At 42.9% G+C, this 274,472-nt stretch overlaps 6 protein-coding genes, 2 long non-coding RNA genes and 1 pseudogene across 16 annotated transcripts; 5 read left to right on the plus strand and 4 right to left on the minus strand.

Moving 5' to 3' along the window:
* Positions 1 to 4,236: 4,236 nt before the first annotated feature.
* Pla2g12a (phospholipase A2 group XIIA) lies at positions 4,237 to 15,089 on the minus strand. The gene is made up of 4 exons (XM_003468050.5): positions 14,776 to 15,089; positions 7,610 to 7,686; positions 6,380 to 6,545; positions 4,237 to 4,911 (listed from the first exon to the last, which is right to left on the minus strand). Exons 1-4 carry the CDS (start codon positions 14,999 to 15,001, stop codon positions 4,793 to 4,795), a joined length of 588 nt encoding a protein of 195 aa, XP_003468098.1. The 5' UTR covers positions 15,002 to 15,089; the 3' UTR covers positions 4,237 to 4,792.
* Positions 15,090 to 15,203: 114 nt separating this feature from the next.
* Positions 15,204 to 51,725, plus strand: LOC106027282 (uncharacterized). Of its 5 annotated transcripts, XR_010051417.1 has the most exons (7): positions 15,204 to 15,654; positions 16,354 to 16,985; positions 17,108 to 17,220; positions 17,588 to 17,745; positions 18,339 to 32,459; positions 49,957 to 50,056; positions 51,491 to 51,725. It is a non-coding gene; the product is annotated as an uncharacterized LOC106027282 (long non-coding RNA). The 5 variants fall into 5 exon arrangements; XR_010051415.1 differs by having other exon boundaries at positions 17,108 to 17,745; positions 18,339 to 18,376; XR_010051418.1 differs by having other exon boundaries at positions 16,354 to 16,428; positions 17,057 to 17,745.
* On the minus strand, positions 18,678 to 65,380 carry Cfi (complement factor I). 3 transcript variants are annotated; one of them, XM_005002900.4, is made up of 15 exons: positions 65,179 to 65,380; positions 50,054 to 50,101; positions 46,944 to 47,223; positions 45,428 to 45,581; positions 43,403 to 43,584; positions 42,314 to 42,424; positions 42,077 to 42,193; positions 34,864 to 34,932; positions 33,105 to 33,125; positions 30,538 to 30,573; positions 28,744 to 28,847; positions 28,488 to 28,591; positions 26,418 to 26,695; positions 20,166 to 20,270; positions 18,678 to 19,045 (listed from the first exon to the last, which is right to left on the minus strand). In XM_005002900.4, exons 1-15 carry the CDS (start codon positions 65,233 to 65,235, stop codon positions 18,828 to 18,830), a joined length of 1,884 nt encoding a protein of 627 aa, XP_005002957.1. In that variant the 5' UTR covers positions 65,236 to 65,380; the 3' UTR covers positions 18,678 to 18,827. The 3 variants fall into 3 exon arrangements, with proteins under 3 accessions (XP_005002957.1, XP_003468099.2, XP_063116694.1); XM_003468051.5 differs by having other exon boundaries at positions 33,105 to 33,128; XM_063260624.1 differs by lacking the exon at positions 33,105 to 33,125.
* An 11,117-nt stretch (positions 65,381 to 76,497) lies between these two features.
* On the plus strand, positions 76,498 to 82,438 carry Gar1 (GAR1 ribonucleoprotein). The gene is made up of 7 exons (XM_003468052.5): positions 76,498 to 76,723; positions 76,880 to 77,093; positions 78,100 to 78,254; positions 78,690 to 78,749; positions 80,225 to 80,378; positions 81,720 to 81,785; positions 82,154 to 82,438. The coding sequence occupies exons 2-7, from the start codon at positions 76,889 to 76,891 to the stop codon at positions 82,165 to 82,167; spliced, it is 654 nt and encodes a 217-aa protein (XP_003468100.2). The 5' UTR covers positions 76,498 to 76,723; positions 76,880 to 76,888; the 3' UTR covers positions 82,168 to 82,438.
* A 4,995-nt stretch (positions 82,439 to 87,433) lies between these two features.
* On the plus strand, positions 87,434 to 100,631 carry Rrh (retinal pigment epithelium-derived rhodopsin homolog). 2 transcript variants are annotated; one of them, XM_063260626.1, is made up of 7 exons: positions 87,434 to 87,640; positions 92,057 to 92,247; positions 93,878 to 93,977; positions 94,508 to 94,688; positions 95,371 to 95,539; positions 98,386 to 98,564; positions 99,726 to 100,631. In XM_063260626.1, the coding sequence occupies exons 1-7, from the start codon at positions 87,535 to 87,537 to the stop codon at positions 99,838 to 99,840; spliced, it is 1,041 nt and encodes a 346-aa protein (XP_063116696.1). In that variant the 5' UTR covers positions 87,434 to 87,534; the 3' UTR covers positions 99,841 to 100,631. The 2 variants fall into 2 exon arrangements, with proteins under 2 accessions (XP_063116696.1, XP_003468046.1); XM_003467998.4 differs by having other exon boundaries at positions 87,467 to 87,640; positions 94,508 to 94,661.
* A 2,643-nt stretch (positions 100,632 to 103,274) lies between these two features.
* Positions 103,275 to 139,511, plus strand: Lrit3 (leucine rich repeat, Ig-like and transmembrane domains 3). Its single transcript, XM_003467999.4, has 4 exons — positions 103,275 to 103,467; positions 106,401 to 106,873; positions 131,854 to 132,159; positions 134,049 to 139,511. The coding sequence occupies exons 1-4, from the start codon at positions 103,352 to 103,354 to the stop codon at positions 135,128 to 135,130; spliced, it is 1,977 nt and encodes a 658-aa protein (XP_003468047.2). The 5' UTR covers positions 103,275 to 103,351; the 3' UTR covers positions 135,131 to 139,511.
* On the minus strand, positions 113,798 to 119,232 carry LOC106027286 (centrosomal protein of 70 kDa-like; annotated as a pseudogene).
* A 12,229-nt stretch (positions 139,512 to 151,740) lies between the features above and the next one.
* Positions 151,741 to 156,496, minus strand: LOC134478666 (uncharacterized). Its single transcript, XR_010051420.1, has 3 exons — positions 156,376 to 156,496; positions 155,003 to 155,067; positions 151,741 to 153,040 (listed from the first exon to the last, which is right to left on the minus strand). It is a non-coding gene; the product is annotated as an uncharacterized LOC134478666 (long non-coding RNA).
* A 10,273-nt stretch (positions 156,497 to 166,769) lies between these two features.
* Egf (epidermal growth factor) lies at positions 166,770 to 243,223 on the plus strand. 2 transcript variants are annotated; one of them, XM_013150605.3, is made up of 23 exons: positions 166,770 to 167,228; positions 179,381 to 179,580; positions 181,371 to 181,552; positions 181,962 to 182,189; positions 182,921 to 183,123; positions 195,623 to 195,748; positions 197,282 to 197,404; positions 200,174 to 200,296; positions 201,208 to 201,333; positions 202,427 to 202,563; positions 205,403 to 205,551; positions 208,948 to 209,052; positions 209,791 to 210,014; positions 214,117 to 214,284; positions 214,946 to 215,095; positions 217,863 to 217,982; positions 221,219 to 221,335; positions 222,072 to 222,197; positions 226,996 to 227,140; positions 234,873 to 235,037; positions 236,617 to 236,734; positions 239,565 to 239,670; positions 242,064 to 243,223. In XM_013150605.3, the coding sequence occupies exons 1-23, from the start codon at positions 167,120 to 167,122 to the stop codon at positions 242,273 to 242,275; spliced, it is 3,462 nt and encodes a 1,153-aa protein (XP_013006059.1). In that variant the 5' UTR covers positions 166,770 to 167,119; the 3' UTR covers positions 242,276 to 243,223. The 2 variants fall into 2 exon arrangements, with proteins under 2 accessions (XP_013006059.1, XP_013006060.1); XM_013150606.3 differs by lacking the exon at positions 222,072 to 222,197.
* The last annotated feature ends 31,249 nt before the right edge of the window (positions 243,224 to 274,472 follow it).

Below are 274,472 nucleotides of genomic sequence, written 5' to 3' on the forward strand. Positions count from 1 at the left end.
TCACCCAGCAAATGCAGCGCACGCAGCTACTTCAGTGGCGCCCCGTGTGAAAGTCACTCGAGCGAACAGTTCCCCCAGATAAAACGTGGCTTCGATTAGTATACTTTACTGGACTTTGTCATGAACAAAGCAGCCAGCGCCCAATGGGGGCTGCGTGAAGGCATCGTGTCTGCAGGACACATACGGGTCCTGGGGTGAGGGATCCGGCGTAGGAATACTGTAGATTTTCGGAGTGAAAAAACGAAATCTAACTTGAAAACGTGTCTGTTCGTGCTCGTGTTTTAATAGTCTCAGAGCATGAACCCAAAGAAGAAGGGTTTTCATTCAGATCCTAGCACCTGGTTGAGAGGTAACCAAGCTGCACTGGTGGACCGTGGTGAGGGCAGTCTGCATGAACTCCCTGAGCTGGCAGGGCCAGGGCAATGGACCCAGCTTCCTGCACCTTTCAGACTGAGGCAAGTCCACCCCTGGTCCTGACAGTGAAAAGTGTGAAGCCTGTGTCCAGGGGGACTTCCAGGACACTGGGCCACCACCTCACTGCTCTCTAAGGCTTAATGAATGAATCTTTCCCCTTCCTTATCCTCTATTCATTGGGCCCTTTGCAAGTGGTAATATCACATGCGTTTGTCCTAATAACTTACTTTGTAATTAAGACACAATCCTTAGATCACAGCTGGCCAGCTGGAAAGTGCATGAATATTTTATTGCTAACGTCTTATTACACTCATGTAAAGCAAACAGGATTGGCTTTTTTTGTTTTGTTTTGTTTCCTCATTACCTAAGCCAATTGCAAAGCCTGCAGGAGGTGCTCAATAAATATTTAGCTACACAATGAGTTCCAGGTTTGTTTCCTGGAGCTTATATTATCTGCCTACCCGAAGTTCCTGTCCTTTGGCCCCATTTCCCTGGTTTCTGCTCCAGTCCTGAAAACTGCGAGAACAGAGCCCAGCCTGCTGAACTGCCTATCTCAGAGAAGCAGTTGTGAGAATCTGTCACTTTCTTCTCTCTAAATATCTTGTTTCAAAAATAATGTGCTACTTTTATGGTATATGTGGTTTTGTATTTTTTTCCTTGAAATATGTGGTTTTGTATTTGAAAAGTATTTGTTTTTTTTTTGTCTCAAGACCTAAATTTGTTGCGTACTTATGTTAGCTTTTCATTACTATAATACTGTGCTAAATCAACGTAAAAAAAAAAGGTTTGTTTTGGTACCTGGCCATGGACTGAAATCTTCAAAACCATGCACTAAGTCACTAAATTGCCCAGGCTGAGCTTGAACTTCGGTCCTCCTGCAGCAGCCTCCAGAGGGCTGAGAGGACAGGCTTGTACTACCACACCCAGCTGTTTTATTAATAGTTATCTCATGGACTACAGTGACACCTTGGTTGTCAAACAGCTCTAAACTCCAACTTCCCACTAGTTTTAAAAAAAAGCCCTGCTTGGTGTTCATAACTTTGGCTACTAGCTGAACCAGAATCCAACCTGAGAAATCTGTACAGGCCCAAAACCTAGTGGCTCATGCACTGGTCCCACAGCAGACACCAAGGCAACACCTCAGTCTAAGTGCAGCTCACACCCAGACAACACAGTGTTTGTGTTGGTGCTTTCCAAGAGTCACACTGTGCTTCTTTTTATACTTAATTTGCATAAAATATCGCAACCACGGTTCCAAAAACAGTGCTACCAGCAGTAAAGACAAGGGGAAAACTGCGAGAATTACAATAGTTAAATCACTGAGAAATTTGCTGAAGTCCTGGAGAAATGAATGTGTAAGTGAATATGCACACACATTTAGCTCACTATACTACGTGCATGTGCACGCATGCAGGGTGAATATGCACACACATTTAGTGCATGAGACATACAGATATGCACACACGCAGGGATAACCTGCATACACATCCCAGCTCTGTCCACGGAGGCCGAGAGCAGTGACGATGGCTCCCTGGCCACAATGGCACAAGAAGTGCTGGGAGCATCTTGTGGCACCAGAAGTGAGGGTGCTCAGTAGCCAAAAGTATGCCCAGGCGTGGCAGCACACACACTTGTGATCCCAGTCAAGTGGGAGGCTGAGGCAGAAGGATCACAAGTTCAAGCCCAGGCTGGCAAACTGAGCAACGCCCTGCCTCAAGAGAAAAATTTTTAAAAGGGCAGGAGATGTAGCTTGGTGAGAAGGCTCTGGGCTCAACTTCTAGCACCACCCATCTCACTCCAAAAAGTCAGAAGGTATGGACTGAGGGACTCAGTAGCCTGCCACCAGACCTCTGGAGCCAAGGGGAACAATTGGAGCAGCCAGCTTTAAGTGAAAGAAACATCCACAGTGACATCACCGGCCGAGGCAGGGGAGGAGAGCCTTTCTCCCAGAGCTCCGCGTATCACGTATCACGTATCATGACTAAGGTGCTTCTCTCTTCCCCAAGGCGGGGACAGGCTTGTCCCCACACCTCCCATCGTGGGGACAGGTGAGTCTCCCAGGAACAGAATCCTGGCCAGAGAGGAGACACTGACAATGGAGAAACCTGAACCCGCCAGGGAGTGCAGGGCCCCACTTCTAAACCTACAACCCCAGCCTGACCTCAGACCTGGGCAGGGGCACATTGTAGGACACCTGACACTGTCATGGGGGTGGGGACAAGGCGGGGCTGGGGAGCCAGGCTCGAGCACTGATGCCACGTGGTCTCTAGATTTTCTGGAAAAAAAAATGACAGGTATGGAAAACAGATTCGATGGCGGGATACAGTCACGTGCTGGGGCAGTAATCATTGACAGCTCTGTGAATGTCAGCAGGGAACAGGAAGAGGGGCTCCATCTTACCTGGGCAACCTAATGATCCCAGCGTTTTTAATTTGAACATATGGAAAGTGTGTATTATTTTTATTTATGACCATGAATTAAGTATTTTATGCATGTTTTTGGTTTGTCTTTTCTGAGACAAGGTGTATGTATTCTAGGGCTGGCCTGGGACTCTCCATGTGTCTCAGGCTGGCCTCAGACCTATGACCCTCCTGCCTCAGCCTCTTGAATGCGGAGATGACAGGCATATGCCCCTACATCTGCCACTGGTCCCCTTGAGAAAGCCACCTAGGAAAAACCACTAATTTATTATTGGTTTAAAGTTATCTACTCAAGTACTTCAAAATAAATATGCATAAAGATTCAAACATTGGTTAAAGGTTTACAAAACTGCATTCTCATAAAACACTGACATAAAGTATCCATCAAGGGCTCTACATTGGCCTGCTGGCCAAGGTCAGTAACACAACCATGGGACGCTGAGGCAGGAGGGTCACACTAGAGCCCAATTCAGGCAGTCCAGTGGCTCTGTAAGACCCTGTCTTGAAGAATAAAGTACGCGCTGAGGATGCAGCTTAATGCAAAGGCTCTGGGCTCAGCCCTGTCCAGTGCCAAGAAAAGAAAAAGGAGGGCGGAAGGGAAGGGGTTCATAACACTCCATCGGGGCCCAGGCTGCTCACTCAGGCACAAGAGGACCAGCAGAAGGCACGGCTCTCAGCACAGCGGCTGTGGCTGCCCAGGGTGGAGCTGCCGGGTTCCCAGGGGGACACGGACCTAGGGATGTGGCCCCTTTCTCCAGAACCGGAGCCAATTGGACTCGTGGAGCCTGGCTGCTGGTGCCATGACTGTGAGCTCGGCATAGCTGTGCATCAGAGGGGTGCAGGAAAAGCTCAGCGTCCATGGATTTTCGTCCATGGATTTTCAGAGGCAGCCGCGCTTTTTTGCAATTTGCTCTGTCAGTTACTAGTTTTCCATGTATTAAGAGAACCATAGAAGGCAGTTCTTTGCATTTCGTCTGTTCCATCCATTTCATCCCTACAAGGAAAAGCACAGGATAGTAGCAAGAGTAATTTCTATTCAGCTGCACCCAGTAAAACATTATAGTTTTAAGGACATTCTGAAACTCACGAAGAGGAGCCGTATGAGGGTGAACAGGCAGGCACAGCAGCTCCCAGCGCTCTGGTCCCCATCTCCCCAGCTCAGATGGGTTGCACCCCGGTGACACCTGCTCTGAGAATCCTGCCCATCCCCGCCCCACATGTCACAGGACACTCAGGCATCCTGGGTCTGCATCCTAAGCAATGCCACAGCTGAGTGCTAATGCCACAAGAAACAACACGGGCACAGTCCTTGTAACTAGCACGCCTTATTCATGTACTTCAGGGGCTGCAGAGAGGCAGTTTGCCATGTGTGATCAAAACACAGAAGAAACGACAACATCTGTTCCTTTCAGGCATAAATGTTTATTGCAAGTTTCATACTAAACAAATGGTACTTGTAAGTGAAGATTTTCCCATTTCCAAAGATAATGCTGAATAGACCCTATAGTGAATGAATATATTTGATCACATTTTAAAAAATATATACACTCTTCTGATAGTGTTATACACTCCTCTTTTCAAAATGTCTTTGCTAACATATCCTGTTTTGACACTGGTCAAGACAACTTGGCCACTGAGCAGCAACATCCAGAAAGATACCTGAAAAGGCAGACACACTCTCCTCCGCACCTCCCCAGCCTTTTTATTTTTTGGAGATAGGGTCTTGCTATGCCTCCCAGGCTGGTCTCGAACTCATGATCCTCGTGCCTCAGCCTCAGTGCTGGGATTACAGGTGTGTGCCACCACATCCAGCTGTTTTATGTGTTTTTATTATAGGTCTTAACGTCAAAATACTGTCCTTTCACCAAAACCCAGCTTTAAACTGTGAAAACACCAGTACTTTGGCAAAGGTTAAATTCTCCATCCTCGCCAGTCCCTGTCCCGTCCATCTGTCCTCCTTAGAGATCAGTCTTCTCCTCATAGGGACACCTACAGGCAGCTCGCTGGCTGTCCAGGTACGGCTTGCAGCCCAAATGGATGACACTGTCGAACAGGAGTTCCACCACCGTCTCGCAGGCTGCGGAGAGAAGGTGACAGCGGTGAGCAGCCCTGCTGCTCTGCCCAGTCCCCCCACCTCGGGGCAGCCCCACGACTCCCTGCAAGCACCAACCTCGGCTGCCCGCACCTGTGGACCTGGCTTTCATCTCCCCTCCATGTATCCTAAGCTTTGTACCAGTCAAGTGATGGTGTCTATCAAAGCACAATCAGTGTTAACTTTCCTGTTGGCTGGAGACTAAGACCACCAGCAGAGATGCCTGCTAACTTCTACACTTACTTATTTTGAAGCAAGTTTTGCTGCTGTTGCTGTTTGGTGCTATAAATCACACCTCAGGCTGTGCACAAACTATGTGATACAGAGCTACCAGTGAGCCAGCCCCCCAGTCCTGCAAAGAGGCTGGGGGGTGCAGATGAAAGAAGTTTAAACACAGAAACCTGCTGGCAGTGCCCACAGCCTCCAAGAGCTGATTGCAACCCTGCAGGACACCTAATACACACAGCCCAGTCTCTTCCTCCCACCAGCCTCCACCCTGGGCTCACAGGTCACAGAACTCAAAAGTAGCTTTTCCTTGGAAGGATTTTTTGATTTTTAAAAAAGCAATCAATAATAAAATCAATTTACTTTTCTTATTCTAAGCAACCTGAAACACCCCAACATGGTACATTTATAGAGATGCAGCACAAGGTGGCTTTCAGTTGATCAAATGCCTTTAGTTTCAAATATTCATGGTAAGGAAACAGCTTTTTATTATGAAATCTTAACATTTTCAAAGTTCTCCCAAAGCAATGCACTGGCCAGACTGTTACACAGGAAAAAGCAAGAAACCTGGTCACATTCAGCCACACTGTATCCCCCTTCCGGGGTCAGGGAGCAAGAAACACATTCCGGCGTGCTGCAGCGTGCAGCCAGGTGGCCTCAGCCTGAAGTGTGCAGAGGGTGGTGGCCTTGTGCTCTGCCGGGGCGGAGATTTCTCCCCTGACACGCACCATTAGGATTCAGAACCAGGTCTAAGGTAGGAGGCTGTCTGGAGAGATTTAAAACGCTGTGATCCTCTAAAATGGACAATGTCGACATCCTGGACTCTGGGATGAAGGAATTGGTGATGATAGGGGAGGGAAGTGCCCGGAGCCCCATCACCAAGGTCACAGGGAGCTGCCAGGCCTTGCTTTCCTGAGATGCGCGGTGGCAGGGCCCTGTCTGAGACGGGAAGCAGCCGTGAGGGACAGTGACTGCGTGGTGTCACTGACTCCATCTCCCCAGCACTGTGGCTGCGTCTTTAAGCCTCAGCTCACTGGGGATTTCACTCTTTAGGTTCTCAGTGATTAGAGACTTCCTCTCGGCTTTCCTAACACAGTCTGCTTCTGAGACTCTCATTCTGGATGACAGGGACAACCACTGGCTCCTTGGCTCAGGGCAGGAAAGCTCTGCCAGCTGCTGCAGCAGCGCCAGGGTCCAGCTGCCCCCCCCCCCCCCCCGCAGCGCTCACCCTGCACGTTCTGGGCCAGGCCCAGCGTCTTCCGCAAGCCCCGGCAGATCCTGGTGAGACACAAGTGGAACTCCTCGTCGCAGTCGTTCTTGTTCTCGCCGCAGGTCTCGTAGCACCGATCGTGCTGGTTGCAGCACTTGGTCAGGGACGGGATGCCAATGTTGAGCTGTGGGGCATTGGGGTGCACGGTGGTCAGGGGGATGGAAGCAACCAGCTGAGGCCCTGTGCACAGACAGCCTTGCCAGGGATGCCTGATGGTGCTGCCCAGGTAGCTCCCAAGGCCACTTTTGCCTATGGATGTCCCCATGTTACAGGTTTTCCCATCACTCTTATTACTGAGCCAGGGTCTTGCTATGTAGTTCAGGTTGTTCTAACTCGCTAGGTAGCCCAGACGGGCCTTGAACTCAAGTCAATCCTCCTGCCTCAGCCTCCCAAGTATTGGGATTACCAAACCTAGCTAAATCTCTCCAGCACTCTTTCCACGCCCACCTGGGACCGTGTCTCAGCCCTGCTCGCTCTTCCCTATTCTAGAGTGCTAGACACTCAGTTAACTGCTGGTAACGCTGTCCCAATTGCCCAAACAGAATACACCACAGCTTCAAAAACACGAGGTGAGGCTGAAGTCATCCAACGACTTCTCCAGGACCTAGGCAAGTATGATTATGGGATACTTCAAAATATTCTGTACCCTTCTCCAAATAAAATGTACTTTAAGTAAAACGTGATAGGAAAGTGTTAATTATCCACAACTCAAACTCCACTCTTTGTTTTTGGGCCTTAAGTACCATTATCTTGAACCTGTAACTTATCATTGCATCACGAAACCCGTGTGCATGAGTCACACTCACGTGCTCCTCACAATCACACTGGGGTCCAGCCTCCCGTCAACCACACCCTGCCACCCCACTTCGCCTCAATACAGAAAACACGCTTTATCTCTGCTCTCCTCCCTAGGCAGTATTATTCCTGTACATAAAACCTATACTGTGCTGTTGACATAATAAAATATAATTTAAGTGATATTAACAAGAACAGCATTCAAATATAAAACATTAATTTTATCCCATTTAGTTCTGCTGGGAGTCATCAAATGTTTACCAAAAAAGAAAGCAGCAAATCCAATCACTGTTACACCAGGCCCCACTGGAAGCTAGCCCACATTCAGTCCTGCATCACGGAAAGCACTGCAGTCCACCCACCAGAAAGGTGCAGCTACAGCCCGATACTCACGTGAACCCCGAACAGTGGAGAGCCGCACCCATTCGGCGGGGAGGGCTTATACCCAAAGCGCGGAAAAGGCTTTGACCCTATAGAAAGTAAACGGTGTCAAAATTAATTTTCAAATATGACAAATCAAATACTCAGATCTAAATATGTTACACTAGTCTTGGACAACTTAACATTTAGTTGAATGGTGACACAAACTGTGCTTTTCGTTTCATTTTTGCAGTTCCAGTGACTGAACGGGGGCTCCGTGCATGGTGAGGTAAAGCAGTGTACCATGGAGCCACACCCCCACCTGTACTGATTTCTCTAGTACAAATGTGTAGTATTAGTGACCGCGCTCTTTAGGCAGAGTCGGTACATGACATGCTGCATCCTGATTCTTGTTAGGTCTCCTTCCCCTCCCACCTCCATGTTTTGGTCCCCTTCCCATTTGCAAAGAATCCATCTACCTGGTTTTTTTTTAATTGATCTTTTATTTTGCTCTTTACTTTATTTAGACGCTGGGTTTCTCACACAGAGAAACCAGGCAATGTTTTACCTTGTGAGTCTGATTTATTTCACCTTACATTATGGTCTTCCATTTTCCTACAACTGACTCAGGTCTATGTTTCAGCAGAGTAGAGCTCCACTGTGCGTAAAGACCACAGTTTTTTTATCCATTCATCTGCTGATGGACACACAGGCCACTACCAAGATTCAGCTATTAAGCATGTGTCTCACTAAGTTGCCCTGGCCGTCATCAAATCTGCATTTCTCCTACCTCAACCTTCTAAGTAACCGCGATTAAGGGCAAGCACCACCATGTCTAACTTGCAATTGTCTTTATTTTGAGAGCGCTAGGAATCTAATTTATCTAATCACTGCCTGACTTGTCTGATTATTTCACCTGTGGTAAAGAATGTGCCACCTACACTAATGTGTGCATATATACAAACACAGCAGTTTATACAAAATGACATCATGCGTAATCCTATTCAGCCCAAAATGTACAGAATCTCATCCTGGACTGGCCACAATTCCAAAGCTATGCACCAGACACAGCTAACAAAGAAATTGGCGGCCACCTGAGGACGGTTACTGCATTACATGCTGCTCCGCACTGGCACCCATGGTTCAGTAACGAGCAGGAAACTGACGTCACTACCAAAATGGTCAATTCTAGAGGGAAATTCAAACACACCTCACCTGTGTCCTGCAGAATCACCTCAACACCCCAGTCACCTGCTGTCCCTCAGATGTGTCCCACAACCCCCTATATTGAGATAGCCTATATAATACAGCCTATTTGGAGGTAGGGACACCACAGACTGAAAAGATGTCCCCCCTTCTGCTTCCAAACATCACTCAGCTCTTAGGGCAACATGAAATAGGCCAGCTTTCTACTTTACCTGCTAATCCTTTAAACTACAGGGGTTACACCTATCTTTATTCTAAAATTGAAATGTTCCCCTTACTTTGGATATAACCATAGCAGTATCCAAATGATACTCCACTTGGACAGGAAAGAGAGACATAAAGTATTCCACCAACTTTCATCCAACTAATAGAACTATGAGACTGAAATAAAAATGGGTCAGCCTTCAAAAGTAAGTAAGAAAAAAGCAACTTGGAGGAATCAGCCATGCAAATGAGCAAGGAAGTCCAAGCAAGGCTGGAAATACGGGGAGTGGCTGAGTGACATACCCAGTCCCCTGACTACTGCGTCCCTAAGGAACAGTTCAGGGCTCAGCTTCCCACTTGCACGGCCTACGAAAGGGAATATGCCAAGCTCCTGGGGACCCCAGGTGAGGTCTCAAGCCTGGCCTCAGACCTGCTCTTCTCAGTTAATGGCAGGGCACCTCGGGCCTCCGCGCAGACTCCCCGACCCTCCAGTCCACACCTCCTCATTTGGCCCAACAGCACTTTCTGTTGGCTCTGCCCCTAGGATGCTCTGCACCACCTCGCTGCCACACTCATCTCCACCCACTGCACTCCCAGCCACGGGGCCACAACACTGCCCTGAATGTGTGCTGCAAATCATGCACGACAGCAAGGCTTTCTCCTACTGCGAATCCTGCAGCGAAAGCCAGAGTCTGCAGAGTCCTAAGACCCATGGACTCTGGCCTTCCTGCGCCTTCTCTGACCACTTCTCTTTGTCATGGCCTCTTCCATTCCACCACATCACCCTGCTTTGCTGGTTCTCAGATGCTTGGGTCTCCTCTTGCCTCCGACCAGCTGTCCCCACCTTTTTTCCCCCCGATGCTGGCGTCACTGCACCTCCACAGGACAGTCGGAAAGGCGGGGGTCTCTGGCAAGCCTACTGATGAGGCGAAACCTAATCACCAGTGCTACACTATCACCAGGTACAGCTGCCGAAGGGTGAGCTGGTCACCAGGGGGACCCTCGTGAAGGGAATGAGAGCCCTGAACCAGGACGCCAGAGAGCTGCCTGGCCCCTGCCACCACAAGGACACAGCGGATGACTCCATCGGGGAACCAGGACGTGGGCCCTCACTGGACACTGAACCGGCCAGCACCCGGGTCTGCACTTCTCAGGTCTGGAACCTTGAGGGAGAAGCTTTTCCTGCTCATAAGCCTCCTCTATGTGGTGTTTTGTTATTGCAGAGCAAATAGAGTGAGACATTTTTGTTTGTGGCAGGACCTTTCCTCACTGCACTAATTAACATGTATGACTTTTAACACATAGACAGACAGTCCCTCATTTCATCAACAAGTATCACTTCTGAATAGGAGAGCGGTCAGAGGCAAATGAAGCTAAGAAAAACAAGTGACAAATGTGCCTACTCCAGAAGGATGCAGAGAGAGGGCAGAGCCTACAGAGTGGAGAGGAGGCTGCCGCCATCCCAACCAGGACCGAGTGACAAAGCTCTAACCTTCCTGGATGTGACAGCTGGACAGCAACAGCACAGAGTAAGTGCTGCTGAAGCTGGCCCCTTAGCATGGCCGGGAAAGGGACACTTGAGTTTGGTTTTTTGGAAACAATCCGTTAATGTCACTGAGTCGGAAAACCTTCCTCGCTCACCCCATGGAAACAGGACACTTCCTTCCACATCTGCTACACGGCAGGGTTCTTCTGTTACTTTCCTAGCGTGGAAGTTTCTATGCAAACAGGACTGTGGTCTTGCTAACCTAGAATATGCCTGGCACGTACTGACCCAAGATTAATGGATTTAAAAAATGGGAGGCAGTCTGTGCTGAAATTACTCCTCATCCACAGCAAAACACAAAACTGGAAGTAAATATTTTCCTGAAACTTTTTTTTTCCAGTACTAGGGATTGAACCCATGCTTTTCCACTAAGCTACATCCCCAGGCTATATAAAGTTCATTTAAAAAAACAAACATACGCACTTCAGGAAAAGAAAAATAGTAGGATGTTTTTTCAACAGACAGCGTTATCTGCATATGGGAGACCCTAGAGGATGTCACATACTGCAGAAAACCTACTTCGCTTCCCGCCCTTAGAGAGGAAATGGGAAATGTATGTGCAGCAATCTCCATGACTAAGGTTCCCTAAGCAGCGGTTTGTTGTACTAATACATGTCTGGAAGCTGATGGCTCCACCTGAGCCTCTTGTGGAGGCCAAAGGTAACTTGTATTAATCTCGTGATGTCTCAATAAATTTAGCATTAAAGTATTTATATAACTTCTTCACCTGAAATATGTACATGCCTTTTTGACCCTCTCTCTCTATGTATCTATATTTATATCTATAGATATATAATTTTTACCCCTCCTTTTGAGATGGGTTTTGCTAAGCTACCCAGGCTGGGCTTGAACTTGCCTGCCTTGACCTCCTATGCTATGGGAATTATACTGCACCCCACTTCCTGAAACACTTTAAAGTGTCTTGAAGCTCTAAATTCACCTTTACAATGCAATAACTATTTCTGAATAAGTTATATCGAAACTTGCTTATTATGTTGGTTCATGTACCAAAATTATAAATATTAAACTGATGAACATCTAAAAATCCAACACGGGCTGGGGATACAGCTCAGCAGCACAGTGCCTACCTGGCAAGCACAAGGTTGTGAGTTTGATCCCCCATACCAAAAACAAACAAAAAACTAAAAATTTAAAACAATAAAATAAAAAGAGTCCAACATTTATGTGGGTGTCAGCTTCTTACAAAGCAAAACTCAATATGAAAGAAAAAATTAGTCAAATCAAAGCACTGTAATGCATTGAAGCTACTGTCCTTCAGGCCCTAAACACAGGTCTGGGTATATAAAGGATTTGGGGATTTGGGGCAGAATTCACAACAACCATAGCAAAGCCCCTGGTCCACCTGATGGAGTGAGTATTCACTATCTCACTCGATGAGTACACAGCACTTCCTTTGTGTTTGGTCATCTGCATGGACAGTGGAAATCTAACCATTTGCATAGGTGGAGACATCAATTCTTTTCTGTGTATTATTTTTTTACATTTGATGTAAATGCTCCCAAACAGACTGACTCTTTTCACCTGAAAGAATATGAAGCAGATGAGTCACCTAAGAGAAAGGCAGGCAGCCAGGCCATACAGAGCTCGGCTTGTGGGGAGCACAGCAGACGCTCCCCACCTGCACCCCAGACAAGGAGGCCCCGTCACTCACCTTCACGGTGCTCTACTGTCCTTGATTGCACCTCTGACCTTTGCAGTCCTGGCATCTCTTAGCTGAGGACACTGGCTCCTTCCTCACTGAGGACTGAGGCAGCCAGGAGACTGAGTTTCTCCCCAGCTGACCCTGTGCATGACTCCTTCCTGAGATCAGGGACATCCCAATGGCGCACTTGGCCAATCTCTGTATGGTACTCGTGCTTTGCACTTTCCAAAGATGTGACCAGCTCTGCAGCCCTCTCCTCCCTTCACAGTGATTCTCCAAAGAACACAAGTGCCCGACTTGCTTGCCTATTGTCCCCAACTGCCCTTTCCACTGCACTCCCCACTTTAGTTCGTGGCAACTCCATCCTTCATCAGATTAAGCCAAGAACTCTGCCATTGTCTTTTATTTGTAACCTTACTTCTGAGCCATCGGCAAATTATTTAGGGTCTTCCTTCAAAATACATCCCACATGGCTTCTGCTAGCAACTTGACAAAACCATCACCCAATCTCCACCCCGGCTTCCCCACCCCTTTGGCTCTTTTAATTCTCAGTACAATAGCTAGAGGGAACCTCTTAAAATATCCGTCACTGAAGTAATGATGACTTACTCATCATCTAAAAACATTTCACATTTTTCCAAAGGAAATTTCTTCAGATCTTCTCTGATGTCAGGGAGAAAAAAGTTAAGAAAATGGTAACCATCAAATTTGTTCCCTATATAACCTCCCTTCCTCTTAGTACAGCCCTCTGCTCACCACCACCACCAAAGGGCCAAGGCTCCGGGCACCACAATTCGGGCCAACTAGGGAGAACTGAACACCAGCCTGGCCTTTGAATCTCACCATCCTCTCCCTGCTATTTACTTTTTGCTTTTTTCATTAAGCTCCCTTGATCGCATTATTGCAAGGAATAAAAAATACCCCTTAATCACTGTGCTCCTCTAGCTTTGGGACCAATCTATTTCTGTGTGGTTCTGATCTGATGATCACTCAGATGCCAAAACATGAAAATGTTGAGTCACTGTTTCAGAGGACTTCTCGAGGAAAGAAATTAAAAGGATAATTTTCATCAAGCTGGCAATGATTACATGGTGAATCCAGATCACAGGGTCACTGAGAAGACAGTACCCCATTGCAATGCTCAAACTCACTGGTGTTTTTATGCTACAGACCTGGCTCCAACAGGCATATTTTGTGAGGCTCATGGAAGACAAAAAAACACATCAAATAGAAGATGAAAATAGCTTTTTAACAGGAACAGTATCCATTCAATTGAGTAAGTGTCTCATATGTAAATAAACTGTATGACCAAGGGCCACATAATTGTTTAACAAGGACTCCTTCCAAGTCTTCCCTTCCTCCATAAAATGGCATCTGCACCTCCGCCCACTCAGGCTGAGTCACTCCAGGGACTGGTCTCTGACTGGGGTCCTCTGTGTGGATGCTCTCTCTCCAGGTCACTGAAATGTCACTGTTACCACTTTCGAATTTCTGCTCAAATACTCTACCAGCCAGGTCACCCTCCAACCACTCCACACCACACTGCTGACTTCCTACTGTCCCAGCAGAGGCAATCACAGCCTGCAGGGTGAGGTCTGCCGCTTTACTGAGTGCACTGCTCATCTTTTCCCTCACAATGAGCTCCCTGCGCTGGAAATTTGTTTTGTTCACTGTTAAGCCTTCAATCAGAACAACCTGACATAGAGTCCAGATTCTAATATTCATGCATCTGCAAAGAAGGAGAGTGACTAAGTATTCCTCCCAACGAACGCTCCAAGGAAAACATCCTTTCCCATGTCCCGTAGCATCACTGTTCTACAGCACACAGGTTCCTTTTGAGCTCATCTATACGTACAATTCGGTTTTACCCTAAAGATCTGGAGTTTTCCACTTTATCCAGCTGCCAGCAGAGACTCGGCTAACCATACTGGAAACATGATTTCACAACTGCTATCTCAACAGTGAATTTCTAAACAGAAACCAAAGTACTTTCCCAAAGTATTAAAACCTTCAAACATTCAAAAAGGTGCTCTGAAAAGCACCAAGCCTCTGCCTGAAATATTACCCACACTGCCACAAATTCTCGGATTCAAATAGAATTTTAGTTTTAAAAAGCAGAAAAGGAGTAAGTGAAAAAAATGTATGTATAGTATTGGCCATCAAGCAGCAGGGCTCATGGCTATCCACGGAGAGACACTGTCCAGTCTTGGGCTGTTTCCCAGCGGTTACCCGCTGCCCCTCAACAACCGCGTACGAAGTCGGTCCAAAGTTCGCAATGCATTCGCTGCACCTCTGCTTAAGGAAAAACATCAATTCTGGAAAAGTGAACACGGCATGATATTTTACATTCTTGGTTGGCTCTGCACGCTCAGACGACTCATTTACCAGAGCAAAATTCTAGAGCTAAAATCAGTGTGCTTGACTTCATTCCCAGGATTCTGCTACAACCCCACGCGAGTCCACAAAAGACTTGGCAACTCCACCTCGACTCTGCATTTTCGTGAACAATAAATAAATAAATAAATAAATAAATAAATAAATAAATAAAGGCAGCGCGCCGCTCCCGCCCGGCAGGCTCACCGTCGCGGCACCGGTACTGGCACAGTCCGTCCTCGCCGCCCAGCAGGTCCAGCGCCGCGTTCAGGTACGTGTCGATCTTGTGCACGCCGTTGCGGATGGTCTTCAGCGTGGCCCTCCAGTCAGTGGTCGCGGCCGCCTCCTCGCACCCGACTGCGCCGGCCAGGAGGAGAAGGAGGAGCAGTAGCGGCGGCAGCGGCTGGAGAGCGGGCGAGGGAGGCCGGGCCATGCGCGCGCGCCCCGTCCGAGCCCCGGCGCCCCCGGCGGCCAGCTATGTCCCAGCCTTCGCCTCCGCCCGCCGCCCAGTGCGCCTGCGCAGCGGCATTGCGTCACCAGCGCGACGCGGAGGGCGGGGCCGCGGTTGGTCAGCCGGTTGCGCAGGCCCGAGTTCACCTGGCAGCTGCTGGGGCTGCGGCGGTGCCCCGCGCTCTGCTCGCGCGGGTCCCCTGTGCAGCGAGCACGTCGGCATCGGGGCTTTAAAAAAAGCCTTCCAGAGGGAGCGAGGTGTAAGGATGTTTTTAAGTGGCTAGTAAAAGACACGTCACCACGAACTCCCTTTCAGTCCTCCCCCTTGCCTAGAACTCATCCCAGTGACCTCGCTGCTCTCTGAGTCCTCTTCCCTGAGTGTCTTTGTGAGGTGTGATTAAAGAAAATACCCTAGATGTTGCTGCTGTTGCCACTCACCAGAAGGGCAGCTCCTGAAAACACGACGTTGAGTTCTCATCCGACTTGATCACCTGGTCTGGCGCCTCACGACTCCAGGACTTTCTCAGTCACAGTGGCCAGGAAAGGAGAACACTGAGCCAGTCCAGGACATCCAGGCAGCCAGGACAGCGCAGCTAAAGACACTCGAAAGGATTTGCTGAGCTGCTGCAGAAAGTGGTAAGAACCAAGGGAATAAGTGTGTTCAAAGCTAAGGGGAGGACTTTGATGGGGACTCATGGCAGTGTGTCTTACTGTGATTAATTTAAAAAATTTAAACATTCGCCGACGTTTTCCATCACCTCTCTCTCGGGTGCAGTGGAGACCGAGGCCTGGCTGACCCAGATCAGCTCTGTCTGGATAGATGAGCTCTGCTGGACGTGGAGACAGGGAGAGTGCAGATTGACCTTGGGGAGTGTTTGGCACCTCCTGTCCTTAGCGAGGCACTCATGGCTCGAGGTGGCCGCGGTTGGGGGACAGGGAAAATGGAAAATGACGTCAGCCAAGGCCATAGTGGTGCCCAAATATTATCAGAACGACCTAGACGCTGGTTTAGACCTTGAACAAGAAAAAAATGATGTTTCCTACTCTGGTAAGGAAGATTTAGGCTGTATTTGAATGTAGTAAATGAAACAAAACAAGAACTTGAGGAAATCACCAATTTCTTACACAAGGTTATTTTGTAACTTGATAGTTACAGTGACATCCCCGTATTTTTCCCAGGCACTCCGCGGGATCCCTAAATAATGACTCCACTCCTTTGGCCAGAGCTAAAAATACCTAGTTTTCTCATTATCCCAATTGTTTCTAAGAATTTTCTAACAGGATCCAGGTTGGTATACAAGTGTTGAGAAGCGTTTTGTTTCATTGCCATGGTAGGGATGGACAAAATGAAAAAAGAGGCCAGAAGGAAGAGTCTGGAAAGAAATCTGAGATCATCGGCCAGGGAGAGAGGTCAGTACTGGGGGCAGAAGCTAAGTGACTGTGCTTTTGAAGTCTGAGACAGTGCAGCAGACATCCCAGACTGGGGTTCACAACTCAAGGATGCCTTCCAGCTCCTGGAGACTCTCATTTCCCTGACAACCTAACATAAGGCCGTGCCCTCACTGTGTTCCTTAATGTCCTCACTTAAGCCAAAAAGCTACACTCCTGCCCCTGTAAGCCAGGAGCATGCACTATAGTTACAGTTAAGGGGAAGAAAGGGCAACTGCATGCCCATTACAACATCATTAGCGCTGTGGTTGGGCTTTGATTGCTGTGCTGTTTTCTTCTGAGCCTATAGAAAATCAGAAACTTCCCCTCCTTCTGGACATGAGGGAGAAGACTCAATTTCACCACCCTTAACCACTTCCCAAATTCTAGGAAAACAAAAGAAAAATCAACCACAGAACTCACTGGAGTTGCTGCCTTTGGTTCTGCCTGCCCTCTATTCCAGAGGGGGGACTTTCATTACTGACAGATGCCACCAGCTTGGAACTTGCAAGTGCACTTTAACTTCAAACCTAAAACAGGTTGGCCAGTGCTGTTAATGGGTTTTGTCATCAGCTCACTCCTGCTTCATGCTGTTCTTTTCTTTTACTAGATCTCTGCCTGTCTTACGATTTCTCTGTGTCCTGCTTCATTCTTTGTTCAGACTATGAAGAACGGAGCTGTCAAGTGAGAGGGAGACCTCTGTCCTTTCAGAAACGGTTTGACCTCCTGAGGCTCAGCCTAGTTGTGTTGTCTATGGAGAGGTTTAGAGAAAAGGTAAAAGAGAACCTGTGAAATGTGAGGGAGCAAAGACAGGGTTCTTTTTTTTTTTTTTTTTTTTTTTTTTTTTTTTTTTTTGAGAAATGTTAATTTTGAAAGCAGAAAAATGTGCCAAGAGCTGTGAGGTTGTGTTCCATGTAGTGATGGATGCCATCCCACTGCCCTGCTGAGAACGCAGCTTGCTGGGATCCTACCTGGCAACAGTAAAACTCAAAAAAGGCAACGTTTATATAATGAAAGGTGGTTTATTTGGGGAAAAGATGAAAAAGAGAGAGGACGGACAGCTTTTGTGAGGTGTTAGAGGGCTTTTGAGTCAAAAGCCCACAGGACCTTTCCCTGGCGTCTCCTGTCTCCCGTTCTCCAGGTGGGCGATTGTTGATATCTGATCTCTTCCCTGGGCTGTCCTTGACTCCAAGGCTGTCTGCAAACATCTCCTCTGACCATTTGGTTTCTTCCTGTCTCTTTGTAATGAATGAGTGAAGGGGGAGGGCCTATGAAGAAGGCGGCCCACTTAATGATCAGGTAAAGGGGATGTAGGTGCATGTGTGTATCTGGTTATATGCACTGATGTTACTATACTGATGCTAAATGAGAACATGTATATATGTGTATATGCATAGGTGTGTGTACACATGTGAGTGTGCCTTACATATTAAATAAGAGTCCTTAAGTGGCTCTTATTGTATATATGTGTATATGTGTATTGTATATGTGTGTATATATGTGTATATGCATAGGTGTATGTACTCAGTGGCTCTTATTGTATATATGTGTATTGTATATATGCGCAGGTGTGTGTACGCATGTGAGTGTGCCTTACATATTAAATAAGAGTCTTCAGGTGGCTCGTATCACTGTTGCATTTTGTCAGGTGGGTAAGAGGAGCTGGATTTCCTGGTCTTTCATTTCTGACTTCCTCTGTGTTAATTCTTCTTGATAAATTCTAACAGTAATTGTGTTACCTGGTAGCCCTCTCTGTCCAGTTTTTCTTTTCTTCGTCTCTCTAATTTCCCTAACTGCAGAGACTATCTGTGCCAATAGAAACTGCTTTTAATAATTTTTTTACTGATCATAATAAAGCTCAGTGAGACCTTTGCCTTATCTTTTCCCTGCAGTTATTCTCCTGTGACATGCGGGATGCTAAATGTTTTATGTAAGTACATATTATCATTTTTACACATTCCATGTTATAGATAGAAAATCAGTCGTAAAGAAGATAAACTGCCTAGGCTCAGCCTTGGTAGGTGCTGGGTTTGGGGTCTGAGCCCATGCTTCATATGATGCTGATGTCATTGAACTAGCTAAACCTTCAATATAGTCCATAAGTCATCATGAAGAGATAATGTAGTCAAGTTTTCTGATAAGTAAAACATGTAGGGACCAAGGGTGTAGCTTGGTGGTGTTGAATATGCACACTGCCTTGGGTTCAGTCCCCAAGTAAGAAGCAATCAAACTTGTATGCTTGACCAAAATATTTATTTGCAAATTACACAGAAAAATTCCAGTATAGCAAACACTTTGGTTTCATTTTTTGCTAACGAAAGCAGAGAATTTTAAAGTTTCATATCAATTAAAGTGAAACTTGTGGTAGAAAGATCACAGTTTCAGACATTGTGCTGGGATATGAGAGTCCTTCCCACATGATAGCTAATCCAGTCAAAATAATTGGCCACTTTGGTGTAAACTCCTGGGAATTCTGATTTTCCACAGTTTTCACCCCAACTCACAATGCCCCAGACATAAGTCACATTGTTCCTGCTCACACAGGTGAGGGGGCCCCCGGAGTCCCCTTGACAGGCATCAATGGAACCATCATCTGTGCCTGAGAAAGAGAAAGTGAGACATTTCCCTCTGTTTGTCAGACTGCCTTATCTTCCTGACTCCTCCCCCAATGGGTTTAATAAATTTGGCTTTCTTGTACTTTGCTGACAGTGTTTTAATCCTCACCACAATCCTATGAGATAAAGTATCATTATTTTGTCCATTTTACATATGAAACAAGGCACAAAATGATTGGCTAATGTGCCCAAGGGCGCAGAGCCTGACCTTGAACTTTCGGCAGACAAACCTCAGAGTTTATCTTATCTATGACCATGGTTTCTGGTAGATCTTCTGTTATGCAATCCATTTGCACACTACAGTCCCAAGCTCCATTTCAAGATGGGAGTGCACTTTCTTCTCTTCTAATGAAAGTTTTCAATCGCTGTTGGAATGGTCTGAGTTCTCCCCTGGGGTCCATGTGCTAGGGCCAGTGCCACACTGTGATCAGTTTAAGAGGTGACCCTAGTGGAAGGTCTTGGGCCAGCAGGATTAAATCAGAATTTTCACAAAAGGAAGAAGGCTGGCCCTTTCCCTTTGTTATGGTTTGTGTTCCGATGGTCCCCCCAACTCTCCTGCAGTCCATGGCTGAATCCAGCGTTTGTGATTGTTGCATTGTCTAGCACTGGGATTGGTGGTGTGAGTGCTACCCCTGCCTAGGGCAGAGCCAGCATACAGTGTAAGGATAGGAAGAGGGTGTGTCTTTTCTTTTTGTGTAGTTTGCTCTTGCTGTTTTGCAGTGGCTATGAACAGAGGCTCCACCATGCCACCCTGTCTTGGAGCCAGGGGAGTATGGAATTGAAACTTCCAAAATTGTAAGAAATAAACCTTCCCTTCCCTAATTTTGGGTGTCAGGTATTTTGTCTCAACATCAAGAAAAAACTAAGACACACTTCCTCTGGCTTCCTGTCCTTTTATGGACTACTCATTTCCTGGCATGCTCTCACATCTGTGGTGTGCCCCTGCCACGCAGCCCTCACTGGAAGTGGGCTGATGTCAATGCCATGAGCTTAAATCTCCACACGTGTGAGATAAACTTTTTTTTTTTTTTTTTTTCGGTAATAAGGGCCCAGCCTCAAGTATTTCATTAAAGTAACAACAACAAAAACCCATGTGGCACTTACCTGCACACAGCATTTCTTTCTCATAGTAGCGATTTGGGTAAAACTCAGAACAGTTGCTTATCAGGTTAACTTCACCCCACTGAAGCGAAAAGACTTTTTTGTGTTCTAAACAAAGGGAGAAAACATATTTAGAAGACACAAATGAGAAATCTAAACACTTTGGTAACTTAGTAACTATTAAGCATGTGTCATGGTTTATGTCAGTGGCCCCCAAGCCTAATGCAATTATGCGTTTGTGGTTGGTTCATTGTCTAGGGCTCAGATTAGGGGTGTGAGTGCTACACCTGCCTAGGGGTGGAGCCAGGATATGATGTAACGGTGGGAAGATCTCTCTCTCTCTCTCTCTCTCTCTCTCTCTCTCTCTCTCTCTCGCTGGTTCTCGCCTTGCTATTTGCAGCCACCATAAAGGGCTGCCCTGCCGTGCCATGCTGTCTTGGAACCCATTGAGTATGGACTGAAACCTCCAAGAACTGTAAGGAATAAGCCTTTCCTTCCCTAACTTTGGGCATCAGGTATTTTGTCTCAGCAACCAGTAAAAAGTAACTAAGATAGCATGTAAGGGAATATACATAATAAACTTTTTTTTTTTTTGGTACTGATGATTGAACTCATGACCTCGTGCTTGCCAGGAAGGTGTTTATGCCAGTGAGCTAAATCCCTGGCCCATAAATAAATTTTTGAGAACAATTCGGTAGTACATTTACTCATACTGTCCTCAGATCCCTAGTTTCTATAGTTATCTTTTTAAACTTGGGTGACTAGTCAGGGGGATTAGTGAACATATGGCCAGAAGTCATATTAATTTAGTAAAGAGCTGATACCTGGAGATAAATGGGATAAAATCCTACCAATAGCCAGTGTGATCCAGGACAAGAAGCAGACAACCCTCCCCCTGTGAGCCCTGTGGTCACCACTGGGGACCTGCTGTAGCCAGTGTAGGCCAGGAGAATCCAGCCAGTCACATCTCAGAGAATCCATGCATGTCTGGAGAAGCCTATCCCATGCCTATCCCAACCAGCCTCCTGGTTCTCCCTGGGAGAACCTAGGTTAGGAGAAACTCAGGTGTCTGGCCCACCCCCTACACTATGGATGCATAGCCAGTGTAGGAAGGACCTGGGGCCCCACAGCTGCCTTGTCCACAGAAAACCAGGAAAATGTCAAGTTGAAAGAGAAAAACACAATCTCTGTCTTCCATCCCACACAGAACAAGTCCAGGAAACATAGACATTGAATAAATTGGAAGTTGCACACCTGAAATTTCTGGCATAATGGAAAAATCTCTTAAAAATAACAAGAAAAAAATAGCAAAGAATCAGGAAACAATTCAATGGCTGTAAGATGACACAAAGAGAAACAATGTAAGAGCAATAGATGTCAGTGAAAAAGTAGGAATTGAAATTACCCTATGTACATTACCAGATCATAGTGCAATGAAATTGGAAACCAATGGCAAAAGAAACTACAACAGTTCCATTAGCATATGGAAATTAACACTGCCTTGAACAATGAATGGGTCACAGGTGAAATTAAACAGTATCTACAATTAATTGATAATACCTATACAACATACCAGAATTTTGTGACACAATGAAAGCAGTCCTATAGGGGAAACTTATAGTGATGAATTCTCATGTCAAGGAAACAGAATGAGCTCAAATTAATAACCTAATTTTGAGTGCAAGGTCATGAGTTAGATTCCTGGTACCAAAAAACAAACAAACATACAAACAAAAGAACCCCCTAAATTTGAACTTTAAACATCTAGTAAAAGAAGAACAAGTCAAGCCCAAAGCTCATACAAGGGAAGGAATTACGAAAATCAGAGCAGAAATTAATGCAATTGAGAATAAAAAACCAATACAAAAAAATCAATGAATCAAAGAGTTGGTTCTTTGAAAGATTAAGTAAAATTGATAAATCTTTAAGCTTATCAAAAAAGGAACAAAAAGACTCAAATTCATGTGAATAAAATTAAAAGGATGAAATTACAGTTGAGGTAAAGTGAAGGTTGGGTGGGTACGGGTATGATGGCACAGGCCTATAACCCCTGCACTCAGGAGGCTGAGGCAGGACTGTTACAAGTTTGAGACCAACCTGGGCTACAAAGTGAGCTAAAGGCCTGAAATGCATAGCAAGACATGTCTCAAAAGGACAAAAGAAAAAGAAAGAAAAAAGAAAAATCGACCCTGAAGAAATCCAGAACATCATCTATACTTACTTCAAGAATCTTTTCTCTAATAAGATGCAAAACACAGAAGAAATGGATAGATTCCTAGATACATATAAATTACCAAATTAGAATAAAGATATAAAAATCTTAAACCAGTATCAGCCAATGAAATTTAAGATGTGATTAAAAACCTACCAACAAGGAAAAGTCTAAGTCCTGGTGGATTCACAACTGAATTCTACAAGAAATTTAGAGACCTAATGCCACTACTCTTCAAACTCTAATGAAATTGAAAGTCAGCAACACTCCCAAAATCGTTCCTGAAAGTAAGCATTATCCTGATACCAAAGCCAGAGAAGCACTCAAACAAAAAAGAGAACTACAGGCCAATCTTCCTAATGAACGTAGATGCAAAAATTCTCAGTAAAATGCTAGCAAACAGAATACAGCCAATCATCAAGAAGATTATACAGCATGACCAAGTAGGATTCACCCCAGGGTTGCAGTGATGGGTCAACAGATGCAAATCAATAAATGTTATACACCATATTAATAGAGCCAAGGACAAAAATTGCATGATCATCTTAATAGACTCAGGAAAAACATTTGACAAAGTCCAACATCCATTCATAATAAAAACCCTACAGAAAATTGAAATAGATGGTCTTTATCTCAATATGATAAAAGCTATCTATGACCATAAACCAACATCATACTAAACAGTCAGAAACTGAAAGCCTTCACTTTACAATCAGGAACAAGACAAGGTTTTCCACGGTCACCACATTTCTTCAGTATAGCTCTAGAAACAGCCAGAGCAATTAGACAAGAAAAGAAAGAAAAGGAATAAAGCTAGGAAAAGAAGAAGTTAAATTATCATTGTTGTGGGTGGCATGGCACTCTACACAGAAGATCCCATTTTATCAGTAGTGTAGCTGGATACAAAGTCAACACTCAAAAATCAATAGCATTCCTGTACACAAATGTCAAACTCACAGACAAAAATTAGGGAAACAACACTTTTCACAATAGCATCCAAAAAAACTTAAAATACTTAATAAACAACATAAAAGTTCTCTACATTATAAACTATGTTACTCAAAAAAAGAAGATTAAAGAAGAGATCCCTTGTTGTTGGTAGGAAGAACCAACACTGTGAAAAGGGCCATACTCCCAAAATTGTTACACAGATTTAATGCAATCTCAATCAAAATACCATTAGCATACCTTACACAAATAGGTAAAACAATCCTAAAATTCATCTGGAGTCAGAAGAGATGTAGAATAATGAAAGCAATCCTGGAAATAAAGGCAAGTCAGGGGGCATCACAACCCCTGACTTGAAATTATACTACAAAGCTGCTGTGATAAAATCAGTACGGTATTGGGAAAAAACAGACTTCAGGCTCAGTGGAACAAATTAGAAGTGCAGAAACAACTCCTAACACACTGAGCCACCTAATCTTTGACAAAGGGGCCCAATATTTTCAGTGGAAGAAAGACAGCCTTTTTAATAAATGGGCTGGAAAAACAATTTCTGCATGCTGAAAACTAAAACTAGATCTTGTGTACTACATGCATTAAACTAAAATCAAAATGGACCAAGATCTAAATATTAAAACAGAAACACTAAATCTGCTGGAAGAGAAAATAGATAGAACTCTTAAAGACATAGAGATAGGCAAAGACTTCACGAACAAAACCCATTTACATGGGAAATACTATAAAGAATCAACAACTGCATCCTCACTTTATTGAAAAGCTTTTTGCACAGCTAAAGAAATCAACAGAGTAAAAAGACAATCCACATCATGGAAAAAAATCCTAGCCCATTGTTCCTCAGACAGAGGGCAAATATCTGGAACATACAAAGAATTGAAAAAAATCAGGCCCCCAAATTTATAGACCCAATGCAAAAATAGGCGTCTGAGTTTAATACATACTTCTCACATGAAGAAATAGAAATGCCAAATAAATATATGAAAAAATGTTCAACATCACTGGTGACGAGAGAGATGCAAATTAAAACAATGCTGAAATTTCAACTCAGAAAGAATGACTAGTTTCAAAAAATCAATCATTAAATGCTGGTGGTGCTGTGGGGAAAAAGGAACCCTTTTCCACCGTTGGTGTGAGTGTAGACTGGTGCAACCACTGTGGACATCAGTGTGGAGAGTCCTAAAACAACTAGCACTAGAGGTTCCCTTTGACCCAGTCATTCCCCTTCTTGGTACCTTCTCAAAAGAATTACAGGCATCACAGGAACATATGCACACCCATGTTTACAGTGCCACAGCTTGTAACAGCCAAATCTTGGAAGCAACCCAAATGCCTATCAACAGATGAGTGGATAAAAATGATGTGGGTTTTTTTCCTTATAAAATGGAGTGCAGCCTAGCCATAAAGAAAGATAAACTTAGGACATAGCTATATAGGTAGACCTTGAGATCATACTCTTAAGTGAAATATAACAGACATACGTGTGTACATATTACATTGTCTCTTTGGTGTGAGAAACAAAGTATAAATAAGAACCAAAATGTATAGTAAATATTGTAAAATAGGAAGAAATTGTTCAAAGGAAAGGGGAACTAAGGAAGAGGGGAAGGAAGGAAAGTAAAAGAAAAAATCAGAAAAGAAGGATAAAATGGAAACAAAGCTTTGTAAATAAGGAGCAGAGGAGGGATTGAAGGGAGAGGAAAGGAATGGGGAAAACAAAGAAATCAAGATAGATTATGTACAGATACAAATTCCCTGTGACAATGTGATCATTATGTATATCTAAACTGTACCAATAAAATTGAAACAAAAGAATGGCAGAATGTGGCCAGTGGTGCAAACTAGATCATAAATAAAGATTTATATTTTTATGTCTACATTTGTAGAAATAAAGTGCATTATTTAAAAAAAGAACAAATACAAGGACATAATATTTTCTGGATGAATGAATTCCTCCTAATTTAGTATTTTATGTATCGTGGGTATTCAAACTCACCACACATCCACAAATTAATACATATATACTACAATTATCAATGTGGTCATCAGAAGGAACGTGTGGGAAATTAAGTCTGCAAAATCAAAGCCATGAAGTTACTTAGGGTTTCTGCTAATAGAATTTAAGAGGTCAAACGAACTTAAATGTCAAAATGAAGGGAGAAGGTTTAACTAGTTTAATTCTAATGCAGCTCTAATTCTGCAGGTCTTTCTAACCATGTGTTTCTAGGATCTCCATCTCTTACAGAGAGCTCAGAGGGTGGCTTGCTGTGCTTCCCTTCTCACTGCAGTGTGGGGCAGGGGGCATGGGGAGGGGAAGGGATTGTAGGGATTTGGTGCATATCGACTTTACCCCTTAGCAAGTCGTGTCCCCTTTGTCTAGGGGCTAATTTCTTTATTGAAACAAAATGTTTATCTATCCTTAGGGATACATTCTATTTTTGACACATGTATGGATGTGCAATAATCAAATCAGTGTAATAAGCATGTCCACCTCTTCAAACATTAATCGTTTTATGTGTTGGGAATCTGGAGCTCTTCTAGAAATCTTGAAATACCTCATAGAGCAATCTGACCTGTCGTCACTCTGCTGCACTAACGGAGACGCAGGAGTAATGCCTCCACAGCTTCTTTCCATTCCCCCTTCCTTTCCCAGGCTCAGTGACCACTGTTCCATTCCAGCTTTCCTACGCTTTAATCTCCTATCCACATCCCACTGACAGACCCAAAACTGTCTTGTGTGTCTTCCCGTCTGTGTATTTTGTTCTTGGCAAGTGTTTACCCTTCAGTGCTAACTTCGGGATCACAGAGTACATGTGTCCTTTGAAAGTCTGGAGAAGGGCTGCATATGTAATTAGCTAGACCTGTGAGACATCAAAATGTAGGGGCTGGGACCTCTTCAGAAATGATTTAGAATTTCTGGATAGTAACAGCAAACACACTTGGGGCCCTTCTGTGCATGGAGTGCTGGGCAGGCACACAAGTGACACACAAATGCCTTGTCTCAGTACTAGCTAATAAGTTCCCATGCATTTCTGTTCCCATTCATTTCCAATCCCTGGATGCTAACAAACCATAAAACATACCTTTTTCTCGACCCCAGCCAGAAATGATGCAACGGTCCTTAGGTTGGAATAGATATGGAGACCAGGGGACACAGGCAGGGATGGAGCTAGAGAGCTTGCATTGTTTCTGGCTCAAATGTTTTTTCAATTCAATCAAAGCAATGTCATTTTGGTAGGTGGTTCCGTTGTATTTGTCATGGATGATAACTCTTTCCACCTGGTGAATGAGTGCTTCAGAGTTCAGTCTTATCCTGTCTATGAGTGATGACCATATTTGGTAACGGTGAGCTCTACTACTTCTGTAACAGAAAGGGAAAGAGTAATAGAGAGAAAGCATAAATATGAAATTCTGACTCTTTACATGTTCCCCTTTAAAAGATGTCTGTACATTCCCAGATTTGATTTTTTAGTCCTTGCTATCATGGAGCAGTGAGATTAAATTTACTATGGAAGAAATAAGTCAACGGTAAATGAAGACAAGAATAATCCTTCTAACTGCTCAATACCAGGAAGATAAGAATTCACTGACAACCAGAGATTCTCAGAGTGGCATGTCCTTGCTGCTACTGGAGTCAATGCCCTGTTGCTGTCTCTGTTCAAACGGCAGCCAGACAGCACCCTATCAAAGATGTGGTTGAGGAGCTGGAGAATTTCATGCCTCTACCGACTCCTGAGGTTCCCAAGGTGAGGGTATAACAGCAGTTTCCAGCCTGCCCCTTGAGACTGATAGCACCCCACAGGCCATTCCTTCTGCTAGACTGTGCTGCTGGAAATCAGGTTTGGGTCTGTTATGCTTTAGCTCTAAAACATCTCCCAAGTGACCCATGTTTGGAAGGTGATTGGATCATGAGGGTGCCATATTCACGGGATTCATCCATGGATGAGTTCATGGCTAACGGTGCTGCTAATTGGTGCACGCTGGGTAGAGGTGGAACCATCCAGGATGTGACCTGGAAAGTGCGTCCTTGGCTCCCCTCTTCTCTCCCTGCTTCCTGGCTGCCACATTGTGAACAACTGTCCTCTGCCAGGGCCTCCCACCATGCTTGATTGGCCTTGGAGCCAGTTGATCATGGACTGAACCTGCTGGAAACTGTGAGTCAAAGAAATCTTTCCTTTAAATTGTAGCTGTTGAGTATTTTGTACCAGCAACAGAATACTAACCCAGGTGTCACCAATCCACATAGTCCTGGTGCCTAGTACTGTGCCCAGGACACAGTAGATGTTTTCATATCCTGCTGAAGCAGTGAGGACATAATTGTTTTTCTCATGCCTCACTCCATTTTCATACCAATTTTTAAATCACAGGTTGAGCAAATTGGCTATCTACCATTATTTATTAAGGAACAGTAATACAGTGTCACTTTGACGAAGTACTGTGGCTTAGTTTTGTTTCCAGTTTGTTTTGTTTCATTGTGAAGGTGTTAAATAATGGGCTCACAGTCTAGTCATGCGATGCTGGTGAACCTTTCAGGGTTCTCTATGGTACAACAGCCTGCCGCACACCCGTGCCACAGGTTCGGCACCCCCAGTCCAGCGATTCCAAGTATTTTGTAAGATGGATTTTCCATAAGCAGCAAAACTTAACAATTTAATGCAACTCTTTTAAAAATGTGTTATCCATCTATCTCCTGCTTTCTCAAGCATCAGAAACTAAACAAGATAAACACTGATGTCCTCAGAGATACTGTAGTATTTGGATGCTTTTATTTACACTCAGTGTTCCAAGAATGCTGTATTCCATATTGACTTTAATTGAATTATATGACAGAGGTCTGAATATTGTTTAAAGGTTAATTCTGCTCATTCATCTAATGTACTCGAGAAGTCCTTGTGTGCACCACTATATAGTAGGCTGTGTGCTAAACACAGGGATACAGAAAAGAGCAAATTTAGAAACCATTCCTGCTTTCACGGAGCTCAGGAGGTTCTGGGGCTTGGATTCTGGGGTCCTGGCCAAAAATGCTAGAAGGTGTTTCCCATTTATTAGAGTGCAACTTAGCGTTTCTCAGCTGTGCCCCAGCTGACTGCCACATCTCTATTCCTCCTTCTCATTGTTTCAAGACATTTCGGATGTACCATAAACACTTTTACCTGACACAGTGTGCAGCTGTCAGCACCCAGCAGCCACCGATGTAAATTCCCCCGCAGCTGATTTTGCCCTCTTCTATGATTGCCACCTGCCACGGGAAGTCTCCCTGGGAAAAACATTCGTGCGGTCACTGCCAATCACAGAGGCATCCACTGTGGCCCTCGGAGAGTCCCACTCACATGGCCCCTCACCCCTGACGTTTTTCCAACTTGGACTTTCCCCTGGAAGAGAGCCTTGGGGCTCTGTACCCAAGCTTACCATGTGTGCGGGCTTCCCCCCCACAATCCGCTTCCTCCGAGAGTGCTCAGGTCTTCTGACGCCACAGAATAGTTTAGGTAATAATGACTTTATCCGTTTTCTTTCTTCAAGAAAAGAAGGGATTCTAACATTATCATCTGGAACTATCACCTTGGGGACAGACATATCTTAATTATCTTTGCCACACAAGCAGCAGAGTCATAGCTAATACCAAACAGCACAGGATCATTAGTAAATTTTTTTAGATCCTAAACTCTACTATTTACTTTGCTTAAAAATTCGGGCCTAATGTTAACACCGGCTTGATTCTCTGAAGTTCTTCCTAAGTGCGGACTTGGGGCAGACTTAAGTTGGCCGAGGGGTTGAGCATGGAGCCACCTTTTGGAAATGAGTGATGACAGTGTCACAGTCCAAGGACCTTTAAGGTGACAGCTCGGGCAGAGTCATATTATGAAGTCCTCAGAGTATGCTTCCTGATGAGAGGAAGGACAGCATCTTTCTCATGCTCGTAGGTTTTACTGTCTGGCAGTTTATGTGAAATGCTTTTCAGTGATGCCAATGTGAACACTAAGGTGTTGGTATTGAGTACTTCGTGTGTATCAGCTTCCATACCTACCTTCCATCCTCCCATCTCTGTTTATCTCACTTAATTATCATATTAAACCCAGGGTGATATTCTAGAAAACCCTGGGCAGTCAGGTCAGCAGGACACATCTGCTTTTCGGTAGCACCTGCCCCCTCCTGTCTGTGAGCATGGGGACCGAGGGCAGACCAAGAAGTCGGGGACAGCAAGGCTCGCGACAGGGACTTGCGTGAGAATTTGTGGCACAAGGAGAAAATAAGAGCACGAGATGCCCCTTTTATTCTGCTTCCAATGCTACAATCAGGTCTGTAAGCCTGTGGCTTAGTCCCAAGTCACAGGAAACCTTACTACTCTCAGTCATCTGGGGGAAAAACTGATGACGTCTTAAGTCTTTGCCTGGATCTTTGAAAGGAGGGAGGCCTCATCCGCTGAGGGCTTCCAGGCCAGGCTGCACAGTATCTAAAAATCAAAGTGGCATAAAAAATACAAGGCTTTTGTTGAAAATTCCTTTGGATTGATACCTACAGCTTTGAGAGCTAAATCTTGCACTCACTGTTTGATTAAAAAAATTGTTAATTAATTTTGGGGCCTGGCAATTACAAGGGATTCTTTCCTGAAATTCATTTGAAGTACTTCCTAAAATAGGGCTTTATTTTATTACTAATTACTAATTTATTTTATTACTAATTTTATTACTAATTGTATGAAGACAGCACAGTCTGTGTGGCCCAAACCCTCTGATAAATTACTGTCTTCCTACAAACTTAATACTTTATATTTTCTTATAGGGCACACCTGGCTAGGATACAGATCATCAAACAGGATGCCTGTTTGAATAAGTGAATTGCATTACTATCTATTGTATTTTTAATTTAGAAAGTCTGCCATAAGTCATTTTTGAAACCTGGTTGTTTATTGATAAACCTGACCTGATAAAGTTAATATTAAATAGAAAAACTTTATGTAGGACTAGAGATTTTTTTTTCACTTCAAAATTGGTCATATAAATTTAACTCAGTTTTAAAAGTAGTTCTCAAGAATCACTCATGCTTGTTTTTCTTAAAAGTGATAAGAAAAGCAGAACACTTACATTTCTCAATTTAAATTTACATCAAAATTATCCATTGTTTGAATAAATTAGATATATTTATATATGACACTAAAATGCCAACTTAATGAATCACCAGTAAAACTTTATAAGATAAACTTACCCGTATCCATATCTTCAGTCAAAATTTCTGTTTCTTCTGTGATAAAATAGAAAGTTCTGATATTTAAAGTTTTGTTTCTAAAGATAATTAAATCATTAAAAACAGATTGATAGTAATTTTATCTTCAAATTGTGTCCTTTCTTTTCTTTTGAAGTGCTTGGAATCGAACCCAAGGCGCTCACACTGTTATATCCTCACCATTTCTTATTTTTCACTTTAAACATGGTCTCCTTAAATTGCTAATTTGTCTAAGCTGGGTTGGAATGTGAGCGCTTCTGGCCTCAGCCTTCCAGAGTGCTGGGATTACAGGCATGCTCCAGGCACACCCAGGCTGTCCTTCCTTTTAAAAGGCCTGTAAAACTCTTGAAACACGTCATTGATTTCATTTCCATAACTGGGTAATTGGAAATGCTCAAGATAGGTGTATAGATGTTCTTGCTGATCCAAAGTGAGCGGCAAAATTGCGGTGCAGTGGACCAGGTGCTCAGAGCCATCTACACACGAGAGTCACAGGAGGGGAGCTTCTCTGTCAGCTGTGCTCCCCGGCTCCCTGACACTGACCCTGGCGCCTTGTACAGTGGGCGAGCTGCGGCCTCTCTGGGTCACATGCACCGTGTCTCGCTGGCTCTGATGTTAGGCATCTGGGATGAAGAAGCTGAGGCCAGAACAAAGTGTCCTTCCCTTCCTCGGAGCCCCTAAAACATCACCTAGACAGGGTCATGATTCCTCAGACCTGGGGACCGGAAGGCCCATTCCTGCCATTCGTGCTGCCCAGCTGTGCCCAAGGACCTGGCTGGGGACCGCAGAACCCAGAAGGCAACATCATGGTGCGGCAATCTCAGGTTGTGCTCCTGCATTTCTGAGTTCTCCCTGGGACACACAGGTGTGTCCTTTCGCTCCCTTTGGCTGCTCTCTGGACAGGGGGACAGGAGGAGCCACAAGGCACGGCAGCTCTGTCCTGAGTGAGGAACTGAAAGGGAGGCTGGGGAGCCTCGTGCCGCTGGGAGGCGCTGGGCTGGAGCACGCAGGGATTTTCAGGAGCACTGGCATGGGGAACATGGCTGCTGTCCTGAGTGTACAAAAATTGAGGAGCTCTGTGCCATCACGACCACCTCACTGCTGATAAACAGGCAGACGGGGACAAAATGAAAGGCAGTGCTTGGAATGTCTAGAACTGATCACACATTCATATCCGCAAGACAATAAGAAAGAAGCCTGCCCTGAAAGAAATCTGAAGTAAAGAACATGAACTGGTGGGAGAGATCTGAACTAGTGAGTGGACAGACAAAGAGGAGGAGACAAGAAAAGCTAATGAGGATATAAAGTCTGTAACTCAAATCATTGGTTATTACGAAAAGCAAGTTAGTGAGCGATAGCATGGCCTGGATGCTGGAGCTGAGCAAAATTAGGAAGCCGTGGGTTGCTAGGCGCTGCGAGGTTGGGAGACACCCAGGCATACTGGTGGGAAGGAAGCCTGGTACCTAACAGCACTGCCAAAGAACATCCGAGTGCTAGTAACCGATCAGGGGACAGACCCTGAAAGCTAGGTTGTCTGTTGCCCAGCCAGATGTGTCAAAGAGGTCGCCTCACACATCTGAGGGCGAGGGTATTCATCCCAGTGCCACGGTGGGCTGTGTTCATTGCTGAGAAAGCCAGGAGGATGAGTTATAAAAGACAGACATAGTGGAGTATTTTATACAGTGGTTAGGAGCCCCAGAGTGGGTGAACACACGACCACTTGGAAAGACATTTTTTTCTTTTCTTCTTCTTTTTGTTTTTATATCAGGAATTGAGCTCAATGCTATATGAATAAAAAAATGTGTGCTCACCCAATACCAGTACACCCTGGAGAAGGGGGCCTTTGGGTCATGCGAAGGAGCCTGTGTGGGAGGCAGGAGGAAGCTGATGGAGGAACAGGAGAGGTGAGCAAGGGATGGGTGGTGAAGGAACATGATCCAAGCAGTATCTGTGACTCATCCCTTCACTGCTGAGGTCAAACTGGAGGAAAGGAGGAAGGAGCAGGGGAGAGAAGGAAGGAAGGAGAAGAATAAATAGGGGTTAGAAGGGATGGTTGCTTCAGGCAGCAAAATGGAAAATGAGAGGAAATACAAGAAATGAATTGAGACTTGACATTTAGGGCAAGGTGTGGTCTCGAGCTACTTAGTTCTCCAGGAAGCCCAAGTTCTGACAAGGACCGTGAACTTTGAGCAGGGCATGGGCTGGGAACTTGACTTGCTTTTTATGAATAACTAACAAAGGGTGGCTGCAAACTGCTAGAGATTTGGGGACCTTGATGGTGCAAGTAAATAAGAAAACATAGTATTTCCACTGGTGGCAAATTCTCAGGAGCTGCTTTGGTTTTTATAAGAAATCAAAGAGGGAGGTATTTAGCTATGTGCAAGGAATTGTTCTCCTTGATTAAGGAAAATAAAACACTGCACCACATTGTTCTCCTTGATTAAGGAAAATAAAACACTGCACCACATTGCTGTGCATATGTCATAAAAACTGAAACACTTTGTTTTTCATATATAATATAAATTTTCTGTGATTAAAAACAAATTTACCTTGAACCTCAGGGTGTCCAGCTGCTAAAAAGAAAAGAAAAACTCAGAGCAAAGAAATCATTTTCACTTAAATAAAACATACGTAAATCACTATTTCAGAAACAGCGTGGTGACTTAAAATTTATAGTCAAAAAAAGATAGAAGAAAGCTATAACTTGTATGCTAACTTTGAATTTTGTTAGGGCATAAAACTTTTTCAACTTGCCTTTAAACACATCCTGGATTTACCACTGCAAGGGGATTATTGTAACTTAAATTCTAAAAAGAGATTATTAGTATTTTAGATATGTTTGAACATATATCAACAGCAAAATTACTACATACTTACATAAATTATATAACCACTCTTAATTTACATAGTAAAACAAGGGCTTATAAAAGATACATGTAATCAAGATATAATCCAAACATCCCTTGATTTAGTAATCCTGACCTGATCACTTAAAGTAGATGCCAATAAGCACATTAATTTTACATTTCTGTTCTCTGAATTAATCCTTCCTTGGAGGGGGAGAATTAGAACCATTACCGAAATTCAAAAGGAGAGCACAACCTGAGAAGTGTGCACTAACAGCAGTGACCACTGACTAAACATATTTCTACATGAAAATCAGCTTTTTATGTTGTAGTGCAGTTTTTGTTGTCCTTATAGACTAAGAAATTGTGTTCCTTAACCCCAAGCTTTAGAGTTTTAAGTGGACGGATAGAGAAGAGTTAGAAGAAAACATGTAAAGGAGCCCAAAATACGATTATATTGAAGAAGCCAGATGAAGCCATAGAAGTTTCGTGAACATCTTTTATTTCTTTCTCACTTTGCTAAGGATTGAACTTAATAAACATAGAGGCATTTTTCTCAACTTCTCATAGACTTTAAAATAAGTGATATGATCTGAAACCCATGAAAGTGTATTATTTGGCTTAAGAACTGGTATGAGTGGAAAGTTAAAGTTTCAGCAAGTCTAATGCTGAAAGTACCAAACGATGCCAAAACAGAATCGCATCGATTCACTACTCACTCACACTTGTTGTCTGTGTCCAGTTAGTGGGCGGCACTTGGCCCAGGACATTTGGGATATGGAAAGGATTAGATTCTAGTGTGAAGGCATTTGTAACCCCTACTATGTGATTTCTTTTCTCTGCCCTTTTCCTTTTGAAGCCCCCCAAGCCCCAGTCTTGAACACCTCACGTATTTTATGCCATATAGATTATAGTTTATACACCTAGTAGGCAGTTAGACCCCAAACAGTGAAGAACTTTGGCCCAGCCCCCAAAAGCCTCCTCTTCCCCCTAATTGGCCATAAAAACTACAGAAAGGGAAACAAATAGGTTTCTCTTAAGGGACCACACTGCCTAGTGTCCACATGCTGTGTGTCCATTAACCAGATGTTTAAGGTCTTGTACCATTTCAAAGCATTGATAGTGCTGCAAAAGGTGGTATTCATGGGAACCCCCTGACCTTGTGAACTCACACAAGGGTGCATAACGGAAGGCAACAGAAGAATTGCAGCCAGCCAGCTCCAGCCAGAAGTTTCAGTGGCAAACACTGACTGACCGCTGCAGTTTGAAATATACCTTACTTGTTTCTTTCTTCTTTCTTTTTTTTAACCTCATTTGTTTCTGAAAACTCAGTGTCCTGCAGGTAAATTTCTGGAGGAGACCATAATACTATCTTCAAATTTTTCACTGTTGAGAAGGAAAAGGTAAGATGGGCATCAGAACAACAGGAGTAGCTGAGCAGTGTGCAGGCACCACCACCTACCTGTTTCTAAGAGCCCATCGTGGGAGGCCCTGGACAAGACAGTGACAGGCCTAGATCCTTCCTGTGCCTCTGTGAGTGAGAAGAGCCAAGTTAGAAAGGAGACACTGCAAGGGGTGAGGGGAAAATGTGGTGAATGTGTATTTTAAAAATTTTTTGTTACAGTAAAAGACACATTGCCATGAATCCCCCTCCAAAAGCTCTCTGTCTGGAACACTTCTCCCATCACTCTTGGCATTTTCTGAAACAGCTCTGCAAGTTCTCTTCTGTGTGATTTTTAAAAATATGGTGAGAGGAGGAGGGTGCGTTGCAGCATCACAGGCGCACCGGACCTGCTGGGAGCATTGCCCGCTTCACCCTCACCTCTGAGTGGGGACCCGAGCCTGTAGCACCAGTGCTGAGTGGGTCCCCGTGGCTGGAGCACCCCTGAGGTCACCGGGTGGGCGAGTGTATCTTTGCCGCCACTAGGCCCACGTGGCCGGAGCCCCACAGAGCCGCTGCCATGAACAGAGCCCAGTAGAATCTGCTTCTGAAAACACCTCGTTAGACAATACTCAAAAATATAGAACCAGAACTTCCTGGTTTCCTGCCGTGCTCGACCAGCTTCGAGGAATTGAGCCTGCCTGCCTACGCCCTGAACTGTGGACTGGACAGCCTGGGGTGAGTGTCCCCGCACCATTCCGAGCCCCTGGGAGGGAGTTTAAGATACTTCAGATAACAGCAAATTGGGTAGGGCAGCAAAACCCCAGTCAGCACGCTTCAGAAAGACCCTAAGCAATATGGAGAGGGCCAGGGACCACCCCACCACCTACCTGTCTGAAAGAAACCAGAAACATGATGAGATAGAAAAAAAAAAAAAAAAAAAAAAAAAAGCTCCAGCCGCTAACCCTGGAAAAATAAGCCCAGGACAAGTAAATACAGAAGAGAACCAGTGCAGTAATCACACAATATTAGACACAGCATCAGCGGACATAGAAAAATACCTTTGTAACCTCAAAGATGAATTTAAAACTGTACTTCTGATCCAAGTGAGGCAAGACTTAAAAAGAGTAATTAAAAAAAATGATAAGCCCCTCCCAAGAGAATACAGAAGAACAGAGGAACTCAGAAAAGGAAGTGAAACCTTTTGTGAAGAATATAAACAAAATCTAAAATACATGAAACAGATCCAAAGAGATTACCAGGAAACTAAAAACTCCATTGAAAGCTGGCAAAATGCCTTGACAGAAACTAAAGTTAGACTTTTGAAACTTGAAGAGAGATTTATGGTGTGTGATCATGAAAGAAAAGATCTCTCAAAAATAACAAGAAGCCAGGAAGAAACAATTCAAAGACTAAAAGATGACAAGAGGATTTATAATTTAAAAATAAAAAACATGAGCGAAGAAGCAGAAGTAACCACAAATGAACTACAAAGACTATTCACAGATATAATTAAACTTCCCAAGCATAGGAAAAAGAAAAGATATCCAGATAAATGAAGCATACAGAACTCCAGCTACCTACAACCAAAACAGATCTACACCCAGACATATAATAATCAAGATTCCAGAAATCCACCACAAGAAAAGAATATTAAAAGCAGCCAGAGAAAAGAAGCAGATTACCTACAATGGAAAAATTATCAAAATAATGACAGACTTATCAACACAAACTCTCAAATCCAGCAGAGCCTGGGGGGAAATAGTCCACGCCCTGAAAGAAAATAACTTCCAACCAAGACTGATGTACCCGGAAAAATTCTCTCTCAAAATTAATGGAGAAACAAGATATTTCCAAGACAAGGAGGAACTGTGAGAGTTCATGGCCACCAACCCAACCTTACAAAAAATACTGAAGAGTATTCTAGAGAGAGAGAGAGGAACAAATACCAGGATTCCAGCAACAGTGATAGAGAGGCCTCAATGAATGGGGTAGACAGTGGAATGAAGGAGTAAATTGGTAAATAATAGCAGAAGAATAAAATAGCAGAAATGAGGCAGAGACGGTAAGCTATAATCTTTAATATAGATAGCCCTGATACAAACAAAAAAGAAACACAGGCAGAGTAGATTAGGAGGCAGGATCCATCGAGATGCTCTGAATAGTAAATAGACTCAATCTGAAAGAGAGTTAATAAACTGAGAGTTAAAGATGAGAAAACAACGCTATATGTGACAGGAAACCAGAGAGAAATAGGGACAACTCGTCCAGCAGCCACAGATAGATTGGAAAGCTATGACACTTTTGGGCAGAACTATACAGCTGGAAGGAAGGAAAACCTTGTGGCTTTAGTAAGTAAAGGAGTACAGCTCAAGAGCACGCTCAGGGGTAAAAAGGTTTAGCAACTCTCAGTAGATAACAGGTTGGCCCCCTAATTTAAAAACTAAAAGAGCTAGAGGGACCCAAAACATACAAAGCACCCTGATAAAGGGCAAAGGGAGGAACTGTCTAAAAAAGGAAGGCAGAGGACATTGTTAATAGTGTACAAGATTTAAAAGTCACAGTAGTCTTTCGCTCTGTTTAGTTTGATTATATTTTGTTCTGATCTGTCTACTCATATTAGATTTGAGGGCACAGACTGCTAACCCAAAAATAGCAGTTTATACCACAGTAACTATCTTTAATTTCCTATTAACTTACATTGAAACCCTGTATTACTTACATTGTCTTAATATGACTGATCTTATTTGAAGCTGGTTTGTTAGATCACAGTTTTGCCTTGGCTGATTTTATTTGAATTTGGTAAGCTTGATAGTATCAAGTCTAAGAGTAGAGGCAACTACTCTGAAGATGACAAGATGTAAAAGATATCCATTCCGGTTTTGATTATTGACTGCTTTCAAGTCCTACAATGTCTTCAAAGTTGTGTTTTTATTAAAATAGCTATGTAATGTTATGTTCAATTATATTATGCCTGATGATGTGGACAATTCTATTGAAAATAACAAGAGAAAAAATAGTAACTACAGTAGGTCATGTAATATTGTGGTCCTATATGTCTTTTTCATTTCATGTTTTTCTAGGAATTTTATTTTGTTGTCTTGTTTTGATCTGTTTTCCCTGTAATACAGAAAAGATAGATATACATGTAGAGATTCACACATGGGAAGAATTTCTAAACTATTTACGGAACAGATTATATAATACACAATGTAATGAACAGATACTCTGAAGAAGAAGAGACACTAAGAAACCCAATGCTAATTCTGTAACATTATGATATAAAATCTAGCAATACTATCATCTACTGTTCAGAGTGATATTAGTCTAGTTTCTTATGTTCAATTTCAGCATACATAAAGATAAAGACAGCTACTACGAAGAGACTGAGAAACATTGTAGTAGTCATTATTGAGTTCCCCAAAATCAGGTCTTGAAGACCTAAAAAGGCTTCATCATCCTGTAAGAATTTGATTAGTTCTATAATGTTCAGTATATATTCAATATGTGCGAAGATGGGGACAACTATTTGGAAGAAAACTAGAGAAAATAAGATAGACAGTGAAGATCTCCAGTGGACTTGCTTTGAAATCTGTGTTTCTTTAAATTGTTTCCTTATGAACTGTTTTGTTATATTTAATCTTACCCTCTTTAAGATAAAAAACAAGTGTGTAGGACTGATAACCATATTACTAAGTTCTTGCTGGATCGTTGAGCAGAACTGTTTGCAGTGTCATTATTTGAATATCACTTTGTATGCTTTAATTTTGTAAATCTAGCAACTATTTCTAAGATGACGGTATGTAACTTACTGACTGGTGATTTCTGACTGTTTATTTTTCTGAAATTCTGTATTGTTTCTACCCTTTTTTTTCCTGGGGTTTTCTTTTCTCTTTAAATACAAAATTTTTTAAAAAAATATGGTGAATGCTGCTGCCAGTGCCATCCAACAGCAAAGCAGCTTGTCCTCACCCATGTTGGTCACCAGATCTGGTAACCTGTGATTTGCAGCTCTGCCCCCAAGTCAAAATGACCATGGAAGGTCAATGCTTTGAATCAATTCAGGGCACGGAGGCAACTAGGACAGTGCAACTAAAGACACAGAAAGAGCACTCCAGAGCTGCTGCAAAAAGTGGCGAGAAGGACAGGAAGGTGTGTTAGAAGGGAGCATTGGCTGTGGTAGTGGTGATGGTGGTGGTTCACGACAGTACACCTCTTACTGTTGTAAGGGTCCAATTGTACAATAACAAACTTATTTTAAAGCTAAGTGAAAAATCAATCAGTGGCTTATGACTATGCTTCTGCTTCGTGTCATGCAGTTAGCGTACTAAACTCAGTCAGCCTTGATTGTCTGCATTCAGCTACTTCTTCTGATAATGCACTGGGCCAACCTGAGCACATCCAGCTTGTGTTTTTCCTTAGTTAGAAGAATATATACTGTTTCCAGCATGCCTCAAGGACTTCATGTTTGGGACAAACTGCCCAGTCAATGACACATTTAACTTTACTTGCTTTGCTCAAGCCCTCCCCTCATCCCCAGGATGTTCCTACATCATGGTAAACAATTCCTTTTAAGTAACTCTGTTAGAACTAGCTTGCCTGACAATATATGACTTAATTCATGTAACCTATCACGTAATAACCTGCCATCGGCCTTGTACTTCCTGCTTGCAAACTGTATTTAAGTTGTACTGTAAACTGACTCATGGCTGATGGTTTGAAACTGATTCTCATCAGATCAATAAACATTGCCGTCTAGATGCTTCGGTGCAAAGAGTCTTCCATTCAGTTTGATGTTGGTTTTTCTGCAACACCATCATAAGTTTTTTAAAAATTGAAACATTCACTATATTTTTGTATCATACCAATGTTTTCTGAAGAGGGGAAGAACTCTGGGAATCAAAAAAGAGTGACCGGAAACCTAAAAAGTGCAGAGAAACAGGCAATACAGCAAAAATCACAGATCAGCCCCCATGGCCAGCCCCAGCTGGGAGATGGACCATGCTTCACATGCACAGGGAAGCTGGGAGAGCCACTGGCCTGGTGACACCTGAGGGACAGCAGCCCCAACATGGGAGAAACCTGCAGATTAGCCCAGCAGCAACCTGGGGCAGGGACTGAGTCAGAATTGAGCCTTGCAGGGCAGATGGCCCTGGGAAAGAGTCCCGGAGAGGGGCTGGGTGTGGGGACCAGGCCAGTCAGACTAGAGGGCACAGCACAGCCACAGCTCAGGGATCTAGTGACTGGGTGGGCAGCAGCACAGAGACAGCATGGGAGGGTGCTTGTTGCAGACCTGAGATGGCTCAGCTACAGGGCTCAGGCATGGATGGCACTGTGGGCAGCAGCGCCTGCCTGGACAGTTTCAGAGGGGCTGAGGTGACAGCTGGACAGTGCCTGCTGACTCTGCCCCCTCAGGCATCCTGCTTGGAGCAGACACCTGTCACCACTGGAGACGGGATGTGCCTGGACCATGAGTGATGTAGCTGGGTGTGGGCCCAACCCTGAGGAACAGAGCAGGGAACTGCTGCCACCCAGGTCTGCTGGACACTCCCCCAGGAGTCCCCGGGGGCCCCTCCCTCCCTCTGCCTGGTGATTTCCAATATCACAGGTCCAGGAAAGAGAGAACCTTCACCAGTCCACACTTCTGGGTGTGCAGGAAATTGTGGACACACTTAATTTTTTCTTTATTCATTTCTTTTAAAGATTTTTTCTTTTGTTGATAGTTTTTTCTCTTTTATTAAATTTTATTCACTTTTAAGTACTCTAATAAATTTTTAAATGTCTTGCTTTTTTTTCTTATCATATTTTGATTCACTAAAAAAAAGGCCAGAAAGGCATGGAGTGCTCTATTTCAAGCCCTAAAATTAAAAAGCTGCCTCGCCAACATCATACTGAATGGAGAAAAACTGAACCTGTGCATTCAGGAGACTGAGGCAGGAGGATCGTTGCAAGTTCAAGACCAGCCTGTGATATAAGCTCAAGGCCAGCCTGAAGTGCACAGTGAGACCCTGTCCAAAAACAAAAACACTGAAACTGCTTCCGCTAAAATAAGGAATGAAACGAGAATGCCTACTCTCACCACTCCTATTCAATATAGAACATGAATTTTTAGCCACAGCATTTTGGCAAAAAAAAAAAAAAAAAAGGAATACAAATAGCAGAGGAAGAAACCAAAATATCCTTTGCAACTGATATGATCTTATACGTGTAAGACCTTAAAGTCTCCACCAAATGAATTTTAGAGCTGATGAACAAATTCAGGAAAGTAACTGGTTACAAAATCAAGTCTAAAATATTAATAGCTTTTCTATACATCAATAATGTACTACCTGAGAAAGCAAGCAAGAAAACAATTTAAAAGAGTATTTAAAAGAGTTTCAAATCTAAATAAATAGCTCCCTCTGAATCAACATAACAAAGGAAGTGGAAGACTTCTACAATGAAAATTATGAAACACTGAAGAAAGAAATGGAAGAAGATACGAGAAGACAGAAAAACCTCCGATATTCAAGAATTAACAGAATTAATGTTGTTAAAGTAACCACATTACCATAAGTGATCGATAGATTCAGTGCAGTCTCTATGAAAATACCAATAGTATTCTTTATAGAACTAAAAATAAAATCTAAAATTCATATGGAAGCACAAAAGACCTAGAAAAGCCAAGGCAATTCTGGACAAAAAAGTAATGCTAGAGGAATCACAATATCTTGATTTGAAATATATCACAAGCACGTAGTAACAAAAGCTCCATGGTACTGGCAAAATACTACACACATAGACCAACAATAGAATTGAGGGTATGGGAGCAAACCCATGCAAACACAACCTTCTGATTCTTAAGAAAGAGTCAAAAATATATATTGGGGGAAAAAACAGGCTCTTTAACAAATGGTGCTGTGGACAAAAAAAATAAAAAATAAAAAATAAAAAAATGGTGCTGTGAAAACTGGATATTCATCTGTATAAGATTAAAACAGTGAATTCAAAGTGGAGCAAAGACTGAGATAGAAGACTTGAAACTACTAGAAGAAAACAGGTGAAACATTTTACCATCATAGCACAAGCAGAGACTTCTTAAATAGTACTCTGAAAGCACAGGAAATCATAGCAAACTCAACAAATGAGTCTACAATAAGTAAAAAACTGCATAGAAAACAGCCAACAGAGTGAAAAGACAGCGACAGAATGGGAGAGAAAATTTGCCAGCCACTGCTCTGATGCGCTTGAACGTGCAGCCTCTGCCTCTGCCTGCCGCTGGAGGCCTGCGCCTGCGTGCCCAGCTAAGCCTTACCAGGACCTTTGCAGCCCACTTCGTCCTCTCCGGTGATGCAGTCCACCTCGCCGTTGCATTTGTGCTGATTTGGAATGCAAACACCCGACTTACAGTGGAAGCTCCCGTCTTGGCACCCTGGACAAACACAAGCAGAGAGGGTTCTTCTGATTCTTGAAGGCGGGAGGGGGAAGGAGGTGGATTGTCTTCAGTGTAGGCTAGACTGGTGCATTCCGGGATTTACGGTTCAGTGTCTACCTTTACAGCACAGCTCATCACTCTGATCCACACAGTCATTGACTCCGTCGCACGCTCTCTCTGCAGGAATGCGCTTCCCGTTCACACACTGAAAGGACTCTCTTGCCAGATCTGGAAAGCAGGAGTTATTTTTGTGCAGTTTAGCAACAGACTTGAGGGATGATTTCCTTATTGCACTTTTAAGGTAACAGGGATATTAAGATAAAGACAGAGCCTGACAGAGAGATACCAGATGTGCTGGTAACACCAGCAGAGTCCAGAGACTGACCCAGAACTGGAAAGCTGGCTAATGCAGAAGCCCTTTCGGCTGAGAGCCAGGCCAGTGGTGGACATCTGCAGGCGCTGGTGTGGGGTCCCAGAAGCACAATCGTTCTCTGCCAGGGGCTCACCCTGCCTCTCCCCTGTTCCCCTCAGGCCACTCCAGCAACCTCCCTCTCTCAGGAAGCCCAGGACATTTTTATGGTCCTTTTTTTTTCAAGCACAGAGAAGGGAGTCGTTGCTTTGGTTTTGACACCACACACATCACTGGAATAGTCCAATGGCAAGATGGAGCAGCAAAGTGACAGAAGACTGAAGGGAAACTGAGGCACCGGTCTGGCCACCGAAACATTGTAAAGAAATGTATGCAGGCTAGAACTGTGGGAGGAGACGCTGAGGTTTCCCCTGCTGTTTGATGGACAGATATTTGCTGTAGTAACATGAGTCCAGATGTTCAAGGAAGCAGGGGACTCAAGTAACCTTGCTTCTCTTATGGGAACCCGGATAGAAGTAATATTTGAATGTCCACGAGGAAGGGGAAGAGAAGCAGATGTAAAAAGAATTAAGATGTATCAGGTGCATGCATCCGCCCCCCATAATGGGCGGAATCATTATGGACTGCAAACATGGACTGAGTGAGAGGAAAAAAAGAAAGATGCCTAAGAAAGAACAACAAGGGAAAATCATCAATTTAGGCTCTTAAGGCCTCACACATGATGCAGTCCACGTCACTGCCTCTGTGGCTGACAGTTGAGTGCCAGTCATCGGTTTACCATCAGCATAGTGTGAAATAAATAGGAGGGGAGAACACTCGGCAGGGGCTCCACCAACCTGCATCTGGTGTGTAACACAGCACACGAGCTAGATCCTGGCTCCCCTGAACTCTTCTCTTGGAAAAAGCACACTCAGCCAAAGTGGTCTCAAATCCTCCACAGTGCACTTGCAAGCATTCTGTGGATTTTGTGTGGAGATCTTCAGAAAAATGAAATCTTTTCTGAGTATGAAGAGCTCCTCTGCAAACAGAATAATGAAATGTGATGCTAAAAATAACAGTACTTGCATTTGTAGTCATACTGTAGGTAAGGACCTGGCATAATTTCCTCTTATTTTCTATAATCTGTAATTTCTCTATAAGTCTGCATTACAGACTCTTTGCCTTAGTATTTTCAACTGTAAAAGGGGATACACCTCCTTCACTAGGTTTTATAAGATTTAAAATAATCACTTTAGAATGGCCTGGAGGAGGATGGGGAGGGGTGGAGATGCTCTATGTTATGATTTGTGTTCAGATGCTCCCCCCAGCACATACAGTCATGGATGTGGCTGAATCTAGCATTTGTGATTGGTTCATTGTCTAGTGCTTGGATTGGTGGTGTGAGTGGGAACTGACACACAATGTAAGGACAGGAAGGAGGTATGCTTTCCCTTTATGCTCTTGCTGCTTGCAGCCACCACGAATGGCTGCCCCTCGGACACACCACCCTGCCTTGGAGCCAGCTGAGTGTGGACTGAAACCTCCAAAAAACTAAGCTAAATAAACCTTTCCTTCCTTCATGTTGGGTGTCAGGTATTTTGTCTCAACGATGAGAGAAAAGTAACCAAAACACTTTATAAACTGATTACTCTAATGGAAATTAGAGGAGGAACAAAAGCACAGAATACGTAGGGTAAAGAATAAGCCCAAAATAAGATAAGGAAAATAAAGCCACCCATGAAAATAATCACAATAGGGTAAAATGGGCTAAGCTTTTCAGTTAATAACAATTGACATATTGGATTTTTTTTTACACATTAGATTTTTAGAAAAATATTCTATGTACAAAGAACACACTTAACAGGAAAATGCAAAAAGGTGAAAGAAATGGAAAAAGATTGTAAATGGAAGAGTTAACAACACAGCTTATTCTAATAGTTGCCATTACAGAACTATGCAGGTGATATATTTAAAAAGCACCAATACCTACATAGATTAAAAGTTGTCATACAGGGAAATTTTCTGACAGCAATGCAATGAAATAGGAAATCCATAACAAAAAGTTAATTAACAGCAAGCCAATGTGTTTACTTAAAACATACAAAAAAACCTTCTAGGGCTGGGGATTTAGCTCAGTGGCATAAGCACCTGCCTTGCAAGCACACGGTTGTGAGTTCAATCCCCAGTACCACTAAAAAAAAAAAAAAACCTTCTAAATTGTAAATGGATCAAAAATGAAATTGCATCGAGAATTAGAAGATATTTTGAATAGAATAATAAATAGAATATCACTTAGAGAGTTTATGGTGTGCAGATACAGCATTACCTACACAGAAATGGGTACCCTACATGTTTGTATTAAGAAAGTAAGAAAAATTGAAAAGGACTGAGTTAAGCACTCAACTTGAGGAACCAGAAAAAAATATGAGGGAAGAAAGGGGAGAGTTGAAGATAACAGCAATGATTAAAGAAGTAGAAAATAAAGAAACAAAAGACGATTTACAAATACAAAAATGAAAGACTAGTCAGGTAAGCAAACCTATGCAAAGTTGATCAAGGCCAAAGAGGAAAGGCCCTGTTAGATGTGGAAAAGTAGATGTAATCATAACTGGGTAGTGAGACACAGGAGCGAAGGTATTTGAGACTCTCAGGATCACCCAAGGATTCAGCTCAAATTCTCAAATAAACAGACACCCTGGGTTTGGCCAAGTTCTAAGCGCTAGGCAAACATGAACACATTTATCTCTAGAGTGCTATGAGTTTGGGAGTGGATGTTCTCAGGTCACATAGGAGGAAACCGAGGAATGGAACTGAGGTAACCAGAAGCCAGCAGCTGGAACCAGAAATGAAGCCCGGGAGAAAGCTCCGATCCCAGCACTTACTGTGGAAACCCGAGGTCGAAGCAGGCCACGTTAGCTTCCGCCATGCCCCAGCTGCTTCTACAAATGAACATTTCCTGCTCTTGACCCACAAGTTTTACTTTAACGATTCCCTCTGAATCTGTGATTCCATAATTTAAGGTAACATAGAATTTTCCTTAAAAAACCAAAAGAATGAGCAATATTTAGGCATTTGGTTTTTCCTGTTCAATTTAAGAGCCTTTAAAACAACAGAACAACTCATTTCAAAATAACTTTGGACACCATGAAGATTTAACAAACAAGGCCAGGCGTTTCTGTCATGAGGCCTCACGTGGCCAGGGCCCTGCTATCCATCCCAGAGAGGATCAGGGAGTCCTCTCACCCAGCTTGGGAGCAGGAAGCCTGTCTGTCTGCATGGTCACACGAGGAGCCTGAATCCCCATGTTGACTTACTGGCCCATGCGCTGACGCTGGGCATTGGAAGTTGCTCTGTTCTTCCTATTCCACCGTCCAGTCTGAGAAATAAGTCAGACAACTACCAGAGTCCCAGAGGGATTTGTGTGTTCTCACATAGTTAGAGCATTTAATGCCAGCCCTGGTGAAGCGACCGCGCTCTTGCTCCTCCCCATCCACAGGCTGGGCTCCTCTTTTTACCTTACCCCGCTAACTCCTACCACAGAACCCCTATGCTACTGAGAGCTGGCGTGCCAGGCACCTTTGAAAAGAGTGCTTTACACATTTGCTCATAAGTCCGGTTATGTCTGTGGTAACTTGGGAGCAGAAGACAGAGCCTGAGTTTTGCTGTTGTAGCTCAAATTTAACAAATACTCTCTGTGTCTGAAGCACTAGGCAAAGAACATTATATGCATCCTTTTACTTAATTTCCATGAGAATCTTATGACAGGAGCTTTCATTGTTCAAAGAACTGGGGCCCACAGAGATCACACAGCTGGTCAGTAACAGAGACGAGGCCCGGAGGAGATGGAAACGCAGAGATCCCTGACCTTAAACACAGGACCCCGAGTTCCGTGTCTTGGAGTCACAGCCTCCTCGTTTCACTGGGCGCCCAGGTAAGAGGAGGCAAGCGTGGCTGGTGGGCCAAGTTGCCCAGGAGCACATGTAGGCCAGAGCGACTCAGCCCCCCTGGGATACCCATCGGCAATGGGGACAGGGATGGGGCCAAGGGCTGGAGGCTACAAGAAACCACTGGGGTTGGAGATCCCAGGTCTGCACTCGACTCCTATCAAGGCTTTCTCTCTGGATTTTGAACCAGTTGGGTGACCCTGAGAATAATCCTTTTCACCAAGTAGAAGTGAGAGGGGGCACCATTCTAAAGGGCAGTAGTGGGACCTCAAAGCTGGGTGCTCTGGATTCAGGTGACCCTGATTTCTTTAGTTATCACTTTGATTACTATTCAGGTCTAAAGCATTGAGAGTTGTTATCTGAACATGTCATAGCAAAAGGGTTTCCTAATGGAAAGGCTGGTATATGTGGCCCTCATAGATCAAGAAGAACTGGATAAATAGGCTGTTCCTACCTTCATCTGTGCATGTTCCATTATGTAAAAACTTTGTCTGTGGATGAAGGCATTCAAAACTCTTCAGATGGCAGTAAGTCGGGTACCTTTTCTTATTGGTTGAACACACGGAGGTGCCATTCTTGGGGCACTGATAGGGGACTTTGCAGACACAGGTCCCATCCACGCACCTCTCCCAGGGCTGGCAGAAGACTTTGCTGCAGGAGCGACGTGTGTATTTGTTCAGTAAGCACTTTTTATCCACCTTCTCCTCCTGAATGATGGCTCGCACTGAAGACAGCTATAAAACACAAATAACCACGCGCTGAACAACAAACCAAAGGCTTCCTTTTCAAACATGGATGAGGGTGGTGTGGTCCGGTGGTTTTAGGAACCGGACACATTCAGCTTCTTCCCTCAAGTTGGGCCACTAGGGTCATACGGCTCTGGGAAAGTAACTCCCGTGAAACATGATTTCCTCATCTGCAGTTCCATGAGGTAATCATAAAGATTATACATCATGCATGTGTGATGGTCCGCAGGTGTTAGGCAGGCAATTAATGGGAGCCATTATTACGCTAAGGTCAACATGAAATCGTGCCTTCAAGGAAATCAGTGAATCTCAGCAATCACATCAAGGAGCCACACATCTGGTGCTGAATATGTCTTATGAAATGAATTTGAGTCATGCAGTTTATTAATTGTTAAATACAAACCATATTTTGAACTCCTACTAGATGTAAAGTCTTTCTAGGATGCCCATGAACTGATTTCCATTGTTCAAGGACTTTCTCCCTGGGCCATCAAGAACACACGTTCCCTAGGATACCTGGGGATGGTGATGAGTGACATAAATGTGGCACCAAAGCAGCACGTGAGTCTTGGAGAATCAGGCTGGGAGAGATGCCTGTTCCAGCCTCACAGAACCAGGACAGGCATGCGTAGCTGTCAGGGCGTTCACAGCAGGCAGGACAGGCTGGATGCAGAATGCATTTAGGGAGCAGGGGCTGCGGCCGGATCCAACAGTTTAATCCATGTGTGGGTTGAGGGGTGGTCCTAGGTTTTCTGCATTGGCTGAATGAGAGATGTTTCTCTCACCAACCGCCGGTATTAAACAACTCTCAGATCTGCTGCATAGAAAGCTTTTTCATCAAAGCATTGACAGTGAATAAAATAACCTGAGTGCATTTGCAAAAGGCTGACTAGCTGAGAACATTTACATTTAATGCCTGTCAGGGTCAGGGATTCTTATTAAATATGGGACATAATGTCTGCAGCGTCAGCCTGCAACTTCATTTTTTAAAAGGCTAAAGTTATTCCTATGGAATGTGGTTTTATATACTACACACCAATCTATATGTAACTTCTATAGTTAGGTACTTTATAAACTTTTTATGGAGCATATGCCTCACAAATATTGTTCATAGTGATAAGAATAAATTTATCTAGAGCAGAGCTTTAATGAATGTAAGTAGCACTAAACATTTTCTTTCTGCACCCTATACTTATGTATTCTTTCTGTAAACTAAATAAAAAATACCACGGTGGATTTTGGTGGTGATATTAAGGGTTTTGATTAGGTCAATAATTGCTTAAGCACTGTTTCATCCTTGTCAAAATATTTTTACTTAGTTCAAAGTCTCTTAAAATTAATTTAAATATTTTATGCTTGGTTTGGGAGTATTCCCAATACAGTTTTTGTATTTAACCTAGTTAATCTGAGCTGTCACAATAGTGGGTAGAATAATGGGGTCTCTGTTATCAATACAATGTAATTTCAAGAAATGTTAAATATTTATACACTGTGCTGACTAGCTCAAATGTAAATTCTGTTAGTGTTGGTCAAAGAAAAACCTAGTAGTTTCTTTTCAAAAAAGAATGTTTGAGATATAGTTTAACATTGTGCGGAACCACCTAGATGACTCTCCTTGAACTGAGAGCAGTTACCTCTTGCTCTTGATTAAACCTGGCCCTGTTTCCATGTACTGAGATGTACAGAGCTGGCTGGACCATCTCCTTCTCCCTTCAATTGGCTCTAAGCCATGCAGATAGGGCTGGCTGAAGTGCTGATGGGTAATCTTTAAAGTTAGGCCACAGTTACTATTTCCCTGCTCAGTGACTCCCTACACACGGTTGAGCTGGGCAGGATGAAGAGCCACCACTCCACACTGTCAAATGGGTTTGGACCTCAAGATAAGAGGCTATGACTTCCCAAGGCAGAAAAGTTTACACACAGAGCTAGGCCACCTCAGTTGTGTTATGCAGACTGCTCTTTCTGCATAGCCTTCTCTCTGCATGTTGCAGAGGTGCTCTAAGGCCTCCTACCCAGCCCAGCTCACGTACTCACATTATATGTCCCACCATTCTCACTGTCACTCACCCTCAGGCCATCCCTTCATGAATTAATAAAGTACAAGTTAGACCCTGGGTCGAGGCCTTTGCTCCAGTGAGCATTCATTATAGCCGAACTCGACCCCTTGGACCCCTGTAATTATAACTATGTCTTAATGTCTTTATTCTTACAGGGGTTACACTGCAAATGTTAGATTGGAATTAACTCGCTAAAATTCCAATAACTTTTCCACGGGATGACAAATATAAATGGAAAAGGGACCCCTATGTTACATCTAATGTCGTCAGTAGTGAGCCTCTCCCTATGTGTTTATTGTGGTTGTGGCTCTTTGTTAGATATCGTCTCCAGCTAATATGCCCTTAAAAATTAAGTGCAAATTCTGAGAAGTAATGAAGTATGGTTAATGACATTATCCCTTGAAAGATTCTGGTCAAATTATTAAAATATTTATGTGTTAAAATATTGATTTAAAAATGTAAATATGTATGTTTATACAGCCACCCTTCATTTGCACATGACTGTTGTTCACATGCTGGGAGGGATTGCTGTGAATGTTTTGCAATTATTACCATAGCCAATTTGTCTACAAAGCATGATCCCATCTCCTTTGGCTGCTGCTGCTTTGTGTAATTGGAGTTTTGATAGTTGAAATGATATAGCAATTACTTTTTCTTTTGGCAGGAATACAATGAAACCATTTTAGATAGTCCCTGGAAAAGGAAGAAATCAAACAATCTCCTATGCGTTATCCACCCTCCGTATGGATAAATCACTTTACCTGGTGTGTGTTTGTCACCTTGTTTTTCTGGTGTTTTCCATAGCTAGCCTGTGAAAGGGGAGGGGAGAGAAAAGATTACCAACTATGAGCAAAGCAAGAAAAGGCCCCCCACTTTCCCCTCTCCGTGGGCATTATTAGAGAGCTCCCCTTCTGTTATGAACTGACTGTGATCTTGACCTTTCTTTCTTTCTCTTTTCTCACCTGTTTATTTATTTTATTAATACACATCTGTAGTACCTAATGATTACATTCATAGTGGAGAGTTGTTCCTTGTACATTAATGCTTCTTAATTCTTGGTGAGCCTGTTTCTTGATTTGTAAAATGTGGAAAATAAAAACAAGGTCCTCACACAGTTACTCTGAGGATCAAGTGAAAAACACAGCAGCAAGCAAAGATACTTCAGATCTTATACTGGCTGGGGACAGAGTGTTTGTACTAGCATTCCAAAGGCCCTGGGTTCAATTCCTAGCATTACCAAAATCAACAAATTCTATTGAAGAGCGTATATAAACGTAACTGCGATACAAACACTAATATGGTGATGTTTGTGGGAGAGGGCATAAAGCCCCAAGTTTCCTGCCCTGCCCTCTCCATCTAGTCATGTGCTGTGCCTCTCCCTGGAGACAGAGTTATACCCTTCTCCCATGACCCTGGGCTTGGCCATGTGCCTTGCCTTAGACAGTAGGAAGTCATCAAATGTGACATGGAAGATGCTTGGAAAGCGCTTGTGCCACTGCTCTGTCGTCATATTTCTGTGCCACAGGAACATGGCCAGGCCCACAGAAAGCTGAAGGGAAGGGATATTGCTTCCCAGCTGACCCATCCTCCACCTGCTGTCCTGGCCACCCTGCAGATCTAAGCCAAATGCCACGGAGAGGTGGCAGGGGTTCTGTTATATGATGCTAACCTTCTGGGGCAGTGATGACCCCCAGAAGAGAATGAAAAAACTCAAGAAGATAAACAGTGCAAAACTGTCTTTCCAAAGGAAGTGAGCAGCTGAATCCCAAGAGTTAACCTTATGGGAAACATTTTTGGGGAAGATAAGGCCCAGATGGCCTGGCTCCCTCCCCATCGTGGTTTTTACTTAGTAATTGTGTCCCTGTCCCTTCCCTGCGACCAAACACCCGACAGCTTCTTACCCAGCAACTATTCTATTCAGAACAAGGTGAGCAATAAGAAACAGAGATCTTTTGCAAAAGGGAAGGGCACGTGAGGGAAGAGAAAGGAACAGAAGGGCATAGAAAGATGGAGGATGTGTTCTGTGCAGGTTGCGGTTCCCCACCGTGAAATCATCATGGACTGCAAATGTTTGCTCATAGAAATGAAAAACAATTTAAAAATAGGGAGCGAATACCTCTATTAATACCTAATAATGAGTCGTTCCAGTTCACACAAGAAATTTGATGAAGTTTTTATTTCTTTGTTTGTTTTTGAAGGAAGGATCTGTCCTTCCCGGGATGAGGACACGGAGGGGACCGTGAGGAGCGACCAACCGTGGGGCAGGCCGGGTGAGCGTCTGTGTGGGTCCCAAGACCGTGAAATACTAGAAATGCTGACTTGGGGTCAACTACCACTTTCTGGTTTTTTGTATTTTTTTATACTGAGGATCCAACTCACATTGTGCTTTTGACTATTATTTTTACCTTGGAGATTAAAAAAATCATTGGCCTAGTTTCTTGACCTTGTTTCTTTTCATAATGAATGTGTCTGAAATTTTATTTGCTTTACTTGTAATTGGCTTAAATGTAGGAAGCACCGAGGTGCAACAGGGTGACAGCAGTGCCTGGAGAAGCTCCATCTCCTTCCTTGCCCTGGCCTCTCGAGCCACCTAGGGCCTCTCCGAGCAACCGCTCACCAGTGCTGAGCCAGTTTTCAGAGATCAGCTTCATACAGGGGGAGCCCAGGTCTCTCCCTCTGCTCCCCAAAACAGTGTGATTTGCAGCTAAGGGCCCCATATTCAGCCTCCCCAGGGAAATTTGGATGTTTCCAATCTTTTACTATTGTAAATAATTCTGCAGTGAATTCTCCGTATAACACGTATCATTTCCCACACATGCTGTATTCCTTGGTACTAAGAATTGAATCCCAGGACTTCACACTGAATAGCATCCCCAGCCCTTTATTAAATTTTTTAACAATTTGAGACAGGGCCTCATTGAATCACAAACTTTCCCAATCTGGGTTTGAATTTGAGCCCCTCCTGCCTCAGTCTCCCAGAGTGCTGGGATTATAGGTGAACACCACCATATCTAGCTTTTATTTTTCTGTTTTATTGGAAGAAGATTTTACACAAATATATCAAGGAAGTCAACATATTTTTTGGAATATGAATTGTAAAAGTTGTTGGCAAATGCCAAACCTGCTCCTCAGAGCAGATACCTTTTAGGTGCTTCCCTCTGCAACAAGATTACTTTCAATAAAAATCTTGAAACAAAAAATAAGTAGCCGAAGGAAATGAAATAGTAAATATTTTTTATGGAAATCATATGTATAATCATGCTGTAAAAATGTTAAAAATAAAATACATATTACAGTACAAATAAGAATAAGATCACTATTTTAAATTACACTATATATTTGATGAAAAAGGGAAAAATCATACTTAACAATGATATTACAGTTTAACAACAATTTAAAACATTGATAGAAAAGAACAACCAAGTTTTACTTTAAAGATATTATTCCAGCTTGGTGACCTATTTTCCGTGTGAACTGTGTATAACTCAGCAAAAGTAAGTAACACACATCTCTGTCTGCAGTTTTACCATTTTTACGTTTTAAAAACAAGCTCCCAGTGGCCATCATGCCAGGCTTGAGTAACTCGACTTTTGTTTCTTCACCTTTATAACTGTTAGAACGATACTGTTAAACTCAGGAAAATGGAATAACACAGGCTTGAAGACGGAGCCTCACGGCTCCAGTTCATGTATCACGTCTGACTGGGGGCTTCCCACATCTGCTCCATCAATTTTAAAAAGTGCTCGCTTGCAAAACAACAAACAAACAAACCAAAAACAAAAGGGGCTGGGGATTTCACTCAGAGGCATAAGTGCCGGCCTGGCAAGCGCATGGGAGTGAGTTGATCCTTGGTGCCAAAAAAAAGGAAAAAGTGCTCTCTTAAAGTTTACATGCATGTTTTCTTTTCTTTATTTTATGGAAAAAAGTAAAACAAAATTTCATAACAAAATGATATTAGAATAGCATCTTAGAGTACAAGTCACAGGCATAAAAATTCTCCAAATATTTGCAGAAATATTTCTTTTCAATGAACTAAAAGTAACTAGTAGTGTAACTATCTTGGTTTTCTTTCCCTTTTCCCTTCCTTCCTTCCTTCTTTCCCCCATCCCCACCCTAGTTTTTTTTTTTCCTTTTGAAAAATTTCTTCCCATTTCACAAAATCTATTGTTCATTTTGGACCTTATTTATTCTTTCAGTTTCTCATACCTGGGAGACAATATGATCTTTACACATGTGAGTCTGATTTATTTCACTGATGAATATGGTCTCGAGTTGCATCTGTTTACCTATAAAAGCCTCAAGTTTATCCTTCTTTATAGTTGAGTAGTACTCCATTGTATAAAAATATCATAATTTTCTATCCATTCCTCAGTTGATGGGCATTTAGGCTGTTTCCAAGATTTAGCAGTCACAAATTGTGCTGCTATAAACTGAGGCACACATATACCACTGGGGTATGATGTTCTTAATTCTTCTGGGAAGATCAGTATCATTGGTCATTCAAGAAATGCAAATTAAAACAACAGTGAGATTCCATCTCATCCCAGGGAGAGTGTGTATCATTAGAAAATCGATAGCAAATGCTGGAGGGGCTATAGGGGGAAAGGAATCCTTTTCTACTGTTGCTATATTTGTTTTTTTCAAAACTCAACAGCAACTGCTGCAACTCTTAACTATCCTAACCCACTGCAACAGCTACTGAAATTAATTAAAATTAAATTAGAAAGAAATTATTTTTCCAAGCAAGACAGAGAAATAGAGACCAGCTTTGCCCTTCAACCTGAAATGATCAGCAAATAAAATATCAGAAACTTTGGTTTTCAGGACAGTGGACGTTGGGCAGTGGAGGGCAATAGTCACTCAGAGCTGGACACCCAGTGGCTGCGCTGGCAGGAGCTGCTCCCACAGCCTGAGCCTTTGCTGGCTGTGCCCAGGGATCAGGAGCTTGGGGCTGAGCCCGGAGACTCCCTGAGCCAGATTCTGGGCCAAGAGTCTGAGGGAGCAATGCAGCTGTAGTCTGGAGGACAAAGAACCACAAAGAGCAGCACCCCACAGAGAGAGAATGCCCAAGCTCTACAGCGGGCCCCCAGAGCCGGGTATGGGGTGCACACCTGCAATCCCAGCACTCTGGGAGGCCGAGGCAAGAGATCATAAATTCCAGTCCAAACTAGGCAACTTGGTGATTTAGTGAGACCTTGCCTCAAAATAAAAAAATAAAACGTGCCTGCAGACGTAGCTCAGTGTGAAGGCCCTGGATTCAATCTCCAGTACATGAGAGTATGGGGGAGCTCCTTAGAATACTGAGCTGAGTATTCATTAGCAGCCTTGGGGGCTGGGGGTGGGGAGCCCTGAGAGAATTCGCGGTAACACTGCGAGTCCTGAAACAGGGCTGAGAACTGTGCTTGTTCCCACCATTCAGTCTAGAGGACTTCAGACTCGTGGTTGAAAGAGGGGTGTGCAGAAGAATCGTGCTTCTGTAGTGCGGAATAACAAGTTCTGGGCCAAGCATTGTTCTCATTCTATCTGAGGCAGCCAGAGGCCAGATCGGGAAGGATCCCAGGAACTAACCTACACCCCAGAGCAAAGCTTCATGTATTTGTAGAAACATACAGTGAGAACATGTTGGAAGATTTATACGCTGGCCATGTGACAAAGACCCAAAATGAAAGTTGGGAGTGAAAATTATAGTATCTGAGGTTACAGTAACACACTGTACGCATCAAACAGCAGATTGGACATTGCAGAAGAAAAGACTGGCAGATTGATGAGTGACAGAAGCTACTCAGAATGCAATAGAAATTCTGTGGTTTTGGCAGTGATTTCTTAAGCATGACAAAATCATAGGCACAGAAGAGAAAGCAGACACGGGTCCACATCCAACTAATAATCTCTTTCATAGCCAGGAAAACAATCAACAAAATGGAAAGGAAACATAAGGTACAGGAGAAAATTTTGCAAACCACACCTTTGATAAGAAGTTATTATCCAAAATATATGGAGAATTTAAGCAATTCAACAGGAAAAATAAGTGATTCAAAATATGAGGGAAGGAGTTGTTGGACATTTCTCCAAAAGAGACATAAAAATGGCTAACAGATAGATTATATGAAAAGGTAATGAAGGTCAAAACCCCACTCCAGTTAGCACAGCTATTGTCAAAATAAAAAGCCATCACAAATGATGAGCTGTGCAGATGAGGACCCTCGTCCACTTGTGGAAAGGTCCATAATGAAACTACTGTGAGAAGCAGCATGGGGTTCTTTCAACATTGAAAATAGAACCACCAAATGATCCAGAGTCCACCTCTGGGTATATTTCCAAAGGAAATGAAACAATCTTGAAAATGTACTCCCATGTTGATTGCGATTTGATCCCCAGTAGCCAAGACATGAAAAAACTTAAATATGTAACCATAATAAATCGAGTGTAACATATTCATAAGGTAAAATATTATCTGGCCTTAAAAAAAGAAACAACATAGATGAGCCTAAAGGTCATTTATCTCAGTAAAGTAAACCAGACACAGAAAGACAAATTTTACATCATACTACTCATATTTGAAATCTAAAGTAGGCAAACTTCTAGAAGCAGAACTGTAGTTGCTGGGGAACAGGGGAAGAAACAGGAATCTATCTATTAGTCAAATGGTGTAATGTTTAAGTTATGTGGGATGAATAATTCTTAGAGACAGACTGTACAGCGTGGTGCCTTAATGATACTGTACTGTGAACTGAAAAATTTGCTGAAAGGGAGGTCTTCTGTTGTGTTCTTTTCACATACACATACACACAGGTATAATCAAAATGTGAGAGGAGGGGCTGGGGATTCAGCTCAGCGGCATAAGCGCCTGCCTTGCAAGCAGGCAGTCGTGAGTTCGATCCCTGGTACCGATAAAGGAAAAAGACCAAAAAAAAAAAAAAAAAAAAGAAAGGTAACAAAATGTGAGAGGTAACTATTTGAGATGGTGGATTTATTGATGTCATAGATTATTGCAGGATTTTCACAGATGTAAAATTTGTGTTACAATGTCAAAATTCACTGTTATATATATTAAACATGTACAATGTATTGTATGTCAATTATAACTCAATAATGTTTTTAAAAAAATAAAAACATAATTGATTTAGAGACTTGCTTAGTAAGTTCTCAGTGATTCCTCAGAGACAGCATCTGTTAGTTTCTTCTAACAAAGTTTTCTCATACCTCTGCATGTATCACAATTTTTGGATGAAAACGAATACTTTCAGTCTTATCAAGGAGTAAATCTTGAGGTCTTCCTCTCTGCTCAGGGTTCAACTTCGTTGCTTGCTTTGGTCTGTAGCTGTTCAATGACTTTTCTGAACTACATATTTTTGAGAAGTCTATTCTTTAGTATATGTGTTCTCTGAAGTACAGTTCCTATGTCCAGCTAGTGTTTAAAAGAAGATGAATCCAAGCAAGACAGAGAGAGAGAGAGAGAGAGAGAGAGAGAGAGAGAGAGAGAGAGACAGAGACAGAGACACAGAGAGACAGAGAGAGGGAGAGAGAAGGGAAGAAGAAAGAAAAACAATAAAAACCAATTTTCTAACACCTCTCTTGTCTTTGGAAACTGGTTCTGATTTGGACGCTGGCTTGACACTTTCCAGGCTTTGCATTTCCACCTTAGCCTTACCTTCATGCTCACCCTGGGCACGGAGATCAGCCACCAATACAAGGTCAGGGACTTCTCAGCATGAGACCGAGCAGCCAGATGTCCCGGGGACTGTCCCAGGACTTTCCCTGGCTGGGGACTGCCAACTTTCAGCGCACAATTTCGCAATAATGAGGTGTTCTCTCAGTGTGGCAGGAGCCTTGCTCCTAGAATAACTTTGGTACATGTTGCCACAGTCCTATTTCGCCCTCCTTGTGATTTGGCTTTCATTGCAAAGGTCCAGGCTTGGGGGACAGATGATACTGATTTGACTTCCAAAACGAAGCTCTGCATTTGTCTTCATTGTGAGGGTCCCATTTTGTTTGGTTACTGAGATCCAGTTTTAGTTGCAGCATAAATAATACAAGGATATACTTCTGACTGGCTGTGTCCAAATCTTGAAGCAACAAAAATTGTTACCTTTTTTCCTTTCCACGAATTTGTAGGTGAAAGTATGCTAGCATTAATAAATGCAGCCTCAGTGAGCTGCATATGGGGGCCAAGTTAATTTTTTTTTGTTGCAATAGTGTGTGGCCACAAAATTCTTTAGACTCAGGAGGAAAAATGGCCTACAAATGAATCTTTAAGTTAGTAGAAGAAATTAGAGTGAAATCTCTTACATTCTATCTTTCAAGTTGCCATATCAGAATAAAACTATGCAGATAAAACATAAGATCATGATCCAACAGGAAGGAAAGACAAACAACCTGTCTTGCCTAATTCAAATGAAAAGAAAAACAACTCGGTGCTAAGTCAGGCAAGTATTGCAATTGCTCCTTCTCTGCCTCCATGTGGGGTCTTCGCCACTGCTTCCCTGTCCCCACCTGAGCACCCCTCATTCCTGGGGGTCGAGAAGTAGGGATAGCCTCCCCCTCTACTACCTACCCTGGTAGGGAGACCGCGGCCAGACCTGGCAGGGCAACATGAGCTAAGTCCCCGTCAGAGGTGTGGATGCTGACACAAGATGGAAAATGGACAGATTCAGGCCACCTCTCCCTCTTCAAATTCGGATTTGCTTAATTGGAAGAATAAGATGATCACATAGAAAGATGACAAGCAGAATGGAAAGTGTTGGTTAAATTTTCCTACCCATAGCTCCACATGGGCAGATGTTCAAAACCTGCTGTACCTATTGTACACCCTTCTTACTTCTGAGGAACAGGAAAGAGAGCGCTGGGGAAGAAACACACTGGCCACATGCAAAAACCCCAACGCATCTCTGCGGGCTGCTGGGTTGAGCTGGTGCCAACAACTGATCCCAACTGGAATATGAAAGCAGACGATGGAGCCAGACTCAAGCATTATTTAGACCATGTTTCAGCAGGGTTCTGAAAAGGCACCCTGTCTTAGTTTTCTCTCATTGCTGAGACAAAATATTTGATGCCCAAAGTAAAGGAAGGAAAGATTTATTTAGCTCACAGTTTGTGGAGCTTTCAGTCCATATTCAGCTGTTTCCAACAGCCTGGCAGAAGGGTAACAGCTAATGGTTGTGGGAGATAAAAAGCAACAGGAGCCAAAAAGCGGGGAAGAGCAAGCCTCTTTCCTTCCTTATATTTTTGGAGGCTCCTTGCCCTACGGCAGGTGTAGCATTCGCACCACCAATCTCAGCACTAGACAATGAACCAATCACAAACTCTAGATTCAACCCCCTCTGAAAAGCCCCCCGCCATGACTGCATGAGGCTTCATGTGAACATCTGACACAAACCATAGCAGCCGCCAAGGAAAAGGAGCTTAAATAAAGTACAGGAAGTGAAACAAATACTTAGCAAAGGACCTTTCAGAATTTCTAGAATTTTAGATTGATGTGTAGATCTCCAGGTAGAGAGCCAGAGGTGGTTGAATGTTTGAAAATAAGAAAGATTCCCTTCATTGGACATGGTGCCCCAGGTATACAAAAGACATTGCAAAAGATGGAAGGAACCCTGGGGATGTCAGTGTCGCCAGTAGTTGAAACTGGCTTTCAAGTTTTCAATAGCAGAGACTGGGCTCAAGAAAGAGAGGGAGAGTGAAAGAAAAAACCAGAAGCCACCTTGCTGGTGGCTGCACTGACTCCAGGACCACCCATCACCTTGCTAATGAGGAAGAACTGGACTTCCTAGATCCCAAATCCCACATTCTACTGGGGAACCTCTACAACACACCTACTGCAAGCAGGAGGGCCCTGGAGAAGAGGGTGCGCCAGCCTAAATCAGATTCCTGAAGAGCACGGAGCTCAGGCAGTGAGCAACCTGATGCCCAATATCACTCAGAGTGACCTGGAATGCTGACACCCAGAGGCGCCCTCCGACTTCACTCTTCCTGTCAAAATCTCCCACGTGAAGACTCTGGAGGCTGTGATGGAAGCAGACTTTGGACTTTCCAGTTAATGACACTGGAATGAGTTACTGACCAAATTTAAATGCCAGATTTATCTTGGTACCTGGATAAATGGGCCTCACAGCACCATCAGCACAGGCTTGAGTCCTCTAAGCAAGGCTACTGAAAGAAACTAAGCAACCTCCCACAGAGGTTCTGACAGAGGTCTTAGAAAGTAAGACTGCAGCCCTGGGTAGATGAAAAGCCAGGAAAAGGACAACACTGCCTACACATTAGAATTTGTCCCAAGTTCAAAATCTCAGATGTGAAAACAGTACTCACTCAGGGAACAAGCTGGATTGTCTGTTAGTCATATTTCTTGTTTTTGACCTTGAAGATCCTTGCTGATTTCCATATAACGTGCTAATTTTATAAGTGCCAAAGTCAAGTGCAAGGGCATGTCATTTTGTGCAAGAATTAAGGGCAATTAACCAGGTAGTGGAAGACATCCATCCAGTGGTACCCAGATTTTTTACCTTACTTGTCTCCTTGTTTGGAGGGTTCTGTTGATTCATTGTTCTGGGTCTCAAATACACATTTTCTTTTATGTACAATCCTAATATTACTCTGAAAGCAGTCTCATCCTTCAATCCAGCCACTCTGCTTCCCACTGATACTAAAGAACTTGTAGGTCATATCTTGGTAACTGAGTACATTTATTCCAGCCAATCTGATCTAATAGGATCAGGAGTATTCAAATCTTGCTATTGGAGAATGCAGATCTTGAGATGTTCACAAACAGGAGTGATTTTTATGGACCAAGGCAATGTAAAGGTGGGTATGGAGTAGAAGCCCACAAAGAGATACTGGAATCAGAAGCCTTTCCACCAGGACTTCAGCCCAGAAGGCAGCTCTTATAGCTCTGACAAGTGTCCTCATCTAGGTAAGAACTAAAGAATAGCAAGCACATGTTTCCCATGGTCTGTACCCATGCAATCCTTTTTGTCACTGGTGGTGGTTCTGGGAGATGCATCCAGGGTCTCATGCAATCTGTGAATGTGATTTATCACTGAGCTATGCGCCTGACCTCGTGGAGCCATTTAGAGAGAGGACTGCTAGCCACATATGAAAAGAAACTGAGCATGCTAACAAGGTCCTAGATGTGTTAGAAGTTATCCTGGAGCCCAAATACCTGTCTGCTGTCCATTATTCAGGACACGAGGATCAGACTTGTGTTAGACATCACAAGGAAATAATGGAGCAGATCAGGCTATGAAGTTAGCGGCCAGGCCTACCCAGGCTAAGTCCTGAATAATGTTCCTGACTCTTGATATGGATTTGACAAAATATTGCCTGTGGTCCCCTGAGGACTTGGAAAGGGCTGAGGAATGGGGATTTGAGTAGCATCCTAACTGCTCTCAGGATGCTTACTACAGACACATGAAAGAAGGGTGGATTTGTAATAACAAGGTAAAGTCCTTGTCTCTGTGCATCTTATGGAAGATGTGACAAGACATATATTGGAGAGATGCCACTCTTCATGGAGTACAGATTTTTCAAAAGGTGAGTCAGAGGCACATGGCATATGCCAAAAATAACCCCCAGACAGGGCCACCACCCATAATAAAGGGGTACAGTTCAGAGGTGTTAGAGCTGGAGAAGACTGGGAAATTTACTTCCCTATGATGGCAAGTGCCACTAGGATTTCCAGGTACCCACTAGTATCTGTGGAGGTTCTTACTGGTTCAGTAGCGCTTCTCTTCGTTGGTCTGCAAAGGTTTATGAAGACATTAAAACTTTACTGAAAGAAGGAATGCCCAGGCTCATATCTGTTCTCACTGAGCATGATGGGCCTTTATGGAAAAAGTAAGGGTCTGATGCCTGAGATGTTTGTTGAAAATACACTTCTTGGAAACCTCAATTGACCAGCAAAGCAGGAAAAAATAAATCGTATTCTTGACTACTTCAAATGTCTCCCAACATGTGTTAAAAGTTTCCTTCCCAGCTCCTGATTTTAAGTGGGAAATGGTGGAACCATTAGGAGCTGGAGCCTGGTGGAAGGAAGTTAGGTCACTGGGACCTGACCTTGGGGGACATGGAGACCCTGGCCCCTTCTGCGTCTCCTTTCCCTTACTGATGGTGGTGAGGTGAGTGAGCCCATCAGCCATGTGCTCCCACCACAGTGTACTCAGTGCCACAGGCCCAAGGTGGGACTCAGGGACAACAAACCAAACCTCTGAAAGTGTGAGGCAAAATAAACCCTTCCTCCTTAGAAGATCGTGATCTCATGTATTTTGTAGCAGTGACAGAAAACTACCACACTCTTAAAAAGACAAGCTAAAATTCGTCAGGAAACCAGTTTAACTGGGGTAAGGCATGACCAGCTGCTTTGCTTTAGACCAGGTGGCCCCGTGAAGTAAACTGTAATTGAACCCTATGAAATGTTACGCACTCACAGGGAGCTAGTCTAACTGCTGGGTGCACAATTTGTTTCAGCAGGTTGATGCTTCCTGCAGATGACTGTAAAATTAGGAGCAAGACAAGGATGTCCACTTCACCACACTTATTCAAATAGTTCTGGAAACATTAGCTGGAGCAATTTTTTATCTAATAGATAAGAAAAAATAAAAGGAATAAGGAGACGAAAAGAAGAAGTTAAAGTATCATTATTTGTGGATGACATGATACTTTACATAGAAGACCCTCGAAACTCCACCAAAATACTTGTAGATTTAATGGCCAAATTCAGCATAGTGTAACTAACTCAAAGTCAAAACACAAAAATCAATAGCCTTCTGCACACAAAGTACAAATTCACTGAGTAAAAATTCAGGGAAACCACATCTTTCACAATAGCACTCAAAATAATGAAATACCTAGGGATAAATCTAACACAGGAAGTAAAAGACCTCTACATTGAAAGCCACAGTACTCTGAATAAGGAGATTGAAGAGGATATCAGAAAACAGAGATGTATCCCTTGCTCTTGGGTAGGAAAAGCCAATATTGTGAAAACGGCCATACTTCCAAAATTGTTACACAGATTTAATGCAATCTCAATCAATATTCCAACAGCATACCTCACAGAATTAGAGAAAATATTCCTAAAATTCAGTTGGAGCCAGAAGAGACCTAAATAGTAAAAACAATTCTGGGCGTCAAAGGCAAGGCAGAAGGCGTCATAATCCCTGATGTGAAATTATACTACAACATGGTACAGGCACAAACACAGACCTAGAGATCAATGGAACAGATTAGAAGATGCAGAAAGAACTCCAAAGAAATTCAACCATCTTATCTTTGACAAAGAAGCCAAACACCTTCACTGGAAGAAAGATAACCTCTTTAACAAATAGTGCTGGAAAAATAGACTTTCCAGATGCTGAAGGTTACAACAAGACCCATCTCTTTCATCATGCACTAAACTAAAATCAAAATGGGTTAAATATTAAAACAGAAACATTAAATTTGCTGGAAGATAGAATAGGGGGAACTCTTGAAGACATTGTTGTAGGCAATGACTTTATAAATAAAATCCAGTTGCATAGGAAATATCACCGAGAATCAATATCTGGGATCTCATCTTATTTAGAAGGCTTTTACATAGCAAAAGAAATCAACAGAGTGAAAGGACAACCCACAGTGGGGGAAAAATGTTTGCCAGCTGTTCCACAGACAAAGGATTCCTATTGAGAACATATAAAGAACTAAAAAATATCAGATACCTCAAATTTAAAAACCAAATCCAAAAATGGGTATCTGAGATGAATACAGACTTCTCAGATAAAGAAATAAAAGAGCAAATAAATATATGCAAAAATATTGAACATCACTGGGCATTCAAGAAACACAAATGAAAACAATACTGAGATTCCATCTCACCCCAGAAAAAATGGTTATTATCAAGAAACCATTCCATCACAAATTCTGGCTGGGGTGTGGGGGAGAAAGGAACTCTTCTCCACTGTTGGTGAGAGTGTAGGCTGGTACAGCCATTGTGGAAATCAGTTTGGAGATTACTCAAAAAACTAGCATTAGAAGTTCCATTCGACCCAGCTGTTCCCTTTCTTGGTATCTTCCCAAAAGCATTAAAAGCCTCATTCCACAGCAATATATGCACACTCATGTTTACAGCGGCACAGTTTATCATAGCCAAATCTTGGAAACAACCCAAATGCCCATCAACTGATGGATGAAGATTTTTAAAAACATAATGGAATACTATTCTGCCATAAGCAAGGGTAAACTGGAGATATTTCTAGGTCAGTGGATGCACCTCGAAACCATAAGCTGAAATAAATTGGACACACATGTTTAAGTCTTGCATGATTTCTTTGGTGTTAGAAACTGAAAGTGTAAATAAAAACCAAAATGTATACTAGATATTGGGAAATAGGAATAAAATGTTCAAATGTGAAGGGCAACAAGGGACGTGGGGAGGAAGGAAGGGAAAAGAAAAAATGGAAGGAATAATTGGAAGCAAAGTTTTTGTAAATAAGGAGGGGCTGAAGGGCAGGGAGGGGCATGGGAAGAAAGAAACAGTGAGACTATGATGTTCAGGAACAAACTCCTTCGTTATGTGTATCTAATGATGTACCAATAAAACCAAATTTTAAAAAAGAAATGTAAAATATGTAATTCTGACTCCTTTAAGTAGTTCTCTTTAAATAGCTGCTTGTGTGAGCTAGCATTAGGGCAGAAGCTTTCTGGCATGTCATCTCAAGTCACATGTGTACCAAAGCTCACATCCTCATCCGCTACTACAGTGGCCTCAACACTTTCGACCTGGATGATGACCTGCAGCCTCGGTTCCTGGGGCTCCTCAGGTTTAGCTTTCTCTGTGGTCGATGCAGCCTGCACTGTGGCTGCGGGGGATGGAGAGGTGGTTACTGATTGGGGGAGCCCAGTCTGTTTGTCTATGTCTGAGCTTGGTGCTTTCCCTGGCTGGAAGGCTGGGGAGGCATTCCTCCTTCTCACCAAAGATCAACTCTAATCTAGAATTATAGGTTCAGTGCAAACCCCACTTAATCCATAATCTCTTCCTGACCTCTCAGCATTAGGTGATTTGTTCGCTCATTACAGTCCTTTACTTGTACCATTTTTGGCAACCAAATGTATACAGAAGGCTCAGTGCTTGAGTTTGGGGCTTTATGAGGGGTGAAAGCCATTCACCACCAGATACTTTGCATCAGGTCATCCTTTGGGCTGGTGATGTGTGTCAGAAGGCTCACAAAGCAGGGCATCGGCGGGGAGCCGAGCTCCTAACTTGACCGCAGACTGCGAGGATAAACAGCTCTGCAAGCCATACAGTGTCACTGCCAGCATGGTTGGATACTGTGTTTTGTATGGTCCTTGAAATGCTTGTCTCTTTCAGCAGTGTTCAGTAAACTGCACAAAGCACTCACACTGCTGCAGGCTGGACATTCAGTTGTTTTGATTTCTGATCTCTTCAATCTATGAAGGGTTTATCAGAAAAGACTCCTCCCTGAGTCAGGAGCGTCTGCACGGTTTCTAATATTCCCTCCCTTGATCATGACTCCCCCAGTGACATACAGCTATCACCTTCTTACAGGTTTAGCAAATGCCTGCCAGAGGCTGCGGTCTTACTGTTTTCTCAGCACTCAGAAGGAACTTGGTAAATGTTTACAGACTTAATGTGACAGTGAATTACAACCTCACATAGTAAAATTCTTGTTCCAGTCAATGTCTGTGCACACACACAAGCATATAAAAACAACTTCTTTCTTAAAACATTTAAATCAGAATACTTACATACGATACATATTGTGATCTACTATATTCTTGATCACTGAACTATGTAATAGTAAATATAAATCATATCTATTAAGGTCTTATCCATTTTAAAATAGTCTTTAAGATATCTACTTAGTGTAGTTTGCATGAAGATCGCATTACTTACCTCGCAGGAACTGAAGCAGAAACATAGAAATAACAGAACAACATGAGTGCACTTCATGCTGGAAGTGATCAGGTCTGCGTCCCTGCAAGAGACCGTCCACCCCAGGAAGTCTTGTGAAATTTGATTTTTAACCTCTGAAAAAATATTTAAAAAGAGCAAACTTCCTACACAGCTTTGTACTTTTGAACTCTTAAAGAATATGGCTAAGATCCAGAGTTTTACGTAATTTAAACAAATCTGACCTTCCCAGAAAGTAGCTGAGAGAGGCAACCAATGAGAAGGGTTTCCTCTAGAAAAGGCTGAGTGATCCATTGTGTTGATGGAACAGTGCCTCAATTCTGTGTTCCCAGGCAGACACAGAGCATGCTTGAAGCAAATGTCTTGGTTTTTGGTAAAATAAAACTATATTTTGCTCCTTAACTTTGAGGACTAGCAGATGGTAAAAATCAAAGTATGTCATATTGAAAATGCTACACATCTATGGAAAATTGATTATGTAGTGATTGAATTATATTCTCTGAGCGTAGTGATGGGGGACTACTGCAATGTGTGTTGTTTTTTTTGTACCAGGGATTGAACTCCAGACTGCATTTGCCAAGCAGGCACTTACGCCACTGAGCTAAACCCCTGGCCCAGCAATACATTTTTTACTGTAATAATTTTTTTTTGTTTATTTATTTTGGTAATGGCAATCAAACTCACAACCATGTGTTTGCCAGGCAGGCACTTAGGCTTCTGAGCTAAATCCTTGGCCCAAAGAATGGTAAGACTGATAATCAGCTATGTTTGTTTGTTTTTGTCTTTTTGAGACAGAGTCTCACTATACAGTTTAGGTTGACCTCGAGCTCACTTTGTAGCCAGTTTTGAACTTGCAAGGACCCTTCTGTCTCAGCCTCCCAAGTGCTGGGATTACAGACATGTGCCACAACACCCTAAAAGTTTAATTCACCATTTTTTTTTATAACACTGTGGAGTACTCAGTAGTTTTTTTTGCTGAAAATATCCTACTTGTTGACAACTAATACTTACATACATGCTGTTGCAGATAATAATATTACTAACTTTAAATCTGAAATATTGTAATTAATCACATATTTTTTCCTAAAAGTATGTACCTTCAGCTTTGTCCACTGATGGGGTCTGGAAGTCGTAAGAATCCGGGGGAATTTGTCTTTTCTACATAACATTTTCAAAAATGAAACAGTACCTTGGAGAAAGGGCTGATCTCAGGGCCAGGGTAAGAAGTGTACCTGGCAAAGCACGGGACTGAGACAGAGACATTCATGTCACAAGCAAGGAAGCCATTAGAGACCAGTCAGTGATACTAACATAGGACCCGGTTTGAACTGTTGTAGCTTGGCATAACCGATGCCATCTTGAGCCCTGCATTTAGTTAGTGCCCTGTATTCAGGAAAATGGAATATTACTCCGGGTATACATCCCATGAGAAAAGCAGAACGAGCTGTACCTACAAGAGAAAAATTAACCTGCTCAACAAAAGAAGCAGGATACAGGTGTCAACTGAAAATTAATGAAAGATTTGAGCTAAACTGCTTCCAACAGGATGTCTTTTGTGATTCTCTCTTTTAAAAACTCTGTAACTTTCCAGTTTGGGGCCACTTGCTTGGACTCTGAAACGGGGTTGGGGGTGGTCTGTATACAAGTGGTCCCGAGCTCAGCTAATTAAATTCCAAATTTGTCAGTTTGGCTGCTTGGATTCCTATATTGTTGTTCATGAACTCACCTCAGAACAGGACCCCATGAGTCAAAGGTAAAGAATTGTATGCATTGAAATAAAAATACTTTCTAAAGTGAAGGACTTTTCAGTTGGTGGTTACAGAAGCATACTGGCTGCACCAAATGGGCTCACAGGTCTACGTGGCAACCATGAACCATTAGCTGCTAAAACCACTCAGTGAGAAGCTGGCAGGGAGCTTCCTAACAGGGAGGTCAGGCCTCTCAATCAAAGGAAAGACAGAGATGTCTTTCCTCAGGGTCGTCTAATGCGTTATTCTTTATGGAAAAGATTTAAGAAGGCTTTAGGAGGAATTGGGGGGGGGATGTGAATCTGCTTGTGATCAGGTCTTCAGATCTTACGGCCAGCTTACAGGGAATCCAGAGAGTGAGAGAACATGATTTATGCCACCATGGGGCTACAGTCAGGGAGAAAATGGGAAGCAACAGAAAAGTCAGTTTCCTCCAGAAACATGTCATAAAAAATAGGGAGAGAAAGACTGACGATGTGGTCTAATGGTAGAGTGCTTGCTTAGTGTGAGAAGCTGTGCAAAATCATGGGTTCTTCAGCACCACATACACACACAGAGAGACACACACACACACACACACACACACACACAATGAGAAAGAAAAATTGATATAAAGGAGATGAGAGGCATATAATACAATGTATGTATGAACACAGACCTTGTTTTGATCTTCTTTTGGTTGACTGACCCTTAAAATTTTTTGAAAAAAAAATTTGAAATAGCTTGTGGATAATCTACATTGACTGGATATTATCTGAGGCTAAACATTATTACTTTCATTAGGTAATGGTATTATGTTTACATTTTAAACTATCTTGTTAGGGATTTATGGATAAAATGCTATCTCTGTGCTTATTATAAAATACCATAAATAAAGAAATAACAAAGATGAGATAGAGAAAGTAAGGTTGGTTGACTCTGGATGACGCACAGAGGCAGGTGCACTGACTTATTTTCTAAACTTTTGTTAATATTTGAAATTTTCATATAAAAAGCTGGAAACAAAATCGTGTTCACATTGCTTCCAGTTTACCACTCTGTTTTTTACTGGCACATGCTTGCAGGACGCACTGACTGCACTCATTGTGGGGAGCCGGTCCAGCTCCATGACACATCTTAACTCCCTCCATACCCCTCCTCCCACCCCAAGCTCGATGTTTTCAGTTTAATGGCATCTTGCTGAAGTCCTAAAGTTTTGTTCTGATATAAAAATTTCCAGTATATTTCCTACCAGTCTCTACATCATTCACAATATCATCTTTCAGTTTGTCAGATTTTCTAAGTTTTCAGTAACATAATTGAATGCATGTGTTCTCAGAAGCTGGATCTCACAATTAGCCTGCAATTTTGTGGTGTGATCAAAAAAATACAGTGAATGCTGCTGCCGAGCGCCAGCCAGTGGAAAGGCAGGGATCTTCACGAGGAGGAGCTGCGTGCTGAACTTCAGTTAACAGTGATAAGCTGGCAGGTTGTGAGCTTTGGTTGAAGGCATGTTTTGAATCATGAATTGTGAAGAATGCATTAACATAACACTTTGTCAGTTTCATTAGAATTGCCCCATTGTGCTGTTTCAAATTCCAGATTTTTAAGAGACATCATCACAGGATAGGAAAGAGTTCTCAGTGGTAAGCATCCAGTTCTGAGAAGTACATCAGTCAGTGTCTGGCATCAAGGTGATGTTGGCTTTGCGTTGCTGTTTCTTTTCTTATCTGTTCTTTTCTTTTCTCTTATTTAGCTTTGGTAGAATTGTGCTAGTTGAGTTTGTACCAAGGAATCCTATGGTGAATTCTGAAGACTATCAGAGCATTAAAGAAATGAAGTGCACAGAAAATGGCCTGTAAAATGGGCAAACTTGTTCCATCTTCCATCATGTCAACACTGTGTCACTCGGTGTGTACTTCTGGTATGGCAAATTCTGTCAAAGAAAAACATTTTGGTGTATCCTCATCTGCCTTATTCACTGGATCCGACACCACGTGACTTCTGACTCTTCTCTCTAAGCAAAATGACCAGGCAAGGTCAAACTTTTGAATCAATTTAGGACACCAAGGCAGCCTTGAAGTGCAACTCAGACCTTCAGAAAGTGGCAGAAACAGTGAGATAGACTGTTTGAAGTGCTTAGGGGTAGTCTGAAGAAGATTAATGACAATGTGTTTTCAAAAAATAACATTCACTGCATTTTTATTACACCAGGTGCATTTTCTTTTTTTTCCATCTCTTTTAAAATCTCTTTGACCATTAGTCATTTGTTAACAAGTAGGATCTCAGGGGATGGGCAGAAATTCAAAGAACAGAGACAAGTTCAGTTCAACAAATACTTACTGGGCATTGTTTAATGTCAGGCGCAGTGTAGAGGCTTCGGACACCAAACGAATCAGACAGAGCTCCTGCCCGTCAGGAGCTTGGAGTCTAGTGTGGGTTTCTGTAGCTACCATTGGGGCAGCTACGAGGGGTCACTGGGACTTTCAGAAAATATTTTTCTTTTACATTTTTGAACTTCCTTCTTCATAAAATGGCAGTACTTGCAGAGATAAACTGTAACCATGAAGCTCTGTTAGTGATTTTGCTAGAGGCTCTTCCCCTATATGACAAAGCTCTGAGAAACTGTGTTCACTGGTCACCCGTACTGGTGGGGATGGCAAAGGCTGTAGACAGTTGGTGAGTGCCGACTGCAGTGGGAGGGATGACAGGAGGTGATAGCAGTGTCTTCCTCTTGAACTGCATGTCCTAGTCTCCCCTGGCTCCTCCGACCCCCGGCAACTGAGTGTACCCGAGCTCTCTTCATGCAGCAGCAGATCAAGGGCCTATTTTAATGCTAGGGAAGCATTTTATGTGCTGTGACTCACAAGCCTCCTTGTTACTTTGATAATGTAAACATTGCACAACCTGGAGTTTGTGGGTTAAAAATGAATTGCAGTTTGAACATTTCAGTTTTGAGATTGCCATTCAGTTTGCCTTTTTATTATTCTGAGAAAGGACTTAAAATGTCACATTGATAACTGAAATGAGTTTACAAAGTTATTTAGCCCAGGCCTGAGACGCAGGCAGTCACTTAGGTGACTCTGACCTAATGCAGACTTCTTATTACCATAATTGTAACAAAGCACCTCAGTAAAAGCCTGTTTGTTCTCAGCCCACTTCTTACCTGGAATGCATAAATGAGCAAGCAACAATCAACAGTGGCCTGTGCTGTTCTCTTCCCCGTGCAATGGTAACAAGCACTGTCCCAGAAGCCCCTTCTTTTCTTTACTGTTAGAGCACAGGCCCTCAGACACTCTTGGGAAGCACTGATTCTAGGGGTTAGGATTCGTTGCTGTTGTTGATCATCCTTACGCCTGCTGGGATAAAGCTTGTTCATGGATATTTGGTGTGTTTCAACTTGCTTTTTAGATCAGCCATACTCATTATCACCTGTGTGTTATGATCATGACCAACAGTCCAGTGTGGCGAATTTTGTAGATGAAGTAGGAGACAGAAGAGAATGCTAAGACTCAGTAATTGCTATAAACAATGAGCAGTGAGGAAGAATTCCAAACTACAAATGCAGGCAGGGCTCCAGAGAAAGTGAAACAGGACTTAAGTACAAATTACAGTGAAGGAAGCGATGCTTTCTGATGGCCTTTCAGAACCCGGAATCAATTATTTCTTAAGTCACCTTCAAGAGAAATGTCCAGAGAGCAAGTTAATTAGTAGCAGAATTTTTTGACCACAAAAAGGAAAAAGGCCCACAGTTATTAGAAACTTTATAATTTTAGCATGCAGGATTATGAAGAGCGAAATGCCAGAATATGACATAATAGGAAAAAACAGAAGGGCTTCACTTTTGGAGTGAGATGAATTGGTGTGACCAATGCTATCACTAGAACACTGAATAACATCAAATCCCCCAACAACTTCTTACCCAGGTTAAAACATCATCAGACTTGAACAGTGTCAGCATTTGTAAGATTTATAAACTATGATGAAATTCAAAAAACCTTTCTGCAATAAAATCTTGCCCCAAACAAGCAAAGGTAAAGATATATTTAATGCTGTCTCCATATGAGAGTAAAAGGTATAATGGATTAACAGGGAAGGTATTGATCTGTGCCAGTAATGGCCCATCAATTCTTCCTGATCGGTTTCATCCCTTGTGAAAAAGAATTCTCATGTGTTTACAACACATTGCTCAGTAGGGCATGGTGGCACATGGCTGTAATCTCAGCCCTTGGGAGGCTGAGGCAGGATTACCATGAGTTCAAGGCCAGCCTGGACTACATAATGAAACCCTGCCTCTAATAAAATAAAGTAAAATAAAATAAAACATTGCTTTCTTCCCAGAGAAGTTCTGGTGTCAGATGCTTTATGAGCTGAAATAAAAAGTTCTGGATTATATTATAGATTATATTATATAAATTGCTCACCTTGTCAAACACAGGCACGTTCACTCAAGAATCTTTTTTAATAAACTGTGTGACCATCTCCCACCACATACATAAATCTTATGGCTTAGTAGAGCATTTATTCCGGGAAGAAGCCAGCTGCCAGTCATATACACATTCAGGTGCCCCATAAAGAGGCCTGCAGAGCAAGGAATCGAGGCCTCGCACCTGAAGGTCTCCAGGGGTCTCAGCGAGCGCGGGCAGTAAAGAATGCAGGAGTCTTGGCCAAGATTTCAGATGGCTACACTCCTGCTTGACATCTTTTTTTTCAGAAATTGACCCAACACCTCCAAGAGCTCACTCCTCCTTTAAACTTAGATATAGGTGTTGGAGACCACTACAAAGCGGCTCTGAGCAGGATTTAAATTTTACTAATTGGCTTTCTATGTTTATCTGTGAGTCTGTCCTAGGCCTCGGCCCCTTGCCTGGCGATGGGAGCTGATTCATGTAAGTGAACCTCTATGAATCACTGTTCCTGGTTGAGTCCTGTAGTGGCCTGTGAGGCCAGAGATAGCTCAAAGGGCAAGATAAGGCCACAGCTGTGGACACTCGGGCTCCAACCACAATTAACTAAGTAGAGACTGCAGCTGCAAAGATTACTCCTACAGTCTCACTTCCACCATGTCTTCATGATAAGACAGTGCTACTAACTGACTTGATTCATGACCTGGAGACCTCTTTGAAGTGACTCCCAAGGTCCTGCTCATTGCCTGCACTTTCCTCAGTTTCTCCGCTCTTTGTCCTTGGTCCTAATATAAGTGGACTGATCCAAAGAATCCTTTGTCTTTAGCCTTTAGTCTCGAGCTTAATTAAAGGGTTTTGACCCTCCTGGAGCCCTAAAAATCATACAATTTGTCTGTTTTTATTTAACCTCTGCTGTACACTCCTTTGGGAGATCGGGGATCTAAGTCAGGACCCAATACACAGGGTCTTGCTAAGTCACTAAATTGCGCAGACTGAGTTGAACTTGCAGTCCTCCTATCTCAGCCTCCCAGTGTGCTGGGACTGACATGTGACTGCAACTCCTTGAGAGAGCCAGCCAGAACTGTCCAGCTAAACATTCATGAATTTCTGAACTGCAGAAATTATGCCATTTCTGGCATATTACTGCACAGGAAAAGATGTAACTCAGATTTCAGTTCTTTTTTTTTGTCTCTTTTCCTTTATATCGTTACCAGGGATCAAACTCACGACTGCCTGCTTGCAAGGCAGGCGCTTATGCCGCTGCGCTAAATCCCCAGCCCCCAGATTTCAGTTCTTAACAGGACACTTGGGCAGAAAAATGAATTGTACAAGTGTTTTTCAAAAAATAGATTTTTCCCAATCCTTTGCAAATGGAGATTGGCTGGAGAAGTCAGCCTACTTATGAACATTTTTCATCAGAGGAGAGTGGTAAGATTCTCACGTTTAAACAGAAATTGAGCCTTTGGAAAAATCACATGGCAAAAAGAAATCTTATGGCATTTCTACTGCTGACCACACTTGCGAAGAAGTCTCAAAATCTTACTGAAAACCACATGGGAGAATGGCACATTTATGGGGCTGGGTGAGTATCGGGTCCTGACCTAGATCCCCAGTCTCCCAAATGAGTGTACACCCAACGCTTAAATAAATGAGACAAGTGGTATGATTTTAGGGCTCCAGGAGGGTCAAAACGCTTTAGCTGAGCTCGAGACTCTGAGGGCTAAGACAAGGACTTCCCTGTACTACCCACTTTATTAGGTCCAACAATCAAGGGGCGGGGAAACTGAGGAAAGTGCAGGCAATGAGCAGGACCTTGGGAGTCACTTCAAGGACATCTCAAGTAATGAATCAAGTAAATTCAGTAAAACTGTCTTATCATGAAGACATGGTAGAAGTGAGATTGTAGGAGTAATTTCTGCAGCTGCAGTCTCTGTCTACTTAATTGATGTTTGAGCCAAGTGTCCGCAGCTGTGTCCTTGTCTTGCCCTTTGAGGTGTCTCTGGCCTCACAGGCCACTACCGGCCTCAGCCAGGACCAGTGATTCATAGAGGTTCACTTACTGTGAATCAGCTCCCATCGCCAGGCAAGGGGCCGAGGCCTAGGACACTCTCACAGATAACATAAAAAGCCAATTAGTTAATTTTAAATCCTGCTCAGAGCCGCTTTATACTGGTCTCCAGCAGGTGAGGGCCCTTTCCTGGATCTCCTCAGCCCGAGGGCCTCCCTATGAGAGGAGGAACTCTGTGAGTTTATGACTATGAACATCTGATAAAATGCACTCACTGGCCTTCTTGTAAAGTCTGGATTTCTGCAAAAGGGAAATAGTCTGCCACTAATCCGAAAACGGTAAGCATTTTGCCCTACTTTTCAACTTCTTCCAGCATTAACATCAAAAGCAGAAACCACAGCAATTTAGTTGAAAATGAAGTATGTGTGCTGATTTCAAGCTTAACTCAGAATTGAGAGAATATACACAAAAGTTAATTACACAAACTACTCCACAATAAATAGGTAACTGACTTTTTGTATATCTAGGCCCATAAAAGGAAACCAGTGTTCACTGAAATCAAACAGCAACATTTACTAAATGCAAAGTGGAAGCCCCCATTTGTGGTGGAGTTGACATTTTTTGTGAGTTAGTATTACACAAAGAAGGCAAATAAATTGAATCAAAAAATAAAGAATAAAACAAGACCTGGGCATGATGGTATACACCTGTAGACTCAGCTACTTGGAAGGCTGAGTTAGGATTACAAAGTTTGAGGTCAACCTGGGCAATTTGGCAAGACCTTTTCTGAAAACAAAATTTTAAGAAAGAGTTGGGAATATACATGGCATGTGGGAAGCCCTGGGTTCAATCCCCACAACTCCTTCCCCCATACATCCAAATCCAGATTCACATAGAAAAACATTATTTTCTATTCAAAAGTAGCACAACAATGCACATGTACTTAATATCCTGACCTATACCTTTAACAATAATGAAGATGGTTGATGGGAATTTTGCCATAGTTAAATGAAGAGCATTGAGATGGGTTTAATAGTGCCTGCCTGCAAGACGGAGGTGGGATGATCACTTGAGCTCACAAGTTCAAGACCTGCTTGGGCAACATATTGAGATCCTATGTACAATACTGACAATATTATTAGATCATTGTATTTAAAACTTGCTCACCACACTCGTGTGTGTGTGTGTGTGTGTGAGAGAGAGAGAGAGAGAGAGAGACAGATTTTTATGCAGAGGCTCTAGTGACTGGACAATTATTTCAAGAATTCCTCCTGGGTAAAAGATCTAAAAGGTTTGGATTAGTGCCTGGAGCTTCTCCAAGCAGAAGGAAGTGTTTAACAACAGAGGGAAAGAGAAGCAAGGCAATGATGCTGGACTGATGGGGTAGAGGGACGGTGTACAGCACTCGAGGGAAATAAAATTAAGAGAGGCTTAACAGAGCTGTGACTTCAGACAGGACACAGAGGGAAAGAAGGCGCTGTCTAGGTCCCAAGGATGGGGGCAGTAGAAAACTACTTCAGTAAGTTCAGGGCATCATCAAATGCAGTACAGAGTGGGAAAAGAAGTCAGGTCTGTAGTAACAAAGATGCTCAGAGTAAAATTTTGAGTTCACCATTATTTCTGGACAGTTGAATTCTTGTAGGTTATACTATGTGATTTAGCTTCCGAACAAGACCAAGAAGTGTGGCAGGGACAAGAGGTCTGTAATTGGTGAAGGTACAAAGTTACTTGAGAAATAGAAATTGCTAACTTGGAATAAAAGAGATTGCACTCAAGGCAAGGATAGGAAAAGAGTGCTCAAAAGTCTGAGTTCAAAGATTAGAAATTAAAGCAAGATACTACCAAGAATACAAATGGCGAGTTGGAAAGATGAACAATTTGAAAGGAGGAAAGTTCGAAGAGAGAAGGGCAAAACGGACTGAGGATTGTGACAATCCAAAGTTTGAGTTTGCCTTTGTAACCAGCTGGGGAAGCAACTTCCCTTTTCTAAATGTTGGTTCTTATAAAGTGGCAACATAACAGGTGATCTTTTTAAAATTTGCCATTCACAAGGATCACACTCATCGTAGGGAATTTGTACCTGTACATAATATCTTGGAATTCTTTTTTTCCCATCTTTCTCCTCTTCCTCACCCTTTCTTCCTCTTGAAGATCTCGTATACAAGTTCAGTGGTTTTAACAGACTGAGCTGGAGGCACCAAGTGACGACTGAAACAGTGAACTTAGTATTACCATAAATGACCATACAAAATAGAGGAGCAATTATGAAAAATTCTATTTCTGTACAATGTACAGAATTTAAGGTAGATTTAGTTAAGTTTGAACTAAGATGTATTTTCAAATTCCTTGTATATATTGCTATTAGGGGCTCCTTCCTTCAGGAGCGTTACACTTTAGTGTAGAAGACATATTGGAATTCCTAGTTTCCTGGTAAAGTTTACAGAAGTCTTTTTAAACCTCACTTACAATGGCCTTCTGAAATAAGGTATCATTATCCATCTTCTATCAGAGGCAGTGACTGGTCATATTTCAAGGCTGGGTCTCAGACATTCGGGTATGAAAGAGGTCAGTGAAAATAAATGATGGTCACCACCATTATTAGAAGTTTTGCTGGTAGTGGGACAAATCAGACATCCAAGGCGTTAACAGGGGGCGCAGTGTCCACTGATGCGCTGGTGGAACGTACTTGAAAGAATAAACTGGCACGAAAGACTGAGATGTTGTTTGGCTTTTTATCAGATAACATCACTTCTTTAAACACACACAGGACAAACAGGTACAATTTATACCACCAGAACGCGTTGTTCAAATGATCGGCTAAAAAAACTGTAAAGCGCACAAACACACCCTGCGGGCTGCGAGAACCCTGCCGGCAGCGCGGCTGGGAGGCCTCACAGGTAGGGCCACAGTCCGTGCTGGCGACGAACTCATGAGCGAGGCTGGGGACCGTCTCGCAGGCTGAGAAGCCAGAAGGCCCAGTCGCTTGACACCAGGTACACGAGTTGCTTCGGGCCTACTAACATCATGCGGCGTTTCTGGAAGAGGAGCCCGCTTCCGGACGCCCGCCGTCTCCAGGGGCAACACTTCCGTGAACGTCATGTGTAAGGGACGGGTTACGTCACTTCCTGTGCTCCTTGGCTACGTCGCTCTCACTGTCGTAAACTAGTGAAGTGAGTATTGCTTCTTTTCCGGTGCTGAAGGCTCTTTAGGAAGGCGTCCCTGTCGCTGCATCCGCCAGTGACTGGTTCTTCTGGCAAACCAGTTATTGGAGTTTTTGGTCTGTTTAAAAAGCCCGTGTCCCCGGACCGAGGCCGACGAGGTCGGTGCGGCGGAAGTGCCCGCGAGAGGGCGGGAGCGCCAGCCCAGCCGAGGTGCACGTGGCACGGGTAAGTGGTCGCGGAAGCGGGAGGCTGTGAGGCTGCGGGGCGCGGGTCTTCGGGAGGGCCGAGAGTGGGGATGCCCGCCGAGGCCGGGCTGTGCAACGGGGCGGCGAGGCGCCGGTGGCGCCGTTTTCACTGCTCCCTTTCGCGGTTGCCGAGCAGAGCCCCGAGATGTCGTTTCGAGGCGGAGGTCGCGGGGGCTTTAACCGGGGCGGCGGCTTCAGCCGTGGCGGCGGCGGCGGCGGCGGCAGCAACCACTTCCGCGGCGGCGGCGGCGGCAGTTTCCGAGGCGGTGGCAGAGGCGGGTTTGGACGAGGCGGCGGCCGCGGGGGCTTCAACAAGGGCCAGGACCAAGGACCCCCGGAGCAAGTGGTCTGTAAGTGGGAGGGCGCGGGCTGCCTGCCCCGTGGGGCCCTGGGGAGATCGAGAAAGCCGGAGGGGCCTGAGTGCACGGTGGAGGTGGAATTAGAGGTTTAGCAGAAAGGGGAGGAGGTTGGTTAGGCAACTTCGGGCGCTTGCTCCCATTATAACGGGTGAGAAAACTGAGATGCAGAGTGAAGGCTTTTTGTTAGGCTCCTACATGAAGACTGCTGGAGGCCGAAGGGGTGGGAGCTCAACTCAAAGGCCCCAGCCCGCTAGCGATGATCCAGCAGTTTACACCTGACAGGGTGAGAGCCTGACTTAGGGTGGGGCGGTAAGAAGTGGAAGTTTAGATAGGAGAGAAATTTAAGAGGAAACAATAGTATTGGGAATAAACAGTTTTAGGTTTTGAACTTGAACGAAAGAGATGGAGAGTCAGTTTTGCAGGCATACAGTATTTTAGTTTGGGGTTCTAGAAGTAAAAGTTATTTTGGGATTCTGGACTTCCCTGAGAGCCATTAAGGGATCGTTTGTAAAGAGACCATCATAAGGATGGGTTCTAAGGAAGGAAGAGGAAAAGGTAAATACAGAGGATGGTTCACATTAGTAGTTGAAGTAAAGGAAAGAAAGGGAGTAGAGTGAAATGTGTATAACGAAATCATAATTGTTATAACAAGATAACTGTCACAGGGTGTATGCCCTTAGCCTAGCACCTGTTACTCACTTAATCATGTGTTGGGTAGGTGCTACTTAGACGTTCTCATGTCATCAGTGTAGATGCTGCTCGTATATTATTAAGGACACTAGAGCAGAGAGAGGCAGAGTTCCTTCCTGTAGGTTGTTGCATAGCTGTTCTGATAGCTCAGGAACCCCACACTGCTGGTATCTAAATAGTTTTCTACTGCAGAGAACAGATACAGTGAAACTCAAGGTAGCTAAAAAAAAAGCTTCTAGAGAGATCAGTTAATAGCATTGGAAGGAGTTGCGTGTTTTAATATTAATATTTTTGTGTCCTGTTTCAGTATTGGGAGAGTTCCTGCATCCTTGTGAAGATGACATTGTTTGTAAATGTACCACAGATGAAAATAAGGTGCCTTATTTCAATGCTCCCGTTTACTTAGAAAATAAAGAACAAATAGGAAAAGTGGATGAAATATTTGGGCAACTTAGAGATTTTGTATCCTTTGTAATTGTTTTTCTTTCCTGTGATGGTGAAGTATAAATTGAACCAATTTTGCCTCATTAATTAAAAGTGCCACTAGAGATTGAATCATAAGGAGAATGAAGAGGGGAGAATGTATTCATCCAGATTACTGAAATGATGAACTCTAGAAAGATGCCTTTCTTTTGGGAAAGATCTAGAAGTCATGACCATTTACATTAGTGCCACAAGATTGAGTCGGTTGCTTTGGATACGATGGGACCCCTGGAGTAGTGTGGAAGAATTGGAAGAGTTGTTTTTTGAAGAAAACGTTTCTTCCTGGAAGTTCGTGTGTTATCTTTCCTGTATATGCCTGTACATATTAACCTTGTTTCAAAAGTTACATATGAATTCAGGAGATTTAAGTTCTTTTATCTTAACTTTGTATTTGTTCCTTAACAGAATCGATAGTATTTTTCAGTTAAATTGTCAGAAAACATGAAGGCATCTTCCTTCAAAAAACTACAGAAGGTGAGTCAAGCTTGCCATACTTAGGGTCTTGGGTGTTACAAGGGAGTGGCATGCGTTAGGGCAGTTCTGTTTGGGGTAATTGAGCCCTGATCCTGCATTAATGAATCCTCCCTGTTATCTAGTATTGGGGTAACCCCAGTGTCTTCACATTGAGCTACATCTCTGGCCCCGCCTTTTTTTTTTTTTTTTTGAGACACAGGGTCCTGCTGTGTTGTCCAGGCTGGCCTCAAACTTGTGATCTTCCCACATAGCCAAATTTGCAGTTATGCACCCGTGCCTGGTACTAGTGAAGTTCTTAAATTGAGACTTGTATATTGTAAACATCAAGCTTATTTAAAACTCTCACTGAAAAACTTGCATTAGCAAATGCTCTAAAATATTACGTTCTAAAACATTCTTTGAGAGAAGAGAGATCCTAAAGGATTTCACAGATATTTCAGCAACGTGATGCATGCCGTGAAGGGAAAGCACAGGGTACTGTGAGAACGTGGGTAGCCGGCCCAGGTCACCGGTAGCCTTCCCCGAGGAAGTGTTCTTAGAGCGGAGACCCGAGAGGTGACCAGGAACGATTCTGGTAGGAAGTTACAAGATGACTTTTTAGGTCCCACTCCTTGAGTTTGACCCTGTTCTTAAGCAGGGTCCAAGATTCAGTTTTTAAAAGGAAAAGCTTTTTTAATAATTTCGAAGCCCTTGGGAAGAGAGGGGCTGGTGAGAGAGAGGAGGAGGAGCCTGTGCAGCGTGTGTGAGAGGGCGAGCACCTGGGGACCAAGGGAGGCCGCACTGGCCCTGTGGAATTAAGACCTGGCAGGCAGGAAGGGGCTGGATTACTCAGTGCTTTTGGGTGTGAGAAAGGGCTTGAGCTTTAATTTTGAGTTTGTTTTTAAATAATAGGTAATGCAGTTAAGCCTGTGCTTTAACTGGGCCCTGTGGGAGGAGAAAAGTGTATTGGGAAGGGGGCAGTGCAGGGTGCAGTACCAGGAGCACAGTAGCATTTGGGGATAGGCTGGAGACCATGGAAATGAAGTGTGAATGGACTTAGGAACCATGTAGGAGGGAGAACCAGTGGGACTTGGTGAAGAACTGAGAAGCAGTGTATTCCGTTGCCTACCACTGGACTCTTTAGCCCTCAGTGTAAGGGAGGTTTAGTCTCTCTCATCTGTTACCTAATATGTTCAGGAAATTAATTGAGCCTTTATTACAATCTTGAAATATCTGCTGTGCCATTATTTTCTTTTGAATTTTACTGCCAGTTTTTGGTAGTTATATTTTTCTCATGGCTGTTGAGTGAAAATGTAGCATTTTAGGGAGTCACCTGTTTGTAAAGAAAGTGGATACTTTATATTTACATTTTTAAAGATAAGAAAAAAATGCCCAAGGTCTAAAACAGGAAGTCTGCTCAGAGGCCGGCGGGGTAAGTGGTGGTTGTGGGGTGGGAACTCCTGGCAGTGACAGTGATTGCTTCTCTTGGACTCCAGTTTTACATAGACCCTTATAAGCTGCTGCCGCTGCAGAGGTTTTTACCTCGGCCACCTGGTGAGAAAGGACCTCCCAGAGGTGGCGCCAGGGGAGGCCGAGGTGGAGGCCGTGGCGGGGGCCGAGGTGGAGGCGGCCGAGGTGGCGGAAGAGGAGGTGAGTTACCAGGGACCTGGGACTGCAGAGCCCAGAGGACTGGGACTCGTGAACTACATACAGTTCACTTTTGTGAATAGGAAACTTCCTCTCTTCTCTCTCTCTGTCTCTCTCTGTCTCTGTGTGTATATATACACACACACATACATATATAGTAAAGCTGCTTTCAATATTGGTGTGTTGCCCATAGTAATCGTGCATTATGCCTGATGTAGGTCTTTCTGAGCTACGTCTTAAGATTATCCTAGGGTGTGCTCCCCCAAAGTAGAAAGTACACTGAAAACAGTAAGAGTAAGTACAGAGACCAGTCCCTAGTTGGTTCTAGCCATTATCGGGCCCCATGTGCTCTGCAGAGCTGCGTTTTCCACTTCTGTACAGCTGCTCTGCATCAGTGTGTTTACCCTAGTGTTGGTGCAGACCTGGGAAGGCCGCGTGCTCTCCGGTGTTACCCGGAGGAAGGAGATTCTGGCTCCGTTAGTTTTGGGAGGTCACCGTTTTATACAGGGTCTTGTATGACTGAAACGTGCATTGCATGACTGGCTTAAGATTATTGTAACTGAATTTTAGTTTCTTAGCTAACTGTTATTGAGCGTGGATTATATTCTGAGCTGGCCTTGTATTCTCTTAATACCTTTTTTTTAATACCTTCCAAATTTTGAAGGGAGGTGGATCCTTATCTTAGGTGTGAGGAGTTATGGTCTCATAGAAGTTAATTTGCAATAATCCAGCCATTCTGGGTGGGCCCCGAATGAAGACCCCTGTATTCCTCTGTGCCAGGAATTCTTACCAGTCTGGGTGTTCCTCGCCTTAGGGTGGGCCCACATCCCAGTGATCCCAGCTTAGACTGATGACAGTGTAAGCCAGAAGCCGCTCCATTACCCTGAGCCGCACAGCCTGCCAGCTTAGCTCGGGACGCTGCAGAGGGTCTGTTAAGGGGCCAGGCCGTGAGCGTCAGCTGCCATTCATAGGTAGCTCGGGAAGGTGAGCCATGAAAGCCATTCACCTTTGCCACCCTCTGTTCTTGGAGTAAACAGCCTCAGTCCAATCAAAGCCGCCCTTATTAAAAAGTGTTTATGTTGAGCAAAGCCAACGTAAGGAGACATTTGTGAATAGGGCTGAATCACCCTTGCAAGTAACAAGCTTTTCCCACTTCTCAAGGGGGCTTAGCTTTTTAAAGATGCCTTCCCAGGGTTTCACCTTACTCCACCCAGTTGGAAGCCTACAGTTTTTCCATTTTTGTCTTTCAAAATCTGTCAGGTGGTGCAGGTGAATCTGTGTTTTTTATAGGAGTGGTAGTTTCCAGGTAGGCGTAGCAGGGTGTAATAAATCCTTCTCTTGTAGGTGGATTCAGAGGTGGAAGAGGAGGCGGAGGCTTCAGAGGAGCAAGAGGCAGTGGTGGGTTCCGAGGTAGGAGAAAAAGGCCTTCAAGTGCCTAACGGTTCAGAGCTGGGTGGGCTGCTGGCTTCTCTTTGTGTTTACATTCATCTCTCCCTGCCAGCAAGTATGTGGAACGCTGCTCTTTGCTTTAGCCTAATTTAGACCCTTAATTTATGTGACTTTATTTTTCCTTTTCTTATTTTTCACCTTCTTTTAACTTTGTTTGCTGTATTATTAACTTGAAAATAACAGCATTGGCTGTGAGTAGCGGTTACATTTGGCAAGGTAAATTTACTAGGCCCTGTGGGAACTAACGCCACTCCGCACTGACCTCTGGTGACGTACCTGTGCAGAGCCCTTCTCGGCTCTCTTTAACCCTTTAATTTTCTCTTGAACAGGAAGAGGACATTAGATGCTTCCGACTTCTCCAGGGACTTCTGCTTTAACCTGTGCGTCTGCGTCCACGGTGTCTCCAGGGCGTGGCTGCCTGGCCGCGTTGGGGCTGAAGTCAGTGTCCCGTGAGCACGGTGGGGCAGGAGAGGGAGTCACTTTTGCTCTGAGAGCATGAGCACGGGTGCTACTTTGTACAGTGCCCGGCACTCTGTGGGTGCTTCATACATGGACAGGAGCTGTCACTGGAATCGTGTTTCGGCTTTTAAAATAAAATGTTTTATTTCTTTAAATTATTTAGAGTGTATTTATTGAACAAAGCCTATTTTTGAACTTGGGAGAAGCACCTCACTTAAATCCAGTGAGTTACAGACAGAAAAAGAAAAGTTGTTTCCATGTATTACTGGTATGTTACAAAAACAGCTGTGGGAGAGAGAAAATTATTTATAAATCAACATCCCTTTTAGAAGGTTGACCTGTTGTGAGATCATTAATGTCCTTTTGTGTTCAGTACATAGAGTAACACAGTTTCTGTAATTAGAATTGATATAAAATTATTACTAATCAATTACAATTTAGTATCTACTCATGAGAGAACTATATATAGTTAAGAAGTTTCCAAAGAAGGGTTAGGGTTAGGCCCATTCACCTTGAGTGGGCCATCGAAAGTTTAACTGAATTGCATTTTTTAAATAAAGACAAATATTGTTCATACTAAACAAATACTGGTGGCCTGGTCTACGTGCAGATTCCTAGGTAGGAACATCCCAAATGAAACTGAGTTTGGTCACCATTACTATTGCAGTGTCAAGAAATAACCATGATACAAGAATACTGTGATCTGGGACCATTTGCCAACTGTCAGTGATTTTTCTCTCTCTCTTTTGTTGTTGCTCAGAATTTATTGTTAAGTTTCTTGAGTGATTACCTTCAGTGCGCATTTGGGTAGCATATAATCTTGCTTACAGCACTGTTTGGAATTTCCTTAGCCTTTTTGATTAGTGGAATTGCAATAGTAACAACTTTATAAGTCCTAGGTGTATATCACAGGAAGAGGTGGGTGTGTTTTATAATTTTAAAAAGATACCTTCTTGGTTTAGAGTCCTTTGGGTGACTGTTGAATATCAGGGCCAAGGTTTTTACTCCTGTTTGTAAATGTATGGCGCTTAGTGGAGCATGACCTTGTCCACGGCGCTAATAACAGGGCAGTTTTTCGTAGCGTCAGAAACATAAAACCTGAGCAGACCATTTGGAGAATTTACCTTTACCCTTAGTGAAGGCCATTGGCCACTTTCAACTGTTTATAATTCCAAGTGTTTTTCCCTTTCTGTCCTTACTGGACAGTTGTAGGTTTGGGCATTTCGTTTTGAATCAAGTTCACATATTTATGAACTTAACACAGTAGTGTCGTAATGATCATTGAGTTTCGTTGTAAGAGTTTGATCACATTTTACACTTTCTGAGTTTAATAACTTTCTGGCCACATTCATGGTGTCTTGGTTACTTTTCTCTCATTGCTGAGATAATACCTGACACCCAAAATCCGGGAAGGGAAGGTTTATTTAGCTCACAGTTTTTGAAGGTTTCAGTCCATGCTCAGCTGGCTCCAAGGCAGGGTGGCATGGCTGAAGTGGCACCTGTTCATGGTGGCCCAAAGTCACAAGAGTAAGGGTAAAAAGAGAAAAGCCCTTACATTATGCTGGCTCCCTGTCCCTATGTGGTGCAACACTCACTGTCAGTCCCAGTAGTAGGAAACAAACCAATCACAAACACTAGATTCAGCGTCTCCATGACTGCATGAGGCTTTGGGTTGGACATTTAAACAAACCACAACATTCCACCTCTGGTCTCTGGCCCAAAGACTCATGCACATCCTTTATGTATGTAAAAGACATTTTGTCCATCTCCAAGTGTTGCTAAAGTGCTAAGGGTTTTAGGCATTGCTAAAAAGTTGCAAGTCCCAAGTCTCCTTGAGATCTAAGGCAAACTTAGCTGTAACCTCCTATACAAACGAAAACAAACACTGCCAGCATTCAATGGCACAAGACAAACATTACCATTGCATAGGGGAGTAGAAACGGGAATATGAAGGAATGAGACCAAGGAAGTCTAAAATCCAGCAGGGCAAACGAAGTAAGCGCTGGAGTTGCATGTCCAGCGTCTGCAGCAAACTGCGTATGAGCTCCAGAGGGCTTGAGTGACTCCACCCCCACATCACTTCCAGGGTGTTCGGCTCCCACAGCTTCTCTCTTAGCCTACTCTGCTCAGTCCTTGCAGCTTTCCTGGGGTGATGCACACTCCTCGCCTTTCCGAACTGCTGGGTTCTCTATTGCACCTTTGGCTTCTCGCTCACGGCTTCACACACTGCACTCTTAGCAACACACTGCCTGGCCTCCCAGGCCCTCTGAAATTGGAGTGGAAGCCTTCTAAACCTCAGAGCTCATGCATTCTGCGTGCTCTTAAAACCACCTGAATGCTACCAAGGTCTGCTGCCAACCACAGGAATGCGACCAAGTGGCCAGGATTTCCCCTCTCTTGGCGTAGGGGTCAAGTGCCTGGATCACTGGGCGCTCTGATCTTGATTGTGAGGAACAGATTCTCTTTACCACTGCCATTCTGGAACCTGGTGTGGCCTCTGCCACCATTTGGGAACATGCTCTGCAGCTTTCTCCTCCAAGCAGTCTTTCAGTTTTGCAGTTTTAAGGCTGCAAAATGCTGCTGCTTCCCACGATGCCTACAGGCCATCTTTTTTTTTTTTTTCTCCTGTTCCTTCTCAGCAGTTGAGATCTCAACTCTGTCTTTACAGTTTATAGCTTTACTGGAGCTTCCTTTCTGGCATATTAAATCAAACAGCGTATTAAATCATCCTGCTGGGCTCTTCGCTTTTGATTCACAACATAAGTCTGGCTAAAAGCCCCAACCATAGCCATGCCACTGCCTTAAAATTTCTTTTGCTAGATTAGTTAATCCACTACCCACACTACTTTCCATCTCAGGTAAAGTCTCTGGACATGAGCAAAATGCAGACAAACTTTCTGCCAAGCCATAGCACACATCGTGTGAAATCCAACAACCAATGCAGTCCTTCTTCCCAGCAGAATCCTCGTGAGCCTGGTCTTTATCAGCAGGCTTTCTGTCAGCCTTCTGTTCTCCTGAGCTTTGACCAGAATCTCCTACACAGAAGAACAGCCTAAGCTGTTCCAGGAATACTCTTTCAGGTGACATCTCTGAACCTTTCCAAACTCTTTCCACAAACCATTTCCAAAGGCTCCTGAACACGTGTCAGATACAGTCAGAGCAACAATCCCACTTGTGGTACCAATTTCTGTCTTGGTTACTTTTCTCTCGTTGCTGAGACAAAATACCTAATGCCCAAAATTAGGAAAGAAAAGGTTTATTTAAATTTACTGTCTGTAGAGGTTTCAGTCCGTACTCAGCTGGCTCCAAGGCAGGATGGTGTGGCTGAAGGGCAACTGTCCATGGTGGCCCAAAGCAACAAGAGCGAACAGGGTAAAAAAGCAAGAAGGGGAAAGGCGTTCCTCCTTCCCTTCATTATATTGCATGCCAACTCCCCACCTCTGGGTGAGTGCAACACTGCCGGCCAATCCCAGCACTAGACGACAAACCAATCACAAATGCTAGATTCAGCCACCTCCATGACTACAAAGGCTTTGGGGGGACATTTAAACAGAACACGACACTTTGTTAAAATATACTTGATGCTATGATAAGGAACTAGTTCAATGAAATACAAACATTTATATTTCCTATTTTTCCTAAAATTTTAGGAAGAATTGTAAGAGAAAGATTGATATGGGAATGATTTAGAAAGGATATGAAATTTTAAGAATTGTGAGAAATCTAGACCTGTTTCTTAGGATGTGTAAACCTCTCATCCCAATAGTTTTTCTGTGTCATAATGAAAAAGTGTTCTGACGTACCACATGTGTGTCTCTAATCCTCATCTTTTGGAATTCTTTTTATTTTTTCAATTCTTGTAGAAATAATTCTGGAAAGCTGAGAATGGTTGCTATAAGTATGTATAATATAGAAAAGGGAACATTAACCAAAGTAAATTTAAAAATTTTAGATTTTATGTTTTGCATATTAAATAAGAAAAATAAAAAAATGTAAAGCCCAACAGTCAGTAGGCTTTTAAAAGAGAGTTCCTGCATTCATTGCTTTTGAGTTACTGAGAATATTTTGTGTGGTGGGATACTGATGAGATTCACTTCCCTAGAACAGGGACTCTCCAGTTTTCCTTTTCGGAAATTTGAGTCCTGAAAAAAAACAAAACATAGGAGTCTTGCAGCTCTAGAATTTGGGAGCAGATCAGTCAGTGTGTCATCTGGGGTTCATAATGAGTTGAGGACAAAAAGTTATCTGGGGCTCCTCGTACACCATTTCGTTATAAAATCAACCTCAGTAAGTGGACAAATACAGCCCTCCGGTGGTTGTTAGGTGCTTACACTACTTGGTGTGTCTAAGCTTTTCTGTGAAGTTTTACAGGTTTTAAGATGCTTGAGAAGAATCACATTTTAATGATGTCAAATAGCATTAAAAAATGGAAAAAGGGTAGTGAGGATACATTCTAACAAAGGGGGCGCATATTAGTTGTAACCCACTATTCAGGTAAGCACATGGTAATCTAGAACGTTAGAATGCTGCGTACTTACGGGGTGATTGGCTGACTGTGGGCCCTGGGCTGATGTGTACTATCATCAGGTAAATTAATTGCTCACGTGCCTATAAGGTGTAGGTAAATAAAACGAGGCAGGCGGAGGTGTAGATCACGGCATATCCGTGCTATACTGTGAAATACACAGACGTTAGTAAAAACCTCAACCTCTTGCATGAATGTTTGTGTTAATACACATCTATGTAAGCAATGAAAAGCATAAGCAAGTGAGATGCGAAAGTATGGGGAGATACTACTCTGCCGGCATTTAAATTGTTAAGAAAAAGATTAAGGAACCTGCAATGGAAAAGCTCATAGGATCAGCATAAAACAGGGCCCTTAATCTAAGTAGTTAGAGAGACTTAATTAAGTCTGGTTCTTAACTTCAGGCAGAAATCAGTTGGGTCAGCGCCTGCACCAGTTTGGGGGCTTTGTTTAGCATTGAAACAGGGTGTGCGCTTGATAATCTGTGTACACGACTGAGGCCCAAACTGGGGGAACTGTGGTGCTCAGTGTTCCTTTGTTTTGCTAATAAGCTTTCCCTGGTTCTGGGAATTAACATCTTTCCCCGGGAGGGCCCCCGTTAAATCTAAGGAAGGGCCTCAGTGAAAAGGCCCTTCTTTGAGGTCTCTGAGTGGAAATGATTGGTCCTCAAAACGGGTCCTAATTAAGGAAGGCTTATGAAGGCCGCCTCAATGCTTCCCCCTCAAAATGCTAAGGCACAGTTTAGGTAACAGTTCAGACTCTAAAAATGAAGATGGCTCGGTCTTTTCGCAGACGGAACACAACATTGTTGCGGCTTACCTGATTCTGGCAGGTACGACTGTCACCCTAGCACCAGTCAGGGAAGCTGGGGTTTTTCAGCAGGAGGCTGAAAAAAATCACATTCTAATGATGTTACATACATAGCATAAAAAGAGTCACTTCTTTCAGGGGATAGATCAGGAGGATTAGCCTCTGTCTCTGCACTCCAGAGCAAAGGCGAGTGTGAGAGAATTAACGAGCCTGGCTAATGGTAGGTACTGTTCCGGAGATTGCAGTGAATAAGCTGAGTGCACTCAAGTGGGGCTGTGAAACTTTTTTATAAAATAATTAAAAAAAAAAAAGCCAACCATAACTTTGGTTATTGATTGTCAGATTAAGTCTTTTGGGCGAAAAAGCCTACCATGGCAAAAGTATTTTCTATCAGTTTGCTTTTCTCATACATAACTTTCAGTTTTTCTTTTGGATGGTGGAATTTAGCTGAAAACTGAAACGTTCTGGAAAGAAAGTTGAAGTTCCCAAAGGAGCAGAGCGTTTCAGATCCTTCCAGAAAGTGTTGAGCTTTGGATTTTGCCTTTTAGCATCTTTGAAATTGCAAGCCAGTTCCTTTGCCTTTTGTTCTTTAGAATAAGCTACTTAGGACTGTCGTGAAAGTGACTCAACCACACGTTAATGAAGCAGCACGAGTTGGACTGTATTTCTGATAAAGTCTTTGTGGACAAAAAGGGTTAGAAGAGGTGACAGTAGAAATTCTTGTCTTTGTCAACATATTAGCAGTTGTGGTATAACATACTAGGCAGTTATGTTTATTTCCAACTTTATAGTTAGTAACAAATTTTAGAAATAACTCATTTGGTTCATTATTTTTATGTAAGTTTTATGAAAAATTTCAAACGTTCAAAAGTGGAGTGAAAAGTATAGCAAATCTTTTTTTCCTTATAATCATGCTTTTTCCTTGTAGTTCACAGAGTTACTACTTTTGCTAGAGATTGTGAATTTCATTAGCTAATTTTAATAATATGTTAATGATTTAATTTGAATACTTTTGTATGATAATTACAGGACATGTTCTTTCTTTTTCCTTGTTTTGTTGTTAGAAAAAATGACAGTCTCCTCAGACTTATGTGGAAATGCTTTGTGTATAATATTTTGGGTTTAGCTAATTTTTTATAGATAACCTAGGAAAGCTATCCAAAATTGGTTGGATTTACAAAAGTAGCATGAAAAGGAAATTTCCCAAGAAAATGTTCCATCTGGTTCTCATCCCTATAATGGACATAGTCATAATAGTCTTGTGCCACTACTAAACTTATGTGAATTCCTGTTGTATACCAAGCATTGCTCCAAATCCTTACACAATAACTCATCCCTCCACTAATTCAGTGAGTTACTTTTTAATTCTATTTCTGTTAACCGTGCCCAACACACACGTCTACTAAGTGGCTGCTCCTGGATTTGAACTGAGGCATTTCGATTCTCAGTTCTGTTCTTCAGATCCCCTGATTTTTCTAGTTTAACAAAATCCAAGTCAAAACTTTGAGAAGCAGGCAGTGAAAACATTTATTTCACTTGTTACATGTACCAGGGGCCTGATCAGGTCAACTGTTGACCGATTTTATTCGGTTATTAGTACGTCTTAGTGACGCAGAACTCGAGTTTCCTTGCGACAGCTCCATAAATGCAGGGCAGCGCCTTGATGGTGTCCTCCGCCTTCCCTCCACTCCTGACCCCTCTCCCTTTTCTGGCACAATCTTCCTCTGCTTTGCTCTTTAATCTTTCAGCTAGGACCCAGAAGTAAAAGGTTATGGTAAATCGGAAGAAAGAATCTATTATGGATGAATTGCACAGTGAAATGAGAGGGGGAGACAGACGGGCAGCGCATGGTAGAGGCCGCCTTGATGCCCAGGAGGGAGGAGAGGAGGCCTCGGACTGAAGGCCGCAGGTCCATTAAAGAGCTGGGAGGAGCAGCCCATGCTCAGATGCAAGGAGGCCCCAAGAGGGAGCTAGAGCACTTAAGGGGCTGCAGCTGGTGGGACCGTTCCCCTAGCTGGGACCTCTCCAGGCCCTGCGAGACAGGCTGGGGGCCGGGGGAGAGGCCCCATCAGAATCTGGACTTGAGCTCTTGAGCTTTATGACATCCATCTCGGATATAGAGAAATCATGCAGAAAACGTACTTATTGAGAAAAGACAGGATCTAGGGCCTGAAGTTGGACAGTTCACATATTTAATAAGACAGAGTTAAAGAAAAACAGTTCCATAACATTAAGGAGACGCTGGCACTGAGCGAAGCCACAGGGCTGCCGGCCGAGGGAAATGTTTCAGGCAGAGGAGTGCGTCAGTGAGAGCCGCCTGGAGTCAGACAGACAGCCTGAGAACAGGCGCAGCTCAGGCCTCACTGTTGTGACATGTCTCCTGACAGAAGACGCCCACATCTAGGAACACAGAACATGTAAGAGAGCTGCACAGAGAATAAAGGGCTGAAGTTGTGCTACATCCCTGTGATATGCAATATCCTCCTCGCCACCCCCCTCACCAACTTTTATCTTCTGTTGCTCTTCAGGTTGTGTACTTGGTAGGCGACAGTTTACTACTCTATGTTCTTTGACTTTTAAACTCATCAGACTTGTTGCTAGCCTGAAAAAAAATTTTTCATTTTTATCAATATTTCTTGTACGCGGGCTACAATATTAGAGCCTAAAATAAGACCAAAGAGCATCAAATCTGCTATCATTGTGTGTTAACTGTGTCTGAAGAATAATAGCAATTAAGCTTAATTCAGAGTTCTATGGATGGTCCATTTATTAAGTAAATTATATATGTGTTGCTCAAAGGATACTGAATTAATCAAAAACTTAAAACCCACATGAGAAGGTGAGGAATGTGTAATAATTCAGTAACACAGCATCCCATAAGATCCACTGTCTTTTACCTAAGTACTGGGTGTGCAGGGAAGAGAGCACCCAGTACTTTGGGGCTGAATTGGGCTTGAACTTTGGCAGAGAGCTGGGTTTTGGACATTTTCAGGAAAGGAGTAGAGAATTTCAAGTGGGAAAAACATGAGTCAAGATGCCCAGTGCGCTCGATGAATAACTAGAATGCAGGGCTTGTTTGGCAAGCGTGGAGCCTCAAGCAGAGACAGCAGATGGGGACAAGCAGCCCCCCCGGGGGGCACACTGGGCTTTTGTCCCACAGCAGTGGGGAGAGCAGACGTTTCAAGACAATCTGTGGTTAATTCTGTGTTGCACTGAGCTCATTCTGCCAGCGGTACGAGGAGGAGAATGGAGATCAGGAAGATGAATGCCGTAGGATGCTGGGCGGAGGCTTTGACCACAGTGCCAAGATGCAGTAGAAGATTTTAGTCAGCTGATGCGTTTGTGTGTTGGGGTGTGAAAACCTCCCCTCCCTCTGCACTTCTCTTCCTGGGAAGCCTAACTTCGTTCCTGCTCAGTGCACATCCTTTCTTTAGTCGCTAAGAGTACGATAAGGTTTCCAATCTCTCTGCTGAAATCTACTCCTGTCCCACCCTGACCATTAGGACCTAGGATGGCTCACATCTGGCTTGTGGAAAACTTCTGCATCCTTTGCAGCACATAGGGGATGCTGACCTGATTACCATGCACATTGGTCCACTAGATGGTATTTCTCATCATAAATGAGACAGACTAACATTCTGGTTAATAAGTTTAGACATCAGTCTCCTTGAGATTAGAGCAAAACCAAGCTCTAAACTGCAAGGCTGAGACAGATCCCCGTGTGGAAACCTGGGTAGGGTGATACCTATCACCCAGTGGACCAGAAGGCTGGCTGGACTTTCTGCCTGGACCGTCAAATCATAAAGTGAGAAGTCTTATCTAAGGGTATGTGTTAGATGAAGAACTCAGATTTAGACAGGTTGACCATGGACATGGTATAATACTGGGACAGGCACATGATCTTACACATGGCAGGTGCTTACTAAATGTGTATGGCAGTGAGTTGAATGAAGATAAATTGTGAAACTGAGGCATATGTCAGGGCTAAAAAGAGCAACAAAAAGGCTGTTAAGACAGAGTGAGAAGTGAAGCTTGAGAAAGGAAACTGTAGGAGAAACAAAAGCTGCAGGCTTCAGCAAAGGAGGGGAAGAGATTAAGCTATCCAAAGTGAGGGCGTGGTCGGTCATGTCTGCATCCTGGAAATCAGTGGGGATGACGTGATTGCCGGGGACAGAGGGGTCAATAGTGACACCATGCAGACCAGCCTCCAGTGTTGGCTTATGCAACCAGCAGGTTCTTTGTGTTTGAATTTTCTTGTTTCTGTCTCACACAAAAGCTTTAAAGATGTTACAAACAGGTTTAAGAGAAGCAGGAACTCTTCAAGCAAGTGAACTAAAATGGATTTGCTATGTCCATGAAGGAGCTTAAATATTTCATTGTGAGTCCACTTTCAAGCATTCAATTAAATGAAGTGCATGATATTTTTGTCTGTTCTCAGGTCTGATAAGTATTCTCAGCAACATAATTGTTCTGGGCATCTTCATTAAGTACAAGGAACTTCGAACCCCCACGAACGCAATTATCATGAACCTGGCTCTGACAGACATAGGGGTCAGTAGCATCGGCTACCCCATGTCCGCTGCTTCGGATCTGCATGGAAGCTGGAAATTTGGATATGCAGGTTGTCAGGTATTGGAGAGCTTTGGAATCAAAAAGCACAATAAAGTAGATCAAGGAGATGTAAATTTAAGTGTCTTTTAAAATCCCAAGAATTCACATCAAGTAAGATATCATAGAATGATAGAGTACTTCACGAGTGACTGAGGATGCATTCTTTAAGAAGAGAAATAAGATCACCAGTCATCATTAGGTTTTCAAAATTTCCCCAGCTCAAAGGAACATGCAAGCAACCAGCATTCAACTAACAAAGAAGTGTGGTGTTCTGCATTTTCCAATAAAATTTAGGTAATGTAAAAATTTTAAAAACACCCTCCTTTCATTTCAAACAATGTCATACCTGAGGAATACAGTTAGGACATCATACTTTTGATTTTTTCTTAGACATTATACATTGTACATTATAATTGTTAGTAAATATAGTTACTCTTAGTTTAGTAATATTAGTTTTAGTAATGAAGAAATGAATTCATATTAATTTATGTGAGGCAAGTAGAAAAACATGACAGTCTATTTTTTATAGACCATAAAATTATAAGAAATAAACTCAGAGTAACAAAAAATACTCAATGCCTGTCTACGTACCAACCAGGTTTGTCAAACTTGAGGTTTTCAATCTGTGCTTCAGGTTGTTTTTCTTTTAAAACATAGAAAATGTCATGGCCAATCACATTCCCTTTCTTCCTGTGAACACTTTTCTTAGCACATATTTTATATGCAGAAGCCAGATATCATCTGAATGTTGAAAACTGTGTACAAGTGGATCACTGCTGGCATTTCAGTGTCCTGTCACTGTTAATCTATTTTTGAGATTTATCTATGGGATGGGTGTGTCTTTAAGTCAATTATTTTGATATCATATTTCATTGTCTGAATAAAGTCCCATATTCTTTTTCATTTTCCTGTTATGGAGCACTTGTTCTGAGACTTTTCTCTTTCACGGATGAGGCTTCAGTAAATATTCTCAGCATGGAGAGCCTCACAATGTGAGGATTTCTCTGGAGGTGTTGCCTGGGGGTGGGGTGAACAGCAGGGAACATTCGTCTTCCATATAGTTAGCTCTGCCAGGGTGTTCTCCAAAGTGGTTATTCCAAGTACGAGAACTTCTGCCTCCCCACATTTTCCCTAGCACTTGGTATGGTCAGACTTTTAAATTTTCATCATTTTTATAAGTGTGGAATGATACAGTTTTTATCTCTTTGAATATTTACTATGGTTGTGTATCTTACATCATCAACATTCAAATGGGCTATGTGAATAGCCCACTTAGCACTTGTCTGTTTTTCTATTAAGTTTAACTTTTACTCTCGTTGAACTATCTCTTTTGAGTAATAAGCTTTTTTGGTTATATGCATTTTAGGCATGTAATTTATGGCTCATTTTGTATTTTATTTGTAGGATATGTTGGTATCCAAATTTTGCCTTAAGTCTTAAAATTTTTTAAATTTAATTAATAAAATCTGAAAACTTTCCATACATGTTTTTATTAAACCAGTTACAAATTTGACAACGGAAGATGTATTTTTAAATAGTAACGTAAAAACTTGAATATGTTTGAAGTATATTCTAACAACGAGACAACAGTTTAAATGTTTTGGAGAGGGCCTTTGGAACTGCAGGTTCTTCTCACTTTGACTTTCAGGTTTATGCCGGGTTGAACATCTTCTTTGGGATGGCGAGCATTGGGCTGCTCACGGTGGTGGCCGTGGATCGCTATCTGACCATCTGCCGTCCTGACATAGGTACGGCTCTTCTCTCGATTCTCTCAGTGAAGCTATTTATTGCCTAACGGCACTCCACAGACATTTGCTTCAAAATACAAACATACGGTTTGTGATCAGGGTCAGTCTTATTTTTTTGGCAATGCTTATTCACAAGTTTCGTTGGGTTCCTGTCATACTTTAAATAAAATCGAATTGTACATGACAGCCCACAAGGCCCTACGTGATCTGGCCCCAGCTACCTGTCCAGCTTTGACTAGGACCACTCTCTCTCTGGCCACACCCTTTTCCTCTCCGAAGCCATTGCAAATGCTGTTTTCTGTGGCCTGGAAAACTACTCTCCTGGCTTATCCTCTGGCCGGTCCTGTTTATCGTTCACATTTCAGCTCAAATATCATTTATGTTTCCAGAAAATAAATTCATGTACATAAGTTCTGAAGGAACTAAAGTATTCTGTAAAGAATGTACTTGGTAACAGCTTTGAATCATCAACGAAAACAGAGAGTGCCTCCCTTTCTCATCATGCTAATATTCCATATTCTTGTTCACAGGAAGAAGAATGACCTCCCACAGTTATGTCGGCATGATTCTGGGGGCCTGGATCAATGGCCTGTTTTGGGCTTTGATGCCCATCATAGGATGGGCTAGTTATGCCCCGGATCCTACAGGGGCTACCTGTACCATAAATTGGCGGAAAAACGATGTGTATGGTGCATGTTCACACTTTATACTGTACGCTTTTCCCCAGCTCCACATTTAAGCTCAGATTCTGTGTCTCATAGAATTTGGCAAAGTGCTTCCCTGGTCCTAATGTGACCCAAGCAAGTACAAAGTAGAAATCATGCTTGTTTGCAAGGCAGTGTCACCCAGCTCCCTCTGCCCCTCTTACTCTGCCCTGCCTGCCTTGTCTGTCCTCTCCAAGGCAGCAATGGGGATGTCAATCACCCCTCTAAAACCTGCGCTTCTCAGAGTCAGGGTCATAAATAGGAAAAGGTTAGTAGAGAGCAGGCAGCTCAGTGAAGGCCTGGGCCACTCTGATGGCCATACAGCAAAAAAGCAGTCACTGCAAAAAGCCACCTACAAGACAGTGATCTGTATTTTCCAGGAAAGTGAGGACAATTTAGTTCATGAAGGGGAATGAGAATTCCAGCTCTGCCATCTCACTGTGGAAGCGGCCCAGACAGCGTGCAAACGAGTGTGCATGGCTGTGTTTGACAGTGAGACAGCTGGCAGGTTGGAGCAGGTCCACTGGCCATGGTTAACCCACTCTTGATCTAAATGAGCTAAAAGCCAAATAGAATTTCTAACATATAAATAAAAATTATCAGTGTTATTTGTAATAACCATCTCTCCTTTTTCCTCCCCCCACTTAGGACGTTGAATGAGTAGTCATGTTTGCCTATCCTTATTTCAGAGCTTTTGTGTCTTATACGATGACGGTTATCGCAATAAATTTCATCGTGCCCTTGGCAGTGATGTTTTACTGCTATCTGCACATCACTCGGGCCATCAGACGCCACGTGGCTGGTGACCGCCCCCCTAATCTCAGCGGAGACTGGTCAGACCAGGTGGATGTCACAAAGGTGGGAGCCCAGATCTTTGAAAGGTTTTGCATAATTAAGTTTTCAGATCAGTGCCTAGCTGAGAGTCCCGCGGCTTTGCCCCAGCCTCCTGTTGTCCACCCCCGTGTTCACTCACAAGCCCTTTGCCCTGGCATTTGCCTCCATATTTCCAATTATGGTACATGTTTATCTACTGCTTGGGTAGTTCTGGGTTTTAGCATTGCTGGACTTTCTGCTATGAACAATGAAGATTCAGCTCTTTCACGCTACCAAGCTGCCTTACACTTTCTCTCCATCCTGACAGTAAGCAGGTTAACAGCATTTGACTAGATAAGAGGCCTTCTCCCTTTCTCCCGATGCTCAGCGGGTCAGAGATGAGACGCCTTGTCCTCCTGGAGCGTCCTTCCCAGCTGCCCCGGAGTGGCTGCGGCCTTCCCTGCCACTCCCTTCAGCACAGTTGTGAATCCCTGTGCTCCTTTGCAGAGTCACGTTGCCTCTGTCTGCTTGCTTATCTTCCTTGTTTTAGTTTATTTCCTCTGATTTGGTGGAATATATTCTCCACCAGGTTCCGGATGTTCCAAAGGGTAGAAAATTTTTAAAGCTTTGCGTAACTGAAAATGTCTGAATTCTGCTATTGTGTTTGGCCGATTGTCTGTCTGGTCTAGAATTCCAGTGAACAGAAGAGCATTTGAAGGCATTTTTGAAGGAATTGCTGTCTCTTACTTCCAAGGTCTTAGCGTCTGGTGACTGATACTTTGTAGTGATCCGGGAGTTCTTTCTGGAAGCTTCAGTGATCTTCTGCAGGCTTGTCTGCTAACTTTCATGCCCACGTGCCGTGGTGGAGTCTTCAGCACGTGGTGGTGGGTGCGCTCTTCACAGGGTCACTGTGGAGACTCAGGTCCTCCTCCTGTGGGAGGTGTTGTTTCTCTGGTGATTCCTACCTGTGTCCTCTCCATTCTCTCTACCTGGAAATCCTTTTACTGGGATATTTAATTTTTTTGGCTTTCCCTCTGTTTTTCTCTCCTATACTGTCTCTCTTTGTTCATCCTTGTATTTGTTTCTTTTTGGTTTTGTTTTCTGGAGGATTTCTGTAACCATATCCAGTGCTCTGTGGAGGGTGAAGACCACAAGGGCTACACTAAATACAAATTTAAGTGAGCACCAAAACGTTCAGTAATAGAAACTAGTTTAAAACAGTAATTTGAGGAGTTAAAATTTGTGTAAAACTCATGGTGAACAAAATATAAAATTTTGGTGGAAGATAAGATCTGATCCTGCACTTACAGAACTCCTCGTCCTGACCCTGTCCCTCAGCCTGATGATATCAGGCAGCCTTTATATTACATCTCCAACATTTTCCTCTTAGGCTAAAACCACCTTTAGAGATGAAAAGTTTATATACTTATTAATGGCTTCCTCTTGTCCCATGGACACATATCTTTCCTTCTGTAATATTATGTGTATGTTTATAGTTTTGCCCCGTTCTCTGCTTGTTCTGGGGATGCACTAAGTTCCTGCACGGTTTCTCCTCTCCTGTCAGTGTCTCCTCAGGGTCTGATGGAAACAACTGTCCCCACACATTGAGGAGGGGTGCTCTAAAAAGCCGGTTGACAGCCCAAAGGTGTTCATTATGTGGTTGTTTCCTCTGGAGGGTTTCTCACTGTATCCGAGGTGTTTTATCCTGGGCCGAGCAGTCCCCTAGGAGGCCCGTCTTGCCTGTCCCTGTAAGTGCAGGCAGGGGCAGCAGAAGACACCCCACTTTTCAGGACAAGCAGTGACTGAGCTCAGCTTCTGCCTTCCGAGTGTCTGTTCCTGCGTTAGTCTTGAGGCTGAGCCTCTGGGGTTCTGACTCTTCCGGGAGAGGGAGGGGCAGTCTCTGAGTGGAGCAGGGACTTGCAGAAGGGGCCTGGGGTCTATGTGCCTCTTTTTGCAGATTTTAACCAGTTGTCCCTCTGCAAGTTCCACATGCAACCCCATCCTGTCCCTGTCCAGAGCTATCTGGTACCTTCAGTTCTTAGGCTTCTGTGGTTCTGAGTTCTCTTGCTGCTGGCTATTTTCAACATTTTCTTTTGTATTTTTGAATCCTTCTCATGTCTAGTATACTTTGCCATTTGTCTAGCCACTATTATTTCCATTAAGAAACAAGTTATTTCCTATCTATGATTCTCTATGAGTTTATGTTTTTTTTAAAAAAATATTATTCTTAAGTTTTTTTTGTCTTTTTCTTTTTTTTTATCAGTACTGGGGATCAAACTCACAACTACCTGCTTGCAAGGCAGGCGCTTATGCCACTGAGCTAAATCCTCAGCCCCCCAAAAATATTTCTTTTCTATCATTGTAGTGGAGTGTCAGAAAGGAGGCATGTAAAAAATCATTATGTCTCCATTTGAACGTCATGCAAAGGGGCTGTTTTACAAAATTATCTGCATTGTATGTAAAATATATTCAGTTCAAATTGCCTGTGGTAGACTTTACTGGGCTCAAGATAGGACTCTCCTTCTAGATTGAATTTAGAAAGTGTTTTTAAGAGTATCACCTATGGGGAGGGAGGGGAGAGATGGAGAGTGAGAGAGGAAGAGAGAGAGAGAGAGAGAGAGAGAGAGAGAGAGAGAGAGAGAGAGAGAAAGAGAGAGAGAGACTTTCCTACATATGTGTAACATTTTTAAAAGCATGTATTGATTGCCATACCCATCTGGCAGGCTCTTGGGAGCCTAGATGACTTCAGGCACCTAAACAAAGTGTAGTGATGTCATAAACAATACGCACTTCCTCAGACTCCAATCTGGATAATTTTGTGCTATCTGAGGTATATTCAGTACTTAAATGTTTTTGGTGCTGCACACGGCAAATGTCTGTCTCTTTTCCAGATGTCTGTGGTGATGATTCTGATGTTTCTGGTGGCATGGTCCCCTTACTCCATCGTGTGCTTATGGGCTTCTTTTGGTGACCCAAGGAGGATTTCCCCCTCGATGGCCATCATAGCCCCACTCTTTGCAAAGTCTTCCACTTTCTACAATCCCTGTATTTATGTTATTGCTAATAAAAAGTAAGTAATATCTAAAATGCTTTTTAAAAGAAATAACACGAGAATACTCTTAAGAACATGATGCTCTAAGATTTTAAAGCGGCAAGTGACAGAAATTCATTCCAACCTGGTGTCAGGTTCTTTGGCTCAGCCAACCATAGCAGTATCCAGGATATTAAATGCCCAGAGCTCCAGTTTTGTGCAAACTCTTCCCACACGGTGGCAGAGATGAGCTTGGGTAACCCAAGAACCTAGTTCTACCAGCAAACACCCAGGCAGTTCTCTGGCAGAAAAGTCCCTGCTGACCAGTTTGGTTCAAATGGTTACCCCACTCCAAGTCCATGGAATAGTGTTTTCCAAACAAATAAGTGATTCAGAGGGTGGACATGGTGACACTGAGATGTCTTAGTAGGTGGCACAGTTGTACATTTACCAAACAGAAGACCTTTAAATGCAAGAGAATAATCCAGTGCCAACATAAGATGGTCAGGAGTGGGCATCATTCAAATCATACAGAAGCCCTTGTCACCTTGTGTAGGACTCTCAGCAAAGTGCCTTTCCCAACTCTTCAGTGACATTTAGATGACTTCATCTCTTGTCACTGCCGGAAAATGGACCAATGTACTGTAGGTCCTTGACCACGAAGACTCAGCAGAGGTCAAGAATTTGATCCTGGAATGCCAGTACTGTTTGTGTTAAATGTGTATTTATGTACATGCGTGGGATGTGTTAGATGCAGGTATGTGAATGAACGTAACAATTCTAAGGCCAAACAGATCCCAGAAGGAGAATAAAGAACACATTTGAAATCCAGAGTCTGCTGGAAGTCCCTTTGGGAAGGTCAGGCATTTTCAAGCCCTCAGAGCCAATCAATGGATGTTGGCTCAGGTCGGGAGGATGCTACCCGCATCTTTAGTTCAGATAAAGAGCTCATTGCACTTGACATTTGGGGTGCCATTCTAACCTACATCTTATTGATTCTATTAAATGTCTCAAGAACTGACAATCGTTGGTGCAAAATTGGTCTTCAATGAATATGCATTCATAGTTGTTCTTAGAAACATGTTAAAAGTGGAGGCAAAATTTATTTGGAAGTGTCAGTTGACAGGTTGTTACATTTGTAAAGGCTTTCATGGTTCTGTGCCATTATAGGATAATATTAGACTTTTTACTTTGTTGTAGGTTTCGGAGAGCAATGTTTGCCATGTTCCAATGTCAGACCCACCAAGCAGTGCCTGTGGCGAGCATTCTACCAATGGATGCATCTCAAAGCCCCTTGGCGTCTGGGAGAATCTGAAATCAGAGCAAAGCACACACCATCAAAACGTTGTATTTGTGCAGTGTTAATTCCAGTACCTCAACCTTATTTTAAATATGGGCCTATTTAGGTTGAGTGTAGAGGTAGATTACTGTCCTATTAAACTGTGAGTGCATCTGTGCCATTCATAGGTCTTGTGTCGGTGTTCTGGCTGTCTGTCCTGCTCGTTGTCTCCTTATATGTAAATTTATCGCTCAGTGCCTTTGGTGAATCTGGGCACGTGACTAAGGTCCCTCTTCTTGTTTTTAATATGGCACACATTGCACTGTGTTGATGATCTGTAACTTTTCTGAGGTCTCCGTTAATCTAGAAACAGCCCCTGTTTTAATCTTAGAATGAATTCATAATAATCTCCCATAAATTTGTCAGATGTTCTCAGCTAGAATAAAAAATATTTTTAGCATTTCAAAAATTTAAAATTTAGACTTAATTATTAACTAATGTTTACCAAAAATCAAATGAACATTAAACATTATTGTTTTTAAATCATGTCAATGCACATATCTATTTTATATAAATATATGATCTCTTTGAGCTTCATTATGTATTCTCTAATTTAACTCCATTTTTCTGTATGTGTATTTCCATATATTTAACACTAAAATTAAGTTTAATCAGAGCAGGAGTTTTTGTATATTTGTCTTCTCATGTAACCTTAGCACATGGTCAATATATCACATAGTTAATACTTCTAAGTAGCATCTTCTGTCTGGCATATAGTAAGCATTCAATAAATACTTGCTGAATGTCAAATAAATTTATAGAGTCATCATATGTGTAAATTTCTATGACTGTTAGATATAGCACAGTATACGATTGTTTAAATTGTATAGCTGATGTTTTAAGCTGCTTCCATGGAGATGAATGGGGAGAATTTTAGTTTAGCTACCTTTTCCTTTGGGAAACTCCAGACTAAAGTTATTGGATACAAACATGAGAACTTCCTTGCTCCATCTCACACAGCTGCCAAACCTGTTACCTGACAAGATGACCTGATGTGCTGACTAGACCCCTGGGCTGAAACATTATTGCTTCTGTTGCCTAATGGGTTGAGTCTTTTTTGTTTTTTTCATCGCTGGGGCATAATATCTGATACCTATGACTCAAAAGAAGAGAGTCACCAGGCAGGGTGGACTGGCTTATAGTTGGTAGAGTTTTCAGTCCATCGTTGGCTGGCTCGGAGGCAGGATGGCTCACATCTAGAAGTCCCCACAGAGCCTCACATACTCATAGACAAGGCCTTGGGAGTAACTAGATCGTGGAGGTGTGAACTGCATCATAGGTATGTGACACTAGATTAGTCCACTTAGTGACTTAGCATAGTTCTGTCTGGGGGCAATGGAATCACTGAAGAGGGAAGACCCATGCTGGGTGGGAAGTGACACCAGCCAATCGGCTTGCAGCCTGGACGGAATACAAAGGGAAAGGAAGGAAGTCTCTCTGCCTCCCGCCTGCCAGGCCCCTTCGCCATGTCGCCCTGCCTTGGAGCCAGCCAACTACGGACTGAAACCTCTGTAGCTGTGGACCCAAATAAACCTCTTCTCCTTAACTTGGGGGTTTTTGTACCAGCAATGAAAAAGTAACTAAGACATAGACCCTTCCAGGCCGCATCTACAGTGACACCTCCTCTGACCAGGCATCAGCTCCTCACATCACATTCAGCTCCAAATGCATCAGTGAATGAATCCAGTCGTGAGCATCAGCCTCTGTGACCTGGCCATTCCTGCAGCCACACTGTGAGCGTGGGAGGATTCGGGGGACAACTGCATACACACCATGACAGCTCAGGACTGTAACCTCAATCCCCTTGTCCTCACCACTCCAGCATTATACCAACCCCCCTTAAACTTTCTGCTTCAGAATCTTAGGCCAGGTTTGCAGGAAGTATGGTGCTTTGGGAAGAACGTTCTGTTTCTCGCTTGCCTCCCTTTATTCATGCTCTGTCCTTAATACCGTAAGTAACTAATGTGCATCCTACAACAGGCAGCTACTGGAGCGCACCCTGCAGGCAGCCTTCCCTGATGCCCACAGGCTGGGGTGATGCACCCTTGCGCCCCTTTCTCTTCCACCTTTCTCCTCCCCAATCCTTGCTCTCTCCCCTACCTTCCTGCCTGCCACCTCTCTCTCTCTCCTACAGTACTGTGGACTTTCCACTACAACCACAGCCCATTTTTTATTTTGGTCCATCTTGCAAAATTCTTTGACTTTCCTTGTCTGCATTTAAACTTGCAATCCTGCCCCAGCCTCAGGAGTGAGAGGTATGAGCTACCATACCCAGTTTACGCTGTGCGTCTTTGTATTGTGCGGTCATTATGTGTAGTGACCCCGTCTCACTCATCTTTGCTCCCCTTTATTTAGAGTCTTAGCATGGTGTAAGTATTCAGTAAATGTCTGCTGAACAAATGAATTGTCTAGAATCTGAAAAGCTGGAGTTCTTTATTTTAATTGGATGTTTTTCAGATTCTTTAGTTTGTATATGAATTGTTAGTTTACAGTAGCATTTCTCATAATATTGTTTATTTTTGTAAAACTGATTTTTTTCTCAATGTTTTTTGTTTAAAGATGATGCGTAGAAGTGTGTAATAAGAAGATTAAGACCTTACTTGTCCCTGAGGTTCTTTGACTTATGTGTGTGGAGGTTACTTTATAATAATTAAATTTTTATTTCCCATTAGAACCTAATATTTAAAAAATAAAAAATAAAAAAAGAACCTAATATTTCTGGGCCTTCAGATATGGTGCCTCAAACTTGGGAAACTAGTGTGGAGTAAAAATACATTCTCGAGCAGAGGCAATTGCTTACATTAACAACACACGTGCTAGATGAGCTCAGACACAGGACAGGTGGCCCTGGAAGACTTTCCCACTGGAGCTGCTGTCCTAGCATGGAAGGAAGGCTTTGTCTTCTTCCTAAAAAAACCCCCCGTAACCTGGACTTGATTCAGCTTACTTTTGGAGATGGCTAGTGTAGGGCAACACTGATAAGTCTACTGTAGTTCAATTTAGTGTCACGTGTTTCTATCTTTAAAACTAAATCTTTTAAAACTGAATGACACAACACATGTTGATAAAAGCAAATGCAATAAAAGCATTAATGCAATGTAAATAAACTACCAAATTCCCTAGCTCCCACCTAAGACCCTGAACTCTTTTCCACATTAAATGTATTTTTAAAGTGTGGTGACAGATGCATCCACAGAAAAGTGCCTTAGTAGGTATCTCTTTGCAAATCTAGATATGGACAGCTATTGAAGTTGCCCTGATGAGTCTGATTTTTCACTTCCTGAGAACGTGTTTCTTGCCAAACCATTCTCAGAGGCTGGGTCGATTGATCCCCGGAACAGACACTTGAAGGTTAAGTACCTGTGGCTCCCAGCTAATCCCGGGTAATCTGCTGTCCCTCGAGGACTGCCTGTGTTCCTGGCGCACTGTTTTCTGAATGCTTAGGAGTTGGCTTTTACCATTCGTGCAGTAACCTCTGGAAGGAGCCATGTGCTTCCTTGCATGCCTGTACATTGCGCTTGGCTTTTTGCAGGGAGTGAGTTCTTCGTGTCCTTCTCAGTGTACCTGTGATTATCATGGCAGGGACGACGGCTCAGGATCAAGGTACGGCCTTCTCTTGCTACTAAAGTGCCCACTTGAGTCAGTCTGATTTTAAAAGCAAGCTGCTTGACTATCAGAGTCCAGAGGTTGCATTTACATACACTTAGTTTAATTGTGTTAATAGTGGTTGGCCATAAATGTCCATTTATCATTTTCATTCTGAGCAATTTACCTCTCAAAAGACTTGCGAATTATTTGAAATTCCCAAACACTCTGTGTTACAAAAGTATTCCTCACGCTGACACAGATGTCCCTGTTGGGAGGCCTGGCCACTCTACCGTGTGGCCAGCATGGAAGTGGATTTTGGAAAGCACAGCTGAAGGTGTCCACATTGTTTACTGCCGGGGATTCCGTCTCCTTGGAGAATCACCGCTGACCACCATAGGACAGGAGGGAGGAAGATTACAAGAGAGAAGGGAGAGAGATCCTCATGCAGAATTTTTCATTTTAAGTAGTGGAATCCACAAAGCAAAGATGTGTGATACACACAGCTGGCTGACGACATTGCAGGGATTTATAGTGTTTTTTATCAGAGGGTTGCTTTGGCATCTACCTGTTCACTGTTTTAATGTGTTTCTCCCTTTAGGTATAATTTGAATGCAAAGCAGAACTCTTATTAACTAAACATGTAGACCTTTATTTGTTTTCTAGAGTACTTTTTAGCAAGAAAATCAGATTATTTGTGACTCAAGTAAAAGCAAACAATAATAATCAGGGCAGGGGAGTACGCAGCGGGACTGCACCTGCCTGGCCGTTGTGACGCTCTGGGTCTGAGCCCCAGCTCTGCCAGTGGTAATGATAACAATCATAATCGTAATCAGCCACAAAATGAGTCTTTTGTTTGGCTGTTTATAAGCTTTGCTCAACCATTTTTGGAATCTTTTTGAGGTATTCACCTGGGTGGATAATGATAGTAAAAGAAACGAACAAGATAAAGCCCTTTTTGCCCAGAAATCTGCCGCGGTGAAGGACCAGGCAAGGTTACTGTTGCGAGAGATGTCAGAAAGCCTTCCTTCGCCACGGTGGCTCCTTCCTGGCTGCTTCTACAAACATCAGACTATCGCACCTGCCAGGAGTGCTAGAAATGCTCTAGTCTACCCCTTCCCTTTCACAGAGGAAGAGAGAAGACTGCACAGAGAGGAAGTGATTTGTCAGTGGCCACAGAGGTGCACTGCTGTGGTGACCGAGTGGACAATCCATCCTCCAACAGATGAACGGACACACAAAATGTGGTGTTCACATGGCAGAGGGCCCCTGGAGAGCACGACATCCCAGCTCCAAGCCCACAAGCTGAAATGTCACAAGGTTTCTCTTCTGTGAGAAACCAAAAGATCCATCAAGGACAAACAGGAAGCAGGGAGACAGAGCCTTCTCACTAGGACAGGGACCAAGAGATGGAGGGAGAGGAAAGACGCGGGGAGAGGAGAAGAACAAAGGAGCTAAGATGAGCTCCGTACATCTACAACTCTACACGAGGAGCATAAACATTATGCACTGCAAAGGTGGACTAATTGTAATAAAGAGGCCGTCTTTTAGCTTCTCATGCTGGCCTCTTCTACTGTAGCACACTGAGATGCCTACTTATGAGTGAAGCTGCTGTTGTCCTGATGTAAAGTAGCACTGACATTTGCAATATAAAACAGCGATGAAGACTGAAAGGGATCTTCAGAGCATTTCTGCACTGTTTTCTTATAACGTCAGAGGAAGGTGATGCTAGTGAGGGCATGTGCTGCTTACCCCTGGCTTTAGAAACAGCATGATTTAATGTGATGCATTTTCACTGAAGGACTGTTTTATTGTTTAATTGTTATTATTTGCTAAATGCGTAGGGTGTTGTGACGCTGGTGCATTTTGCAAAACTTTTTTTTTGATCATTTTTAGGAACATAGATGAGTATATTATGGAAAATAAATAGGACTTTTTTTCCAGGCTAAAATGAATGTAAATTCTCAGATTCTTTACACTATAAACCCACATGGGGGACAGGCTTGTTTTTCTGCACGTGTTTCACTGTGCCAACAAACAAGGTCACACTAGGTCATTTAAGTTAGCGAGTGGTAGAAGGAATTCAATTTCTGGCTAATTTCTTAGGTGGAAAACAATGCACAGCTCATGCTGTAAAGCAGAGCTAGACTTTAAACATTTAGTATGAATGATTGCTTTTTTCCCAATATAGTGATTTTCTTAAAAAGGATCCCTTTCTGATTCTAACACATGATTCTTGCTGGGCCATTTCCAGATAGCTGCCCTTCAGAGCTGGGTAACATTGGGGCTGAAAGGGAGCTCTGTCCTCATTAGCAGGGAGACCTATGTGGTAATGGGTAATGCGTTCATTTAGATGCAAAATAAGATTGTTGAGAGTAGCAGCAAACACCTACAGGCTGCTCACGGTGTGCTAGGTAGGTACATTTTACACCAACCATCTTAATTAATAGAGTGCCACATGGGGAATGTGGCTGTGGTCTGGTAAAGTGGCTTTCCCTTGGCAGAGGAGGTGGCAAAGCTCAGATCTGAATCAGGATTAGCCTGAGTGTAGAGCTGTGCCTTTACCTATTCCCCAGTGTCTGCCGCCTGGGCGGGTGTGGTGATTAAACAGGGATGGACATGACCTGTACTGCCCAGGACTGACCTGGAAAGAGCTCCCGATGTGCCAGGTTGAACCCCATGAAGCCGCAGGTGTTTGTACTTTTTTTGTTGTATAACAATTATGGCCATTTCACGTGGCTCAACATACTGCTTGCTGCTGTCAGGATAATGAAGACGATGGTGACGATGACGATGACGATGGTGAGGCTTTATTAATGGCCAAGTCAGCCAAGTCACAAATATTTTGTGACAAGGAGGGAATGAAAAGTGGCTACATGTTTCCATTGAGGATTATTTTTTCCAGATGGGTCCTGAAAGTGCGTCTCTTTGTGTTGTTTTTGTGACGCTAGGTCCGTGCTGTGTAATGATCTGGACATGAACGAAGTCCCCGCCAACATCCCCGTGGACACCGCAAAGCTCCGCATCGAGAAGACCGTCATCCACAGCGTCCCCGCCGAGGCCTTCTACTACCTGGTGGAGCTCCGCTACCTCTGGCTCCCGTACAACTCGGTGGCCAGTGTGGAGCCCAGCAGCTTCTACAACCTGAAGGAGCTGCACGAGTTGCGCTTGGATGGGAACTCTCTGGCCACCTTCCCTTGGGCCTCTCTGTCGGACATGCCCCGTCTGAAGACCCTGGACTTGCACAATAACAGGATAACCAGTGTGCCAAATGAGGCAGGCCGGTATCTGAAGAACCTCGCCTACTTGGATTTATCAAGCAACAGACTAACCACGCTACCTCCAGATTTCATAGAGAGCTGGTCACATTTAGCTCGGACTCCTCCCAGAAGCCCAGACCTTTCGCCAAGGAGAATTATTCTTGGTAAGCTCACATGCCTCTGAGCTTTGCATGGGTACACACGCCTCTAGTTGCCCAGTCTTTTAAAAGCTAATGTTTGGTTTCTAACTCTACTTGTGTTCAGAAACATCTTTTGTGGCACTGAGGATGGAACCTAGGGCCTCATGCATGCCTGGCAAATGCTTCAGTGCTGAGCTACATCCCTGGCCCTTTTTTATTTTATTTTGAGTCTTCTAAATTGCCCAAAGTGGGCTTTCACTTGTAATCCTCTGCTCAGTCTCCCGAGTAGCTATTTTTGTGTTTTTCATAGAATAGTATCTTATCAGTTAACCTAGATCTAGTCACCAGTTTCCCTGGTGTAAGGTGAAATGGGTGTTTGTGCATGTGTATGTGTACATGTGTGCATGTATGAACATGTGCATATGTGAATGTGTGCGCAAGTGAGCACATGTGTGTGCATGTGTATGTGCATGTTGCATGTGTGTTCATGGGTATACACTTGCTTATGTGTATATGTGCACCTGTGCATGTGTGCGTGTGTGGGAGAGAAGCAGCCTCATAAGCCAGAGAGTGGACATTGCTTTCCAGGGCCGTTGGTTGGTCTAGGGGGTGGACTCCACTGACCGGGCCTGAAGGGCGCACGCTTGCACATTGGCTTCTGTCCTCTCTCCACTCATCCCTCTACTGTGCTCCTGCCACCCTGCACCAGGTAAAGGTGACGGAGGCATTGGGATCTTTATGGGGTGGCGATGCTCTCACTAGTTAGATCAGCTGCCAAAATTTCTTAATCCAGGAAGAGATGGCGGAGACACCAAGGTCTTCTTGAGTGGTGGCTGCCTGCTCACGGCAGTCGCCTGGCTGACAGCAGCTGAGCCCTGCCCAACTCAGATCTCTGTGGGCAGAGACAGCTTTCATAGTTCATGGGAGACACAGGCCGGAAGGTGTCCATCAATTCGAGTTGCTGAAATTTTGCCATTGAGTTTATCCATAAAGTCCGCATTGACAATTCCCAACATAGGTCTTTGCTTTTCTCAGGAGGATGAAAGAATTTCTGATGTTTGACCAACAAAAGAATTTATCAGCCAACTGGGCAAGAGGGAGCACAGATGCCCAATTCCTTTCATGCACACCCTTGCTGACTGGTACCACACGCCCCAGTATTTGCTGGAGTCAAATATAAGTTAAAGTTAGAGTTGAGATTTTTTTGATAAAAAAGAAAGTGATATAATGCCCATGCTCTGAACATTGATGTTGTTAAGCATAAATGTTGGTACTTATGAGACTAAACTATGGGTAATAAGAATCAGATGGAAAGAGGAAAACTCATCTAAGTTTTTCTTTCTTTAAGTAGCGATTTCATGTATTTTTCACAGCTTATGCAGTCCTCCAAATATGTTTGATTAGTATTATAGGATGGATTTAAGGGGAAAATACCTTAGTTTATCAGATATTAGCAGTATCGCTAGTATGTATGCACATACATACCATGTAAACCTACCCTGTGATATGTACTATTTTAGCCAATATGATTCTCATGAGTGAGGTTGTTAGTGTTTAAACACCTGTATTCTATTTCCCTACATATTTTTCTTTTGCCTACATATTTTAAGTTTCTTCAAAAAAAATTCTTGATTCTAATAGGATTATCCAGTAGACCTATATAGTGGAACATAAAGTTCAATTACTAAATTGCTATTGATAGCTCTTTAATAATTAGTCACTTAATATTGCTATTAAGAAGCAATTTACAAAACATTGAACTTGTGAACTCAATCTGAATAAGATCTCATGGATCAGACACAAAGCATTTTGAAGTTTCAGTGTTCACAGAGTCACTCAAGTGGCTTTATCTGTGCTTTTGTGTCCAGGTTCTTTAAAAACAGTAATGTGGAAATACTTTTAGTGTAACATTAAATCTAAAGTGCAGGATATAATGTTTACAAAGCATGATTTTAACAACTGAAAAGCATGCAGATAAGCAGAGTAAGAAATATACTTGCTGCTTCATGGTCCTTTATGATTGCAGGACATCTTATCATTTTTCTTGTTTTTGAAGTGTTCTGCAATAATCATACATTTTGATAGCTTGAAATGTATTGAGTTACATTTGCTGTGTTATAAAGGAAAACAAAGAAGATTTTGTTGAGAGAAGCCTGAGTGATGTGTATGAATTTCAATTTTCATATCTGAAAAATAGGCTCTGAAAATTGCCACCAGTGAGCACATGAGGCTTTGGGGGGACATCTGGGCACAAGCCATAACAGCCCATCTGGGTCTGGAGCCTACTTTCTCTGATTCTTCATAATACAAGGTGTGGAATAATATGAGCTATTTCCTTACATAGGAATTGCTTGACTGGCATCTTTAAATCATGATTTTATTTAACTAAAAAAAAATACATAGGGACAGTTTCTTCAGTTCTTAACCCATGAATAAAAATATCAATATAGCAAAATCGTCCTTTACTGGATTCACAAAGCCATAAACCAGTGCTCTGGGACTAAATATTTAAAGTAACTATGAGGTTGACTTTTCATCTCTAGCACAGGTAAAGAAATTTCCATGGTCTTTTTCTCCAGGTGAAGGAAATACTTGTGCAAGCATATTCTATAAAGTGCACTACTATCTACCTTGGGGGAAAACACTGCCGTAGAAGAGGGCATAACATGCTTTATTGTACCTAAATTTTCTCAGCTGTAATCATGAGCCCCTGGATCCATCACAGAATTTGCCAGAAGAAAAGCAGCAGCCTGAGTATCCCCATAGAGTTTCGAAGGTGGTATTTATTTATTAATTTATTCTGTCCTTGAGAGGACTGTGGAACACAAATCCCCATGGTTAGTGCTTCCTTCTCCCAGGTCCCCTCCCGAGGACCTCACGCACTTGTCCTCAGTCCCCATAGCTCCCCCAGAAGTAGGCTGGGTCATCACTGTCCTCTTTCTACAGCTGGTAGAGACAGGCTTCAAATTCACAGTCCAGCTCCAGACACATCTCTCTCAATTTTTAAACATTTTACTAACTGCAAGTTTGCAATGTAATCTGCATGCAGTGCAGTCAAGACCTGAGTGTACAATTTGAAATATTCTGATAACTGTCTGCCCACCTGGAACTCACGCCTTCCTCCTGATTCATAATACTTCTGTCATCCCGCAAAGTCCCAGCTCCCTTCCCCAGGAAATCTCCGTGGTCTCCACAGAATGTTTTGATTTTTCAGCCTGGGTTAATTCACGTGCTCACCAATGCCTGGTCAACGAGTCACACGCTAGGCTTCTCTTAACATTGTTTTACACATTTTTTGTGTCATACATTTCTATTTCTCTTGGATCAATTCCCAGGCCTGGAGTTGCTGCTTGTCAGATGGCTGGGTATATGGCTTGTTAGGAAACCTCCGACTTCTGAAGGGATTGCTGACATACATTCCCACCAGCCCTGCACAAGCCGGGCCGACCCACATTCACCCAACATTTCAGGTTGTCTGTTTCACTGTGGTTATTCTGTGGAGTGGGCTGGTCAACCTGATGCAATATCACATTGTGACTTTGATATGTATCTTCCCGATGACCAATCAGGTGTCCATTTGTTTACCAGCCCTTTGCATATGCTCCTTTATGAAGCAACCCTTCACATCTTTTGTCTAAGCTTTCTGAGTTTTTTAAACTATTGAATACAAATCATTTGTCAATTATAGGTAAATTTTTCCCCAAGCTTGCTTATTTATTCATTTTTTAATGGAGTATTTATTTGGCAAGCAAGTTTTAAAAATTTGATATTATCTGCTTTATTAGTTTTTTTCTTTAACAAGTGGTACTCTCTGTATACCTTCTGAGAAACATTGCCTGCTTCAGGGTCTCTGAGATATCCTACTTTGTTTGCAGTTCTAGTTTTTACATTCAGTTTTTAGCTTGTCTTAGCCTTTGTGTCATGGCTGTGATCCATCTCGAAATATTTTTTAGAGCTTGAGATTTATCTTTTTTCCAAACAGGTGTTCAGTTGCTCTGGTACCATTTTTTAAAAAATGTTTTTTCTTTCCTCCTTGGTTTATAAACACTCCCATCCCCATGAGGCTGAGGAACACGCTGTCTTTGCCTTGAAGGGCTTATCATTTAGAGTATAAGTTTTATACAATGATTGGTTGCCAACTTTTCACATACATTTACACACACAGACGTATAGCACATTTAATCCATTTGAGTTTTTAAAAATTTATTTTAAAAAGAAAAACCCAGAAAAATCAAGAAGCAAAACAAAAAAAACAACATAAAAAGAACAGCAACAACAAAGAACAATAGCAATATAGGATTTCAAAACAAAATGATAGGAATTTAACAATGGTTGTAATGTTGCATATTGTTATCTTCAAAGTAGTTTCTCAGTCCTTTGAGTTTTTGAAGCATGAAAAAATTCTATATTACTGTTCTACAAAGGATTAAAGCAAAACTGATTTGCCCCATCTAAGAATAGTTATATAAAATTTTTAATTAATGCAAATTATTGTTATTGTGGCCGGTGTGTTGCCTTAAAGGAATGCAGTGCAAGTGACACTTTAACTTTAGAGAACTTTTTATTTTTTTGTCCCTAGGAGAAAAATACTTGTTGAATGTGTTTGGTTCTTGAATAGCTTCAGGTTTTAAAAATTGTACCTTTGTCTTTAGGTGTTTCAAAACAGACATAAATGTGCATGATATTTATGAGGGATTTAAAAGGATTTAATCCTAGTTTCTAGAACTTTTAGATGTAACCAGTTGGTTTCATTTTTTAAAAAAGTTTTGTTTTACCATGCACACATTTTTATAATCATTTTAAGGTGTAAATAAAGGGACTGATTTTCTAGCTCTTGAATCTTTCCCTATATAGACATTAGACTGCAGAAGTTGCCGTGTTGACTTTTTTTATTTGTCAGTAACACAGCTCTACCTGTGGCTCTACCCATGGCTCTAATGGATGTTAGGAGACAAAGAGACAAGCTGCGGTACAGAGACTATTAGAGGTAGCTAGAGGTTAAAAACCAAAAATATAACCAGACAACCAAACTGCCCCCCCAAAACAACTCTGGGAATCAGGACTGTAAGCCACTCATAGAGTCAAAGCAGTACGCTCTGTGTTCTTTAGTTTTGTCTGTCCTGCAGTTGAAACATTACTGTTGGCTTCCCAGATGTATGACACTGCATGGCAAAGACACATCAAGGCACTGGGGTGAGTGCTTTATAAAGTCAAGATGCTTACATTCAAATCCTGGCTGTCAACAGTGTGATCCCTGGAAGATTCTTTAACCTTCTCGAAACTTGGTTCCCTCATCTTTACAATGAGGACGACATACTATTTCCTAGTGATACTGTGATGATTGGGTGAGAGCATCCTTTAGGTCAGTGGCGAACCTGTGTCACGTGTGCTGCGGTGGGCACACAGAGCTCTCTCTGTTGGTGTGTGAGCTGAGCTGCCCCACGCACTGGGTTTGATAAATTATCAGCAGGCACACAACAGCAAAGATCCCACTCATTACACAAAAGCAAGTCACACACAAACTTAACTTCTAGTACAAGGCTGTTGGTACCATTGAAAGCTGTTACTGTTTTTCTTTTAAGACAAGGAATGTTAAACGATGAGGCTTTTTTTTGTTGTTGTTGTAAAACTAAAATCTCTTATTTCAGGTGTAAACTTCAGGTTGGCACTTTGCAATACATGAGTGGGTTCTGGGTTGTAGTTTGGGCACCTGGTCTCTAGAAGATTCGCCGTCACTGCTTTAAATTAGCTGTTTGGAGACAATTTCTCATAGTGTCTCTAATCTCTGCATATCTGTGGGCAGAATAGGTGTTGTTGCTGCCAAAAGACTTTTGTTAGAGAAGTTTCAGGTTAAGGTAGAGATAAAATTCTTACTGCACGGCAAACTACAGGCATGCTTACTCCCCAGTCTATAAAGACTGTCTCTTTCCAGCGCTGAATTTATCTGTCCTTCGACTCTGCCCCAGTCTGCTGTCTCCTGTTCACATCCGTGAAACTGCGGCAGGCTGGTTTGCCAGGGTTGGGAGTTTCCCAAAATGTGTTTGTTTCTCAGCACTAAAATCAAGAAAGTCTTAGGCAAACTGGGATGGGCTGGTTGCAATAAAGTACAACAAAATCTCAGCACCTTTGTAGTTCTTGAAGTTCTGTAGCATTTGCTATGAGAGAAACAGTAACTTTTAATTTTAACATTTGTTACAAGACTTTTATTTGAGATCACATCCCTTGAAAAAGCACTTATATAGATTGCAAAAAAGACATTAACAAAAGAGGAATTTCTAACTACTTATCTATTTTATCCCATGACTCATTTCCTACCCCAACACAAAGAAACTTTTTCTTTTTTGACTTTCTTCTTCTTGCTCTGAAAAGACAGTTGCCATGAGGCATATCTTATAGCATACCCATCAGTCCTTGCCAAGAAGGCAGTAGCTTACTACAGACTAGACTTGGCATTCCTTTTGTCCTGAAAGTGAGTAAATCTTGAACTTAAATACAACTTTTCTATTATTTATACTCTCTGTCTCTCTCTCTGGGTCTTTTACTCACAAACTCTACCCTAAATTTTAAGCACTCAAGAATTGCTTAAAATATGATTAAACAATATAGAGCTAATTTACTATTTTGATAACCTAGCAGCTGTTTTTGTAAAAAAAATCTCAAAGTTGGGCCTGGGGATTTAGCTCAGCGGCATAAGCGCCTGCCTTGTAAGTGTGTGGTTGTGAGTTCGATCCCCAGTACCGATAAAGAAGAAAAAGACAAAAAAAAAAAAAAAAAAAAATCTCGAAGTTAATTTAAAAAAAAAAGCTATAGGGAAAATCACCAAATACTAAGAGGATAAATTCTGAAAGCAAATATATTTTAAACCCTTCGGCTCAAAATAAGATCAATTCTACAGAATACTTAGAATGGCAATAATACAATTTATACACTAAAATGATTCAATTTGTTTCAGTATGAAAGTACTTTTAATTTCTTTACTGCAGATACAACAGCATCCAAGTCATCAGTTTCTAAGATTCCAAGCTGGTCATTAGTTAATGCCTGAATTGCTGGGAAGAACTCCTCGTGTTCTTCTGATCTGTTGAGAGTGCTTCGGAGGTCTTCAGGGCCTAATACCTGTGTACCCTGCTCACTCACATCCTCATCAGTCAGCCCACACACCTGTCCAGCTGTGCTCGCTGGCACACACGCTGAGGATGGGCTGTCTGATCCTAAGGGTTCATGGAGATTCCTCACGGCATTGTTTCTCCAAGTCTGGAATAAATTTCATTCACTCGGGGATGGACTTCATTTAGAGAAGGCACAGCAAAGAACGTTTGGAAGTGACGAATGACTTGCAAAGTTTGAAAGTTTGGCAGGTTGCTGTGCTTTCCCTTATTTTCAACTTCTTCCAACATCGCATCAGATTTTCAACTTTAACATCTTTATTTTCATCCTGGTTCTTAAAATTAAGCCAAGGCTGGCCGGGGAGTTAGCTCAGTGGCACAGGCGCTTGCCAGGCAGGTGCAAGGTCATGAGTTTGATCCCCAGCAACAACAACAACAGCAAAAAAGCTAAGCCAAGGCGCCAGTGCTGTAGACAGTGTTTTTAAGGGCTCAGCCTTCAGGGCTGTCAGTTCATCTGCCCACATTTCTATTACAGGAACGAGATGTTCAAATCCATGATCTATTTTTTAAAATTTAACGAGAAAAAAACACAAAAAAGAAAAACATACAGCAACTATTACAACAAAAAAAAAAAACCAAAACAATAACAACATAAGGCTTTCAAAACAAGATGACAGGAATTTAACAATGGTTGTTTTATTGCATATCGTTATCTTCAAAAGAGTTGCTTAGATTACCAGATACAGACATGCAAAATTGATCAAGGCATGACTATTAACTGTTCTTTTCCATGAACTAATAGAATTAGTAGTATAATAATCTTGACTGTCATATATATACACACACATCTATATACAAATTTATATCTTTTTCCTTCCCCTTCCTTCTTTTCCCTTTTCCCAGTTATTTTTTTCCCTTTTGAGCAGTTTCTTATCCTTTCACAATATCTATTGTGAATTTTGGGTCTTATGTACTTTCATAGTTTCTTATACTGGGGAGACAATAGGATATAAACACATATATGGGTCTGATTTATTTCACTTATGAGTATGGTCTCAAGTCACATCCACTTAATATAAAAGCCTCAAGTTGATCCTCCTTTATAGCTGAGTAGTGCTCCACTGTATAAAAATACCACATCTTTTTTTATCCATTCCTCAGTTGATGGGCATTTGGGTTGTTTCCAAGATCTGGCTATTACAAATTGTGCTGCTATAAACATGGGTGCACATACATCACTGTGATATCATCTTTTGAAATCTCCTGGGAATATGCCCAGAAGTGGAATAGCTGGGTCAAATGGAACTTTCAATCCCAAGCTTTTTGAGGAATCTCCAGACTGACCTCTACAGTAGTTGTCTACACTCCCACAAATAGTGCCAGAGAGTTCCTTTTTCCCCACAGCCTCTCCAGCATTTGTTGTTGGTAGTTTTCTTCATCCTGGCCATTCTTTCTGAGATGAAATATCGTATGGTTTTAATTTGCATTTCTCTAATGTCCAATGATGCTGAACATTTTTTCATGTATTTATTTCATGTATTTATTTGCCATTTGTATTTCTTCATTTGAGAATTGTGTGTTCTTCTCAGATGCCTATTTTATATTGAATCTTTGAATTGGGGGGGGACTGATTTTTTTTATTCTTTATATATTCTAGACAGAAGTTCTTTGTCTGAAGGATTGTTGGTAAATTTTTTTTTCCAGGGATTGAACTCATGACTTTGTGCTTGCTAGGCAGGAGCTTACACCGCTGAGTTAAACTGGCAAAATTTTTTCCCAATCCGTGGGATATTTTCCACTCTGTTGGTGATTTCTTTTTGGTCTTTTTTGTTTTTATTGGTACCAGGGATCGAACTCACGACTGCCTGCTTGCAAGGCAGGCACTTATGCTGCTGAGCTAAATCCCCAGCCCCTGTTGGTGATTTCTTCTGATGAGCAAAAGCTTTTTAATAAGATGGGATCCAAGTTGTGATTCTCCAAAGTACTTCCTGTGTGGTTTGCTTTTTGTTTATGAACTCTTCCCCTACCCCTATGTCTCTGAGATTTCTACCTTCTTTGTCTTCCAGCAGATTTAGTGTTTCTGTTTTAATGTTTAGATCCTTCATCCATTTTCACTTTAGTTTAATATGGGGTGATAGACATGGGTGTCGTTTAAATCTTCATCATATGGAGAGCCAGTTTTTCCAGCACCATTTATTAAAGAGTCTCTCTTTCTTCCAGTGAATGTGTTTGGCCCCTTTGTCAAAGATAAGATGGCTGGGTGTGTTTGTAGTTGTGTCTGCATCTTTCATTCTGTTCCATTGACCCTCAGGTCTGGTTTTTTTTTTTCTCCCAGTAACAAGCTGATTTTATTACAGTAGATTTGTAGTATAAATTTAAGTCAGGGATTGTGATGCCTCTTGCCTTGCCTTTGATTCCTAGGATTGCCTTTGCTATTCTAGGTCTCTTCTGGTTCCAGATGAATTTTAGGAGTGATTTCTCTAGATCTGTGAGGTATGCTAATGGTATTTTGATTGAGATTGCATTAAATCTGTATAGCAGTTTTGGGTGTATGGCCATTTTCACTGTGTTGGTTCTTCCTTTCCATCAGCAAGGAATATCTTTCCATTTTCTGAGATCCTCTTCGATCTCCTTTTTCAGGAAACTGTAATTTTCAGTATATAGATCTTTTACATCCTTTGTCAGATTGATTCCTAAGTATTTTATTTTTGGGGCTGCTATTGCAAAAGGTATTGTTACTCTAATTTCACTCTCAGTGACTTTATTGTTTGTGTACAGGAATGCTATTGAGTTTTGAATGCTGACTTTGTATCCAGCTGCACTGCTGAATTTGCTTATTAAATCTAGTAGACTTTTGGTGGAGTTTTTGGGGTCTTCTATGTAGCACATCATGTCATCTGAAAATAATGATAATTTAACTACTTCTTTTCCTATCTTCATTTCTTTTATTTGCCTGTCTTGTCTAATTGTTCTGGCTAATGTTTCCAGAACTATATTGAATAAGAGTGGTGATCGTGGACATCCTTATCTTGTTCCTGATTTCAGAGTGAAAGTTTTCAGTTTTTGTCCATTTAGTATGATATTGGCTGTTGGTTTGTCATAGATGGTTTTATCAGATTGAGGTAGATACCATCTTTTACGATTTTTGTAGGTATTTTTTTTCTTAAATCATGACTGAGTGTTGGACTTTATCAAAGGCCTTTTCTGCATCTATTGAGATGATCATGCGATTTTTGTCTTTGGCTCTGTTAAGAAGGTGTAATACTTTCATTGTTTTGCATATGTTGGACCATCCCTGCATTCCTAGGATGAATCCCACTCGGTCATGGTGTATAATCTTCTTGATGATTTATGGCATTCTGTTTGCTAGTATTTTGTTGAGGATTTTTGCATCTTCGTTCATTAGAGAGATTAGCTTGTAGCTTCTTTTTTGGTTGGGTCTTTTTCTGATTTTGGTATCAAGGTAATTCTTGCCTCTAGGAATGAGTCAGGGAGAATTGATTACTTTTCAATTTCATTAAAGAGTTTGAATTATATTGGTGTTAATTGAATCCATCAGGACTTGCGCTCTTCTTTGTTAGTAAATTTTTAATTACATTCTCAATTTCTTTAAGTGATGTTGGATTATTCAGAAGTTTTATATCTTCTTGATTCAGCTTTGGTAGTTCACATATTTCTAGGCATGTGTCTATTTCTTCTGCATTTTCCATCCTATGCAAGTATAGATCTTTTCTACAAATAGTTTTTAATGTTATTTGTGTAGATGCCTTCTTCTTCATTGGCACCCATAAATCTTATATTATTTTTTTTGCACCATCTTGGAGTTGTTGAATTGTTATTTTATGACCCCTTGATATTTTTAAGCAATCTTTTCTTTCATGGACACTAGCCTTGACCCTGTCTTCAAGGTATGAAAGTCTATCTTCAGCTTTGTTCAAGTGGGTTTTATTCCACCTTTCAGTGGAATCTTTAATTTCCTGGATAACTATTTGAATCTGTTTCATGCATTCTAATCCTTTCCTATATTGTTTATTTTAGGTTTCCATCATATTCCTGTGCTCCTCTTTTTTTGTTGTTGTTTTTTGTCTGTCTCCTCTAACTCTGTGGAGCAATTCTTTTTTACAGATGCCATTTCTTTCTTTACTTGAGAGAGTATTTCTGATCTGATTTCCTCTATAGCTTCATGGATTTGTTTCTTTACTTGCTCTCTTTTCAGAGATTGCAGGTGTGTGTCTTCCAATTTCTTCTATTTCTGTGTCTCCTGCACTTGTTCTGGGAAGGCTGGAAATCTGAGTTTTCATTTTGCTTTTTTGTTTTGTCATTTTCTCCTTTTGGTTTGAATTTTGATCTTTTCAATCTTGCTAATTTTGCCTATGCCTTGTGTGCACGATTGTTAAGGTCCTACTGTGTGGTTAGCTTTCTCTCAGTTTCCAGTCCTGGGTAGACAGTGGCATCACTGGCACAGTCACAGGCCTGCCACAGTCACCTGGTTGGAGGGCAGGATCAGTGGCATAGTCACAGGGCCCACTGCAGGCACCTGGGCCCAAATCCACAGTCTTGGACAAAGTCTCTGTTAAAGTGCTGGGGTCCTTCTTTGCTCTCTTGATAAATTATTACTGGAGCTTTTGGGGTGTGAATAATTGAATTGATCATACATAGCAACTGAAACTACCTCTGATCAACTGGAGCCTGTTGATGGTTTTCTTTGCTGAGTTCATCTTTTTTCTCTGTGTCCTCAGTTTTTGTATGACTGGTAAGCTCCTGTAATTTTATGTTTTTCTTGAGGTCTTTTTCCAGTTTCTTCACTTGTTTCTAAGTCTTAATTCATGTTGTGTGGGCCTGCTTTTTAAATCTTTTTGCAAGTTTAGTTTTTCACTTAAAAGTACATTAATCTTGGAGTTTGGTTCCTTGACTTGATTCTGCAGTGACCTTAGAAAGCCTTTGTAAGGTGTAAAGCCTTCAGATTTCTATTATCTTTTTCTTCTTCAGATTGACTTCATCTTTTTTATACTGCTTCAGAGTATGGATTTTTCTAATTTTAGATTCATAGTCAATCAAGCAAAGTAACTGCCAATACAAGACTATGAGTAACTCTTTTCATAGATAGGCAAACACTCTGTTTTGAGTGATAACTTGTTCTTCCCTTTTTGTGAATCAACAGACATCCTTTTGCAAAGAAGCAATAGTCTGTTGCTGGCCCATTTGTTTTTCCTCTCAATGTTGGCATTTTGACTACGAAGTTTTATGCTCCTTTTGAAGATCTTTCCTTTTATTCATTACTCCTGGTATGGTGCTTGGATTTTTTTCTAGCTGAAGCTCATTTTTAAGATGCTGATTAGTTTCTTACGAGCTCTTGCATTATGTTCTGTGATAGGATTCCAAATGATAGGATTATTTCCAAAAGATGTAAAGTATAAAACAAAAGATGCCTTTATTCTGAGAACATGAAGAGAGATAACCAACACCCCCCAGCCACTGGAGTCCAGTGATCTCTCCAGCAGGCACATGGCGTTGGGGGTATATAAGTAGCCTAAGTTTAGGGTAGTGTCCTAGGGCCATTAGAGATGCACAGGTATTTCATTGGCACATGTTTGGCACCAGGGGCAGATTCCTAAGGGTGGGGAGAGATAGAGTTACAGGTAAATCTCTAGGGGTGAGGGAGATAGGAACTCCCTGGTTCTGGCTGAGGCTTTTTCAGTTACAGTGTCTGGTCTGGGCCCAAATCCTTTCATATCCTGTCTTATGATTATTATGAAAAGAGACAAAGATTTCTCTCTTTAACTACTTACTGCTGGCAGGGGGCGCTGTACTGGAGTCTAGGGAAGTCGATGGTATGACGATGGGATGACAGGATGACGGTTGATGCCCAGGTAGATGCTGGTGCCAGGTGTTTTAGCCAGGACAACTTCACTGGTGAATGCATGTATGTTAGACTGGAAAAACAAAGAGACATAATGTTATGAGGGGACATGGCACTGTCATATTTAAGGACCCAGGTGAGGTAAAGGGAAAGATGACTTTGATTTAGACATGTCATTCTATCAGGATGATGTTGAGGTAGGATCATTGTCACGGTGAGGTAAAATTCTGAAAATTAAATGTGAGGTTAGAAGGAGTGAAGTTATGAGAGGTGATTACTCTCCCATCTGAAAGCATAAAAGTTCAGAGGGTAGGTGTGTAAAACTTGTCTCCAGTCCAGGATTTGAACTGGAAAAAATAGGGGGAGCAGGGAAGGTGGTGGCTGTACCAGTATAGGGAACGTAAGGGCTTAGGCTTTCAGGGATGTCGTGTTTAACCAGACAGCTGAGGGTAGAAAGAACTATGACAGTTATCACATAGAACATTATGAAGATGATCTTACGCATGTTGTGGGAGTCTCTAGGAAAGACTGTCAAGAGTCCTGCTGTAAAAATGATCATTAATAGAACGTAAGAAATTAGGAACCAAAGTGGATAACAAAACATGACTTAGCCTGTTAACTGTGGCTGTGAGGCCTTCGTGAAACGGAGATGGGTGAGTGACAGAAAATGAGATGACCACTCAGAATGATCAGATTTAGGGCTGGGAGGGCACCTCTTAGCCTGAGTGATGTGAAACTAGGATGGGAGTCCAGCAACTTTGACTGCTGTAGGGCTAGCCAAGTAGACCAGATAGGGGCCACTCCACCTTGGTTGTAGTGCTGTGGATTTAGTACATTTGAGATAAATTAGATCTCCTGGGGATATAGGAGGATCTGGTTTGGCCTCTCCAGAGGGTTGTGGAAGGCAGAGATCAGCATATTGTCACAACAGGTGTTGGAGGAAGGAGAGGACTGGGACATAGTCAGCAAGGGGAGGGAGATTTTGGGGAGTAGGAAGATTGTGGAGTAAGAATGGCCTGCTGTACATAAATTCAAAAGGACTTAAGAAAGTAGGGGCCCAGGGAAGTGCCATGAGCTTGGCTAAGGCTAAGGGCAAAAGTTGAGGCCAAGGTTGGTGTAGTTCTAAAGTGAGTTTTGTAAGGTGTGTCTTTATGAGGCCATTTGCCCTTTCTACTTTTCCTGAGGATTGCGGATGGTATGGGATGTGTAGGTGCTAGGTGATGTGTAAGCTTGAGGATACCTGTTGAGTGATCTGAGAAATAAAGGTGGGACCATTATCTGACTGAATACTCTGAGGTAGACCAAACCTTGGAATGATTTCTTGTAATATGACTTTGGTAACTACATCAGCAGTTTCCCTGGTTGTGGGAAAGGCTTCTATCCATCTTGAAAAGGTACAAACAAAGGTGAGAAGATATTTGAGAGTTTTGTGGTGGGGCATGTGTGTAAAATCTATCTGCCACTCCTGACCAGGAGTGTGTCCTCAAAACTGATGGGTAGGAAAGGAAGGGGGTGCCATATGTCCCTGAGGAGAGGTCCTGGCACAGAGATCACAGGTGTGAGTAATCTTAAGAATGATAGCTTTTAGAGAAGGGTATGCAACTATTGGGGCTAAGAGTTTGTATAGGGCCTGTGATCCTATATGAAAACAGTTGTGTAAGTCAGTGATGATGTCTAAGGCCTGTTGATGTGGGAGAACAAATTTAGATCCCTGAAAAATCCGTCCCTGAGTGTTTTGTGTGTAACCTGGTTTATGAAGTAGCTGTAATGGCTCTGGTGAATAATTAGGCTGAGGTAGACTGTTTGGGACTAACGGGAGAAGATGAGAAGGGCAAGTTAACTTGTGTAGTTAACTTGGCTTGTGAATCTGCAAAGGCATTGCCTTGAGCAATAGGATCTGTAGGCATGTATGGGCCTCTACAATGAATAACTGCTGCCTGCTTTGAAAGTTGGGCTGCCTCTAGAAGTTTAAGGATAAGGGGAGCATTAATGATGGGGGTTCTCTGAGTGGTAATAAAACCCCTTTCTTGCCAGATAGAGGCATGAGAGTGTAAAATACTAAATGTATACTTTGAGTCAGTGTATATGTTTATAATCTTGACTTGTGCTAGTGTAAGAGCCCTTGAAGGGCAATAAGTTCTGCCCTTTGTGACGAGGTGCCAGGTGGCAGTGGATTTGCCTCTATAACTTTTGACTGGTTAACTATTGTGTATCCTGCCTTCTTTCAGTTGTCTGTGTTTGTTGAACTGCCATCTATGAACCACGTGTCAAAGGCCAAAGAGAGAGGTGTGCTACTGATGTGAGGGAAAGGGGTGGGAGTCATCTGTAAAAACTCAATACAGTCATGGTGAGGATGGCCCTCTGAGGTGGGAAGTAAGGTGGCTATATTAAGAGGACCACTAGTTGCAATAGAGATGCAAGGGTCTTGAGAGAGAGCTAAGTGTACCTGTTGAAGGTGAGAAGGGGTCATTAGGGCAGGGAGCACCTTATGTGAGATAAGCTCATGTAGGTGATGAGGTGAGTGTACTGTAATAGATTGCCCTAATGTAAATTTTTTAGCTTCCTGTGTCAGGAGGGCTACAGCTGCAAGAGCTCAGAGACAAGGAGCCCATCCTTTTACTGTGTGATCTAACTGTTTTGACAAGTAAGCTACTGCTTGAAAAGAAGGTCCCTTTTTGTGTCCTAGTACACCTATAGCATTGTGGCCCTGACAAGTAGTGTATAGGATGAAAGGTTGGGTGGGATCAGGAAGAGAAAGAGCTGGAGCTTTTAGGAGAGTCTCTTTCAATTTTAGAAAAGAGGCATGTATGGGCCTAGTAGGGTCCAGGGGTTCTGATAAGGGACCCTTAGCAGCCTTGTAGAGGGGTTGAGCTAGGGCTGCAAAGTTAGGAATCCAGAGATGAAAGAAATTAGCTAAATCTAGGAAAGATGTAACCTGCTGTTTAGTTGTGGGCACCTGGAGATCACGAAGAATTGCCTTACGATCTGATGTGATGGAGTGAGTGGTGGGGGTGAGAGCAAGACCTAGGTATTTGACTTTTGGGGAGGCTATCTGGGCTTTAGCAGGAGAGACCCTGTATCCACGACTAGCAAGGAAATTAAGAAAACTAGCCGAGTGGTGCATGGCTAACACATGGGATGGAGAACATAATAGAAGGTCATCTATGTATTGAAGAAGAACACTAGGTTTGAGATCAAGTTCTGTGAGGTCAGTAGTGACAGCTTGACTAAAGAAGTGGGGACTATCTCTGAACCCTTGGGGGAGTACTGTCCAAGTAAATTGTTGAGACCTGAGATTGTCTGGGTCAGTCCATGTAAACGCAAAGAGGTTTTGGCAATCAGGGTGTAGGGGGATAGTGAAGAAGGCATCTTTAAGATCTATAACTGTAAAGTGAGTGGTGGAGGGAGGGATATGAGAGAGCATGGTATAAGGATTTGGCACCACTGGGTGAGTCGGGGTAACAGCACTGTTAATTACCTTAAGGTCCTGTACCAGGTGATAGGACCCATCAGGCTTGAGTACCAGGAGAATGGGAGTATTGTGGGGTGAATGGGTAGGTTTAAGAAAACCATTGTCTAAAAGCCGCTTAATTATGGGTTTAAGTCCCCTTAAATGTTGGGGAGCTATGGGGCATTGGGGAACGCAGGGAAAAATTGAGGGATCCCTGAGACAGATTAAAACAGGTGTGGCATGTGTAGTCAGAGTGGGATTGGATGTGTCCCAAACCATGGGGTCAACCAGAGAAGGAGGAAGAGGGGGGAATGGCTTTGCAATGCATTGTGAGGCTGTTTGGAGGATTAGGGCTGTGGGGAGAGAGAAAGTGAAGGAAAAATTAAGCTTTTGAAGAAGGTCTCTACCTAAAAGTGGTGTGGGACCTGTTGGGATTACTAGAAAGCTATGGGTAAAGAAAAGAGTCTGGAATCTACACGGGACAGGCCCAGTCTAAAAGGTTGATTTGGCTGGCCCTCAATCCCACAACAGAAATCAAGGACTTACTACAAGGTCCTGAAAATTCAGGAAGTACACTATAAGTTGCCCCTGTATCCACAAGCAGAGATATTATCTTACCTGAGACCTCCAGTGAGACTCAGGGCTCCGACAAGGTGACCAGAGTGGGGGCTGTGAGCCTTGAGCCCCATCAATTTTCTGCAGCAAGTCCAAGCAGGTCAGTCAGTGATGAATCTGGCAATGATGGAGTCTCCTGTGAGGGCGAGGAATTAGAGAATGGCTTGACCACTCGCTGATGGCTAGAACAGTCACCCTTCCAATGCTCTTTAAGGTTGCAGTATGGGCAGGGCCCTAGAGGAATGCCAGGGTTAGGGCAATCTTTTGCCCAGTGTCCTTGTTTGCTGCATTTGAAGCATGGTCCAGGTGGGACTCGGGCAGCCACACCTTGTTGTGGACTTCTTGTGTTGGGAGCTCCGAGTGCCACTGCTAAGAGGTCAGACTGATAGTTAGCAAACTTTAATTTTTGAGCTTGCTTCTTCTCTTTTTGAATCTTATCTCTATTGTTGAAGATATGGAAGGTTAATTTAAGTAGATCCCCTTGCAGAGTTTGAGGGCCATGTTCAACCTTTTGTAATTTTGCACGAATATCAGGAGCAGACTGTGAAGTAAGTGTTAACAACAATCATCCCTTCATGAGAGTCTGGGTTCACATAAGTATACTTAATTAAGGTTTCTCAAAGCCGATTTAGGAACACAACCAGGTTTTCATTAGCATCCTGGACCTGTTCTAAAAGCTTGTTGTAGTTAGTATGCTTGTGAGCAATATTATTAAGGCCCATGATCAGACATTGAATCATCTTATGTAGTTTTGTTGAACCTTGTCCATTCTGATAGTTCCAGTTAGGATCTTGGTCTGGCACAGCTACAGGCCCAGGGTCATTATCAGTGGTGTTTGCCTTATGCCTGTGGTCAGCTTCTTCTTGAGCTGCTTGCCACAGCTGAGTTCGTTCTTGTGAGCTGAGGGTGGTATTTAAAATCACATAAACATCCTTAAAATGTAAATCATAACAATGAGTAATAAATTCAAATTGCTTGATATAATTCTGTGGGTCAACAGAGAAGCTACCTAATTTATGGGTAATCTGGGATAGATTAGAAAGGGAGAAAGGCACATGTATATTGACCACCTCTCAGGGCCAGCTTGTTCTCAAAGCGGTAGCAGAGCCTGAGGAGAAGAATGTGGAGTAGAAGGCCATTGGACAGCTATCCGTCTGGTAGATGCGTGTGAGCAATTATCTGCAGAGTGGCTACAGAGCAGCTGCTGCTCACCCTGGGACAAGGAAACACAGGGAGATGGCATCTCACTGTGTGCCTTGCAGCAAGAGAATTGCTGTCGGCAACCGTCATGTGGACCGCAACAGGGCAACTGTTGCTGTTCACAAGAGGAGCCACAAGGGGACGCCCATTGACCGTGAGACCCGTCCGAACATGGCAGCACCCTGTCACGTGGTGGAGGGCTGCAATATGGCGACTGTTCCCGGCATAAGCTGGAACAATCACACTGCTTGCTGAAAGGGCACAATGAACGAGATTGAATGTGGTGGGCGAGTGACGAAAATGCTGCAGAGGGCAGAGTAGAGGTATGTTCGTGGAAGGCAGAGAGGGAGATGATCGCACAGTGGGAGGTACCTTCAGCACAGGTGCAGAGGGACCAGAGCTGCCGAGAGGATCAGGGACAGGGGGAGGGGAAGGTGGTCTAGTGTGAGGTAACGACAAGGAACCAGTTTGGAGGTAGGCAGGTGGAGGCCGGGGAAAAATTGGAGGAACATCGTCAAGCATATCCTGGGGGCACAACGAAACAGGTTGGGTCACGGCAGACCTGGCTAAGAGTATTTGCGTGGGGTTACAGGACTTAATGAGAGAAGGGCGTGTTCTCAGAACAAGGAATGGCTCTATGTATGGAAGTTCTATGACCATGTCACTGGCCTGGCAAAAATCACATAGGGTTTGGAGAATGCAGGGATCAAATGTTCCTTCCTTGGGCCAACGATTGCCAATAAGCAGATAGGTTGGCCAGACCTCCTGGCAGTAAAAAGTTAATGGTTTAGTCTTTATGGTACTTTTAATTTTAAGAGTACGTAAATTGGAAATTAAACATTGTAGAGGTGTTTTTTTTGAGAGTTACAAAATACATTTCCCATGACTGATTCAGGCAAGAAATAAGCCGTGGTCCAGAGAACAAGTCGTCACTGGTTCTGCAGCACCACATGGTGGCTAAGGTTCCAAAAACTCGTATATCCCAGTCGTCACTGAGAGATTTATGAGTGGAGTCCATGTGGGGTCAGTAACAGTTTTGCCCATGAAAGCACAAGGCTTTTTAAGGGAAGTGAGGGATTTTTCAGTGTGGGTGGTCCAAAAATCTCTGCTTTGGGCTATCAGAATTCAAAGAACGTGAGAGATTTTAGAGTGTGGACATAGGTTTGCCCAGAAAAACCCTACCCAGGGCTGTCCTAAGGATGCGAAAATGCCACAGACCCATGCGAACGGGGAGAACAGTCGACTGGGGTGGAGCCCAGCACCAAGAGTTCCCCGGAGAGTGCTCACCTGAAATCATTCTGGTCTGTGGTGAGTGCGGGCAGGTGGCGACAAGTCAAATGGGTCTCGGGAGAGGAAAAAGCACAGAATTAATCCAGGATGTTATCCAGTTCGTGAATCGGCTGGGGGAACTCAACTGGGAACTCAAAACGGGTGTGTCCCAGGGGTCAATCGCCTGCCGATCTGAGTCACAGCACCAAATGATAGGATTCCAAATGATAGGATTATTTCCAAAAGATGTAAAGTATAAAACAAAAGAGGCCTTTATTCTGAGAACATGGAGAGAGATAACCGATACCCCCCAGCCGCTGGAGTCCGGCTATCTCTCCTGCGGGCACGTGGCAGGGGGGTATATAAGTAGCCTAAGCTTAGGGTAGTGCCCTAGGGCCATTAGAGATGCACAGGTATTTCACTGGCACATGTTTGGCGCCAGGGGCAGATTCCTAAGGGTGGGGGGAGATAGAGTTACAGGTAAATCTCCTAGGGGCAGGGGAGACAGGAGCTCCCTGGTTCTGGCTGAGGCTTTTTCAGCCACAGTGTCCGGTCTGCGGTGATGATCTGTTTCTTCCACCAACATTTTCAAATTCTGCCTCATCCTTTGTGATGTCTTTAAGATCTGTTCCTTTGACTAGGAACAAAGGTTTTAAGCCACACCTCATTAACAGCACATTTATAAGTCCCCATTTGGTGCTTCCTTCTGTTTCCTAAGCCACTATCTCACACCAGCAGCCAACCCAGCCCCTAACAATTTGTGCTAAGTTAAGGAAAAAATTTCCACACATCAAGGCAAGGTGTTTGGAAAATATACGGCATTCTAAATGCATTGATTATTATGACAAGCTAAATTTGATGTTTGTTGGTCAAACTAGAAATCAGTCTTCAAAATTCAAGTAATGAAATAGCTATGATGAACATAGAATTTTAAATATAGAATATAACATTTTTAGTGTAGTATTTCTGAACTTTTAAGGTGGCTCATGTATGTTCTCTTTGGGATCTTTTGATTGCTTTTTTCTTTTTTTGATTGCTTGTTTTCCAAGTTGGATATCCTTTCCATTCTCCTAGCCATGATGCTAGCAGGTCTCCCCATCAGAGAGAGCGTGCTGCTCTGTGTGCACTTCCTGGTCCCTGGTGTCACCTGTTTTACATCCGAGAGCAGGTGGACAACTGGATGTGCACTTTGTGAGTGCATCAGCTGTAAGAATGGAGCTCATTCTGTCAAAAACAGATGGCAACAAAGTCAAATTTTTAATTATTTCTAAATTTTGTAGAAATTACTGGTACTTTATGTCTTAACTGACATCATTAATTTGTGTGGATCAGATTGAAAAATTTCAACTCTAATGCTTTATAGTAACATTTAAATGCATGCAACTTAAAACTGGCAAATGTAAACAGGTGGATACAGGTAAAGGAAAATTTCTGAAAGGACTGCACCTTTAAAAGGCTTGAAACAATTGTGAACCTTCCCCTGATTTTAATAAGCAAAATCAGTTCTATTGTTTATTAAAAGGGAATTGGCCACTCTAGTCTGGATTGCAGTCAAAGCAAATAAACTGGTTTCTTATTGTATGGAATTCACATTTTAACTTTTAATTAAGGCAGGCTAGAGTAAGAGAGGTTATTGACTTGAATTATTGAACTTTTTAAACTAGGCATGACTAAGCGGTCTAGATCAATGATGGCGAGTGCCCAAACAATGCAAAACCCATTTACTGCAGTGGGCCAGTGCTGCGATCAAACCTGAGTTTTTTCTAAAACAAACTGTTATCTGATGCTCCATTGCTGGGAAGATTTGGTGGGTGTGCCCTCTGTGCACACAAGCTACGGCTTCGCCTCCACTGGTGTAGATCCATGAATTACTCTCACACCTCATCAATAGATGTAGAAATGGATGACGTGGGCTCTCCCTTGCCACATTCTTCTATGTGTCCCCCGTGACTGTGGATTTCAATGTCGCTTGGCTTCTCCTCTGCTTTTCTCCAGGACATCAGAGCTGGGGAGAGCTCTGGAGTCTGTCAACTCTCTGATGTTACAGATGGGGAAACTGAGGCTCAGCAAAAACAAGGGCACAGAGCTGCCTCTGGCATGTGGGCCCAGTAAAGTTTGTGAAGATGATGTCCTTTCTTATTAGTTTTTGCATATGTCTCTAATTGTATGTAACTCTGGCATTAATATACCGGGTCAACTGATATTTACAATAACAAGCACACATAGCTTTGACTGTCTGTTAGCTGGCATCGTTCCTGCAGCTGCTTTAGGCTCCGCCAGGCCATCACTGCTTCCGTCCACTTTGGTTTTTAGTGGATGATAGATTTATGAGTTTAATCGCCATTCAGCAAAAAATGGGAGTCAGAGTGCAGGGAATTTTCTTCCGTGTGAAATTTGTTACTTCTTCAGAGTTTGAAAGTTTGTATTAAATGAGATTTAAAATATTTTGGTTTTAGCAAAACTGGTTACAGTTCACAGAGATTTTTTAAAACATAAGTCAGACTTTGAGGTAATTTATACGAACAGTTTAATTAACATTCCAAGTACCTCTATGAATTCTTACTGCTGTTGTATATATTCTGCGGACGAGGCTGAGAAGGTCGTCAGATGCCTGCCCACTGTTCTAGGCCTGGGATTCCAGCCAGGACATTAGGTTTCAGAGCCACTCTCACTGACGTAAGAAAAAACTGGAAACTGCTTGCGGCATGAAATCAGGTGAAGGAGCCAGCACTGAAGAGAATGGAATCCAAATTAATATTAGAGAACTGGCCATATCCTCAGGAGATGATGCAAAAGGCAAAGTTCAAGTTCACTTTCCCATGGGAGAAAAGCAAAAATCTAAGACAAAGGACAAACCTGGACACGGTGGTGCACGCCTGGAATCTCAGCACTCTGGGAGGCCGAGGCAGGAGGACTTCAAGTTTGAGCCCAGCCTGGATGACTTAGTGATTTAGGGAAACCCTATCTCAAAATAAAATAAAAACATTTAAGGGATGGAGATGTAGTTCAGTGCAAAGGCTCTCATTTCAACCCACAATGCTGCCAAAATTAGCAAATAAAACAGAACAAAATAAAAGATAAAGACATAAATTTTTATCATCCTGGAGAAAAGCAACCCAATCACTACAACTATTATAATATAGCTATAAATAGAAATGTAGACCGTGAAAATTAACAAATTTCAACCATGGCTACTGTTTTCTAAATTACAGTTCTCTCTTTTCTTCTCGGTGTATGACCATGAGTGAAAAACCATCACCACAGGTCCCTGAGACGCATCCTGCCCTTTCCTACCACAGGCTTCCCGTGGGGCTGTCTTAGGGTGTCACTCTAGGAACCTCAGAGAGCTGTTTTGGACAGAATGCTCTGAAGAATATCTTAGAGACTTCTCAGATTTCAACAAATGATTTTTTTAATTTGATTTTTTGGGGGAGGGACAAATATTTAATGGTGCATTGCTCTCCAGGGAAATGATTACAAATCCAGGAATACACAACCACTAGCTTCTTACCACAACTGCCCTGTAAACTGTTAATGTTTTTCTCTCTAAAATGATCCTCATCTCCCATGAAAACTGTTGCCAGCAGAGAAACCAAAAACCTAACTTTGTGACCCAAAGGAAAAATAGCTTCGTTGATTAACTGATAAAAGCAGAGAACCCGGCACCCTTGCCTGTGCCGTTTTGGCCTTTGGATTCTGGTTGTTTCAGTCTCCCTTCTTCGGCCCTCTCCTGCGAGCTCTCAACACGCTGGAATAAGCCATCAGAAACACATCACGTCTTTGGAGCTCACCGCAGTGTTGATCTCCTTTTCCCCAATCCGCAGCTCTCAACAGACGTTTGGAATCTGAAGGCTCAAAGTGCTCCCCAGAACCCTTTTTTGGGATGCAGCTAGCTCGACCATCGTATTTTCTCAGGTGACGAACACACTGCCCTGCATCTGGCACTTCTGGAGGAGCATGGTCAGCTCAGTCAGCAACTGCTTGCTCTCCAGCAGCACCATCCTGGTGACAGCAAACAATATTATAGACTCATCCTGGATTAGGATTTTATTCTGACGTCCTTTTTGAGGATTTTGGAGAGGCTGGTGTTAAGCTTGAGGACTAAAATGTTCCCCAAGTTCTTGTGCATGGGGGAAGTGATTTGATCTTGGGGTGCACTGTCCTCTTTAGTAGCTAAGCTAAATTTTGGGAGGCAGGGCCCTGTTGGAAGTGGGTCACGGTGATGTGGAAGGTGTATGTTCATCCCCAGATCTGCCGCTCTGTTTCTCTCTGCTCCTTCTCCTCCACCAGGCCCTCTGCCATTTTGCTGTTGCCTTGGAGCCAGCCAATCGTGGATTGGAACCATGAGCCACAACAAATGTCTCCTCCTCTGAGCTGTGAGTGTTCGGCTTTGTGTCACGGCCCCACAACAAAGCAATGAGGAGGAAGGCTTTGTGACTGAACCCATGAACCTGGGATGTCCTGGTGCCTTGATATGAACAGTTGTTTACCCACTGTCTCTCTTTACATGATACTCGAGAGAAGCCACCTCTCAGCAGCTTTGGCACCGAACAGAAACATCCCCTGTGGATCACCCCTCACCGAGTGTGTGTTGACTTTCCACGCTTGCCGCAGGCGACAGCATTGTGGGGCTCTCTGCCACTCCACAGACAGGACAATTTCTCCTTAATTTCCATAACTTTCCCCTCATGTTCCTTCAAGCTGTCCTGGACAGACAGGTTCCTGATGGACAGATGAATTCTGCTTCAGCTCTGCAGGACAAGGCAAAGCCTGCAGCAGCAAGCTTTACTTACAGCTGGTCCTCTTTGAAAAGAAGTTTAGGCCAGTCACTTCCAGGTCCTGACCAAGTCACCTGTGTGTCTTATTGGCCTTCCCAGTCTCATCTCCTGTGTCTACCAGTGTCTCACCACATGAGTTTGCTACATAGAACTCGTGTTAAATCCATGTCTTTACATGTCACCGGCCCTGACATAGTGAGGTATGTTAGGTTGTTCTTGATGCCCCCCTACTGGGATGCTGTTAGTCCATTCAGAGACCCCAGACACATCTAGGTGACTGTCTTTCAGGTGTTCTGTGCTACCTGGAGCCAAACCTTGGCTCTAACACTGATTAGCTATGAGACCTTGGTCAACATTTTGGCCTCTCCATCTCAGCATCAGTGGTGACCTTGACTACTAAGTGCTTTGTTTCTCTTTATCGCTAAAGTGGGAACAAGAACACTGTTTTCCTCGCAAGTTGCTGGGGTTAAATGGGCCGCCAGCAGACCTGGCACAGAGGAAATGCTTGTTGAGTGTCAGCTACGGCTATTAATGGTCTGACCTAATGCACAGGATATGGACCTTGAGATTATTGGATTGTGAGGCAAAAGGGACACGGAGGTGACTGCTTTGTCCTTCAAAGCATGCCTGTTAGGGAGATACTGTAGGCATCAACTTCCCATGAGACTCTCATGCAAGTGGAATTTGTAAGAATAACCTTGTCACCCTTCTTTCCCCCGGCTCAGGTCTGCAGGACAACCCCTGGTCCTGTGACTGTCACATTTCCACAGTGATTGAGCTGTCCAAGGTTGCTGACCCTGCTGTGGTGCTGCTTGACCCCCTAATGCTTTGCAGTGAACCCAAGCGCCTCTCCGGGATCCCGTTCCAGAAGGCTGAGCTGGAGCATTGTCTGAAGCCTTCGGTGATGGCCTCGGCCACCAAGCTCACATCTGCCCTGGGAAGCAACATCCTGCTGCGGTGCGATGCCACGGGCTTCCCCACCCCTCAACTCACGTGGACCAGATCTGACAGCTCGCTGGTAAATCACACAGGTATTGGTTCTGTTCACAGAGGTCTGAACTTAACCTCATGGTTCTGGGCAACTTGAAGCTGGCTGGTTAACTCTAATAAAACCTGCCATGACTGCTGGATGCTGGGGCTTATTGAGGGCTTTTGCTATTGTTTTTCAAGACTAGAGGTCAAACCCAAGTCTTCGAGCTTGCTAGGCAAAAGCTCTTCCACTGAGCTGTCCCTGTAATCCATTTGATGCAAGGGATCTGAAGACTATATTACTGGTTAATATTTTCTTCAGTTTATTTAATGACCTAGAAAGCATTACACAACCTAAAGTAGAAAGCAACATGATACAGTAGACAGACGATTCCTGACCAGTCTTTTTCATCTTGGCTAGAGCTTCAAAATATATAACCATGGCTAGGCATGTGGTGCATGCCTCTCATTCCAGCACTTAGGAAGCTGAGGCAGGAGGATTGCCTTGAGTTTGAAGCCAGCCTGACCTACATAGTGAGTTCAAGGCCAGCCTAAACTACATAGCAAGACTTTGTCTCAAAAAAAAAATGTATAACTGGTAAAAACCTTTTATAAAGAGACATCCATATGAGTTGCTTACTTTAGGATAGTTGTGTAAATAATAAATCACACAGACAACTTAGTATGGAGAAAAAGTACAATTTTCAGAAATAGTGATTACACAGACTATGTGGATCCTACTCTGACCAATCCATGTGTTGGCCTCAGTTTTAACAATGACATCCTAACAATGACAGGGGTATATTTTTAAAATGCTTCAAAATTAAATTAAAATGGAGGTTATAAAATAAAACTTGATGGACAAAGTTAAAGTTTAATATTTCTTTTTTAAATTATTATTATTATTTTAAAGGGGGTAAAATTAAACACAACAAAATAGAACAAAATAGGACATAAGAAAGCAATGTAAGAGATATAAATTTCAAAGCTAGATGACCTGAGATCTTCACTGTCTATCTATTGTCTCTTGTTTTCTTCCAAATATTTGTCCATGTCTTCAAAAGTTAATATTTCCATACATAGTTACTAAACAATTCACAGTTTAAGCTTGAGTTAATTTTGGGATATCCTGTTATGTACATTATTCTTCCTTAGAAAGCTTCTGGAATCAAGACAGAATGGAAATACAGTCACTAAAATAAATACTTTATTTTAGTGTTTAGGAAAGCAAAAGTCCAATTTTGTAAAAACAATATTCTGCAAAGAAATCTATAATTTAGTGTGTCTGGGTTAAATATACAATGAATATCATCAAATACAAATGATGACTCTTCCATGTTAGAAAAAGATCCTTCTGGCTTTGGGGGCAGATGCATTTAATTACAGTGAAAAATATCTTGAGAAATGTTTAATTAAGTTCTCACAATAAACATCCTAAAGAATCACAGTTAAAAGTGGGAAGGGATTTTTAAGATTAATTTGTCTTTTTGAGACAGGGTTTCAGTGTGTAGTTCAGGCTGGCCTTGAACTCACAGTGATCCTCCTGCGTCAGCCTCCCAAATGCTGGGGTTATAGGTGTGTACCACCATGCCCTATCAATATTACTTTGTCTCATCCCTTTATTTTACAAATGCAGAAACAGGTCTAACGACACAAATTGATTTGTCAAAAATCATGTACCTTTTAGTGGATAAGAGTTCAGTTAAGTCTCCTGATTTCCATCCCCACATCTTTTAAAATACCATTCCCTGCCAACTCTCAGAACAGCTGGCGGGTCCTGGGCCTCTTGTGAACCACTTGTAGAGCATCACCCATGGTCAGATTTCTGGGCAGCGCGCCTGCCTGCTGGTGGTGGCGAGCAGGACAGGTAGCTGGGTGTTTCCTCCTCGGCCAGCCTGGGTGTTGAGCTTTGCCCTTTTTTCTCACAGAGCACACATTTGTTTTTTTTCAGTAATTCAAGAATCTCCAGGAGACGGAGTCAGATGGTCCATCATAAGCTTGACAGGCATTTCTTACAAGGATGCTGGTGATTACAAATGCAAAGCCAAAAACCTGGCTGGGGCATCTGAAGCTGTGGTGACCGTGACGGTGGTCGGAGTTGTCACAACCACCTTATCACCCGACACTTCTGAGAGCAGAACGGGAGGTCACCCTGAGCCAGAGGTCCAGCCAGGACCTGGCCGATTGACGTCCACAGCCCTGTCCCTGTCCTCCCCCAGGTCCTCTTTGTCCTCTTCTTTGTCCCCTGCTTCTTCCACTTCTCTCCCTGCTCCCACCGTGTCTCCCCGCTCCGCTGCTGCCCTGTCCTCCTCTCCTGTCTCCTCCGTGGCTTCTTCAGTGACCCCGAGAAGCGGCATTTCATCAGAGGACAGCAGGGCCGGCGGGCGCTCTCTGCAGCTGCTCCCAGAGGCCCAGAGGGACGGAGCCCAGCGTCTCCCGGCCAGCGCCAGAAAGGCAGAAGAGCTGGCGCCCGTGGGGACCGATGCCACCATAGAGGACCTGAGGGTGGTCAGCGAGACGGGGGAGAGCGTGACCCTGACCTGGAGCGGGGTCAACGCCACGCAGCGCTCCGCGGTCACCGTGCTGTATTCCAAGTACGGCGAGAAGGACCTGCTGCTGCTGAACGCGGACTCCAGCGACAACCAGGTCACCATAGATGGCCTGGAGCCGGGCAGGCAGTACGTGGCCTGCGTGTGTCCCCGGGGAGAGCCGCCCCGCATGGACCAGTGTGTCACCTTCTCCACCGACGCGGCGGGAGCGGAGGACCCGCAGTGGCCTTTCCTCGTCGTGGTCACCAGCGCTGCCTGTGTGGTCGCGGTGCCACTGATTTGCTTTTTACTGTATAAAGTTTGCAAACTGCAGTGTAAGCCGGAGTCTTTCTGGGAAGATGATCTGGCCAAGGAGACTTACATCCGGTTTGAGACTCTGTCGCCCAGGTCCCAGAGCCTCGGGGACCTCTGGACTCGAAGGCACAGAGAGGACTCCGAGAAGCTGCTGCTGTGCTCCGGGTCAAGCGTGGAGTCGCAGGCTTAAAAGTGGGGTCTGCAGGCCGGAGTATTATTGCTGAGTTCTGCAGCCTGGGCCAGGGTGAGCTGCAAAACTAAGGCTCTGCGGTGCGGCTGACCCTCCGTTTGGGAAACACAAGTGGTTTGAAAGCAAGCACCATGCGATTTCCAAACTGAAAGGACACTTTTGATGATTTTTGTGTGGAGGATGGCTGCAGAAATAATTTCTTGGGCACTGCTTCATATATGAACAATAATTCTTACAGTTAGCCCTTAAAAATAAACTCGTGTAAAGAGAGTTATAACAAGTAGGCTTTGCATTTTTAAAAAACATAATTTTTGAACAACGAAGACAGATTAGCATAAGCGGTTAAGCCTTGATGTTCATTCATGTGCAGAGTGTTTTACTGAGGTCACTGTGGACTTCGAGGCTGCTGCTGGGGGCACGAGCATGCAGTGGTGAAGAATTTGGGGTTCACTGAGGTTTAAATACATCTCAGTGCGGAGGGGTGGTTCTGTGTCTCTGTATCCTTATGCATCATCATACTGGTGAGTCATGTTCATATTTCATGTCAAAATATTTTCCCTTGTCCCTAGAAATACAAAGATGAGCATGACCAATACACCATGTATATCTGTGTGTATGTATATATACATAATTTTAACATGCTGATTGTGATAAATACAAAGTAATGTGCTAATTTTAAAACAATGTCTTTGATATTTTTCTTCTCTCTCTCTTTTCATTTGTTTTATTCTTTTTTTTAACCTTTTTGGTCAGGAGATGTACCGATAGCCAAATGACCACAAGCCAAGCTGTTTTCTTGTCTTTTGCTGCATTATATTTTGATTCTCTGGACAAAAACAATGATTCTGAAATTACTACTATTTGAAAGTCTGTTTTTTTAAGATCCCAAAGTGTTAGTTTAGGGTTCTGAAAGAAAAACTTCATTAGACTCATTGGTCAAGTTTTTATTAGACTCATTGGTCAAGTTTTTTTAGGTTTAAAACGTCAGGGAAATTGGAGTAGGTTAGTGAATACATAGGAAAGAGACTTCATAACTGATAATTAGGTTTTTGTTTTAAAGAACTGTTCATTAAGTGTAGTAGATTATGAGAGATCGTGGCTGAGACCAACAGAAGCTGAGAGGCCCCCTCTGGTGTTTCATAGGGCAGCCGAGTGCATCACTCAGCAGTATGATGCGACTCGCTGGAGATGTCCCCAAGGCCCTCAGCAGAGGCAGCTGTTATCAACCTTAGAATAAACCACAGCTCGTGAGAGCTGAAACTCTGTGAAAAATGCCCAGTAACGGCCAAGGGCGGACACAGGTATCAAAAAGGGGAAGGGTGCTTGTGACACTGAATGTGCTCCCCACCGTCACCTGTGCTCCCAGTGGTCCCCAAGCCCTTGCCTCTGGTCCGCTGTACCTCTCTCTCTTATGGAGTAATGCCAGAATGAATTGCTGGGGCATCATCCCATGCCGAGACACACCTTTGAAGGGGAGAAATCACCCTTGGGAGCTGGCTCACTGGGACCCCTAACACCCTTGAGCCATGGAAACTGGCCATGAGGGTAAGACTCATGGAGGCCAGAGGGTAAGGACACTGTTTCTGCAGGAGAGTTGGATGACAGGCAGCCCTGCAGGCACCTACAGGTGAGCTCTCTCCAGGGACAATGTGACTTCTCCAGAGCCGTGCCAACCTCTATACATCTGCAGGGTGCAGCTGCGAGCAATCTATGAGCAATGCAATCAACCTGCCTGATGATCCAGAGGGTTGGAGGCTGCGGAATGATGACCAGAAGCTTGTCAGGCATCTGCTAGTCAGGCCACAGTCGCACCCGTCACCACCCAGTCCATGGTTAGGAAAGCAGGCACCATCTGCACAGTGAACTTGGATAAGGAAAGACATTTCCTGCCACCTCTGGACTGGGCTGGAAATTCAACATCTGCTCAAAGATCTGAGAGAAGCCAGGGAGAGAGGTGCTTGCCTGTCAGGAACTCCCAGGTCAAGAAGGGCAACAATGGTAACCATTTTTGATCTCCTGATATTCTATTTTTGCATCATGTACTATGCCCATCCTTCTGTTCTAACCGACTCTGTTTTGTTTAGTCACATTAGGTTTTACTCTCTTCAAAAAAAAGTAATAAGAACTGTGGGAGTAAAAAAACCCAAAAAGTGTAATTGTCATTGTAAAAAAGAGAGGAAAGGAAGATAGTCTAAGGGATATAACTGCATGTATGTTTGAGTGTGTAGGATGGAAAACCATATTACTGAGCTTTTGTTGGATCATTGAATGGAACTGTCTGCAATCTCACTGTATGAATGTCCACTTTATATGCTTTAATTTTATAATTTTGGACAACTGTTTCTAAGATGACAATATGTAACCTATTAACTAGTGATTTCTTACTGTATTTTTTTTCTTGAAATTCTGTATTATTTGTACCCTTTTACTGCTTTGGTTTTTTTTTATTGCCTTTTTTTTCTCTTTAAATAAAAAAAAAAAAGAAGGGCAACAGCAGGATTCTATCCCTGAAGATGACAAGATTGGTTCCTTACTTAAAGATCCTGTGAGACTTGTGCTGAGAGCACAGCCAGGCTGGGTCTGCACAGGGCTGTGGGCACCCAAGGCTCCACGCTCAGCCAGTGCATGGGCTGCTCACGCCTGGCAAATAGCACGCCCAGCTTGAGCCTCCTTATGGAGGCCTGAGAGAAGGTGCGTGCAACCAAGGAAGATGAGAGCAACTGAGACACTCAGGCAGGCAGCAGGGGGTTCACCTGACTGCCACTGCACAGGACAGGGCACCCCAGGGAGGCCCCCAAACGAGCTAGGGCTTTGCAACGCTAACTAACTAGCCCTTGACCTGGCCCAGGCTGTCCAGTCTGCAAGCCTATGGTTCATGTGGAAGTACTTCCCTTCATTACTGCACAGATTTGGGCTGGGCCCTGGCTGGGCACTGGCTGGGCACCAGCTGGGCACCCGTTTTCCACAGGCAGCTGTTATCCCCAGCCTCAGGGTCCATGGTAGCTGCTTCTCATCCTCTCAGAGTAAAACCCCCCCCTGCACAAGATGATGTCAATGTCTAGGAAGTCATCTCCAGCGCACACAGTGTCCCTACATGATACTCTGAGTCCTGCGGGTCTCGACGGCCGCTTTGTGGCTGGCCTCTGCTCTGCAATCAGCAATGCCAGCCCCGTTGCTCTGTCCTCATGCAGTCACCTCCTCAGGCCGTGGGGCTTTGCCCAGGCTGCCGCTCCCGCTTCCAGCGACCTGCATCCTACACCCACTTGTGGTTTCGCTATACCAAGTCACTGATGACTCCACAGTGGGGTCGCTGACTGTCCCCACCACAAGGCCACTCTGGCCAGCCACAGAGAGGCCATCTTCAGGCCAGCTGAGGATGCTCTGACTGACCTTTGACCACCAGTGCACACCTTTGAGTCAAACCCTTGTCACTTCTTCCCTTGCTCCTGGGGACACTGGTCCATCTGAGCCCCTCTCCTTGTCCCTCGATTTCCATGTGGGACACTGGACTTTGTCCTCTCTGCCAGTGCTGCTCAGCTCTGACCAGACTGCTCTGAAGATGCTGCCTGATCTGGTCTTACTGTCATAGTTAGCCTTCCCCTGGGGTGCCCTTGGCATGATCAGGGCTCCTGGCTGGCCCCCATCACCTCACTGCCTCCACAGCAGCACCATGGCCCTGTTCTGGTGGCTGTCCCTTGCCCCAACTCAGACTCATCCACCCATTTCTCAGCACCCCGACCTGGACCCTGGTAGTAGTAGAAATTCTGTCACATGCTGGGCCACAAATACCCAGCCGGGGCTGCTGCGGCTGGCATGAAACCACTTAGATTCTCCAGCGTGAAGATTTTGGAGTGGAAAACAGATTTCTGAAGCTGCATCAGAGTCCTGAAGTATTTGGAGAAGCAAGTTCTAAAAAAAATATGTTTTGTGTAAAACACATGCTGACTTTAATGAACCATGTTTTCAAAAATATAATACAAGCAAGTGGGCAGTATACAATTGTTCACTTTAAATGATTCTTATTAAAAACAAAGGTTACTTTAAGCATGATCTGCACAGACGAAGAGGACCACTGTGGACGGATGGCCCCTCAGACTCCCGCGTTTCCTTTCCTGCTGTGATTTTCTTCCCTTCGTGGTCTGAGTCTCTTTGGTGCTTTCATCTCTGAGTACACTGATTAAAAACCTAATAGTTTTTAATTCAGTTTTCATTGTTAGGATTAAAATGGATTTTTGCAGATAATTTTGTGTTTCGCTTCAATTTATGTTAGACTAGCTTATTTCAAATTAAAAAGGTTGCAAATCTTTCATTTCTTGACTGTGCTATGTCATGCAATTTTATTGCCATGTATTTACAAGGCTCATGTAAATGAAACACCACCATATTAAAATTCCCCTGACTATGGGAGAACGGTAGAGGTTTCTGAGCTACAGGGTGGGTACAGAGGGGTGTCCGTGTTACACAAAGGCAGGTTACTGGACAAGTGAGGAGACCTGCACCTCCTGCCATGATGACATAAATGAATGACTGCTCTCAGAGCCAGAATCAGTGACAGCTGGGCTTAGTTCTGACCACGAGGACACTTGGGTGGTGGTGGTGGGGGCTGGGTACCTGAGAGGCTCTTGTCCCTCAGCTTGGTCTTGACACATGTGATGTGTTACGAGTAACATACCACTAGTAGTGAAAGCACAAAGACGCTGAGCCGTCTACTTTCCAGCATGCATATATCTGAACGTGACAGTCAGCCCAGTAATTGTATTGCTGTCACACCTCAAGCGGTGAGGCAGGCTGACACTAGAGCAAGCGATTTGGAAGGTTGTGTAATCGATGGCGTGACTTGACCCAGAGCAAGCCTGACTTTGTCCCTGTATGAGGCCATTATACGTGGCAATTAGGAAAGAGTTCAGTGTTAAGAACCGACTGAGCGTGCAGTGATGTGTCATGACATGAAAGAAGCTGAAGTCTCCAGGCTTTCAAGGCATCCTGAAAAGGGAACACTTAATAGGCAAGTGCCCTGGCTTTGGAAAACTTTTACAAAAAATTCAAAAGCTATTTCATTTTGGCCCATAGATTTGCACCCCCTTGAAACCAGCTGGAAGGGACTCCCCACAGAGGAACCTGGCACAGTGTGAGTATAAAAATAAGTAAAGGTGGCAGTGAATTATAACCTGCTGAATAAGAATCTGGGTCTCTACTGATAATGGGTAAATAGAAGGTAGACTGTGAAATCTCTACGTTAAAGCAGAAGTCTGGTAAAATAGGAAAGAGAAGAGCTGGGGAATCATCATTTTGTAATAATCGTAGTGAGACTGGTGTGGGAAAGCCTCACCAGAGCACGATAAACCTTGAGGGAAAGGACTGAGGAGGATAAGGACACTGCCACCTTCTGCAAAGGTCTCCCCCCAACTGCTCAGTACTGTGGTGGGCAACAATAGCAGCTAAACACTGGATGAGCAGGACAGTGAAGATCTCCAGTGGACTTGCTTTGAAATCTGTGTTCTTTAAATTGTTTCCTTATGAACTGTTCTGTTCTGTATTGTCATGTTTAATCTTACCCTCTTTAAGATAAAAAACAAGTGTGTAGGATTGATAACCATATTACTAAGTTTTTGTTGGATCACTGAGCAGAACTGTTTGCAGTGTCATTATTTGAATGTCACTTTGTGTGCTTTAATTTTGCAACTTGAACAACTATTTCTAAAATGACAATATGTAACTTATCAACTAGTGATTTCTTACTGTTTATTTTTCTGAAATTTGTATTATTTCTACACTTTTAATGTTTTTTTCTCTTTAAATAAAACAACAACAACAACAAAAACATTGGGTGAGCAGAACAGTGCCCTGATGAGGAAAACAAAATGAGCACAGCTGATAAAGGAACAGCAGGCAGAAGGTGCCTCTGGATGTAATTTCGTGCGAAGGATATAATACCACTTTCGTAGTACCCTGCCTGGGATGCTGTAAACTGAATTTTGTCATGAGCAGACAAACCCAAATTGAGAAATAGTCAAAATACAACCAATTGGTATCTTTAAAAATACCTATATTTCTGGGCATGGGGGCACATGCCAGCACTTGGGAGCCCGAGGCAGGAGGATTGTTGCAAGTTTGAGACCAGCCTGGGGTACAAAGTGAGCTCAAGACCAGCTTGAACTGCATAGTAAGACCCTATTTCAAAAAACAAAAAACAAAATAACCCAAAAAAACAAAAAAAACCACCAAAAACAACTATGTCATTAAAGAAAGACCAAGGAGTCATTTCAGATAAAAGGAAACTAAAGACTAAGTAACAACTACATGTAACATGGTATCCCTAAAGTGGAAAAGAAAATGTACAAAGTGTGTTATTGAGATAATTTTAAAAAATGAGATAAAGATGGTTTATTGGGTAAAAAGTATATAGATGTTCAGTTCTTGAATTTACTGACTGTATCGAGATTATATAAGAAAGTAAAGTCAGTATATATCCTGAGGAGGAACATGATATTAAGAATTAAGTGGACATGAGGACTTGGGGTATATGGAACATATTTTCAAATATACATTAAGCGAGAAATTGATTAAGCAGTTGTGGTGGAACTATTTAACTACTAGTGAACCTGAATGAAGGATATTTTGGAGTTCCTTTGCAACTCTCTTGTAAGTTCGCAATTATGACAAAGCATAAAATAATATACACATATATGCTATATATAATAGTAGATAATATAATGTACAACATATTTCTGCATATACTATATTATATTGCTATATCATAATAGATCATATATGTATGTAGATCAAAGACTGAAATGAAGGTTGAAAATGGAAACCTGGCTAAGAAGTCCCCTCTCTGTTATAGAGAAAAACCTTTCATGGAATTATTTTTGTTCTTATTGAGGGCTTATATGATATTTGTTTTTCCTCTGTTCTTACATGTGCTCATGGAAAATTACATGAGGACATCCAAGAACCTAAGTGAACAGGGTTGTTATAGCTTGTTAAAGAAACCCTAACTCTGAAGAAGAAGTAGTGAAAAACTGAACATTAACCTTGCTGTTCATGCAACTAAAGTATCCTACATCTTTAGGCAGAATTCAGGGTTGCATGTGTATTATTGGACTATGACTGCTTATTTAGGCATTTTTGGTATTTGTTTGTATGTGACCTGTGCCAATTAATAGCCAATTTCCAAACACAGCAGCTTGGTTCTCTTTCTTTTGGACTAGTGGAGCAGTTTCCTTAGCTCTGGAAAATACTTACAAACTCAGCATTTACTGAATTTTCTTTCCTCAGGGCTCTCTTCGTCTCCCCTCACCTCTGTCTGTCCTGATATCCTTTTCACCTTAGCAGATCCTCATTTCACTCCAGCGTCTTGCCCGTTTGCAACATTGGACACTTACTGTTATTTTGAGAGTATTGCTCCAAGGATGTGTCCTGGCTTCTTTACACACGTGTGTGTGCCTGTGTGTGCATGTCTGTGTGTGGGCGCATGGCCTTCTGATTCAGGTGCCTGGTCCTGCAGTCCTCTATTGGTGTTAATACAGACTTCTTGATGTGTGGCTGCAAGTTAATTGGCTGGCGTCCTGTTTTAGAAGTCAGACTCTCAAAAGGAAGTGACTATGTTGTTGATTTCCCAAAACAGTATGTGATTGTTATCATTATGACCAGACAAACTCCTCTGGCAAACACAATTTTATGGCTCCAATATTTACCAATATATTTAACTAGTCTAGGCCAATTATTGTCTTTTTACTCAGTGGCAGGAAAATCCTTATCAAAGATAACAAAAAATGAAAAACAATCAGTTATGTCTCCACCAAGAGAGTCCAGACATAGATTGTGTGATCAGTATAGAATGCATGCTTGGTTAATTCATTCATTCATTTATTCAATTGATGCCCTCATAATTGCTATGGGATTAAAAAGGGAAAAAAAGGAAGAGAAAAGCCAAAAACAAGTTAGTTATACTAATAATGTCTCTTAGTTCTTTGAAAAGGAAGGTTTGTGTTTATAACAAGTGGAGAATTTTGTATGACCATATTTCGTAATCTGAGTAACAACTTTAAAGATAACAATATGCAATATATTAGCTATTATTATTCTCCTATTATTTTGTTATGAAATTTTATTTTACTTTATTTTCCATAAAATTAAAAAAATAGATTCAAATAGCCAGGAGATTAAAAATTCCATTGGAAGCATATATAGGAGAATGAGCCAATGTGAAAGCAAAATATCAGATATAAAAAGTGAGATTGTGATTAGTGATCATGAAAAGAAAAATTTGAAAATCTTGTGGTAAGGGAACATGAGAAATCAGCAGCTCCTAGATAATGCAAAGAAAAATAACATAAGATTAATTTGCATGAGTGAAAAGGTAAGAGACAGCACAAATGGTAGAAAATGTCCCAAGTATGGAAAAAGAATTTGATAAGTGAGGCATATAGAACTCCAATTAGCCATGGTCAATAAAGGTCTATCCTAAGACATATACTAGTCAGGATTTCAGGAGATCAACAAATGAACAGAACATTAAAAAAATTAAAAGGCAAGTCATTTATAAAGGAAAGCCTGTCAGAATCACAGCAGACTTCTCAACATAAGCCCCTAAGTCACAGAGAGCTTGGAGTGAAGTATTTCAAGCCCTAAAGGAAAACAACCTCCAGCCCAGACGGATCTATCCAGCAAACCTAAGCTTCAAAATTGATGGAGAAATGATATAGTTTCTTGAGAAAGAACATCTGAACAAACTCATTCTTGCCAAACCAGTTCTCCAAAATATTCTAAAGGACATTCTAGAAAGAGATAACAAGCACCATAACTCTATGAATCTCAACATAATAAATCCTGCAGGCAAAGCAAGCTATTAAACAGACAGAGAAAAAAGAGAAGACACAAAAAGAAAATAACATGACAAGTATAATTCAACCCATATCACTTATAACTATCAACGTAAATGGTCTCAGTTCACCAGTCAAATTATACTGGCAGAATGGATCAAGAAGCAAGATCCAAAATATTCTGTCCACAAGAAACTAATTAAAAAAAAGAAATTCATAGACTGAGAGTCCAAGGATAAAAAACAATACTTTATGAAACAGGAGCAATTATCCCATACTTATTATCAGACTGTAGTACAGTAAAATTGGAAATCAATGGCAAAAAAACCATGAAAATTTCATAAACATATGGAAATTAAATAACACCCTCCTGAACAACCAAGAGGCCACAGGTGAAATTAAAGAAGAAATATACAGTTTCTTCAATTAAGTGATAAAACAATATAACATACCAGAAGTTATGGGATGCAATTAAAGCAGTTCTAAGAGGGGGATTTGTAGCAGTGAATACCCATATCAGGAAAGCAGAGCAAGCGCAAATAAACAAATTAATGATGAACCTCAGACTTCTAGATAAAGCAGAGCAGATTGAGCTAGAAGTTCACACAAGGGAGAAAATTATAACAATCAGCAGAAATTAGCATATTAGAGACTAAGAAAACAATGTAAAGAGTCAATGAATCAAAGAATTTGTTCTTCAAAAGATTAAATAAAATCAACAACCCCTTGGGGTTTTAAGAGTAGGAAGAGTTTATTGAAGGAGAGCTTCTGTCTAAGAGGGACACAAGTGGCCTGGAAAGCAGGCCACTGATTTTAACAAAAAGGAAAAGATTCAAATGTATGCAATTAGGAATGAAACCACAATGGACCCTGCAGAAGTCCAGAAGATCATCTATACCTACTTCTAGAACTTGTATTCTAATAAGATGGAAAATGCAGAAGAAATGGACAGATTCCTATATACATATGCATTACCAAAGCTGAATCAAGAAATATGTAAATCCTAAATAAACCAATATCAGTCAATGAAATTAAAGATGTAATTAAAAACTTACCAACAAAGAAAAGACAAGATCCCAACAGATCCATTGCTAAATTCTACAAGAAATTTAAAGATCTAATACCACTACTTTTTACACTCTTTAATGAAGTTGAAAAGGAAACAATACTCCCAAATTCATTCCTGAAGCAAGCATTACCCTCATACCAAAACCAGAGAAAGATTGAACTAAAAAAGAGAACTACAGGCCAATCTCCCTAATGAACACAGATGCAAAATCCTTAATAAGATACTGGCAAGTAGATTACAGCAAATCATTAAGAAAATCATACACCATAACCAAGTGGGATTCATCCCAGGAATGTAGGAATGGTCTAACATATGTAAATCAATAAATGTAATACACCGTATTAACAGGGCCAAGGACAAAAAAACGTGGTCATCTCAATAGGTGCAGAAAAAGCCTTTGACAAAATCTAACACTCATTCATGATTTAAAAAAAACCTACAGCAAATTGGGATCTATGGTCTTTATCTCAATCTGATGCGAGTCATTTATGATAAACCAACAGCCAATATCATATTAAATGGGCAAAAACTTTAACTTTTCACTCCAAAATCAGGAATAAGACAAGGATGTCCACTGTCTCCACTCTTACTTGGCATAGTTTTGGAAACCTTAGCCAGAGCGATTACACAAGAGAAAAAAAATAAAGGAATAATGATAAGAAAGGAATAAATTAAATTATCATTTGCTGACAACAAAATACTCCATATAAAGACCCCCAACACACCACTAAAAAACTGCCAGATTTAATAAGCAAATTCAGCAGTGTAGCTGAATACAAAATCAACACTCAAAAAACAATAGCCTTCCTGTACATGAATAAAAAGCCCACTGAGAGAGAAGTCAAGGAAATAATACCTTTTACAATAGTATCCGACAAATGAAATACCTAGGAATCCAAAGGATGAAGGATGTAAAAGGCCTCTACACTGAGAAGTACAGTACCTTGAAAAACGAGGGCAACCTGCTTTCCAGGCCCCTTGTGTCCTTCTTAGACAGAAGCTCTCCTTCAATAAACTCTTCCTATTCTTAAAAAAGAAAAGAAAAGAAAAAAGGAGATTGAAGAAGATACCAGAAAATGGAAAGATAACCCTTACTTTTGGGTAGGAAGAACCACTATGATAAAAATGGCAGTATTTTCAAAACCGTGATGCAGATTTAATGCAATTCTGATCAAAATTCCAATAGCATATTTCACAGAATTAGAGAAAAACAATCCTTAAATTCATTTGGAACCAGAAGAGACTTAGAATAGTAAAGACAATTCTAGATAACAAAAGCAAGGCAGGGGGCATAACAATTCCTGGCTTAAAATTACACTATAAAGTTACTGTGTCTAGAAAGGCATGGTAGCGGGAGGAAAAAAAAAAAACACCTGAGGAACAATGGAACAGATTAGAAGTTATAGACAAAACCACAAACAAACTTAGCCATCTTATCTTTGTTAGTGTATTGCTTAGGAAGAACCAATCATGAAGAACCAGAAGGAAGACTAAACAACAGGATGTGACCTGTCAATCATGGCTGGGATACAGGATGCAGAATAACTTTGTTGGCCCAATTCTGAGAGGACATAGAAGGTGGCAATCATTGACCTGGTGGCCACTGCTTCCTTCCTGTTCTTGCAGTGCCTGTCCTATTTGGGATGTAACTTGACTTTTCTCTTTTGCACTGTTCTTCTTCTTCATTTTTTCCCTCTTCCTTCTGTTACTTTAAATAAATGTTACTTTTTTCACATTTATTGACTGGCCCAGTCAATTCTTTAGAAAGAACAGAAAAGCCTGCAACCATTGGACACCATGTCATTTGGCAAAGATCAACTGACATGGAATGATGCCTTGATACAGTGCTAATTTTTAAAGTTGGTTTCTTGGTTCCCTTCACTTTTAATCCTATGTACTCCAAAATGCATTAATAAAAATTGAAAACATTTTTAAAAAGACAGAATTGGAAGGGAGAAAATACCATTTGAGTAAGATCTTCACTCAGACACGCCAAGCATTCATTTTTAATTTCACTATTTATTTATTTATTGCAATTTAGCTAATTATTCTTTCAGAGATTGAACATATGTTTATGTATTTGATAGTTCATGCTTCTTTTGTGAACAGCTTACCTTTGAAATGTATACATTTTTCTTTTGTGCTGTTAATATTTGCCTTTTTAATTTGTAAGTAACTATTTTGAATATGAACTGTTCATCTGCTTATATATCTGGAATATTCCTGCCTAGTTTTACCTTTCTCTATGTGGTATTTTGCATAATTGAGCAATCAAATCAGTTCACATTCACTTCATAATTTCTGTGCTTGGAAGGCCTCTTCATTTCAAAGTAACAATATATTCTCCACATGTTGTGGACTTTTAAAAATCATTGTACATTAATTACTTTGATATTTTCATCTCTATGCAATTTTAATTTATTTATGATGTGAAATGGTGTATAGGCCCAATACCAAATTTGGGTAAACTAAAATGAACTCTGCATTGTAAATTTAAAACTACACAATGAAAGGATCAGCCTAGCCATGTTGGAAATATCATGTGTTTTCAATAAAAATTAGGGAAAATAAGGAACAAGCAATACAACTTCTCTGATTAACACATTTATCTCCACATAAAAGTCATCTCCAAATGCTTGTGAATTGCGGAATGCCAGACTAAAGCAAGGACGCACGTGTTACCTTGATAACCTGCATTACAGGAAAAGTCCGTAGTATGTCTGACCATGCGGCTAAGACATTCTGTACATTCTAAGTACTACTGAAGGTGAAGGTGAAGTATTTTTTATGTAGACCAGAGTTCTTGAGCTTGAATACTACATTGAAATCACCTGTGGTTTTTTTCTAAATGATGACATGGGACTCCGGAGACTTGATTTTATTACTGTGAGATTTCAAACCTTCTCCAGGTGATTATGTAGTATGGGGGAAGGCTAAGAATCACTGCCTTAGATCTTTGTATAAAGTCCATCTGACTCTACTGGCTAAACGGATCCATGATTTTCTAGATTTCAATTCTACAACTCTTCCATTCCTAGGCCACCGTCAGTTGTTCTGTGGAAACCAGTAGGACCCTGGCTTTGAGTTAATAAAATCTGCATATGATTATAGGTGCATTTGAATCAACACTATGCAATTAAGAGAACTGAAAAATAAATATGTCAAGTGAAATTTTTCAAAGTAATTTTCCATGAGAGTGAATGTATTAGTTTACCTTAGAATGTCATTTTCTTCTATGATTATCTTACAGAGTCAAAATGAACTGCTGTTGTAGAGCCTTGTAAAACAAAATTTTTAGCATAGACACAGTCATTTTTCATTCTCTTTGTTTACAAGTCAACAAAATATTCCTGTTGTGGGCATGAGAAGTACTGGTAACACACAGGCCTTCCCACTTTCGTGCAGATAAATTGCTCAAAGTCATGTCAAAGTAGAACAACAGGCTGTGCTTAAGATTTCGCTCAACACAATTAGCTTAAAATAAATGCATGTGATCCAAGGGGATCTCAGGTAAGGCACCTTCCCTTCGGCACCAATTGGACATTCTTGGCAACGGGTGGTAAATGTCATTGGGGAAAGGGCTGTGAATGCCGTGTTCTTTCAGTACTCTAGAAAAGTCACCCTTCTCAGGAATGCGAGTAAATAGGTGTTCAGGATTATAAAAAAGCACTGGAAATAGACTGTAAGGTGCTAAAACCTTTCATTTATTCATTTCAGAAAGTAGCATATTTATAGCCAACTAGGTAAAGGGTCTATTGCTGTGTTTTGGTGAGCTCGGTGTTCTCGAACTCTTGATCTGGTTATTTTATAATCGGTAATTTCCAGGTGAGTGTTAAGAACAAGGTCAATAGTGTGAATTGCCTCAAGCTGTGTAGGTGTGTTGGAAAAAATAGGAATAAGGAGCCATCAAATGAAGCTGTGTCAAAAATGGATTAATTCTAGCAAAGATCAATTTGCTCAGGCAGGGAGTCCGACCACCAGATTCACTCCTGTGACCTTGGCTGGCATTCTCTGACTTTGCTCTCAGTTGGCCTTGGAGACTTTGTCCCTCCCATCTAAGAAGAGCACAGACAGCTGTGTTCAAAAGCAGGGCGTGTCTCTGGCTATGGGACTCAGATGCCACATGCTACAATCTTTCTCTCGCGGTGGTGGCATTTGAGGCTGAGATCCCCACCTTGGCCTTGCTCCCTGGGCAGCTGGCAGGTCATGTAGGGTCACAGGGCTTCTCACATCCCTTTCCAAGGGGCGGCATTTCCTTCTAGGGTAGAAAGCTCTATTCTCCCTGGACATTTCTCAGAAGTTCCCAAATAACTGGTGGGGTTTACCCACAAAGGAGGCCATATTGGGGGGGTGACTTCCTGTCACCCAAGAAAAGGGTACTTCCTGTAACCATCAGCCTGTGGGGAACTTTGCTATTACTGGGTTTCTTGCAACCTTTTGATAGTAGGTCAGTTTTTTTGCATATTTGAAAGATATTTTCCTTTGTTTCTGTTAACTGGAACCTGGTCACAATTTTTTATTTATTCAGTCAACAAAATCATCCTGCCCTGTTCCAGGCAGTGTGTGCTTGGTCATGTGACTTAGGAGCGTTTTGGAGAAGCTTCCGCAGAGATAATTAATTTTAAATAAAAGTAAATCTGCATCAGGCAGTAATGTATTTCAGAGACTCAGAAAAAGTGGGGAATTTATACTATCCAGGTTCTATTTCTAGCATGAGCTTTCTGAGTTATGTGATCATGAGTTAATAAACCCCCAGGGAAGTTCTCTGACTGAGGAGTTAGAACCCAGTTCACATAGTGCCGCAAGAATAATTCAATCTACCTCAACTCTTTTGGGTAGATGGCAAAGCTATTTCAGCTGTTTTCCTAATCTAGAAGATTCTATAACTTTCATATGTAAATTATTAATGATAAAATGAAAAAAGTATTGCTAACTTTTAAATCTACATTTTTTGTATTCTTAGGAAATATGGCAAATTTCTATAACAATGGAATCTTATTCAGCTATAAAGAATGAAATTGAGACATACATCAAGTAAAATAAGCCAGACATAGAAAACTACCACAAGTTCTTTTTCTGATGTGGAAGTTAAAAAATATTAAAATATCAGTCTGAAAATGTCACATTGAGCTTCATTTAGGGGTACAACTAATGCATGCTAGTTAAAAATGCTTTTTCCGTAAATGCAAAAGCCCTCAATGTACAGCCCAAAGTCCTGTCTCTATGTTTGGGGCCAGTGTAACCCAAACTTGACTGCCCTTCTGAGGGCTGTACTTTTTACCACTGTCAGAACCCTAAGCACTTACGTTTTTGGTGAGAATGGTGACTGATGAGACTAGCTCTTGGGATTGAAAACTCACATGTGGATAAGATTATTGCATATTTAAGTATTATTATACATGAAACATTCCACTTGGAGACTTGTTTTTAAAAACTTGTAATCACATTATAATATTATTCTGACACATATTAGAAGAAATAAGAAACATTTAACCGTGTAAAAAACAACAAAATAATGAACGAGAAACATGGTGGTAGAATTTTAAAGGAAAAGCCTCAGCAAATCTACACATATATCTCAAAACATAGGCTGAAGGGAAACTAATTAAGTAAGATAGTATCTCAGTCTCTTTCATGTTGCCGACATGCAGTGCCAGACAGCCATCACTTGAAGGAGGAAAGATTTCTTTTGGCTCACAGTTGGAAGAAGTTTCAGTCCGTGGTCAGCTAGCATGGTGAGGAATATGGCATAGTGGAGAAAAGCTGCCCATGGCAAGGAGAACAGGAAACAGAGACAGAGGGAGGAGCTTAGGAGGGCGATAGAGCCTTCTAGACCACACCTCCAGTTCTATCATTGCTGAGACAAAATACTGAACACCCAAAGTTAAAGAAGGAAAGGTTTATTTAGCTCACAGTTTGTGGAGGTTGCATTTTATAATCAGCTGGCTCCAAGGCAGGGTGGCATCACATAGGGGCAACCATTCATGGCAGCAGAATATACCAAAGGCAACAAGAGCAAAAGAGGGGAAGCAAGCCTCTTTTCCCCCTTATTCTGTATCTAGGTTACCCACCCTAAGGCAAGTAGAGCATTTATACCCTCAGCACTAGACAATGAACCAATCACATACTCTAGATTCAGTTGCTTTCAAAATGCTTGCCCCCCTCCTCATGACTGCATGAGGCTTGGGGGGACATCCAGACACAAAACATAACACTCACTTCTTTCATCTGACTCCACCTAACCAGCAAATTTGCTGTACTCTTCATATAATCCAATCACCTGCAAAACACAGGAGGCTTTGGGAGCCATTTTAGATCTAATGATAATAGATACAAAGTCGCCATATAAAACAGCACTGATGATGCAATGGTATCCATCTGTTTATGCCTAGCTGCAATCTTTATGTCAAATAAGCATCTACTTTCTTTAACAGTTGCTTGAGAACAACTGTTCTGTGCTGCTGAATCTTCATGTGTCTCTCTCTCTAGGGGAATATGGTACATTAAATAAAACTTAATTCACCAGCAATGGGTAAAATAGAGATTTGAAATTTCCAATCATATATACATTGGATAATAATTTTATCTCAAATAATATCTTAACTTTTAAGCAATGTATTTTTTGTATGATTATTCTTGATGTGGATTATTTATAAAGATATCTATTTATATACATGAACTATTTATATATTTATACAGTTATAGATTTATGCAGGAAATTTTGGAAATTTTAGTTTAGGTGTGCAGGGAGGAACAAATTCTAAAATGTCTTTTTTAAAAATGTTGTTATAGGCCAGGGATGTAGCTCAGTGGCACAATGCCTGCTTACCAAGCACAGGGTCCTTAGTTTGATTCCTGGTACCCAAACAAACAAATAAACTATCGTTATAGGCTGGTGTGGTGGTGCATACCTGCAATCCCAGCACTCTGGGATGCCAAGATAGGAAGGTAGTGAATTAGAGCCCAGGCTAGCCAACTTAGTAACTTAGTGAGACTCTATTTTAAAACAAAAAACAAAGAATGTCTGTGGATGTAGCTCAGTGGGAAAGCCCTTGGCTTGAGACCTAGTATCACAGGGGAAAAATGTTTTTCTAGTAATCTGATTGCTAATACCCAAATCATGAGATTTAAAGACAGATTATCAGACCTTTAGAGCTATAATAAAGCAAGGTTTATTAATCTGGGTCTCATTACTCAAAATTGCAAACTTCTTTTTCTTCTGGGATGGTTTTACTGTTATATTACTTATAAAGGAAGGTTTTGCTGAGAAAATTATTATGAAAAAGTTTACAGTGGGGCTGGGTGTATGGTTCAGTGGCACAGAGCATTCCTGCCAAGCATGAGGGCCTGAATTTGATTTCCAGTACCAAAAAAAGAAAAAAGAAAAGAAAAAGTTTGTAGTCACCTATTTATCTATTTAAAGTCAAGATTTTTTTCTTTTTAAGAAATGGAAATACTCGAAACTTTTAAACGCATTGATTCTCTACTAATTATAAAGTAACTCCCTGAATATAAATGTGCCTGCATCCTTTTTTCTTTTTACAAACTTAAAATTTTTCCTTTAAACTCTTACTGTAATATAAGATTTAGTGCCTATTTTCCCTCTTGAATATGGTACTAATGAACTGAATTTTACTTGTCTTTTTTTATTTACAACAGTGTTTTATAAACTGATATTTATTGAGTGAATAACATTAACTCAAAACAAATACATATTTGTTGAGTGCTTTCAATATATATTTTTAAATAGTTAAAAGATAGAATGATGACTGTCATAGGTTTCTCATTGCTGGAACAAACACTCAACACTCACAAGTTAAAGGAGAAAAGATTTATCTTAGCTACAGTTTATAGAGGTTTCAGTCTATAGAAGGGTGCTCCAAGGCAGGGTGGTGTGACAAAGGAGAAACAGTCCATGGCAGGCAGGAAGCAGCAAGCAGCCATCTTTACATCCTTTATATTCTATCCAGGCTACCACTAGGTTGGGCCTTCCCGTTGTCCACACCTAGAGTTAAGCTAAACAAGTAAGTCGACTAATTTAGTTTGCTCACACCCTTAATGCATATGCACACAACTGGTAATCCACATTGACATATCTTAGGTTCAGTCACCTCCAAAACTCCCCACCTATGAACACCTGAGGCTTTGGGGGACACCTAGATACAAGTGCTAACAGTGATTGTTCCCTGTCTTTGTGTTGTTGTTGTTGTTCCCTGTCTTGAGGGTTTTTGTGGCCGGCAGACATAGCTGAGTTGGTGTGGAGCACACCTACCAGGTACAAGGGTCTGGATTTAATAATCTACCAGTGTGCACACAAAAGACCTGGGAGTTTAGGGAGGAAGTGCAATGATCATAAGTTGGAACTGGGGAGGACTGGGTTGACAGTTTTACTATTAAGAGAGACGTCAGCAGTTTGGGAGTGAAGACAGTGAGACTAAACTTGACTTTTCAAAACATTAGGTTAAATCATCTTAGGTAAATACTTCTATCCCTAGGAAGTATCAGAGAGGCTTTTGGGATGCTTTCTGTGATCAAAATGGTGAGGGTGAAAATATCTCACTGCTGTGGTCTGAATGGCCCTTCATCTGTTAAGAAACTTAATCTCCAAATCCACATTACCAGTCTGCAGAGGGTGAGAGCAGGATATGAGGATACGATCTCAGGATACATTAATGCCTTTAAAGGAGAGAAAGACAGACCAAGCTAGCAATCTCACTGTCCTCTCTGTGTCATTTTGCCGTGTGATAATTTAGTAACAAGGTCCTCAAACCGTGTGCCTTTCCAGCCTCCCAAAATGTAAGGAATGGATTTCTTCTCTTTATAAATCATTCAGCCTATAGTATTTAGTCATAGGAGCAGAAAACTGACCAAGATTCTCGCATTTATTGGTAGGAAGACAGGGATGCTATAGTAGACATCCTCAGGTACTAGACGATCCTACACCATAAAGAATTTTCCAAATCCCACATAGTCACTGCATATTCTGTTGGATACGCAGGCAGATGGGGCCCTTGTTTTGTGATGATTTGATTTATATTAGTGTTCCTCATACTTTAATAGGCACACAAATTGTGGAAATTTTCTGTAACACAGATTTAAATGCCAAATGTCTGGTGCAGGGCCTGAGAATCTGTACTTCTGACAAGGTCCTGGCAGTGTAAAGACCTAGGTGCCCACAGCCCACTGGGAAACTGATATTTCACAGACAGAATCCACGCAGTATGGGAGGGGGGTCAGGAGTTTCACTGGTGGTCTTAGTGTGTAGTCATGGTTGATTATAACTGGCCTAGAGCCTAACTCATTTTACATAAATGCAGTGTTTTTAAAAAGGGGTTATATACAACAATTTTTTTTAAAAAAGGTAACTTTACAAATAGAGAAAATGTCTCAGTTTCATTTGTTTAGAACTTTTCCAAGGGTTGTTTTGCCACTTTTGAAAGTCCAGCTGGTGATGGCAACATGGGTCAAGGTAGCTGGGATAGTAAGTCAGTGTATCTGACCAGAAGATTTGAATTCATGGCAATTCACCTATGTGGATAGGTCTTTTTGGACAGCATACAGAGGACTATGGAGGTAAGAGGTAAATGGATTTATCAACAGACAAAGAATGTAGAAAACATCAGAGTTTATTTTGGACAGATTATGCTTTCAAGGGGGACCATGGGCCAGTTCCCAAGAGAGAAATGGAATGACCAAGTGGAAGATTGGGGTTTTAATGAGGTTTGAGGATGTGGGAAGAGTCTAGTTAGAACACACGATTCTCTAGCAATGTCTGTTTTCCTGAATCAGTTGGTGCCTTGTGGATCTGCAACTTCAACAAGACTATTTTCTGTGGCCTTTGGCTTTTAATAAAGAAGGTGAGAAAAAGGTCTACCCATACATTTTGGAGAGTGTAGCTATCTTGGTTACTTTTTTCTCATTGCTGGAACAAAATACCCAACCCTCAAACTTAAGGAACGAAAGGTTTACTTAACTTACAGTTTTTAAAAGTTTCAATCCATTGTCAGTTGGTGGCATGGCCCAGGGGCAACACTTCGAGGCAGCTGTCGGAGCAAAAAGGGGTGAAGCAAGGTTTTTATACTGTACACAGGCCACCCCCACCCCCACCCTTTTCAGGGCAGGTGTACCACTCACAAAATCTCCCTTGCCCTCCTTTTGCACAGGATGAGGATATTTACAAAGGACAGGCCTGGATCCCTGCTGAGTCTCTCAGTTAAACTTCTAAACTTTTCAAGTTGACACAGTGTAACAACCATAACATTGGATCAGGACTCTTCGAAATGAGTGGCCTTAGATAAACAGATTTGCTGCTTACAGCTCCTACCCATAGCGTGGTATTTCTAACTGGGGATCTTTTGTTAAGGCATCTAATATTCTTTGTTGTCAGTGGGCAGCCACTACAGCCTTCAGCATATCTTCCTTGGTATCAGCAGGGCCAGACTCTCACATGTTGATAAGTGTATCCTGATTTTCATTATTTCTCATTTATAATATGATAAATAATTATGTTGATTCAGAACACAGGTGGATAAGGGCATTATCTGTCAAAGATATCTGAGGATACCAGTGGAGAACGGGGTCTAATTTCGTTGAGACCTCCTGAGCCAGATAGCAGAGGGGAGGAGAGTATAGTCATGGGCGGCAGGTTGGAGGGCAGGGGACTGAGTTTGAGAGAGACTGAACATAGTGCCCTGCCCCTGAAGGTCAGGGAATTTGCTTAGCAAATCTTCTTGAAAAGTACAGCATTAAACAAAACAAAAACAAAAACAAAACCCTAAATCAAGAGCCAGGCATGATACCACACACCCATAATCCCAGCATTCAGCGGGCTGAGGCAGAAGGATTACCATGAGTTTGAGGCCAGCCAGCATTCATGGTAAATTCAAGGCAAGCCTAAAGTGCATAGTGATATTATTAAGTATTTCTTTTCATTTTGTGCTTTTTTGTCTTTTTGAGACAGCGTCTCACTATGCAGTTCAGGCCAGCCTTGAGCTCATATTGGTAGCTCAGGCTGGTCTCGAACTTGCAACGATCCTCCTGTCTCAGTCTCCCGAGTGCTGGGATTACAGGTGTGCGCCACCTTGCCCAACTCCGGGTACTCTCTTAAAGAAAATGGCTCGATAAATACATGTTACTGGGGTTTGGGTTGCTTGCCCCTCCTATGGAGTTAGATTGCAGGTTCTTCGCGTCTTGACTGAGCAAAACGAGCAAAAAGCAGTGGCAAAGTTTATTCGAAAAGTAAAAGTGGAAAGTGAGGGAGAAACTGGTACTGTAGAGCGAGTTTGAACTGAGTAAAAGAGGAAAAAGCAAGATAAAGAATACCCTACAGAAAGTTGGGGAGGAAAGCCCACCTGGCAAGTTGTACTCCAGGAATCTGCATCCCTTTATGCTGTCCAAATCTGGAAGAAACCCGCGAGAACGTCCGCATACGGGTCCTAAGAGGCAGTGCTGGGTTCCCATGCGCGAGCTGACGTCAGGTCCAGGCGTCCTATTGAAAACCTACTTAAGTTCTCGCGAGAAGTCCAGGTGCCGGGCTTTGGAAGCTGTTCTGCGCATGTGTTCTAGGCGTGTTCTGCCTAGATGCTCAGCCAGTTTTGCCGTGAATTGATGTCATACATCTTTTTGGAGACCATGTCTCCAAAAAAAATTTTTTTCCTAGAGTGTTGTTTTAATTGGCATCTCTCTGCTGATCAGAAATGTTGAACATTTTTTTTCCAGGTGTTTATTGACTAGTTGTAGCTGTTTTGATAAATGTTTATTCATTTCAAATGCCTGTCTTTTGATCAGGTTTTTTAAAATTTTATTTTGGGGAAGAGTCTAGTATTTTGAGTTTTTTATATATTCTAGCAATGAGTCCTTTGTCAGAGGAATAGCTGGCAAAATGTCTTCTCAATCTGTAGGTTATCTCTTCACTGTTGTTTCTTTTGCTGTGCAAAAGCTTTTCAGTCATAGAATAGAATCATGTAATGCAAACATATACCAATAAAAAATAAAAACTGAAATTAAAAGTTTAAATTAAATGGAAAAGTTCATAACCTGACTGTTTAGACTATTCCCATTTTTGCCACTTATCTGTATATAAAAAATAATATAATCATAGGGAATTTAAGATTTTGTGTTTTCTGTTCATCTTGTGGAAAACATTTCCCTTTTCTTGACTGTGTCATGTTCTTATAACAATTTCTTAATCATTCCTGTAACTGTAAACTAAAACTGTTTCTATTTTTTTCTGTAAAGAAGTATGACAATACTTTTCTTAATGGAGAGATTATTTCTTCACGGAGAGATTGCTAGAAGTGAAATTGAATAGTCAACACCTATAAATATTTTTATGGCTCTGAAATGTTGCCAAATTACTTGCTGAAAGGGTTTCATGGAATGCAAGTTGGCTTTTAAAGGTCAGACTTATTTTGATATGAGATCAACATCTGTGTTATATTAAAGTACTTATCAACACATAAGAAACAAAATATATAATTTCTTCACATTATCTGGGAACTATGCCATATTGTGTAGTAAACAGGCTGGTGATCATGACCCTCTGTTCTGCTCATTTTAGTTGTAACTGTAAAGTACTTTTTGGATGGGCTGTCGCCCAAGCCTCGGATCTGATAATTCCAATTCTTCTTTGTGTCACTGCATACACGGGAAGGAGGCTGACGCTATAAATTTAGTTATATATTCACATGTTGTACCTTATTTTATTTCATAATCTCTGGTATTTGAAGAATTAAGGATGAATATTACTTGGGAGGCTGAGGTAGGAGGATCAGGAATTTGAGGGCTGCCTAGGTTGCATAGTGAGACCTTTTCTCAAACAAACAAACAAACAAATTATAGCTAGTCTAACTCCCGAAACAAAGTCATTTTCCTCCTAAAAAGGCAACATAAGAATTTTTGTCTGTAAAATGACAGAATTGTATTGTTTTGTTATTCTTGATTTGGAAGAACTAAGACACATTCATGGAAGGACTCAGAATACATAGAGACGCTCAGAAAAGTAGCAGCCTCAGGTGACCAGGAGGGAACACTGTGACCCAGATTTAGTCAGGTGAGTTATCACAGGATCCCCGATCTGGTGTTTTAAAAATTGCCCTAAGACATCTGTTAGAATTTGCAAAAGTGGCTAAACCTCTTTACCCCTTCTTTCTCTGATATAATTAAAGCCTTTGTGTAAAATTTGGAATAACACTGTTTGTTGCTTGTTGCAATAACAAGAAACTTACTAGCACTTATTCTTGAAGTTATTATCTAAATTGTTATTTGATTTTCCTGTCTTGAGTACTGATTTAAACTTCCTTGATGACTAGCACAGCTATTTATCAAATTTAATGGTTGCTTCTTTCTATTATCTATGGGTACATCTTTTTTTTTGAGACGGGGTCTTGCTATGCAGTTCAGGCTGGCCTTAAGCTTACTTTGTAGCCCAGCCTGGTCTCGAACTTTCAACGATCCTCCCACCTCAGCCTCCCGAGTGCTGGGATTACAGGCGTGAGCCACCATACCCAGCTATGGGTACATCTTTATGGATCCCTGACAATCATTTATATCTCCATGTTAAGGCATTCAGCAGCAGCCAGACAGCCTTGACAGAATTTTAAATGTAGGGAAGAGAAGAACTCTCGGGAAGACTCATGTTTTCCTGTTGGCACCCTGGTTTCAGGAACAGGTGTGAGGGATGCGTATGTGCTTATCTGAGCATTATTAGTAAAATAAATGAAATCTTAGATCCTGTGGTTTAACCATAAGCTCTCGTGCAGTGATGGCGAACCTTTTAGAGGTGAGTGCCCAAGCTACAGCCCAAAACCCATTTACTTGTCATGAAGTGCCAACACTACAATTAAACCTGAATACTAAGGTTGTAGTCTAGAAAAAATGACTCATATACTAATATATTTTGTCTTGAAAGAAAAACACTTTACCATGCATACCAGGTTTGCCACCACCACAGACAGACTTGGGCTTTGATTATCACACCCATCATCTCATAACTTAAAGATATTGGGGTGAGATATTTAACTTTTTAATTCACATTAACCTTCTGCAGCAAGATAGAGTCTATAAATAATGTAATGGTTAAAACTAAGCAATTCAATAAAAAGAGGCAAAAGATTTGAAAAGATGCATCACAAAAGAGGATACACAAATGATCAACTAGCACATGTAAGGACGGCTAACACCTGGGCGTCAGAAAAAGGCACATTAAAATTGCAGTGTGAAATTCGTGTCATGCACACATACACAGATGGCTTGAAAGGGACAAATCGATAATTCCAAATGTGGGTGAGAAGGGGAAATAACGAACTCACGTGCATGGCTGGTGAGGGTACAAAATGGGGCAGCGACTTTGGAAAACTGCTTGGCAGTTTCTTACAAAGTTAAATATATACCTACCCTATGAACCATCAATTAGGTATTAACTGAAAAGAAGTGAAAACATTCTTTGAGGCAAATCTGGAAGAAATCCAAGAGTTCATCAAAAACATAATGGATAAACAAATTGTGATATATTCATATAAAAACGATACTTCTCAGGAATGAAAAAAAGTGAAGAAACACTAACATACACAGGCCAGATGGATCTAAAAAATCATAATGTTAAGCAAAGGAAACCAAACACAAAATGGAACATATAGTACGACTGCATTTATACAAAATTCAAAAACCTACAAAATGAATGTATGACGGGAAAAATCCAAACACTGGTTGCCTATGGGGGGATTTGCTGGGAGACGTACGAGGACATTTAGGTGACTGGAAAAACATGCTGTGTTTTGATTGAACTGTTGGCTAGTGTGTACATATGTTTATCAAAACCCATCACATTGCATTGGTTTTTTTTAAAGATTATTTTTATTCTCAAGGGAGTAAAGCAAAACAGTAAAATGAAACAAACAAACAAAAAAAACCAGTAATACAACAGTAGGAAATCCACAATGGTTACTATATTGCATATTGTTCTGCACTAAATGGTTACCCAGCTCACCTGCCCCAGGCCTGCACAGTTACTGCCATCTCAGCCCTGTTGCATCCAGTTGCCCATGGGTGGGGAGGGAGACCGAGGTGGCGTCCCTGCTGCTTCTCCCCAGCGACAGGGCCTCTGCCGGCACACGGGGAAGCCACACAGCTTTCTTGCTGTTTCTCCCTGTCCAGCAGGCCCACTGCCCTGGTTTTCTTATTTTGCTGAATTCCTGATTCTCTCTCTTCATGGGCTTCAAGTCTCAGGTCAGATCCTTCCTGCGTCCATGAGACCAACCGCCCTCCATCTCCTCCTTCTGCTGTATTCCAGGGTCTGGACACCAAAACTTGGAGAGGTTCTTTCTCTGCTAGTCACTGTTCTGCAATTTCCCTGGAAGTCCAGATCGTATTCCTAAGATCTGTTCACTACCTGTAAATTTTACTTTGATAATTTTTTAAAAAATGCATCTCAAATGGAAGCCAGGCTAGGAGAACCAACTATGAGTAACTTCGCTTCTCTGTTAATTTTTTAATTTACAAATATAGCACTTATGCATATATTCTGTCTCCGTCACCCATTTCATGCTTCTTTCCAATTTTACACTGCTTTTCCAATCATGCCAAACAATGATTATTTTCACCCATAAACCTTGTGTTCTTGGATGTAGAAGAAGGAGAAAAGACAGCAATTCAGTTTTATAAGACCAAGTAAAGAGCTGCCCACAGTGGTTTGTTCTTTCCATTTGCAGCTTAAATATACATAACTGACAACATCTTTGCTCTCTGGTCAGGACTGAAAATGCTTTAGAATTCGAGGTACTTACTGTGCTCCCTAGAGGTTCAGTGGGATTGCGGGTCAAGGGAAAGATTGAACTGCGAGCCATAGAGGAGCCAGGTTCTTTCCCTCTGTCCTGACGCTTTTCCAAGTTAACATACGTGGGAGAATGGCAAAGGAAGCCAGGTGAGATTGTGTAAATCAATGTGCTAAAGTTTAAAAGGAGTGACTTACTCTTTTAGATTTCAACTCTGGTGTTCCTTCATGGAATGATCCATCGTTTATTCTGGCTTGTTATATCCAATTACTGCGGGCTTGTTTGGAACTTAGTCTCAGAAAGTTTTCTAAGTGACGGGGGAAGACTTTGCTGGAAAGTGGGACACAGGCAGGATTCCTCTTGTCCCCCAAGCGCTCGCAAAAATCTGATTTCCTCAGGCTGGAACATAATATTGTCTACTCTGTGGAATTATAGTTGGATAGCAACCCCTCTCTTTTAGCTTTTTATTGTTTTACCAGTAGACTGAGAACAGTTTAAAGTTTACAGAAAAACTGGGTAGGAAATGTCGAAGACTGCCATGTGCACATTATGTCCTGCAGGTTTTGACAGAGGTGTAATGGCACCTGTCTCCCCTTGCTGTCATGCACAGTAGTTCCGCTGACCTGCAAATTGCTCACTGGTTACCTGTTTGCCCGTGCCCCTGCCTGTCTCCCCTAGACTCTAGAAACCACTGGACTCTTTACAGTCACTGTGGCTTTGCCTTTTCCCCAAGGTGTTATCGTTGGGTTCGTATCCTGGATAGCTTCCCATATTGGCTTCTGGCACCAAGTAATACACATGTATCATCCCTCCAAAGCCTTTCTTGGTTTGAGGGCTTGTTTCTTTTTATCACTGTGTAATACTCCATTAGTTCATGCAGCCACTCATCTATTGAGGGACATCTTGTTTGCTTCCATCTTTGGCAGGTACAAATAAAGCGTCTAGGAAGGAGTCTTGGGCAGGTTTTTTGTGAACAGTTTTCATCTGCATCAATGCTGAGGAACAAAACTGCTCCCTCTTTCTTTCAATATGCCTTTTACATCTGGTGTTCTTACCTCAGTCAATTGTAACTTGCCCTACGTGGCTAATTCCTACACCCATGCCCCTTCCGAGTTATTTTCCTTTAATGCCATTTCTGTTTCTGGCACAACTGAGTTACATGAAATGGCAAATGTGTGCCAACTACTTTCTTTCAGAAAAAAGGAAAATATTCTCAACTCTTCCCGGGTAATCGTTGTTCCTCGATGGAGACACCCGTGAACCAGCTGTGCTCCGCTTCTGCAGGTGGAGCGCTGACCTTCACTTTTGCCAAAGCATCGCTGCCCCGTCCCTGGCACCAGCCTTTCCCTCAGGGCAGTGGCACCACCTGAGGAGGACTCAATAATGACCTCAGAGCTCCTGGCCTCCCTCGGTGTGTGTGATCTCCGGTAAAGTACTCAGCTTCTCTGGTCTTCAGTGTTCTCATTTGGGAATCGGCTGTGACAACTCGCATTCCCCTGGCATAGCAGTGACAAGGACCAGAGGTAACGTAAACTGAACGTCTGCGTTCAGTATGCCTGACACACAGGATGCCACCTGTCCCTGGCTGTGCTGGTGACGGATGAGTGATTGGGTGTGATGATGTATGGCCCAGGAGAAGGAGGGGCTTTGGGTCTTGATGGGAACTTCTTAGCTGAAAATTCAGAACAGTGACTTAATGTGCCGCTAGCAGCCTGTCTTCCTGCTCGGGCCACTGCTGCCCCATAACACTGCAATGCATCCAGAGCTGTCTCCTGGCCAGCAGGGCCCCTCCAGCTCGGGACCTGCAGCTGTGAAGGGTCTAGCACACTGTTCCTTTCTTCCTCCTCCTCCTGCCGTCACTGTGGCTATTCTCCCTCTCAGTGGCCATCCAAGGCACCCAGGGGACAGCAGAAAGCTTCACCGCATGTTCCAGTCCACAGAGGGAGCTGTGACCACCTCTTCTCTCCAGGCACACTTAGGATACTTGGTGACCGGCCTATTGCAAGCTCCTCGGCAGGGAGATCCAAATGTACAGTGAATATTTAAATTAAAATGTAATATAATGAAAGATGCATGGACATGTATCTGCCTCAAAATGCTGCCCTTCTTCAAACGCACTTTTCCCGTCATCCTGACCACTTTCTGCAGCAGTTCTGGAAATCTTCTTTCCTAAAGGTTGCTTTCCTTCAGTTGCACTGTCTTGGCTGCCTTAATGGCCTGAATTCATTCAGAAATTTCCCTTTTGTGGTAACTTTGATTTTGAGGAAAAGCCAGAAGTCACAAAGTGCCAGATTTGACCAATAAGGTGGACGAGGGCTCACTATAATATTTTTATTTAACAGAAACTGCTCTAAACACTTGATGTATGCAGGATGATCAAAATATAGTGAATGTTTAATTTTGAAATTTTACTATAGTAAAAGAGACACATTGCCATTAATCCCACTGCTAAAGTATTCAAAATATTCCCTCACTCAGAGTACACTTATCCCATTTTTCTTGACTGTGTATCTTTTACTGTAATTTAAAAATATTTCATGGGACTGATACACTAGTTCCTGTGCAAAAAAGGCACTTGTAATTAAAAATAATTTTAAATATTCACTTTCTTTGTCTTTCTTTTTTTTTTTCTTAGAGTCAGAGTCTTGCAAAATTGCTCCGGCTGCCCTCCAATTTGTGATCCTCCTGCCCCAGCCTCTCAGCACGCAGGATTACAGGCACATACCATCATCTCTCATTCATTATGTTTGTCAGTCACTGCTTGTACTTACTTTTCTTTGATAATCACCTCAGTGAGCTCGTGAAGTGCAGGACAATGACTTCTGTTGTTTGTAGGACATACAGTGTCCTGTCACATAGAACTCATGAACTGATGAAATAGTTGACTTTGACCCAATTCCAGAATTAAACATATCTGGCAATCTACCCCATAAGATTATAATGGATTTCTGACCAAATTTAGAAGAAGGAAGATGTTTGCTTCCCCAAGAAGACTCAGTTTTATTTGGAAGAATATGAACTTATTAAACATCCCTGAAGACCTTGGCCAGGTCTGTTCTTTGCTTTGACTCCCTGTGCCTCAGTTGGTGATGTGTGAATTAGCCTGGTTGGTCCTCAACATCAGCCATCAGCCGGCAAGCACTGTAGCCCCCTGAACCCCATAAAGGCATAGGGCGGTATCTTCATGATCAACACAAAGACAGCTTAGCACAGATGACATGTTTTTAGGAGAGCAAATCCTTTAAAGCAAAAATACTGACAGATTCCAGGTGCAACTAGAATGTCCCTGGAGTGTCCTCGGGCTTATGTTCATATCGGTCTCTGGGAGTGCATGGCTTTCCACTGGGCTGTCCTGATATTGGGGAGCTACAACTCCCAACTGCTAGATGGCTGAAACGCCAAGTTCCTGTTCTCTAAAATTGAGGAATGAATTCTAGGAACAACAGAGATCGAATGCAGGAAAAAATTATTGAGAGAAAGAAAGCTTGTGTCTAAGGGGGATAAAAGGGGGACCTAGGGATGCAGCTCAGTGGTAGAGCACTTGCCTAGCACGTACAAGGCTCTGAGTTCAATCCTCAGTGCCACCAAAAAAACACACAAAAAAGAATATCTAAGAGGGACAGAGGGGGCCTGGGAAGTGGGGTGCCCATCAAGCCCACTTCTCAAGGGTGTTTTTTGAGCAAAGCCATGAGATGAGTTAGGTTCAAGGTGGGACAACACGATAATCAGTAAGATTACACGTACAGCCACTTTAGGTAATATCAATCCAATAGTGTATGTGCTGCAAAGTGAGCTTGATACATTGATCCAGTAGGAAGTCACAAGGTGTGTGTGAGGTGGGACAAAACCATGGTGAACCCATAGGATTACAACAAGTATAGTTGCTTGGGAAATATTGATTAAATGGGGATCAAATTGGGAAGCACGTCACTTAGCAGGTGCACAAAGGATGGACGTGGACTTTGCTGGAAGGGGTGGGTTAAGGAGGTTTGATCCCCACCCCAAGGTGATTGATGCCTATTGGAACATCAACCACTGCTGCTCATCCCTGGGGGAAGTACACGGGTGAGCAGTTCCTTTCTTTCTTGAGGCCTGGCCTTCAGTGAAAGCGCCTCCAACCACAGCTGTCTCCTGCCCTGGCTACCTGTAACATTCCCACCTAACTTAGCTGTCTAGAATGGTCCTGTGGGCCTTCCCCTTGCTGTCGTTTTGCTGAGGGGGGATACTTGGTCACAGGAAGGGGACCCTGATGGGTCATTACAGGTTATTTATAGATGCTCTTTCTGAGCCAAAGCCAGAAGGCAGTGGAACATTCCCACCACCATTCTGGACACTGAGGCCTCTCTAGAGCTCTGGACAGGGCACACTGCAAACAGAAGTCATGATTCAACTGCCCGTCTTTGAGAAACGCCCAGAAGTCAGGTAAATATGCATAAAGGCCTTTGAGTTGTCCTGTTCTGTTCTCTTCTCTAATTGATGTTATTTTTGTGTCTAGGGCTTTTTCTGTCCTTAGATGCATTTGGAACACTGCCTCAGGGCAACTTACTTCAGTGAATGTCTTTTTCCAGGATGCAGTGAATTGGTAGAAAATTTCCCTGTGCCTCCAGTCTGGGGTGCAGGCTCTGCAGGCTCTTTGTGAACCATGCAAGATCCTGAGGAGAGCCAGAGGTGGCAGGTCCTGGGCCGTCTGCTTTCATCTTCTGTCGCTGAGAGGCTTCACCTCTCCCTGGGCATGGCTCAGGGACCCCCATCACCCCATTTGCCCCAGGAATGAAGCTGCAGATTTACTGACTCCTATGGTGGGAAAGAATGTTAAAGACATGTCAGTTAGAGGCATGAGGGGATTTATGAAGCAGAATTTAAAGGACACATTCAGAGATTTAGAGTGTGGGCCCTGCACAGAGAGGCATGCCTTGTGATCTGGAGTGGACCTATTTACTGGGCTCAGGGGTATCTTCTGGGTGGACAATCCTGGCTGGGAGTTCCCATTAACTGTCAGGATCCCCACCTGGTGGCTCTGTCAGAGTGCAGAGCTCACGTGTCTGTCTGCAGCTCAGCTTTGCGGGCCTGGAGAGGCTGCTTCCTCTCTCCATGGCACAAGTCTGTGTGAGGCAGTGTAATTTACAGGTGAAAAGCATAAGCCCAGGGCCCATTCACAAGCTTATCCCACCTTTAAGACTCAGGAATTCTTTTGCAGTTCCCCAAAGGGAAAAGAGGTTTGAATAACTTCTGAGTCCCGAAGCTTCTGATTTCTTTAAAAGTACAGTTATAAAAGTCTGATCTTCCTTGCATCCTTTCCACCTGTCCTTATTTTTTTCTGTCCTGCCTCAAAGAAACGGCATAGATGACAGGGAAAGAACTGCATTCAGCTGCCCAGGCTTCCTGGTGTTTCTCAGCTTTTGCACAATTAGCCTATTTTTTCCAGGGTGACTCTAATAACCCTGCACCCCTGTCCCTGCCCTCTGGGCTATGCAGGGTGTGTTATTACAAGTGACAAGGTGTCTGCACACGGGCTCTCTTTACTTGGCTCCCGGGATTTCCTTTTGGTTTGGAAAGAATAATCTTCCAAATTCTGCTGTAGAATGAAGCTCCTGTAAAGTGCACAGATACTGACATTTCATTCAAATCAGGAGCTGAAGCTAGACTCTGTTCGGTACTGTTCATGTGAATGATCAAGTCTCATAAAATCAAATTATTAGTGGGGTCACTCACCACTGGTTTACACTGGTTTAACTGAACCTCTTGCGAGATTTTAAAACTCAGACAGTAATCAGCAGGTACCTGCACTAGCTCCCCCGTGCCCTGAACCGCTCTTTCCCTAGTCCAGCAGAGCTGGCCTTGGCAAGCGGTAGCTGTCACCTCCCTGGCAGCTGGCCCTGCTCTCCTGTCTCATGGAACTGGCCTTTGCAAACACAGGCTCACTCAAGTGTCAATGCAGGGAGGAGGAGGAGGAGCCACGGGGCTTTAAAAGGGAAAGGGGAGCCCTTCTAGTGTTCAGAAGGAGGAACCGAGTCTGGAGGAGATCTCCAGGCTCGAACTTTCTTTCTCTCTTCTCTTTAAGATCTTTCCTCTCCTCTCAGGGCGGCTGCTGTTAAACTCTGTGAAATTTGTCATATGAGTGTCAGGTATTTCTCCCTGGCTTCCAAAAACAACAAAGATAAAGAAATCTGTCCGGAGCCTTTTCAAGGTGCTCTGCTGAGTTGAAGGACTTTCTGGAGGGTGGCAGCGAAACAACAGAGTGACAGAGTAAAAGATGTCCCTGGCCTGCGGTCCCAGTGGCACAGCAGCTCCTTCCGTGCACTGAGAGCGTGAGCCCGTAGAGACTATGCTGCTCCTGCTCAGCCTTGTGCTGCTGAAGATTAGTTTTGTTAGTGTCTCAGCCCAGCCACGCTGGACCTGCCCTGAAGGTCCAAATGGGACTTCCACCTGTGTGGGTAAGTGATCACGTGCAAAGGAACCCATGCCTGCTAGGCACTGGGGTTTGTTTTGTTCCTGTTTTTGTTTTTCTGGTTTATCTTTGGGTACACGTATTTGCTTTTTTGTTGTTGTTTTCAGAACCGCTTTTATTTCCCTACTGGCCACGAGAGCTAATCTATCCCGAGCATAACATTTAAGGCTCCCAGCTGTCCTGTGCGTGTGTGTGTCATTTGAAGTGAGCTGAGCGGAGTTTCCTGGGGAAGCCCCTCTCCATTCTAACAGGAGGAATCCCTGGCCTCCAGCTTTAAATGGGAAACCGGGGAAACCTATGGTGGAGGCTGTTCTTGTTTTTGAAACTGTCTCTAAATCAGGAAGAAGGAAAAAGACTTCTTTCTAGTTATTTCAGGGTAAGCATTCAAAAGTGGCTACAAATTAGTAAAAACGGCAGGCAGAGGTGAGCAAAGGTGATTCTACCCTTGTGAAAATTAACAGCGTCGTGTTCTGAGCCGTTTCCGAAGCTCTGGTGCAGCGCCAGGGTTCTCAGTGACAGCTGCACTGTGACTCCCGGAACGGCCAAGAAATGATAATGGAGAGTAAGCCATGGCCTCTCCTGTGCAGAATGGGTTTTTCACCAAGGGAAAGTAGGAATTTCACCAAATGCAAGTTATCATCCTGCCTAAGACGCTTGTCTGAAAAACATTCCATCTCTCACTGTCTTCCTTCTTGGTGGTGTCAAAACCACTGTTTGGACAAGAGGACAAGACAGCCACTCCTGTCCACTCCAGGGCACATGTGGCTGCCTCTTCCTCCTCTTTAGAGATGATGCCTGGCTTCCAGAAAGAGGTAGATGAAGGCAAATACAGAAATAATTCTAGACTCCTGAAGGCAGGAGCTAACAAAAGGATTGAGGAGAACAGGTCCAAGCCCAGCTGCTGATTAGAGGCATCAGAGCCCAGGACTGTCACCAGTTAGGCTCACTACACAGGTGAGCAGAACCCTCTGGAGTCTGAAGAGGGCACTGGACGCTAATTCTCTCCAGGTCCCCAGTAAGTACAGCAATGTCACTTTCATCGTGTACACTCAGCAAAGTCCTTTCCTGGCCCACTAATCTAACCCAGTTCCAGATAATAACATCAAAAGGAATGGGGTGACAAAAGCCAAAGGTGACCCCACAGACTCCTGCTGTCAGAAGCAGAGGTAAAAGCATTTGGTCACGGTTCAATCAGGAAGACCAGAGCGTCTTCAATGGGAGAATTTCCCCTTGCACAGCTAATGTGATGGGTGATGGGAGGAGCCAGACTTGCAACCAGGGACTAGAATAGCAGAACCCAGATTCCCAAGAAAGCGGAGAAATTGCAGAAATAACATTTTAGGCTGCCGTGTTCCCTCTTGTGTGGTGGTCTGCCCTCACGCTGTAGGGTGAGCTTCTTTCCCTATTTTTCCTTGGCCCAAACTTGCTCTGCAGAACCTGTTTCTTTCTCTACCTTTAATAAAACTTTGCTACTATTTAAAGAGAAAGAAAGAACATCTTGTGCTTAGCTGGAGGGTCTCAGGAAATAATCTGCGCCCAGAGCTCCTTGGCACCAGCAAGTGGCTTTGCTGAAGCGCACTGTACCAAACAACCTAGGGTACAGGGTAGAGACAAGTTGTTGGGAAGATTTGCCTCAAAGTAGAAGAAACACAGGTTTTAGAAGCAAATGTGGCTCCTTTCAAACACACACTACTTTCTTCAGGGTTGAGTTGCCTCGGAGGATCAGTGGGAGATAAAACGTCCTTTCAGGATTGTTATGGAGATGGCGTGAAATAGCGTGAGAAATGGATCTAGCTCAGAATGCCCAGTAAAGGTACCCTGGGCTCTGTCGCTTGACTGAGTCTCTTTGATCAGGTCATACCACGTGGTGCCTTGCACCGCACCGTGCGATGACACACTGCATAACTCTGCAGACCTCTTGCAGTGTGCAGTGTCTGGATGTCACTTTGGGACTCTGCCTCTTTGCAACCTCATTCCTTGCAAGTCACTGTTCTAAACCCCTTACTTTACACTCTGGGTCTCGTGGTGGTTGATAACTGCCCAGCTCACACCCTGTCACCCCTGCATTTCAGAGGATAGTATTTCTTTCTCCTCTCTAAATAGATACGGTGACTTCATCTATCTTCCCTTCCCCCCATTCGAGTTCTACTTGCCCCTGGCATTGAGACAGGCCACCTCAGCAGCCAGCCTGGCCCAGCAGGAAGAATGCTTTGTGCTCTGACAAGATCCAGGTAGACGAGGCCATGTCACGAGTCACGTGAGTGCTGGCCAGCTGAGCCAACGGAGACCCTCACCGACTTTGGTGCTCTCATCATTCCTGATCTTCCTGTACTGAAATCCAGTATTTGCATGGCATCTGTTTAAGCTAAAGAAAGTGCGGCAGCAGTAAATAAAATTGCTGGCAAGTAGCTTATGAATTCTCAAGGTCTATTTGCCCTACAGAACAAACGACAGTTGCAAAGGGAGGTGCTCCTATTGGTGTCTCAGCCTGCATCATTTTTATAAGTATTCTTGGTAAATGCAAGTTCAGGAAGCAGTGCAACCTCCGAGCCGGCTGTGGGAGGGCACAGCGTCAGCCGGTTGGGCCGGGCACTCTGGGCAGGGGACAGGCGAAGCACTGATTCCAGCACCGGCCAAGCTTGGTCAGCTTCCCAGCGAGTGCAAACTGGAGTCACTCCTAGATGGGGATCTTGTTTGTTTTCAGCCAGAGTTATGCAAAAGTTTTTTTTTCTTTCTAAAACCTGACTTAGAAATTGCTGCACGACCTTTTTTATGCACCATGTGACTGAAACTGTCCCCCAGTAATAAATAGTTGTGATCTACAATTCCTCTTAGTGGCAAAGAAGATAAATGTGGAAGAGTTGCTACCTGTCTGGGTCCAAATCCCAGTCCTGTTGCTAAAATAAAGCCAATAATACCCTTCAGCCGGGACTATGGCCAGTGTTGTGTTAAAGTGTTCACATTCCACGCTGGCTACCAGTTAGGGCCATCAAGGGAAAGAATGTGCTTTCTTTCAAGGAATTCCTAAAGGGTTTTCAAGAAATCACCATATTCCATGAAGCAATGGAGTGTTCAGTTTAGCTTTAGTATTATTCCAGATTTGAGCCATCCTAGAACCGTTAGTGAACAGAATGTTGGTTTTCTTATATCGTGGTTTCTAATGCTAAACTTGGAAACAACTTTTAGAAAGAACCAAGAAAAAGAAGTGCAGCATCCTGACCGTTGGAGTCTGGTTGCCTCCTTGCCTGACTGCTCTGTGCCTCCAGGGCCACGCAGTCACCAGTGAAGGGAGCGTTACCTGCGGATTAGGGGAAGCTGCGTTTTATGGAGACTCTCGTGGACACTGAGGAGCTCTGTACAACAACATCTCAGTCCCTCCACAGCTGTCCTGTCTGCTGGGGCTCGTGACGAAAAGATCACCAGGATTTAGGCCTGCCAGGAAGAAACAAAAACGAAGCAGAAGCAGTCGTTACACGTCTTGAAAGCTCTTGCTATATCTGAGAATGCGTTTCTCTGTTGCTTTGTGTGGTTGAGGTTATTAATCCCCAACAGCAATTGTGAAATAATTTAGGCAATGATACCTTTCTTCAGGAGCTTAGCATCCTCTTTCAGAGCTTTCTTCACAATTCTGGGAATGTGCAAATATATAGAAATTTCAGTTGTTTCAGTCAAAGGCAGGAACATCTACTCTCACCACTTCTTGGCTTTTTCTCTAAGCCTGGAGCTTGAATACAGTGTGCACTGCCTTGCACACTTCTGACTTTGATACTTTAATTCTCCCAAGCCTGGCCAAGCATACTTAAGTCTCTCAGTGCCTGGGTTTCCCAAGTATTTCCTAAGATACTTGATGCTGGAATTTGTGTGAGTCTGGAAGCACTTGGGACCTAGACCACTACGGCGACAGTGATTCCTGGTATACACTGATTAATTTGCAGTGCCCCCTTCCAATGACAGGATGGAAAAGGCCCTTCAGAGAAGATCATTGCCTCCTCTCTCCATTCAGAAGAGCCAGCCGGGACCTGCTACACACGAGCTTCCTGTATTAAATAGATTTCATTCATGAAATGGTTCTGTGTGTGCGGAGGTAGTTGCTAGGATACAGAGCCCTAACAGCCTCATGGCTCTGCCTTGCTCTCTAGCACATGATGTGTTAGTTCAGAAACAGTGTCAGCTCAGAAATTCTGGTTAAAATTTCAAAACTTTAAAGCCGTTTCATTTGTCTTGCATAGACTCTACCCTTGCGTAAATTGGTCAAAGATGGAAGATCAAAGTCAATGTCATCATAATCTATGCCTGCTGACCCAGTCCCATGCAGGGACCCCTTCCTGTTAGGTGGTTAAAGTTATTCAAATCATGGCAAAGATTTCACGGTAAGAGGAGAGAGAAGTTCCCATCTAGAATCTCAAAGTATTAGAAAGCGCCAGACTATGTGCAGAAGAGGATGCTATCTTTCAAGGCTGTCTTTCAATATCGATGTCTTCTGAAACAAAGCTAAAAAGCAGACTATGCATAGCTGTCCTCTTGAACATACGCTGTCTTGATACATAGGAAATTACCAGGGATTATAATTTCCAGGAAACCTAATGAAGGTCATTTTGGAAACACAGTGTAGGTACATTTTAAGGAGAGTGAGCTGTGGTGGGTGGATCACAGACGTGGGATGGTTGTGAAGGAACAATTGGAAATGTTTTAGCAGTGGTTAAGGTCATGCTTCCTTGACTGTTTACAGAACACAGAGGTCCCATTTCACCCTTAGTTGAGGTGCCATGCTTGGCATGTCATGGTAGATGTCAGCTTCAAAATTGGTGAAGTCTGACGATATAGCTCCAATGGGCAGCCACCAAGCACCTACTTCACTGGATTGCTGTAAAGATTAAGTGAGTTAATCCATGTAAGTGTGCAGAATCTTGCCTGGTATGTCTTGTGCTATGACTAGTTGGCTATTAGTCATACACTAAACTGAAACATATCAGAAAAGACTAAGCTTTTTGTAATTTTTTTAAACACTTGATTTTCAAATTTCCTATAAAGCTTAAAGTATGAAGTTTTGGTTTTCTGGGATCAGCCAAGCCCTAACAATAATCTTATGCAATATGTTCTTTGTGATTTTCTATTATCTTTACTGGTAAAGTACGGCACAAAATTTCTAAGCAGCTAATTTTCCTAAATACTTTACTATTTGTCACATGTACCTGGCATCCCAAGAAAATTGTATGAAAGATTTTTTGCTGTATTTCTCAGCACTGTACAAACCTAGAGACCAGAGATTAGCACTGACCAGACTGATGAGAACAGTGAAATTGGAGCAGGAAAAGTTAGACTTCAATGCTTCTGAATCCTCTTTAGTCCATTGGTCTAGGAACACTCAGAAGATTTAGGCAGGTGAATATTTACCTGTGTAGCCTTGAATTTTGATGAATATTATTTAAAGGCAGCAAAAGGGCAAAGTAATTGTGTTATTTACAAATAAGACTCACATCAAATCTGTACCTCCAATAAGTTTTTTAGATAAATTTTTAGATTTCCTTCAGGGTGTAAAGTATCTAATGTCCCTTGGGGGAAGTTGTTTGTTTTTAGGGTATTGTTTTGTTTTTTTAGTAGAGCTCTTAGTAACATTATTGATTTGGTATTTGAAGTTTAGAGAGGAAGACAGAAGGCAACATTTCACAGAGAGTAGAGGTTAAGATGAATAACATTTACTGAGGAATTGACCACAAGCTTAGGCTTCTTTACAGAAATATCACCAACAGGGAAACCATTGAATTCTGGAAGGATAGAGATGAAATTGATATGCTATATTAGAAAGATCTTCAAGGTCATCGGGCCCAACTGCCTGGAGCTACAGAAGCAGAGCTCAGAGGAAGTCGCTCATTGGCTTCTGCAAGACCTCCAGCTCAGGATACTGGACTCATTCTGCAAAATCATGAGGCATAGGCCCTCCTCAGATGTACTGTTGAAAGTCACCAGTGTAACAATTTTATGAGCTTTCCCTACCAAAAAGTATTAATTACTTTAAATTAGTCTAAAGAAAGTTTATTAATATATCTGATTCTCAAGCCTGACATGGTGGAGCATGCTTATAATCCTAGTATTTGGAAGGCTGACGCAGGAGAATTGCTGAGTTCAAGGGCAGTTTGGGCTACATGGTGAGTTGAAGGCCAGTCTCTGTCTCAAAAAAGCATATATAGAATCTGCAAAGAAAAAGTATGCACACTTCAGGAAAGGAAAAGCTTGTATAAATATTTTAATACTAAATTTAGTGAGATATAACAAAAGTAATACTAGTTAATTTTAGCCTCTGTAATTAAAAGAGGTGCTCAAAGTGGTGACCATAAGCTCCCAGACATTTATTAGTATGGTGAACTGCTGCTTGGGTAACCTTGGTCATTGAGATTGCTGTACATACATTTTTAATTTCTTCTCTAAGGACTGACAGTGTAGTGGGTTTTCTGTGATATATGACATCCTTGAGGGTCCCCCTACAAGAGAGCAACATCTGTGGAAAAAACATCATATTATTTTTCTTTCCCTGAAGTGTGTATAGATATTTTTGGCAGACTCTGTTTCTGTATGTTGAAAGCACTTTGAAAGTCCTACTTTGAAAATAGGACTAAGATTCCTTTCCCACACTAATGGGTTAATCCTAGTTATGTCCATAGGCATTTATTCAACAGTGATAGTGGCGTCATCACACACCTATCTGGGTCTCTGAGTCTCTGGTGGAATAGAGGTTTCCACAGTGCAGGGAGCAGAACGGAGGGCTGGGCTGCAGTTCATCTATTGTTTGAACTGCTCACAAAACTCAACCAAGAAGTGCCTTAAGACTTTTCTACAAAGAGACCAAAGACTGCAGGCCACACTGACATCACGCGCCCAGAAGAATACAGGGCAGCCCGAGGACACCTTCTGTCCTTGGAGGAGGGGCTCTTGGTTGGTAGAGGGGAAAGTGCATCTTAGATCTCTTTAGATTTGACAAAAGATGAGGGGGAAAAAGAGAAAGTAACAAGTCTGCTATGATTAGTGACAAACGTCACAGAAAGGACAGAACATGCCCTGAAATGTTAGTTGATGATACCGTGAAGCCATTAGAACCAGCAAGAAATTTAAAACTGGATGGATATCCAGAATCACAAAGCACCTTAAAGTGCTTTGAAGACCACATTTACTAAGGTTACCGGCACAATTGAACCACAGCACCCTGAACTCTAGGAGTTCCTCATGCGTCCACTTCGGAGCCTTAACGGTGAAGCCTGGCTTTCAGGACCTGGGATGAGACAGATGTGACCTTCCGTCCCTACTCAGCTCCATGGACTCAGTGACCTGCAGCAAGGGAACTGTTCTAAATCGCAGTTTCTTCTTATGTAACATGGAGATGATGAGAGCTGTCACTGTCTAGTGCCATTCAATCAAATGAGAGATGCGTTCCGCCCACTGCACCTCTGGTAACACGCTGTTACTATTCCCATGACGTCCACCACCTGCCCTGGAGCATTAAAAGGCATTAACAGCCATTAAAGACTCTTGAGAATTCCTCCTGAAAAAAGTTGGATTGTGTAGAAGCTACTTGACTCAGTCGCTCTCTGGGGGTCGGGGAGTAACCTCTGCAGCCTGCAGTGGATGTGGCGGGGTGGGTGGAGTCCTTTGCTGCTCTGTGCCACCCTTTCTGTCCCTTTGGGTCTACCTTGGCAACTTCCTCTCACATATTTCTGGAAACAAAATCAAGCCCTGGAGTGTGCTTGAAAGTTAAGAATTAAATGCAGGTCTCAGTTCTTCTTCAGGGTGTGTTCTTTCTCTCTATGAGTAGCAAATGTTTGTAATACACAATAATTATATTCATTCTGGGGGTTGGTGTCTAGGTGTAGCACATCCTGATCACTTTTATTCCACTCTCCTCCCATTCCCCCAAACCCCTCCCATCTCACAAAGTCTACCTCTCTGTTTCTTATCATCTGTCTTTGATTTTGCTCTTCTGGGTGTATCATTTCTGAGTCGCCTGCCTTGAAATTAGATCGTAGTAAATAAGCTGAGAAGAAAGCTGTGATTGCCTACCTATAATAAATTGGCATCGTTTTAAGAATCATAATCATAAAAGAGAGATGAGATGGTCTCTACGCATAAAATAAAACTCTCTGCACTTCATAAAACGCAAGACAGCACTCGGCTCAGTGCCCTGGGCAGTGGTAGTGACCCATATCTGGGGCTAACTTCCCTTGGGAGCTGGTCATTGTGGGGAGGTGGCTGGCTTTCTTACAGCAGGTTCATCTCTTTAGAACTAATCTCTTCTCTTGTGGTGTGCTGAATCTTGACAGACCCTTGTCACCTTGTTTGTAAGACTTTGATCTTGTCTCAGTTAGGGACAGAACCTGTGATGACAGTATGGGCGGTGTGGGCCTGGGAGAAGAGGTCTCTAGTTCATCTATTTGTATTATTTATGGCGTGACGCCCAGCTCCCATGAGTCTTTCCCCTGCCACATCAGTCAGTGGCTCTGCTCACTCCCCTGTGTGAGCTGGTCCCGCAGACGGAGGGAAGATGGAGAGCTGCTGCCTGTGAAATGATTTGTTTCTGCTGACATTTTGTCACTTATTGCCTTTGCTAGAGAGGCCTCAGTTCCTTCTGCAGTGACTAATGAAAGGCTGTGATAGGTTCCGAACACTCTAGAAGATCCCCTCTAATCCCGAGGTGCCTCCTGAATGCTGTCTTTGGGTTTGTGTTCTTTGGAAATGATGCTTGACCTTCTGTGTGCTTCCTTCTTACTGAACTGCACCCAAAACAAATGTGCTAAGTTCTAATGCACAGGAAAGCTGTTCACTGTTCAAACACACACACTCTGCGGACATTCAGATCCAGGCATCGGGCACACACCAGCGTCTAGAGAGACCTTGACAGGTCTGAGAAAACACTAACTTATTTAGCATTTTCAGTGTGCAGAATTAGGACTATTTCACCAACCCTAATCCTCAAAGTGTTTCATTTTATTTTAAGTCATTTTGTATTTTTTGTCTCCTGATATTCAGCCTGAGTCCTGGGTTATGTAAAACAACACTGACCATGTAGGGAAAATGAGCAATGTTTTGAGGGAAGTGACATTAAAATCAGTTACACGTGTAAAATGAAGATGGCGGTATCCTGATGCCTGACAACCCAGAGCAAGTCAGGAAAGAGCTGGGGGGAGCTGCACGGGGGCAGCACCCGGCCCCCATTCCAGCCCTGCCTTCGCGTAGTGGTGGGGCTGCGGGAAATAGCTCTACATTTCCTCTTCACTAGATGCCACATCAATGCTGGGTGCTCCGATTCATTCTTGGAAGGTTAAACCTGAAGATAAAATGTAGTATGTGCTCCTCCTTAGCTTTAGTGTTTTCATAATTTTCTGCATTTGTTTTTTAAGTTAGAGAAGTTAATTCTATAATTTGAGTTTCATGGATCTAAGTCTTCTTCAGATTTCTTTTTAAAGAAACTCAATTTTTTTTTTTGATACAAGGAATCAAACTCAGGACCTTACATTTGCCAGCAGGTGCTGTGCCACTGAGCTATACTCTGGCCCCAAATTTCTTTTTGATTTACTGACTTTAGTATTTGGCTTGTCTGGTTCATGGTATTGCATTGAGGGCGAATGTAGTCATGATGTTGAAATTTATTTATTATTTATGTTAATAAAATAATTGCTATAGGATAGATTTGGTTTTATGAACTTGAAAGATCCGTTAGTTTCTTTGGCTTTATTTCTATTGGTAAAAGCCCAAACAAATAAACAAACTAGAATTATTTCTTTATTTTTCCCGAGGTTTTGATTACCTATCATGTAAAGAGGATTTTACTATGTTTTAGGGTGAGGAATATTAAAATAATTTGAGTGGCTTTGCCCTCCTTTTCTTTTCTTTCTTTCTTTCTTTCTTTCTTTCTTTCTTTCTTTCTTTCTTTCTTCTTTCACCATGGAAACTGCTCCTTTAGTAATATTGCTAAATGAACGAAATGTTTTACTGATGTATTAGAAAGTTAATAAGCACATGTGGGACACTATTATTAAATTTATAAAGAAGACAGGATGCACCTATAAGGAAGGACTCTGGAAATAAGTCCACACGTCCGTGTCATCTGTGACCGCACCAGCAGCGGGGCGTTTAGGCGGCCTGCTCTGGGGCCTTCCTTTGCTCTGTGCTCCATTACTGTATATGAAATGGGTTAAACCAGGGTTCCAGCGCCCAGGATCAAACTGAAACAGCAGCACAAATCTATGCAGTGAAACCCTGGGAGTAAGCGGGGAAAATTCCATGTTATGTAATTCCTCCACAATCAGTAAAATGCCTTCCCATGTGTGATTTCATTTCTTTCATCAGTAGTCACAGGGGAGATCCTGGGAGCTGTTCAGAGTCTGGGCCTCCTCGCCCCTGGCCTGGTGGCCTTTCCATTGCTTCCAAGATGCCTCTGAGCTCCCATAGCAGTGGCAGGAGCGTGGGCCCTGATCAGCTGTGCAGGAGACTGGTGTCAGTGCACAGACAGGGAGAGATTTGAGTGCGTTCCTGTAGACGTCTATAGCAGCACCTGTGTCAGACCCTCCTGATCCCACAGTGGCCTCCCTCCCTCTGTTCCTGTGTAACTTCAGTGAGGGGTTAGTGCTTCTTGACATTAGAACATGGTCCCTTATGGTAATTATCATTTGGTATAATCCTTAGAACAACAGACACATTTATGAAGTCCCATTAGGGTAGTAAGCTGTAGTGTTCAATCCGAATGGAGTAAGCCCAGCAGGGAAGCCAGGATGGACATGTTAGAAATCTCCTCCACTCAGTCCAGCCCACTGGTTCCTTCAGTCGTTCTTCCTCTCTGGTCAGGAGAGACCAAGGAAATGAGGCTGAAACAGGGGATGAAGTCACCCACTGGTGTTCCCTGGGAGCAGCAGGACGAGCTGAGTTTCAGTCCATCAGGAGTTAGTGTTGAAGTTTGCATCAGCAGAACCAGGTCCCCCAGAAGGTGTTGAGAATCATGGAGTCAGAGTGGGTAGGCCGCCACTACCTAGGATAGGACAGGACCCCAGGAACAGGGCAGGGTTCAGAGCTGGGCCCTGCAGGAACCAGGCAACTCAGGGAAATCCAGTGCCCAGGTTTAATATATAAAAATGCACATTGTCAGTTAAATTTGAATTTTAGGTATATAAAAAAATTTTTTTAAGCCCCAAACAATGGATATTCTTTAGCTGAAATGCTTAGGACCAGTGTTTCTGACTTGAGGTTATTTTATTTTGAGTTTTAGAATATTTACGTATATGTATGGAGATTTTGAGGGGTGACACTCCTATAATTCCCTTATGTTATATGCATGCCTTATACATAAATAGCCTGAAGAAAATTTTCTACCACCTTAAGGACCTGTGTTTTGACTGTAGCTTGTCACACGGGGTCAGATGTGGGGAATTTCTCTCTTGTGGCATCATATAAGGCAAAAAAGTTTCAGATTCTGGAGCATTATGGATTTCAGATGGGGGATGCTCAGCCTGTGCGTAGAATCCTAATTTAGCTGAGCACCCTGTATTTTATGTAGTAATGCTAATAAGCAGTTCAAATATTTCCCGAATTTCAGGGGATGGTATTTCCATTTTTCCTGCTCTTACTTAGACCCTCTCGTCCCCACCAAGCCCTCTAGTTGTAAGGTAAGGCTGGAGGAGAAGGACCCATTTCCCAAATCAGATCTGTAATTTTACTTCCAGTTTATACAAACCTAACATTCAAATAGACCCTTTCCCTGGTAGAAGACAGTACATATTTTTTTTAATGTAAAAAGGCCTTTTTTTTTTATTGTACCAGGGATTGAATGCATGACCTTACGCTTGGTAGGCAGGCATTTATACCACTGAGCTAAATTCCTGGCCCGTAAAAAGGCATTTTAAACATAGGAAAAAGTTCCTCTTAACATAGTTCATTTTCATAATTTGGCAATGCTTGTTTCTTACACTTAATTATGGAGAAGATGGTTTATAAAATTAACTGCAAATGTCTACAGGAGCTTTTTATTCTCTATACAGTCATTTTTACTAAGATACAAAACAAGGAATTAAATACTAATTTTTCTTGTGTTGGTGGTCATCTAGATCAGATAAAATATCATCAAATATCCTATACTCTTCTTTCTTTTTTCCTACTCAGGTCCTGCACCTTTCTTAATTTTCACCCATGAAAACAGCATCTTTCGAATCGACCCAGAAGGGACCAACCATGAGCAGTTGGTGGTGGATGCTGGTGCCTCAGTGATCATGGATTTTCATTACAAGGAGGGAAGAATCTACTGGGTAGATTTAGAAACAAAACTTCTGCAACGAGTTTTTCTGAATGGGTCAAGGCAAGAGGTAAAGTACCATCACCCATGATATTTGAGGAATTTAGGTACAGGCTGACCAATATGATGTGTTGAATTCTTAATATATAGGTAATTGAAAATACCTTAGATTTTCAATGGCTACCTGCCAAATGTAAGAGTTTAATCTGCATTTGTGATACTGTATTATGGAACAAGCTCACAAACTATGTGATAAGCCCTCCAAAGGAGAACCTAAGGAAACTAATGCAAATTTGAAAATATGTAAGTTTATTAGATCAGTTATGATTAACACAGATTATCTACATGACTGGTTATTCCTTCTCACTGGTTCTAAACTAGAGAGTGTTTTGTCCTCTGCTTCAGGGCTGGGGAGATATTTGGCAGTGCCTGGAGACATTTTTGATTGTCACAACTGAGTGATATACAAGGACAGGCAATGGGTAAAGGCCCAGGTGCTTTAAACACCCTACAATATGTAGGACAGCCCCCATGATAAACAAGGATCCAGCCCAAAGTGTCACTGTACTGAGACTGAGAAACCCTGTCTAATCCATGTAAAGGTCTCTGTCATTTAGGGAAAAATAATCACCCGACCCTTGGAAGAAATTTTTTTCCTTTTTATTCTCAAGGTGTTTATACTTTGCAATAGAAAGAGAAGAAGATGATATATATATATAAAGTATTGTACATCAAGTATATACAAAGCATCCTTAATCTTTCTTTCCAACAGGCAGCACTCTTAAACAAGCCCCAGGAGGAATGTTCCTGCACTGCTTTGGAGATGGATTATAGACACCATGTGATTAGAGCAATCTTAAGCATTAACTCTCTGGCACAAAGTTCTCATTCTGTGTGTGTGTGTGTGTGTGTGTGTGTGTGTGTGTGTGTGTGTGTGTTAACCCAATCTTTCTTCCTTCCTTTATTCTTAAAAGCTTCAATTAGGTGTTATTCTGTTTTATCACATCTCTAATACTTTCCAGTCTCACTTTTCAGTTTGGTTATTCATTACTCTCCAGCCAACTGGGAGAGCAGTTTCAGAACCTTGAGTCTAAGAATCTGGAGGGTTTCTGGTCACAGAACAAGAAAAGTTGAACAGTTGGGAGTCTATGTCAAGTCTTTAGGAAAAGATGGGTCTGATACCTAAAAGTCCATTATTATATTCCCTCCTTTGAGTTAAAACATTGTTTGCAAACGACAACTGTTAAAGTGCAAGCAATTTATCTAGGAGAACTAATATAGAAATATATTAGCAGTTATTGAAATAGATTGGCTGGATCACTTTGTTTAAGGTGTAGGACAACCCAAGTCATTGTAAGGGCACAAGGGGAAGGGGGCCAAGAGAAGAATGAATTCCTTAACAAGAAACCCATCCACTGCAGAGCTCTTTGCTTAAACTCCGAGGGAATCTTGCTAGAGTTTGGCCAAGTTTGGGATTGAGTTCAAGTATGGATGTGGACGATTCCACTAAAAAGTAAAATCAAATAAACTAATTTTAAAGCAGCATAAAAATCCTACATTTACTATAGTTGGAATTAATAATTATGTTTGACTGCCTAATTTTTATAATATATAGGATAATTTCTCAGTTTCAGAGCTATGACATTAATACCATGCCCAGAAATCATCATCTGAGTGGTGGTAGTAGAGGTTAAAACCGCTGAATCAAAACAAAGGCACCACATCTGTGGCTAATTTATTATTAAGTAATTCTAGGAATATACTTGAAAATGTCAAGTACTTAAATAAACTTTCACTACATAATAATAAAATAATTTGTTATAAGTGAGGAAATATTAATTTCAAAATTTTATTTTACAGAAAGTATGCAATATAGAAGAAAATGTTTCTGGAATGGCAATAAATTGGATAAATGAAGAAGTTATTTGGTCAAATCAACAGGAAGGAATCATTACAGTAACAGATCTCAAAGGAAGCAATTCCCATGTTCTTTTAAGCACCTTAAAACAACCCACATATATAGCAGTTGATCCAGTTGAAAGGTAAATTCTGCTCTTTTGAGACATTGAAATAAATTTCAGATCTAATGCAGATTCCTAAAAAGATAACATTTTGAGTTCAAGGGACTGTATCCTTGAGACCAAGACCTTTAGAGTACACAGGTATCATGTTCACTGGGGCCATTGCCTGCATTTGAACTCAGGAAGGCTCCCTCTAAAACATGGATAACTAACCATGATTGTTTTTTGCAATAGAAGCGTAATTCCTCTAACCGGAAATCACATGGAATTTTCATAACAGCGAACACTCACTTGTTGAATTGAATTTTCACTAAAATAGTCAAACTCTTTGGTGTAGGCACTGGGGGCTGCTGGGACCTCGGCAGGCCCCATCTTCTCCTCGACGATCCATTCATTTGGCTACGGGTCTATGTGCTATGTTTGCCCTCAGGTTTATATTCTGGTCTTCCGAGGAGGCCGGCAGCCTTAGCAGAGCAGATCTCGGTGGTGTAGAAGTGAAGAGTCTGTTGGTGACAGAGAAGAAAATAACAGCGATGTCTCTGGATGTGCTCAATAAACGTCTATTTTGGGTTCAGGAAGGTGGAGAAGGAAGTGATTCTCATATTGGTTCCTGTGATTATGATGGAAATTCTATCCAGCTCATCAAACATCCAACACAGTAAGTTTTGCTTTCTGTGTAAAATAATTGTCACTTGAGGTATGTGTGCCATAAATTAATTTTGTCACCTGCACTGGTGTGGTAATATAGCACATAGAATTTTACAATCCAAAAGCTTTGAGTTCGAGATTTACTAATTATTAGGTAAATGATTTTTGAAATACTAACATAACTTACCCTTAGTTGTTACTAAGGTGAGAATAATAACAGTGCACGTCTTTGGGAGTTATTGTAAAGATTGTGTAAATAAATACAAATAATAATAGCAGAATATCCAACGTAATAATAAATTTTCAGATGCTGATCATAGTTCTTTTTGGAATTAGTATATTATATTTTGCATAGCACCTATCTTTTATTTGACTTGCTATCATGTTAGTAACTGACTTTCCATCTTGTAAAAAAGGTAGAAATTAACCAAGTGAAATAAAACCAGAAATCTATGCTTACCCTGCTCCTGTCTTTCCTCTCATTTTCACCGTGCTTATATGATGACTAACAAAAGGAGTAATCTGGAGCTGGAAACTATATTGTATTGTTTAGATAATGATGACATAGGTAGAAATTTACACAGTGTGTTTCTAAACCTACCTGAGAATCAGGGGGAAAGGTAGGTGATTGAACATAATACAAGAAATGGAAATGAACTAAAACTTTAATAATTCCAGGAACACACAGTCTGCCTTTCTTTCATGTTTTTATTTTTTTTTAATTTCCTGTCATTTTTTTAGGTACAGTGTCTTTGTGATGTCCGTTTTTGGTGACCGTATCTTCTATTCAACATGGAAAAAGTCATCAATTTGGATAGCCAGCAGACTCACCGGAAAGGACATGGTCAGCATTAACCTCAAGCCATCGCTCACACCACCTGGCCAGCTCAAAGTGGTGCATCCGCTTGTGCAGCCCACGGGAGGGGACAATGTACAGGACTCTGGTGAGTCACCTGTGACCTCGAAAGGCCCGGCACACTGTCGATACCTGACTTCTTGCTCAAGCCAGACAAAGGGTTTGGAAGGAAAGAAAAATAGCTGTTTAATTAATCCTTTTAAATTCTTTACTGGAATACACTCCTATAACAAAAGACAGATAAACAAAGAAAAATAAGTAGGACTCTATTAACGTGTGCATTTCATCTGTGCAAAGGACACGGCCAGGGAATGAGGGAGCCCTCAGGGCTGGCTTTGACTCCAGCTGAAATTGGATCCCCCACAAAGAGCAGGACATTTTCAGAGAAGTGACGAGATGAGGAGAAAGGACATGGTCTTTCCTGGTGGCCTCTGAGGCAAAGGCAAATAAAAGGCAGATAGAGGCCAATCAGCAGAGCTATTCATGTTGATTCCTTGGGTACCATCTCTACACAAGGAGGGCCCAGGTTGTCTCCAGCGGGTAATTAAAAGGCAGATAGAGGCCAATCAGCAGAGCTATTCATGTTGATTCCTTGGGTACCATCTCTACACAAGGAGGGCCCAGGTTGTCTCCAGCGGGTAATCTTTGAGCTCTCGGGCAGATGGGGAAGGCAGGATGCTTTCTGTCTTTGTAAATGTTCTGTCTCAGGCAGATGAAGAAAGGACAGAGAGCTTCCCTTTATTCGCTTCCTCTACGCTGTCTGCAGCTCAATAATCTTTCATATTTTGGCAGCAAACTCTGGTCTCCTTGATTTCTCCTACAGTTTCATTCCCCATTTCCAATCTGCCACCAAATTCCGTCCATGCTGCCTCCATGAATACACACTGAATGTCCTCTCCTGTCACTCCTTTCCTCTCCTGCCACCAGCACTGTCCACCCAACCAGCCTTTCCTGCCTGGCCTGTTGCAGCAATTACTCGGTTGATCTTTCCACTTTTCCCTCTTGTCTTCAAATAATAAATCTCATTCATTCGCTCCTCTGCTTAAACTCTTCAAAGCTTTCCTTTGTACGTAGATTGAAATCCAACATATCATCAGGCCTGTCAGTATTTAACCTACTTCCTCTAGGGCTCTCTTCCTACAGGCCAGGACCAGTCTCCCTACCGGTCCTCAGTCGTGCCAAACTTCCTCAGGACTTCTGGCTTTTGCAGTTGCTCTTGTTCCAGCCTGGCTTCTCTTTAGTTCTGAGCTTCGGTATTATGTGCTCTGACAGGGCTTCTCTGAGCAGCCCATCACAGCAGGTCCTGCTCTTGTGTTTCTCTCACTATGCCTTTTGCTGAACTTAATATGGGGTGTACTTATAAACCAACCATGCCTACTTTATTTATTTGTCTTGAACCACAATAGGTACAGTTGTTATTCAAAAATAAACACATTTCAGACAATAAATGTCATGCAAATGGATGAATGATTGACTAAATCTAGTCAAGTTCCAAATGTCTACTTCCAAGTGTACTCTGCTGTTTGAGCTAAGCATCTCATTTTTTTAATGAGATGGCTTTTGAATGCTTTTATAATTGCTAGGCTACTCAGTATGGCTTATATGGCAAATAATTAGTGTTACACTTGATACCTCACTTTGACATATATGAAAGTTTTATTTCAAGAAGGTTATACAAAATACTTAATTTTATTCCCACATAGGCCTCTGAAATATAGACAGAGAGGTAGAATTGTTTGCTTCTACTGTTTTTCCTGTTGGAGTCCTCTAGGGTTGGTGACAGTGAGGGTCAATGTCTATGGTCCTGCACGATTGGCTTTCCCAGTGTTCAGACCTGCCACAGACCTGGTTTCCAAAGAGACCTGTGGAGCTGGCTGGGAGGATAGGTGTGAGCTTTGTAGAAGGGAGGTCAAGAGGAAAATGCCCTTCCTATTTCTTATACCTCAGGCAGATAATGAACAGTGATAATGTTTTTAAAATCTAGTTTCTTTAAAAATTGAGCCAGAAACTATCCTTCAACTTCTGCGGTGACCACGTTTTCAATGCTGGTAATGAGAAGGTGCAAAGAATAACAAACTCTAACAGAAGAAGCATTTCCTCAGATGTCACATTTACTTTTTAAAAAATTGATTTACTCGGATTTACAAAGTTGTTGCGATGTGTGGCACGAGTTATGGGATTAACACAACTGCAGAGTGTAGTGCCTCGCTAAATTACAACAACCTGCTGGCTATGCTATAGAGTCCACAGATTAAGGCCCTGAATCTGATGTACCACTGGATGCCGCCTGTAACTCAAGCTACCTCCCAATACTACTCATGGAGAGTGATGACCTATGACAAAACTATAACAGCAACCATACTGAATAAGTTGTCATTAGTGATTAGCGCTAATAATATCATCACCTTCCTTTGTATTTATGTGTAACCTTGTAGTTTCCAAAGTGTTCTCATGCACATTCACTTATTGGCTCAGCAAGTGACATTGTGGGACAGAAAGGGTATGGAAAATTGTATTCATTTTATAATTGGGAAGCCAAAGAAATGGAGTTTCCTAGGGTTACATAGCTAGTGATGATGGATTCGGGGAAAAATTCCTAATCATTTGTGTTCTTTCTACCATATTTTGTCTTCAGAGACTTCACTCTTACTCTTACTTTTTCTTTTTTTTAATGTCTTTTTGAGACAGGGTCTCGCTATGCAGTTCAGGCTGGCCTTGAGCTCACTTTGCAGCCCAGGCTGGTCTCGAACTCACAACAATCCTCCTGCCTCAGCCTCCCGAGTGCTGGAATTACAGGTGTGAGCCACCATGCCTGGCACTCTTCCCCTTTCAAAGGTGAATTTAAACAGAAACATTGAAAGCATGAATTTCAGAAGAAAACTTATCATGATTAACTAACACAGCTGCAAACTCTATGGCCAGCAACAAAACTTGGCCAGAGGCCCCTGCTAGCTGCAGAGCCTGTGACACAGTGAAATCTGGAACTCAGCAGGTGCTGGAGACTGGATCTAGCTACTGACAATCAGGTGGACTGCCCATATACTCCAGGTGCAAAAGAATTGTGGCTTTAAGAGTGTTGTCACTTTGGCCCTCATTAATTGGGTTCAAGTTGCTTCAATGGCTTAAAGAGCAGAAATTATTCACGTAGGACTTGGGTCTGTGAACTTGTTGATTTATGGATTAGAAGACAATTTGTAATTGTTCCCCTGGGGAGATTATGTATACCTTTCGTCAGGTCCTTGGTGTGTGTGGTGTCTTCCTTTTCCTTGGAGCAGCATGCTATAGAGATAAACCAGTTTCTCCTGGATGCTAAGTCTGCAAGGACAGCTCCTGTGGCATGATGCACAATAATATTTGTGTTTTATCAGGCATTTGGGAGAGGCGCTGCTTGTCTTCTTTTCTCATCATTTAAACATTATACCTGACACCCACAACTCAAATGAGGAGAGGTTTATTTAGCTCACAGTTTGTAGAGGTTTCAGTCCATAGTTAGCTGGCTCCAAGGCAGGGGGGCATGGCAGAGGGTCCTGACAGAGGAAGAGTAACTTCAAGGCATGGTGGCAGGAAACAGAGAGAGATCAAGAAAGGAGAGAGGGAGACAGACCCTTCCAGGCCCATGACCCACCTCCCCCAGCCAGGCTTCTCCTTCCAACATCACATTCAGCTATAAATGCATCAGTGGACTAATCCACGGATGAACATCAGACAGCCATGACCCAATCATTCCCCAAAAGCCCTGCCTGTGAGCACGTGAGGCTTTGGAAGACATCTAGATAGAAACCATAACATTACTGCAGTGAGGCGATAACTGAGAAGTCCTGCAACCTGATTGGTCTTATTTTTGTTATAAAATATAAATACTTAAAAAGTAACACCTATACACTTATTTCTCCTTGCAAAATGCCTAATCTGTACTTTATCAGTATGTGTTCTATAGCCCACTAGAATCCTGTGGGATTTAACGGATGTGGGTGAGGGTGCCTTCTTAGTTCAAGAGGTTTAGAGATACTGGGATCAATAAGTTACTTAAATAGTTTTTCTCTTTCTCTTTTCTTTTCTGAAACAAAACTTTTCATAACCATTTATACAGCCATTCAACCTGTGGCATTTTTCTATTTTATGTCCTGTGTAGCAGCCCACATGCCTCTTAAATCCATTATTTCTTTTTTTTTTTTTTTTTGTCTTTTTATTGGTACCAGGGATCGAATTCACGACTGCCTACTTGCAAGGCAGGCACTTATGCCGCTGAGCTAAATCCCCAGCCCCAAATCCATTATTTTAACCTAGATCTTTTTTGTTTTGTTTGATCTCTAGACCAAATATTTTTTAAAAAGGAGGGGGAGTCTGAGGTGTAATGAGCACTAAGCTCTTTATCTGCTACAGAATAAAGCCACAGGGAAAATTGATTGAAAACACTGGGGGTATATTCACCATATACAAAAGGGAGCAGGCCGTCTGTCTACCTAAGACAAGGTGCAGCTTGCAGAGTTTTTCAAGGGAGACTGATTTGTTAGTTTATGCAAGCCATTGGCTTGTGAATTCAGCCTGGCTGATTTTAGAGGAGCTTCATGCTCTGACTGTTGAACCCCTAAGTTGAAGAAGCAGAGCCACAGTCTTACTCACAGGGTGTTTTCTGGCCATCTGACCATTTCCCAGAGAGTTGAGCTGGCCTCTCCTCTGAGCAGCATCTCTTGCTGTCTGCACCCCCCTAGCTCTGGGTCCTGCGCTGAGTCCATCAAATACCTGTGTCAAAGCTCAGCAGTAATATCCTTGTCAGGCCCTTATCTTTACCCAATTTCTGGCCCTCTCCACTTGGATTTCTTGCAAGTGGTTTAGGCTCAAAGAAAACAGCTGATCCTTAACTCTCACCCTTCCCTCCAGGTCTCCTAGCTCAGTGAGTGACATTAGCCATCCAGATCCCCAAAACAGAAACTCAGGAGGCTCCTGTTCCTTCCTCTCCCTCTCACCACACTCCAAGTCCTAATAGTAATCTAAGCACGGTTATCCCGCCCCACAGCTGCCACTCTATACTGCCCAGCTGGCTGCTTTCCTACCTCCTTGTTCTATGCTACAAGGCAGAAGCCTTTGCAAGGAGCCCCAAGCATCCTCTGCCTAGTTCCAAACAGTAACTGAACACAGCCCCTGCCGCTGGCTCCCAAAGCTCTCTGCTCATTTCCCACGTCATTATGCTGTGTTATGAGCTCTGTGCAGCTGTCCTGAAGCATTTGATTTCCACCTGCAAGCGGGCTTCCTCTCTCTGTGGGGGCCGGCAGCAGGCTGGGGATGCTCTTCCTTCTCTCCGATGGCCTCTTCTCATCCTCTGAGGAGCAGCCTCTACATTACCTTCCTCAGGAACCGCTTCCTGACCCAATCGAGTCATTGTGGTTGCTCTGAGCATCATAGACTCTTTTGGGCAATTTCCCCAATCATGTGGCATCGAGCGAGCTTAGCCACAACTGTCTGTCTCCCTGAACACCTTTGGTCCTGCGAAGACAACAAATAAGGCTCTCCAGGCCTCTCTTAGGATCCAGAGGACTTTGATAAGCAAAAGTTGGGGGAAAATGAGAAAAACATCCTTTGGCATTCTTGCCCCTAAGGGTTATCATAAAGAAATGGCTTTAAAGATCCATAGTGTCTAACAACATTGCCTTCCTGACCGCTGGCATACTCACGGTTATTGAGTTGGTACAGAACTGTCTGCTCTGGGCTTTCTCTGCGTTAGCTCAGCTCAGCTTTAAGTCTATTTTATAGACTTAAAATATCGGAAGTTCACTGATCTTATATAGCTGGGTCAAAGTCATACTCTAAAGAACGTGGGTTTTGAGTGAATGTAGACACACACTGAACTGCCTCCCTCCCTGGGTTCTAATGGCCCATTTCAGAATTTGGGTGTGTCTTGCTTGTTTTTGGAAAACTCGTCCTTTGGCATTCATTGTGTCTTGGTGGTTAAATACTTCAATTTGTACAGAACGTGAAGGCAAAAATCTTTTTTCTCTCTTTTTTTTCTGTCAGTTTCACAAACACAAAATGCAATGTCTGTCTCCCTCTGTATGTCTGTCTTTCTCGCTTCCTCTCTCTCTCTCTGCTGTCTGAGTACACAGAATGGACCCCACAATTACATCTGTTAGTCAGCTCTCTGAGCTGTCCAACACCTATACCATTATGTGCATTTTGAGCCAGTGTGGGAACTTATTCATACCAATGTAACAAGATTTCAAGTTCAACTTCTGGAGAAGTTTTGTAGTTAGTTTGCTGCTAACAGATATTATCTTTAAAGATCCATTTGAGGGGCCCTCTTTTTTATTTTTCAAAGATAGAGTCCATCTTTATTTAAGCTTATAGGGAGTTTTAAGAAGCATATGCCTTGGGCGATATTGGGTATGTATCATCAACTCTATATAAAGGACTTTACATTCATTTTATACAAAAGATATTGTTGAATTTCTTTAATTCCGTTAGTTCATAAAGGATAATTGCTTCCACAGGGAAATGTAACTGCTTCTGGACATGATGAGTATAGAGCCAAAACTGGAGGTGAGGGGTATCGAATGATATCATTCAGGTATCATTCGGATTTTCTCATCACTGGGGAGTCTACTGTAAGATGTTAGTTATCTGGAAACCTCAGAAAAAGAATCATCCTAGAAAGATGTGTCTCTATTCATATAATTTAAATTACTCAATTAAACACACAAAAGTCTGTTATTTTTCACGGAAATGTTAGCAAAACACAGATCTACGTATTCTCCTGCACCCTCTATAGCTCTTGATCTTTTGTCAGCGATCACGGGTTGACAAGCACGTGTGTCACAGGGCACTGGCTCGGCAGAGCTGGTTTATAGTGTGGCTCTGCCCTGCTCCCCACGGCTGCTGCAGGAAACGCCTCTAAGTGCTGGGAGCCTCTGCTTAGTAGTCTAGGGCTCCCTTCTCCGCGCCACTGTGGCACACTGCGGATCCCACATGCCTCTCTGTGGGGCGTTTGTTTGTTTTCTAATCTGAGGCCCTTTATTTGCTCAGGAAGCCAGAGCATTTGTCCAGTAGAATTTTCCACTTTCTGAATTTTGCAGGTTTTATCTCTGCCGTGTCATTGAACAGGTTTGCTTGACTTCTGTATTTCCCATGAACTGGGAGTTTAGGGCCAGAAGCCTGATCAAAGGAAGGAGTTTCCCGGAGTGCTTTGTGGGTGACGCTGCAGGTGGCACTTTGCTCCTGATTGTACCATTTTAGGAATGTAGTGGCTGCTTCTCAATTGTTTTTGTGATGTTCAAGATAGTTCTGGGGCTACCACCTGGGGCCATCAACTGTAAAGGCTCCCATCAGCCTTTTGTCTAATAGGCTTAGAAGCTATTGATTATCATTGCTTAAAACCATTTTTAAAACTTCGGGGCTCATAGGAATGGCATTCTGTCATTGTTTATGCATTAGCTGGAATTCTTACATAAAGAACTGTTCCACATCAAACATATAATTTCCCTGAGGAAGAATTTTGGGGGTAGAGGTGTGATATTTTGTGTTTTCTGTTTTCACATAACAAGTGGACCCACTTGCCAGAAATGGGTGTGTAAGTTCATAAAAGACAGAGTGGGCCTGAAGGGATCTTCTTAAGCATAAAAAGCATTTTGTAAAAACTTTTTAGAGGATGTTAGGTTTTGTTCTCACTGATTCTTAAAGGAGTTCAGATGGATAAGAATTCCAAGTAGGTGAATTCTGGCTGAATTAAAAAAAAAACTGTAATTATGAATTCTAATAGCACAAAATGGCCATTCTTGTATTTCCTTCACTGTATATGTGTTAACAGGGAAGAAAAATTCTAATTTGTGCATGTTAAGAAATGTTTTGAGAAATTTGAGATGGTTACTGTTGAGAACTCATTAATAAGAAAACAAAATAGGCAAATGAAATAAAAATGTAACTGGGGTTTTTATGGAAATTCCTTAAAAGCCACAGTAATAATTACATGTGCATAATTATATGACACACTTAAGTATATACCTGCATAAGAATGTATACACCCACATCCCCCCCCCCAAAGGTATGGTAAGGAGAGGGAGCCACAGTCAGAGGCTGGGGTTGACACCCAGTTCTATCCCTTCTAGGCTGTGTGATCCTCAGTAAGACACAGTTTTCTAATCTGTAAAATGAAAAAGAATATTCACTCTGTAGAGCTCAAGGGCTTGCTATGAGAATTAAATCTGATAGTAAAAATGCTTTGTAGAGTGTCGCTCAGGTTTTTATTGTTTGTGCTAAACATCAGGGACGCCACACATTTCCTTAAATCTTAGCCCACTTCGCCTACAGGAAGTTCAGGATTGGCTGTGCGCTCCTCAAGTAGAGCCTCAAAGCACAGTCACTGTGGGCAGTAAACTCCACGATTAGGAGCTTTAACTGATCTCAAAGGAATTAAGCCCCTGTGCCAGGCTCCGAGAAGGGCTATTATCCTGGGTCAGCAGCAGTACTGCGCGTGTTAGCTTTGGCCTATTTTGGAGCTAAAGAACAGCAGAAGATTAAGGAGATTAAACAAAACTATAACCCTCAATCCTGTGTTTTGTCACTTCCTTAGGTGACCTTTAAAGCCCTTAGTGTCTGAATTCGGGTCACACCATTGGCACCACCATGCAGAAGAGAAGGGTGATTATTTGCAGCTTTTTTTCATAACTGGAGAGTGATGTGTGTCATTATGTATCATTAAGACCATCAGCAGTATGGTAGAGCGGACAGAATTCTAGGCTAACACCACCTGACCATCTGTTTGTGTTGTATCTCTAAGGTTGTCTTAAAATTCAAAGGAAACCAAATAAAGGTGCAGGTGGCATAATCACAGGGTTTTTTTCCCTGCTTATATTTCAGGTGTTTGGTGGGCACTTGTGACATAAAAGGCAACGTGGCAGGGGATAATGGGGCTAAAAATAGGGTAGGCGCCTGATCCTTTGAAACTTATCAACGAATGGAAAAAGGTACATGCTATACACTGATGATCAGAGCACACATGTGCACAGGTGAGAGCTACAGAAACAACAGGATAAATAGGAAGACCAGGGCATTCCTTGTATTTTAAAATTGTTTTCTTTATTACTCAGTCTGGTTTCCTGTTATCATATTATGTGCCATAATTAAGGTTTGAAAATCTTCGGAGGGGTAGATGTAGAGGAGTTTACCCCAAACATTTCACTTTGCTTAGAACCCTAGAACATTTTTTTAAAAAGAGAGGGAGTGGATATCAGATGATATCTGCTTCTATACTTTCATTTCATGGATTAGGAAGCTTAAGGTCAAAGAGTTACCTCTTTGATTTGTTATAAAGGGCAGAATCAATACAACATTTAATTTTCCTAATTCTTAACCCTGGTGAATTATCTATCATGCTGGGTTTGGAAAAAAATTTTTTGTAGAGAATATGTATAGGAAGCAAAATCTTTGCTTTTCATTACCTGAAAAATGGTAGAATTTTGGTGCTATTAAGAGGCTAATAACAGACCATCCTAGATTTCTGTAGTGGTTGTTCACTTGCAAAGCTGAAAGAAAATTGAAGTTAACAATATATGCTTTTCAAAAAGTTTGAAGTGAGTACATTTTGTCACCAATAAGTTTAAAAGTTTCTAATTTTAGTCATTCGCTTTAAAATTTTGAGTTGTTTCACTGTTAATTTTGCCTAAATAAAATTTGGCAGTTGGAAGTGTAGCTTAGGTGAATAGTGCCTACAGTATTCATGAGGCCCTTGGTTCAATTCCCAGCATTGTAAAAAAACAGTGGTACAGAACAGAATAAAATAAAAGTTTGATAGTTTAAGTGAAGCATGCAGAAATGTGAAAAGAATGTAAACTGTACATGCATAATTAGCATGGACAAGAAACACATTTTTAAAATCAATATCCAAAAGATGATTCAGTACAAATCTTAGCAGATTTATTGGGCAATATTGCATTTGTAAGGAGAGTTAGAAAGATTAATTTTGCATGTAATTCTGTCTAGAGATCTGAGAAAATAAGTTCAAAGTAACTAAGAAAATAACACAGGTCAACTAAAGCTTCCTGTGACTAGATGAAGCTGAATGGCCCCTGTAGCCAGTCTTGCTCAAAGCATAGTTTGAAGACTTCCAGCATCAGTACCACTGCAGATTCTGTAACACAGCTGATTTCTGAGTCTGTCCCTAAGTAGCTCGGTCAGAATCTGGGGAACATGCTCTCTGGGTGTTGATGTACTGTTACGGTTTAGATCTATAAGGTGCCCAAATCCTCATGTTCTCATGGGAAGGGGTTTGGAAGATGAGTGGATTATGGGGTTTGCGGCTGGCCTCCAATCAGGAGGCAGGGTCCAGTGAGACCAAGTGCAGGTTCACTGCAGCTGCATCTCATTTTCGGCTCCTTCCTTCACTCCTTGATTCCTGTCCAACATAAGGCGAGCAGCTCTCCTGTGCCACAGTGCTGTGCCACATTGTCCTGCCTGGGAGCCCCTGACCATGCACTGCAGCATGAATCAAAGTGAACTTTTCCTCCTTTAATTTGCCGGTGTTGGGTATTGTGTCTTACCGATGAAGAAAGTAACTAAGACACGCACACTAGGGATATTTTGACACGCACACTAGGGATATTTTCAATGGGGCAAAAATGTTTCCACTGAATATGGCAATATTGTTGGTAAGGAAGTGTTTAGTCTATAACCACTCCTGTTTTTAAAATTTTTAGACCTGGGATTCCAATTTGCTGTAAAATGTTTGCATCTGTGTTTTTATACCCTCTTACTTCCTATGCACAAAATAGATGAGCAAAATTGATGTTCTTAGGAAGCAAAAAATGTCCTGCTAAAAAACAAGAATCGTATTTTGAAGCCTACTTTGCTGACTTTTGCAAACAGGGTGTCGCAGAGTAATGGCAATATCATGAGCATTACTAGACATGTAAGCAAAGCCCTCAATTGTGTTTTATCATGAATCTGCTTATGCCTAGGATTTTCCTACAGGTGGTTTCTTTACGTATTAGTGGATGTGTGTATACATCGTTATGTATCATGTCACCCTACCCTGTCACAAACACTGATGTGCCTGGTGGTTTTTGTATTTTTGTTTTATTGTTTTTTTCAAAGTATAAAAATAAACATGTCATTTCAAATGTGAAAGAAAGTGCTTTGTGATGTGAAATCACATTTGAGAGCCCCTCAACTTAGCCTGAGTCCCTGCACTAGGCCCCAACAGACTGAACTATAATGGAGTTGTTGACGCTGAAATTCCACATCACCAAACCTCAACCAAATTGATTCCTTTGGAGGAATCAAGAGACAAAGACAGTTAAATCCCCAAAGAGGCCCATAGCCTCCTTCCCCCATCCTAAGGAAGTCCTCTCTGCTCTATCCCTTACTAGGAAAGGGATAAAAAAAATTTTTTTTTTGTTTTATGCTGATGCTTTGTTTCTGCTCAAGTTGTTTTATAAAAACAGACTATTCTATAACCAGCATAGCTCCTATTTTTAGGTGAAATGCTGCCTCATTTGTGGATAGCAAATAGAAGCCAAAGGAGGGCATTTATCTATGTGCATTTAAATTCTGTCTTTCAACAGTATGTAAAAACAGGTAAAGTCAGCTGGAGGAGACATTGCTTTAAGAGAGAGATGAAAGAAAGACCCTTGCTGGTTCTTTTCCCGTTTTTCCACCCCAGTGCTGGACGTTCAGCAGCTATTTTCTCAGGCCCTGAGCTCTGTTCTTTCTACACAGACACTCCTGAGTCTTAACCGGGCCTGATTTCAGGCTCCACGACCCTAGCTTTCCTCCTTGGCCTTTGCCTCTGGCCTTCATATCACCTGCATTTAATGCATCTGCTGTTAGAGAGAAGCTTATCTCTGCACTTCCCATAGCACTGTACAAAGGCTCTATAGTTATAACTAGCAAATGATATGAAGGAGCAGAAGAGACAAAAAGCGTGTTAACTTTCTGGAAAGAGTGACATATATTTGCTAGTTTAACGCTAGATTTTGGTTCTGAGAAAAACAGAGGGTACCACGATGCCCATTTGTTGTTCAATAGAGTTAATTTAACTCAGTTCTCACTTATAGTGATTATAATTATATCCTAATCACCCAGTTACACCTAACTCAATCTACCTGTAGCTAATTCAACCTAATTACCCATTTCCCAGACTTTTCTGGGGTCTTTCATAATCCATATCCCCGTATTTCAGAAGTCTGTGGACAAGACAGTGATAAATATTAAGTCTAAATGAGATTCTTTAAATAATGATTGTAGCAGACACATCTGACGTGACCTCTTACACTCAAGACACGCTTTGAAATTTTTTTTTAAAAAATTCCTAGACATTTCATTTTCAGAATTTAAAAAAATTGTATCTATTAAAAGTATAATATACATATCAGAGTGAAGCCGCGGTAAGTGGTGCTGCTGTGACCTGTAAGTAACGCCATTCCAGCTCCCTGGCATGGGAGATCCTGGGCATCCCGCAGGGTGACACAATTAGGTGGATGGGTTTGGAGACCCTGGGGATCCAACGCAGGCCAACTTGACTTCTTTAGGAACCTTGACAATATGGTGTATTTTCCTGTCAAAACACATCTCCGCTCCAAACAAACCCCTTTCTGCCTTAGAGCCGGGGCGACACAAGCTGGACAAAACGCTATGCGACCGCGGCGAGGACGGGCGAGACCCCGGGTCCCAGTCGTGCGCATGCGCGGAGGGGTACGCGCCGAGCCAAGACCGGAAGTCCTGCGAAGGTAACGCGCACCGCTGGGTGGTGAGGGGACGTCCGCGAAGAGCGGGGCTCCGGGCCATCCGGGGCCATCAGCGCCCCCCAGCGCCCTCCGGCTGCCCGAAAGGAAACCGTCGTCCAGCCCAACCACTCTCCTTTCTCAGAACAGTTCTTTTTCGTGATATATAAAGAAAGCCTGTATAACGCTTTCAGGCCTTTCTGTGAGCCGGGTGCCCAGGTCACACTGTGCGAGGCCGCTCGGGCGGTGATCGGTCTAGGCTGGGTGCCGGGCGGACGGCGGGGGTCCCCCGTGTCTGACTCTGTGCACAGTTTCGGGGTAGGCCAGTGTTAGGGAGAGCGGCTTCATCGCCCCACTTAGGGTCTCGAGAATGCGCCTGGTTCCATCTCATCCTGTGGAACCAGGAGCCCGGGAACTGAACCAGGCTGGCTCTCAGGGCTCGCGGGGTGCGGTCCCAGGCGCAGTTTAACGAAACAGGGAGAAACAGCGCAGCCTTCTACCGAGAAAGAGCTGGGATTTAGGGCTGGGGAGGAATCTCGGGGCTGCACTAGTCGGGGTGAGCCCTCGGGGCAGCGAGGGGCCCTGGGCTGCGGGTGGCCCCGTTGTCGGGCAGGGCCCCCCTCGGCCGTGGGGAAGCCTGAGACCCTCCGAGGTTTCCTAACAGACCGCGCGGCTGGCTCTGCAAGGTGTGTACCTACCGTGCCACCTGTGCATCGGGGGATAAGTCTGGTGTGCAGATCAATGAAATGCTGTGCACACTGCAGAACACAAACGGCGTTTATGAATTCATCTTTCAGAGAATTGAGGACACTGCCTTCTCGCGGTCAGTTACAGCTTACGCTGATATAGGGGAAATAAACTCCCAACCTACTCTATGTCCCGTACGAGTTCGTGTTCTCTAAAATCCAAGAAGGAATTTTAGGAACAACGGAGGTTAAGAGCAGAATATGTTTATTGAGAGAAAGAAAGCTTTTGTCCTAGAGAGAGGCAGAAGGGATCCTGAGCGGGCTGCCAAGGACTCTTTTCTAGAGACTTTCATAGAGCAAAACCACGAGGTGAGATGGGTCCAAGATGGGGAAAAATGGGAACTCACAAGATGGGCATGAGGTCGGACAGAGCTATGGTTAACAAATAAGATTAATGTGCCAGGTAAAATTGGAGACAAATGGGGAAGTGAGTCAGGTAGCTAGCAGGTAAGCTTAAAGAGCGGGGGTGGGGGGTGAATGTTGACTACTGGCTTCCTCAGGGCGATACAGACCTATTTAGAATATCGACCCATAGGATGTGGGTACATTTGTTTGATCTTTTGTAGTGAGGCCTGACCCACAGTGAGAGGTGTCTGTATCCCCCAGTTGCAAGGGTTTCTACCCCGGCTCCTTTGAGGATCTAGCCCTGTCTCACTGCATATAATATTTCTACCTAACTCAGCTGCCTATAATAATACCGGTGCGAGGTACTCTCCTTTGGGCTGGATACTGAGATCATGATTTAATTTCAGAAATAACCACCTGGCTATGCTTTGCTGTTGTCCTTGTGCAGATGTCAATGAGTGCGCTTTTTGGAACCATGGCTGCACTCTTGGGTGTGAGAACATCCCCGGATCCTATTACTGCACATGCCCTGCAGGATTCATTCTGCTTCCTGATGGGAAGCGCTGTCACGGTAAGTCGCTGCAACAAGTATTTATTGTAGCATTTCTCTTCGCTTTTTTCAGATGACTGTAATCTAGGTTAGTGGTCTGGGTAAGAAGAGTGCATCAGAATTACTTTAGAATTTTATTTTTTGTTTGCTTTTGAAAATACAGATACTGGGGCCACACTACAGACATATTAAAGTCCTCCATGCTTAGGAAATATGTACAGAATCCATCCCAAAAATCTAAACACACTTCAGGAAAAGAAAAATAATAAATATCAAGAAGCTAATGTTGACCACTTTGGGCACTTCTTGTGAATGTGGAGGCCCAAGTTGCTTGTACTGACCTCATGATGTCTTGATAATTTTAGTGTTAAAATATATACACAAGTTTTTCTTTTCTGAAGCATGGATACATTTTTGTGGAAGATATAAATATATATAGTCCCCATTTCTATACTGATATTAGCTTATGTTTCATTGTGTATCTCTAAAAGGCAAACAGATTTTTAAAAAACAGCCATAATACATTATTATATCTAAAAAACTAAGTGTAATTCTCTCCTGTCTACTATCAGTTTGTTGTCAGGTACAAATACAATGCTATTATACTTCAAAAGTTAATAATAAATTCTTAATCACATCAACTTTCTGGTCAGTTTTCAAATTTCTCATATTAAAAAGTTTTGTAAACAGTTGTTTATGTATTCAAAATAAGCTCTCTGTGTTAATTGTATTATTCTATAGATTTTCTTTCCTCTTCTTTTTCCTTTGGACAAATATTTGTTAACTTTTTTTTTCCAGCAGAGTTGCTCACTTTTTGAATTTTGCTAGTCACCCTTCTGTCATGTCCATGTCTTTTCTGAAAGCTTGTATCTGCAAGATTGATCAGATTTAGCTTTGATATATTTTGACAAGAATACTTCATAGATATGTTTGCACTTCTATGGAGAGATGCATAATATCTTGTATTTTTTTTTTTTGGTCATGCTCAGTTTGATCAGTATGTTCATTTATGATTTATAAAATTTTCTTGCAATCATTTCCTAAATCTATTACTTCATCAAGAGTTTCAAATGGTAATAGTCAAATTCTGTTATTTTTAAAATATTAATTGCAGTGCTCTTTTAAAGAAAACTTTCTCTCATTAATTATTAACTTACCTAAGACACAATTCTTACAATTCTTTCTTTAGAGAGGTGCTTCCTTGACACCTTTCCGAAGTGACCTGCCAATGTTTTTAATTAGGTATCTTTATAATCTCATAGATTTTAAACATTTTCACTTTGAGTTGCTATCCTTACTGATTAGCAGATTCTCTCCCCTTTGCCACTGGAACCTCCTCCCCTACTTTTTTGTAAAGCTTAGCTTTCTCAGTGTTTTGATTCATGCTTTATGAAGTTTTTTTCTAGCAGTCATTTCCTGAATCTGTTATTTCATCAAGTGTTTCAAATGGTAATAGTCTTTGACACTTTCCTCGTTACCTGATTACATTCGTTACACTTTGCTGGCTCATTGTGTTCCCGTTATCTTCTAGACTTGCAATCAGCAATTTTTCAAGGGGCACTGCTTCCTTTTAATGCGAAATCGCATCTAGAGGACATAAGCTGCCACTGAGGCGTTATTTCCAACCTCTGGGGGGCATCAACGCTAGCAATACACTTATTAAAAAGAAAATACATATGAGTTTGTATGGCTAGTCCCAGTGCAAATTTAGGATTACATATTCAGATTGCCTTCTGATAGCTATCTTACTGAGTACACTAGCATGGATAAGTACAATTGAATGTTTAAAATCAAGTTTGTTATTTAGTCCTACTTTAAAGGCAGTGGATAACTCACAGATGGGATGGAAAAAAAAGGCAGAGGAGAATACGTCAGCTAGATATTATCTATCTTATGAAACAAGCCAGGCACATTGAAATGAATGAATGGTAACAGATTTCTTGCAAAAAACCCACCACCATTTTTGTGCCTGTCTGTGAAACTTGCCCAGGTCGTGAGTCTGCCTCTTGTTAAACGTGCTGTGCAGGTGCAGGATATAAATGTGCCAAGCATGACACACACAGTCTCATTTGATTATCAAAACCCCTAGAACTTTCATGACGTATTTTACATTTGCATCTTTGGTTTACTTGAGATTAATTTTGATGGGTGGCATAGAGTAGGGATTTAATTTTTCCTGAAATTATTATTTATTTCTGTACCATTTTTGAATAATCTTTCACATGCTCACTTATGTAAAATAACTCCTTACATGTACACTTTTATGCATGTTTGAGTTTTTTCTAGTCGGAGCTTTCTATCCTGTTCTGTTATCTTCTATTTCTGCATCCATCCCCTCCCATTTTAATGATCACACGTTATCATGAAGTTATGAGAATTTATACTGTATCTGTCATACATGTTAACATTTGTTAAGGACCCTTCATTTCTCTTTCTGTATCTAACCACTAATACAGGATGTCCTTCTTTTTTTTAACAAATGTATTTCTTTTGACAGATGACCTTAATAATCATTTGTTTAAGTTCCATTGAAAATGTTTTGAAAGTTTGATGATGAATAACTAAAAATTTTGTTTGAAATAAAGGCAGCTCAGAAGAAACTAGAGAAATTTTCAAAATGAGTGCTCTTTAATTTTCTTAAATTGGATTTTTCTTGCTTTTATATATCTGTTACCATAGCTATCTATAAATACTTGATCTTTAACCTCTTTCAACTTTTTATTAGCAGCTGTAGTACATTTCTACCAACCTGACTTAACACAAATCTTGCCTTTGTCCATCATGAATCAGAATTGGTTTCCTGTCCAAGCGGTGCATCTGGATGTAGCCATGGCTGCGTTCTGACGTCAGATGGTCCCCTGTGTTTCTGTCCTAAAGGCTCTGTGCTCCAGGCAGATGGAAAAACATGCAGTGGTAAGTTTATTTGCCTTTTGCTGGTTTGAACCTGTGCATTTTCTAAGTGACACCTCAAAGTTGATCTTATTGCCAAAGGAGAGTAGTTTCCAGATATTACACATTAAAAGATAATTTAGTCAATAGATTAACACACAGATTTAAACTGCGATTCTGCTTTGTTTTAAGAAAGCTTGGTGAAGTGATTTTGAGCAAGGGCTTTCAGGCGACAGCCTTGAGGTCGCGTTACCAGTCACAAGCAGAGCGATTTAGCCTGGACGCTGGACTTGTCTTAGTCTGTTTCCCCAACTGTGGCAGTACTGACCCTTCCTCCTGGACTGAACGGGATGGCAGGTGCAGAGAGCTTGGCCTGTGGCTTGCACCCAATAAATACCTTCTTGGCTTCATGGAAACTTGAGCATATATAAGTCAGGATATAGCCCAAAATTAGCAAAAGAAGTTTGGGTGGATTTTTGATTTTTTAATTTTAAAAAAGTGAAAAAGAAGCAGCAGCTCATTTTACGTCATGGGATGAAGTATTGCCCAAATCGAGAGTTAAAATAATGCCAATTTAGATTTTAAAAAAGGAAATGAACAAAGAAGTCAAGAGGCTGTTAAATGTGAGAGGGAGAGTGAGGACAGCTGCCAAACTCACCAAAATAGGTTTCTCCAGCCAGCTGCTGGGTACTTCTCTAGAGCTCAGTGGAATGCAAAAGGTTAACAGCCACGATTTTGACCTATAGGGAAGGGGGCACTGTGACAGTTTTCTCTAATCTCTCGAAAAATCAACTCAGTTGCAGCAGTAAGGATGGGCGGGGGGGGGCACGACAGTTTTCAAATTGTGCTTGTAAGTGGTCCACCATAATACTTCGATAGAGAATCCTTACGTTTTGAATGACAGAACATCGTTACCAAGCACCTGCTTTCTCTAGGCTGTTCGTCACCCGATAATGGCGGCTGTAGCCAGCACTGCATCACACGCAGCCCAGTGTCGTGGGAGTGTGGTTGCTTCCCTGGGTATGACTTGCAGCTGGACGGGAAAAGCTGTGCCGCTTCAGGTCAGTGCTATGGTTGCCCAGAATGTTTTCCTGCAAAAGAAACAAATCACGTGAAAACTACATTTCCTTTAGAATGATATGTTAAATTTTGCTTCTTGGTAGAAATCTTGATTTTTTTTCTGAAATAGAAAGTATGCCCAGTCACTACAAATAACATGGAGTAATTACAACATCAAGAAAAACCATATTTTGGAGGAGCATTTCTAGGTTAACTAGCATCTACAAAAGATTTACCAAAATGTCAAGTACGGTGTTTTCTTATAGACAGCAGATGGCCAGAGTAGTGTTAAACTGTAGTTAGAGATATTTAAGAAATACATGTTGATTGACTTGATTTTTATCTCTTCAGTGAATGTAATGCCTTGACAAGTTCTGTCCTTTTCATGTCAAAATTTAATATGAAGTTGTATGCTTTCACTATTTTTTAATAGCCTTGGACATGTTAGATTTATATCACACTGATTTAACCTCTCTTAAAAGTTCACTATGCTGAGAACCTGGGACCACATCATTATCATGAAAGCTTCCCTTTAGACCACAGTGGTCTTAACTTTTGTTTTTTTGGTACTGGGAATTGAACTCAGAACCTTGTGCTTACCAGGCAGGCACTGTGCTGCTGAGCTATATCCCTAGTGAACCTTAACTTTTGAAGGTTGAGTTCATAGCATAATCTGAGTCCTGAAGGCAACCAAGGTCTCATTATACTCAAGTAATCCTGCCCACCTCTCAGAAAGCCCTGGTCTTCTTCAGACATGAATTCAGTGTGTATGAACCAGGGAAGCTGCAACCTCAAGCCCTGCAACATTTGGCTGTGGCTCTGGCTATTTAACATGGCCCTTTGTATAAGCAATTTGTATTTTGAAAGCAGACACCTAGAGAGCGATGAATCCAATAATGAAGTTCTGGCTGTGCGTCACCTTATGAAGGAGGAAGTCTTCTTGCCTGATTTTGCCTCCACTATACTGGGGAAACATTAAGGAAACTAGTACCGCAAAGATTACAGAAGAGGCTGCAATGAAAGGGAAGAGTCAGAGTGTTTCTTGCTTTCTAAAGCGTGTTTTAAACACTGCTGTCTTTGAAATTGGGTTTCCAGGACCACAGCCACTTTTGCTCTTTGCCAATTCCCAAGATATTCGACACATGCACTTCGATGGCACTGATTACCGAGTCCTGCTCAGCCAGCAGATGGGAACTGTTTTTGCACTGGATCATGACCCAGTGGAAAATAAGGTAAGGTTCTGTGGCCTGAGTAGGCGTAGGAGCCACAAGGACAGAAGAGAGGATTTTATCTTAGCAAATGACCCAGGCGACTTGAAAATCCTCTGCTAGGCCCAGAATGCGTCGTGCCAGGAAGTAAATACAGGCCCTGGAGCATCGTTTGAAGCACTTTAGCACCCCTGCTCTGCGCACCCCCCGTCTTGCTGTGGTCATTGTCTGTATTGGGAATGGTCACAGAGAAGCCTCAGTTTAATTTTGTCTTTGGCAGTGAGAACAGGAGGCTGGCATAGTGCTGTGCACATAGACGGAGCTGCATGAGTCAATTTTTGATGATCTGCTGGTGATAGAAGCAGTGAGAGGCTGGGTGTGGGGCATATGAGGCAGGGATTGATAATTTGCTTTTAATTTATGTCATTTAGAGCGGGAACTCAATGACCTCTTAGCCATAAAAGTCAGCAAGTAGAAATTTCATGATTCATCGGGGGATAAGAGTCTAAATTGTAACATTGTTTACAGAATAATTTTATGTGATGTCTTAAAAGATAACTTTGAATTTCTTTATTACTGACCCAAACAGCTGACCAGTTGGTCTTTCGTTTCGTAGTTGTATTTGTGCTAGGTAGAGGTGCTAAGAATGATGTTAGGATTTCTGTTAGACATTAATCACCTGTAATTATAGTTTCATAGTTATGTCACCTTCCATAATTTTTTAGTTACTCCAGATGCTTCATTAATGTGTAGAATTTTAAACTTGGTGTTTTTTGGTTTTTTCCTCATTTGAAGCACTCTGGTTAAGTGGCCAAAAGAGAGTGAAGCAAATTAATTGTGTTTAATAGCTTTGGAATCATAGCTACACACAATGATTCTCACTAAGTAAAGATTTATAGTTGGAACACTTGCGATGATTCTCTCTGAACTGAATCTGTATGACTCCATAGAACAATTACATTAACGACAATTCAAGATGCATTTGTTGCTATGTTTTGGGTTTTATTTTTCCTATTCAGTCAGCATTTTCTCAACTAGACAGATAGGGAGACCAAGGATGAACTTTAAGTCGGGTGGCTGATTTTCATTTCTCTAGTTAATGTTCTCATTTGCTTGTTACTCACACTGTGCTCTTTGGCCCAGCAGCAGCTACATAGCCAAGAGCCTGTTAGAACTGCGGACCCCTGGACTCTAGCCGGGCCACTGCAGTGTGTCTGCATCTTAGCAAGTTCCTCATAAGGGATTCGCGTGTACCTTAGCATTTCATACAACCCTGTGGAGCTTTTTTGTAAGAGAAAGTATTCATATCTGTATTTATAAAATATAACTTTTTATCTAGAAAGAGGAACCTATTATTATTAGTACCAGAAGTCAAAAACTCAGGACCTTGTGCTTGCCAGGCAGGCGCTTGTGCCGCTGAGCTAAATCCCCAGCTCTTGGAATCTATTATTTAATGAGCTACCATTTTATGAATACTCTCATCATCAACTACAGGTTTATTTTATGAGGTTTGACTAAAGTATACAGTATGTGTTTAAATTTTTAAAATTTATTGTAGTAAAAGACCCATGGCCATTCATACACCTCACAATTCTCCCCCTCACTTCGAGCTCACTTCCTTGTTGCCACTTTCTGAAGCCACTCTGGGCTCCTCTTTCTTGAGGGCCTTCAGTTGCACTGTTTTGGCTGCCTGCATGTCCTGAATCAGTGCAAAGCCTTTGCCTGTCGTGGTCATTTTGGCTTTGAGAAGAGCCGGAAGTTGCACAGTACTAGATCTGGTGAGTAAGGTGCACAGGGACACAGTGTCCTGGTTTTGCAAGGCTGTCTTTCTGTTGGATGGCTCTTGGCAGCAGCAGTCACTGTATTTTTTTTTATCATACCTTACAAAGCCACAAAAGAGAACTTTCAGCACTGCTTCAGAAAGTGGCAAGGACATTGGGAAAAGGATGTCCGAAGTAGGGGGGAAATGTTGAGGAAGACCATGACAGTTTGTCTATTAAATTAAAATTTTTAATCACCCTCTCTAGGTTTTTTGTTTTGTTTTGGTTTTTTTGGTGTTTTAGAGACCGGATCTCGCTATATAGTTAAGGCTGGCCTTGATCTCACTTTGTAGCCCAGGCTGGTCTCAAACTTGCAAGGATCCTCCTGCCTCAGCCTCCCAAGTGCTGGGATTACATGCATGTGCCACCATATCCGGCTCACTTTCTCTAATTTTTTATTATCCCTTGTAGGTACATTTATGTGCTCGCTGTTAAAATTTTACTCATCAAATTGCCAGCTTACTCCATACTTTTTAACCCTTTCCTAATTCTCACATCTGAAAGCCTGCTAGCTTTGTGTTTATAGGCTAAGTGACTTGGCCAAGAGTCAAGCAAATAAGGAGCAAACCCAGGAGAGGAGCCCATCCTTTGGCCTTGCCCTGCAGTGGTCTGGGAATGGACTGAGCAGCGGAAGATGCAGCCCAGTTTGCAGCTCTCATTCATCTGCAAGTCATTGCTCCCTTTTAACTGTGGAAACCACTAGGGTTCAGGAACAAAGTCTGTATCACTGACCAGTGATCAGAGATCAATAAACAATGAGTAGAGGGATGTGCCAGGGACTATGGATTTATTAGGGAGATACGTATGTATGCTGATACTTTATCCTCCTTTTTACCAATGAGAAAGCTAAGAGTCTCAGGCAGTGAGTAACTTATTTAAGGCTAAACTCATTGGGAAGCAATGCAGTTGAGGTTTCCTTGAAGACATGTCTCTAGGGCTGTGCTCCTAACAGTTACATGGAGGACCTGAAGCCTTACTAATCCCCTTTGTATGTAGTCCATTCATTTTTGTGAAGCAGTCAGCAAGGTCTGCCTTCTTTGTAGATGTATTTCGCCCACACAGCCCTGAAGTGGATAGAGCGAGCAAATATGGATGGGTCCCAGCGAGAGAGGCTTATTGAGGAAGATGTGGACATACCAGAAGGCCTTGCCGTGGACTGGATTGGCCGTAGACTCTACTGGACAGACAGTGGGTATGTTTTCTCCTCCCGGTTTGATGCCACAGGGGATGGGAGTGATGAATAGGTAATAGGTCACTGGCTTCATCCTCAGTTTGAACACAGAACAATTATGCTGCATGCTGGCCAGGACTGGATCCGATGAGACAGGTCCTGTTGCTGCCCGCACTTTCCCTACTCCTCCACGACACCAGTGAGATGTTATTTTTGTCAAGATTGGATCTGAATTTGTGGGACAATTTCAGTGTCCAAGAAATTGGCAGCAGCTTGTGCAGGTCAGGCTACTGTTACCAGAGAAGTCCAAGCCTATCTCTGTTCAGTCCGAGAGGCTGACCGAGCAGCTGCTGAGGGGAAGCTGACTCCCAGTGGAGCCCAGGTGGGTCCCGGCTTTGGAGTCAGCTCGTGGTGCAGCTGAGGAGATGAGGCCATCTTCCCAGCAGAGTTAGTACACATGCTCAGTCTAAACAGCAATGCAAGGAGTGTCACAGGTGCTTAGAAAACCGCCATGTGGGGGAGGACACTCCCAGACAGGTGGCTGGGAGGTGTTTTGGGGGTCAGCTGGCCTCCCTCTTCATTTAAAGGCAACGAGGATGAAGCAGAGACAGGCTAAGAGGGGTTATCCCAGTTACACAGCATGCAAGGGACACATTTTGAATGTGAATCCACAGGCCGGATCCTCCTGCAAGTGGGAAGATGAGAGGACGCTGGCATGGGGAGGGATACTGATGGGGGCCAGGCCAGGATGGGGCCCACTTCCCCTTTGTGGGAAGCAACAGAACCAGAGTCAAGTCCAGCATTCTTGTCCTCTGGAACCCGGCCTGCAGTGCTGTGAGAAGGCTGCTGGGCAGGTGTGGGGACCCCATGAGCCTGGGAAGAGGATAGGGAGGCCAGCAGGGGCCATGATGAAGTGGCCGTGGCCCATGGTGCTGAAGGGCTCCCTTCCTTGCACCCGAAGCAAAATCACAAGCTGGAACCCCTGGCCTAGTACTCTGAGACAGGCTGTGTGCTCAGCATACTGTCTCGGAGCCCCTGGAGGCCAGAAACCACTCGGACATCAGGAAGCTCCGTGTTAAAGTAGGAGAAGACAGAGTTAGTACTGGGTTTGCCCTGTGAATGCAGAGAAAGCTCTCAAGGACTTGGATTACCTGATTGAGTGCAGTATTTCTGTGTTCCAGAAAATTTCTCCTGATCTGGATCACTGATGGGAACCAGATGTAATGGTGTGGGGTGTACTTAACAGTAACATGGCCTTCTGTGTCTAGCACATTCTGTTACCACTCGTTCTGTTTTTCATTTAGCCGTACCTTCCTTTTTTGGTTGGGTATTTACTGAATGACTATAATGTGCCAGATACTATACTAAGAGCTTTATGTCCATACCACTGAATCTCCAAGAAGAAGATTTTATTTTCTCTAATATACATATTTAAAAAATTGAAAATCAAAGAGGTAAAATAACTTCCTCAAGGTCAAGCAGTCCATATGTAGTGGCTCTGGAACTGGAGCTCGAGGGTGACTGTTTCCAGCCCCTGAGATCTTAGTGTCACAGTGCTGGGCTGGACGTGCTGTAGGTCTGTGAATGCAGGCATGGTTAGCGTGCCTGGGTTCAAGCCCAGCACCACACCATAACCACGGAGCTGCAATCAGGGCTGATTTAAAATGCACTTGACCCTGAGATGTGTAACAAATGAAAAGCAACTCCAGTTGTAATAATTATAAAAACCATATTAATGGTTCCTTCTGTGCTGAGCTTACTTGAAGGGTGGTTTAAATGTCAGCTCTGTAGAATGAAGCACGCATGTGGTTATTCTCAGAGCTGTAAACGTTGACCGGGACAATAGAGATGTCCACAGTTCCTGGGCCCTGTAAGGTGCTGTGTCTTCTCCTGTTTCCTCCCTGTTCACAAAGCTCCTCTTGTTTTAAGTTTGTTTGACTGAGAGGACCGTGGTGCCTGCAGAGGCTGTGCATTGAGGACTTAGACAAGCACCCAGTATCCTGGGGAATCGGATTCAAATTCCCTAGCCTGTGGAGGTTGGTAGAAATGGACCTTTAGACGTCCTCTCGTCCTAGAGGCAGTCGCTGGAAGAAAACCTTTAATTTGTCTAGAAATGAGAAATTGACAGTTTGAAAGCCTTGATATTAGCTATAAGTTTGATTTAACTAACCAAGATTCCAATCTTGTGATACTAGATAATGTGTAAATTTTAGGTAATTAAGAACCAAGGGTGTGGTTACAGTCTATTAGCAGAGGAAAAGGCAGATTCCACACCCAGCAGTGAAGTTAGTTAATAAGTCCTCTGGCAGTGCTGTTATTTAGTATGAAGAATCCTGATTCCTAAAATCAACTGCCCTGTAAAAAAGAACCAAGAGGTAATTATAAGACCTCTGTTTTCTCATTGCTTGGAGGTATTAAAAACTGCTATGAGATAAAAATTGCTCTTGCATGATCTTTCTTACCTGGAAGCAGGGCGGGGTTTCCTCTGGCAGGTCCCTTCCATAAAGCAAAGGATGCTCCTCTAGATTATGGGGCGGGATGGGGGGGACACCCAAGTGTCCCAAGTCTTTGCTTTCTCATTCCCTACCCCGCTGCCTGCGCTTTGCTCTTTGAGCCAAATTGAAGTTCATAAGGCAGACACTTAGGGAACTCAGCTTTTATCCCTGCTGGCCGCTCTGAGCAGAGTTTCCAGAGGCTGGAAGGGCGAGACTGGGACTGATGGTCTTATGTGCCCCCTTTCTTCCCTCCCAGCAAGAGAGGAGCGGATCACAGTGACAGTTTTGCCTGGGGACTAAATTGGCCATGTTGAGTTCAAAGACATCTTGCACCACCAGATCCCTTCTTACTGTCACAAGGTGGGGCCCAAGAAGGTCCCCAAGGAGATGGGGACCTCACCTCACCTCGCCTCGCCCAGGGAACATGTTGTAGGTTCACTGACTTACGTCACAGAAAGGGAGGGCAGGCAGGGTGAGGCTATGGGAGGCGTAAAAAGTTCATCAGAATTAAAGAAATTCACACTCAGTGACTGTGGGCCCTTGAGAGAGGGGTGTGATGGTCTGGGACTGGCAGCTTTTATGTGGTCTTGGCAGGAGATTTGTGGAATTTGTGGATCTATAAGAAGAGCCCATTTACAGGTGAAAGGTCCGTTTTATGGGGGGAAGGCCCTGCCAGGCCACTGCCACTGCCACAGCCTCCTACTACCTTGTCTTGTAACCGTGTGTTTTAATTGTCAAACATAAATATTCAGATGCTAATAGAGAGTTTTAAAATAATAGAATATGTGGATTAACTCTGGGTATGTGTGTTGGGGGTGAGAAGTGGTTTAGAATCCTTACCTTTACACAGCAGGAACAAGGAAAAGCAGTACTTTTGTTTGAAAAGTAATATTGGTAAGCCTCTTATTTAAATTCATTTTAGGAAGTCTGTCATTGAAGGGAGTGATTTAAATGGAAAACATCGACAAATAATCATTAAGGAAAATATCTCTCGCCCACGAGGAATTGCTGTTCATCCAATGGCCAAGTAAGTGATGAGAAAATAAGCCCCCTTTCTGCAGAGGTCCTGTGTGAATTCACGTCACATTTTGCTTTGGGGTAGAGAATTAAGGAGAATAAAGGATTCCTAGTTGTTAGTTGTTAATAAACAAAAACCAAAAACCAACACTGCTTTCTTTATGCTAGAAATTTCCCAGTAGTCTATGTGAGATAACATATTGGTGGTAATTAACCATTGATTTCAAACCAATTAAATGGTAAAAACTGTGAGAATGTAAACATCCTTCATCAGACCAGTAAATATTCAGTCACAATGACTTCAAAAAATATTCGCGACACCTGGTTTATGCCACCTAAAGTTAGCTGAGAAACGGCAGTGTGTTGTGTAAAGTAGGTGATGGGCACGTGTACTCTTGTGCTTCTGCTGTGTTTTACCTGTGCATCGCAGGAGAACGCCTAGCGGAGTCACCAGATTCAGCAGCTAATTTAAGGCTGCTCACTTAGGCCCACTTTGGATGAGTAATATCCATTTTAAAAAGCAAACTTCTTTTATAATCCAGTGATCTGAGCTTTCATTCAACATTGCTTATCCAACATGCTTTACATAGGAAAGTTAACTTTTGCTTTTGAAGATTATTTGTCTAACATGCAGTGTGGTATTTTCTCCAGCATAGGCTGGAGTAATTGGTATTGATTTTTCAATGATGAAACAATAGAGCAATTTTTTTAGAAAAATTCTATTCATTATTTGATTTGTTGATTAAAGGAGACTGTTCTGGACCGACGTGGGGATGAATCCTCGAATTGAAAGCGCTTCCCTTCAAGGCTCTGGCCGGCTCCTCATAGCTGGCTCAGATCTGACCGAGCCCAGTGGACTCACTATTGACTACTTGACAGACACCTTGTATTGGTGTGACGCCATGCGGTCTGTGATTGAGATGGCCAATCTGGATGGTTCCAGACGCCAGAGACTGGGCCAGGGTGATGTAGGTAAGGCCTTGGGGTGAGGGATTTCATTTTGAGTATAGAGAATTGTCCCATACAAGATGTGCTCACACACAGGGACACACACACACACACACACTTAGCCATATTGCTAGAAAAAGGAATAGAGAGCAACAGGCTTGTCCAGGGACTCATGAGCTACCAGGGCTACCTTATCATTAAAACACCAAGCAAAAGGGGATGGGGCTACAGCTCAGCGCCATGGTGCCTGCCTAGTAAGTGTGAGGTTGTAAGTTTGACTCCCAGTACCAAAACAAAGAAACACTAGGTAAAAGTAAATCAGAAAGTGTTAAATTTGTCTGTATTTATTAGGGATAAAAGGTTGGTTCAGCTGTTATCATTTCTTATGTTTTAGAAAATATTTTACAGTATTGATAATATCACTTTTAGGCATCAGTGCACATCAATGATAGCATGTAAAGACTGATAAATGTGATTTTCAGCTGGGCGTGATGGTGCACACCTATAAAATTCGAACCTTCTAGGGGTCCAAGTCAGGAAGATCAAAAGTTCCAGCTCAGCTTGGGCAATCTAGCAGCTTGGTGAGATCCTGCCTTCCAAAAATTTTTTTTAAATTAAAATAGGCTGGAAAGGGCTGGGGCTGTAACTCACTGTGTAGGCCCTGGATTCAGTTCCCAGTAGCACAGAAACAAAACGATACAACAGTTTTCTTCCCTACTGTATTTTCAAATTTTGCCTGGGGGGTCATTTATCTTCATAACTATCAGAGCGGGAATATAAGTGGATTTGAAGTTGCCCCAGTGGTGGAAGGTTTGTTTTGATTTAGGGAACTGCAGGCAGTTCGAAAAGAGCCATGTGGCAGACAGGTGGTGGTGAAGGGCACACAGTTGCCTGTGTGGTAGAGCTGCCAGGGTGTGAGGACTGGGCTGATTCTGCATCTATCCAGGAACTGGCACCTGCTCTTGAGCGTGTGACATACACAAGGGTCAGACTGGCATTCAGACAGAAGGAAAGCAAGAGGCTGCTGCAGCTGAGCAGGCCACAGTGGGTGGAGGCTGGGACGCCTCCAGGGCTGGGCTGGAAGATTAGGGTGTGGGTGAATCACCGTGGGTGAAAATGGAGAGGCTCTGTAACGGAAGGGAGGGGGCTATAGAAAATGAGAGCCACGCTCGAGAGTCAAAGATGTTTTTGAGATTTAGAAACTGATTGGGAAGATGAAAAATCCATAGTCTCTCTTATTTAGGAAGAAGCTAAAAACTAGTAATAGGTGTAAAACTCTTTTTCTACCCATCCTCTATAGTGTTAGAGGCAATAAATGTCTAGATTTTTATGATACTTAAAATAGGGCAAGATAAATATAATTTCAATTTCCTGTATTTCTAAGACTTTTTAAAAATTGTACTTCATAGCAGTGATAAGTTTGTGTGTAGCTGAAATCTTCATTCATGCACTTAGGTCACTGAAGAAATGGAGCCCCAGTGTTGACAAACAAATTCAACAGCTGGGAGGGAGGGAGACAAGACGGACATTATTTTAAAAAATACCACCAAGCAAATGGAAAACTATGGCTTTGATAAAAACGGGTAGAAACATATTTGAAAAGCCTAAGCAGAATGTAAAAGCATCATATTTTGTGAACCATTTAAATTGCTACTGCAATCTGTGACTAATGCAACTTCCTGTTGAAGACATCTATCAAGTAATTTTATATGTAAAATAATTGATCCCATCATTACAGTGTTATCTGTTGATATATATATATATATATATATATTCACATACACATACACGTGCACACACACACACATAGACACAGTCTTCTCAACTGCAAATTCAGGATTTTTCATGTAAAGGTTGGGTGAATTCATTCTTAATGTAAAAAGATGCAATTATTAGTGGCCCTGTGATAAACAAAAAATGAGAAAGAGTATACTTAGTACAAAATATTTTTTAAAACACTACAGCACATCCTAATGTGTTCCAACACAGTAAACCAGGAGGATATTATGCGAAGTAAAATAAACCAGTCACAAAAACTCACTGTAAAACTCCATGTTGTGAGGTGTCTAGAGTAGTTCACTTTACACAAATAGAAAGCAGAAAGGTACTTACCAGTGGGTGGGGATAAAGGGAAATGGGGAGTTGTTTGATAGGTACAAAGTTTCAGTTTTTCAAGGTAAAAAGGATCCAGAGATTGGTTGCACAAGAATGTTTGAATAGGCCGGGGATTTAGCTCAACATTGTAAGCACCTGCCCGGCAAATGCAATGTCATGGGTTGGATCCCCAGTACCAAAAAAAAAAAAAAAAAAAAAGAATGTTTGAATATACTCATGCTACTGAACTATATGTTTAAAAATGGTTCAGATGCCAGGATGTTGCTTCCTGGCAAGCATAAGACCCTGAGTTCGATTCCTGCTACCAAAAAAAAAAAAAGTTCAGATGGTAAATTTTGTGTTGTGGATTTCTATTGCAGTAAAAAGACCAGTAGCTGTCTTGGTCACTTTCTCCTTGTTGGGTCAAAATATCCAACACCCACAGCTTACAGGAGAGGGATGAATTTAAGATTGTGGTCTCAGTCCATGGTCTGCAAGCTACACCACTGGAAGGCGTGGTAGAAAGGTTTGAGAAGCCTCCTCACAGTGAGGGGCCAGGAGGCAGAGAAGGGTGGAGCTGGAGACAGGCCTCCTGGTTACACCCTCAGTGCCCAGGGTTTTCCAGCCAGGGCCACCTCCTAACAGCCTGCCTCAGACCATAGATGAGTATAGAACCCCGTAATGCAGTCGCCTGTGAAAATGTGAGGCTTTGGGGACCCAGCCTAGCATAACAATAGCAACACACAGCAAATATCTTTGCCGTATTTAGGACATTAATTGGGGCAACAGGTTAGAGGCTGAAGGAATCTTAATGGCCCTGGTCAGCGGTGAGCGGCTCCTGACTGAAGAACAGTCATTGATGCTTGCTGCCAGCAGAGGGAGAGGTGACTCTAGTCCACCAAGTCCATTGCTTGGTGCAGAAAGACCGCCCTGGAGTGAGAGCAGGCAGGGTTACAGTGCAGGCCTGCTGGGTTAGGAGGAGCTGTGTGACGTGTCCCTGCGGGTTAGGGGCTTGGAAACCGTGTCAGGGCAGTTTCGGGGCACAGAGAGGTGATTGAAGCAGCCACAAAATGGAGCCGGTAGATAACAAATGACTTCAAAACAGGTTAAGAAAGGAAGGAATAAGCCTGGCGCTGTGGTGCACTCCTGTCTTCCCAGCTCCTAGAGAGGCCGAGGCAAGAGGTTCCCAAGCTCAAGGTCAGCCTGGGCTGTTTAACAAGATCCTGTCTCAAAACAAGATACAAAGCAGAGCAGCGTTCAGTTCAGTTCAGAGCTTCCAGAGTGCAGTGCCCAGGCTGCAGGAAAAGTGAGGAAGGGAAGAAAACCCATGAAGTGAGATCCAGGGGACATGGAAATTAGCTGCACATCTGTAATCCCAGCACTCAGAGGTTGAGGTAGGAGGACCGCATGTTCAGACGCAGCCTAGGCAATGGAGTGAGTTAGCAACACCCTCTCTCAACAAAATTAAAAGAGCTGAAGGTGTAGCTCCGTGCAAGCACCCTGGGTTTACTCTGCAGTACTGCAAAGGAAAGGGGAGAGGATGAGGAGAGAGGATGCTAAAGGACTGCAGGAAGGAAGCTGGTGGCGTTGCTAACAGGGGGCCTGCAGAGGGCAGTCTCCTGACTGCTCTTAGGTAAGAGGAGAGGGTTTAATGCAGAGATGTGCTGGTGGACTTGAGAATTTGGCTGAGCTGGAGGACTGTAAGTTCAAACCCAGCTTGGGCATCTTAGCAAGACCCCATCTCAAGGAAAGATCAGGCAGTGGCCCTGGGTCCGGTTCTCAGTACTGAAATCCGCAGCTCACATCTCACCCTGCCCGATGGCAGGTAATGATGATACAGGGCTTTGCCAGGGCCTCACATGAGCCCAGGCACCCCGGAGGGTGAGCGCTCCCCAGCCCCAGGTTCTGCTGGATGCAGGTACAGGTCAGCAGCTCTCCACTGAGCTCTTCAGCGAGGACCTTGCTGTAGTAGGCACCTGCGGGTTTCCAGCCTTATCCTCTCACAGAGCTGAGTGCTGTGAATTGCTTCCAGGCCGCCCGTTCTCCGTGGCCGTGTTTGAGGACCACCTGTGGCTGTCGGACTGGGCCGCACCGTCGGTAATTCGGGTGAACAAGAGGACTGGCCAAAACAGGGTACGTCTGCGAGGCAGCGTGCTGAGACCCGCCTCACTGGTTGTGGTTCACCCACTGGCAAAACCAGGTACTGGCGCTATCCTGCGCCCCCGGGCTGGACTCCGTGGCTCCTAATCAGTAGCGGGCAGCGGGTGAGGGCATGGTGCGGTTTTCACTAATCTGCATAGATGCTGAGATCTCCTAAGACTGGGACTGTGCTTGAGGTGGCGCGGTGTGGTCATCTGGCAACCTCGGCTTCAGCTCTGATTTGGTAGCTTGGGTACTGTGGGCTGCATACTGCTGACCTCATCTTTTCCCTTCCTGTACAGTTTTTACTCACACTTTGAGGTCCCCAGTGCCAGGCCCAGAGGGCAGGTGACTTAGAGGCCCTCAGTGGCAACTTCCACCCCCGAGCCCAGCCCAAGCAGTGTCCTGCCACAGCTCTCCTCTTCGGACTGCCCTTGCCAGCAGCCTGACTGAGGGGCAGGAAATAGCCATCGCAGCCAATCCTTGAAGAGCTTTGTGGGCCAACGTGCTGGCCATCCCGAGTCTGTCCTCAGGCGGTGGTCACATGTGTGCTTCCCTGAGCCTCAGTGGCCCTGTAGGAAGTCCCCTGAAAGAGCAGGAGCTGGGCAAGTCCTTTCTTCAGGGCCTGTGAGTGGCTCTCCTCAAGCTGTGGATGGTGCCTGGCACCCGTGGCGTCTTTGGCATCTCCCAGCTCACCTGAAGTCACCTCCTTTCCCCTCCAGGCACAGACCCCTGCTTGCATCAGAATGGAGGCTGTGAGCATGTTTGTCAAGAGAGGCTGGGAACCGCTCAGTGTTCCTGTCATGAAGGTTTCAGGAGCAGCGCGGATGGGAAGGGCTGCCTGGCTCCCACGAGTCAACAGCTGTCCAATGGTAAAACTGCAAGTGTGTTGCTGAGTGGCCCCTCAGTTTCTGCTGCCCATCAGTCCTCTGCTTTGCCTGGCGTTTCATAGTCTGTTTTACTAAAAGCTCCTCTGTTTCTAGGAATGCTAGGAGTGTGGGGTTTTTTCATTTTTTGGATGAGTTTTGGGTTCCTTTTTACAGTCTGAATTAAAGGGACTTCCTGGTGGTTAAAGTCCGTAACTTCTCCATATAGTGCAGTTGGCTCAAGCTTGGAAATTAATACTAGCATTTCTTTTCTTTTCTTCTTCTTTTTGAACTTTTTGAGACAAGGTCTCACTATGCAGTTCAGGCTGGCCTTGAGTTTACTTTGTAGCCCAGGCTGGTCTCGAATTTGCAACAATCGTCTAGTCTCAGCCTCCTGAGTGCTGGGATTACAGGTGTGTGCCACCACACCCAGCTAATACTAGCATTCATCCCCTCACAAAAATGTTTAGAAAGGTTTGTTTAAACGTTTTATGTCTTAATTTTTAGGAGTGGGGATATACTCTTTCCCTCTCATATGACAGATCTTAATAGGAAAAGCAAAGTTATAAAAAAATAACTTCAGGATATTAGACAAATTGGAAAAGCCAGCCTGAGGAGGCTTGTGACCCACTTTTTGTACATATGACTGAGGGAGACACAGGGAGGCCAGGGAAAATAGGTGTGGCAGGTGGCTGGTAGTGTCCTTCGGAACTGTCCAGGCAGAATTGAAGTCATCTTTGATATCTTTCTACCCAGTGCACAGAAAAGACAATTTAATTTTGTCGAAAGGATTTTAGAAATTTGTAGTAAGCCACAGTATAAATCTAAGTTAGATGACAGAGTAGCAAGAAATAAATGGATTGATCGACCCATGGCTCAGGGCTGGATATTTTAGATGTTCGTAATTCCCCAAAGAGTTTTTGTTTATGTGGATTATATCTGCTAATATTTGTGGTATTAAAAATTAAAATGAAAATCAAAGATATCCTTCTTAAACTTACAATAACACATCTACTATTCACATAACACACTTTTATAACAATGACCTACGGGTATTTTCCAGAACTAGAAGTAGATTATATGCAGTGTGGCACCACTTTAAGGTCTGGCTTAATAGAGGACAGCTGGCCACTCACAGCCACTTCTGAGTTCAGTCTGTTACACACTGCCTTGATTGAAGACTGAAACACAGCCAGCCTTGGGCGCAGGCTTGGGAAAGGACTGCAAATGGCCACTCAAAACGCCTTCTTGGGGGTCCTTCCTTTTCTTTTTGGACACCGTACTAGAACAGGACAGGCAGCAGTTTCCTGTGGCTTCACTTTGTTGACAACCTCTGCCCATGGTTTTCCTTGAAGAGATGGGCACATGCCTTCATTTTGGAGATGCCCAAATGCCATCTTTGCCAGATGCCCGTGTCTAGCACAGTTCACCTTCGCATCCAGTAAAGAAAAGTGTCTCATTTCAGCTGACACTCAGAACTCACTTCCATGCCCCCCCCCCCCACTCTCTTCTCTTAAGCAGGCACTGGCAGCCTTTTAGGTGTACTTCTCATTTGATTAGGCAGAAGATTAAACAGTTCTCCAGTCCATGGCCAAGAATTTTTTTAAAAAATCAGACACACTAGCTTAAATGTGGCATGGTTTCTCTTACCTGAGAATCCCAAAGCATAAATAAAGAGCAAAATGAAAGATAAATAATAGGAAGCAGGGAGACAGCGCTTTTGCAGATGGTGAGAGAAAAGCAAGGAATATGCTAATAAAAAATAAAAATGGAGCTGGGGATAGAGCTCAGTGGCTTAGCACTTGCCTTGCAAGCACAAGGTCTGGAGTAGATTCCTGGTACCCAAAAATGAAATAAAAACAGAACATTTTGCTGGGCGGGGTGGTGCATACCTGTAATCCCAGCACTTGGGAGGCTGAGACAGGAGGATCACTGCAATTTTGAGACCAGCCTGGGGTACAAAGTGAGCTCAAGGCCAACCCAAATTGTATAGTGAGACCCTGTACAAAAACCCAGAACATTTGACAAGGAAAAGAATAATAATTCGTATTACCTCATGAAGAGCTTCTTGTGAACTGGTCTTCTCCATTTCTGTTGGTGGTAAACGTGAGTCCTGGTGCCAAGGGCAGCTCCTTCTGCCAGAGTTCGTTATCGCCACCATGGTCCACGCCATGGCCCAGCAGTGGTCCCATCAGGGTTTTGCCCTGTCACTGTGAGAGGAGGCAGGAGAGCTGGTGTGAGGATGAAGACCTCCTGTGCTCTGTGCCCTCAGACCCTGGGGTTTGGGTGCACAGCTGAGTGGGTCTGTGTATCATTCCTGGCCTCTGTTAACCTAGGGCTTCTTTATGCCCTTTCACATTTAAACTGCAGGTAAAATCAGGCTAAAATAGGCATGGAAAGCAACCTAAAAGAAGAAGTATATGTTGAATTCAAGTGGAAAAATCTTAGCCACGATGGTCTGTGATTATGATCTTATTATGGTCACAAGACTTTTGCTATTTAATCTTGGTTTTTGCTAGTACCTAAAAGAGGCCCCTTTTTCTCCTCTGTCTTCCTGCTCATCAGACCATCAAGGGCAACGGGCTGAAACTGAGAGGGTGTGGGCTAGTAGGGGAGGTTTTCTCAGTCAGCAAAGCCCTGCCCATCTTCCTGGATCCTCCTACTTTAAGTGTGAGTCTGAACTCCTAACCGAAGAAGAACAACTGTAAATATAAAATGAAACTTTCCTGGAAATGGAAAAGCTAACTTAGCTGCATCTGTTGGCCCTCGACAGGTGGTGAAGCTGATCAGAGTAACCAGGTGACGGCACTGGACATCTTACCCGGGATGACGGCACCAGAAGACAGTGCTACAGGCTCTCAGCGCATGCTGGTGGCTGAAATTGTGGTGTCAGGTGGGAATAACGGGTTCTCCAGTCCTTCAGCATCACTGATTTCCATTCTACCCATGAGAAATTCTGGATTCTCTCTTAATATTGGCTAAATCACTCAAGCAGTGAAACCAGACCTCGGACTCCAGTCTTTCTCTTCTGCATGGTTTGTCCACCTCCACATTAGGCTGGACGTGCACTGCACATTTGAGAGTCTGGGCTGGGTGACCTCGGAGGAATGTAACTTGAAAACAAAGGGGAGAATTAGGGCAGAACAGATTTAAGTGTGTCTCCACCTATACCTGTTGGTACAAGTTCCATTTAGCTGTGTTTTTGCTGGTGTGAAAACAATAGCATTGACGAGCAAAATCAGCTCCTTTCTTCAACTGCTGCAGAAAATGAATTTATAGAAAATCTTAGAATTCTCTTCTATGTTGTTAAATAATTTGTTTGGTACATAACAACTTTGGCAAGCCTCTGTCTATGATGTTCCGTATTCACTTTGTGTCCTGGAATCACTGGTGAAGCCAATAGTTGTCCAACTAGAGCTACTTGTGCAAGAGCTTCTTCTGTTCCCACCCTTTCTTCTCCCTAAGTCTCTGCCCTTCCATCATTGCAGCTTAACTTGACTTTTTGCATTACATTTGTTTATTTTATGGGTTAACATTATATTTCAATAAGATGTCTGTAGCCATAAAACATTGCCTCACAGTAGAGTGTTTAAGGAAGGGCTTCCCTGATATCCGTGCTTGCTGATGACTTTGTAACTGTGCAAGGTTCGGGGACCTCACACCCCTCTCGTCATGGTGGTTTCTGATAAGATGGAAGGTGTATATTTTAATCATAATGATACCTGGCTTTGATGTGGAGCTTAAGTGTGTTGCCACGTATTTAAGTTAATTCTCTATTTTGATCCATGTTGCAGCTCATCATTTACAGATGCAAAAATTAAGACTGAGATATGTTAATTAGTGACTTGACCAAAGATTTTTGAAAATTATGACCAAATAATTCATTGATACTAAAATTAGAAGTACTGGGAAACTTTGTGACTTTAGGAATATTCCTCACATAGCAATTTATTGGGCATACATTGTACTGAGTGGTGGGGATACCAAAGAGGGGCTAAATACAGCTTGATGTGGGGACAAGAAGGAGCAATGTGACAAAGGAAAGTGGTCTTGGTTAATATTAGCAGCATAGAGAATCTTTCAAAGCCATCAGTGATCCCTGAGGTTTATAGAGAATGTTTTGGAAGACTCCGGTTGAAGGACTCGAGGACTGAGGTGAGGCTAGAACAGATCAAGCGTATGGTCGTGTAGCACAAGGACGAGGTGACAGAGATCGCCAAATGCAGGTGGCCTGGAGACAGCCCTGCCCAAGTGGAGCCCCTCATCTCTCCACAGTGAGTGCCTTGTCCCCCCATGCCTGGACTCTGACCTGTTTTCCCTGGCCTGCGAAGCCCCCTGCTCAGGGCCCAGCAAGCCTGCTGTCCTTGGCTTTCCACAAGCACTGCCAGTGTGCTGGCCTCGTCTGCAGCACACACAGACTGTCTCTGACCCCCAGCTCCCCCTGGAGCCCCTCCTGTCCTGCTTGCACAGCCCACTTAGGATGCTTCTGCACCAAAAGACTTGGTAGACCCTGGCCCAGCAGGGGTGCCCTGCGCAGGCCCTGGACCAGAACCTCACCCTGTGCCTCTGGTCTTCCTCACTCAGTGTTTGGTTCTCTAAGGTCTGGGACATCTTAGGTACTTTTGAATGAATTTTATTTTCAGTAACAGACTTGGAGCCTCTTCTTGTGTGAGAGGCCAGATCTTCTTTTTTCTTCCGTCCTTCCTTCCTCTTTCTTTCTTTCCTGTCATAGTACGAGGGCTCAAGCCTAGAGCCTCACATAGGCTGTGGAAGTGCTTTACCCCTGCATACCATCCCCAGCCCCAGAGACACTAGTTGTTCAATATCTTTATCTAAATATGTGTAATACTTGTAAATCAGTTTTTCTACCAACTCTTACAAATCACTGGAAATGGACCTAGCCGAAACGGCTCCGTAGTGAGAGAGGAAAAGCATGCATTATGTGATCCTCCCAGAGCTGGCCCTGGCTGAAAGAGCTTGGCTCCAGCTCACCCATCTACAAATGCAAAGCCTTTGCTTTCATCCTGCCATGCTGACTCAAGGTTTCAGTTACCCAACAAGTCCTGAGTCATATGCTAATTTAGGGTAACTCTGTGAGGGATCTAAAATGTCTTGGGTAAGTGGATCCTATCCATGCTATATTCTGAGCAGCCTTGTGATTTGGGGTCTAGTCTTCTAGAATGAGTGCTGAATCCAGCGGGCAGTTCGTTAGTCTGAACTGACCGTGCTGAGGCGCTCGTGAGAGGAGATGGCCAACTCAGCAGGAGAGGCAGGCGTCCTGCTCAGCAGCTGCAGGAATCAAATGCAGGTCCCAGGGACTGTGATTGCAAGGCGCCCAAATCCTGCTTAGATCATCAAACCTTCTGTGATTTATGGCATGCTTGCAAGGCCTTTTTATTTCTTCTATATTCATATTCAGATAAACTCAACAACAAATACATCGTTAGCTTATATATTTTAGTTTATACTGTGTATGTCAAGTCCTGCAAATCCAAAAAGCAGGTGATAGGTGGCATTTGCAAAATGATTCTATCCAAAATAGCTGAAGTGAAAAGGCAAAACAGAAAGCATGCTCATGTTTGTGACTCTCCATGTGACTCTGTCCCCTGGGGTGTTGGTTTCAGTGGAGTATGAAATGCCATGACCTATTAACAGCATTTAACTGGTACAGTTCATGACTTTGTAAAAGTGCCTGGAGGTTTGCAGGTCACTGCATAAATCTCAATACAAACACACATTGTGACATACACAGTCACTATATAATGAAGCATATTAGTGAATGGACTATGATGAATCTTTCTCATTTACTGTCTGCTTCTACTAACTATCATTTACTATCTGCTGTCTACTAACTTACTAGTTGGAAATTGTTAAATACACAATAAAATTTTTGAAATGAGTTTATTTATTTTGAGCAGTTTTGTAGTTTAAACCTAAAATTTAAAAAAAAATTATAAACTAGTGCATGCAGGGGTCTCTGAACACTGGATAGCTGAGTTTGACATTGGTTGAGAGTCTGTAAAGAATCACAGCTGGTGAGATCCTTTGCTGTGGATCTGGGACAGGAAGTACAGCCCGCCCAGCAGAAGCTGGGACAACCAAATTACCGTGTGGCTTCTTGCTTTTCAGATGAGGATGAGTGTACCCCAGCAGCCTGTGGCGAGCATGCACAGTGTGTTTCAGAGGGAGACCGGGCCATGTGCCAATGTGCGGAAGGATTTGCTGGTGATGGAAAGCAGTGTACTGGTAAGAGAGAAAACTAAATATGTAGGTCTGAATAACTGTAAACCAGAAAGAGCCTTTTTGCTCTTAACAATGTAGAATTGCCAGAAAGATTTATATCATCAGCAAATTTAATCACTAGATGTTAGCTAAGTAATGATGATAATGATACTAGATGACATGCATAGAAAATGTTAGGCACATAAGCATATTGCACACACTAACATGCAGAGTTTCTATTACAGTTATGCAGTAAGTATAGTTGGTGCTAAAAGGAATAGTTTATAATTAGGGCAGTGACTTCCACTGAAGTAAAATTGGTGTGTTCACTAGTTCCAGTGGAAACAGCATTCTCTCCCGCCGATTAGTGCCTAAGCTTATTCACGGTAGTGCATCATGGTGGGTAGGTTTCTGTTTTGACAGCCTCAGAATTACAAACAAGTGATTCCCTGTTTCAGCGTCTCACGGTGCTGGAATTACAGGTGTGCTCCAACACGCCTCTCAAGAAGAGTCCCTGTGGTGAGAAACTGGACAGAGTGGTTTGCTTAGCCGTTCCCGCCAAAAAGAACGCTCTCAGAACACCAGATGGTTGTTTAAGACTTAGTTATCCAGACAGCAGGACCTCTAACAGTACAGCCAGATGTGAACCCCACCGCCAGGAAACAGGGTCTGCCGTGTATTTGTAGAGTATCCTTTCCTGCCGTTCCCCTGTATGGCAGCGCTGCCTAAATGAGTCACCAGCTCCTCGTTTGGCCCACAGATATAGATGAGTGCGCAGCGGACAGAGCGGTCTGCCCTTCCCCCTCCTCCAAGTGCATCAACACAGAGGGTGGCTACGTGTGCAGTTGCGCGGCTGGGTACCGCGGAGACGGGCTTCGCTGCCTGGGTGAGCGAGGGAGAATCAGAATCGGGCGGTGGGCAGAGGGTCGCGTCCCATCTGGGCTGTCACCGCACTAGGTGCCACGTGCTGTGGTAGGCACTAGATAGCCCGCTCAGTGGCCTGGGCTTCGACCTCGGGTGCAGCAGCTCTGGAAAGGGCTCGGCCCCAGGGGTGCAGTCAGCAGCGCTGTCGCAATCGCCACCCTTGCACACGTGGGTGAGGCCCACGGGGCCCTGCCTTCATGGTCAGTGGCAGGGCGTCACACGAGCGAGGGCCTGCACCCCGAAGCTACCCTGCCTGGCGTGGGCCCATCTCAGCTCTCGCGGCTTGTTGCCTTGCCTTTCTCAGTGCTTTCTTTTTCTTTTTTCTTTTAAAGAAAAACAAGAACAAACGTAACAATGAAAGCAAGCTCTGTACAAATCAGTAGGACCCTTACAATAGTTAATACATTGTGTACTGACTGTGTAGTTGTTCAGAGTACAGGAGATAGACATGCTGTCTTGTCCAAACAGTATTAAGGCAAGACTTTCTTTCCAAGGAACTAAGAGAAGCTAGCTGTGTAACTATCCTATGAATGTATACATGTATTTGTTCCTTTTTCCTTCATCCTTTGACCTTTCCCCCCAACAGTTTCTTCTTTCTTTTGAACAGTTTCTTCCCAATTCAGAAAGAAAGGCTATCAATAAGGAAACAACCCATGACAAATGTTGTGGGGCCACAGAGAAAAAGGAACCTTTCTCCACTGTTGGTGGGAGTGTGGACTGGGGCAACCACTGTGAAAATCAGAGTGGAAACTCCTAAAAAAAATAGGATTGGTGGTCCCAATAGAACCAGTTATTCCCCTTCTGGGTATTTTCCCAGAAGGACTGAAAACATCACACTACAGCAATATATGTGCATCCATGTGTACGGCAGCACAATTTGTAATAGCTAAGTCTTGGAAACAACCCAGGTGCCCATCAGCTGAGGAATGGATAAAAAAAGATTTTTAAAAAATATAATGGAATACTGCTAAGCTATAAAGATGGATAAATTTGAGACTTTTATAAGTAAATGGATGCAATTGGAGACCATACTCATAAATGAAATAAATCAGTGTTTTCATTTCATCCTTCTACAACACAGTTCTCTCCCAGTGTGGTGTGTGTGTGTGTGTGTGTGTGTGTGTGTGTGTGTGTGTGCTGCTAACAGCTCACCCGACGGGGCCTCCTCCCCTGTGAAGGTTCCAGATGAAGTGTGGCTCAAGGCTCTCCACAGACCTTTGTCAAGGTCAGGTCCCGGGAGTCCATGCACACCTGAGATGCTTTGTAAAGTACATGTTTGGCTGTTAGGAAAGTGTCACTGCTGTAATGAAGCAGGCTCATGGACGATTTAGACAAACAAACCTCCTGTTTAATTTCCTTTGAAAGGAAGCTGTCCTATCTCAAATGTTCAGACTCGTTTGACTCTGGCTTCTGACTGTTCCTAACCTGCCTTTTTACAGGGTTGACCATGCAGGGAATCTGTAAGCTTGTTCCCGTCTCTCTGTCTCTCTCAGTCTCTGTCTCTGACTCTTTCTCCTCTGCCTCTCTTTCTCTCCCTTTCATGGTGATGATTCACTGAGATTATAGCAGGAAGTCAGTCTAAAGGGATCAGTTGGAGCCATTTAGGGTAGTAGCTCAGAGTGACACATGTGTTGTTGGTTCTTGGGGTGAACGGCACAGAACCAGCAGCTGTGGAAATGCCAGGATGTGGAGGCCAGTCCTCGATTAAAGCAAGGAGACAGCCTTGATGAGGGTACAGTCTAGAACAGGGAGGGGAAGGCTCCATGTCTGCGTGAGCACAAGAAGTGAGCAAATGGGAACTAGGCAGGGACGTGAAGGGCTGGGAGCGCGCCCGTCGAGCTCGGAGAAGTCCCGTCTTACCCGGCACAGGGTGCCGTGGGCTGGGTGGCTGTCACGCAGATGTTGGCTTCCTTGGTCCCAGCAGCTGCGAGGTCCACAGGAAGTGCAGCTGGTTTGGTTCTGGCCAGAGTCTCCTTCCACTTACAGACACCACCTTGTCCCTGTGTTGTCCCATGCCCTTTCCTCTGTGGCCCTCTCTGCTGTGCTCTGCTGCTCTTCCTCTGGTAAAGGCAGCAGCCCTTCTGCCCTTTCTTACTTTTACCCCCACCCGGGCCCTGTGTTCACAGATGCACTCACACCAGAAGGTTTGCTTCCCCATGCAGGCTGTGCCGGGGCAGAGGGGCTCCACCCAGGCCCTAACAGCAGGGCCTGGGCTACGGGGCGGTGGCGTCACTCTGAGGCCCGCTCATCCGTCATCTGGGTTTCACTGCCTGGGCCACGGCTGTCCTGATAGTCTAATAGCCACACTGCAAAAAGTGAAAAGGAGTAAATGCAATTAAATTCAATAATTTATGTATTCTAGTCTACCTAAAATACTAGCATTTTAATATAAGATTAGTATAAAGTTTTGGCTGTTTTATATTTTGATACAGTTTGCAAAATCTGGTATCTGAACTTACCTCAGCAGGGAGCAGGCACATTTCTGGTGCCAGTCTGTCCACTCAGACAGAGAGCGGGTATCTTCCTAGCCACATGGTGCTGTCAGGGTTTCATTGGGGTGGCTGTGTCTGGGGCTGGGGACTGGTATTATCTGCAGCTTGGAGGGGACGGGGTGCAGGAGCGAGGTGATGCTGTTCTTTTGCTAGGAAGAAAAGGGTGGAGAGCGGGGAGGGAAGGACCTACATATTAGAGTAGCAGTGGTGTGAATGAGCCAGAGGAGAGTTGGGAAAGAAAGGATGGCTTCTTTCTCTATAGTTCACATCCATGTAGAAAAAGCAAAAATGTGTGTGGTATGAAATTTATGTCGATGGCTAGATGTCTGTTTGCATAAATAAGTATACATTTTAGGATCTGAACGTGTAGATGTTTGCCTGGAGGTAGTTTACAATCTCTGGTTTGGGAAAGTCTCCGTCCTTTCCCTCTGGTCTTCTGCTGGGTACCTAGAACCCCCAAATGGGCACCTGGCCAAGGAGTCAGCGTTCATGACAGAGCCTCAGAAATCACACAGAGAATGTGTGGCCTGACAGGTGCTGAAGAGATGCAGATTTTCCAGTGGCATAACCTCTTCCTCCTCCTCCTCTTTCTCCTCATCTTCCTCCTCCTCCGTGCCCCGCTGTCCCTGTTACCCTCCTCACCTGGCAGATGTGGATGAGTGCCAGCTGGAGGTGCACAGCTGCGGGCCAGGTGCCAACTGCATAAACACGGAGGGCGGCTACACCTGCTTATGCGCTGGCAGCCCATGGGAGCCCAAGCTGCGCTGCCTGGGTAGGCTGCAGGGTGGTCTGGATGGGGCAAGGCTTCCTGGGAATGCTGCACACCCCTGTAGTTGCAGTGCATGTCTTAGGGTCGTTCAGGTCAGTTGGGCTGTAGAGCTCACTTTCCTCTGACTGGTGCTGGGCTTAAGAGTCTGAACCGGCCCCAGGCTTCTTAATTTAACAGCATCTGGAATGAATCCCTTTTCATTGCTCACATTTCAGTATAGGTGGGCAGGCAGGTGGCTCTCTCAAACACTGTGACTAATTGCTTCATTTGTAAGATTGATTTCTGGGGTTGCTGGAAAAACCCAGGGTTTCTGCTGGGTTAGGCCAGTTGTATGTCTGGGCTTTTCCTAGTAATATATTGCGTGTTTTCTGGCTTTAACATTTACTGTGTAAGCAGCCTGCAGTTGAGCTGTTTTGCACCCTTGCCTACTGTGAGTCTTCGGAAGTCTGCTGTTCGATTGCCCCTTGCAGCACACAGCATGGGGTGGGCACGTGGCGTGTGTCCAGCTGTCCCGGTGGCTTCCACAGCAGGCAGCAGAGCTGGAGGCAATGGAGACCCATGGGCATGGTTCAGTCTGGTGGGCAAGGATGGGCCGACAGGCAGAACAAGTCTCTGGCGGATGTGAAAGCGAAGCGGGGAGAATGGCAAAGTCAGCGTTCAGCAGCTGCCTCGGGCCTCCAGCTTTCTTTTAAGCTGTGCTGATGGGCCATTCTGCTCCCTGACTTTTCCCCCGAAGAGCAGCACCTTCTGTCCTCAGCCTCCCGGAAGGGGGCTGCTTTCCCTGGACCCTGCAGACCAGGGTGGTCCAGCCCAGCCCTGCTAGTGCTCACCTCAGCTTTGCAAGTTGGGTCCGTCCTCAGGAAGGAAGGCTGTCACTGGCCTGCTCGCTGATGTTGTAGAATGTTGTGGGAGAGGGGTTTCCTCAAATAATTTGTTCTTCAAGATATTGAAAAACTGCCATTTATGCAATCACCTTTGTTCATCTGGTGTTTTCCTTTTCTGGAACAGTGAACCATTCAGTGACAGGAGCCATTCCCATTTGGGCATGCTTCTGTTACCAGAGCATTTCCTCTGTCAGAGTCCCGACAGTCTTGTGTCGGAAACCGTTTTTAGAAGAAGGCATTGTGTGGGAAGAATTTCCAGACTCCCAGGTTAGTGAGAGGATGGACCGTGTTTTGCAGGGGACGTTGTAAGCCACACAGAGCCATCAGTGTTTCGATGCTTCTGCCTCACAGCTCGCTGGCATTTCCCATGGTGAATGTATGACTACTTTGCTTTTGTGTGCAAGCAGAGACCGAATTCATCTGCTGGTTCAGGGTTGGCCATTCTTTTGTGTGCCTCAATAAGTCTAATATCAGATCCTCTGAGCCTAAAGAAAGAAAGGCTGTTGCTACTCCTCAGAGTGTTACTGTCACAAGAAGGCACTGGATCACATATTGTTCACAGAAACTAGTCCTAATATTGACATCCCAAATCACTGTTGTCTTTGGTTGTTCCAGACTCTACCTCATCCATTTCCCTTGGGGAAGATGGCAGCGGTCTGGTCAGAAATGCTCAACCGGGATGTCCTCCCTCACACGACGGCTACTGCCTGCATGGCGGAGTGTGCATGCACATCGAATCACTGAACACCTACGCCTGCAAGTGAGTCAGCATGGCTTTCCAGCGGCAGACACGACGCTGCCACCCCTGACTGTCTTAGTTACTCCTCTTCTTACTGACCCAGAATACCTGACACCTGCAAGTTAAAGGAGGAAAGATGTATTTCAGCTCATAGTTTCTAGAGACTTCAGTCCGTAGTCACCAGGCAGGGTGGCCTGGCAGAGAAGAAACAGTCCACAGCGTGGTCAGCAGAAGGCAGCCAGCAGGAAGCCTCCTTAGCCTTCTATCCCATTAGGTGGCCTGGCTTCCAGGCAGTGCATCACACTTAGGGCAGGATCTGCTTTATCCACACCCAGCACCGTGCTAAACGCCTCAGTGGAGTAATGTAGTACTGCAAACCCTTAATCCCACTGTCACACACCCCAGAGCCAGTCAGCTCTGAAAGTCCCTCCTGCAAGTGTGTGAGGCTTTGGGGGGACATCTAGATACACACCATAGCAATGACTTTCAGCTAATTTGTAAAAAAAATATTTGTATTTTAGAGACATAGTGATGCTAGAGAGCCTAGACAAGCCTCAGCCTTGCTGTGTAGTCCAGGGTGTGTAGTCCTTGCACTCTCCGTTCTCCTGCTTCAGCCTCCTAATGTGCAACATTTATGTAAAGGAGGCTTTTCCCCGTGTAACTAGATTTTCCTTAGGGAAATACCCATGCATAAATGTGTGTGTGTGTGTGTGTGTGTGTGTGCGCGCGTGTGCACTTTGCATCTCACCACCTTTCCCAAGGCGCCAGTGGGAAACATAAATCTAAGGAATTGTTGATATTTTTACTTAAATAACTTGATGTTACCACTAGAACAGTCTGGAGGTTAAATTTCTCATTCTGGCTGAAAAATGTTTTATGGAGAATTTCCTAAAACTTTGATTTATTTTCTGCCAAATATGTGGAGCAGCCACAAGATGTTTCTAAAGTTACAAAAGCCAGGTACATACTGACATTGGACTAATTGCCTTTGATTTTTAAAACTAAAAAGCAAAAAGTAACAGGAACCCAGTGGTGTTTTCTCCTCTTCTAGAGTCAGATTCTCTGTGTGCCTTGCTGGGGACAGTGGCTGGGGTGCAGCTGCTGTCCAGGACGACTTTGCAGCGAAGTGTCCACATGAGGAGGAGCTGTGTGGAAGAGCTGTCTGTCTCTCATCTCCCTGCCCTGCCTACTCAGAACACCTTTCCCACAGAACCCTTAGGGAAGCCAGAGCTCACCACAGCTCATTCTGCACCCAATTTTACTTTTAGTTAATTCTCTATATTCAGGGCGACTTGAACAACCTGAGTAAGACAGTCTCTCTTGATTCAGCTCCTGACCCATTAATGATTTTCTCTGTGCCTGAGGAAGGGGCAGTGAAATACTTGGGTCCTGGTGCTAATACCAGATACTGTGTAAGTAATGGTCTCCGTGATTTTTGTTGGTAGTGAAGAGGACCTTGTACTCCATGGCCAAGGGTGACAGGGGCCTTGGACTGTAAACCACTCCAGCCTGACAGAAATCAGGAAGAATGATCATGAGTTTAGCAAAAGTGACTCAATTCAAATAGAATTTGGCTTTCATTTTTGTCTTTACAGACTGTAATTTTTGAATCTAAGTCTATAACTTAGAATAGTTATCCTTATATTTAGTATTTTTTAACATTAAGAACCAAATGTTTTTATTGGTTCATCGATTCTTATCCTCCCAAATAGCAAAATTACAAAACTAAATGTCCTAGCCACCTATTGGGTCATGGTTTATTTTCCTCTAGGATATTCAGCTTCACACACTGTAACAATGTGCGTGCAAGGCGGGTTCATTGTAATGTAGCACAGCATTTTTATTTGGATCTGGTAGTGTCAGCTCATTAAAGATTGACGAGCTCTTTAGCACACTGCTTTTCTTTTTCTGCCTCCAATTCCTGCCAAAAATATGCTGTTTCCTTGATGATGTCTTCAGCATGAGTTGCTGCAAAATGACGAGCTGCAGGTAACACTCATTTGAAGGGCCTTTTCTCTAAAGCAGAGTTTAAAGTCCGGCCAATGTCCAGTCATCAGGACCCTCACTCAGTCTGAGTTGCATATTTAACCAATCCTTCCCTCCACCTGCTCTGCTGACCTTGCCGTATGCTTTATTAATTCTGTGAAGACCCCCTCAAGAGCGCGTGCCAGCCCAGCTTCTTGCAGATGCTTCCCCAGGTCTGTTTGCAGGTCTCCCAGGGCCTGCTCCTCCTTCTGCCCTTGGAGGTGGGGGAACTGCCCTTAAGAATGGGGAACCACAGCCTGTCCCCCAGATAAAGGGGCAGTGAGACCCGCACTGTGCCTGTGGGACCCAGGAGGCTGCAGACCTCTGGCGCCGGAGGAGTCCTGGTTCACCCCACTGGACTCCAGCCAGTCTTCCTCAGATCCGTGTCCCCAGGACTGCAGTGCTCCGGGAAGTCAGTGTTGCGTGGCGAATCAGTCTGAGGAGTGCTTACACATCACAGAATCTCATTTACTTAGTCTTGAATGTGTTAAAATTATTTGACCATAAAATCTCGAACTTACTTAGCTGGAGAATCTTTTTGCTTGGTTTAGCAGAAGCCATTAGTAAAGCGACCAGAGTTTGTGCCCTCCCGCCTCATCTAGTGTGACTACCTGGGCCTTAGAAGGAGCAGTCTCTTGGCCACATGATTGACATATTCCTCAAGATCCCACCTCTCTGTGAGGCTCAGGGGGGCTGTTAACACACAATAGTCTCCAAGTGGTTGCTGGGCTTTGTTGGTACCTGGCTGTATCGAAGACAGCTAGAATTGAGCAGTGCCCAGAAATCATAGAAAAACATGGTCCTTAGGCTTCTTTATGCAAGTCCTGCTGTCTCTTGCTTTGTGAAGTACAGAATGCTTTCTGCAGTGAATAGAATGTAAAGCTCTTTTTGGAAGAACCATAGCATAGTAGAAAGAACACAGGCTTTTACATGGGAGAATCATTTGACTCAAACTTGCCATTCCTCAGCTAAGTGGCCTTGTATTCTCTGAGCCTCAGTTTATTCTGCTGCAAATGGGGACATGCCATCAAAAATAAAGTGAGAAAGCCAGGCATGGTGTTGCATGCCTGTAATTCCAGTATCCTGTGAGGCTGAGGCACAAGGATCATAAGTTTGAGCCCAGCCTGGACAACTTAGTGACTTAGTGAGAGCCTGTCTCAAGATTTAAAAAAATAGGAGTGACGATGGCGCACTTCTGTTCGAGGACTTTGAGGCGAACGGACCATTCACTGTTGTTGGCACTCTGAAAGAATCAGTGACGAGAAGCAGCCAGGACTGCCCCGCTGCACCAGAGGAGATTGTGAAAGGCTCTGGAGCTCCGAAGCTGAACGCTGTGCAGTTTTCTGACCATTCCACGCTGTGCGGGGAGCGCAGTGAGGGCAAGAGGCGTGGTGTGCAGAAGACTCAAGAGGAAGACCTGCACTGAGCCCTGGTGAATACTGGGGACTGGGTCCTGTGGCTGCTGTGGTTGGCCAGAGAATATCTTGGAATTGGGCAGAGCCCCCACCACAGCAACATTAATAACACAGAGAGTCTGGCAGAAGACATCTTAGAGTTGGGCAGAACCTGCGGCTCGGTGACATCACTGAGTTGCCCTTGGCGTAGAGAGGTCTGGTGGAGGACATCTTGAAATCGGGCAAAGCTTGGCACCATGTTGGCTTCAGCATCATACAGAGAACTAGTGGAAGACATCTTGGAATTGGGCAGACCCGCTGTCCTGGTGCTCCTGGCACAGAGAAGTCTGGAAGAGAACAGCTGGGATTTGGGCAGAACCCTGTGCCACGGTGACATTAGTCAGCTGCTTCTGGCACAGAGAGAACTGGCAGGATCTGCTGGGGCTGAACCAAGCCTCTTCTTGGGGCCCAATAAGCAGATATAAAATAGTCACAACTCTGTTACATCCAGAAAGTACAGCCTAATTTGCGGATTGACTACACAGAGGCTGGAGGCTAACTTGCATCGTCCCTGCATCCCTGCCTACCCCAGATAACAGCAAACTGGGGAGAACAGCAAAAACTCAAGTCAGCACGCTTCTGAAAGGCCCTAAGCAATACAGAGAGGGCCAGAGACCCCCAGGACACTCCAGTCTGAAAGAAACCAGAAACATGACAAGAGATAAAAATCTAAAAAAATCTCCAGCTGCCCAACATGAGAAAATAAGCCCAGGAGAAGTAAACACTGAAGAGAACAAGTACAGTAACCATCCAATACTGGACACAGCATCAGCTGAAATTAAAAAATACCTCCATGACCTCATAGATGAATTTAAAGCTGTACTCCTGATCCAAGTGAGGCAAGGTATAAAGAGATTAATTAAAGAAATGACAAGCCCCGCCCAAGAGAACACAGATGGGAGAACTGAGGAAATCAGAAAAGAAAGAGAAACTTCTGAAGAAGAATTTAAACATAACTTAGAATACATGAAACAGATCCAAAGAGATTACCAGGAAACTAAAAACTCCATTGAACACTGGCAAAATACCCTGACAGAAACTAAAGCCAGCCTTCTAAAACTTGAAGAGAGATTTATGAAATATGATCGTGAAAGAATAAACCTCTTAAAAATAATAAGGAACCAGAAAGAAACAATTCAAAGGCTAGAAGATGACAAAAGGATATATAACTTAAGAATAAAGAATGTGAGTGAGGAAGCAGGAGCAACCAAAAATGAAATACAAAGAATATTCACAGATATATTAAAGCAAAATTTCCCATGTATAGCAAAAAGAAATGATATCCAGATAAAAGAGGCATACAGAACACCAGCTACCTACAACCAAAACAGATCTACGCCTAGACATATAATAATCAAGATTCCAGAAATCCACCAAAAGAACAGAATATTAAAAGCAGTCAGAGAAAAGAAGCAGATTACCTACAATGGGAAAATTATCAAAATAACAACAGGCTTATCAACACTAACTCTTAAGTCAAGAAGGGAATGGGGAGAAGTATTCCAAGTCCTGAAAGAAAATAATATGCAACCAAGACTCATATACCCGTCAAAACTCTCTCTCAAAATTAATGGAGAAATAAGATGTTTCCAAGACAAGGAGGAACTGTGGGAGTTTGTGGCCACCAATCCAACCCTACAGAGAGTGCTGAAGGACATTCCAGAGAAAGAGATTAAGGGATACCAGGATTCCAGCAACAGTGGCAGAGAGGCCTCAATGAACGGGGCAGACAGTGGAATGAGGGAATAAGGTGGACAAATTATAGCAGAAAAGTGGAGTAGCAGACATGAGGCAGAGATGGTAAACAATAGTCTTTAGTATAGACAGCTCTGAAACACTATAAAAATGGCAGAGATCATTGTTAATAGTGTATCAGGATTTAAAAGACACAGTAGTCTTATCGCCATATTTAGTTTGAATTTAATTTGTTCTGGTCTGTCCACTCATGTCAGATTTGAGGGCACAGACATCTGACCCAAAAATAGCAGGTTATACCATGGTAACTATCCTTACTTTCCTATTAATGTAAACTGAAATCCTGTATTAGTTACATTGTCTTACTATGACTGATCTTAATTGAATCCGATTCATAAGACCATGGGCTTGCCTTGGCTGATTTTATTTGAATTTGGTATGCTTGTTAGTATCAACCCTAAAAGTAGAGGCAGCTAGTCTGAAGATGACAAGATGTAAAGGATATCCATACTGGTATTAATTATTAACAGCTCTCAAATCCTACAATGCTTTCAAAGTTGTGTTTTTATAAAAATAGGTAATACTATGTTTAACTATATTAAGCTGATGATGTGGACAAATCTATTGAAAATAACAAGAAAACATAGTAACTACGGAAGATCACCTATATTGTGGTCTTATATGTCTTATCCATTGTTTTTCTAGGAATTTGTTTTGCTGTCTTGTTATGACTTGTTTTTCCCTATAATACAGAGAGGATAGATATACATGTAGAAATTCACACATAAGTTTTTTTTAAAAAATTATTTACGGGAACAGATTATATAATGCAAGATGTAATGAACAGATACTCTGAAGAAGAGACACTAAGAAACCCAATGCTAATTCTGTAGCATTATGATATAAATTCTAGCAATACTATTATTCACTGATCAGAATGATACTAGTCTAGTCTCTGAAGTTCAATTTCAGCATATGTAAAGATGGGGACGGCTACCACGAAGAGAATGAGAGATGCGATGGTAGTTATTATTGTCTTCCCCAATGTTAGATCTTGAAGACCTAAAAAGCCTTCATCATCCTGTAATGATTTGATTAGTTCTATAATATGCAATATGTATATCATGTGGGTGAAGTTGGGGACAACTATTTGTAAGAAAGTAGAGACAGTTAGATAGACAGTGAAGATCTCCAGTGGACTTGCTTTGAAATCTGTATTTCTTTAAATTGTTTTTTTAACTGTTTTGTTTTGTTTTGATATGTTTAATCTTACCCTCTTTGAGATGTAAAACAAGTGTGTAGGACTGATAACCACATTACTGAGTTTTTGTTTGATCATTGAGCAGAACTGTTTGCAGTGTCACTTTTTGAATGTCATTTTAAATACTTTAATTTTGTAACCTGAACAGCTATTTCTAGGATGACAATATGTAACTTATCAACCAGCGATTTCTTATCATTTATTTTTCTGTAATTTTGTATTATTTCTACCCTTTTTTTTATCTCCATGTATTTTTTTGTTTCCTTTTTAAATAAAAAAAATTTAAAAAATCAAAACCAAAAATCAAAAAAAATTAAAAAAATAAAAATTAATAATAAGGGCTAGATATGTAGCTCAATGTGAAGGCCCTTGGTTCAACCCGCTGTACTGGAAATAAAATCAGTCCAATTGTCTAGCTAGCGTGATATGCTGTGAGGCACATAAGGGACTCAAGTGCTAGCTCCTCTTCCTCCCTTCTCTGGGAGTGGCTGCCCAGCTCAGTGTCAAGGACTTGGATGCAGCCTGAGATGCAGACCTCTGGAGCTCGGCCTGCAGTCTGTCCGCACCGCTTCTCCCCACCCGAGAGCGCCCTGCGTACCCATTCTTCTGGTCCTTTCACAGGAAAGTGGGGATGCAGATGGGTGATGGCGGGTCTGGGACCACAGGAAGGAAACTCATAATAGGATATGTTTCACGTTGAGGCTCCTGTGAAGAATAATGGAATGCAGTTGCTTAGCAGAAATCCCAATTGTGTCTAGAAATGAGCGTTCCCAGTAGATGGCAGCATTGTTTTATGTATTTTACAGTTTAATTGGTCACTGATAATTCTAATAACAGTTCCATTAATTGGACAGTAACGTGTTTGTGAGTGAGGGTCACTTTTTTCTTCCATACGGTTTATGACCCTTGAAGAGAACAGGCAGCTGCTTGTATATCACCATTGACATTTTCTCTGGGGCCAGTAGTGATTTAGAGGGGGGGTCCGGGGGCAGATATTCCTCCCATAACGCTGGCTGTACCTCCTTCTCAGCCACAGGACAGTGTCGAGTGGGGGTCTCTGCCTTCATCTTCCTCTTTGCTTCCACCTGTGCTTACTGCATTCTGGCCCAGCCTCCGTTTTCAGGGCTCCCCTGGTCTCTGGGCAGAGCTCTGAGTTGGTTTTAAGGGGTGGCTCCTAGGACTTCAGCCCTGAGGAATGGGCCTCTGGTCAGCGTGCCAAGGTGCCTTGGGGAGGCGGCGCACAAATGACTCCGCCAGCCCCGGGGCACCCCACGTCTGCAGCTAGGGCCCCCCATGACTTGCATTTGTGTCCCCACAGCTGTGTCATTGGCTATGTCGGGGAGCGATGTGAGCACCAGGATCTGAAGTGGGAGCTGCGCCATGCCGGCCACAGGCAGCAGCAGGATGTGGCAGTGGCGGCCACCGGCGTGGTGGCACTGGTCCTCCTGCTCCTCCTGGGGATGTGGGGGGCGCACCGCTACAGGTGAGTGCTTTTCATCAGTGTTTGTGCTTTGTGTACGCCCTCCCAGCCGGGGTGGTGTCTGACTCCTCGGGATGAACCGTGTCTGCATACTGGCTAGATGCAACCGTGGAGTGCCAGCTGTCCTAAACACCCAGGATGCCCCACTCCCAGGCACCAGTGCGTCCCTTTCCCTGCTGTGCTCCAGTCTTGGCTCCGGCCCTTGCAGGGCCTGTGCATGGCCATTATCCAGCCTTGGTTGCACGGCCACTTCATTTAGTCACACGCTCCTTCCCCAGCTGCCCAGTGTGAGCCTTCCTGGTGCCTTCTGCAGAGTTCACTTCCCTCTACACACGGCCTTCTGTTAAAGAAAGTTTTTTCCTTCCCTAAATGGGAAGGGTGCCTCTGCTCCTTGGAGCTTGTGTTTTCAATAATTTAAAGTTAGTAATTAAAAAGTCATAGGGCTAAGAAACGTCCATTTCATTTTAACAACTAATGCTGTGTGGGGGCGGAGGTGAAAGCACCGTGCCACTCACCTTCCGTTTCCTTGAATACTTGGGCAGTCAACGCTGTATCAGTGCCAAAAATCATTTTACCTATTACAGTTCATGCTGTGCAGAATCAGTGAGTCATAAAATTTTGAGGCTGAAGATGACTTTCCCGAATTACTTAGTTCAGTTTCATTGTTTTATGGCTAAGAACCTAAGACCCACTCGTACTCACAGTCCGAGTTCTCTGGGAATGTGCAGTGCACCCACTGCCATCGGCAGATAAAACTCCAGTCACATTTACCTGTGCTACACAGCCACTCCCACACCAGCAGCCTCATGTTCTGGAAAATTCCACACATCAGCCAAGCTGCTGTCAGCGAGGTCCTGCCACACCCTGGTTGTAGTGGTTATGCACATGGGCTCTGGAATCTGATCATACATTTTCAATTCATGATGTGATTGAAAATATGGTGAATGTTTAAATTTTTAAAATTTATTACAAAATAAGGTATTAGACCTGAAAACACTCCTCTGCAAACCTGGCTCAAGCACATTTATCCCATCGTTCTTGTCACATTCTGCAGCAGCTCTGGGAGTCTTCTTTCCTGAGCATCTTTATTATGTGGTGGCGGTCATCTCAGTGTCCTTAATTGACCTAAAATGTGGACGCTTCATGGTCACTTTGACCTTGGGAAGAGTCAAAAGTCATACAGTGCCAGATCCGCTGATTAAGACAGGTGAAGACACAGTGTGATGCTTCTACAGTTCTCTTTCCCACTGGGTGGTCCTCAGAACAGCGTTCACTGTAATCTGTATCACACTTCCCAAAGACATTCCTGAAAATGCTCATCCAGAACTGCTCCAGAAAGTGGCAACAACAGCGGGGTAAGTGTATCTTAAGGGAAAGGCGTCTTGTTAGGGGGATCTGTAGCAATGTGTCCTTTTTAGTTAAACATTCACTGAATATTTTGGTCACACTTCTTTGCTTCTTGATTGCATGCGTACTATGGTATTGATGGATTTATTCTAAAATTATTGTTCCTATCAGTGAATGGGTGAGTGCATTGTTTTGTTTTATTTTGAGGTTGTCTCAGATCTTGACTTTATTTCAGGAAGAAGAAGCTGGCACTGAAAACCCCAGAGAATCCTTATGAAGAGTCACACAGAGATGCAAGTGGTGGGAGGCCTGCTGACAGCGAGGGGTCGTTGTCTTCCTGCCCCCAACCTTGGGTAATGTGACCGACGTAGAGGGAGCTGAGAACTGAAGTGAATCACAGGTCCTGATTTTGCCATTCTTCACACAGTTCAGAGTGCCTGGAGTCCTTTAGCTCCCAGTTGGGGTCCTGACCCTGCACCACACCAGCCGGGGAGGTCCCAGGTGGATTGAGGGGAGCTGTGTCTTACCTTAGGGGGAGTCTGATGAGCTGACATAGCACCATAATTTGATGGCACAAGAACTGTAGGGAATGATTTTCTACATTGTACTTTCTTCCTATAATTTAAGATTTTTTATATGCATTGTATGAACTTTTCCTCTGGTTTTAAATTACCCTTTTTGGATGGCTAATTAATTAATTAATTAATGGTGCTGGGATTGAACTCAGGACCTTGCACTTGCTAGGCAGGCACTCGTGCCACTGAGCTATATCCCTGGCCTCTGGATGCCTATTTTAAAAACTCTAGATGATGTTCCTGGTTTTCTTACTTTTTCTTTTCCCACACCCATTTTAAGTCCATAAACTTTAGTAACAAAATGGTTGCCATATTTAACAAAAATACTTATAGTGAAAATTCATACTTATAGTGAAAGACCAGGTTTTAGTCCAGAGTCAGATTTGAGTTTGCCAACTGGGTATTCTGTGTTTGGCCTGCCAGCCCTAAGTATATTCCAGTGGGTGTGGTAGGACAGAATTCAAAATGCTTCATAGGTCACCCACTTCAGTGACTAGTCCTAAGCCCTGGAGGGCAGATGGGGACAGGATGGGCTCTCTGGGCTGTGGAGGGAGCTTGAGGGAGCTTGGCAGGCTTTGTGCCTGCTGTTGGATGCTTTGGGAGCTCTGGAGATGAGTAGCATGGAGATCTGCGGTCTCAGGGCGGAGTGGTTAGAGAGAAGACCTAGGGGCTGTGGTGGTGCTGGGGACCTTCACACATCGTCTCCTCCACCCGATCCCACCTCACCCTTCCTTCCTGACAGCTGCTCTCCCGTGGCTTCAGGAGCTCCCCTGTCCCTGACTGCCGAAGGTGTTCCGTGTTTACTTATGGTTTGAGCTGAGCATGTACAGTGTGGGAATAGAATAAGAAGTGCAAGTTCCAGCTGTGGAACTGATAGTTCTACCTGACCTCAGTGTCCTCTTGAGTACTAGGAGCTCAGGTTAGATGCCTCTAAGATGCCTTTGGTCTCTATAAGCTCTCTAAATGTGTGTTCCTAGGAGGACTGAGCTACCGAATGTGCCCAGTCTTGGAGGCTTTGTGGCTGGATTTCTAAATCAGCCACATTGCACTTGATAGCCCGCATGGAATTTCTTTTGGGTTTTGGGTTCCAGGTTTAATCCATCTCATTTAAATGGTGGGGAAGAAGGAAACACAGCCTGTGTGTGTTTTTTAAAAAGTCAGAAGCATTTGCTGCTGCAAGAGCAGCCTGTTGGCCGGAAGCTGTGCTGGGAAGCTGGGTGCAGGGCTTCTGCTCCCCAGCCCTGGTAACTGTTGTTCTCACCAGCTGCTGCCGCAGATGCCAGTGACCGGACCAGTGGGGGGGGGGTGCAGCAGAAAAAATCTGATTTTTCAAGCCTCCTTCCACATGCCAGCCCTGAATTCTGCAGCCCGCATTCTCCCAACAGAGAGGCACATGGCCAGAAAACTAGCACTGCAGAGAGTTGGTTGGAGTTTTATTTAGGCCAGGAGCAATGGGCCTGCGGCCTGAACTAGCAGGTCCTATGCCGGGTTTGCACTGTGCTGCTGCAGAGTGGCCCTTAACAAGGAGAGACAAAGGGCGATGAGCACTGCGGGAGAGAAGAAAAGGCAAATGTGGTGAGAGCTCATCTGTTTACTGCCACCGTGGCCTTCCCTGTGTGTGTGTGGGGGGGGCATTGTCTCCCTAATGGCTTTTCCCTGTGTCGGTACTGAACTGCAGTGGAGCCAGAGGAGCTTGTCAGTCCACCTCGGGGCAGTCCTGCCCGGCTCACTGATTGACCAGGAGGGCCTGTCCTGGAGCATGGGTCACCTCTCCTCTTGCCTTTTATGGCTGGCCGGTTTTAATCCCTAATCTGAAACGGGCAGCGCCTCTCCTGCCTGCACCATTAGTGCAGCAGTGCTCGGGCGCTGTAATGCTTGGGCAGTGCAAATGGGCAAAGCAGTCATGTTGTTGGCTAAAGAGAGATGTTCTCCGGGCCTTCTGAGAATTTTCTGTTCTGATGCTGTCAAGCCATGAGAGAATATCAGTTATTAGCATTTACTTGCAACCCAAACCACTCGTCAATTGGCAGTCTGTTTAAACAAAGTATGTGTAGTTATGTGAGTACCTGTATGTGTTTAAAGTTGCAGCATATATATTTGTCAGGCCAATGGGCAGGGCACAGAATACTCAATGGATTCTTGTACTACTTATAGTAAAATGGTAGCACCCAGGGATCCCAAGGGCTAGGAGTCTAGAATTAGATTCTTCAGTGAAAATACTGGTAGAGGCCACGCATGGTGGTACATGCCTGTATTCCCAGCACTCTGGGAGGCAGGAGGATGGCAGGTTTGAGCCTCGCTGGGGCAACTTATCATCTTAGTGAAACCTGCTCTCAGAATGAAAAGAGGATCAGAAGTGTGGCTCATCGGGAAGTCCCTTAGTACAATCCTGAGGCCGCACCCCTCTCCTAATTGCTTTAGTAAAAAGTAACTGAAGATTTCTAATTTAAAATGGAATCTTTCATTACCCAGAGAGACAAATTTGACTGGGCTTTTTTCTAGCTTTCATCTTCCATGGAATGAACATAGCCATGGATTATAATTAATGCATTAGAGATGATTGAGATGATTGTGAATTATAACAATATCTCTTCTCGCTGTTCTGCAGTTTGTGGTCCTAAAGGAAGATCAAAATTTCAGGAATATGAGTCAACCTGTATCTGGACATAATGGCCAAATGGCAGATGTTGGCCAGTTTTCTTCTCTGGAACCTGGTAAGTGATTATTTTTACCTGGATCTTGAGTGTTTTCCAGTGAAAATTTTCATCTCACCACAAAAACAACAAAATTGTATAAGCGTATGAGCACTTGGGCTGTACTGAAATGCCATGGAGCTTTAGAGAAAGAGGCTTGCATTTCTGTAGTATATAAGGGTAGCATGTGTAAAGTTACTCTGTTGTTGCTGGGACAAAATATATGACACCCACAGTGTAGAGATAGAGAGGTTCATTTTGGTTCATGGTTTCGGAGGATTCAGTTTGTGGTTGGCTGACACCAAGGGAGAAGTGGCACGGTGGAAGAAGCTGTTTACCTCATGAGAGCCAGAAAGCAAAGAGAGTTGAGAAATGGGAGGTGCCCAGGGATAAGCATAGCCTCTTCCAGGTCATGACTCCAGTGACGGCCACCTCCTGCAGCCAGTCCCCACCCCCAGACCACTAGCTCTGGACCCCTCTGTGGGCTAACCCACCTACGAAGGCAGAGCCCACATGATCTCTTCCAGAAGCTGACTTCCGAACAAATGGGACCTGTGGGGGCATTTCAAACCTAAACCCTAATACCGCGTTCACTTGAAACTCTAGTCGTATAGAGTCTCTTGGGTATTTTTGAGCAAGTATGCAGTGACTTCTTATTTTTGATTAGGTAGAGTTTTAAGGTCTTTTGGGGAGTTGGGACTTACACAGATATAAATCTAGAAGTGGAATTTGTAAGTGTTTCCAAGAAAGGGTGTCCCATGCTCTAGTGGGAAGTGTTCCTGTGGATGTAGGTTGATTTGGGGTTGTCCAGGGTATGTTGGAGTTTCAAGTCTTACCAGAGGATGGATGTCAGCCAGATCTCTGGCTGTCTGTGAAGTCAGGTCACCGTGGAAGCGTAGAATCAACCAGGTTCTCAGTCAGTTTGGGAGCTCCATCTGCTTCCGGTAGAAATAGAGTTAAATACCCTTTGATAGAAGACTTTTGCCAAGAATTGTATTATGATGAATCTCCTGGGCGTGGGTCTCTGATATCATTGTTGTTTTTATAACCCAGAGGATATTTGGACAAGTGTTTGTCATAATCTTTTGGAAAGATGTAGAGAGTCTTTAAACCAATAAAAACAGTTTCTCCATTTTCAGTAATGAAAGAAGCCAATAAAATAGCAGCTTTATTTATATTTTTTGATATTTTCCTTTATGCTTATTACCATATATGTTTCTTCAGATTTCTTATAGAGAACATACGCTTCTTATTCTGGAAAACTCATTCTAAATCCCACTCTTATACATATACTGCCATGCATCCCCAAATAATGAATTCAGTACGACTTTATTGCCTAATTTGATCAAAAGCTGGATATTAAGGTACATTTAAAAACTGAATGTGAAAGCTATAATAATAAGAGTTTTATTGATATAAATATAAATGGTATATGCAGGATATACCATTATTCTTGCCTGACTAATTAAATAATTCAGTATTTTCAGGAGTTGCTTGGGTTTTTGTTATTATTAATGGCACTACTAGAAGTCACAAGGTATCTTGTATTTTTCCTTGAGCAGCTAAAGCACATTATTTTTTTCTTAATAAAGTTACTTTGAATAGAGGTACATGTAACTCTGCAAGTCTATCAGTAGAACAATGATTTGACAGGAATGTGGTTACACTCAGAAAAAAGCTAACAATTTATTATTAGCCTGCTTCTCAGGGACCCATTAGAATGTGCACTTTTTTGGAAACGGGGTCTCACTGTGTAGTCCAGACTGCAATGGACTCCGTATGCAACGCAGGCTGCCCGTGGACCTGGGACTGTCCTCCCTCAGCCTCCCTGGGGCAAGGATTACTGGAGTGCACCACCATGCCCGGCTTAGCATGTCTGCTTTTTTGCTCACTCTGTTATAATTTGATCCATTTTCTGAGGGCCACATTCCGAGTCTCCCGGTATGAGCGACTCATCCCCGATCATGTCCAGCTGCCTTGTAAATGTTGGAGGGACACTTTGCACCTCCTGACCCTCCCCTAGAGATCGGGTCAGGAGATAGAATGAAGAAGATAAAGGTCCGTTGTGGCTCTGTGCTGGTCCCTTCTCTGTCCCTGGAAAGCCATAGAAATAGGTCCAGGAGATCGGCAGAGCCACCTTTGCTGATATAAAGCGGCGCAGGCCAAGTGCGGAGCTCCCTCCCGCCAGGGCAGGGGACCCTGCGGAGAAAGGAACGCCATGGTGTCTAAAGCCAGAGGTTATTCTGAAGTCATTAATGGTCCAGGTGGGGACACCAAAGGGGCACGGAGAGAGCTCAAGAGCAGCAATAAGTTCCTCCTGTTTCTTACTTTAGACCTGTGCTACAGCCACTGCTGTCAGGGTCTCTTGCTGGACTGCGTGAATAACGTGAGCGCTGACAATTCTGTTTCTGCAGGGTCAGGACAGCCAGCGTGGCGGACACAGGAGCTCTGCGCATGCGGAGTGGGCACAGAGCAAGGCCGCTGGCTCCCGCTGTCCAAAGACAAGGAACCTGGTCCCCAGGTCACAGCGCAAAGCTTTCACCTCCCCTCCTACGTGGCAAAGCCCCTCGCCATGGGGGTGCAAGAGCCTCAGGAGCCCAAACCTCCCCAGTCAGCTGACCCTTGATGCCAGCAGAGCCCCAGCTCCGCTGCACCCGACAGCCGGAATTAGAAGGAAGGTCAGGAACAAGCCGCCACGGACTGCGTCTTTGCTTTCAAGACTAGAAGAACTCTGCAGATTTTGGATCCGCAGTCTCTGTGACTAATCACCTCCTCAGTGGCCAGAGACGGATGCCAGCTGTGCTTCTTCCCTCCTCCCACGCCTGCCCACTGCAGGCTTACCACTGAGGATGATCGGAGGATCCTGGGTCCTGGGTCAGAACAGCACCCCGACAGCTGCGCTGCTCGGTCCTGCTGTCTTCAGGGCTCCGGACAGAGTTCTGGTTTTTCACTGAAGCCTCAGAAGAGAAATCTGGGGACAGAGCAGACTTGAGGCTTGTGGATGTTTCAGTCAATGATAACTTCTTTCAGCTGGATCGAGAGAACTTTTAGCTCAGTCTCAAGAGCTGGTTGGAATACCATAGTTACTGTTAAAACACCTTGCACGGGGCTGGGGAGATACCTTGGTGGCACAGCACCTGCCTGGCAAGCACAACGTCCTGAGTTCAATTCCTGGTCAAAACAAAACAAAACAAAAAACCCCACCTTGCAGCCATTTGATTTACCATTGATGTGATCTCTCCTCATAATTTTGTAGAAAGAATTGTGATAAATTGGTGAAAGGTTTATTAATTTACAGCCTGATTTCTTCAAAATTAGATTACTCATTTTCATATTTTAAAAATCCTTGAATGAAAACATTGAATTTTAAAAATGTTTCCTTAAACTTTCAGTGTTTCTTAATCACAGCCATCCTTTCCATCTCAGCACTCGCTGTGTGCGGGTATGGGTGTGTTTGCACACAAGTGTCACTTATTGTAACCATGAGAGTACAATTAAATGTCTGATTTATTGTCCTGGCGGGTATTAATCAGTTTCACCTAATTATTTAAATAAAATCAGTATAAAACATCAACATTTTATTGTACACTTTGTTCGGTCATTCTTTACAGGCCAAGGGAATGTTAGGGTTGAACCAACATGATTTACCAAGCTTGTTACTGTTTAAAGAACTCTGTTTTTTTAAAAAAAAATGAAATTTCACATAGTAGTCTAATTAAATATTTTCCTTACAGCCTAAGCATTGTTACTACAAATAACGCCACCGGCCTAATACAGAAATTCTGGGTCATTTTTGGGGACTTGTGACTTTTAAATTTGTGTGTTAACCTGACCCTTTGCTAATCTTCAGCTTTCTTTTCTTCTCACTTCTGGGATTTTGGTTATACTAGAAACCCGAATAAAAAAGAATTGAATCATAGGTTTCCAAGTGGATACATCATACAAATTTTGGTAAAGGTTTGGTAATAACCTAGAATGACTTGAGGTTTGTGGATGTTAGTTAATTATTTAGTGTGCCACCTTTCCCTCAGCTAATTTTGATTTTCCGGTAGTTTCATTTTAATCTGTAATTGATATCCAGAGAATCACAGGACCCATATTTTTCTGATGAGTGAACCTCAGTAGAAAAGTAGCTATATTTTCTCCTGGCTTCTCTTTCCTTAAATGTGAAATTCTCTTTACCCTCAAAGTGAGTATTTTTCAACCCGTAAGAGTTTGGGTTACATTTTTGTATTTCAGCATCTCTTTTAGGTGTTTAGTGATAACTAAATAAATAAGAGACCACAGTAACATGTAACATACTCTTGTCTTTGAACCAGAAAATCTGTTTCCTTTGAGCTTTTCAGTGAGTGACACCTTAGAAGCTGAGACCATTTAAGTCCTTGGCCTGGTTGTCTCCGTAGTTCCCTGGTCAGATTAAAGAAAAAACACATTCTGTTCTTTAGTCAGCAAGGCAACTGAATAGCTGCCTGCCTTCCTTTCAGCTTCAGATCTCCACCAGAAATGCTCTGCTCGCTCTTTCTTTCTTTCTTTCTTTCTTTCTTTCTTTCTTTCTTTCTTTTCTTCCTTCCTTCCTTCCCTCCTTCCCTCCTTTCTTTCTTTCTTTCTTTCTTTCTGTACCAGGAATCTAACTCAAGACCTCACACTTGCCAGGCAGGTACCTAAGGCGCTGAGCTTCCCAGCCCCCTGTTCGCCTTTTCTTAAAAATCTTAGTTTAGAAAGAGAATTTTCATTTAAGATATTTTATTTTATTTTTCCATACTAAGTGTCTTTCCCAGCTCTTGTGGTCTTATTATGCACATTGCCTGATGGAGTTCTGTTTGAGGAAATGTCACTTATTCCATGTGACATGAGCTTTTGATCCTGTCTTGGACACTTAAGGACTCTTGGTGCCCTGAATTCTTTTGGATTCACATGGTTCCTTGTCTACCTGTTAGCCTTGATTTCTGACTAATTCTCTTTTCATGTCAATAAATGATTACTGTATGATCATCGATCGCAGCACTACATACTAGATCCTTAAACATATGCAATCCCAAGAAAATAAAAATGCTGGGTGCAATGAAAACTAGTGAAATTAAGTAGCTGTGACAGACACGATTTTCTATTTTGCTGTTTCTTTCACTTTCTTCTTCATTAAGTCCTGAAACTAGAAGCCTCCTCTGTGCTGTTTGATCAGGAGCCCTCCAGCCCCAGCACCGAAGTGGGCTCCGTGCTGGGTGGAGCTGGGTGGGGTTTCTGCAGCCACAACCATGGGTTGCTCCGTGGTTGGCTTCCTACTGTGTCAAACAGGGAAGCTGCGACTGTTATCCCAGAACTTCATCCTGTAGATATTATAATTAAATAAACTGCATTCTCATCATTTTCAGATGATATGATTGCTTACAGAAAATGCAAAAGAATTGTAAATTATAAGAAGTAGCACAAAATCATTACCTTAGTAATACTGACTAGATATAGTGAAACTATACCAATTAGAATAGTAACATAGGGCTGGGAATGTAGCTCAGTGGCCTGGCAAGTGCACAGTTGTGAGTTTGATGCCCGGTACCAAAAAATAGTAACATAAATTTGAAGTAGCCACGCATAAACCTATCGTGTATTCAAGCCCATTATAAACAAAACAAAACAAAACAAAAAAACCCCATAAAAACTAAAAATACACATTAAAGATGACCTAAAAGAAAATATACCATGTTCATGAATAGAAAATCTTAATTCTATAACATTGTCAATTCTTTCCAGAGACACAGAGTTAGTTTTTTTTTTTTTAACTCACTTTTTAAAAAATTGGTAAATTGCTTCTAAAATTCATATAGGAAGGCCTGGCTATGTGACTACATTTATCATAAAACCTCCTGCTGAGAATAATTAGAAAAATTGGATAAAATACAAAGTCCACTTGAAGAGATCAGATAGCTGTGAGGCAGGGAGACCCGAAGGCTAAGAACTGAGACTCAGAGGTGAACCTGGACTGCTTTTCTCCTTAAGCATTTGGCAATTTGTAAACACAGTGGAGAGTGTACAGAGAACTGCACTAACAGGCCAGCAGACATTCAGGATTTATTTCCTACAGAAGACAGAAGCCCTGACAGCTAGTCCAAGGTTCACATAAGATCTTTGAAGAGCAAAGCAGGACCTAAGCGAGCTGTGTGGAAAGAGTCTTGTCCTCACAAGACAGATTCAAATCAACACCTTCCAAAACAGGATTAAGTTGATCTGGCTCCAATTTAATTTTGCTACCAGCAAAAGTGAATCCTTCCTGGAGGAACATAATGTCATTTAGAATCTCTGATTACTTCTCTGAATTTTTATACAACATCTGGCATCCAATTAAAAATTACCATGCAAAGCATGGGGATAAAACAAATTAGTATAGGGCTAAAAAAAATTACCAGGTAAGACAGAGGATTAGAAACGAGAGGAAGAAAATTGAAAACAGGTCAGAAAAGCAGATTTGTAGGGGAGACTCAATTACCAGATTTATCAGGCACGGTGTTTAAACTAGGTTGACATATTGAAGTGTAGGGAAGAACTTCAGTTAGCACTCTGGAGACTGAGACAAGAATTTCCTAAGTTTGAGCTTAGGCTGAGCACCTTAGTGGCTTACTGAGACCCTACCTCAAAAATAAAAAAGGGCAGGGGATGTAGTTTAGTGTAAAGGCCTTGGGTTTAATCTCTAGTGCCAGAAATAAAATTTTTTTAGACTACAAAATGCATAACTAAAATTAAGAATTTAGCAAATTGGTAACAGCAGACTAAACACAGCTGAAGAAAGAATTATTGAACTTGAAAATAGATCACTAGAAAACATTATATTGAGACATAAGAAAAAGGATGGAAAATATAGAAAAAAGTAATATATGACAAGTATATATTTTAATTGCTTCAAACATAATTTAATTCTAAAGAAAGCAAAATAATGGCATAAAGGCAGTATTTAAAGTGATAAGTTGTAAGAATACTATACAGTGAAAAATAATACACTAAGTTTAAGAAATGCTATAAAATCAACAATAAATACAAATAAGGAAAAAAAGCAGTTAGAAATAAGAAACATTACTTTTTAAAATGTATGATAAGAATTTACTGATTGATGGAAATGATGAATCTAGAGAAAACTAGAAATAACATGTTTAAGATATTGAAAGAATTAGAATTCTACATTTGACAAACATGTTCAAAAGTGAAATTAAAACAAAGACTTAGAGAACAAAAATCTAAAGTGTGGAACATCTGTACCAATACAAATCCTCAAATTTTTTCAAATAGAAGTAAAATGATCCTAAATAGAATCATTAAAATAAAAAATGAAAAACAATTGAAAGAGCCACTACATGGCAAATACCAATATGAACAACTGAAAGATACTTGTGAAGAACTAAGAAAGAGGACTTATTTGTCAGATTTTGGAAATTATTATAAAGCAATAGTAACTGCAAAGTGTGGTATTATCGCAGGATGACAAGTAAATAAATAAAAAAGACCTAGAGAGTCTTGGAAGGTGAGTAGACAGTGTAACTGTGTGTGATGAGTGCCTTATTAGTAAATGCAGCTGAGATTGGTTATCCATTCAGAAAAGAAGGAAACATTCTTTACACAGCACATAAACATAATTTAAATTTAGATTCAGAAGGTAAACTTTAAGCCTTGGAGAAGAGTTTGTTGGGGTGCATTTTAATAACTTCAGGGTAAGGAAGAAAGAGAAAATATCAGTAAGTTATTATTAAAAGCCAAGAACTCATGCACCTAAAAACATACCACAATGAAGATAAAAATATAAAATTTAAGCTTTTAAAAGAGCTTTTGAATAAATAACAAAGGAAAACATACATCTAAAATAGACTTCCAGGGCTGAGGATTTAGCTCAGCAGCACAATCGCCTGCTTGGTAATTGCGAGGTCCTGAGTTCAATGCCCCATACCAAAAAATAAATAAAATAAAATAAAATAAACATTTCCAACGGTCAGTAAGAAAGAAACAATGCAGAAGAAAAATGAGTAGAAGAGTAAACACAAATACCAAGTGATTGGTCATCTTGTCATGGTAAATATCGATGAATAATGAATATGCAGTAGTGATCAAGACAACACAAAATGAGACCACAAAGAGATACCATTTCATTCCCAGCCATTGGCAAAATTTTTAAAGTTAGTCAAATCTAAGCTTCAGCAAGAATGTGGATTGTCTATGCACTATACAGTGCGGGTGGGACTGTTAACCGGCACACCTGGTACAGCTGGGCACTGTCTGATGCTGCAGTCTAGGATTTCCAATCTGAGCTGGACATCCCTGAGAAGTCCTCCTGGTTATTTATCACCAGGTATAAACATACAGTTCATAGGGCCAAAACCTGGGAACCTTGCACCTGGTTACCAGTGGTGACTTGGATAATCAATCTGGTGTCCTATTTTAATGCTGAACGTGCATAGCAATTTTAAAGTAAGTAAATTAGACCTACGAACATGCAAATGAGTTTATCTGGAAAAAGGCTTAATCTGGGTTAATCTGTTTAAAACAGGGAAGAAAGCAACTTTTACATTCCAAGCCATTTTCTTGTATAAAGTTTCTAGACAGAATTAAACACACTGTGTATGGTGCAGATGTAACTGGTAGGATGATAATGCACGGCCAGCACCTGTTGGGCACACCCTTCTGAAGGGCAGCATCTGTCTTTGGTGTGGGCGGGGCACCTTCAGGGCAGGCACCGCAGCGCTCCACCCGGCAGGCAGGGCTCTAATCTCAGTGGTGGCCGCGTGGGTATCACTATTTCTTGCGGACCACCCATATACCTTTATTTTCACTTTGTTGTGAGATGTATTTCAAAAGAAAAGCAGTTTTTCTTTGTATTCTGTTGAGCAATTCATGGATTCCAAACAGATTTATTTACATTCCTTCAGTTCACTGGGCTGGGTTTGCTGTGCTCAGTCCACAGAGCCGTGGAGCACAAACAGGACAAAAGTACTCTTGCGGCCTGGAAATTTCCTCCACAGATCAAAAGCCCAAGGAAAGGCAGGGGATGAACTATGGGGGAACGAGGCTGAAAAAGAACAAGATGGTGCCCAAGGGATAAAAACACTCAATTAAAAAGTAGTATTTGGAATTTCATAAGAATTTACTTGGCTGGAGATAGTAAAAAAGGCTTTCTATAATTATGAAAAAGAGCATCCATATTGTGGTACTTTGATTTTCCATAATCTGTGTTTCTTCTCTTTGTTAACTGGAGCTGACCCTTGACAGAGCGTTTTGGACATTGCCCCTTTGACATTCAGTTTTCAAGGCTGCCTTTTCAAATCGTTGTGGGAGCTTTTCTGCGTTTGCTGAATGATTAAGCAAGCAGATTGACGGCAGTGCGCATGCTTGAGTTGGAAATGACACTGAAACTGTCTTTACTTCCTGAATTCATGACCTAATGGGGAGGCTTTTAGGGAATCACTAGAGAAAAATCAAGATGGCAAATGGCAGGAAACAGAAACTTGCACAATCTGGCTTCCAGGTTCTCAGCCTCAAACGTTTTAAATCTTCTACTATATTATACATCTCAGAGCCAGCCTTGTTATTACATCATTTTTAATTCCAAAATCATATATTTCTTTCCATTTGTCTCAGGCTCTGAGTGACTTTTTATTCCCACACAGTTGTTAGCACCTTCTTTTCAAAGACTTGTAAAGTTTGACAAAGTTCTCGGAGAAGAAGGCAGTGGAGAAATCTGGACCTCGTTGACTGCTCATGAGCAGAACAGAGAAGAGATTTCATGATGTTGGCCCAGCCATGCAGGAATCTGAGAGACAACTGTGCCCGAGGCCACCTGCGTGAGCACAGCACAGTCACCAAGGAAGAGAGTCCTTTGGTTCCGGCTTCTGATTCCCCTTACAAGCGCGGGGAGCCATGCGGTGGTAAGGAAAGTCTTCCTATGGCTGGGGGCGAGGGCAGCTATTCCCTGGGCCAGCTCCAGGCATTTCTTCAAATATTTAAAATAGCGCCCCTTTGTTTCAAAGCATGTTTTCAGAGTCAGCCCTTCAAATGCAGTGATCCCCACTTCCGTTCCCTGTTGTTCCCTTGTGGGAACATCACCTTCTGTGCGTGATGTCAGATTAGGCTAGGGCTTCTTTGGAGATCTGGTTCCGAGGCAGCAGCATCCTTTGGCCAGTGAGGAGCGCAGACTGAGCCCTGGACTCCAGATGTGGTCCAAATCTTTGGAACGTTTTTAAGCAATTTATTTCCTCTTTTACATTGACTGTTCCAGACTTTTTAAAGTTTTAGTGGAAATTACATGACACGGAAATGTTGTAGAGGAGTTGGCCCCCGTGGCCACTGGAGCTAACTGCCCTGAAGGTGGATCACAGAGTGACCACAGCTTGCCAGGCATCCATCCAAGATGTACAGTGAAGTACGGGCCCAGCAGGTTGGCAGGAGCTCAAGGGGCTGGCTCTTCTGTGTCCCTCGTCCTAGGGCATCTTGGTTTTGAGGGTCCACTGCTCCCCTCCTGTTCTCCTAGCACACCGATATTCCCATGAATTTTATGTTTTCCTGTGCCTTTGGCTCACTCATGCTCCATTGTGCCTAGAAGCCAACCTACCCCAAACTTCCCATAACCTGTCATTCCACATATCCTCTACCCCGTCCACAGCTTTCTGTCCAGAGCCTCAAACTCTAATGTCCACACAATCACAGAATGATTAAAATAATTGTTCAGTGGGTCAGGCGTGATGAGTTAATACGTTTAAAAGTTCCCGGCTGCTACCAGGCTACAGATCACACTTGGATTAGTGAATGAATCAGGGTGTATCTGATCCAGTTTCCCAGCTTCCCAATTCCAAATTTCTGGGAAAGGGAATTTTATTCCTTTGCTCGAGTTTCTGGCTTTGTTCACCCTGGTCCAACCGGCCACCGGCAGGGGACACGTGTACTTAATGTGAACACAACCAGCTCACTTGGCTCTTCCAGCAGGAGCTGGGGGGAGCCTGGGGTAAAAATGCTGCCGAATGCCTACAGCAGTGCTCCCTGAAGCTCGCTCTCCATCCTATATAAATGCTGGCAAGCAAATGCCACGCATCCTGCACTCGGGCTAGCTTTCCAGTGGAAAAAGGGGTCATTTTCCGTTCTGACTGGGGTGGGTCAACTTTCCTTTTATCCCTGCCCACACTGTGAAGTTGAACTTGTCCTTGATGTTTGTGTGAACCCTGAGCCTGTCAAAATATTTCAGAAAAGAAAAATGAATGCAGACTACCTTCTCAAATCAGGCATCCATGTTTTAGGTTTTGGTGTCTCATTGGAGTGAAGTTTTGGAAGAAAGGAAAGCCTTGCTTCTCAGTCAGGCATCCTAAATGAGAAACACTTCCTACTGGGTTCTTTATCTGTGCCGGCCCCAAAACAGTGCAAAGCAGCCATCATTGCAATCTGAGGATCGCATAGCTTTTTTCCTTAGTTTCTCCTGGTGAGGGCAGGGTCCTTCCTCCAGTCTGTGAGTGCAATTTTCAAGCTGAATGAGTAAGATTTATGGGGAAATGTGGTAGAAGTTCAGAAGCAACCCTGCCTCCTCCCACCGCAGGAGGACACTGGCTTTCTTGGTGCATGAAGGGCGCAGGGAACCTTCGCAGTGGTTTACTTTTGCTCCCCATCCGGGTCCTCTCCCTTCCCAATTCCAATTGGCTGCAAAGCTTTGCAGGTCATTTCTAAGGATGCGGGTGTTTGTAGCTGTGTGCAGCACAGAGGAGATGACCAAGATGGATGCAAAGGGACAGGGAGGGGTCCAGGAAAGGTAAATAAATGCTTCTAGCTGAGGGAGGGGAGCGCTTTGGAAGAAACCCTACAGCATTTAATTTGTACCATGGGTGGTTACAGCCGGTCCTAGAAAAATCCTAGTCCTAGAAAAATGCCATTATCTACTGTGGTTTTACAAGAGATCTTCCATAATTTATTATTTTGGCACATTAATTTAATCAGAAGCTTGGCTTCCTTTCCATCTCTTCATTGTGTCAATCAGGAGGCGCAGCCACAGTGGATAGATCCGTCTTGGATGCAAAGAAAACCAAAGTGCTCTCAGAGATTTGTTGGGCACAAGAGACACTCACAAGGGATCACTTTAAAGATCAGTTTTCAAAGCCCATAAAAAATAAATGGATGTGTCCTGGTGCGAGTCCATTAGAATCTGTTCCATGGCATTAGGCGTGGCCCTGGCCAGTGTGTGGTGCATTTGTCCACCACGCTGCCCAACAAGGGTCTTCTGGTTTTGCCAAATGGTAGATATTTGAGACCAAACATGATCTCCTCACACTGGTGTTCTTTGCAGGAACCTCTGTACTTCCTATTTTTAAAAACTACAGTATCTGTAATTTGTCTTCATTTAGTATAGCCACAAGGGTTTGGCTTATTCATTTTTCAAAGCAATTTAAATGTATTATCACTAGCTTTCCAAAAAGTAGATACCCTCTAGGTAGTTAATAAATACTACCCCCATGCACATGCTGTTATTTCCTGGTTCCTTGTTATTTGTAACAGATCTTCCCTTTCTTGTTCACTAGCTGCAATCTTGTCTTCTCGGTCTGAAAATCTGTCTTCACATTCTTTCATGTGGTTTTGCCAGCTTTTATGATATTTTTGATTTCCTGGATGTCTGCTTCAGTCCGTTTCATGTATTCTATTGCTTTCTCATATTGTTCATGCAGGGTTTCCATCTTTTTGCAGTTTAAAAATCCATTTCGATTTTTAAAGTAGGTCTTCTTTAGATGTGTTCAGCATTTCTTTTATTATGTTTTTCATTTCTTCTTTAACCTGGGAGATTATTTCTGATTTGATTATTTCTGGGTAGCTTCATGGAGTTGCCATCATTTCAGCTGTTCAGATGCATGGGTTACATTGTCTTCTATGTCCATGTCTCCTAGGTGTGTTTGGGATGGGCTAAGGTTTGAGATTGCATTTTGCTCTTTCATTTTGTCATTTTCTTGTATTCCCCTGGTCCCTAGTGGCACTTAGAGAGTCTCTGAATTGGGAGTGCACACTGGGTGGACCTTCAGTACCCCCCACATGGCACACTGAAGTACCCCAGCTGCTCGAGGTCACTGGGCAGGGTCCTCTCTGGTTCTGAGCGGTGGACTAAGGCTGAGTGGTATGCGGAGTATACGGGGCAGGCTTTCAGCTCACGCCACATGGCACACCAAAGCTCCCCAGCCTCTTGGGATCTCTGCATATGATTCCACAAGCAAAGACCTGCCGTTGCACAGTTAGATAACGATCGCTGTGGCAAGCTTCAGCTCACAGGCGGTAGCTCCCAGTGACTATCTAAAGGTCCTGCAGTGTTCAGGACGCTGGGTGGGGGCCTACCAGGTTCCAAGCAGAGTCCTGTATCTGCACAGCTCGTTAGGGATCACGGTGGCAGCCTCCAGCTCACATGCAGCGGCTCCCTGCTACCTCCCCCAGTGCACACGTTATTAAAAAAAAAGCAACCAAAGATCTGATGCTTAGACGTGATACCCGACATAAAGCAAACTTTGTGGGGTTTTCTTCCTAACAGCTACTTATTAATTTTAATACTATAGTTTGTAGACCAGAAGCTTGCATTTGAATTAGAGCTCCAATAAATAGGAATTATATTTACCTAATTAGAATGATTTCTGTATTTTATAGCATGGATTTTTTGGATACCATAGCAAGTTGAAAGCTCATATGATATTTTTCTTCCACAGATTTAATCTATGCTAATGGCTATCCAAAGTCTGGCAGACTGGTGAGTATTTGTTTTTAGGGGCATTTTTTCTCTTGGCCAAGACAGTAATTGCTGCTGAAAAAAACCTTCATTTTTACTTTGTTTATTCAGTCTGTGCTCCAAGTCTCCTAGTCTAATTTGTTTTCGATTGCTTGCTCTGCTGTCCTTAGATTTCTCAGTTTGCTCCCATTAAAGACAGTTCTTGAAATCTTATGAGTGGCAGTTATTCATTTGTCAGGGAAAAAATATTTTGGCCCAAATCATTATTGATTTGGGTTGTCACTAGATTGAAATCTATGATAATGGAAGCCTCCCTTTCCTCCTGGACCTCAGCGGTCTGCCGGGAGTGGGGGGGAGCAGCCCTGTGGAAACTCACCAAGTTCCAAAGTTCCGTAACTGTCGGCTCTGGATTTTTCCCACCCTGCTCTCACAGTGACCAAGACTTCCAGGAGCCAAACGCCCCTCTTTGCCTAAAGAATGACACTTCTGAACAAAAATAGAGCTCATTTGCAATCTTAGTCCACTGTTCCTTTGTTGTAGAAAATCTTGGAATTGAGACAAATTGAAGAAAATGTATGAATGTTTGACATGAAAAGTGGATAAATAAAACCCTAAACCACAGAATGTTCACTCAGCTTTATAGCTCTAAGTAGAGCTGGGATCGTGTCCTTTTGCACCTGTAGAGACATCCAGAGAAGCAGGGGTCCACGGCAGCCACGGCCGGGGACTGTGACCATGGCCACTGTGGGCTGGGCCACGTGTTTTTTCGTGGCACCCATATCCGCAGTGTGTTGTCCTGTGTAGCTGATTATTTCTTATTCAGTCTTTTGTTATGAGGATTTTTAATATACCACCAACTAGAAAGCATTTAGGGTGAACACCCCTAAAGCCACCTAGACTCTGCCATGCGTTTTATTATACTACACCTGCTGTGGCACAGATCCAGTTCTCAGCAGCCCTCGACCCCACCATCAGTCCATCTTACTTTTAATGTATTTCATGGTCATCTGCAGATGATATAGTGTACCCCTCAAAATTCTTAGCATGCAAATCATTAATGAGGATTCAATATTTGTTTATAGTTTTTTCCCAGTACAGGACTTACTCAGGACTTACTTTGGTGAAATGGATACATGTATGTGTGTAAGTCAAACTCATCAAAAAACACAGAATATTATCTTCATCCTAGAAAACTTCCCGGTTTCCTTCTTCATCCCCAAGCCCCTTCACCTCTCTGATTTTTTCCCATGAGTGGTAGATCTGTCTATTCTACGGCTTCAAGCAAAGGAGCCACATGCCGCTCCTCTTTTGTGGCATCTGCTTCCACGCAATCTAATTTGCCTTTTCCATATTGCTTTTCTCCTCAATAATCCGTTCCTCGTTATTGGTGAATAATGTCCAACATGTAACAGCTCTCAGTTCGTTTATGCATTTTCCAGTCTTTCTAGTTTTTAATGATTATAAATAAAACTGTTATGAATGTTCTTGTACAAACCTGTTGTGTAAATATATTTAGGGAAGGGGTACTTTTTAAAATTTTATGAGAGGCATACATGATTTTTCCTAAAATAATTGTATCACTTTACATTTTCAACAATGACTCAAGAGAGGTTTGACTGTCCTGCAGTCAGTTTATTTTTACTCAGTCTGACAATGTGAGGGGCTCTCATATGCTTAATTTGCACGTCTCAGATACTTTCTTTCTAATACCATTTAGAAAAAAATAACACTATAATACGAAGGCCACAGGCAAAATGTGAGTCAATTTATGACAAAGTTAAAATAGCAGGCAAAAATATGATGTCATCACAATACATGGTTTCAATAAAATTTATTAGAGAAAAAGACAGATGAATCCCCCTCAAAATATTTCCCCTTGTTTCCCACACACTTATCTCATTGTTCTTGTCACTTTCTGAAGTGGTTTTGAAATCTTATGTCTTTACATGTCTTTACAAAGTTTGATCAAAAATACAGTGAATACTGCTGCCGTGTGCCATCAAATGAAAGGGCAGGCTCCACAAAAACATGACCCGCTTCTTCATGAGACTTCTGGCTCCCTGCCCCTCAGAGTGAAAACCACCATGAGAGGTGAATGTTTGAGTCAAATCAGGACATTGAGGCTGCCTTGAACCATCCCTGGGCCCCCGGAATGAATCCCACTTGATCATGGTGCACAATTTTCTTGACTATTAGTTGCAGTTTGTTTGCTAGGATGTTATGGAGAATTTTTGCACCGATGTTCTTTGGGGAGACTGGCCTGTAATTCTCTTTCTCGGGGGGTCCTTTTCTGATTTTGGATTCAGGGTAATGCGTGCTTCCAGGAGTAAATTTGTAACTGTTCCTTCCCATTCATTTTTCATTAAAGGGTTTGAGAAGTAGTGGTTTTAGGTTTTCTCTAAATTTCTCATAAAATTCAGCAGTGAATCTGTCAGGACCTGGGCTTTTCTTTGTTGATAGGTTTTTAATTACATCTTCAATTTCATTTTTTGATATTGGATTATTTATGATTCTTTTATCTTCTTAGCTCAGCTTTGGTAATCCATATGTATCTAGGAATCTGTCCATTTCTTCTGTATTTTCCATCTTATTAGAACACAAGTTTTCAATGTAGGTATAACTGATTTTCTGGATTTCTGCAAGGTTTCACTCTTTGCATTCCTAATTGCATGGATTTGAGACTTTCCCCCCGCTTTTTAGATAAGGTTGGCTAAGGGTTTGTCAACTTTATTTAATCTTTCAAAGAACCAACTCTTCAATTCATTGATTCTTTGTATTTCTTTTTTAGTCTCCAGTATGTTAATTTCTGCTCTGATCCTTGTAAGTCCTCCCTTGTATGAACTTTTGGCTTAGCCTGCTCTTCTTTTTCTGGAAGTTTAAGGTTCAACATTAAGTTGTTACATGTGCTTGCCCTGTTTTCCTGATATGGGTATTTACTGCCATAAATTTCCCTCTTAAGACTGCTTTCATTGTGTCCCGCAAGTTCCAGCATGTTGTACTGTCATTATCCTTCAACTGTAAAAACTGTCTGGTGTCTTATTTAACTTTATTTGTCACCCATTAGTTGTTCAGTAGGGTGCTATTTAATTTCCATGTATTGATGAAGTTCTTGTGGTTTCCTTTGTCATGGATTTCCAGTTTCATTGCACTGTGTTCTGATAGTATGCATGGGATAATTTCAATTCCTTTGCATTTACTTAAGCATGTTCTATGAGCTAGTATGTGGTCTGTTTTGGAGAATTTCCTGTGTGCAGCTGAGAAGAATGTGTATTCTGATGTTGTGGAGTGGAATACTCTATGGACATCTCCTAAGTCCATTTGTTCAAAAGTTTGATTTAGTTCTAATATTTCATTACTGATTTTTGGTTTAGTTGATCTTTTTTTTGTGACAGTGGAGTGCTGAGGTCTCCCAATACAATTGTATTAGGGCTCATTTGATTTTTCATATTCATTAGTAATTGCTTTATATAGCTGGGTGTAATGGTATTTGTTGCATATATACTTACAATCATTATCTCTTCCTCTTGCATTGTTCCCTTTATGAGGATACAGTGACCTTCTTTATCTCTCCTAATCAGTGTTGGTTTGAAATTCACTTTGTGTGTAAATAGAATAGTGACTCTTGCTTTTGTTCTGGGCTCCTGTGACATGGAGTATTGTTTTCCATCTTTGATTTTCAGCCTATGAATTAAATGTGTTTCTTGTATGCAGCATAATGTTGGATCTTGCTTCTTGATCCATTCTGCCAGTCTGTGTCATTTGACTGGTGAATTGAGACCATTAACATTGATGGTTTTAACTTATTATGTATTGACTTACCCTTGTCATGTTATTTTCCTATTGTTGGCTCCCCCCCCCCCCAATTGTTTGCCTTCCTGGTGTATTCCGAGTGAGGTATACATGGATAAGTGGCGCCTGGAAATACAGTGAAGTTTACAAAAAACTTACTACTGTGCAGACACAGGGCCAAGAACAACAGGTTAGGTGTGTTTGAAGTGAGGGAGTTTTTTGGAGAGAGGGATACATGACCATATGTTGTTATGGATTAAAAACTGGTGGTCAACTTAACACCAGCTGAATTAAATCAGCATGGTGCTGAGTGTAGCTGTTCCACCTGAAGAAAGTTGCCAGCATAAATAGAGACGTGGAGCACATGAGTGAGGTGATGTGGGTTTCTCTAAGTGTTGCTGGTTTGAGCTGTTGGCTCTCCTGGAGGAGCTCATCATGACTAGCTTCCCCAGTGTGAGTTTGACCATTGTCATCAGAGGAGCTTAGGACCTTGTCGGTGAGGGTGGCTATGGTTCAGTTTGGGGGAGCTCTGATCCTTACATTGAGCATTGCTTCCTGGCTCCAGAGGGGAAGACGTCTGCTGTTTAATCTCCAAAAGAAACTTGTCACGCTGGCTTTCTAGCATGTACTCTACTGTTCTTATTGTCGAGTACAGGACCTCTGTGTCACTGAGAATGGCCGTGGTACTTTGCAGGGCAGCCTTGGTCCTTATTTTGAGTGAGACTTTTGGATCCACTATGGATCCCTTAACCTATCAGCACAGCCCCTTCACCCTGCTGGCACAGACTTTCTAGCTTCCACTGCTGACCCTTGGGGCTTTCCAGTGCGAATCCATAAAACAGACTGGTGTGGATCCTTTTTGTGGGCTAGATCTCCGGTTGGATTCATGGGAGGCATTGTTATAGGCTCTAGGTTTTTATCTGGACCCATGCAGAACATTGCTGTGGAATCCAGGCCCTTGGCTGAATATTCTGGATCTTTAGTGTTGTGAACAGATTGCCTGCACTTCTTTGTGTTTAACTCTGGGTGACCATCATAAAATAATATACAGTCTATGTCCTGATTCTAATTGTTCTCCTCACAGTCCCTGACTACAATATATGTCTTTCACTACAATCAAGTTTGAAATTGAAACATCCCACTGCATTGTATGATCACCTCTCATAGATCAAAAGTTTATGGCAGTTTCTGTCAAATAAAAATATGACACTGTGTCCTCATTCACCTGAGTCCCTGGATCTGAGAAAACACATCCACTGGCTCTTCTACAAAGTCTAATGACCAGGAAAGGCCAGCATTTTGAATGCATTCAAGACATGGAGGCAGTCACAACAGAGCAGCTAAAGACACTTGTTATAGATTAAAAACTGGTGGTCAACTTAACACCAGCAGAATTAAATCACCATGGTGCTAAGCATAGATGCTCCACCTGAGGAAAGTTGCCAGCATAAATAGAGATGTGGAGCAGGGTACAGGAGGCGTTCAGGCATTGAGGCATTGTGGGTTCTCCTACGTGTTGCTGTTTGAGCCGTTGGTTCTCCTGGAGAAGCTCTGGTCCTTACACCGAGCATTGCTTTCTGGATCCGGAGGGGAAGATGTGTGCTTTTAATCCTGACTACCAGGGTCAGGATGGACCTTCCTGAGCCTTGGCTTTGAAGCCAAGGCCAGGAGGAGAGGGAGGAGCGAAGGAGGAAGAGGAGAGGGCAGTGAACAGAGTCAGAGGGCAGGCTGAGGCCAAAGCTGGCTGGGGTAGAAGTCAGCCCTGACAGGAGGCTGGACACTTTCTAGAAGCTGTCGGGGCCCCACAGCGGCAGGTTTAATGAGAAACAGTTTTGGATGGCTGGCACTTACGTGGTTCTAGATATGTGAGATTCATTTCATTCTCGGTTGTAGTTTTTTTTTTTATTTTAAAGAGAATGAAACTAAACATAACAAAACAGAACAAAGCAGATCAGAAGAAAACACTGTAAGTGACACAGATTTAAAAGCAAGACAGCAGGAGATCAGCAGTGGCTACCACAATGTCTCTTGTTTTCTTCTAAATTGTTGTCTATATCTTCACACACAGCGAATTCATACAAAACAAAATCATATAAAACTGATCAGAACAGAGTAATGAAGGTATTATAGATCTCAAAGCCAGACGATACGAAAATCAACAATGGCCGCCATAATATCTCTTGTTCTTTTCAAGAGAGCTGTCCATACCTTCATGTATGTTGAAATTAAACAATACAAAACACACTAAAACCATTCTGAACAAAGAATAAAAGCATTACTGGATTGTGGTATATAATCTTCTTGATGTTTTGCGATAGTCTGTTTGCCAATATTTTATTGAGAAATTTTGCATCTGTGTTCATTAGGGAGAATGGTCTGTAGTTCCCTTTTTTAGTTGGGTCTTTCTCTGGTTTTAGCGTTAGAGTAATATTTGCTTCCAGGAATGAGTTAGGGAGAATTGCTTCCTTTTCAATTTCACTGAAGAGTTTTAGGAATATCAGCATTAAGTATTCTTTGAATTTCTTATAGAATTTTGCAGTGAATCCATTTGGACCTGGGCTTTTCTTTGTTGGTAAGGGCTTAATTACATTTTCAATTTCATTAATAGAAATTGGGTTATTCAGCAGTTTTACATCTTCTTGACCCAGCTTTGGTACTTCATATGCTTCTAGAAATCTGTCCATTTCTTCTGTGTTATCAAGCCTATGAGAGTGGAGGTTTTTGAAATAGGCATTGATGATCTTCTGCATTTCCATAGAGTCTGTAGTGATTTCACCCTTTTCATTCCTTAGTGCATGAATTTCAGGTTTTTTTTTTCTTTTTTAAAATAAGGTTAGCTAGGGGCTTATCAACTTTATTTATTCTTTAAAAGAACCAACTCTTTGATTCATTGATTCTTTGTATTGTTTTGTTTTTTTATTTTAAAAAAGATTAAGATAAAAGAACCCATAACAACACAGGTCAGAACAGAACAATTTAAGCAACATAAGGGTTTCACCACAAGACAATCTGACATAACAGTAGCTACCATAGTGTCTCTTTGCTTGAAATATTTGAGTATACCTTCATATACTATGGTATTAAACATAAGAAGACAGTGTAAGGGGCTGGGGATTTAGCTCAACGGCATAAGTGCCTGCCTTGCAAGCAGGCAGTCATGGGTTCGATCCCTGGTACCGATAAAAAAAGGAAGAAGACAGGAAAAAAAAAAAAAAAAAGACAGTGTAAAACCATTCAAGAGAATGAAAGTATTACAGGGTATTCAGAACCAACTAACAGAAAATGAACAATATTATCTCCTTGTCTATAGAAATTTTGTTTATACTATCACATATAATAAAATCCAATAACATACAATATGATTAAACCGATGGAGACAGAAGAACATAAGCTTGGTGGGACTTCAAAACAAGATGATATTAAATCATCACTATTATAATGTCTTGTTTTCTTCAGAATAGCTGTTCATACCATTACAGACAATAAAATCAAACAACCCAGAATAAAACCATTCCACTTAATGAAAACATTATAAGGCTTCAAAGTGTTTGTTGCATTGATTTTTGCTCTGATCTTTTCCCCCTTCTTTTGGCTTGCTCTTCTTTTTCTAGATGTTTGAGGTGTACCATCTGGTTGTTTATTTGTATTTATTTTGTTTTCCTGGTGTGGGAATTCACCACAATAAATTTTCCTCTGAAGACAGCTTTCATTGCAACCCACAGGTTCCAGTAAGTTGTATGTGTATTTTCATTTGCTTGTAGATATTGTTTAATTTCTTCTTTAATTTCCTCTGTAACCTACTGATTGCTCAGAGTGTATTATTCATTTTCCATGTGTTTGTGGAATTTTTGCAGTTTCTTTGTCATTAATTTCTAGTTTCATGGTGCTGATCTGATAACATGCATGAGATAATTTCAATTCTTTTGCATTTACTTAAGCATGTTCTGTGGGCTAGTATATGTTTTATTTAAGAGAATGTTCCATGTGCTGCTGAGAAGAAGGTATATGTTGATGTTGTTGGGTAGAACAATCGGTATACGTCCACTAGGTGTGATTCAGTTCTGTTATTTCTTTGCTGATTTTCTGTCTTATTGGGTCAATGGGGTGTTAAGGTCTCCCGTTATAGTTGTTATTGCTTATTTGATTTTTCATTTCTGTTAATATTTGTTTTGTATAGCTAGGTGCTCCTGAATTTGTTGCATATATATATTTAAAATTGTTGTCTCCTCCTCTTGAAGTTTTCCCCTAACTAGTATCTAGTATGTAGTGACCATCTTTATCTCTTTTAATCATTCTTGGTTTGAAATTCACATTGTCTGCAAACAGAATAGCTACCCCTGCTTTTTTTAGGGTTTCTGCTGCATGAAGTATTGTTTTCCATCCTTTGCCTTTCAGTCTATGAGTTTCCTTTTGGGTCAGATGGGGTTTCTTATATACAGCATATGATTGGATATTGTTTCTTGATCTATTCTGCCAGTCTGTTTCCTTTAATTGCTGAATTGAGGCTATTTACATTAATGGCTATAACTGATATATATGTGTTTATTTTTGACATGTTATCTTTCTGCTGTTGATTCTTTACCTTTCCACTCTGTTTAACTGTGTGCCTTGCTTAGTGGTTTTTTCTTATGTATGGCTAGAATGTCTTTTAGAATTCTTTGCAGGGTTGGTTTGGTGGTCGTGAAGTTCTTTAGCTGTTCTTTGTCATGGAAATATCTTATTTCTCCATCCACTTTGAAGGACAGTTTTGCAGGGTACATCAGTCTGGCTTGGAAGTCATTTTCCTTTAGGATCTGAAATACTTCACTCCATGCTCTTCTTGACTTCATTGTTGTGTTGAGTCTGCTGTGATTCTGATAGGCTTTCCTTTATAAGTGATCTGCCTCTTCTCTCTAACCGCTTTTAACATTCTATTCTTATGTTGGGTTTCTGGGGTGTTGATTATTATTTGTCTGGGTGTATTTTTATTTTGGTTATGGCTATGTGGAGTTCTATATGCTTCACTTATCTGTATCTCAGTTTCCATTCTTATGTTTGGGAAATTTTCAACTATTACTTCTGTAAATAGCCTCTTAATATCATTTATGTTGTCCCTTCTTTTTTGTTTATATCTATCTTTTGTTGTTTATCTTTGCATCATCTTGCAGCTGTTAAATTGTTATTTCCTGATTCCTTATTATTTTTAAAAGATCTTTTCTTTCTTGTTCACTAGCTGAAATCTTGTCTTCAAGGACTGAAAGTCTATCTTCACTCATTGAGGCAGTTTTGCCAACTTTTGATGGAATTTTTTATTTCCTGTACATCTCTTGAATCTGTTTCATGCATTCTGTTTGTTTCTTATATTCTTTATTCAAGGTTTCCATCTTTTTGCATTTTTCCTCTAATTTTTTAAAACTGTGTCTTCATTAGATGTGTTCAGCATTTCTTTCATTACATTTATCATTTCTTCTTTTACCTGGGAGATTATTTCTGATTAGAGTTCTTTTATAGCTTCCTGAGGTTGTTTCTTTACTTCAGTAGCTATCATTTCAGGAGTTTCAGGTATATGGCTTACATTTTCTTCTATGTCCATGTCTCCTAGGCTTGCTTGGGATGGGCTGGAGGTTTACGATTGCATTTTGCTCTTTCGTTTTGTCATTTTCCTATATTCCCTTAGGGAAGCCGAAGGCAAGGTCTCAGATGTTTCTTGGGTTGAGAATATCTATTCCTACTTCAGGGAGTTTCCAACTGAGTGGAGGTCCTTAGACCGACCTTACCAGGTGGCTCCCAACCACTTGGGGTCACTGGGTGGGTCCTTACCAGTCTTGGAGCGACGCACCAAAGCTTCCCCATGGGCTGGAGATCACTGCACACACTTTCGGCTCACGAGGTGGAAACCTCTCTTGTAGTTTTGGTCACTAAGGAAAAGTGAGGCTGAGGAATTTAGTTACAATTGACAAGTAGGTCAGTAAAGAGAGGGAATGTGAAAGAAAGTTGCTGGATATTCTTGTTCCAGTATATTTTAAGTGTAGTTCTCCCTTTTGTGTATGTGTTTTGGAAATAGTAATCACAGCTATGCAACCACTGTATAAAGTAGCTATCTCTTCCAACTTCATTAAAATTTTAAGGCTAATGCTGAGATGGGGAAATAACCCAATATCTGTAAGGCAGAAATCAGAACATTAGACCTGCACGTTAGTTAAAGCATGAGCTTAGTACTCAAGTCAGTCAAGTTTATTTCCATATTTGGCAGTCTCTAGATGTCATAACATGAATTATGTTGCTTAACATCTTTTTTCTCTCATGTCTTGGTTACTTTTTTCTCATTGTTGGGACAAAACACTGAGAATCTCAAATGAAGGAAGGAAAGGTTTATTTAGCTTACAGTTTGTGGAAGTTTCAGTCCATATTTAGCTGATCTTAAGTCAGGGTGGTGTGGCATCAGGGCAACACTTCAAGGCAGCAGCCAGAGCAAAAGTGGGGAGAGCAAGCGTCTTCTCCTTCCTTATTTTGTACACAGGTCACCCCCCACCTTCCAGGGTGGGTGTTGCACTCACAAAATCTCTTTACTTTCCTCTTACATAGGATGAGAATGTTTATAAAGTAATAACCTTGGCTCCCTGTTGAGTCTCTCAGTTAAACTTTTAAATTGTTCAAGTTAACACGGTATCAACCATAACATCTCATTTTCTCTTATCTGCAAAACAGTCTTCATAAGAAGACAATGGAGTAATGTCTTTAAGCCAAGTGATGTAAACAGAATAGTCCATGATCAGCTAATAATATAAAAGAATTGTAGTAGAAAATTATGTTTCCCATTAAAATAGGTCAGGGAAGTTTCCATGTGTATTGTCTCATATCATTTGATAAATATATATGGCAGATAACAAATAATGTCACTACATTCACATCACAGTAAACAGGTAATGCATACATGTCCTAGAAGACAATCTGAAGAATTGGAAGTTTGGACAAGAAAGACTAAATAAAAGATTAAGTTGAACAGAAGTTACACAGCATAAAACAGCCAAGCTGAAATGGATGCATGGATGGAAATATTAAAAATAAAAGGCAGGAAATCACTTCAGAAAAGTTGAAATGCAAAGAAATTGTGTAAGTTGGTGTTTCAAAGCAAAGGGCAGGGAAAGCGCAGGACGCAGACATCCATGGGGTGCGGTGACAACAGGAAGTTACTGTGGGTAACGGAGGGGATGGGCTCTGCATAGAATGATGCATATTTTTCAAAAATCATGCTGTCTGGACGATTCACATGCCCGGAAATGAAGTAGTGACTGCATGGAATTAACAGAAAGCAGCAGAGCGGTGCCCGAGCTGTCTGTGGCACACCACATCCCGTGGGCCTCCCTCTTCCTCTTCTGCCCGTGGGCCTCATCCCAGCTCCCTGATCCCAGGAAGTCAGCCACTCTGCTTCTTGCCAGGGCCAGGGCTGGGGGGCAGCGCTGATCCTGGAGCCTCAGCATGGCCTGGGGGGCGGAGGAGGGCCCTGGGCATATCCCAAAGGCTGGACTTTACCTAGTAAGGTAAATGGGAGAGGGACAGGGGGCTGGGGAGTCCAAGGACATCCAGTGTGTCTGCCTAGATTTCCTTGTCCATTTGGTCTTAATTCTGATTCTTCCCCAGTGCCCTGGCTTTGGCCTAAAGGAGGCTGTGATTCTGCTGCCAGCCTGCTCTCGTTGGCCTAGAGGATCAGCTGGAGCAAAAGCTGCTGTGCAGGACCAGCCAGGCTGGGCTAAGGGGCCCGTCTCGGACCCCAGCCTCAGTCAGTGGGTTAAGTGCCTGTGATCTGCGTGGCTGCCCAAGCCACCTTCTCCTGAAGGCTGATCGGGTCTCCACAGCTGTTATCAGCTCAGGCATACAGCAGCTGCCTGGGAGGAGAGACAACAGAGCCCCAGCAAAAGCCTTGGCACCCCGTTATCATGGCCATGACCAAAGCTGCTGTCCGAGGGTGGGTCCTGCTTTTGCAGCCAGAAAGTTTCTGCGGTGGTGGTAAAATCAGTGATAGTGCTGTCATCTACAAAGGTCCTGTTTTCCTTAACGTTTAACTTTCTAAGCATGAAAGCCTGTTCATTGGAAGGAAAATAGAGTGAATTTATTAAATGATGTGTTACTAAAGACTTACTGTAGCAGGGTTGTCTTGGAAACCCCCAAAGCCTGCCTAACCCATTCCCCTTCACTGCTCTCTTAAGAATGTCGGTTGGCTTCTAAGGTAAGAACTTTTTTGGTTGGTTTTTGGTCAGCTGTAATCCAAGCAAGGGTTTCCAAGATGATAAATTAATCTTCTGTGTCCTGCTTACAAGCTAAGAGAGAGACGGTATCGTACTATAAATACACAAAGATACATGCCTTAATACACAAACAAGAATTAGTTAATGTTTGGTACAGAAAAATCCATTTTGCCTCAGTCATTTCATGTAAGCACCTGAGCATTGTTTTTCTGAATTATTCCAGGAAACCTTCAGACTCTGTTGGATCTGTTGGATGACAAATGAGGACCTATTTATAGTTTATAAGTCAGTAAGCCAGGTTTCAGAATTCTAGTCCTCGAAGTTAGACAAGAGGAAAAAAGTGCTTTTCCAAAGTAATACTTCGTTTTCCTCCCACATTCAGCAAAAGTGAAGGCATTTGGGGAAATTCTGCATTCAGAGGAGCTCATTTGTCAGTTTTCTTATGAAAATATTATGACCCTTGCAGGTATCCTGGGGACAGGAAGTGGCTGATCTTGGTTCTACCCATTGGCCATAAATATTGGAAGCAGAAGCTACAGAGGGCTGTGGTCTAGGGATAGTGGGTTGAAATAGCTTGTTAAAAGGCAAGAACTTACATATTTCATGGTTCATGTACATTTCTCAAACCACAAATAGTAGTTGTATCCTTTCAGGGAAAAGAAATGCACAAGCAGAAGATTGCTGCTTTCAGACACAGAAGCCTCGAGTCGCTCTCGGGAGAGTGCAAATGGGTGTGTGGGATAGATATGCAGCTGGATGGGTTTTAAGCGGAAGGAAGTCTCTGGGAAATATTTGGAAGTTGTGACTTCTCCTTTAGACTGCCTCAGAGACTTAACTGTCCTTCCAGTGCTGCTGACTGGGGTATAAAATGGGGTCACTCCTGGGCTCGTTGGTACAGGTGATGAAAGGCACTGGTGACATGTTGAGGGGAATGGAACTTTCTCATTTTTGGTCAGGAGCTGTGGCTTGCATGGCATGTGCTACCTACCATTCCTGGAGGAGGTACCAGACCTGGGGAGGAGACTTACTGAGGAGCAAGGTGCTCTTACTTTATCTGATAGAGAACGGAAGTGAGGCAAAGCTATGCAAAGTAACATGCCTGTAGACACAGCTGGGTAGTGATTGAGTAAGACTCAGCTCTGGTTTGACTCCAGAGCACAGTACGACTTCCAAAGGTGTCCCTAAGAGCAAGAGAAGGAAATCGTAGGGTTATCTCATGCAGTGTGCTCCAAAGCTGGGCAGCATCCTGGCAAAGTCAATGAAGAATTGGATTTTTTTATGAACTCCATCGAATCTGTATCACAATCATCTACTTTGAAAAAGTCAAGATGGAGGTGGAAATTTCTGAGTCTTTATTGTTTCTTTGCCCACCTTCTGTAAATTCCCCACCTAATTTTGTTTGAGTCTTACCAGCTTCAAAGACTGCAATGGAGCAGGCACCTGGGACCGATGTGAAGCCTGCCCCTCTCGCCAGCAGCCCCTCTAGCAGCAGGACGTGTGCAAGGGATTGCGAGAAATGTATGCAGCCTTGGTTGGGAAAAAGAGCTGGGGTCACCTTGTCCTTAGAGATTAACTGCAGGGGAAGAAATAAGGCTGGGCCTTGCTGAGGTCACTGGAGCCATGGTCCAGAGGGGCTTCCCTGGCCTTCAGAGCACGGCAAGTGAGCTCTGTCTGTAGGGGGTGCTTTACACTGAAGCAGCACACAGTTGGAGGACACTTGGAAAGCAGCAGTGTGAAGGAACAGCCCTGGCGTCAAGGTGTCTGCAGACACAGAGACAAAGTTACACAGAAAAAGTCCCCTGGAAGGCTGTGAGGCTCCTCAGCCACAGAGGGTGCCCTAAGGAAGAGCACCTCAGCTCCAGGTCACTGCTGAAAAAGACACCAGCAACAAGGTGGCAGGGCTGCTTGGGAGGCGACGGTAACAAGCTGGCAACCACAGGAATAAAGCAGACGTATATCCTGAAAACCCAGCGTGAGGCACAAGGAAAAGGAAGGAACCACCAGCTGCAAAGTGTCAAGGACCTGGGCGCCAATGTCTGCTTCATATGCCTGGCTGCTCGCAATAGAGCACAGCACTGTTTTGACAGCATAGAAATAGCTTGGCTGTGATGGATTCGCACCTTCCTAAAAAAGCTTATTTTAGAAATTAATTTAAAATCTCAGCTATCAGAAATAGATATGAGTACATAAATGTTTGTCCTTATGAAAGCATTACCCCTCTGGCCAATCTGTACCTCTTTTTATGTGGAGTAAAATGGTAAAATTATGATCAAACCCTTCTTTTTAATCATGTAACTGCAATTTAATTAAATAACTGTCATTATTGTTGGAAGACATGTCATGGAGGGCTGGGCCTAATTTCCTTGAAGCCTCGACTTGCTTTTGTGACAGTGAGAGAACATGATTAGATGCCTTCAGGTTCACATGCATCTAATATTCTGTATAATTAAATTTGTGTTTCATAAATGTGAATAAAGTGGTCTTGTAGGAACTTAATAGGAATAGTGCAGAACAAAGGAGGAAATGGTCAGTGTTCTCTGATAATCTTACTTGTATATTCCTGGTGATTATATTAACTGAAGTGTCTTTTGGGTTTTTAAACTTTGAAGAAAGTAGATATTTACTTGGCAATGCAGTTAGCCTCAGATTTGGGTCAAAGTGTAAGTATTTTTGAGGAGGAAAATCAGTGGGCGTTGTTCCCACTAAAAGAAGCTGTTTCTCATCGGTGAGATAGCACACTTACATGCTTGTCATCCCAGCACTGGAGAAGCTGAGGAAGGAGGATTGCTGTACATTTGGGTCAACCTGGGTTACATAATGAGTGCAAGGCCAGGATGGACCTTGAAAGCTTGCTTGGAGGCTCTAGCCGGGAAGCTCATACACCCTTGACCGAGGAACAGTTCTCCTTTATCTCCGTGATCACCCTCTGCAACTGAGGGTGCAGCTTTGGGAAGGATGCACATGCAGCACTGAGGGAAGAAGGGGACCCCACCAGCCGGCCAGGTCAGCTGAATCAATCTTGGGGATCAGTGGGGTAACAGAGGCCACAGCCAGATCACCCACACATCCAAGGCCAGGATGGACTGCAGAGTGAGCAAGACTCTATGTCAACACACAAACACACACACACGTACGCATGCACACACGCACGCACGCAAGTACGCAAAGAGAGAGATAAAAGAAAAGAAACCATTTCCCGGAGAAACACTTGATTCTGAGTCTGAGGCTGCAGAACAGAGGGTGGACTTGGGCCGTCCCGTGGGGCCAGAAGCAAAGGGAGGCGCCCGAGACACACAGAGTGGGTTGCGGCCACCCACACGAAGGGAACCTGAGCCTGGGCAGACAGGAAAGCACAGTGACACCCCTGGTGGATGCATTGGACCCAGAAAACTCCATGAGTTCCTAGATATAGTGAGAAAAGAAAAGACTGAAAAAAAAAAAAGAATTCTTAAGACTCCTTTGCCATTACTAGAGGTGGGTGGTGCATCAAAATAATACCCGGAAACTTGTTAATTTAAACAAAGGGTCAGGCATTCATCTGTGCTCTCTGTATAGATGATACTTCCGCAGGCCCAGATTGCTATAGTGGATGAATCATTTTTTTTAAAAAAAGCAAAATATTTTAATTAATGCATATGGAAGACATGACAGAATAACATCTTCAAAACAGGGGCTAAGAGATTGGAGAGAAAGGCTTATACGGAGCAGATACTAATCTTTGTTTTTTAAAAAATTTTATTTAAGGAGAAAAAGAAAAAAAAAGGCAGAGAAAGGGTACAAGTTATACAGATTTACAGAAAAAAATAAACAGTAGGAAATCACTAGTTAATGGATTACATTTTGTCATCTTAGAAATAATTGTTCAAGTTACAAAATTAAAGCTTATAAAGTGGACATTCCAACAGTGAGACTGCAAACAGTTCTGTTCAATGATCCAATAAAACTCTGTGATATCATTTTCTATCTTATACACTTAAATATACATGCAGTTATATCGTTTAGAGCACTTTCTTTTCCTCTCTTTTGTACAATGACAATTACACATTTTGGGTTTTGTTGCTCCCACAGTTCTTACTACTTTTTTGGAAGAGAGTAGAACCAAATGTGACATAACAGAACAGTCAGTCAAATCAAAAGGGTGGACGTAATAGATAATGTAAAAGCATAATACTAGGTGATCAACAATGGTTACCATAATGCCTCCCGCTATCTCTAATAGAATTGCCTATATCATTAGTTATAATAAAATTTGAACAAAACAGTAAAGAACAAAACCAACAAAACCAAAACACTGGAGACATTATAGGTCTTCAAGAACTCATCCGTTTTATAGGAGAGCAAAGCTCACGGTGTAATGTGAGGATTGCTGTCTGCAGAAATGGTGGCTCTGCCCTCCCCATGGCTAAGCCTCCAGGACTCCTTGAGGATTTCCTTCTGTGAAGGCAGCAGATAGGCAAGGCTTTCTCTTCAGTTCTTCTCTCACCAGGGCAGCAACCTGAGCTTCAGTTCAGGTTCTGATGCATCCAATGTGGAGCTGCCACCAGGATATTTCATGTTCATCCGTGATTGTGCATCCTTCAGGTTCAGGTGATTGTGCATCCATCCCGCATGATCAGGCCGTGACTGTCAGGCCACCTCTGGGTGTCAGCTTCTTGGTGAATGTCCTCTAGCTCATCTTCTGCTTCGTCCAGATCAATAGTTTTTATGGTGATCACTTGCTGAGTCTGATTGTCAGTGCCTCTGAGCACCTCACCAGAGGAGCCCTTCCCGTCCTCGGTAGCCTTGTAAGAACTGCTCAAGGTCTGCTAGGGCCAGCCACACCCAGGCAAGGGTGGTACCAGGCTGGAGCCAGGTGGAGCTCAGGCCCCCAGCACTGCATTGCCTGGACTCTGAGTCCTGATTCCCTGACTCAGGCTGCTGGGAGCCTGGGGGAACTGAAGTGGCCCTTGGAGATGTCTGTGCCTACGATCAGGGCAGGTAAGTGGTGCCTGTAGGGAAGCAGAGGCTTCTAGCAAAGCAGCTTGGCCCCTGCTGGACTCAAATACAGCTGGGGCAGTCTGGGAACTGGCGTGGTAGCTGCAGACTGCCATTTACCGGCAAAAGCTTGGCTCACGCCAGGCAGGGAAGAGAAATCCTGTCCCAGCCCTGGCCCCAGCCCCAGCCCGGCGATGCACGTCCGGCTCCTGAGAGGCCAGCTTTCTCCTACACAGCATCTGACTCAGAAAAGGGGCATGTGCCACTGAAGAGAGAGGGAGATGTGCCTTGGATATAGGGGACGCTTGCTGAACACCATGGAGGTGCAGTCCTGTAGCAGAGGGATTTGAGGACTCCGTAGAGCAGAGCCGGGGCTGGGAGGGAGACAGTGGCCTGGTGGATACTCCAAAATGGCCTGGCCTCCATCCTGGCTGAGTCTAAACATTGCTGCAAAGACTCAGCAGGATCTGAGGCAGCGTAGCAAAAGAGCTCCAACTCTAGGCAGAAATTCTCTCCATGGCCAGGTGGTTCCCAGGGACATTCAGGTTCCCTGTGCATGGACAGATGTGCATAAACTGGGCTTATTTACGCTCTGTGGACTTTAGTATTCTGCAACTCAGCTGAAATGAGAGCCATTCCCAATTCAGAGAGGAAGTGCTCATTTGCAGAAATACTCTGGTGTTTTACAGCAACGCTGAACAGCGCAGGCATTGTGAACACTGCTTTCCTTCTTTCTGTAGAGAGAGATACTGGGTGCTTTAAGAAACACCCACTGGAGTTTTCATAAATAAAACAGAGGAGAAACACCCTGGGCGACAGATTTTCCCTCTCGTATGAAAGGAATTAGTGTGGTCGATAGAAAAGGAAGCTGTGTGTGAAACCTCAGTGCAGGGCATGGTCCACCAGGGGGCTGCTGAACAAACCAAGATTACAGAATCCAGCAGGGAGAGGGAGAGGTGGGATGCAGGGGCGGGGAGGGGGAGTGAATCCCATGCTTAACCTTGTGGTTGCTGGAGCATTTCCATAAGGTGCATGTGCATGATCTTTTTCACGTGCTCTGCAATGCATAAGTAAATAAGGTAAAATCCCACTTCAAGGATTAGATGAAAACCAAGGAAAAGCAGAAAGAATATAAAAAGTATATAAAACTATAAAGCACTTGTTAGCTTTCTGCTGCTATGAAAAATACCCGAGATGATCAACTTATAAAGACAAAAAGGTTATCTTGACTCAGTTTTGGAGGGACCAGTTCATGACTGGTTGGCGCCACTGCTTCAGGTCTGCACTGAGGCAGCAGTAGCTCACAGCAAGGTAAACACATTTACCCAGGGCTAGGAAGCAACAGACAGGAAGAGGAGGGGCTGGACTCCCACAATCCCCTTCAGGGACACGCCTCTAGTGATCTAAGGACCTCCCCATCCCAGAAGCCTTTGGGGCACACTCCAGATCCAAGCTGTAGCACAGGGTCAAAGCAGAGTGACACATTAGACAATAGCCCCTACAGGTCAGTAGTGGGGTCTGGCTGTGCCCGTGTTAAGAGTCTCCCATTTGGTCTTAGGAAGCAATGTCAGGGAAGGACTGAAACCTGCCAGATCTTGCAGTCTGGAGAGGAGCTGTAGCCCATAGGGAGCCCTCTTAGTTACCTTCAGGTTCCTGGCTGGGGGGTCACCATCTCCATTGTGACTGTAGGATGCGACACCCCATCAACTTTACTCATCCTAAAAAAACCCAAACAGCCCAGAGTGCCATTATTTAAGTTTAGAATACTGATCTTATTCTTGTTTTCTTTCTTAGGAAGGCCGCTATGTGATGTGAGGCATGATCAAAGTATACATTGAGAGTTTAAATTTCTGAAGAATTATTGCAGTGAAAGCCACAAGTCCCCCAGAAATACTCTCCCTCTCTTTGCACACACTTTTCACTTTTGGCCCTTTCTGACGCAGCTCTGAAAGGCCTCTTCCTCCATGGTTTTACCAGGTGTGATAAAAATATTACGCATGCTGCATATTGTGATCCAACAGAAGGTGTGTTCACATCCGAGCACCGCGCGGCTTCTGGCTGTTCCCTAAAGTCAACGTGACTATGAAACGTCAACATTTTGAATTGATTTGGCATGCTGAGGCAGCCAGGACAGTGCAACTAAAGCCGCTCGCTCGCAAGACTTCAGAGCTGTCTCAGGAAGAGGCGAAAACCACGGGGCCAGTGTGTTGAAAGGGAGCGGAGTCTCTGGAGGGGAAATTCAAGCAATGAATCTTTTACTGTGGAGTTTTTAAAATTTAAATGCTTGTTGTACTGTTCAGTCATACCACTGGCTGGGCATGGTGGTGCATGCCTGCAATCCCAGCCCCGGGGAGGCTGCTGCTGTGAGTTTGAGGCCAGCTTGAACTGCATTGTGAGACTCTGTCTCAAAAAATCAAAACACTAAACCCACACAATTCTTAGCTTTGGAGTACCATAAAGTCAGGATCTTTGTTAGTGAGACTGTGATTTAAGTGCTTGCACACTTTACTAATAAATTTATTCATATTTTAAGCTTCCATTCCTGAGACATGTGTCAGAAGTTACAAAAGAGGCTGCCACTTGTATGTTTCTGGGACTTTGGTATCAAAACAAAAACACTTGCTAAGGCTTGGTCCCTTCCTGCTATTTTGAAGTTAATACAAATATTTTGTGTATATTATGGATACATCCATTTTATCCCAAGTGGACTCCAAAAGGAATAAAAATCATCTTAACAGTGTATTTGCAGATGAAGGGTAAAGAGACATCACTTGGCAGGGGAAAACCACGCACTCCAGGTTCTTGGGTTTTAACCATCAGTGTTATTGCAAAAGTGCTGTGGTTCCTGTCTGGAGGCTCCAAAGGGCCATCAGGAGTGACACAAGCCATTGAGCCTCCAAAGTCGCCATCAGGATGTGCCACTTGAAGGCCTGATTACTTTAGGCCTGGGGAGGGTGTGGCCAGGTGGCCCCTGCTGCTATGACATTGGTATCCATATATCTGAGAGTGACTTCCTAAACCTTTTCCTCACTGTCCTGCAACACTGTCTGTTATCACGGCAAAGCTCAAGGCAGAGTACTGGACCCTGTGTTTATTTCCATTGCTTTTTTGAAGACTGAAAGGCTGAGGAGGATAAGGATTTTACATTCATTCAGCTCTTTTTTTCTTCCTCCACCTGCCACTCTGGATCTAGCAAGTGCATTTTCCCCACCTATAAAACTGGGAGCCAGTGCAGATCATCTACCCCCTGAAGCCTGCTCTGGGGAGGGTAAGGTGGAAAGCGAGTCACCTACAAAAAGTGACACCCAGCAAGGACCCACGCACTCGTGGTGAGGGGTTGGGGACGTCGTTGCTGGTCCTGCCAGGCCGCCCAGCACACCGGTAGCAAGTGTGGGAAGCTCATAGTGCTTCTGAGGACCCCAAGGGACCCAGGACTCCCACTAAACTGCCCAGAAAACAGGCGATAATAGCAACCAAAAGCACAGCTGGGTTTCAAATCAAGTATGATTTTATTGTTTTAACCTTAATATGCCAAAAAATATTTCTTTTAATGTTGTGAAATAAGACTCAAAAATAACAATTCCAACATCGCCAGGATTTGCTGAGGCTGGGACAGGCGGGTCTCCCTCTGAACAGACCAGGTTCCTTGGTTCCCAGTGTGGCTGGGAGTGGCTGGAACGACCTGAGTGCTGCAGGTCGCTCTGACACAGCCACAACCACAGGCCAGGAAGCATTGTTAGGCCCCTTGTGTAGGCATGTTGAGTTTTGTCCATTGGGAGGAAAAGCCCCCAGTGCCACCAAGCACTGGGAAAACACAGCACTTAAATACCAACAGGAATCTGGCCTCACAGTTGTGTCTTAAATGGCTGGATAGTGTCACTTGGCCCTGGCGTCTTTAACTGACCCTTGGGAAGAGCTCACAGTGCAGTGGGCGAGGAGCTCTGTGATAAGGACCTGACTGGGACTTGAATCACAGTGCTGCTGCTGAGCCCTCCCCAAGCCCGCTGAGCGGTCCCTGTTGCTCTGCACTGCCAGAACAACAGCCCTCACTTTAAGACACCAGGAGGCCAGGGCACTTCCCTCCCTTCTCCTGGGGCCCTGACTGCTCCAGGTATCTGAGGAAAAGGAGA

Source organism: Cavia porcellus, unplaced genomic scaffold (genome assembly GCF_034190915.1).
Source record: "Cavia porcellus strain 051 isolate PalLab524CR breed Dunkin Hartley unplaced genomic scaffold, mCavPor4.1 scaffold_14, whole genome shotgun sequence".
NCBI classification, from domain to species: domain Eukaryota; kingdom Metazoa; phylum Chordata; class Mammalia; order Rodentia; family Caviidae; genus Cavia; species Cavia porcellus.

What these genes read in the sequence shown, in the direction of transcription:
- Pla2g12a (XM_003468050.5), bottom strand. Translation starts at nt 15,001, where the DNA reads ATGGCCCGGCCTCCCTCGCCCGCTCTCCAGCCGCTGCCGCCGCTACTG. An exon ending in CCAGTACCGGTGCCGCGACG is followed by an intron (nt 7,687 to 14,775) that starts GTGAGCCTGCCG and finishes TACTTTCTATAG; the next exon opens with GGTCAAAGCCTTTTCCGCGC. An exon ending in CCTGGCCCAGAACGTGCAGG is followed by an intron (nt 4,912 to 6,379) that starts GTGAGCGCTGCG and finishes TTCTCTCCGCAG; the next exon opens with CCTGCGAGACGGTGGTGGAA.
- Gar1 (XM_003468052.5), top strand. Translation starts at nt 76,889, where the DNA reads ATGTCGTTTCGAGGCGGAGGTCGCGGGGGCTTTAACCGGGGCGGCGGC. An exon ending in CCTTCAAAAAACTACAGAAG is followed by an intron (nt 78,750 to 80,224) that starts GTGAGTCAAGCT and finishes CTTGGACTCCAG; the next exon opens with TTTTACATAGACCCTTATAA. An exon ending in CCGAGGTGGCGGAAGAGGAG is followed by an intron (nt 80,379 to 81,719) that starts GTGAGTTACCAG and finishes CTTCTCTTGTAG; the next exon opens with GTGGATTCAGAGGTGGAAGA.
- Lrit3 (XM_003467999.4), top strand. Translation starts at nt 103,352, where the DNA reads ATGTGCTTCCTTGCATGCCTGTACATTGCGCTTGGCTTTTTGCAGGGA. An exon ending in GACGACGGCTCAGGATCAAG is followed by an intron (nt 103,468 to 106,400) that starts GTACGGCCTTCT and finishes TTGTGACGCTAG; the next exon opens with GTCCGTGCTGTGTAATGATC. An exon ending in GCCAAGGAGAATTATTCTTG is followed by an intron (nt 106,874 to 131,853) that starts GTAAGCTCACAT and finishes CCCCCGGCTCAG; the next exon opens with GTCTGCAGGACAACCCCTGG.
- Egf (XM_013150605.3), top strand. Translation starts at nt 167,120, where the DNA reads ATGCTGCTCCTGCTCAGCCTTGTGCTGCTGAAGATTAGTTTTGTTAGT. An exon ending in TGAATGGGTCAAGGCAAGAG is followed by an intron (nt 179,581 to 181,370) that starts GTAAAGTACCAT and finishes TTTATTTTACAG; the next exon opens with AAAGTATGCAATATAGAAGA. An exon ending in AGACGGGCTTCGCTGCCTGG is followed by an intron (nt 222,198 to 226,995) that starts GTGAGCGAGGGA and finishes TGGTTGTTCCAG; the next exon opens with ACTCTACCTCATCCATTTCC.
- Cfi (XM_003468051.5), bottom strand. Translation starts at nt 65,235, where the DNA reads ATGAAGTGCACTCATGTTGTTCTGTTATTTCTATGTTTCTGCTTCAGT. An exon ending in ACAGCTGCACACTGTGTCAG is followed by an intron (nt 26,696 to 28,487) that starts GTAAAAGTGTTT and finishes TTTCTGTTACAG; the next exon opens with AAGTAGTAGAGCTCACCGTT. An exon ending in GAAAGAAATGCTGTGTGCAG is followed by an intron (nt 19,046 to 20,165) that starts GTAAGTGCCACA and finishes TCTCTTTCTCAG; the next exon opens with GCACAGATGATGGTTCCATT.
- Rrh (XM_063260626.1), top strand. Translation starts at nt 87,535, where the DNA reads ATGCTAAGGCACAGTTTAGGTAACAGTTCAGACTCTAAAAATGAAGAT. An exon ending in TTGGATATGCAGGTTGTCAG is followed by an intron (nt 92,248 to 93,877) that starts GTATTGGAGAGC and finishes TTTGACTTTCAG; the next exon opens with GTTTATGCCGGGTTGAACAT. An exon ending in CATCTGCCGTCCTGACATAG is followed by an intron (nt 93,978 to 94,507) that starts GTACGGCTCTTC and finishes TCTTGTTCACAG; the next exon opens with GAAGAAGAATGACCTCCCAC.